Below are 238,653 nucleotides of genomic sequence, written 5' to 3'. Positions count from 1 at the left end.
GCATTGCTTAGTTTTAATAGAAATTAATGGTTTCTATAAATTTATTTATTTATTTTTTACAAGATTTGGATTTAACTTGTTGCTGCACTGTAATACATTTGATCCCTGAGAAATCTGCTGGCATGTGAAAGGCTGCTTTGATTGCATTTACCTTTTAGTGTAGTGCATCCTCCTACTATTTCCTGTATTTTCATTTGCCGTTTTTGCCAGTAGTAAAATCCGATTGTTGATCACTTGACTCATGTAATGCAAAATAAGTGCTTCCGTGTCAGTTTCGCGAAATACATCTATTTCAATGTGGCCGTAAAGGTCACCTCATCCTGCAGCAAAAGCTTTTTATCGAAAAACGGGAGCTTTTTCGAAATTGATGCATTTCCGTTGAGCAAATTTATTTTCCTAATTTCAATTTGCACAATTCTATCATTAATGGAAACACAGCAAGTGAGTGCACTTCCATAGCTGTAAAAATTTACCTTTCTGTGGAAAGAGAACTTTACCTCAGAAAGGTAAATTTGAGAATCAGCCGTAGAGTGAAGGATGACAGAGTATGTGGGGGCTGTAAGGGTGAATTTGTTCAAACTATCACAAATTACACACATGTTCAGATGCTTTGCTGATAAATCTGTAGGGTGTAAATAAGCAAACAGGCTTGTCTTAAGAAAATATACACACATACTGAAAAGCAAAGGTAATCACTCAAGGGAGCATGGTGTTTTTAATCAGTGAACCAAAGGTTTAATGTAACGATGTGTTTAATTGAACGTCTCTGACCTTTGTGTAAAATAAAATATGCTAAGCTTCAATGGCAAGATTCAGCAAGTCTAACTAGTCTTACATATTGACATTAATACACAGAACAAACTTTTTTGACATGAAACCACACCAGTTTTGATAAATTCTTTTATGTCTCCGTCTGAGATGATCTAAAATGAGATATTGCTGTTGTTTGTAGTGTCGCATTTGCTCTTGCAGTTTTAACGATAGTAGATCTGACTGAAGGATGAGGCTAATATCTTCAGGGGATCAGCTGCCAGATAGAATCCCTTCCTCTTCTACATGCCTGAAAAACCGACACTTAAACACACACTGTGGCCAATTAGAGATGAAATAAGGGATGCAACACCCCGCTGTAATTGCATTCAGGAGTCTCGATACCTCAGTGAATCCACTTCAGAGGCAAAAGTTGCATCTTGTGTCTTTTCAAGGTCGACACTTGACAACATATGTCTCATCATTCCTTAATCTCTCTGTTCCTGGAACGGGGATAAAGAAAGCACAAGCTTGGAGGTTTGTAATTACCCAGACTTTCTGATGCTTCACTTTATTTGATATCGCTTCAAATGAGCAGCTGAGTAAAAGAAAAGAATGGAAGCCTTTGAAAACTGACAACCACAAGTAGATGTTGAGTGAAATGTGTTCTTTTCTTGCTATTCATTTGAATGGAATCAGCCTTTAAAACCTCTTTGGGTGTGATTGGGTCTGTCCTTGGTTGGAATTAGAGTCAGTGCTTTGATGGATTTCACCATCTATAGATTAAAAAAGAGGTGACTTTGCCATGACAATAAGATGTTCAGTCTGTCAACACGTCTTGTTAGAAGTTTTACCTTTAAACGGGTCATTGTGGATTTTCGCTTCATGGGCTTTAAGCTGACAACTCTTCAGAATTCACCCTTAATGGTTTTCTTTAAACATTTCTCATAGAAATAAAAAAACGTAATGTTCTTCTTGCTCTCTACTTTATTTCATCACCTCCCTGTTTCTGTTTATGCTTTCGCCATGCTCTCTTAACTCCTATGGAGGCCCTTTTGTTAAAGGTGTGGAGCGGGGTCGGGGGGGTCTGCAGATGAGCCCCAGCCAAGCTCGTCCATCACCTCTGGCGCTTGTCCACCATATTCCCTCAACTGCTTCACATGCCACATACATATTCACAGGAGCGGGTGTCCCATCTGAAAACCCCCAAATTACCCCACCTTCTGTATCTCTTTTTTAGTAAATATTAAAATGGGCTAATAAAGAGGGGCGAGATTCCCCTGTGGTAATGACACCCCAGGGAGCCCCGACTAATTAAAGGCCTGCCCCTTCCAATGAACAGTAATCACTCACAGCTTTGGGTAGACAAACACAAGAGCTTTGTAAAGATGAACAAACGGGAGATGCTGCTTCACTTTGTTCCGACTTTAAGGAGATGACGCCTGGGATGTAAAATGCACCGACTGTTTGAATCCAAGTTGGAAAACAGGAAGTGATTTTTACATATTCAGTGCACTGTGATCAAAGGAAATGAAATGTGAATAAAGAGAGATAAGCGCCTTGTTTGGTTTGGTACCTGGAGGGTGATTGGATGCGTTGCAATTTTCAAGATGGAGAGAAGATGATTTAAAGAAAATCTGGTTTTGTTTTTAAGGAACTTGAAATTGAAATGTACAAATTTCATTAGCATGTTAGTGTCAATAATTGATTTTCTTTTCTTCTTGTAGATATAAATGCTAATCCTAATAATCCCCCCCCTCTCAACAACTTTAGTTCTCATTGAAAGCAAATTAAGACAGTTCTCTAATAGTTCAGCTAGCAGGAAAAAAGTTTTACAGCAGTAAACTGACCAAAGGTTACACTGAAATATCAGGTTATTAGTAATTGGAAAAAATAAAATGAATCAAAAACAACAAAAGCAAGTCATAAAAAAAAACTCAAGTTGCACCACAGAAGGTCTCTGATGGCTGCACTGATGGAGCAGCAAATTTTAACAAGATCCTCCTAATGACCTTGGTGAAACGCTCATTGACTTAATTAAATGATGCACTGTACATTGTGCCTTCGAGAATTGGGAAGTAAAGCCTATATGTTCCTACATAAATGCTGTGAGCTGTTGGAGTCCCTTTAACATGAAATAACATAAAACTCAGCTCATTTTAATTCTAACACATGGACCTTTGACTCGGTGTGTATTTTTATTGGTATATTTCTTGAATTACCCATGTTTAATCCACGGACAGATAATATAAGACTAAACCGAAAAGTATAGTATTTTGGTTTAAAAAAACTATTTTAAAAATCAGGTAGATCTGAGGGAGCTGGAGAGGGTAAACCAGAACATGTCTGAAGGTTCAGCTGCTGTCAGCTGTTTTTGCTGAGGAGTTGGATTTGAAGACGCCACCATAAACCTTCTTCAACAAATTCACTGTCATCTGGACGAAGCAGGCAGCACTGCGAGGATCATATTTTTTGAAATCTCCAGTGCATTTAACACAGTTCAACCTCATTTACTTTGTCAGAAGCTCCAGAAGACAAACGCGGAGGTCATCATGCAATCATCATTAGCTCATAGCAAGAAGGTTGGTGGTTTGAATCTTGGCTCTTGCTGTCTTTGCATAGAATATTCTATGCAGATCATTACTACATTGAAAGTACTACATTGCATAGCTGTTAAATTTATTGAGAAATTCTGAATGTATTGGTTGGGTGATAATTTGGCTTCTGTTATTTCACTGTTAAATGCTGAGTTGTGTTTAAATCTGCATTGTTCTCATGACTATTGGAGGAAATCTGTGCAGCTCTTGCTCTCCATGAAGATATATGAGACAATTCTTTGATATTTTCAGTTAAGTTCTTTTGCTCAGCCTTTCCTTCCAGAAAACAAAGTGCTACATTGGTTCAACACATCCTACATCTTCTGTGCTGCTGTCACTGGCATATGGTTACAATAGCAGATAGTGGAAATTCCCTGTCATTGTGACGTATGTCTACTGAAAACCTGACAAAAACATTTCCACTCCAAATTCAGTTATTTCAATTATTTAGGCCAGCATTAAATATGTTTAAGATCCTCAAGCATTTTCTTATGCCATCTGAAACTTTTTCAGCTGAGAAGTCTGTCTAGTCTGAACACCTCAGGCCACTGTAAAAGCAACTTTCTCAGATCTCTCTCTTACTCCGGGTTACCACTGTCATTTCCTGAGAGGCCACCTATAAGTCCTTGCCAGCGGGCCACCTTTGCTAATGGCTTCTGTGTGAAGGATGTGAGAGCTTTGGTACTTGTGAAACTGGAAGATCAGTGGGTGCCTGGAAAGGAGCCACTATGCTCCCTAATTGCCATGAAAGCTCTGACCAGTTTGGTTTATGGAGTGGCAGGAGGGACCAGTACCCTCTGAGAGATTTTGCGAGGCTGGATCGGGCCTTTCTTGTTCCCGATCATCCCCAAGGGCTTGAGGAGTTGGTATGCAAATAGACACCAGATGGAAGTAGAGTAACCGTGTTTCAGGAAAGAAAGGGGGGCAAGACGGGTATGAGTAATTTGACAAATTTTTATTGTTGTTTTGGAAATTACAAACATTTTAAGCTCCCATGACCACATAAAAGGTTCCAACATTTTGTTCCCATTCAAACATAAAGGAAAAAACTATTACAGCCCATAATTATCAGGACTATTCTATCTATATTTAGTATAATATTCAATCTATATATAACTTATAAATTAGATAAAATTGAAGAAAAAACATAACTTAACATTTTGGCTCATAACATGCATCAGTTCTGTTACCATAAAACTGTCCAAAGAGTTCACAGTTAACCAAGCGAGGCCTGTGCCTTTACATCCTAGACAGCAGTGAAAAATAAATGGATGGAGACTAAATTAAGAGGGAAAGGTTGACAATGAGTCGGCCTTGTTGTGCTGTTTGTTAATCATTCTCCACCCCCTCTGGCCTCAATAAAGCAGAATAAAAGAACAATTTAGATAGCCCCAGCTGTGAATAACCAACCCATCACGCAACACAATAGACCTGCACTGACTATAATTCAGCTTGTGATCGCAGACACGCCCCTCTCTCTTGCCACGTCTTTGTTAAAGTCATCCGTCAGGCGTAACATCCCTTCTCCTCTCCCCTCTTGCGCAGCCAGATGGTTAAAATCCATACTCCACTGCCAGAATGGGACGAAGATCGGCAAAGCCCAATTCCACATGCCTTCATTGCTCATTACTGACCAGAAGCCGCCCACCACCGATTAAGCTCAGCTTTGACGAGATGGGGTGCAATAGTTTAGCAATCCATGAGGATGTTCTTGCACCTGGGGAGCCTACCTGTTACAGACCCTGACCCATCAGTCTCTGATAGAGGGGGGAGTCCAGCTGGGATGGTATTCATTGGGCCATGGTACAGTTATTTTAGCTGCCTTCAGGGGATCTATTGCAAGATGCACCTCATTGGGTACAAATGTTAAATGCATAGACTTTCTTTTTTACTTTAGAGCACACATATTTAAAGTAGAGTCTTCCTGAAAAGAAAAGCACTGAAAACTAAAGTAAGGTCACTTTATTCATTTCTCACCATCATTTTCATTCAAGAAAAAATGACTTGTATCCCTGATTGACAATCAGCTGCAATTATGACTTGAGAGAGTTGGATTTCTGTTCATTGACGATTAACAAGCTCCTTAAACATGCAGTATTCCAAGTTTTGTCAGCTGTGCACAGAGTATAACTTAAGTTTAAGTTAGATTATGTGCTCATGATTGTATTTTCATAAGAGTTGTGCGATACTGCACATTGGTAACAATCTGATGCCAAGTAAATACCGGGCCAGAATCACAGATAGGGATACCGGTCATTTTTATTTTTTTAACATAGATATATTATCAAACTTTTGATCTTCAGATGCTTTCTTGGTTTTTCCTTTGAATTATTTTAATACAGAATTTGGATGAAACGTATAGATGCCCATGTACTTCACCTAACATATTAACATGATAAACAGAAACAAAGAGGAAAAAAACCACTAAACATTCAAGAGCAAATCAAAGCAAATTTTTCTTTGAGATACAGTTGAGACAATGTAATGCTAAAAATAACATTTCAAGAGGGAATCTGAAATTAAATTGCTGATCTAGCCCCACTAGTATGAATCCGATTCTGGTGCCAACTTTGTATCAATTGATTTGCCCACCTCTAACTATCAGCATGACAAATCACTCTTTACTCTTTTTTTTTTTTAAAGTAAGAATCGAGGTTCTCCAACAAGCTGAGTAGTGAACGATATGCAGGGAGGTTCTGGATGAGCGCTTATTAAACTAACCAGTGCTTACCATTGATTTTTCCCTCTGAATGCTTACCCTCTTTGAAGTTGGCTGTCTGCTGGGCTTGGCACTGTGGGAAAGCAATCAAGCTAAAAAAAGAAAAAAAAGTTCCCTCCTCCCTTAATTTCTGAGGCTCACAAATAATCGCAAATCTCCTTTCTTCTCTCCAATCAATATGGCAGAGGCCTCTCAGCCTAGGTGTAGCAAAGATTCTCTCTGAGTCTGTGATTGGAGTGAGCTCCAATGTCCAGTCTCACTTGATTGTGAGAATTTCAGTCAACCTTGAAATTCCGAAAGATCTTTACCAGGCAGGTCTCATCAGCCTGGGAAAGGAGTTTCCAGGAAGCACTTGCAAATGGCAGCAGCTAGTAAGAGCACTAGTGAGGAGCTTTGAGGGAGCAGCCGGGTCCTGGACTTACCAAAATTACCACCCTCAGTGTGGAGCGGTAGGGCCCACTTATAATACTAATGCATATTTAAATGAGTATTTTGCATTGATCTGCATTAATCTGAGAATAAAAAGAATATGAACATGAAAATGTGTATATGAAGGTGTTGATGGAAATTCATGAGATGCAAATACAGGCTAAATGACAGGTCCCTCTTTTCATTTTAAATATCCTTGAGGTTGTGGCTAATTGGGCTTTTGTTGTGCAATTATCCAGAGTTTGTTGAGGGTTTAGCTCTTCCTAGTGTTAGGTGCTTTGTTTAACTTCCTTCTCTCGTGGCCTTGCATGCAACTTCAAACCTCTGGAGATCAGATAATCCCCAGGCTGAAGCATATTGCTTCTGTCAGTCCCAGTTATGCAGTCTGCTATCTGACTGTTGATGAGCTGAACCAGGTTCAGATGGAGACAAAAAGATTTCACTTGGTGTTAAAGGCTTGTCTGGGTATAAGCTATTGTGGCTGATACCTTGCAGGCAGTCCAAATGCTTTGAAGTTGACTTTGAAGTTATGAGGCAATTGGAGGAAATAAGGAAATAATCAGCAGGGCTCCTGGACAGCCTGCTTTAGAGAGACATGATTGGACACAGCTCCCTACAGGGAAATGATGGCCATTTCACTCTGGGGGCCTCTCCTTATGGCCAACCAGCTAAATGTATGGTACAGAGACACCAATTATGGCACTTTGGCACATGGGCAGCTGTGTGCTCTCAGCTCTAATGATGGACTCCGCCAGTCTGGGTCAGCAGCACTTTGCTGCCAACAAAGAATCTGCTATTACTCCCTTTCAGATGTCAGTTGTGAATAAGGGGGCGGGGCCATTGCACACCTGCAGCCGGTTGGGATCTGGTTCCCTGCCTACCTTTCAGGATCCAGTGGGGAGAGAGGGGCTTGGGAGGCATCCAGCTGTCTCTGCCTGAGCTCAGAGTTTCTCAAAGGGGACAAACTGCAGCAGATGACCCCAAAGGGCACAACGCCAGACCTGGGCACAGATGTTCAGCCTTGGTAGCGTGGGGAGTGGTGACACATTGCTACCTTTCTGATGTCTCTTTGACTGTAAGTGATGGCAGCAATTATGCATCACTGCTCAGGATATGTCAGATAATAACCCAACTTCATCTCACACACAGAGATAATAGAAACAGCAAATATGACAGGAAACTACGAGTGAGGATAAACATCTATACGAGTTATGTAAAATTGTTATTGAATGTATAATGCTCAAAGACTTTTCTGGGTTACATCATTATTCACTACTCTTAACTGTATCTTAATTTACATCCCATGAAAAAAGTTCAAATGGTGAAGTGTTGAGGGAACAAACAACCGTCCTCCAGTTTCAGTAAACTAATGCTTAATACTTTAGTACAGCTCTGTTATGTTTACCGTCCATTGTGGTCAAAGTTGTCTGTTGTCAATGTCAAAAGGTACGTTTTGTTCTGTCTTTGCATATTTGCATAGTCCCAAACCCTGACCCCAACTTTACAAAAATCTATACTATTTTTGTAAGTTGTTTAGTAGGAGTTTAGTCCCATCAAAGATGCTGTAATCCCAACTTCTTAACTGGAACACTGCTACCTTGAGTGAGACATGAAACCCACCAACAAAATCCTACTTCAAATGTAAATGGAACGTAACTTAAGACATAGACAACTCAGCAGTATCTGGATGCAATTGAATAATGACAAAAAATTTTAAATACAGTGTACTAAAAATATCTCAACCAAGTCCAGATCAACAAATAGTTTGCATCATCACCTAAAAACAAGGACTCCGCTCTGAATTCAGTCATCCCACATAAAATGAGTTATCCCAATATGGCTTCTCAAAAATATAAAAGCAAACGAGTGTTTTTAATGGTTCTTTGTAAGGAAAGAATCCACAACACCATATGCCTCCAAAGAGCTTTAAATCTCATCCGCAAAAACATAATCACTGTTTGTAGGAGCTCAGCTAAAGTGTTAGCAATATTACCATCGTAGCCAGGAGGCATCATCACCTGTGGCTGAACAAGAGCAAACTTCCTTGTTGTTTGAAGTCTTTTGTCATAACTGGCAGTCTTTTGTCTAAATCTCCTTTTCTGCATGCGTGAGCGACTCAGTGTCTGAATGATTAAAGAGTTGGAGAGCATTAGTTTATTAATCATGAGCTTGCATTTACAGATCAGTCTTCTATTCTCCAGTGACTGAAGTGAGATTGGGAGCTCAACTACATACTTTCTGAGGTGCATGCAAACATATCATTGGTCCCCCCTTCCTCCCCCCCCTCGAAGGGCCGCTGCCCAAGCTACCTGTATGGGAGGGGAGAGCGGCTGGCAGGAGGGAGGCGCCTAATCAGTGCTGTTCCTCTGTTATTGATTATTTCATACACAAACAGCTGTTAAGTCCATAAAATGCTGACTAGAAAAAAATTCCCCACATCGTTTTTGCGCCCCCTCTAGTGCAGCACCCCTATGCGTTGCACACACTGCATACCCACTTTTTGCGCCACTGAGTGAGACTCTTGTATCATCAGATCTCTCTGCATCCTATTAGTGGCTGCCGTATTAGCAGCCAGTCTTTATTCCTGTTTGTTTAACTGTGAGTTGTCTTTCATAAACATGTCAGTAAAAATCAGTGTGATTAGCAAATGCACAATGCAATGCTGAGGATCTTGAGGCACTCCAACTAACAATGAGGATTTTACCAGAACTTGCTGAGATCTTGCAGGATGTCACTAAATTGGGACTCTGTCAATGAACAGCATCTAAACTGTGGACTTACTCTGTTGCGTCAAAGGACTCAAACTCATGATAAACAACTATTAATGAGCAACGCTGACACATTTGCGTTTGTGCATTTCATGGTATGATGGAATTTTTTAAGGTTTGCCATAGGCATAGCGCTACAACAGGAAGACATTAACATGACATTAATGACCCATCTGCATCCATCTCAGCATTCACATGCAGATGTAAAACAGAACACTGAGTGTGCCACCACTCGTCACTCTGTGATGGATTTGCATTAAATTTGGTTTCACGCTTCTAACAGATGTCCTCTTAATAAAGCAAAAGGTCACTGCATGAACCAAATTTAGCCTTTGGAATCGAATACAGCCCTTGCTGCTTGTTAAAAAGAAGTAGTATTTCACAAACTTTTTCTTAATTTTTTTCACTTTTGTTTTTCCAGAAACATTGTACCCTTACAGAGAAAGTGTAAAATTCTTGGTTGTGTATGTTGAATTAGGTCTACAAGCCTTTCTATTTCTATTATTTCCCAAATACAGAAAAAAACAAAGGGGCTGTGAAGAAACTGATTTAAAATAACAGACAAAATTAGCTAAAGTACTTTATTCAAATAAACCGAAATGATTTCAGTTCAGTTTAATTAAATTTTGATTCAATTAATCTCAGTTGAATCAAAATTCGACTGTCCAGTTTAGTTTTCTTACAGTAAGTTCATTTAATTTCAGTTAAATTCAGTTCATGAAGTACAATCCTCATATACACATTCTGGTCAAGTTGCCCTTTTATCACAGGCCAAAGTGATAAAAGGGCAAAAAATGACTTAATTCTGCAGCAGTGTTGATCTGTCTACTGGGAAAAAGTGGAACAGGTAATTCCAAAGCTTTTGTTTCCTGAACCTGATCGGAAGATGAAGATTTTGCGTTGGCTGAATAATTGTCATTACATCCAGAATGTTCTTTACCTTCTTTGTTTTGTTTCTGGGAGGCCCGGCGAAGCTAACTGACAGATCCAACTTTAGCAGATTTTAGAATTTTTGAATACATCAAAACATGTTTATGTGACAACACAAACCCACTGGCCAGATGACTTCACTCTCAACAAAATATGATCACAATCCAACTTGTCAGGGGCTATCGATCTCCGGTTCGGGACACCCTCCTCCATGTCATTCCCATGTTGTTTCCCCATTAACGCCATATGTGTTTGTGTAGCTGGCACGGATACCCCATGAATGGAAAACCCCCCAAAATGAGAAGGGGACAGGAAAAAATTCCAGAAAGAGGCTACGGGACAGGGGTCGTCACGGCAGCTTTGTCGTCGGGGAAACTCCCATTGACACAGTGATTGAGCAGGAGGGCAAGGCCCTGATGGGGGACGGGTATGGTTAATAGGAGTCACACTGAAGCTGTCAGCGGGACGTCCCAGTGCCACCTGCGACCGTACTTCCATGTTCATACGTGCATGTCAATGATGATATGTGGGCAATGCATTAAGGCTTCATGAGCTTGAGCATGATTGAAGGCACATGATGGAGGCATGCAATCTGTTTACTACAAGACTGCCAAAAACGCTGAGGTATATTTCACTGCAGGAAGTTTTTTAATGTGATGTATGCTCTCAGTTTTTCATTTCAAAACTGAACTAAGACAAAAAAAACAAAAGATTGAGCCAGTCTTATAGAAAATTCACAGTATGTGAAAATACTAGTGCTGGCAAATATTAATGTCATTTAAACTTCCCCACAATTTGTATTTTGGTGGGATTCCATGTAGCAGACTAAAACAAGGCAGAGAGAATAACTGAAAAGTGAAGGAAAAACATGAAAAGCATTTAAATAATTTTAAATCAGTAAAAATCTAATATTTGTGATCTGCATGTATGTGCATTCAGCTCCCCTGAGGCAGTACGTTATAGAACCGCCTGGTGTACTCTACCAGGTTTGCACATCTACTGACTTCAAGCTTAGTCAGACCAGATGAAGAGTGTCTGTTGGCATCAGTTTTCAAGTTTCAATTGAATGTCGCTTCACCCGAACAGAGACCTAAGTTTTTAGGCAGACCTTTTCTGGTCCACATTAGAGTTGCACAATCACACTCCCCAAACAAACCAGCCTTTTGAGACCAAACGCACTACAGTTTGATTGAAGTGGACTAAAGATGACTGGTGTTAATGCGCCCTTACGCTGCGAATATCTGCAGCTCCACCTGAGGTACCATGGACCTCTTGGCTGCTTATGTGATGGAAACTCAGTCTGTCAGTTTATGTTTATAGTGACATCTTGGTACCTTTGTGATTCTGTCATCCTCTCTCCATGTTCAGATGGTGAGTTGGAACAATCTGTGAGATGTTAAAAGCTTGGCATATTGCGTACATCCTAGAGAACTAGGACAAGCTTGGGATATTCTACTTCTTCTTCACAACTTTCTCCCTAACTGGTCTGCTGTATTTCTTGGTCTTCATGATGCTGTTTGTTCTCTATCAAACCTCTGAGGCTTACGTAGAAGAGCTGGCTTTATATTGAGATAACATTATGCACTCAGACATGTTGAAATCTTACATCAAATGTATTACTTTTCTTCCACTTCATAGTAATGTATTACACCTTGCTGGAGTATTAAATACATTTCTGCAAAATAAGCTTAAGTTTATAGTTACAATGTGACAAAATATGGAAAGTCAACATAAAAGCATATGAATTGCTTTAATTTATTGTTTGCTTTTGTCACTTTGTAACCTGACATCATATTTAGATGCTGATAATCATTGGCTCACCATTTAGTATTTCAGATAGACTTTCTAAAAGAACATACTTTGAATAGATTATTTTAGACTTCTAACATAGCAGCTTTCTTTTTGGACTGAGTAAAAAATTTGCAAAGTTTGTTTATATTCACAACAACAAACAGCAAAGACAGAAAGACATCCAATAAACATACTGAATTATATACCAATTCAATCTAGTCATAAGACTTATTTCAGAGTTAATTCCAATTGGGTTATTGCAGTGAAGTTTGGTTTATTATGTCACCTGGTAAAAAGTTTTGTCACTGAGGAAACCCAGCTGATTGCGTCAAATTTATCCAGTGGAACTTGGATCCATGTTTAGCTCCTGTCAGGCGGTGCATTTGTTTTGGGAAATATGATAGATTCGACGCACACAGCAGGAGTCTGGCTTGTCCCATATTTGCTTTCCCTTGAAACATCGTGTAAGTGAGCACTTCTGCGTGTCGGATGACATTTTTGAATGCACATCGTTTATGGCTGAGACAGTGACTGTAAGCCTTTTCAAGCCCCTTTACTCAGCTACCCTGATTCACAGCCTCCTGGGATGATTATGAATCTAATAATTAAACATTTATTGCCAACAACACCTGCTCTCTATTTCCCCTCTGGACCCCCCTCCAGTCCTATACGTCCCTCCGGGGACCCCATCGCTGAGAGAGGGAGGAGAGGAAGGAGAGCGGGAGAGAGGGAGGGATACAGGAGGAGCTAGAGGGAGGGGTTGTGGAGTGGAGAACAATCCGAAGGGGTCATCATCACATTGCTGGATTCTTTTACAGCGGCAAGAGGCTGTTGTTCAGTGTGACGGCAGACAGCATGTGAAGTTATTTTATAGCAGAACAATAGAAACAAAGAGGACAGCCCTGATCCGAGGCTCAGAGGGACCCCCAGCTGGACCACCCATTCCCTCACTTCCGACTGACAACTAATTACGACCAACTTGATTTCTCTCTTTTGACACACTTTTACACTTTTCTGTTGTATCTTCTCCAACGCATGGAAACATCTTAGCAGAGAGCTGGGAGAGCAGAGTCAGCTGGAGAGACATTCACTTTCAGGACAAACTGAGAGGGAGCAGCGCAGCAAGAGGGGGCTGCGGGTCCCTCTGGGGGGCACGATGCTGCGCTACCTGATCAAGACCCTGCTGCAGATGAATTTGTTCACCGACACCATCCGTAGCCCATCCAACGGCACCGACGTGTTCTTCAATGAGTCTCTGGCTTCCTTTAACAGCTCGCTGCTTGACTGGGGAAACTTGACAGGCTCCAACGGTGAGTCCATTCAGATTTGTTTTCACGTCTTCACCTGCTGTGACAGCAGCGCTTGTTTAAAGCAAACCTTGTCGTGTTTGGACTGGGAAACTGTGCTGGAGATTCTGCCAAGAGAAAAAAAGTTAATGAGAGATTATTCACATGAGGTGAATGGATATAACTGGATTTTGTTACATAATTCAATATCAATATGCCCACAGAGTATCAGTAATAATTATGTCTCTTCACTTCACATTGATAATGAGAATAAACCTCAACATTTCCTTCCTGATTCCTGTTCACTGGGCTGGTGGCATTCTCACTGAGAAATTTGACATTTGACAAAGCTCCACTCCATGTCTTTTACTTCTCTTACCTCTTTGTCCTGTTGAAAATTTCTGTTACCAGAGGAAACAAATGCCAGCCTCAAGAGATCTGGGCTGCGAGTGAAACGGGATGGGGAGATTGCCGTACCTAGTAACAAAGTGTAGACTGCAGAAGCATGAACGGCAGCCTGTTTGCTCTGCTAAATGAAGCTGTCCGCTGTCAGCTCCACAGGCCTGAAGCTGTCACTTCTCCTTAAGTTTTGCCACTGGGCTTTTCCTTCCCTCAGTCTCAGTGGCTCAGTGGATTCTTGTTCAGGTGGAACTCCCAAGTGCCTGTTTTTTTTATTGGTATCAAGGTGTGCATACCTTGGAGGGCTAATGACCTCATGTGGTGTATCCATGCTGTGTGCTACTATACTATTTTTACTGCAGATATGCATTGGGACAATGGTGGTAGGAGTTCATCCCGCAATCGGCGAGTTGCTGGATTGATCTCCTCTCCATCTGCCTCTGCTGTCTCGAGCAGTACACACTGGTGGTGGTCAGAGGGCATGGCAGTGTGTCACACTATGGCGGCCATCCATATTGCCACCTCTGTGTGAATGACTGAATGAAGTGTGAAGCGCTTTGGAGTCCTCTGGAATTGATAATGCATGAATTGTACATGGCTACTTACCATTCACATTTGTACGAAGGGTTGAGTTAAGTCAGCAGATCACCTTGATAGGCCAGCTGTTATGAGCACACTGGCTTAGATTCCATGTCCATGAAAACCAATGAAGCTCACACACACACCCACACATATGTGTTTCTCCATCTTTGCAGGGACTTTGCCCTGACTTCCATTCATTTCTATATTCTAGCTCTCACCCTTACTCTACACCTAACCATACACCTAACTAGGTACATACCTAGCCCAAAAGTCTATTCACACCTTGATCCTAAACGTAACCCCTTGCAGAGAACAGGCTTTGGTCCCCAAGGAGCAGCTGGTCCCCACAACGTGGTATGTGATAGACAAATGGTTCTTACAATGTTTCAAATACAAGAACACCCTCACACAAACCCCCACACACCATTGCCAGGTGAGTGTAATATGTATTGGACATACTATTTGCCGTAAAGGTAACAGTTTCATTCAGCCTTTTTTTTCCTGTGGGTTGGTTTTAGAAACTCCCTGCTGGTTCCCAGTTTGTGTCCTTTAACTGATAGTGAAGAGCAAACCAGTAGCATTGCTTTTTGCGCGCCACTTTTGTGGTTGTGTTTTGTTACAGATGGGAGTAACGTTTGCCCTTTGACAGGTGCCCCAGCTACCCGTCTTTGTAACCAACTTCAAGAAGCCCTGATCCTGTCTCATTGTATAGCTTCTCTTGTAACACCCTCACACCTTTTTTTATTTTTTGTTCTTTCCATCCTCATTCTCTAATGGAGTGCAGAATGAGCATGGGGCTGGTTCCCTTAGATCTATAGAGAAAGAAAGCGCGAGAGACGATGAGGGACAATGAATCCATTGAGGGAAATCTATCTGAGGCAGATCAGCTCCGACTGCCAGGCTGATAGACAGCCGTGCTCCGTGTGGATCCCGGCTCATATTGCTCAGAGCTCAGAGAGGCAGAGTCCTCCTCTAGTGATGGCATCAATAAATCCAAGCAGTTGAAATGAGGAGTGAGGCAGGAGAAGTAGTTCTGCTAATCAGTGAGATGAAGAATAAAAGGCTTTTCTATTACAAGAAAGGATGCAGACTGGCCACATGAAAACACCCAGATTGATGAGCAAACATTTAAATCAAAATGTCTGTAAACAAAAAACAAAATTATCGATATAGCAGCTGTTTTTGTTATTTCATATCTTTGTCTTGATTCTCCATATGGGTGTTTAAAAGAATAATAATAAACCATAATTGAGATATATCTCCCTGCCCATTATGTGCTGATTCATCTGAGGGAGGAGGGGCTTGGCGGCCGGTGGTCAAACCGTGGGTATTCAAGCGAAGAGCTCGATAGCAGGACAGTCGGCGGACAGCTTGAGTCGGTTGACCTGCAGCTCAGAGGGAGGCTCGATGAGAAAATCAATGAGGCCCAATAACCAATTTGGGAAATAATGGACAATGCACTCAAACATGGAATCACAACACTACAGCAGTCTGCTGGGTCTGGCTCTTCTATCTATCACTTCTTTTAACACTCTTCCTTACTGCATGGTCTCTGTGGGGTTTTTTTTTTCCCTACAACCACTAAACAGGAATATTCCTGATGAGATCTGACAACCGCTAAATAGCCTTCAATTTCTTTTCAGGGGTGCTGAAGTGGTGACATTGATAAAGAGAAAGTCACAGAGAGTTTCCCATTTAAAGAACTGCATTTATACAAATTAAAGATAAGCACTTTTTCATTTTCTTCTTACAGTCATGTATTCAGCCACGTTTTATACCTGCACTATAAAATAAGTGTTGAAAGATGAATAAGTATTAGGTTTTAAAATTATAGAATGTTCTCAAGTATTATATTTTTCCTAATATAATGCTTAAATAATGTTTACATTTCAACATTATTAATTTCTTGAAATTGGTAACAAAGCTGACCTTAATATCTAAAGAGTCAAAGTGAAGTTTCCGGTCCAGTTTTTTATTTATTTATTTACTTATTTTTTATTTCCTTTATTTAACCAGGTAAACCCCATTGAGATCTGGATCTCATTTTCAAGAGGGACCTGGGCAGAAATCTGCAATACACAGCAACCTGGTTACAGTTGGCCGTTAACCATGTATAGTGCAGTAAACAGTACAGCTGATGTGTCTATATGTCTATTACAAGTTAGTATATTAACTCATTTCTGTGTTGGAGCAAGAGTTGAAGTTTCCATCCAGGTCTTCTTAGTTCAGTCACAGTCCTAATGCTTCAGACAAACTTCCTAGATTAGACTAATTTTGCCCTATTTTAAAGTTTTAGGCATTATGCTTGAACTAATACTGATTTAGTTTTCTTTTAAGTACAAAGAAAAAACAGTTGAGCTAAAATACCTTTATAACTAGTTAAATCGTATTTATTTAGCTGAGCACATTTCAGAAATAGTTTGAAATGAAACAGGTTTATATAAGTTTGCTGTTGATGCTCTCTACACAAATATTGATCCAAATCTAAAAAGTAAAAAAAACATCCTCACAAATTAACACACAATTTTGTTTCGTTTAAATTTTAATAGCAAAGAACTTGCTAATAGTCTAAACAAATTTAGACTATGTTTGAACCTGTGGTCACTCTAAACCATGTTGTTACCATGAAGTTGCTTTAAAATTCAGTTCAGTTTATTTAGCTGATGTTCAAGATGATGTTCAAAATCTTACGTTTAACATCGTGCCAAATTAAATAAGATGTTCAACAGCTTGTGTCGGACAGTAGGGGTGAACGTGCAACCTATGACCTGTTGGACAGTGAAACATCTACTCACAGCTTCAGCAAGGAATCAACTAATGGTACATTGATTTATGGCACCTCTATACTGAATTTGTTTTTATTATGTCTGGGATAGCTTTTTGTTTTGTTTGGAAACTTGTGTGATGTGAGAGGTTAGTTGCAGGACGAATACTAGTTCAATTCATACATCAATCCAGTTTATTTGATGTGTGTGTGTGGGCGTGTAGGTGTGTGTATGTATTAGAGAAAGTTTGTGTGTGACCTTTGGGTGTGTAGGTGTGTGTGTGTATATATTAGAGACGGTGTCTGTGTGACCTTTGAACTTTTTTCTGCTGTTTAAATGGTTTTATAATTCACGGGTCAGAAATGACACATAAGGCAATCCTTGTACCCTAGTGGTGTACAGCCCACATGGAAACATAAACAAAGTATCACTTTTTCTAATGATGGGGTCAATTTAGGAAAAGTCATAAAATTTCAAGTTGGAAAAAGATTGTTTACGGTATCATTTCTAAGGCTAAACATGCTAGTGGGTCACTTTTGACCCGCAAGACAACACAAGGGTTAACAAACAATCTTTTGCATTCAGAATCAATAAGGAAAAGGAGAAAAGGTGTTCAGACAGGTGTTCTCCAAGGAGCAGGCGTCAGAAAGAAATCTCCGAGGAGGATATTTGTGCTTGTGAATCAATATGCAAAACACAACGAACCCACGGAAGAAAAAGTGAGTTACAGCCGATCTTTGCGGCTGCGTGGAACAGGGACATCTGGGAACGCTGAGCTACATCGTTTAGTGACAAACCAGTGGTTAACAAGAGTCGCCACATGAGCAGGGGTTTCTGGGCGGCCGGGGAAGGCGCTGCCTGCTGCTCTGCTGTGTAATTATATGTTTGCATGTATATGTAAAATAATTCCCAGGCACTAATGTGGCCATTTGTCCTTTCGCGGAGGTCAAGTAGATTCACCTCTGCTCTTCTCTCTTTAGAACTGTCAGGGACTTGGCAGCTCTTTGCATGTATATATTCAAGGCAATTATGTTATTTCCATATGCAAATCCCTCAAAAAGTAGATCACATCCAACTTTTATTTGTGCAAAATCCAAAGTGCCAGCAGGCTGTTTTTTGGTGCAAATCAGAGCTACATGTCGTCAAGCCTGTTCACTTTGTGAGAAAACATATTTTCTGGGAGAACAAAACTGAGGGAAGACCAGCAGCTCGGTGCCCACCGGGATAAGGTTAAGCTTCCTTTTGCAGGAAACCCTCGGGTGAATGTAAAACTGAGGGATGTTTGGTGCTAATGCTGATGCTAGTGCATGCGCTGCGTGGCTGCAGTCGGCTCCAGCAGAGGAGCGGGAGCACAAAACAAACAGCTCAAGAAACGGAAAAGATAGCTTGCATCACTCCCCGCTGTAGTTGTGGTTCCCTTGTATTTTCTTGGAACGGCTGACTGGTAGAGATACATTATTAATAGATTTCTGGGGAGCTATTTGTGAGGACAAGCATCTTTATTCATGGTGTGAGCCAACCTCCATTGAACCAGCAGTTGTCCCCCGTAATACCTTCCTCTGCTCAACTCTGCCGTTGTAGATACCCAGCCATTACCCCGGCACCGTCTCTCTTGGTCACCCGCATCACATGGACCTCGGATGCAGATACACAAATGCACAGAGTTGCATGTTAATTCAAAGTCAGCGGGAGGCACAGACCACAGACACCGTTTCCCCCCGCGGACACCACATTTCCTGTGAAAGCGGCTTCCAGCGCCAGCACGATGCCGGGATCATTAAATGTGACCTTTCTTGCTGAGCTTGTGTTGACGCTTTGTGGATGGGTAAAAAGAGAATGCCTGATGACCAGGGAGGCTTTCGTGGTGGAGGGCCAGACAAACCGGCGGAGAACAGTAGGTGGAGGGATTTGGACCTCACGTTCAGATGGCACGAAGCCTAGCAGACCCATCACTCACAGCAGGGTCAGACTTCTCACCAACAGCCAGTGCACTCTCTGATCCATCTCTGCAAACCACATCACTATTGCAACCTGGTTATAAATCAGATTTGATGAGCATGATTTTTGCTGCTCCTGTAGGAATCGTATAATGTTGTGAAACGTTTGGAATAAACATCTTGATTTGTATTTGTAGAACAAAAAGAGCAAAATTCAGTGATTTTGAATGCAAAAAATTCCAAACAAACATGAAATCCTGGAGGAACTGATCTAATAGCATTGTGCCCTGTGACTTCTGTGAGTAATATCGACTATGTTCTGGGATGAACAGAATAAAATCTGCACTGCTGACCATGACGTCAATATCTTGTTGTCAATGAAAGCTAAATGTTCTAAACACCGAGTGGTCCCAAGAGGTCGGATGAGGTCAGATTTACTAAATTAATTGGAAAGTAATAAAAATTAAAAGGAAAGTGGGTCAGGCTGGTGTTAGTTGGAGCTGCTCCAGGAATTTTGAACCGCAGGGTGATTGAATCTTTATGAGTGCATAACAGGATCTAAGCAATTAAACAAGGTACTCTATACCTTTACATTTGGAAAGTACTATTAATCTTACCACTTTTAAAAATGCAAGAATTCAACCAAGATATCAGGAAGAAAATATTGCACTTCCACATTTCTGGTTCATCAATAGGTACATATTTTTGATTCCCAAACAATACTGTATGTACAGTAATGTACATAGTGTAGTTGCCGGAGCATTATCACAGGGAGTATGTCTTCCTACAACATTAATAACTAAGGCATTGTGATGGGGATAGAAGCTCCTCATCTTTATTACAGACAGGAGCTTTTTACAAGCAACTGCAGAACCTGAATTATGTGTTTCTTCTGTCTTACAACATGGAAAACCTACAAAGATATTTAAAAATGTTCATTTATTCGCCAGCAGATTTACCTGATCATACAGGCACTGTAGCAGAGCATTCTGAGCTTCCCTGCTGGATTTGATATAATATGCAGAAATATTTACATAGCTGAGCACGGAATGAAAATTAGGCAGCGTCTGAAGGAAAGGTGAACGGAGATGTAGAAAGTAAAGCGAGAGAAGGATAAAACAGGAGACTATGCTGCATGTCCTAATAATGACTGAGGCAGCTAGGTTGGTAGCAGTTATGGTTATACCTGGTGATTTCGTGGTGATGTCAATAGATTATGTGATATGAGGTTCATCGGATTAGCAGACAAAGAGAAAGGACAAGGAAATTGTGGAGATGATTGGAATTCCAAATGTCAGTGTGGCTCAATTCTTTTCCTGGAGTGTTTTAGGAGGAAGGCTGCCTTAAGCCACAGTGATGAGTATGATAATGCAGTTTGGCTCCTGTGGTTGACTGAGTTATAGGAATGAATGAAAATGATGTCCTCTCCAATACAGAGAATGGCACCACTCAGTTTCAGATGGAAGCAGGCTGGGTGCCATTTGCAATTTTCTTTTCTTTTATCCCATTCAAAAAAAAAAACATCTTCTTCACCCCATCATCTAGAGCTAAACTCACCACTGCTGTGCTGTATTACTCTTCATATCTGGTCATTGTTATTCTTCTCATCGCGTTGCAAATTAGGAGGGCGAGTTTGAGTTTCACTCTACTACGCAACAGAAATTTGTAATTGGCATAACGAAATATAATGAGTCATTTCCTTAAAGACACCTTTCTTCTCTATGTTTGGCGTATTTTTCTACACTCGGACTCATTGAAAAGTCTCAGCTGCATATTCAGAAGGTGTGTTTGTGGCATTTCATTGAGGATAGAAAATAACAGCATTAAGCTCACTTTGTAAGAGTATCATTATGATCTCGTAAGTTCTGATGGAGGCAGCATGCAGCCACAGTCCTACAGTGGTGCAGTCCTGTCTGTTCTGACCTCAATCTTGAGAGACAGTTGAGATGTTCAATAGTAGTTAACTGCAAACAAATCATTTCTAATGAAGAAATTCATTAGAAGAATTTTTTTAAAGAGTAAGCTAAGACAAAGAGAGTCACTATTTGTTGCACAAAGTAGCAAAACAGAGAATAACATTTCCAATGACTGTAATGCTGTATATAGCAAACATAACTTAAAAGAAATATGCAATTTGACACCTTGAAATTGACCTCTGTCTCCTAATCTTTCTTACACTCTGCCTTTAGCACGTGAGTACAACAATGCTCCTCCATTATGCTGTTTTTAGCGGTTTGTACTAGCTTTGGCCTGATAAGTCGTTTGTATGATGAGTTCAGCTACAGTTCCACCAGGCGTTTGCTTATTGCTGCTGCTGCTAGTCTGGAGGAGCCGAGCGGGGGTGGGAGAGAGCTGGGTTCTCTGTGAGGCAGAAACTCAGCTGAAGACTGCAGCTCCGAGGAGGAGCTTTGAGGAAACAGGCAGCATCCTTGAAAGGAAGCGGTTAGCCGCCTCCAAATGGTTGCCATGGGAGATTAAAGGATTTCTCAAACACGCAACACTCCAGGTACGTTTTTGATGATTAATAACATTATAATATGGTATTAAGTTAACAAAGTCCAAATTCAATAATGCCACCTCTTTAAATACCACAAAAAGCAGGTACTAACCCCACCCAAAAACACATTACAGGTCGATCAGAGACTGCTTAGAGTCTCTCTGTGTTGCCCTGCGGGTGAAATACCGCTCCCCTCCCGAAACCCATAAAATTAAGCACAATATACTAAATAAGAATTGGAAGGTCAAAAAGTGCATTACAGTGCCTTGCAAAAGTATTCATAGCACTTCAGTTTACTCAAACTTAAGACAATGTAGGATCATTGTGAATAGAACGAAAATAAGACAAAGGATAACGATAGATTTTAAAATGCTTTTCTATAGAAAAATCAAAAAATCTTTCATTGCTTTGTAGAATGACCTTGTGCTCCAATTTCAGCAATAAGTCCAATTATACAATTTTTAAATTTTTGCACTATTTGTTAACTGGATTTACATCTGGACTTTGACTGGACCATTGTAATGTTTTAGTATGATTTGATTTAGCCCTTCTGCTGTAGATTTGGCTGCATGTTGTCCTGCTGGAAGGTGAACCTCCGCCTCAGTCTCAAGTTTTACCTGCAGCTTTCTGCCATTATAATTGTTAATTGAGCTCCATCCATCTTCCTTTAAACTGATCTGATTTTTTTTAAGAAAAGGGACAAACCTACTGTATCTCCTTACCTCTAATACTCACAGCAATGTGCCAATTTGTGAATCCTGTTTTCAGCTGTGTATGGGAGATTATGGTTGTAATGTGTGATGATGTGTAAAAAATAAATCAGAAGGTGTGAATACTTCTCTAAGATGTTGTTGCTCATTGTATTGTAGCTCATACTGCAGCACAGCAGCCTTCTTGGTTTGTACCACCAGCATCGGATCAATCCCTGATTCCCGGGGTCAATACCAGGTTCTCCGGAGGAATTCATCTGATCTGGCAGATAAAAAAAAAAGCAGTGTGTGAAATTGTGCTATTTCCTCCTACAAGATAAGCCATTCTTCTCCTGAAAAGGGAGCAATGCCAGCCAGCAGTAGAAAAAGGGTTGGAGGTAAAGAAACCCTGACTATTCTATTTGAACCTCCAACATTCCTAATCTTGTTGTTGAATTCAAAGGTAAATCTGGAGACGATTTTTAAATATAAGAAATGCATCTTACCTGTGCTTCCGGAAATAAAAAAGATTTTCCAAACTCTCTTATTAATGCCTGAATCAATTAAATCAATGAATCATACAGCCCTACTTCATTTTAAATTGCAAAAGAGCCAAAAAGTCATTCTCCCCAGTGGAGGAGTACATCAATTATCCCCACACTCCCCTCCTCTCAACAACTTCCACTGCAGTGTGTTAACAGCGATGGCATCGTCAGTCATCTGGGAGCTCCGGGATGAGAAGTCGATCACAATGAAGGGGTTAAGTGTGTTGATGACTCAGGGGTCGGCAGGAAAGTCGTGACCTTTAACCTGTCTACAAACACCCCTAACCCTCACAACAGCAGAACTGACCCAGCTTCGGCGCTCATAGAGTGTGACGAAGGATCTTTTGTTCGTTCCATCTGCCCCACAGCAAATCTTATGCCCCTCAGTGGGATTAGTTCGGAGTGTTTTAACACTTTCCTATTTATGTACCTCAGTCAAAGATTCAGCGTGAAATGATAATGAATGTTAAAATGAAATCCATATCACAGCTCAAATATTACTTGACTAAAGTCAGATGTTGCATCATGGCAAATTGAAAATCTGTATGCGTTGCGTTTTCCTCTCTCACATCATTGCCTGTTGTTCAAATAGAGTTCATGAAACAGCAGACAAAGTGAGCTGTGAGAAGATTTGAGGTGTGCCACTTCATTTCACCTCGTCTATATTTTTCACTTCATCTTTTTGTATTACTCTGTATTCTCCCCAAAAAAAAGTAGGCAAGAACACAGCAACCATCCCAAAAAAGCTAGCGGGAAACGCATCCATTCAACATCACATCCTGCTTGTAAATGATCCTGTGAATCCGTCGCATGGGAAGGAACGGTGCAGTGACACAATTGGTCACACATGCCTCTGAATACCAACTCATAGAATCCGGCTGAAAAGATTCAGATTGTGTTAAGGCTGTATAGCAAACCATGATCTGTTTCCCTGCTCAGGTAATCATAATCATAAGAACACTGGCTCTGGTGTGAAGTTATTTTTTTTTAAGTTATAGTGAGTAGATTCAATTTATATAGCACTTTTCTTGTCAAACCAACCACTCAAAATGCTTTGCACTAGAGCCACATTCGCCCAATTTGACTCAAAAATAAATGATTCGGTTAGTATCTTGGGGTTGAGGTGCCTTTTCCCGTCAACCCAATCATCTCTACCCTACTGGCTGCCAGTCCTCAAGCTTCTTTTTACAAATAATCAACCTTTTCACCAAGCCTCACAACCAATATTATTTCTCATATATTAGTTGAACTTTGGGGTCTCTTTACATTTTACACATTTAGTTTCAACAAACTGAACTTTGTTGTTGGTGGATGTTATTTGATGAAGCATAGAGTCTGTTTTGTGAATGCTGGTATAACCCAAGTTTGACAATTGAACTCCCTAGAACTGAGCCCTGTATGTTTTAGCGGAGCACTGAGAAAGGTATCAGCAGCCCCCCTGCCATGTGCAGCAGTAAGACCCTAATTAGTGCTAATGAAGAGCAGCAGGAGGTGTTGGTGCACTAGGGGGTTAATATGGATTAGGGTTGTAGTTGTTTGTTAAGCTGTTACAGTCACACTAACTGAATGCTAAATATGTGTAGCATCAGCAAACGGGGACTGTGGAGGTTAGTGAATCACTTCCTAGTTAACTATCACACACTTCGTTGGTGACACATTCAACTCAATCTTAGTGTGATAATTCCCTACAGTGCACACACAAGACGTGATACTCCTGTCTGACCTTTGGCCCAATGCATGATACCTATCCTCCACCTGTAAAAGGATGTCCACTATTCCAAATCACTCCTCAAAATCCCACTTTGTTTCCATGGTGACATGCCCTTAACCTCCTACCAGCCTTCCCCCACGGAGCCGACCCCCTCTACTTCTTTCTGCTGTGTCTACTTTTCCCAGGCTGGAAAATCAGCCTAATAAATAGCTTTATGGTAATAAGGTCTGTGAACGCAAAGTCAAGCTGTCAATCTTAATTCACTTCTGGAAGTGACTGAAAATATCTCTTTCCCTTGATGGCCTGAAGCACTAGTCCAGACCCTTCACTTCTCGCTGCGTTCCAGTGTCTGCCCCCTTCTATTCTTCTCACATTAATTTCAGTGCTTAATTAACACGATGTGACTTAATCTAAAATAACAGATACCTTATCTTTCTTTGTTGCTTAGAAACATTACATAGAGAGTTCTGTCGTGGCTCTGGAACATGCAACACATCCTGACGCAGCCTGTCTTGGATTTAAGGTGCTTGTATGTGTGTTTTGGGGTGAATTCATCAGCTAACTTGGGAACGCTGTGCCATCCCTGTCTCTTTTCATATTGTATTTTTCCATATTTAAGTATTAACGTACCTTCCAGGATAGAAAGATCAAACCTCTACCTCTTATTTAGTTTTTTTTACTGAGGTGGGTGAATCTCCATCTTAACAGACAGAGTGTCTGCATAGAGTAAGGTGTGATCAAGTAATGATATTGTCAGGTCATTAATGTTGGATTTGACTAGCATTTATTTGGGTCCATTGTGTTTATGTACATTAGGCCTGTATATGGTGTCTCTGAGTTGTAGTGGTCATGTTGTAGATATTTATGAATAATACGTAAATATCTACATCTTTATGTATTGTTATGTATTAAACAGCCCAGGGTTTAGGTTGTGCCATAGGTACTGGAAAGTGAAAATAAATCCTTTTTTTATCCTTATCACATATGAGGCAAGTATAAGACATTGTCTTGAGGTACAGAAGAAAAGCACAAGAATCATCCTGTTATCAACAGGAAATCAATTACTGAACTAACAGTCATAGTAACAAAAGCACATTGTGTCAAAGTCAACATTAGAGGCCTAAATATGAAAGTATGAATTTTGGACACATGTGAGACTTGTGTCATCACAGATTTTGGTCATTGGCTTTGTACAGGAGAGATTGCGGTTTGCCCTTCTTGACAGAACCGGTTACGTGGCTTTAATGCACAATATAATATCAGATGGCTGTGGCTCCCTTTATCTGCCCTCACATGGTGCGTTTCACAGCGTGCCTGTGTATTTACTGACCTTCTCTAAAAATCAAACCAGACATGGATGGGCAGCAGAATTCAAAACAGTTGTTTTCCTCATAGTTTGTCTTTCATCTTTCTTTTCTTTGCCTTCTGGCTTCTCACCTTCGACACTCTCTAAAGTTCTCACACTCAGAAGCAATTTCTTTGACATTTCTTTCACCTTTAACTATTGATCCTGTAAAATAGTATCCAACACATTGAGGCTTCTCATCAGGTACCCTGTCTGTCACCTAGCCTTTTCACCCTTAGAGGTTTCCTCTGGTCTGGTCTCTAATTTTTATTTTATTATTTTATTTTTTTACAGATTTAAATGATTTTCCAGCTTTGTGTTGTAATGATTTGTCCCCTCGACTGTCGCTCCCATAACACTGAATGTTTAGTCAATGGGTCCATGAGAACACTAGTGTCCTCCTGATAGTTCAGTTACTTGTTGTCTCTATTGTTTTTATGAAAAAGAAAATGAAGAACCTGTTAGTTTTCATGGATTGTATAATCAACTACTGTTCTCCAGACTAAATAAAGACAAAATATTCATTTCCAAAACCTGCTCTGAAATTATTACAGATAAATTCCTTTCTGATGTTTTAATTTGAGTTTTTTGATCAATACTTTTTCTTAAAATGATTTATCTCACCAATATAAAACTCTTAGAAATGTCCAGGAGTAGACAGAACTTTGACTTGAATGCATTACTAGTTTTTGTTTAGGATTCAATTAAAAAACTTTAATTACCACCTTAATTTAAAGACGAGTGTCCCACCAAGTCCCCTCCGAAAACGAAAAAGCTATTTGTTTTTGACAGCTGCAAAATATTGTGATTCATTGTAAAATATTGGGGTTTAATTTTTGAGAAAAATAATAATTAAAAAAGGTTTTTCTTTAGTTCACCACTAAAAGCAGCCTTTTCCCATCATTTTAGGCATTTTTTTCCATTAAATTGCTCATTGTTTCATTAATATTATATTGATGATAATGTGCCTCCCTGCTAGTCTGTGTGAAAGTAAAGCCTAATAATAAAGTCATTAAGAGGAGCTCATGCCTGGGAATTAAAACAGTTACAGAAGAAACACCTGTTGCATACTGAACATCAGACTTCCTGTCTTGGCAGCAGATGAATGACCTCTGACCCCTAAGCTAATTTTAATCTCTGCGGGTAGTAAACTTCCTCCAACATCCTGCATAAGAATGGGTTTGTTCTGCTATATTCTGAACGATAGGAATATGAATACGTTTTGTCTAATTAGGTGCTTCGTTTAGACTAAAATGACTGAATGTGACTGCGTCCCATTCTAGCAGCATTTTAATAAATGTCAAAATTTGAATATTCTGCATTTCACTTAAATGTTGGTAATTAAAATTAATCCCTGCATCCAACATTACAAGAGAGAGACAAAGACTGGAATTAAGTGTTTTATGCAGTCAGAACAATTCTACTTGTCTGTCTGTTTATGCAGGGATTTCCATGAGACCATATATCCAGGCTGAATATATTGATTAATTGGTAATTAAGCACTAATTGCAGAGTGTCATAGAGAACCGCCATGCAACTACATGAATGTTCACCTTTTTCAGCCTGAGCTGATGAATCTGTGTGCAGCATGACAGACACACTGAGCTATAATTTAAATCATGCATCAAATATTAATGAACAATTCGTGGCACGAAGGAGTCATTTCTCTGGCATACTGAATATCATTTCTGTATTCATCTAGAGCCAACAGTCTATTTATAGATTCATTTAATGATGAAACAACCATTCTTCTTCTGGTTTCAAATTTCATGTATTCTGGGTATTCCCTCTGAAAGGACTGGTCTCATTTCCATGCAAGGACACGCAAACCCCCTACTAAACGAGACCAGGTTGCAATATTAACCCTAGACCTTCTTGACGCAAGTTAGCAATGCTACTAGCCTGGAAATTGTGCAGCCCAATGTATAAACACTGCTTTATATAAGCCAAGTTGTATTGCGTTTAGTGCTTGCAAATGCTGTTTCTGATGCCAACAAGTACTTCTCCATCTCTCACCTGTTTGGCTCTGCAAATGGGAATGAAACACTCCTTTAAACACCAGCTGGTGATGTTAAATGGCCAAACTGTTCATGGATTAAGCAACAGTTAAAGGGGCAGTTTTATATACAGTTAACTTTACAGCATGTTATAATGTTATCCCCTCATGAAAAACATATATGGAGTGTTGAGAAATCCTTTCATCTCCCACCGTAACCATTCAGCTGTGCAAAACGCCTGGGTGGACTTACTGTATATATCCTCAAGGATGAAGCTCCTCCTCTGAGCTGCAAATTCCAATCTTTTGAGCTTCCACCTTACAGAGAAACCCTCTCCCTCGACTTCCCTGCTCTGCTCCTTCAGACTAGCCAGACTAGTAACTGCGCATCTACTGAGCTCATTATACGAGCTACTTTTTAGCGCAATGCTGGTAAAAACATCATTAAAGGGTTAATAGAGGAGTGATGTGACGACTTCCTGAAGGCGGAGCTTCAGAAAGAGCAGGAGCTTTTAAAGCTGCAGATGACCAATTTCAAGGCATTAAATGACAATGTAAAATGTCTTTTAGGTCATATTTGATATATGTAGCATGTTCTAACAAGTTACTCAATTGTGCTATAAAAGTTAGGCACAGCATTAGAGTGTAATTATGTTTTTTAACTGATTGACAGCACTATTTTAAACCGTTCTTTGTGCTCTCCGATTTGCTTACATGCAAGAATGTCAGTTGTAATTCATGCAAAACATCATGGGTCATAGGAATAAGGTGGACATTAAAAAAAAATGTGTCTGGCAGTCTAGTCCAGCAGCTGTTTAATGTTAATCTGACCTCATTGGTGTTGGATGTATATGTTTAGGTCCTGATGGGTGATGTCACATCCTGATGATGTCACCTAACCTTGTGGTGCAAGTTGCGTTCACCTTCTGACGAAGGACATCAAAACCGAGTTTGGAAAAGCAAACTGCAGTAATCTGAGTCAGAGCTGTGATGTCACCTCCTGTTGACCTATAAATCACTTTTATGAAGAACAAAGTTGTGTATTCTTCCAGGGAATGTTGCAAACAGAGAGTAAAAGATTCCCGCTTTGACTCAACAAGCAGTCTGGAACTAAAGTTTTTGAGGTCAAGATATGTGTACCTCTATTGAGTAATAATTTATATCACTGGGAATTTCTTTAAATGCTGTAAATGAAAGTGTGATTGGCCTCCCTGAAAACAGTTCCACCCATGGATAAAGCTGCTCTCTGTTACCGTCAGCTGTAATCCAGTCAGTGGGCAGAGGATTAAGCTGCATGATATTATAATATGCACAAATGAGTGGCTGAATAACCAACATGAAACGGAATTGTAAATGAGCAAAACACAAAAAGCGAAGCAAGTACTTTGATCCTGGAGAGAGGAGTTAAGCCACTTCATGATAAAAAGTTGCTTCAATAACAACACACTTTTACTTGGATAAATAAATCATGGCTTTTTAATTGTTGCTTTTTGAATTCCTTTGATCATCTACTGCATGTGGGAAAACAAGTAAAGGGACCAAATAAGCATCAGGGTTTGCTTATAAAATCCGTACCGTTGTCATCATTAAACTGACCTGTGATGCCGTTGTCTCTACGGAAACCCACCGGCAATTTCCTTGTTACCTTAAAGCCCAATGACTGAAACAGACGTTTTATTACACAAAGTTTGAAAGAGAACTTTTTTTTTTTCAGTTGTTTGGCTAAATCACCCAAACTGGTGTCTGTAAAAGAATCTTTTTATGGTCATTTGCAGCGAAAAATATTCACAGAAATCCAATATGGTTGAACACTCACCTCCTGAACAGCACACCACCAGTGCAGAGCTTGTTCGACAATGGCAGCACCTAGGCTTAAAGGCGGTGAAGACTTGCACAACAGTAATGTGACAAGAAGACTCTTGATCATAAAATCAATCAATTGTTGTGATTGATTGATTGTGGAAAAATAACTGAATATAAAGTCAGTCTGAGATAACCTCCCACCACATGTAAATGAGATGGAAAGAAAAATCGGACAATTAAGAAAAATGAAAAAAGAAACGGATCCGTCCGTGCAGAATGAGGCAACTGGAATTCATTATTAAGAGCGTGACCCTGTTACTCCACGATATGTTTTGCTTTTAGAATTGATCTAGTGGACTGATCTTGTTCAGATGAGTAAGGTCCCTTAAATTAATTCTTGCAAATTTTAGAGAGTGATTTGATAATAACCAAAAGTCTATTCCAGTGTCTGACATTTCTGAATTCTACAGCAAGAGCAAGAATGGACTCTGGTGCAAAGAAATTTGCTCTGATGAGTCTTGGCACCGATTCAGGGACTGCTGCTCAATCGTAGCAAACTCCAGACGCTATGCAGACTTTTCACTTAAATCTGATGAGAAACTTTTAAATGATTGCATTTCTTCTTTAGTAGAATTTAGGAGAAATGTTCACTAAATCCAACATTTGTGCCACTCTCGTAATGTTTGGGTTTTAATCTGATTACAGCTTGAACTACTATCCTTCCACAAGCCGCCATGTTGGACTTCATAGTCATGGCCCCGGGGCATTTCCTGGTGCTCTGAGTCCAAAACCTGACAAATTCTCTCTTTACTTGAACACAATACTAACAGGAGTACATTTGTCTGCAAGCAACAAATCTGAAGCAAACAACAGCAAAAAAGATCTCCAGTTGTCTCTGTACCCAATCTGATCCAACATGAATGAAGCTGAACAGTTGCATCAATATCAACCAGTCGCTTGACAAAATATCATAATTATATCACACGTATAGAAGACTATATATGTATTTAAATGTTTTCCTGTGCATGAACTTCTGTCTAACATGTTAAAGTTTTATCCTTGTTGCTGAATCTTGGGCTCAGAGCCTCTGAAGTCTAATGAAAGCAGCTTCAGTGCTGTGCGGAACCACAGCAGATGAGAATAAAGGAGAGGAGCGGGTCACACTGCTGCGTCTCCGGAGCGCCTCGGCCAGATGACACGTCTTAAGAACATGTGGCCCGGCATTGTTTCTTTCAATTAGCATCTACCGTCCAGCAGTGTAGGCTTCAGAAGGAAGAGCGCCTCCTCCTCCGTCCTCTTGACTTTTTAAAAGGTTCCTGAAAGATGAAAAATATGAATGAAATAAATATATGAGAGATGAAAGGAAATGTCGGAGGCAACGCGCATCTCTTGGACGACTTTTCATGAAAGGCAAGAAGCCCTTAAATCGGCTGAGAGGCATCACTTCAGTTATAAAGCTGGATTCTTGTTAACTGATCAGTTTGATCTGGGATGGATCACTTGCAGTGAGAGCAAGGGAGACCTCTAGTGGCCCTAAACATTCAATATCAAGTGGAATTTACTTCAGAAACCACCAATTCCCAAAGATTTTCATCAAAAAAATCAACTGGGCACACACATCGTTCAACCAGACATAAAGACATATTTTGTTTTCAAACTCCACTGAAATTTATTTCACACTTCAGGTTGCAACAAAACAGACTACAAACCATCTTTACAGTGAAACATTTTTTTTTCTTTTTCTTTTTTTTCAATCATCCATACCACTCCCCCACAGGTAATAGCACTGCCCACCTCCCCCTATAGGGGGCGCACCACTGTCATAAACAGTGGAGCACAATAAATAGAATTGATGTAAATACTAATAATATATGGTGTATTTTACACATTAAATTCTTTGTTTAATCTCGTTTATTGTAGCAAGAGAAATTGAGCACATCTTTGGTTCCATCTAGTGGCCCAAACTGTGAAGTTCATTCTGTTCAGAACTTAAAGAATATCCAAGGTGCTTTTATTTATTTACTTATTTATTTTTGGCTTAGATTTATTTTGTTGGACACTTTTTGACTAACTGTTTCTGCTGTCTGCCTTTAAACCTTTTGACTTCTCCCACATCTTTAACAGCAGCTGACTCCATCTATCAGCCGAGCGACGAAACGAGTTCATTATTAATTCCCATGGGAATTTCATTCCTTCAGGCAAAGCTGTCTCAGTGATACAAGAACCGACCACAAGATGTCAGCAAGACATAACAGCATTTCAACGCAAATCAATTCTACGCTTTCATTTCTAAACCCGTAGACAACTTATTATTAGTAAACTAATAAAGTATAATTAGAGATTCGTTTGCAAAATATCAGCAGCTGTAGAATTAAAACAGAATGTTGCTTCAAATGTAAGCAAAAGCCTTTCCAAATGATTCAATCAGATTGATTGATCAGTGCGAAGCAAAAGTATCCCTACCTGCTTTTCCCATCACAGTCAAAAGCTTTACGGATTTAAGAAAAATTTTAGAAAAACATACTAATTTTTGTGATGCATGGCTACAGCGTGATTTTCAATCTCAATATATACCCAACTTTTCTATGAAGACCTCAGGTCAGTTAGAGAACGTTAAAGAGCGAATAGCATCGTCAAGACAGATTTTCCTGTTGAGAATCTGTGGCAACACTTCAAAATGAATGTTAAAATACATTTGCAATCCAATCTGATGCAACTTGGGCTATTTTTGTGACTTTTTGGGAAAGCGTTCACCATTTTCTTTCCACTTAACAGCTATACACTGTAATTGTTTTATCAGACCAAATCTCAACAAAATATTGTAATGTGTTGGAATGTAATGTGACAAAATTTAATTTTCAAAATTGTGAATTCAGATCTAATGCTGTACGTACATACAGACCACAGCAAGGCTTCATCAAACAAAAAAGTCAAAGTGACATAGGGAACACAGTTAAATAAATCAGTATGTATGCAGTCAGGAAGCAGACGTATGAAACTATAGAATTGTTATTTCACAGTATTTCTTTACGGTCTGCTTTCCCTAATGTCATAAATCATCTAGTTATGACAATTTGGAAATGTATATTTTAACTTCATTAGATCTTTATATATCAGTGGCAACATTCAACTTGATTCAGTGCATATCAAATGCTCAGAAATGTAATTTATGACTCAGAAGTTGACCATCACAGAGGTGTGGGGTAGTATTTTCTTCTAGCCACCAGGTGGCAGCAGAGGTCCGTGAAGAGATGTGTTTTGTTGGTCATCAGCTCCAGGACATAATTTTCTGCAGCGGTCTAATCAAAGAAAACTGTTTGACTTCGGAATAAAAAGCCCTTTGACTTGTGAGATGTTGTTGTTCAAGAACACGTCCGAGTCCACAGCAGCTCCAGGGTTCCGAATACCAACAGAACGCCTCGTCTGTCCCACATCAGACCACAGCTTCCTCCTGACATTTGCTGAGGATCCGAAGGGTTTTGTTGGCAGAAGTGACAGGTGACGGGGCGTTGCCTTCATCACACTTGCTCGCCTTTTGACCTGCTCCGCCTTCAGACATACCTTCATCCATCACTCTCCATGGCACCCCAAACACGCCTCCCACTCCTGTAGATGTGTGTGTTTGTGTGGGTGGGCCCTCTCTCCTGTCCGTATGGAGATGAGAAAGCAGAAATGTTTATGGATGTGCTCCTAATGCTGCCTCCATTAATGTTCCCTGCAAAGTCTACATTAAGTGAAGGACAAGGCACAATAGCTGAAATTTGAATGGGGAAACTAATTACCGCTCAGCCTTGAGCCTTATTTTCACACTTTATTCTGAACATCTTTCATCACGCCTGACGCTTGAAGGTACAGCTGAAGTGCATTCTTTGTAAATATTCATTGTGTAGAAGTAATTTAAAAAGGTCAGCTTAATATTTCACCCAAAAAAAAAGGAATCTGAAAAGGTGCATTGAGCTATTGAACTCTGGTCAGCCTTTTTCTGATCATGGAGAGGAGAAAAATGTTTTACTTGTCATTGCTTGTGAAGCTGCGTACTGAGAATAGTCTTTTTAATTAACTGTTTGCAGCTAGATGCACCAAGCATAACATTATGACCACTGGCAAGTGAAGCGAAAACAACTGGATATTGAAGGGAATAGGTGTGCATTGTGCCATGGGTGACCAACATTTATCAATGTATGCAACAGAGTGGAGAGTGGTCCATGTACTGTAGCTTAATCCATAGTCAAGTTATTCAGGCTCAAATTGCTGCAGCAGACCAAACAACAAACTGGAACAATGGGACCAAACATGGCTTGAAGAACACCACAAGTTTGGGTCTTGCGTTGGCCTTCAAACCTCCCAGATCTCAATCCAAATAAGTCTCTGGGATGTGTTGGACAGAGAAATCTGAACAATGGAGGTCTCACATTGCAATGTTCATGGATTAAAATATGTGTTGCTAACATCTGACTTCCAGGTACCGTAGCACCCCTTCAGGAATCTTCTTGTCAAGGCTTCTTTTGACAGCAAACGATGGAGTAACTCACTACCAGGCAGGACTCATAATGTTATGTCTGACAAGTGTAGAATATTTTGGTAAGTAAAGGGTATTATATTCGAAAGAACATCCATCCATCCATTTTCTAACACCATTGTTCGAAAGAACAATTGATATCAAAATTCTGAGTGAAAACGGAGAGATCACATGTCCACATGCCAGAAGTTACACCTTCAAAAAGCTCCAGAATTTGGATTCACATGAAGTTTCTCAGTGGATTTCAGTTGATTTACAGTCTCTCCCTCATTGCTTCACACCAACATGTTCTGTCTCTGCAAAGCTGTTTTCCTGCAACCCTTTCAGATTGACAGCATGCAGGAGGCAGACATGGCAGTGAGGTGAAGTAGCTCCATTCAGATTCGACATTCTTTCTCTCTTCTTGACACTTCTTACAGGAGCGTTTCCCTACGAAAACAAGACTTTTTTTTCACCCTGGTCGGATGGTCCCTCACCAGCTGCTGTGGGCGTTCTACCTGTAAATCCCCTAACATCTGACAGCGATCACATCTGGAGACTTGTTGCCGCGAGAGACAATCTTCTGGTCCTGAGACTCCTTCACCATTTAAGAAAGGGACAAAGTGGGTGGAAGAGTTGGCGAAGGATCCTTAGCTGACTGAGCAAAGCCAAAATATCTGCCAGAAAAAGAAAGCTCCATTCTCTGATACGGTGCTGAGCAGACTTCTCACATGTAAGGGAGGAGTGGAACACAGAAAAAGGGGGAGGAGAAAATGAATCAGACTGGAGTGCTGACAGGACCACAGAGGGAGTTTTGGGACTGTAGAATTCACCGAGACAGAGTTACATGGATTATTTCAGACTGCAACACTTCTCTATTCAGCGTTCAGACTAAACTGTCGGGCGAAGACAGACAGCTCTGCCTCTTTGGAACTGAAGCATTACGTCTCGCAGAGTCGAAATGACTTCACTACATGTTCCCGCTTTTATTCTAAAACCTTCTATTCTGAGAAATTTTTTGTTGGATGACTGCTTAGGGCAGCATGGGGGTGAAGATTGTTGCACTGTTGCCTTGCAGCAAATAAATCCTTCAAATCACAGCCAGGGGGGTTTCCGTGTGGACTTTGCATGTTCCCTCTAGGTAGTCTGTCTTCCTCCCACTCATCCAACATCAATGTTAGCTTAATTAATTGTAATTTGACCTTAGGTGTGTGTTTCTATGATGGACAGACAACTTGTCCAGGTTGTGCAAGTCTTGCAGGAATATCCAGCTCAGCTTAACAAAGAAGTTTGAGCTTGTTGGCTTATTTTACATAGAGTAGACCATGTAAACAGTCTGATCATTTGTGCAGGTGTCTGGGTGAGGTAAGCCTCCAGGAACTGGAACCCTGGGGAGGTTGGATGTTATCTAGTTGCTCCCCCCACCCCACCCCCACACCCCTTGAGCAGCGCTTTACTTATCAATTAGCTGAACAGAACCGCTCCTGTAGCCCTTTTCCCTTCGCATTTTCTTACCGCTGTCTTCTCCACAGCCGTCCCACTTGCAAGTCTTTTACCTTTCTAAATATATCTTCGCCCTGAGCAATTTGGCTTTGCCCACCCCCACCATCCATTGATTCTCCTCCAGCATTGATCTAAAATCCGCTATCTGTGTGTGATGGCGGGCATAAGCACAGGAGTGTACGTGTGCCTCCTCGGTTGCGTGTGGAGGTGCGTATGTACACACTCGGCACATATGTGTGCTTTTCTTGCTAAGTAAATAGATTTTTCTGCTGAACCCTGAGAGACTCTGACAGTGCTCTCTCTCAATGGTTCGTTTTAGCAGGACTCGTCTTAAAATCAATGTCTGAGTTTTAAATGTGAAACCTCAAAAATCCCAACGGCTGCCATGCTTGGTACATGAAAAGACCCACTGGAGCCAAACAGCCTCTTTTTATCTGACAGTCATATCTCCTCTTTTAATTAGAATATTTGTCATTTGAAGCATATGCACATATCCTCCTAAGCTTGTAAGGGCATGAAATTATTCCACACTGTTGTTCATATGGGCAGACAAAAAAATGATGTGATATGTATAAAAAAAGGCTTCTGCTGGTTTGCTTTTTTTTTTTTTTTTGCCACACTTAAATCTTTTAGATCATCAAGTAAATTTTAACAGACAAAGACAGTCTGAGTTGAAATTTCCAAATGATGATTTAATTTGGAAAGAAATAAAGACATATAAAAAATAACCCAGCCCGATATAAAATACTCCCTGAATCTAACGGTTCCATCGTTGGTAGCAGCAGCTGCCATCAAGCGATAACTTTATCTTTTTGAGCTGTGGACAGCCCCACTCTTCTCCCGAGAAAAGTTTTTGAGTTTTCGAGCATAATGTCAAGTTGTCCTCATCCTGAAACATCAAATTAGCCGCAGACCATCAAACCACCTCCGCCATCTTTGTGTGTCTGGATGATATTCTTTTTCTGAACACACACCTTCTGAAACAAATGTCCACTTTTATCTTATCAGCCCACAGAAACTTTTCCCAAAATTATTTTGCATCCTTTTTGGTCAGCAGCAGTTCTGATGTCTGAACTCTCCCTTGGATGGCATTTTTGTGCACTCACTCTTTTATAATTAAGTCATGAACACTGGCCTTAAATGAGGCAGTTATTTGGCTGTTGCTATGGGGCTTTTTTTGTGACATCCTGGATGACAGCTGCCACTGCTGGGAAGACTAACCACTGTTCCATGATTTGTTTGTTTGTGAATAATTGCTCTCATTGTAGTTCTATTGAGTCCCAAAGCCTTAGAAGTGACATACAGTATAGTAGTCTTTTTATAGACTAATATATATGAGTAATTTTGTTGTTGTTCTTTTTGGACCCGGATATGATATGTTGCTCTTTGAGATTTCGTAGCTTCATATTCTCAGACAGGTTTTTCTGTCATTATTTCTGGGTGTAGATAATAAATTGTATGGTGGGACTCTAATTAACTCGATTAATATTTTGAGTTGCGTTAATAGGAGTTTGTGTATGGATCACAATTAATTGCATTTTATTCAAAACCCGCGTCTTGACAAAATGAGCAACATTTTTAATTCACTTGGGGTTTGCTTTTTGAAGGTGAGCTTAGTTTGATTATCTAAATTATTTACCTGCGGGAAAAGAAGCTAAGCAATAGAAGTTTGTAAGGGAGGGATTCCTTTTCACAGGACTGTAATGTTATGTGGATCAAGTAAAGTAAAGGCTAGTAAAGGCTTCAATAATGAAAAAGGAAGACAGCTTGAGACTCAGACCACCTTTCATTACCACAGCCACTTGAACCACAACTTGCACCAGAGTATTATTGTTCTTTAGTGCAAAATAGAAAAAGGGAAAAAAAAGCTTCTCATCCTTGAGGGTTTGCAGCCAGTCGACTTCTGATGGATTAAGGAAGACATAAGTCGAGAACAGAAGGTATTTCTCTCCTCGCCGCTTGGCTAGTTAGTTATATCGAAACAAAACGCCAAAGGCAGAATTTCATTTTTCCCCTTCCCACAGTCCCCATCACTGGCCTGTCTGAGGCCCGATCGATGTCCAGGTAATAAAGTTCTGATATATGTTGCTGCCAATGGGGCATGATTTATGTCTGCTGTACATGGACGTGCTGCCTGCACTTCTGCCAAATTCCCTCACAAGGGGACGGCTGTTTAGGGAAATCAGTGGAAATATGCAGGGTTTCCCCTGGTGTTGCTTTTTAAAAAAAAAAAAAAATTCCAGACTAGAGTCAGAACGTAGCTTCAGGGTTGTAGATCACCAGAGCGGTGCATAGTAAACACACTGCAGATGTTGATCAATGGCTGAACTCCCTGCTTTCGAATCTGTTTTTAAATGTTTCTTTGAAACCAACAACTTTTCATTTTTAGCTGAAATGCAGCAGAATAGTCTCGACATTGCTCTTGATTTATGTTGATCCCAGGCCAGTTCAAATAAAACTATTACTAGTTGCATAGAACATGTAGTTTACGTCCAGAGATACTGCACAGGACTATTGCCTTGTAGTAAGAAGCCCAAACGGGCCTATTTTTTGATGACTCTGCATGTTCTCCCAAGGCATGTGTTAATTCCTCCTGCAGTTCACTAACACTGAAATTAGATGGACTGCCTGGTTGTCTGTCCTGTGTGTCTCTGTGTTGCCCTGTTATAGACTGGACCAGTCCACAATGCCCTTTAACCCCGACGCTTACTCAAAGATTAAGCAGGCATTGAAAATGGATGATAGATGGAAATATATTCTCTACACATGACTCAGTAACGGGGTGATCGTTTTCTAATTGAAGGCTCAAGGCCTTTGGATCACAGTCATGTAATGAGTCCTTGAGAAAGCCTATATTGGAATACGTCAACCCTTTTTGACGGTATTGTATGACCTGCATAAGATCAGCCACTTGATATACACGTGCTGACCCTTTATCATTGACCACTTAACCCCATCCACCCTCCAAATATTACAAAACTTCAAACCAGAAAACTTTCCTAACTAGTTTCTCTGTGCAGACCTATTGTTCCAATACACACCGTGTACATGCATGGAAATCTTGTTGAGGTCTAATTCAGGTCAGAACAGCTCTGACATTATTTAACCAAGAGAAGGAGTTTGAAATGAAACAGCTAGTCACCAGTTGTCTTCTGAACAAAAACCTCGAGTTGGTTAGATTGTCGCGTCCAGATTCCACCCTAACAATCCTCACAACTTCTCATCTGGACTGAGAGTTCAGAAGGCGTCTTTATGGAGGCGTTCCCACCTCTCAAGTCAAACTCATCTTTTTGTGTCTGTCAGTAACATTTAGTTTGGTCAATAATGTGAAACAAGCTGGTAGAAATAGAGACCTAGAACTGCTCAAGTCATTTAGATTACGTTACCATCGACAGCTGACACCTGTATGCATGAATGTTAGTGTGGAATAAAATAATTATTCACAGTGTGTTTACATTTATCAAATAGTTTATTAGACCATTTACAGGATTATTATTACTTATATGTGTTTGTTTTCTGCTAAGGCTGTCTGCGTCTCTTGCAGACAGAAACTGCACCTCTCTACAGGAAACGGTTGAAACAGGAAAAAGGCCAAACCACGGGCCCTATTGCTCCTTTTTAGAGTCTTCAAAACTTCTTGCCGCCTGACAACAGACAAAGAATAAATAATTATCACACTTTGACAGGGAAACAGCTCCCATCTTTCCTGTACTTGTTGCTAGAACATCATGAGCAGGTAAACAGAAAAGAGGATGTAGCTGTTCTTAATTATAGATCCACCCTGTGAGCTGTCTGAGTTTATTCCATTCCATCTTTGTGCATGTGTTAATTTTGTAAACCCCCTTGGGTATGTGTTAACGCCCTCTGATATGTTCCTTTGATTTCTGAGGGGTGTATAAGGATAGGGAATCACGACGTCTAGTTCAGAGTTTGTCTGACAGCAATGCAATCTCTCCGCCTCAGCTAAGGTGTTTTATGTTTCAATAAAGTTGTGTTTGTTCTTTTATTTGTATCCTGGTCTCCAGTTTTTCCCACTTATTGTTAGCCATACATCAGCACCCATGTCTCCCAAACTATACATTACAGAGAAATAATTGAGCTCTAATAAATAATAGTTCATATGTTCCACCGTCTTTTACCAGCAGGTCAGTAGGTGGGTTTATTTGTAATCACATAACCAAATGTTTATCAGTCCTCCCTTTGAGGGTTCTGGATGAGAGTGGATGCAGTTTGGGTGCGGCGGTGGCGCAGTGGATAAAGCATGTGTGGCCGTCACGGGTTCAAGTCCCAACCTGTTGACCTTTGCCTAATGTCTTCGCTCTCTCTCTCTCTCTCGCACAACCCACTTTCCTATCAATTCACTATCAAATAAAAGCCACTAGAGAAAATAAAAAAGAAGCTTAGATATGGACAAGAAAGTGGACATTTTGGTGTTCTGTGAGGAACATTCAGAGGGGTTTGAATTGGGCCAATAAATGTAAGATGTGTTTTGTTCCCTGCATATGTGTTTCTTTGCTCCCTTCTGCATACGCTGTTAAATTAAAGACTATGTCTGAAATGTTTTCTGGTTCCAACTTGGGTCTAAGTGAAAGCAAAAAGTTGAGTTAAAAACAGATTAAAGTCATTATAAGGGGCTGATAATAACCAGAAAAAAAAACTTTTTTAAAGCCTTTTTTTTTAGATATTCAGGTGATCATTTAAAATTAACTATAAGTATACATATTTTAACTTCTGCCTGTTAATTATATGCATCGAAACTTTAAATGAGTGGCATTTATTCAACACAGAAAGGTCCAGGTCTTTCTGTGTTTGCATGCTAGTCTATAATTTTGTTTTTTTTTCTGGCCTCTTGACCTTTAAAAGAAAAGAAAAGAAAAATGATACCACTGTGTGTAATCGCCTGTCTGATCATTGAAAGGCCTTTGTGATAAAAACACTCTCACACTGACCTGCAGTTAGGAATGACTCAGGAACGGCTGCCAGTTAAATAAAGCGACTCAGTCAGAGTCGGAAGCCTTTCTCTCTGCGCAGCGGGTCGGAGAACGTGCCGAAAAATGTTCTGCGGAATAATCACCTTGATTTCTTATTCCATTAACAAGATGGAGCTGGAGTCCTTCCAATCAACGTCTATGTGCAGTCGCTTTCACACGGTCTGTGTTCTCATTGTGAATTACTTATTTGCTGAAATTTGCTCACAAAAGGTACAGTTGGTTGGCTACAGTATTTAACTGCAGCACTCGGTTGCAGGATCTATTGTAATCCAGTTTACAGGGACTGTAATTTACTGTGTAATTATCATGTTCAGCCGCTGTGTTTGCAGCCGACGAGAGAAAAGCAGAACTGTGTACAGTACTTTCACAGCTGAATTGTCCTAATTGCAAAGCAGTTTATAATGCTCTTCAGACTGCTGTTCAAGCGACCTCACGTCTCTGTAAGTTTAATTATTGTTTTTAGTAATAATTATGATTTTCTTTGGCATCATAAATCCACTCCAACTGGGCCGAAATGTGCCTGCTACTGGATTAAAAGCATGGAAAGTTTTTTTTTATGTGGCCCTCTTTAGAACACTGCAACTAAGTTCGCAGATTGTAAATACTCCAAGGGTGTCAGGCTGCACTCTGGAGCTCCGTCTCCACTCGGTGTTATTGAAGAGCTCTGCATTTACTGCGAACGTGGAGATATAAATTAGCACGCAAAGGGTGTGGACACAGTGATCTGTGCACTCAGCTCGAGTCCCTCTCAGGCTCCCTTACGAAGCATTTAACTAAATCAAGGGGCGGAATTGGCTGTGGATTGTGTTTGAAATTCACCGCTGATTGTGCCATTCTTTGTGAGTGGGAGAAATGCACATCCAAACTTTCATATGTGGCTTTGATTGATGCTGCATTATGAACATCAGGCACGGCCGGGCGGATGGGAGAGAGTCCAGTGGATGAAGGTCTTTACTTTGAAGTGTCAAATCAATGTTTATGCTGATAAACCGTCTGCATAGGCGATTTAGGGTTCTACCTTTGTGTTTCTGTCATTTTAACGTTTTCTTGTAAATTTATTTAGTTCTCCAGTGTTGTGTTTTGGTCATTCGATGTCGAAGCAGTTGAATTTTCCTATTGGTTTACAGTTGTACAGCTCGGTAAAACTTCATCACAGCCCCACATTTGTGTATAAAACCGCCTCACTCAGACACACGGCCCGACCGTCAGGAGTTACTGATAGCGTCACTCAGGATGTGAGTGACGCACATTGATTTATTTGCAATGTGGATACCGAGCAGAATGAGTTTCTTCTGCCCTCACTATTTGTTTTTGAACGGACGACTGCTAAGGTTGACTCCAACAACACAGAAAAAGTCGCCAGTTTTATCGCAAATGATGTTTTTGATAAAAAGCAAGTTGCTATGAGGATAATAACTAGTGAATAAGTTGACACCAGTGTTTCCTCCGTCCTGATCACAACCCTGCTTACCCCGTCCGTTCATCCAAACTTGGGTGGAATTTTTCAAAACTCGCCACGGCCGGGGTTATGCTTCCACAGCGAGGTTAGTTATACTAGAAACTTACCACCGTACTTTGTAGACAACATGTGGGTATTCTAGTATATTTGTTTACAGAAAAACAATCTTGCAGTTTGCACAATGAAAGTTAGATGTTTCTAATGACTACGGCATCAGTTTTGCGGTGCTAATCTGATTTAATTCTTATTCTCTGGTGCTAACTCAAGGCTGCGTGGTGGAACAGTTGTTAGTGCTGTTACCTTGGAGCAAGAAGATCCTGGGGTTAAGTCCTGGCCAAGGGCCGTTCTGCACAGGATTACATGGTCTCAGCACGCATGTGTTTGTCAAATTATGTGAACATTAGGTTAACCGGCCTTTGTATGAGTGTGTGCATGCATGGTTATTCGTTCTGTGTGTCTCTGTGATGGATTGATGACCTGACCTGGGTACATCTTTCCTGGAGAGAGAAGCTAATCCATCCCACTAGGAGGTGTGGAGTATGGGCTAAAAGTGTTAATTCATTTTCAGTTCATGTCCAGTTATATATAAAAAAAAATCCTTCAGTTCGATTTTAATTATCCCAATAAAATTCAGATTCAGTACCGTCGGTTTAAGATTTCTCAGTAGTGCAATTAAACTCACGACTCCTGCTGGATTTTAAGGTCGAGGTATGTCAGATCCCTTCTCCTGATCCCATGGAAGTGATTACTTTTTGTGTCTTGGAGTTAGGCAGCTGATTTGAAACACACACACTGTGTCCGTGTCTGATGTTGAGACCCTGGCACTCCTACTCCTTATGCCGCTAAAGCTCTGCAGCAGCTCCCTGTTGTCTATATAACCCGACTATCTGGTTTCCTTATGTTTAGACTGATAGGATCTCTGGAAGAGGCTACATGCTTACAGAATATGTCACTGTGATGCTCTGCTTTCTGAACTCTCACTAAATAACACGGCCTAGATACAAGTACAAGATTCAACCGCAAAATGCTGACAAAGACCAGAGAGAAAAGTTACGTTGTACAACGATAAGAGCTCTGTGCTTGTTGTATGTACGCTTTAGAGATAATATAGAAGTGCTATTGATGTTTTTTAATACCAGATCTAGGTTATTAGCCGTCCATATCCCGCTGGTTGTCAGAAAAAGAGTTTCAAGTACAGGTTAAAAACAAACTTAAGAAACATTTTTTATTTTTTTAGGTTGATTGAAGCACAACTTCCAGGCTTAGAATTCAGTTAGGTTTAGTCTTTTTAAAAATGGGACTGCCTCTCCTGTTTACAAGATATTTATTGTTCTTTAGTTGCAGTTCTCTGTTTTAATCAGCCTAATCATTTCTGAGGTATACACAGCAGAAGAGCTCATTTTACGTCACCTGTTAAGCAGGTTTTTCCTCAACCAACCGGTGCATATTACTTTTGGAGCTAGACGTTAATATAATGTTAATATTCAAACTTCCACTCTGAAACCTTCTTTCTGAATTGTTCTGCCGAGCTTTTTCTTTCTCGCACAGAATTTTTGTGATTGCGAGGAAGATCGCGGTAGCCCTCCTAACCTGAGCAGGTGTGAAGGACAGGATGCAGAATGCAGGAAGGACAGCAGGCTTCCTCCTTCCCACATCCGGATTCGGTCTCTGTCCTCCTCTTTCACCAAACCAGGAAGTCCCTCGTTCCAGACGCGGTGTGTACGCAGCGCTTCTATATATAGCCAGAAACGAGGCAGTGTTCACCATCGGCCTCCTGCCTGATGAGATACTTCCTGTTTGCTGAATTTAACTCCGGATAATTGACACCACTGTTTCTGACTCCTGCTCAGATTGGGAGCACAACAAGCGCCAAGCAATGTTTTCTGGAAATAAAAAGAAGAAAAAGGAAAAAAAGATAAAATGAGCTACAAGAGAGGTATTAAACTCCATAATAGATCGTCTTCCCACCGCAGAGGTGGGTAGCGAGAATGCTCAAATAAATCAATACAACAAAGTGGGCTGTGCGAGGAGGACCGACATTTGGCTGAAATATTAACCAAGCACCAGAGGAACACAAGCCCAGCTCTATGAAATAGGGAATCCATTATGGACAAGGCTGGGGTTGTCTCTGGGATTGGATTCAGAAGTAGGCGGGTGTGTGTGGGGGGGCGTAATGCCCCTTCACTGGTTTTATTGAGAACTCATTGCACAGCAAAATTGAGAAGCCATTGGTATTGATCAGGAGTGCAGACTTCCAAATGGGGCTCTAAGCCTTCAAGGTATTTTTCTCAGCTCCTTTAAGGGTCTGGATGGAAAATGTTTCTCCTCGCCGACTTTATTGTATTTGTTACTGTTTTTTCTGGGGTTTTTTTAGTCCAACATTTTTATTTGGCCGCATGTTGAATTTGTCGTCTTTTATTCAACTCGGCCAGCATGTCAACTTGTCTGTGTGTACGTTTCATTGGGTCGGATGAAAATCTCAGCTGAGTATGGCCGAAAATGTCCTCTTACAATTTAACTTTACGTGAACTGCTAACACCTCCCGCCAGTGCACGGCTATGACAAACGTCGATGGAAAGCAACAACAAAGTCACTTCGGAACCGCTTCGGTTGTTCCCACTGGAATCGCATTAAAAAAATAAATAAATAAATGGATTAAAGTCGGATTCATCAAAGTGTCTGACTGAAAAAAACCCAAATGATATTGGCCAGATCTGAGCGTTCACACTTATTCTAAAAAGTCTGACCTGGTAACTTGACCCCTGAAAAAAATCAGATTTGTGCCACTTTAGCCTGCAGTGAACAGGGTCTTAGATTTACTGTCTTTCCGGTTTTCTCTATAGTTTAGGTGAACCGGACGACAGTGTGGAGTGATAACCTTTCACATCAGCCCAAAGGAGCCGGACTATCTGAAGAAACAAGCAAGAAAGTGAAACCTCCACTCAGGTGTGAAAGTCGCAGACCCCTTGGTGTCAGCTTGCCTCAACCAGAGAGTTTCTGATGGGGGATTGAAGCAGCTTGTGGTTTGAAGCTGGGGTAGCGGAAGATTTAATTATCATTATTTACACCATCTCCAACCTAAAATTTACTGAATGCCGCTTTTACTCACAGCTCCAGGGTTGGTTTTTATTTTCTCGCCACGTTGTGCGTTCTACAGCACAGACCAGTCAACGCAGACTGCCAATATTTTCAATGTAAACGGCCTAAACAGATTTTGAATCTTGCAAATCCTTTACGACACATGAATAAACAGAGTAGCGCGTATCGCATTAGGATATTCCTTTTAATGCTTGAATATACATGTCAGATAGCTAATGCAAGCTGTTCTGCCTACATATCCACCTCACCAGTTCTCATTTCTCCTGCTGTGTGACTTCCATCGTCATATCTCTGCATCCCCCACCCCGCCTCGTCTCGTCTCTCTCCCACTCTGTTCCTCCTCAGCTACTTAGACCCTGCCTTGATAATAACTTTGGAAATCCCCATCCAGCAGCGGTGCCGACACAGGCCTCATGAGAACAGGAGATAGTCTAGTAACGTTAGATTGAATGCAGAGATGGAGGGAAAGCAGAATGAGTCAGAGATGAAATAAGAAGGCAGCTGCCTGTACTGCAGAGCAGGATCTATAAAACTCCTCCTCACGAGCCTGTCTGTGCTTTAAAGACAGCTACTGATGGCTTTCATCCTAATAGTAACCAACCATTAATTCTCATTACCCTTCATCCAAAAGAATCACTCAGTTACAAGTAAATGATTGATTACTTTTAAATCTTAACTTTTCCTACAGATGTCATTTACAGTTTTTTTGCTGCCTGATAAGTAATCCCTGAATTGTTGTTTCCTTGCATACATTAAAGGCTGACCTCTTGAAACTGGCACAACCAGTTGACTGGTCCAGCTAAAATCAAGTCTCCCGTCTTTTTCTTATCTTGCCATCCATGATGGATAATTAAAATATATTTTGGATGGGTCTAAATATAAAGAAATGAAGGCCAACTTGAGCCAGGCCTGACCTGTCTAATAAGATACAATATGTGCAATTTATGTGTGTGTTTAAAAAAATTTGTATTTGTAAAAAACAATCACAAAAGTTAGAATTTGGGTTTTTTTAGGGTCTTTTTACATACAAAGCACAAAACCTACATCTAAAACTAAACACTTCCCTTGCTTACATGTGAGTTTCATTCGTGTATGAATTTTGGCCAGGGCTTTCTCCCTTTTAGCTGATTGGTCAATGTCATGTCAATCACAAATGTAACAAGCCAATCAAATTTACGTTTGACTGCCAATCAAATTTACGTTTGACTGTCAACCGTCTGACTCCTTCAAACCGTTTTGATTGGATAATCCTTCTGCTTGGTTTTATTCCTACAGTGAAGTTAGTTTTAAGTTAGAAACGTGACATTTTCTTCGTGATTCACATCATGCAGTGGTTGCTTTTTTTTTCTGCTGAGTCTGTCACAAGGACTCCAAGTACTCGCAGCTGAATGTATTGGTTGGTTTGGCGTGTAACTATTTTGAACAAATACAAATCATTTCACATGTAAGTTCTCATCAATGGACACACATAGCTACAATTCTCAGCCATCTTGTTTAACAAGGTTGAAAAACTCACAATCGCGCATTGTGATTTACAAGTATAAAATATTCGTGACAGGAATTCGTACCCAGAGCTTGGCTCCAGATTGAAGGTCACATATTAAAATTGCAATAGGGTTGATTCTGTTGCAGCGCTGCATGTGTGCATGTACAAGTTGCACCAGTCACTAGTGGAATGTTTCAGAATGGCTGCCTGGCTTAGCTGGTGTTTACATTATTTACAGCCTGATTAGATAGGCAGGTGCTGGGCGAGAGCAGTCATATTGAATTGAATTGAATAAATGAGAAGATGTGTTCACCGAAGCCCGTTAGTCATGTCAAAAGTAAGTTTGTAAAATAACCTTCAAGTGGTTAATAAACGTACTTTTTATTAAGCGTATTTGTAATTGGCTTGAAACAATATTTTAATCTCATACGTGTTTTCTTCAGCTGTAAACAGAAATCGTCTTAATGAACTGGAAAACAAGACTTGAAAACATCAGGCTGTGTGGAATTAATATATATATATATATATATATATATATATATATATATATATATATATATATATATATATATATATGTAATGTGATTCACTTAGTGAATTGAGTTACTGAAATAAAATTCTGTAACTTTTCTGAATTTCATTTCAGTCATTCGTTTCAATTTGAAATGAACAGTCATTTCAAATTTTTGATCATATTCTGGTTTATTGAATATGACTCTATGCTACAGTGTCCTATCCAAAGTAAAGGGATTGTTTTTCTATTGCATCAATTACTTTTAGCAAATAAAGTTAAGCGATACTATCATGGGGAGTATCCTGCAGTTTGGCAATCATGTAAAAGTAACAACATGTATTAATTTTCAGGAAAAAACAACAACAAAACAATTCAAACAAAACTACTAGTATTCAATTAAAATGCAACCAATCTGAACAAAGAACTACTGTAGCTTTTTCAGGTCAACCAAATCTACAATTTCAAAGAATTTTATCGTTGCGGTTATTCATCCACCCATTGTCCATTAATCCAACTTAACAGCGTCTTCCTGTCATGTGAAATCAGATTTTCCCCAGAGGAAAACCCAGACTGTCGCTCTCTAAACTGACCCTCTCCATCTTCAAACGTGAGATCTCAAGGTGTGTGCAGACCAGACGGGATCTCTATTCCCCCTGGTGAGTTCAGGGTCTCCCTGGGATCTCCTCCAACGGCTGCATATAAACAATTGGTTACTGATAAATGCGACGGCCACAAACGATCGTCATTAACATGCCACGCCCCTGTTCATCCGCGGTTTTGGTGGCCTCAGCCAGAGAATTTGTGATAAGAAGGGAAGATGGAGAAGAAATTCACAATTCTAAAGTTTAGATCCTAAAAAAATAATTCCTCACACACACAAAATAAAGTCTGTATACGGCTTGAAATCTCCTTATTTTGATAGCATATCCAACAAACATTAAAGTAAATTGACAGTCTCCCAGACCTCCGTCGATTCGCCATGCTGCAGCGCAGCAAACTAAAGCCGACTGTCAAGCACAATATTGTGTGAAATAAAATATTAAAATTTTTCAGACATGTAAATGAGTTGTTTCATCTGATTCGAGGCAGACTGGAGTAACCCTCTAGTGGCGCCTCACCACAATCCGTGTCTGACAGAACGTCATTAATAGTGCAAAAAGGCACACTTTTAAAATGAGAAAGTATTTCTGATTCATTTCAAGTTAGGAATTCAGATCCATTAAAGACAAAAATGTATCTAGAAGGTCCAGAGAAAACAAAGCCTAGTGTCTGAACAAGCCGTGCATCCGCATTAGGCTTCAATTAGAAAACTAAAAATAACACGAGCAAAATCAAATGCAAGACACAGGCTTCCAAAATCCTGGGACGGATCACAAAGCAGACATCGCAGACGGACACATCACAAACACAGTGAGAGTGTGAAACACTCTGTCCAGTCGACAGATTAGACGGTTTTTCTCCCTGCAGCTTCACATTGATTCATGTCAGAGCCACTTGAGTGAAGCACTTGCTGTTCTTCCGAACTAAAGCAAAGCCAGATCTGAATTAAAGTCGTAAAAAGAAAGATCCCGCTGTTTCAGTTGCAGGATTTTAAAGTCGCAGAACACTATAAAAGCAGTGCACTTTTCCCAGGTTCGACAAATGTACATAAAAGCAGGCGTTCTTGTTGTTTGCTCGTTTGAATCAAATTCCCCTCCCGCCCCAAGGTCAGACCCTTTAATGCTCTCAGGGGGAAAAAAAGGATAAATCCCCTTTCACAATACAGTTCAAACATGTACCCACCGGGTGCCTCTGGGCATTCATAAATCACCCATCAAACTGACCGTGGCCTTGTCAGCTTTTATTAATAAAACTAGCTTCACAGAAACACAAAAGGTGCCTAGTGGAACTCAAATGGGTCATCATTGAGCAGAGACGCTCTGATCCAGGATTCTTCTGTTCCGATTACGGAATATCACATACAGCTTCCAAATCAGAAAACTTCTACCTAAATATTTAGTGCTAATTGTTATTGCTGTTGTTTGCATCAGTTGCCGCTGACGCGTCCTAATTTGCTAAATCTGTAGCTTAAAAGGCTGATACAGTCAACGCCGTAGCGTTGCTGGTGTGGAAATGTTGATTATTGTATGAAAACACAATAAAAACACATCCAGCAGCAAAGTCCCTTCATTACTAGATTTTATTTTCTTTTTTTGTATGAACTGTTATTAATTATTCATGAACAGAACCATAACCGGGTCTGCCTTGAGAGACTAAAAAAGTCATACCAAATAGCTTGTGGCTTTCTGTTTAATTCAAGGGAAGAGGAGGAGCAAACTCTTCGCTGATGTTGGTGAAATTACAGACACCACGCAGATTCATGGTGGTAAAGAGTTCCAATAAAGAGTTCCAATAAAGAATACTAATTCACTCTTTGCATTTTAGTTGGATTTCTTGTTGTCTGCTGAAGCTTCTTGTTGCTCCTCTGTTTGCACAAAGCCATGACAACCATTTGTTTTGTGTGGAAACCTCTCCCAAGAGGGGATGCATGGATGTGTTTCCAACAGCTGGCCGGTCTCATTACTACATCCGACCCAAGAGCACCAGAGCTGGCGTACCAATAAACACGGCACTGTCCTTTTGCTAAAGTCAAAGGTGTTACCGTGAAACTTTGAATTCAACCTCCTCACCACCTCGGTTCCTTAGGAAATCACACAGAGACAGCAGGAGGACCTCTAAGTCCTGGGTCAAATTGTTTTAGGATAAAGGATTCATCAGTCGTTGGAAGGGTTGCCAGGACAGCAGAAAGGACATTTGTCTTTCAAAAGAAAATAGCAGCACAAATTCGGTTTGCAAAACCGTAGAACTTCAGGAACAGTGTCCTTTGGACAGAAAAGACCTAAGGAAGGAGCTTCTGTAATAATGTACAGCAGGGACATTTTCTGTGAGCGATTGAACGACCGAGTGGACCATGAACTGTAGATATGTATTCTAGAGCCAAATGAGAGGGCATCTGTCCAGAAACTGAAGGTGGGATAAAACTGGCACATCAACAAGACAATGACCCCAATCAGCAAATCCATTAGAAAATGGATGAAAAAGTAAAACCGTTGCAATGGCCAAGCCAAGGTCTGGACCTCCTGATTAAAATGCCTCAGCAAGACTTTAAGAAAGATGTGCATTAATGAACGTCCAAAACCCTCAATGCACTGAAAGAGTGTGGGGCTAAATTCTTCACTAAGTGAGACACTGATGAAGTCATGACCAGATCATCTCCAGCTATGTCCTGATTCATAGAATGACGGAACTGAAAGAGAGTGTTTATCTTTTTGCCATGGCTACGGGAATCTGTAGAAATAACCATGGAATCATTACCGCATTCTACAGGTCTTAAAATAATTTGTCAGTTTTAATTGCATACCGTCATGGAAGTAAAAAACACGGACATCAAATTCCAGCTCTTTACATATTTCTACATATCTGCAGTTGTTGTCCCAGCTCCTGTTGGAGTGTGTTGCGGCGGACAGTGGCAGCAGGAGCTCTCCCTGCTAATGGCAGACATCATTAGCTCTGTGAGAGCATCATCAGTTCCTGTCTTTTTTGTCATCATTTGAACTGACCCCATAGCATTGTGATACTCAGCTCGTTAATGCTCAGAATCTCAAACCGGAGAAAACATCCCAGCTATGAAACGGGCCAATTATCCGCCAGTGTTTCCTATCTGGACAGATGAAGCAACGCCGACCTGCCAACAGCTCATTAGGAAATGACTGGCTGAGTCTCTCGAGCTGTCCTCTGTTTTGATATCCAAAACAAGGCTGCATCAGCAAACTCAAAAGCAGTGCGGGACATCTCAAATGGCAAAGATTTAATTTCTCTATCCGGTGACAACTGATGAGAGCACTAGAAATTAGAACTGAGGAGAGGAACAAGTACTGGAGAGCCTGTCAATACCAGAGGCAGAGAGACAGGCCAATGTGAAGATCATTCCCTAAATTCTAGAGCACGAAATGATGTCAGGGAGCAGAAAACACTAAAGCTCACGGACTTCCTTTACCATTACTGGATTTATAGCTGACAGCAGCTCGATTTTCCAAACAGGCTGTCAACGCTGTTTGTGCGACTGCAGATAATATTGAAGAAGAAAAAAAAAACAACAACTTGCAGATATTTGCTTGCCAGTTGATGATACTCCATCCCATAATGACACATACAATTTATTTCACGAACAAAGCAGTAGAGTGTCATCGTTATCTGGCTCTGTGTTTATTGGCTCTCAGAGCTGAGTGGAGCGGAGCCTGTGCTGGTGCTTAAGCCGCATCAGCCATGTTTCCTGCAAGGACACCTCACACATTCAACCGCAAGCCAAGAAATCTTCTTCAATCTAATTCTGAGAGCAGAGAAGTGCCGATGGTGCATGGAGATAAAAATTTCTAACGTCTTTAGGGAGGGAAGGAGCAGCACCGAGGGAGTGTGAAGGGAGCTCGGGACTGTGATCGTACTACGGAGGAATAAATAGAAGCTGTTCTACAACATTGATTGAGCTTCAGTGGGAATTAAGGAGGGATGGAAAGTTGTAGATATACTGTATGTGTTTATGTTTGGGAGGAAGTTCAGACAGCTAACATCGGCATGAGAACTCGTTTCAGGGTCTAAATCATCAATCAGACTCGTTGACGATAACACCGGGTTAGGCAGCCTGAGGGAAAGATCTGAATGGTACAGAATGATGCTGACATGCAGATGAGAGCTGGGTTTAATGATATGCAGCAATGGGGCTTAGTGACGTAGAATACATGTCGCAGTGGTCTGGGGCCAGGATAGATCTCCTTGTTGTTGCAGAAGCTTCTTTTTTGGTATGGCATCCTGATGCCATACGATATTCAGGATTGTTAATTATTTCCTTTAGTTTTATGAAGACTCTGTCTTTTTCCAGTCATCTACAGAGGTTCCAGAGCAGAACCAGCCTTCTTTATCAGCTTGTTGCGCATTTTTTAAGTCCCTGACCTGACTGCTGCTGATACCCCAACAGATGATGGCAGAATGGATTACACTCTCTACAGCAGACTTATAGAAGATATGAGACAGTTTACTGCAGACATTGAGAGACCTAACCGTCCTTAAGACGTAAAGTCTGCTCTGTTCATTACTGTTGCCTCTCCAACCTGTTGCGAAGGTGAACACCAAGGCTTTTCTACTCCTCCACCTCCTCCATGATGGGTGGCTCTATTTGTCATTTACCTTCGTCTCTGTTGACTCTACGGGTTCTACCAATGACTTTCTCTTTTTTTTTTTTGCTTTCTTTTTGGTCTCCAGCTTTTTGATGCGCCCTCTCAAAGCTGATTAAGAATCTCAAAAATCATTTTGTCATTTTCTTTTGAAACCACTTTACTACTTTACTCTTTTTTATTAGCTGAGTGCTTTTACTGCACAACCTAAGCACAATCCATAATTTAAAAAAAAATTGTTCTGGAGTGTCTGACTCATTGACAGAAGCACCGGGAAAGAGGCTGAGCAAAGCAACTACTTTTAAGGTTTCAGTATGTAACTTTTTTTTTTTTTTTTAAATAAATTTTTTGTTAAAAGTCGTGACAGTACGTTATGAGACAGATCATAATGTGAAAAGATTAAGTTCCTTTACCTTGTCCCAGTGCTACTAATGCTTGATTTTTTTTTCACCTCATACTGTATTGTCACAACAGTTGACATTTTCAGCAAATGTTTAAAAAAATAGATTTTATTAAAGTTACATACTGAAGCTTTAACTGGTCACAAGGCAAAGAACGAGGCCTATCACCAATACTCTGCCTGAACTTATTACTACCAACCAAATTAATTAAAGCACAAAGCAATTATGCTGTTAAACTACTGCTGGCCTCAACTATTGTGATCTACTTCTATGAGGCCCACTGGTTCTGTTTTCACCCAGCAGCCTTAAATTTAACAGGTTTGTAAAAATGGCTAAAATTAAATGAGTCCATACAAGTTGTTAAGAAATTCCACCCTGACATGTAGTTTACAATGCCATTACCGCGCTCTACATCCTGTTGCTGGCAGGGTATTTATCCACACTGGAAAAATGGGTTAGAAGCTGGTACTCTTGAGTACCAGCTTAGAATTAAAAAGTCAGAAATTGCTTCTGTTTGGTCAATGAGAAGAATATTTGATTTAAAAGGAGGACATGCATTGTGAAGTCAAATCAGAAAAAGAGAGAGAGGGAGAAAAGAGAAGAAATAAAGTCAAAAGAAGGAGAAAAGGACAAGAAATGAAGAAAAGACATTCACCGACTGTGTTCTACACGGACCATAAAGAGGGACGGACAATGACGGAAAAATCAGAAGCGGAAAGGGAAGGCGCCACAAACAAGACGGGAGTTTGGTGACTCTTTGATCAGAGATCCGCTCGCCTGCTGGATCTGTGCAGAGCTGGATACATCTATAAACAATCAGAGAGGCAGCCGGTAAGGCAGAGACTGTATTATGTGAAATGTTAAAGCATCTTGTCAGGTCGACTAGGTTTGGGGTAAACAGCACCTTCCAAATAAAAAAATGACCCTAAAAACATGAGAACAACTAGTCAATGTTCTGGAGTTAATATTATGAAGTTCTGATCTCAGTTCCATATCATGGGACTGAGATCAGAACTTCAACTAAACCATGCTGTGATTTGGTTGACATCTGACCTGGACAGTGTAGAAAAACATATTTTCTACACTTGCATATTTTGCATAATGAGTAAATCTGTTGATTAATTACATAAAGCCTGAAATGCTATGAGTTTTCCAAAAAATATCTGGTTATTTTGGTATTTTTTTTCTTCTTGATGCGTGCCGGATGAGTCATCTTTACAGAAAAAAATATATATAAAAATCCAAAAATAAAGAGAGAAAACAAGCAGTCCACTCACTGACCAAACTGCCCTTCCAAGCGCCTCAGACAAATGGAAACTTTAACTAATTAACTATAAATAACCAAACTGTTCACAGTGAGTGTAGAAGCCTTACAGGCCTAATTTCCCCAGTGTTCCCAGAACTGGTTCGAACATGAATTGGATCTAATGAAATGTCTAAATTAAATGCGTTGCCGTATTCATTCATTGCTATTGACTGAGGGCACACAGCCAATGGTAAGGCCTTGTGTCGGATTCAACAGAGACATCAGCACATGCGATCATCAAGCCAATGAAACGGGCGCATGATTTACACCCCACCACCCAAACAAACAAAGATGCAAAGCTGACGGAGGGACGGGATCCGCCGCAGTCTTCGTGACCCGTCACGCGGTGCATCTAATCCACCTTCCAACTCATCCAGATCAATTCTGCTACCTGCTGCCCCCCACCACCCGCTTCACCCTCTCTAGCCCTCCATCGTCTGCAGTGCTGTGCTTAACTGGGAAGGAGCGGGCTGCCGAGCCTCGCTGCTCTCAGCCCAATTAAATGAGGCTCATAAATAACATGAACAATGGTGTATTCCCCTCTGGCGCTGTTGTAATCAGCCTAAAGACACCGCGGCGCAGAGGTAACAGCACACACACACACGTAGGCGGAGTACACCAGTGGCTCCGGGTAAATACTGATTATATTTTCCATTATTTTAGCTACCATGGGTGTTCAAATGCTGAGATAATCACTGGATTACATGATAAGGAAACATGTTTTAATGTTTTATTAATTGCTGTGCCGCATGTGGTCTGAGGAGGCAAGCACGACAGCACGCAGGATACACACAGGTCTCCTCTGAAGATTCGGTGTTTGGAAACTAAATATACGTCCCGGCCTCTTCACTAATTGAGGAGGCTAAATTTATTCCTACCCCTGGAGTAGCTAATGAGTCGTTTGGGACTGCAGCACTCTGGAGTCTGTGGCTAGTTTCTCTGCATCCTTGTTTCTCTGCCACGGCGCGCAAACCCGGCTTCGGCGCGTCGCATCCCGAGTACCTTCAGCAGACTTCCAGGATAAATTGGAGTCTGCTTGTGTTTACCGACTTGTTGTTGCTTTAATTGGTTGTCTTTTTTTTGTTTGTTTTGTTTTGTTTCCCCCTGCCGCATCATGAAGAGTTTCTATGAAAACAGGCGGCGGGAGCCTCGCACGACGCACCGCATTCTTTGAGGAGCAGCAGAGGGACGAGGTCTGTTGCCACGGCACCGACTGTAACTGTCAAACGTGGGATCCCAGACGGCCCTGCGTGGCCCCGGGCTCTCTGCTTTCACATCAGTGGCACGTAAATGCATTCGCATCATTCTCTCCTCACTCATTAGAACAGAGGTTCCTTTTTATGGGTTTTCTTTTTTTTTTCCCATGTCGGTTTAATTCCTCACACTGCTCCCTTTAAAATTTGTGCATGACCACGATTAAATTTTAATGCTGTGCCTCCGCTGTGACCTGGGGGCATAATCTGTCCCTCATCAGCTGTAAACTGGGAAATTCGCAAAAGTGTATTGTTAATTATGGCTACAGAGAGAGTGGGAAGCTTTGTTTATGGAAACAAGGAGATTATTTAACGCAACGTGAAACCCAGAGGTATGGAAACTGTTAAACTGGCTGTATTTGTGGAAATCCTGCAACTTTGAATGCTCACATTTTGACTTTATGGCTGCATTATTGTCATGCTGTCATCTCCCAGCCTGTAGTGCGCTCATAACATCATCATTACTGAACAATAACAGATAAAATGGCAACCAAACTAGTAGATTGTGAAAAGATTTCATGAAATAAGTAAATAAATATTAAAAAAAGGTACATTTAAAACCGCGGTCTCCGAACTACAGTCTGTTATCGCTGCTGTCCTGGAACTTTTGGATGCATCCCTGCTCTAATGCGTCTGAATCAAATAAATGGCTCATGACCAGGCTTATGCAAAACTTGCTGACATGCAAGGAGGTAATTCAGCCTCCTGTTTGAACAGGGAGGCAGGACTGTTGCACTGTGGAGTTGGACACGCTTGCTTTTAAAAAGAAACTATGTCCAGTAAAACACAATGTTTTTATTTTATATTGATTTTATGCACAATACAAAAAAACATAGCGTGCATAATTTTAACATCAATCACCCAATTTGATGTTTTTGGCCTGGAGGAGAAGTAATATTTTACATTAGTCAGTGAACATGCCATCTCCATGGTGACCCTGTGATTATGGCGCCGTCATGCTCTTCAGCAGGCACAGGGAGTTGATTTCTGTGAAGTTTAAATGTGGTTGTCTTTAAAAAAAATATTAAAAAAATGGAGGTGTGAAAGATTTGAGACAGAGACCAATTTTCACAACAACAACCTAAAACATGGGAGCCAAATCTAAGATGGAATGGTTTCATCAAAGCATAAAACGGCTCTCTGCTTGTTGTACAAAGCTGGTATGTACCACAAAAAGACTTGCAGCTACACCTGCAGAGAAATGGACTTCTGCAAAGTACTGTTAACGTACAGTGGCTGACTACAAATCCCTTCAAAGTGTTTTAGAATTTTATCTGTGAAAACACATTAAGAAAATGTGTCGTTTTGATTGCATTTTCAGCTGTAAGCTACTTTTTTTTTTATTTCTCTATCCTACAAAACAAAACTTACTCAAAACAGTCAAGAATTTTATATGGAGCTTAAAGAGGCTTTGAGCAAGTAAGAAGGGAACATTAGAAGACGACAATGTAAATTGAAGAGAAAGTGGCAATTTGGCTTGTTCTCTTAAAGACTCGCATGACGATTAAGCAACACATGTAAGGAGAACGGAGAGAGACGGCCATGAAAAACACGAGCAAGACAACAGAGAACTCGTGGAAATGGTAGAAAAGAAACCCGGAAACTAATGGGAGTTGCTCGAGTTGGATTGATAGGGAAGGAAACTAAGGCCGAGGGTGATTTGATTCCAATCATCCCTTGAGCGTTTCACCACTCCAGGGATTTCATTAAAATGTGCCATTATCGTTTTCTCAGCACCTCCACTTAACTTTTGTTTCCCCCTTGAAGGGCTATTTCCACCAGTTATTTCCAAAAGCAACTTTCAGCTGCAGATTACTGCTCCCCCCGCCCCATGTCTGTCGTTCACAAAGTAGGACAAACGCATCCCCCACAGACTGACGCACAGACGCACTATGTCCTGCACTTGACTGTGCATGATGGTCTTCACCTGTTGCATTGTTCAGTTCTACTAAAATGCATGTTAAAATAAGCAGGGTTCCCAAAGTAGACACTGCAAAGCTTCAGGTCTAAAACCAGGTGACAGCAGTCAATTAGACACGTTTGGTTTCTAATTTAAACTGCATCACCTGAATAATGTAGCAAACACTACAGAGGAGAAATAGAAAGGAAATAGATGTACTACCATGTTCTTTCTTCATCGGAAAAAGAGACAGCATTGACCGACTCTTTTGGTGTGTATTGATGATTTTGGTGACTCGTCAAAACGTAATGTTTATATTTTTGTGTTTTTGTGACGTAACACACGTTGAACACTGCTGAAATGTGCTATACAAATGAACTCGACCTGCATCAAAGTGACATCCAGAGAGCGCAGACTATGACGGCTGAAAGTTCTAGACAAAAGTGAGCATAAATATGTAGAAAGATGGCCAAGGATGCGTTGATTGATAAAAACCAGCAATGAGAAAGTCCGGTCAGTCAAAGAGGGACATTGTTCTGTAGCATAAAAAGCGCGGCGACTGTAAGCGTTACACAGCACAAGCTGGGCAATCAGTGCCAAAAAGATAGATCTGTGACAGAGATTTTATATATGGGTATAAATATGTATGTATATTTTATTATTTACAATTTATTTAGCTTGTTGCAAGGACTTTAAAACACACTTTGTACCACAGCACCTCCTTAGCTTTTGGAAAACTGGTTTCTCTACATGTGAGACGTTGGTCAACTTTGCAGCTGCGTAAAGCTTTAATTTAGTTGGATTAGCATTTCGGCACGGCAACAGTTGCAATTTTCCTCACTTAACTGAGCCTTGGAACCATATAATTGAAATTCTGTTCAAATTGGCAGGGATGTCTTTTCGCTCTTCGTCCAGCGATTCCCCCCGGAGGCTTCAAATCGAATGTGAAGCACGACGTTTTTCTAACCGAGGTCTATATGTCCCCACTGTGCATACACTCAAATTTTAGAAGCATACAGAAAAGTCAGACGTCCTCCGGCACAGAGTCAGTCAGTTTACAGTGAATTAGATTCTGCTACCACGAAGAACAAGCAGCAAAAAAAAAAAATTATTAATTTCAATTTGCGTCAGAAACCAGACATACTCAGGTTTCCAACAAAACTACTCAAAACGCAAGCAGGGACAGAATTCCCATAATTTGGAGGATGTAATATAATAAACGATCAACAAAAGCTGGCTTTGGACTTTTCAGGACATGCTGGATGCGGAGCTTGTTCAGGGAGATGGCAGTGGCTCAGAGCTCATCAAATGGCCCATTTTCACATAGCCTGTACACGCCAGCAAAATCTAATATAGCCCTGCTAAACGCTGCGCTTCGGCATCAGAGCGCTGTCTGAAAAAGCTCTTTCCCTCACCGCCTCCGCTCATGTCTGCCTAAAATTGCTCGGGCACATTGCCCGAAACGGTTCTCGGTTCTTGAAGGCTGGTGCAGTGAAAATGTGTTAATTACGTGGGAGTCAAAGTGAGTTTATCGGTCTGATTTCGTCAGGACATATGATGGCATTAAGAGCATAAAGGAGGCAGGAGGAGAACAGTCCTGATTGGGAGCTTGAAATAGCGTCCTGTCCTTGTTGTCATCTTATCTGATGTTCGGAGTTCGTTTTGCTCGAGTGTTCGTCTTTAAACGATTCAGTTTGCCACAGCTTACTCAATGTGCTGTTCCATTTCTTCATGCACAAACACAGCGCAGGAAGGCTGAAGGCCAGACAACTGTGAGTGAAAAAAAAAGACACTTGAAGCACGATTGATTTTTTTTTTATTATTATTATTCAGATTTATTTAGCAGTGCAAAGTTTTTTTAACACTGATAAAATGATTTTTTGTATCTGTTGATCTGAATAAATGTTCCAGTAAACATTGGCAGCTAAAGGCAACTGGTGAATAGTTAACACTGATGAACAAAGGTGCACACATAAACTCTAAAAGGATTAGAGTGTTAGATAACTGATGGATGGATTCTCTGAATATTTCACACAGTAAACGCATACAGGATGTCACTCCTTCTTGTTGGTAAACACTGGTGGTTCACCTTATTAGCTTATGCCACTACTCTTTAAGTCCCTGGCATTATTTGCGCTTTTGTGATATTAATCTGCTTCCAGTTGTACAAACGACAATTTGTTCCTATGGTTACCTATTGTAACAAAAGTTTAAAAATCCTTTCCAGCTGCCCAGTTTCCAAAACCAGAGGGAATAATTGTCCAGGAATGCAAACGACTCAACAAGACAAATTATAAAAGTCTAGAAAAAGAAGAAATCAGAACCAATGTATATAGATCCTAAATGTAAACATGCATAATGAGGAGTAAAAACGGTGAAATTTGTTGGGACTTTGAATGGAGCCTTGGGGTACACCTCGGGGTAAATCACACAAAAAATATTTTTTTCCAAATGGATTGATATAGTTCCATAATTATGACTTGGCGTAAACAAGTTCAAGACTGTGCTTTTTACACCAAGATGGGAAATAAATAAAAGACTGCAGCTGGTTACGAGCCAACTTTTATTAATCGCTTTAATACAAAGGAGGAGACTTTAAATGGCTGTGAAAACAGGAAAAGCAGACAGAGATCCAGGTTGGATACTTGATGAGGATGGCAGCGTGTATGAAGGCAGCTGGGACACAACCAGACATCTGGGAGATGTTCATTAGATTAACAATAAAGGGCCTGACTGGGTTAAAAACGTCCTCCAAAAGACCTGATGGAAAATCATCAATGGGGCCAAAAGGAGGGTCGCAAGTGCTATGGCGCTGCCGAAAACAAAAGAAACTTTATATTGTGTAACAGAAGACTGCTGACAAGAATCAGAGTGTAGAGGACTACAGAAAAGGAAGATTGTATTTACAGATTCTGGGGCAAAAAATAATTATTTGGGTGAAGACCAGGGAATCAGTGGATAGCATTCTGTGCTTGTGTCAGACGTTAGTTTGCTGTTATGGTTGTATAGGTGTGGGAGAAAGATGAAAGAAAACTATGCATTCTCCTGGAAATGTGCTGCTGCTGCTGTGAATCCTGGGATATGCAGTACATTTTCTGTGCGTTTCTGGGTTTGTTTACTGCAGCTGGTAAAGAAGGAAGAAAAAAAAAGTGGGGGCAGGGGGGGCCAACCTCAGCAACCGTCTACCATCCAGCCTTCATGCAACATTGATTGCTTCTATTGATCGCGCCTGTCCTTCAACAAGAGGGAGACTGCTCACATAAAACACTCAGATCGCCACAAACACTCCCAAAGACTGACACGCGTTCCTCACAGCGGCCCTGTGGAACGGCCGTGCTGGAAGCATTAAGAGCTAAATAAATGAAGAAAAAGCTCTTCCCCCACCATCCCCCCACCTCTTTCTCCATCCTTGCAGGTAACAATGTGCACCGAGGTCACGCAACAAAGAGTCATGGCTTCCCGGGTTTAATTTGAGTGAGGACAAGCTGGAAATCTCCTCAGTTTCAATTGCCTCTGCTGTCAGGCTGCTTTCCAACAATGAAACAGGAACAGATGACCTTGTAAGGCCAGTGACCAACAGAGAAAGCATTAATATTTCACTCTGCTGTGGCCTGTTGTTCTCTGCGTCTCAGGTGAATGTTTCTCTGAGGTCCACAGCGCACCTCCGGCTGGCCAAGCTGCCCTTTCTACGGAGAATTATTTTACATTTTAATAGCTTCAGACGGAAGAGAAAGGACGCCCATGTCTACAGCTGTTGTTTGCACCATGAAACGTGCTGTATTTACATCTGAAGAAGAATATATTTGTGTTCTATTTGAAAAATTAGGTCATCACCATACAGTAGCTTCCAAAGGTATTCACATTCCTTGAACATATTACATTTTTTAGTTTACAGCCACAAAGTTTGATGTATTTCATTAGAATTTCAAGTGATTGTTTATTTATTTTATTATTTTATTTGGGTGAGTACAAAAATGCAGCGTGAAGCGTAATGTCATAACTTTTGTTATACTCAAGGGAGCAAGTGGAAATATAAACATGCCAACATTCCCACTCCTTATCCACTTATTTCACATTTATTATGAAATAATGCGTGTAATCTAGCTACATGCATAAAACATACATTTAGCAAATAAACTCATATTTAAAAGTTAACACATGAACATAACATTTACTTTTAATTCCACTGAATGAACTACTGTTGTTTCTTTAAATTTCACCAAAAACAAAACCAACATAAGAAAAACTGCAACGTATACCAACTCTGTTTTTCGCCATTTTGAATGTTCAAACACTTTACTTTAGTGAAATCCAAGATGTTGTTTTGTTGCTGCCTCATTGTCGAAACTTCTATTGTGACAAAGTTTATCGACTTTTGATTGCCTCCATTCTGTCAGATGTCACTGTTTTTCTTTTGGGGGGTTTTCAGACCAGTACTGCTTATTCTTTTTCATAGAAACATATTAAACCGTTTAAGAATATCAAAAGTTGTTTCCTCTAAAGTGCTGCGAGAGCCTAGAAATCTGTCAGTCTCATCACAAATGGCACTTCGACAGAGTGAACCCTGAAGAGGAAAGGAAATTATACATGATTCCCAAAACATTTTATAGAAGTGAAAATCTGAAAAATGTACCTTGCAAAATGTATTCAGTCTCATTTTAAAGGCACGGTATCATGAAAACATGACTCTTTGGAGCTTTACTTCATGCTATATTTTCCCTCATCGATCACATACCTGGAGTGTTGCTTTGACTCTTTTATGCATGTTTGAGAAATCCTCGCATCTCTCATGTCAACCTTTCGGCTGTGCAAAACAAAACGCCTGGACGCACCAAGTGCCATCTTCGAGAACGAAGCTCCTCCTTAGAGCTACTACAGTACTTCACAGTGCAACAGCGATAAAAACGTTGTTCAAGGGTTAATAGAGGAGTAGGTGTGTGATATCCTGAAGGTGGAGCTGAAGTTTTTAAAGAGACAGAGGCCCAATTTCAAAATATTAAACTAGGAGGTGAAATTTCTTTAAAGACATATTTGATATACTGGATACAGCATTTTCAGGCAATCTAATTACTTGATTGTGCTATAAAATGGCACTATATGCTTGTAAAATACATAATACTCACCTTTTAATCTAGGTCCTTCCACTTCGATCCTAGCAACTGTGCTACGGCGTCGCCTCCCGCAAGCAAATTAGCTCATGAAAATGTTCCCTCCCAGACGCGCATAAACTGCCACATGTCAGGCCATGCTCAGATTTACACAGAGCTGCCATTTCTGTCCTTCAATTATCAAAAACAGGTTACACTTGTATTTAATTGAAATTTAGCCAATAAAAATGAAACGCTCCGCCAAATTACACATCCGCAAGGGGCTGCCGCCGAAGTCCATCGTCACACGCAGCACACTTGTCAAAAAATTACCCTTGGGAGGGAATTAGATTGAGCAGCATGCCAGTCAGGAATTAGCATATCCAGATGCAGCTAGCTTAATTTGATTCCTCCACTTTAATTGGATTTTATCTGCCGCACGGCCATAAAACTAGAGGCCTGCACGCGGATCGCCATCACCGTTCTTGGCTGGTACCAAACCAATATGAGTTAGGTGTGCTAATGAAGACAACAGTGTCACACAAAGCCCATCTGCCTGCCAATTATAAAGCTACATGACAAGTGTGCTGATGCTAGAATTGCAATTCCATTATTTAGACACTGAAGCACTCTGGTTGGATTGCTATGAGACTCAGTGTTCACTCGCTTTGTTCTGTTCTTTCTCTCTGTTTTGTGTTTCTCAAATCCCATGGACCTTTTTTTCTCTTTACATGTTGTTAGGTATTGGAAGCAAAGAAATGAAATAGAAAATACATGCATGTCCTTCCTTGCTTATTGCCGTCAGTTAACCTCTGCCACATGGGGAGTGTGTGTTTGAGAAAGAAAATTAGGTGCAACGTAACGATGCATGAGTGAGAAACTGCTTCCTCTCATCTCCAAGGATTTGTGAAAAATGTTGAACTTAGAGCAGATACACAGTTCCAGCCATGTATTTACATACATTGTTTTTATTTGTTAAATGCCAGAGAAATTAAAACATCTTTTTTCTTCGAGAAGTCTTGAATGACAGCAACATTGCCTCACAGCTAGTTGGCATTCCTTTTGCAGTTTTAAAGGGGTTTTTTTTTTTTTTTGGTAAAACTAAATGTTCTGCTGTGTGCACTAACCCACTGAGGTGGGACTCCGTTCTTTTAGCTGGAGCCAAAGAGCTCACTGCAGAGTCAGACATGCACCGCTCTTCACTTCCAGGCACAGCAGGCGGCGTTCCATTTATTTTCCTCTGACAGGTAGCTAAAGACCAGCGGTCAGCTACCTGTGGAGCTTCTCTCCAGTCATTTTCATGCCCAGAATAGCAAAATATGTCTTTATGGATAGAAGAAGAAAAAGAAGATGGCGTATTGCGCTCAAGCAGGGACATGCTGTCGTTTTTAATTCCAGATGCTTGTCTCGAAGTTTTGCCCTGGTCCAGCCAGACATGCGCTGATAGAGATAGCAACCGCTGCTAGCCTCATTAGCCCTCTCCAGCTGCTTTGGTGACATTCTGCACTTCATCCCTACCTCCAGCTACTTTCCAAACTGCGGCCCCTGGCAGGACACTTCAAACACACAAACAGTAATTTAGTCCAATCCAAGAGCTGTCTGAAGCTATAATGGAGGCTTCCAACCCCTCAGACACACACATCAATAAAACTAATGCGCGCTTCTGTGTGTATATGTGAAATTGTTGTCCGGACTGTTTTATTCCTCCCACGCATTGCCATCACCATCACCTACTCCATCCAAAATGGTCGCTGCGAACAAAGAGATGGTCTTCCATTTGCGTAAAGGGCCAATTTATCTGCTGCTGAGGGCGCCTTTATATAAGTGGCTTTCATGAATAACAAATTAGCCGTTACCTGGTGACTGCAGGTCCAACAAGTGGGTCCGTCTAATGTGGAAAACACCGGCTCCCAGAACATTCATTTAAGCAGAAACTTGTTTAGCCGTAAGCGAAATCGGCCACTAACTTCATCTAAAAGCCCCAAAATATGTGGCAGCTTTTTACAGTGGGCGTCAAGGATTGATTACAACCATTTCATAATCGTGGTAGACTTCTACACCCATGTTGATAACCTCTAAGACGGAGGTGCAAAATCATGCAGCTGTTTCCATTGGTTTGACTCAACGTGTTAAAATCACAGACAAATGCTGGAATTGAATCTGGTGGAGATTGAATTGTGTGCCCTGATATCAGAAGCACAGAAGAGTACACAAGACTAGTATTTATTTTCTTACGCCATTAGATACACCTTGGTGTAAAAGCAAGCCGCTGTTTTTATTTTTTACTTCTTCTTTTTGCTTAACCTGTTTTTGCTAATGGTCAAGGCGCAGAGCTTGTAGGATAAGAGTATTTCACTCTGAACATAATAGCCAGTGTTCATTCACAGAATGACAATAGTCTGAGAAAGTCCTGATAGTCCATAACTGAAAGGAGAAGCAGCATGAACACATGGTAGTGTACTTAGTGAGCTCTTTGAATTCTTTATTAGTGTGTGTACAAAGAGCCTGCTGACATGTTGCTATCAACAGCAAAGTACCTTTCCTCACCTCTTTTTTGGTCAACACGTGTGAATGGCGTTAACCTCCCCAGACCAGTTCAACAAGCCAACAATCAGAGCATCCAGACAGTCCTTGGTCAGTGTTTCTAAGGGACGCGGTTCCTTTTGATTCAGTGCAGCACCGATAAGTTGCCTGTGATTGCTCGACGGCTGCCATTTGCCACCAATTTTCTCCAAACCGCCTTTCAGACAGGCAGATTAAAATGTCTCACTGCATTGATTCCATAGCCTGATTTGGACAAAAGAATTTTGAAAAAGAATAGAACGCGTCAAATCCTTCTTTTAAAAAAAATAAGGAATAAAAAAATAATCTCTGAACCACAGATTTATTCGGCCGTTCAGGCTGAGTTGCAGCAGTTTCCAACCAGCCTGCTTTTGGTTCTTCAGTTAGCCATTGTTGTTTTTCTGATATTTAATCCTTTATGTTATTTTAAAGCTTATTTTCTGTGTTGTATTTGTCTTCTTGGCCAGGAGTCCGTTGAAAATGAGGTTTTTAATCTCAATGTTTTTTTTTTTTGTTTTTTTTTGCTTTTTTCCCTGTTAAAATAAAGGTGAAATAAAAACTACATAAAAAAGTTATTTCTTCAGTCTGAAGCAAATGTCTTGGGATGTGACTTAGAAAATTATTTAACACAGATTTCTGTGCAGAAATAAATGCCCATATGCACCCTCATGTGATATTAGATATTTTATTTCCCACCATATTTTCTACTTATATGCTAAGAATTAAACATATGCCACTGGTGAGACAAATGCGGAGTGCATCTGTTTAATAATCTACTGAGTTTGAATATTTTTCAGCTTCACATGCTTCTAGTAGGCAGTATTTCTTTTATACTATAGTGCCAGCAGAAACTTAGGGCTCATTCAGACCACAGGCTCTTAGATCCCTCTTGAATGAGCAGAACCTGCCCAGAATTCACTTTAATGTGACTCGATTACGGTTTCTCTCAGGCCACCTTCAGAGGTGCTTTGGGCCATTTTTATCTGTATTAATAGAGCAATCTGAATGGAATCAGTTCTGAGACATATGTATATGCACCTTTACTTCACTCGTATTCATTCTGTTTAATAATTTTTGTAGACGAAATGATTTCAGGAAGTTCAAAGCAGGTCAGTCTAAACAGTACAGTTTGAAGTGCACAACACTTCAACAAATCACTAAAACAACTACAAATACACCAATGACCATTCTGTTGTTGTGTTTACATAATTTGTAGTTGTGCTCAGTTAATGTGATTGTGCTTTTAAATGTGTTGTGTTTTTCAAGTTCAGGGATTTATTGATGTGGTTTGTGCTTCAGGGCCACCGCAGAACAGCATCAATACATGAACACCAGGCTGGTGATTGAATCGCTTGGTGATTTTCATTAAAAATATATATATATATATCAGCAGTTCGGCTGATGGTGTCATTGTTCGCCCACATGGCTGCATGAAAAGCAAAACCCAGAGATATGATCTCAGAGACCTGCTTTCAGTCGCAGGTGTGAACCACTTGCATCTGTAATACACATGCTGCATGTTAACGCCTGGTCCTAAAAGGCCCTTGGGTATTTAACTGGTGTCCATCTTCACCTGAAGGTGAGGAGGAGGAGGGTTGTGTCTCTGATGTGTCTGCAGAGCTAATCTTAGCAACTGAATATAAACTATGTATGAGTGCTGTATTTTCCCAGCTACAAGTCGCACTTCCTTTCATAGTTTGGCTGATTGTGCCACTTATATATGTTTTTGTTTTTGACACATTTTTTTTGACTGATGCGTTAAATATTATCTCATGCTGGCGGACATGAACCAAGGAGTAAACATTACCGCCAGTACCCACAGTTGGATACACAAAGAAATCCTGTCAATCTGTGCTACCTTGTAGATTTTCCTACTGTAGCGTGTCTAGATAGCTGTGTCTATCTGTTGGTGCTACCTTTCAATTTTATTCAATTCGGTTCAAGTCAAGGCAATAATACTTTTTGATCTCAAAGGGAAGTTAAATGTTGTAACTCATATTCTTCAAATATGTATTGTGGATAGTGATGGATGTTGGCAGGACAGGTTTTTCCAAACTGCTAGAACAGCTGCTGAGGCTGTGCTAGCAGTTACATCTCATTCATCTCCTCATTGCCAAGGAGATGAATGAGTGACTTTTCTTGGTGCTGCCGCTTCATGTAACGCAACCGCCTCTCTATCGGCCCAGATTTACACTGCATGCCTCGGAGCGCGCTTCGCCAGCAGAGCCAGGTCGTTTCTGACCACCCTGATTTAGAGAACAGAAACTCCAGCAGACCTTCACGCCAAAAACAACAGTTTCCATAAGTTTACTGAAAATCAACTGGACACAAAGTGTCACCAGAACATTTATTTATTTTGTAAATAAATGTGACTCATACTCCTGTGTTTTGTTTTTTTTTCCCTCTTCATGTCACATTTTTTCACACGAAGAGACTTGTACTCTGGAAAATGCAGTAATCATTTTATAAAACTCCAGTTGATCATCATAACACGTATGTACAATATCAATACAAACAATTCCAGATTGAATGAGGAGTGTAAAGCACCAACGATACACAGCAGGTCCTCAGGAGGTTTGCGAGAGAACAAAATCAAGTGAGCAAAAGTTACATTAAACACATTTTTGAAGGTAGCAAATATTATGCTCGCCTTAAAGGAAATATTAATGTTCTTTGTCCTATGCATATGCCCATCAGAAGGTCCTTAGAAGCACTTTTTCCAGAGTAAACAATCTGTAGTTTCTATGAAAATTATGGCCAAATTCAAACCATGAGAATTGTACAAATATCCTCAAAATTATATTTTAAGAATATTGTATGTATGCGTTGTTTCATACATACAAACACTACATGTTTTTGAGATGATCTGTTTTAAGATTGTATGAATCTACTTTGGTATGGAGCCTTAACAAATTTGCCATTCAGCCAACTAATCTGGATCAATACTGGATGTTATAAGAGTTATCCACCATGAGTAACATCCACAAGATCCCAAAAGAATCAAACTTTAAAAATCCTAAATAATTCACTATACACTGTATAGAGCTTAGCTGGATTGTTCTCTCTTGAGTTTCACTTTTTCAGTCAACCCATTGAAAGCTGCAGCTTCTTGCTGACTTATTTCGCAGCCTTTCTTTATGAGCGGTCTCTGGGAGCGCTTTCCAAATGTAGCTTCATCATTGTTGTGTTTGTTGTTGTTGTTGTTTTCTGTTCTCACATTGGTCACACCGGACAGGCCTAACTCAAGGCTGAGATCTCTAAAGTCGGCTGTTTACGATATGAGTGCATTTGGCAATGTCACATGTGTCGATTACACCATCAATATAGATTCACTTCTGTGGAGTTCTTTTTGTGAAACAACCTGATAAAACATCTTTTCACGTGAGCTGCATGCTGACGATGTGCATATTTGTTCAGTCAAAGTGAAATGGCATCATTGTTTTGTCCAATCATCCTTGATTTCTGAACTGAGGGATTTTGTACCAGGCATAAATGAATGTGATTTCACACCCGTGGCCAATTTTTCAGCTGATTTGTGAAAAACACAGAGCTGGTCAGACATGAATTGACTTGTTAAGATGGATATGTGTTGCAGTACGGCCCAGTGGAATTACAATTCATTTCCTGACATGAATAGAAATGAAAGTGAAGTGACCTCTGTCCCCAGCCATAACTGGGGCCCAGACAGCAATGAAGAAAAGAGATGTCTGACAAAAAGAGCCCTTCAGAGTGGGGAGGGGTCCGGAGGGTATCCCCTATTGGCCCCTGTGAGACGAGGCCTATGATTTTATTTATAGAAGTCAAAGCGAGGTGCTGTTTGGCTGTGGGTCCTTGGCAGATGGACCAACACATGGCCTTAGTATTGTTATTCAGATACAGCGTGTGCCTCTTCATAACGTACAAATGCATTAATTTTAGAAACCTGAAACAACAGCTTGGAAATTCGTTTTATTCGTCACCTAAGTGACCTGATATTAAAAGAACGTATGTTTGAATTGAATCTGTTTGACAAGCAGATATTGTTTCTACAATGTGAAAGTTATTGAGGTGAATTGAAAACAAAGCAAACTTACATTGTTTACACAAATGTTGGATGAATCACAGATCACATGTGTTTTAACGGCGTCTGCAAACAGTGAAGAGTGTCAAAGACTAAGTTTGACTTGACCATTTATTACATTTTCTATCCATCCATCCAACCATATGTTGGAATCTCCAAGGCAGATTTTAACACCAGCATCAGTAGCAGCCAACAGTTAATATGAATCAATACAGGAAGGGGTTTTCGCCACATTTCCTAGTTGTCTTAGAACAACATAATCTTGTCTACCGTTTGTACAAATATTTAAGTGGATATTTATTCTGAAACAGCAGTGACTGGATGCGACGTTTAGGATCTGAGCTGATTAGAGGGTAAAGGCAGTGTTAGCAAAAAGTCTCAATATCTTCTCCTGATAAGCATGTGCAAAACATGAAACATCAACAAATCATTTTAAATTGTTTTCTACATTTTCTTTGACATATACCATGTATATTTCAATGGAAAAAACATATTAATTTGAAATATATATTGCCCTGGTGCAATCATCTGCATCGGGGCAAATTGCTATGAATGGTGAGTTAGAGGGCAGACGGTAGTTCAGACAAGATCTAAGAAGGATCATGCTGAAAAAAAATCTCTTTACTGTATTTACAATGACGTATGGAGCACAGCGAGAGCCAGGGCGCAAGAGCAGAAGAACAAAACTGAAACAGGGAACCATGGAGAAAATGGAAGAATCCAACAAGCGTGAGAAGGAGAGAGAAAAGCTTAAATACTGAGGGTACAGTGGAATTGACAAAAGGAACCAGAAGATCGAATTACCGGTAGAGTGGAGGCAGCTGGGGAAGGGAGCAGGTAGAGGCGAACAAGGAAATAATCCCATCTGAAAAGGGTTTTAGAATGGCAGGCTGAGGGTAAGGTGAAAGACAAAATGGAAACTGATATAAATTGTAAACAAGAAGAAACACAACCGAAGAATAGCCGGTGATAATAAAATGGCAAAGTACATGAAAATAAACAATAATTAATTTATCTTAATAGCTAAGCATCATAAATCAAATTGCTCCAAGCTAATACAACCTTTAATTCATGTTCAGCATTCAGGTTTTTTCAATCGACACCTGCCATCATAATATGGAGTCAGATTAATATAAACTAAAGTTAAGCTGTCGTAGCAAGAAATTCTGGACTTTTGCATCCTTTAGCTGAAGCCACAGTTTTTGTATTTTTATTTCCCTTTCGAGAGATTAATTTGATATTTCAGTTGAGTACTACAAGATATTTATCCCATTTACAGTGGAAAAAAATGTTGTAATGATTTATTGTGGTCCTCTTTGTTCTCCTCACACTTAATCATTACAGTTACAGAAAACACATCCATAGATTACAGGATAACACCCTTCTTTTAGTTTAGGTTACGTTACAGTCACTCTTGAAATCCAGCTTTGCCATCCATTAAAACTTTGACACATTATTAGGCCTTTCCTTATTGAAAGAGAACATTTTGGTTTTCACTGTCCTGATTATGCTTCAGTTCAAAACACAGCTCAGTCTCTACAGATCAGTTCTACTTTCATAATCTTTATGATGTCTTCAAAAAGAAGGAGCAATTAATAATATTTCATATGCAAAAATTTAAATAAATGCTGTGAAATCTGTTGACTTTTGGTAATGTATTTATTTGCACTTGGACCCAAATGCACAGTCTAGACTTTAAATGTCCTATCACTTCTAGAACTAAATAAGAAAAATAGTCACAATGCCTCTGCTGACATGAACACAATTGCAAAGAAACCAATGGTTCTGTTTGTATTTACCTGAAAGACCCTTTCGTGTTATTCTCATCTGAGGTCTTTCAGAAATCCACTTTTCCTTTAAATTGCAACTATTGCTGCAACATTTAGCTGAATAAATTTGTGTTTCTATGTGCTACCACTGATCCCTGTGGCTGTATTTTGAGCACTCAATCCTTCTGATCTACTGAAGCTCTATATCTGTTTCAAACATGAAGAAGGCAGGCAGGGAAAAGGGCGCATATTGCAGATATAATGAATTTGAGATGAGAGCTTTGCTATTCTTGGCACATGCGTAAAGACTTTTTTCTCTTGGTTGATATGAAAGCTGTGAAAACATATGAGGAAAACAAAAAAAAAATTCTTGGCAATCGTCTCCACTCGGTCTGCATTAAGTACAGGAGCTTGCAATCAGCAACTGTAATAGTTTTTCCACCAAAACAAATACAAAACCTTAATAGACAGGCAGCTACTGAACCAGATCAGGAACCACAATAGCCATGAATGGCTTCTTTCCAATGTTCTGACTGGCCACGCAAACTTTAAAACTGTATTTTTCCTTTATTTAGACGTCCGTCAATTTTATATCCTAAATGCCAAAACGCCAAAGAATTGTCATCATTCTAAAGGGCAGTTGGAGATAACAGACAAGAAAAAACATAGGTCCAGGAGAAAACTAAGTGTATGATCATGATATGCAAAGTTTGTGATGCTTAACTTAAGAACACTGTTCAAATCGAAAGATCTCTACCAATACAGTCACAAGTTCTTTTCAAGTCTATTTCATCTTTTAAGGCTTATCATGGTGGTTTTATACCAAATCTACAACCTTGTTTTCCTTTAAATCTACAATTATTGCCTTTGCTTTGTTCACATTCAAGATGGGATAACTGTTTCCACTCCATACTCCAAAGCTCTCTGTACTCTGCTTCTTAACCATCATTGAAAGACTCGATGACTGCAGAGTCATTCGAGTATTTCTGTAGATAACAGGAGTCTGACAAGTGCTAGAAGTCTGAGGTGTGCAGAGTGAAAAGTAATGGTGAGAGTACAGTCCCCTGTGGTACTCCTGTGCTGCTCACATGCAAGTTCTTCAGTCTCGCAAACTGCAGTTTGTTTGTCAGGTAGTCGTGGATACAGGCAATTGCCGAGGTCTCCACTTGCATCTTCTGGAGTTTCTGACTAAGCTGAAATGTGTTGGAGAAATCAAAGAACATGATCCTCGTAGTGCTGCCTGGTTTGTGGGTTTGATTTCAGCTCTAATTCCATGACAATAAGCAAACACTTTGTTGTTTGCTTACTCAAGTTTGGCAACGGGAGTCTCTCTCCAGGTCCTTTATGATGTGGGTTGTTAGGACAACCACACATTGATGATTGATGTGTGAGTTTTCTTTTGGACCGAAACCAGGCAGGAGGACTTCCACAACAATAGAACCTTCTCTTGTGTCAGGCTACAGTATGTGATATTTTTGCCCAGGTTTTTAACTGATAAATGATGCAGCGTAGTCCCAGCTGCCAGAGGGAATACATTTTAAAAAAAATCTCACATCTTGTTCATGTCCACAGATAAACACATCTGCAGACAAAATTGATTAGCTAATCAATATCAACAATATCTACAACTGTAGGTTTCTCCAGGACTCTGAGCTACTAGTGATGCACTTACCTTTAGTGCATAAACAACACTGACTACACTCTTCTGTCTGCTAAAAATACATGAAGCAATAGTCATAAACTGTCTCATCTGTCCTTGTTTTATGTGTGAGGGTCAGTTTTTTATAGTAACCTTCAACTGTTACATTCGTATGTAATGCTAGAGAGAAAACAAGAACTATTAGGATTTGTCCCATTCAGGAGGATGAGCTCATCAGAAGAAGCTAAAATACACTGGAGAGATATTTGTGTTTCTCTGCACCCACACAGCTTGGCCTCTGTGCAGCTGACGCTTTCATGACTCGTTTGTTGTTCAGCTTACCATTTATTCTCCACGTTGTTACAGCGTGAAGTGAGAATGTTGAACACATGAGCTGCAGCTGACACACACGTTCAGCATCCAAAAACCTCTCGGTACTTATCTACATTTATCCCCTTGTTGGTCACTCCACTGGCTTACACTGACCTCACCCTGAGTGGAGGCACGTCAGAGGCCTCGTTTCCTTCCATAATGTCTAACAAATAGCGCTCACTTGTCCAGTTATGTTACTTTTAGGGTTTTGTGTGCAAAACTGACTCACTGTGAAAAGAAATAACATTCAAAGCCCCTTTACGAAATAAAAACTATTGTTACTATAAGCGTCTGTGTGGCATGACCCTTGAAATGGCATGGATAGTATAGATAAGGCAATGAGCATTAAAAGTACCCTTTGAAATAGTACTTAAAGGTAGTTAATACTACCTTAATAGCCTTAAAGTAGGTATTAAATATATTTTTTTAATTATCTATTATAAAAATGTGCTTTATTGTTCTGGTTTTAAATGTAGTGTTTTCATTAGCTATAGACAGGAAATCATTATAATTACCTGAAGTTGAGTTTTGAAAATGTCAGTCTGTGGATTAATAATCTATATAATATGTTTCACTTTGTCAGATGAGTTACTGAAATAAAAAATAAATCAACTTAAAAAAAAATGTATTTTTTCTGAATATGACTGTAAATATGAATGCCATTATCTGCTTGAGTCCACGTCAAATCACGATGAATGTTCCAAATTTTTAAACACATAAATAGCTTTTTTTTTTCTACAAATGAAAATTTTGTTCCCTATTTTTTCATCAACCCCATACACGGCAAAACACAATCATTCTCATCAACCTTTCCTTTTTGTTGTTTTTAACCATTTAATAAATGCAGTTTTACATCAAACAATCATCAAAAGTTGAATGCAACAAAGGTTACAAAAATGACTTCAACATGGGGTAATAATAAAAATTTGCAAAAAACAATCAAATGATGGTAATGGTTTAGTCAAAACTGCATTTGTGAATGCTAGTCAATGGGACAAAGTTTGCCAAAGGGACGCAGGTAGTTTAGTTTTCTTTAAAAGACATGTAAGGGAGAAAAGTTACCAAATTAAACTTCAGCGCAGAACACACAATCTAATCAAATAATCTACAATGTAAATCAGCATAAAGTTATGAAAACATGTAATTAAAAACACACACTTAAAATCAATGGTCCCAGGAACCCTACCAGTAAAACCATTCCATGCATTCATTATGTAAGAGTTCATGTTGAGTTCTGAAGTCGCAGTAAACCTTTATATCTCACGTGATGTAATCGTTTCCATAAAAAACATTCCTTATCAGGCCACGGTTTTCAGGACGTGCATCCGAATGAAGCAAGTTTTAATTGGACGATTTTCAACAAAATGCTCATCTGGCCACACGTCCATCTTTCTTTTCATTCTTTTGCAACATTTCTCTTTACCTCTGGTCTATGCAAAATGTTGCTCTTGCCTTTTTATTTGTGGAAAGTGGGTTGGTATAGAATTTCTTTCTCTTATAGAAAATCTTTGATGGGAATGGACCCTAACCGAAGTCTGCGGTAGTGGTAAATCCTGCCTACGCTGCACATGCTGGGTGAGGATTCTCTGATATATGCTGTAGTTCCTCATATCCACAGGACTGAGGAAGAGGTAATGGAGTGCATATAACATGCAAAAACAGTTGTTTGAACAGCTGTACGCTTGATTGATATCGGTTGCTGTATTTAACGTCTGACCCTCCAGCCAACAGCCCCGGTGAAGCACTTCCTCCAGGCTCTGGGTGACCTTCGTTCTTTGGCCCGTCCACCTGCTCTAATGCTCGGTCAAACAGGTGTTCAAGACGCTTTCTGCTTCGACAGCTCTGTTTACGCAGGCCATTTACCACTACAAACCGGTCATTCCCTGTGTTTTCTGGCACCAGTCTCTGCCTCAGTGCTGTTTTTCAATACAAGTCTTTCCATATGAGGACAGTTTCTCAGAGGAAGAGGAATCCACCAGAGATTCAAAATCTATATCCAGTGTGAAAATAGATGATGTCACTGACTAGCTGCTTACAGGGCCATGGGGCCCAGAAAATCTATTGAAATGCATTAATATTTGAATCAGAATACATGCTGGTGGTCTGCCACCAGCTAGATTTGGAAGAATTCGTACAGTGATGCAAATAATTCTGGGAAACCATGGAGAAAACGTACCTTTTACTGGAAAACTGATCAGCTACTCCAATTTCATAAAGATTTTCCACACAGACTTTATTGTGTCCAGGACTGCAGGGGGTCCAGGAAGCAACCACCATGTTCACACAGAAATGAACATGGTGGGTCCATTGACGTGGACTCATTTAAACCTAAAATGGATATTTTTCATAATCAGCAGAAACTGTAGGACCCAGAAAAAACCATCCATCCATAATGAGAACTCCATAAAGAAACCCACCGGCCCTAAGTTGAATTTACTTAGTTATACCTTAATATGCATTAAGACATAAAATAGAAACTGTCTTAGCAATTATTCTTGGCCTTCCTTATTTCCACTCTTGGGGGTAAAGCTAATAACCAAAGCTAAAGTTACTTACACTTACTTGAGCTTACTGAATGGATTAGTTAGTTCTGTCAGGTGTTTCCACGTTTGTGGACGACCGTCTGAATCTGCTGCTGATCTGCTAACACAGGCGGAACCACCTGATTTCACTTGTGACCAAAGCAGATGTCTCAAGTACGCAGAATAATGCTGAATCAGCTTACAGCTGACCAAGGCACATTTACTGTGGAACTGCATCCATTTGTCGTAATTCAGAGGAAAATCAGGACTTCCGTAACTCACAATGCATCGTCAGTGGCAGCTGTCAGTAATGCATTACCTGCTAGCAGAGGGGAGCATTGAAGTTTTCATTTCTCTGCCCTTCAAATTGTCTGTTTCAACAACAAAACCAAACATATGACATTGCTCCCCGAGGGACGCTGTCAGATGACACCGGTGACACTCAACTGTCACGCTTAAAGCGTTAGACCTCCTACTCTCCCCTTTACTCTCCATCATAACCATCATTCACCCCATGTGCTCCATGGTTGCGCGCAGTGCTGTGATAGCTCTTATTCACCCAAGCTTCACCCCATCTGACTCCCTCACAGCGATGAGCAGAGCGGCTATTGTCTTGTGATCCATCAGAGACCCACAAAAACACGAAAGGTCTGGCTTTGGAAGAGGTTGTCACTGGGGTACTGTGCTTTGCCCCCGGGGTCATGGCGTGTTCCTGGTCATGCTGGAGGTGTCATAAATAAAGACAGACAGTGGGAAAGAAAGGGAACAATGAATCCCCCGTGTTCCCTGCCTCAAGCTACATCTCGCCTCGCCATTGGTCAGCAGGGACGTTGTAAATCAGAAGATGGGAACGGGGGAGAAACCAGAGCCGTGAGCAAGACAGTAGGCAAGCAGACATTAAAGTGAAAACCTTGTTCTCTGAAAACCTGGACACTCCTGTCATCATTAGGGAGTGTGGGAGACAAAAGCAAGGAAAGATGATGATGAAAAACCAGGTGTGGGACAGCAGCCTTCACCCTCTCACAGAGACATACTGCAAATGTGCCATGTGCTTACTGCGTCACTTGTGCAAGTCATAAATCTAGCTTGGGGAGATTTTCTTCTGACAGTGCTGTTGTACAGGGACAAAAGTAATCCAGCTATAATTTTAACTGAACAAGGGATTTTGATTCCTTCTCCGTCAGGGAGAAGAAAGCCACAACCGTCTCCAAAGGGTTTTCTTTTGATGCAGCTCTCCTAAGCCTACAGTCAAGCAATGTCCTTGCATTTGCAGGAATAAAGCCGTCTCTTACAATGACAGAAGAAAGAACTGCAGTTGACGAGACAGACAGGAGGCTGAAATGAAGCGGGACTGAAAGGCATAAGACCGTGATTATGAGTGTGTGTATGAGAGTGTGTATGCGTTCATAGATGGCTAAATAGTTGCACCTTTGTGGTCTTTGTCAGCACAGGCTCCAGTCATCAATCTACAAAGAATGAAGAAGAAATTTCTCAAATTCTATCACGCCGACCTTTATTTTGATTTTTTTCTTTTTTTTAAAAAAAGGTCAAAAATCCAAATATCCCATTGAAAGTCACAGTTACTCATCTGTCTGACACAGACAGCTTCTCGTGTCGCCTCTATCTTGATGCAAGCCGTCACGACAGGTTTACTCTGTCCTCCTTCCCTCATTCTGACATTGATCACCGTCCCTGTGGGCACAAGTATCTCTCAGTCCCTCAGAGGTAACCAAACCATGTGGAATATTTCATGCCCAGTTCCCTGACCTCAGCATCTCATATTTTCCCCTTGAGGTAGTGAGGCTTAACCCTGTCAGTCGTTGAAGAGAGTTGTGAGGGAGGAGCAGAGCCACTTTTCACTGAAGTCTTTGCTTCTGCACAACAGACAGGCTAAGGGCGTTATGAAGGAAAGAGCAGAGAGTCTTGGAATCCTGAGCTGTGTAAAAAGAGAAAGCTCCTGAAGGGGCCTTTGGGCGTATTCAAACTGGAGCCAGTGGAGCTTTCCTGTGGCTTATTGGAACACACTGAGCAAAGCTTGATTTTCAGCAGTGGAGGTTTATTTTGAAATGTATGCATTTACTGTATTATAGGGATTGAGGTTTTACAGGTTTGAAATGATCCAGTAATGTGTTGTCACCCAACTTCCAACTGTGTGCTTGGTTTAGCTGAAGCAGAATAAAACGCATTTAAGAAAGATAACTCATTTTATTAACAAAAAAGAACAACTTTACATTCTTGTAGGTGTTTGCAGATCTTGCCTAATTTATTTATTTATTTTTCCTGCAGAAATTCTATATTTGATCCTGGATATCATTTTGTAGCTTAAGGAACATAATTTCTCATCTGTTAGACACTTTTTTAGGTAGTAGTCAATTTTTCTACCTAAAGAAATTGCACATCGTAATTTGCCAGAAGGGAACCATGAATAATCAATGACCCGACTAAAACCCATGACTGAATACGAGGAGTTTTTCCTTGAAAGAGTTGTGACAGAACAAGAAATAGGTCCAGTAAAAATGTTTCTCCTGAGGACTTTTCTTAACACAATGCAATAATCTGTACATGTCATGCTTTTAAGTACTAATTTAAGAATACACTGTAAACCTTAGAGTGCCCTCTACGGGTCGGTGGTGCGTTCACACCGGTCCTGTTTAGTTCACTGTAATCAAGTTCTAGTCCGTTTGCCTAAAAGTCCAGTTCATTTGGGGAGGTGTTCAATGCATCATTAAACTCTGACGCAGACCAAAAGAGCAAACTCTGGTCCATCGAAATACTTGTCTCTGTTTGGTTGAAGTGACCTCTTGTGCTGTTTGAGTGCATTTGTGAATATCAAAGGTACCGGAAACCGCTCCAAAAGTAGGAAGTGTACTACAGTACAAACGCACACTATATAATAATAATAATAATTCCTTTATTTAATCAGATAAACCCCGTTGAGATCTAGATCTCATTTTCAAGAGGGACCTGAAACAAACTTCACTCCCCGTCAGGGAATCGAACCCCGGTCTCCCGCGTGACAGGCGGGGATACTCACCACCATACTAACGAGGAGATAAGCCAACTATAGTACACCCCCCCCACACACACACAAAATGCAACATCAGAAACTAACACCTACATACCTTCTCCACTACAATTTCCTCCATTAATTTGTCTGGTAGTTTATCCAAATAAAATTTACATCAAGTTCTGAGGTGGTTATGATGGCTGTAATACTGTTTTTTTTAACATGAGACATTCTTTTTCTGCTTCATTTCCCGTTGTGATTCCCGAGTGTTTGGCTTTTACCCATAAAGGAATTCAGTTAGGAGAAAAAAGAACATTCTTGTTAAGGAAGGCTCACAAAATATTGTTACAGGTGTCATGTTTTACTAAAAGTAAGTCTCTGTACTGTAGCGACCTCAGCACACAATGATAGTCCGCCTACACATGGTCTGTCTGTTTTGTCAAAAGACTGTTTTGGAAATGAGGACAGGCGTACCTAATTAACTTTCTTTCGAAAGCAGATTAAGGTCTTCTCCAAAACCTTTTGTTCACCCAACACAAGCAGTTGTAAGTCTCCGAAAAGTATCTGATTCCAACGTAGCCTAGACACCATGACCTTCCTTCCAGACTGTGACTTTGCTCTCATTACCTTCACTCCTACTGTCACATTTAATCTCTGCTTGAAAGCTTTATTGTTTTTGCCACTGGAGCATTTCAGCAAGCAGCTGCTGCATCGCATGTGGTCAGTGTCGGACCATTTTCTGCTGCCTCTCCCATTAAAACCAGAGCATCTCTGCTGCGTTATTTTTGCTTTATTAGATCAATTTTCAACCCAGACAAACGAGCTAGCTGTATACATTCATTGTGTAATTACTTTCCTTTTCCAATTTGCCAGAGCCAATAGCTCTGTCCTGGAAATATAATGGGCTATTTTGCATCAAACACAGCTAAAGTAATAACAGAATATTGGCTTACCTCTCAGCTGGAGGCCGGTGAGATGGGGGTTCAAACTCAATGCAGGAGACAAAGCTCCTAGCATTTTCCCGACTGCAGTCGGTGTTTGCGAAACAGCATTGTCTGAGACGTGAATGTGTGTGATGATTGTCTCCAGATGATTCTGATTTGCTAAATCAGAATGATTCATAAGAAATTGGATAAGATCTGCAGATTTCATTTCTAATGTCCGGCAAAAGCACTATTGCTATAAGAAAACGAAACATTTCTTTTCTAGAGTCCTTTTTTTTTTCTTTTTGGCAGCATGGCACAGCACAAAATATTATAATATATATATATATATATATATATATATATATATATATATATATATATATATATATATACTGTATATAGTATACAGTACAGACCAAAAGTTTGGGCACACCTTTTAATTCAATGAGTTTCCTTTATTTTCATGACTATTGACATTGTAGATTCACACTGAAGGCATCAAAACTATGAATAACACATGTGGAAATATGCACTAAACAAAAAAGTGTAAAACAACTGAAAATACCCCTTATATTCTAGTTTCTTCAAAGTAGCAACCTTTTGCTGTGATTACTGCTTTGCACACACTCTGCATTTTCTTGATGAGCTTCAAGAGGTCGTCACCTGAAATGGTTTTCACTTCATAGGTCAACCTGCCCTGTCAGGTTAATAAGTGGGATTTCTTGCCTTATAAATAGTCATGAAAATTAAGAAAACCCATTGAATTAGAAAGGTGTGTCCAAACTTTTGGTCTGTACTGTATATACAGCATTGGGCTCTGGTTCAATTTGTATTTAGTGGCAACTTCAGCCCAGTATAGAGCGTGTCTGAATCTAAATGAGACGAAGCTTTACCGTTTGCTCGTCAGTTCACAGAGTATTTTTTTAGAGCAGCTTGGGGATCATCGGGTGACACCTGCAGCGGTTGCGATGTTGTCCTGCATTCTTCTGTGACCTCATCAGTACAGGTCAGCCTCTCCTGGAAAGGTTTACTGCTGTTCCATGTTTTCTCTGTTTGTGCTTGACGGCTCGCACTCACAATGATTTCAGTTCCAAAGTGTTAGGAATAGCTTAGTAAGCCTCTTCAAACTGATAGATCTCTCATCTGCTATTGAGTTTGTTTGTTTTTTTCAGAGTTCAGCATTGTGTTGCTTTTTTAAATCTTTTGCTCTTTACCATCGAAATGTGTTTTCTTACAGCTACTTTGTAATTCAGCAAAAAATCTTTTTTTGCTATTTTCAGGTTTAGATGTTTAGGTATGACAAATAAAGGGTGAAGCAGAACAATTCTTTTCATGACACTGTATATAAAATTAAAATATTTATAGTTTCTTCATGGAAAAAATCAAAATCCAATGCAAATTGGTGAATCAGTGCAATTTCACCTCATTTGCCACATTCCACTTCGTCTCCCTAAAACGAAGGCTCCTCCAGTGAGGCCGCTAACTGCTGGGCTTGAATGGCTCCCGTCACACAGCATAATGACATATAGAAAAGGCAAAGGCTGCCTGTTAACACCAGGTGAGGAGCAAGCAGAATGGAGCCGAAGGAGCTTTTCTGTGGAGCAGTAAAAAAAAAAAAAAAGAAGAAATTGTTCAGGCTCTCTTGTAGCTTTGTAAGAGTGTGTGTTGGAAAGAGGAGAAGGACTGGGGGTGGGGTGGGGAGGGGGGGTTCTCCATAATTGCTGCTGCTACTTCATCTCCCCACCTCCTCCTCCCCTCCCGTTCTGCTGCAGACAGGGAGAATTGGAAGAGTCATTTCATCTCGCAGGAAACGAACGGATGGGAGCTCTGTGGGGTGGGGAAGCAGAGGAGGCTAAATTACAGGGCAGCGCAGTGTGGCAGCCGGCTGCACGCTCTGACCCTCTGTCCTGACACCACTTGGAGCCTGCCAGGAAGATTATTTTGAGCAAGCAGGACTTCTTCTGCCAAAAACTGCTGGGAGAGTGAAAAAAAAAAATGACATGACATGCGGCTCCATCTAACACAGCAGAACTACAATAGTGAATTTGTGAAAGTATTTTGTCCTGGAAGCAACATAGAATAGTTTATTTTTTTTCCTAATTCAAATGTATTATTTATTTAACTAACATTTTAGTTTGAAAATAAGGTTCCTTTGTAATTTTGCATAAAAATATATTTCCTTATTAGCTCTGTCAGGTGAAACGAGATGATCTGATGAAACACGGCCAGCGACGCTCTAATTGCCTTGTTATCACGTCTCGCATAGCGAGTTATGGACAGGAAATAACGTTGCTACATTCAGACAAATGGGACGATCCAAATGGGCAAAGCAGAATGAACAGCATCTGGTTGAAGGAGCAAAAGTAAGAGGTTTCACAATGAAGGCTAACGCATTTCTTGGCGACAAAATCTGTTGACTTTAGTTGATTTCATGGCAACAAAACATTTTCTGACAATTTTGCAGATCTATTCACTGTATTCTGCGTTTTTCATCTTATTTTTAGGTCTGTTAGAATCACCAAAGTTTTTCCTGCTTGTTAAATACCACAATAATGATAGAAAGACCATGTCAGAAATGTATTTATTAATATCTTTAAAATCACAAGTTTTCATATAGGACGAACACTGTTTCTTTAAACAGATTGTGATGGAAACTCTAGGTTATCTGACACATTTGAGTGAATCGGAGGCACATCTGTGGATGTACAGTACCTGAAGGCGACGCCTAAACACACTGCTTTCTTGTTTGACACAAAGGGAAAAGTTAAAAGAAATCAGCCAAGATATCAGGAAGAGACGTATACAGCTGCACAAGTCTGGTTCATCCTTGGGAACAATTTACCAGCTCTTCAAGGTCCTGCATTCATCTTTCAACCAATTATATGGACGTGTAGACATGATGGAAATGTCCAGCCATCACACCACTTACGAAGGAATGGGTTCTGTGTGTCCTAGAGATGGATGTGCTTTGGTGTGAAATGTGCAGGATGACCCCAGGACAAAAACCAAAGACCCTATGGAGATGATGCTGAAGCTGCTAAGGCAGAGTTATTATCCAGAGTGAAACGTGTCCTGTGCCGACGTACGATAATCATAAGCATCCAGCTAAAGTGGCTACAAAGGACAGCAAAGTCAGAGTTTTGGAGAGGCCATCACGAAGCTCTGACCTGAATCCTGTGGAAAAGTTGTGGGCAGATCTGAAAAGGTGTGTGAAAGTGAGGTGGTCTCCAAACCTGGCTCTGTTCCACCATGTTTTATCAGCAGGAATGGACCGAATTAAAACTATGGTGAAAAGTTTGTGGAAGGAAGGAAACCCAAAATGTTTGACCCAAGTCATACAGTTCCAAGGCAACACTGCTAAACACGGAAGAAATGTGTGCAAACTTTTGATTTCCAAATACATTAGTAAATAAATCTCTTGACATATTCTTTCTCTCACTGTTGTGACATTTATCAAATTTTGATTTTACTCACCTAAAACAAAAGAAATTTGGTCTGATGTAACTGCAAAGAAGTGTTTTTTTTTGTTTTTTTTTTTCAATATAACTTTGGGTTACAACTTTGCTATTCTGATTATATTGAATTGCATTACTGCAACTTCTTCTACAACAGGGATTTCACAATTTCTGTACTTTCTGCTGTGAGTCAACATTTAGAACATTTGTAAAAGCAATCTCATAGTCTCTGGTGAGAGTGGGCTGCAGCAAATGGAAACCAGCGTTAGAACTTTATCAGCTTGCATGCAATCTGCTGCTTTTGAGAAACGAAAAAGAAAGCTGTGGCTCTGCCATCGATTCTTACAGTAGCAAATAGCCAAGAATAAAACCTCTTCTGACAGAACCTTCTTGAATTACACTCAGAAGATTTCTGATATGGCTTCCCCCTTTCGTATCAGTTGTCAGTTCCTGTAAAAATCAAAAAAACATGGCTAGCAGTATCTTTCTTTCAGTCAGTTCAGACTCGGGGTAAAGCTTTTTTTTTTTTTTTTTCTTCCCTAAATCTTTTCAAAAGTAAAATAAAAAGAAAAGTTAAAAGTACAATCTTGAGGAAAAACTAGATGAAGTCAATTTTTTGTGACACATTGTACCTTCTGGTGATCTTGGATTTTCATGCAATTATATTCACAAAAAATAGAGATGCAGAAGCTTCAAATTATGGAAATTGTATAGAGACTTTGAAGTAGCTTCTTCCTAGATTAAACTTGCACCTGGGCTCCTCTCACGTCTGCTTTCATTCTGACGCTGAATGCACAGCACGATGTGACTAGACGTTCCTCATTTCACCGATATCAAGAGCACAGACACATTACTGCAATTTTCTCAAGCATTTCCTTTTTTTTCTTTCTCCTTCATCATAGGTCCATACTGGTAGTTCTTGGCTTATGTGAAAGAATTAAAACATCTCATAAAAATGTAGGCTTCTTCTTCTCTTGCTTAAAAATAGACTTCTATGATTTTTTTTTTTTTGCTTATAGTTTCCATTCTGCAATTTAAGAATGATTTAAATTTAAATTAAAAATAATTTAAGCTTGCTTAAATTGCCCCCTCCCCACATTTTCTACAGTCTTCACTTGTTTATGACTCATAATGGAGCTTGGAGTTCAAATCCAGTTTTCTCACATATTGCTTTCAGTTGTGTGTTAGGGATGGACTGATACATCTATATAGTGGTTTGGTACGTTCCTCGGGTTTTACGGTTCGGCGTGTCAACTTTTGACTTGTACAATATATCAAGCAAAATGTTTGATCGGGTTAAAATGAGGCATAGCTCCTGTTTGTTGTTATTATACTGACTTCTCTATTCATGAGGGGGATGATGCTTGTCTCCATCAGTCATCGGGCCAGAGGCAGCGTAGACTCCGGACAGATCGCTGGTCTGTGGATTGACTTCTCCTAATCTACATCATACAAAGTAAATAAAATATTTAACATTCACCCACTCACTCGGTGTCACACTGTGAAGTGACGTTCATTTACTGCCTGTTAATTGCAGTGATTTGACACCAACGTGCAAAAAGCTCGAAATACTTACTTGCTCGGTTGTTCATAATCTCTCTACTCTCTCTTCTCTGCTCCTGTGATGTTTGCACTAATGGTTAAAAAAACTAAAAAAGTAAGAACACTAATTTCTAACTATCCTTGCTAGGGGTTATTTACATATTATTGTAATTTCTTCACCTCTTCTAAAGCAGTAAAACATGTGAGCACTTGCTCTTATACAGGAAGGACATCTCATGGAACTGTGACTGATCACAAGTCCTAAAACTGGCGCTACGACGGTTTTGATATTCTACTTCAGAGTAAGTGCTTCCAAGGTAAATGTAACTGTGGTGTCTAGTCTGGGTAATGACTCACTGGCTGAACCTGCTTCCTTTGCAAATCGGAAATCCATCAGGATTTTCACACCAAACAAGCAAGCTCAAATCGGCAATATATGCAAACTGACGTCATTGCATTATGCAATATTTTCACGTACATTAAAGGAACATGATCTGTAGTTGGACTTTATGAAAAGGAACGTAGTGGAATGAGACAAAGAGTGTCAAATATACAACCAAATGGGGCCAGTGTTATACGCAACCTCATTCACTGAACTGGGAACTTAGCCGTTGGAGGTTTAAAGAAAATGTTTCACCTCAGTGTGTCAAGAGCAAAAGAGATTCCTCCCTCTGAGCAAAGACATCTAAACGACATGTAGAGGTTTTTGAAAACCAAATGGTGACTCGTGTCTAAATAGAGATAAAGAGTTTTCTAAGTCGATGGGCTACCCGAGCCTGACTCTCAGCTACGTTAAATATGCACAGGATATGATGACCAACCAGACCTTTTGAATATATTGCTAAATAAGGATTAGGGTTATGTACGTAGTCTGTCGTATTGAAATGATGAATTTATTTCAGACATACAACCAAGAGAAAAAGCTAAAGTACATGTAAATGCAACACTGCATTACCTACCACACATACTGTACATTACATGCAAACACACCACTTATTTGGTGACCGTATGAAAAGGTTTGAAGAAGTTGAACTTATTTAATTTCACCTCTTTTCCATCCTGCAGACAATGGCTGCAGGATGGAAGCTAGATTGGTTCCTTTCAACAACCGATAATAATGTAAAATTGTTTTAATGAGGAAAAAGTCTGTAATGTTAATATTTTTATTTTAAAATGGCATTTTAGTATTATTTATACCTTTCTCAATGACCAATCAGACCCTTGTTCTAAGTGCTGCTCAGCTTCCTGTTGATCCCTGTTGCTATTTTGTTGAATTATTGTTGGTGATGAACTTCAAGTCCTCTGTGTTATCACCCTAATCTTCAGATCCATCTATTAGTTCTCTCTCAAATTCAAGCCAGGACTTTGGTTGGGTCACTCTAAAACATGAAAATGAATTTCAGTCAAAAGAAACACATTGGTGAAATAATAAAAAATAAAAAAAATCACTTAGTAAGGAATGGGTGAGTATTGTTGAAAACTCTTGTGATCATAAATTAACTTCATAAACAGAAGTCATGAATGTTTTTTTTTTCTTATTACACACTCTACAGATTCCAAATCTGCCCCCCTTCCATTCATAACCAAATCCAATCATTTTATGAAACCAGTTGAATGGCTGAGCCCCACCAGATAGACCTGATGTCGCCTTTGACACTCCAGTCTGCCCTGCTCATTATGATGTGTGGTGGCAAACAGACGGGGACTCCCCTGCCCACTCTATCTTCATCCACCCATATCACTTCGTTTTGGGGGGCGAGGGGGAAGAAGAAGGGTGTTGGGGGAAGCCGGTCGACAGAGGGCACGTTTCGCTTCACAGCCCCAAAATTAATAGGGGGCCTCTCATTATGTGGAAATGGGAAAGACAAAGAGGTCTTGAGACATAAAAGAGAGGCTGGATAGGTGGATCTGCGTATAATGAGACGAGAGAAAGCCTAGAGAGGAAAACGGTGAGGAGTGAGATAATAAATGTGAAAAATCACTTCAGTCGGCGTACGTGCATTACTGAGTCTACTGCTCATAATTTTTACTCGCACTGAGGAACTGAATCCAGGCAACAAAGGAAACAGGAAATTAGTTGCTCCTTTAATGGAGGCGACGCTTTACCGTCTCCTCCTCTTCTTACTTTCCATCTCTTTTTTTTTCTCCCTCTCCCACAGGGAGGTTGGGTAACAGCCAATCTCATTGAAAGGCAGATCAATAAAGAGATATATTGTCATCTCACAGCTCCACCCTCTTAATCAATTAATCTATAATAGAATGTATTTGCTGGAGCTTCTCAGAGGGTCGGTGCTCCCATTAGTGGTGATGGGTCACCAAAGGTGGAGACATATGGGGTTCCCATTGAGAGTAATGGAGGAGGGAGATGGGACGGTTTCATATGAATGGCTGTAGATACAGGTGATATAAATTTAATAGTAATATATGGAAACCTGCTTCTCCGCCTCGCTGATTCCCAACAATCAACAATAAGGAATTATTATCCACGGCGTAATGTACCATCAGATCAATCAACACCTGCTTTCGCCTACATGTGAGTGACTGTGTGGTGTGCTGTTGATTCAGTCTTAACACACTGTTGCTTTCTGCCTTAAGCGCTGGCAGCAGCACAGCTGCATTCCAGCCTCACATTCCTATTAAATATTCCACCGTGGCTAGCCATGCAGGGAGTGTTTGGCTGCTGCGGGAACGTTCACAGGTGAAAAATCAGTGATTGAAGCCCAAATCCCAACCCAAGGTAAGAGCAAATATAAAAATAAAAATAAAAACACTTTCAACGATGTTTAGTGTTTGACAATGTGTTAAACAATGGCATTTAAGAAATGCTAATGTTTGACTTTAACAGACATCGGTCCACAAATCTGCGTGGGAAGCTTTCTCTCCTCTCCTATACCAGCTCTAAATGTAAGCATGACAAAAAAAATTGCCTCTTGAAATTTCCCAACAGCATCCGACCTTCCATCACTGCTGTCCATGAAACGGATTTATAGCCAGGAAAGAATGTTCTGGAAAAGGTAACAGAGTCTCCGGGCTTCCGCCGGTCAAACAAAATGTCTGCTGCTTTGTTTTGGAGCAATAATAATAATACATGAACAAACGATGCATATTTATAAGAACCCTGTTATAGTCTGAAAAACACCAGTTCCGATTTACCGTTAACACAGATGATAAATCAACGACTAACTAAGCAGCAATTCAGTGAATTTAGAAACAGTGAAGACAACAGAAACTGTCTTTCAATGATTCTTTTCAAAATTAAATCTTCAAGGCCAAACCTCTTGCCTCCTGTGGGGTAGTTTAGTGAAAATGCCAAGGAAGGTGATTAACAGACATCATCAGCAGTCGGTTCAAGTTTCTTCTTGGTGGAGTATGTATAGTTTTCTCCACCCTTTTAAGTTCTCAGTTTATAAAATTGTACTGGTTTTATACAGATTTGAAACACAAACTGCACCTCACTAGTCTCCACCATTAGAAAATTGGGCAAACCACACAACAAAGTCTCTACAAAAACTTTGTTGAGATTCAATTGTGAATCCAATTTGCAACTCAGGGGGTTGCTTTAAAGAGAATAAACAATTCCATACAAAAAAGAAAACCCTCCATTTGGTTGGACCCCAGCGGTGCAATCAGTGACATCATGGACAAAGTTAAACAGGAAGTGTTGGGCCAGCCCCTCCCACATGACTGTTATGGCTGTAGGATCTGAACAAACAAACCAACTAACAGAAGTAATTTACCAGAAATTTGCCTTTTGACAGAAGACAAATTCAAAAGTACCTATTGGATTATGTGGTGGTAGCTTTAAAAACCTATGCATGAAATAAACTGCAGCATAATGTGTAGCATAGTTGTAACAGCAATGTTTAAACTACAGTATATCCAACAGTCATTGTTGCAAACTGTTATCTAATAAAATAGAACACAATGCTTCACAACAATGTTTAATATTGAATCATGGACCATAAAAATAATAAAATCTGAAGCAATGTTCCTGACGGAGCATCTTACACAATGCTGCAAACAGATCCAAATTTTTACCAGTTAGCACAGTCACTGAATGGTGACTGAAAAACAGCAGGCTGGGATTTGCATCATGTGAGCAGTAACGGCTCTACTGAAGGCGGTGGAGGATGGGGGGTTATCAGTTGAAAGAATTTTGATTAATTGACACATTTGATCAAGGAATTATTCGGGAGAGTACTCAATTACAAAAATATTTTATATTTCCATAACTAGAACCAGCTAAAATTCAAACTGCAAAAGGAAAGTTAAATAGGGAAGCTGTGTTTCAGAAACAGCTGATCTACTGGGATTTTTATACTCTGTCGTCTCTCTGGTTTTTCAGAGTGGTCTGATGGAAAGAAAATATCCAGTGAGCATCGGTTCTCTGGGAAACAAAAAAAAATAGACATCCTGTTGATGGCACCCATGAGAGGCAATGGGCAGACTGACGGAGGATAACAGAAAGGCACCAGGAGCTCAAACAACCACTTGTTACAACCAATGTACGAAAATACATCATCTAGAAAGACACAGGATACTGAACCTTGAGGCAGCAGCAGATTCCACGACAAGTAACATTCCTGTCAGCTAAGATTTTATGCTTATTATAATATTTACAATGCTATGGAGATCTACTGTATTTAGGTCATTTTCAATCCTTCCATACGCAATTTTAAAAAATGTTAAAAAAAACAACAAACAAAACACACACATTGCTGAAATAATTTTTTTAAAAAATGGAAAAAAGAGAGAAAAACAAGACAAACCCCGCAAAGGTATAGATAAACATTTATATGTCTGTCAGTGGCACAAAAAAAGTGCAGATATAGAATCACAAGCTTATAACACCATCATTTTTTTGTACATTCGTCAAAATCAAAACAGCAGAATTTCTCCTGTGTTTCTTTCTAAAACATATCTCCAAGAAATTCCAAATCTGTAGACAAACTTGTAAAATTAAAATACAAATTAAACAAACATAATCGGGCCTTATTTAAGCCACACAGCCTTACCAATCTGGAAAAAATTTTTTTTCACTTCTCTTAAATCCAAACGCAATATTCAGGTTACAGAAAAACAATTTCGCTTAAACAACATAAAGGTATGAAGATGGTGGTGGAATAGTGTTGTCACGCCATGTGCCACTTAGTACCATGTGAGCTTTGTTTAACAACCACAGCCTACCTACATATTGCTGCTTGCCGAGTCAGTTCCTCCGTCACAACAGTGTGGCCATCTTCTGACGACTACATGCAGCAGGATAATACACCATGTCACAAAGCTCAAATGACCAGAAAATGGTTTCTTGAGTCTGACAATGAGTTCACTGTACTTGAGTGGTTTCAACAGTCACTGGATCTCAATCCAATAATACTAAAAGAAAGAAAAAAATTACCACCAAATCCCTTAGGAAAGGGTTTGGTGGCCCTTAAATCCATCCTTTTAGATGTGGTAGAAAGAGAGATTCATATCATGGATGTGCAGCTGACAAATCTACAGCACTAAAAGCCAAAATCTCTGGAGAATATTCTGTCACCTTGTTGAATCTGTCCCATGATCAATTAAGCCTTAAAATCATGACTGTTGTTGTGATTTTTTTTTTTTTTTTGCCAATCAAGATCATTGTTTCTGCTGTGCTAATTTCAGAAATATTAGCACTTTTTTTTTTTTACAATATTTCCACTTATGACAATAAGTTTGACTTTTGTCGCTCGACAAATCGACTACAACTTGACATCAGGTCAGGCAGTGTAGTAAGAGCAGAAAATACTGCCACCTACAGGCGATAGTTGGCAGTCAAGTAAAGCCAATGGTTTTGGCAACGTTTGAGGAAAATTTGCAATAATCTCACAATTTCATTAGCACAAAGAAATGTGGGGATGTCCTGATTTTGTATGAATTTCCGAAATTGCAAAAAAAATAAAAAAAATGGAGGGACTGACTAATAAGGTGTACCCAATAAATTGGCTAGTGAATTCAGGTTTTGCAGGATGCCCTCTGCTTTGTGTTTCAAAGTAAGTGTGAGAATTCAGATCAGATTTTTTGAGTCAAATTTGATCATATTTGATCCTGAATCCAACTCGTATCCAATCCTACTGAATCCAGAGGGAAAAACCAATGTTGTGACTTTGACATCACTTTTCAAAGCCATTTTTCATAACTGTGTACCGGTAGCAAGTATTAGTATTTAGGAAGATGTTATGACAGCTGCAACAGTAACCTGCCCTCTTTGCAATCCGACACACTCACAGGGCTTCTTTGTGGAGATAAGTCCTGTTTTAGGCGTTGAGAGCAGAGTTCCTGTCACTGATCTAAAGAGTACTGATTGTTGTTCACATCCATGTTCCACCATTCCTGGTTCCAAAACATCACAAAATACCAGAATGCAGGATTTTTCTTTTGTTATTTTTGCATTTCCTCCTCAGCGTTTGCTGACACATCCAGCAGCTTCCTTAGACGCGGAAACTAAGTACACCTATTTATGTCATGTTTCTTGGAACAAAGCATCCTGTGTGTGCGGAGGGGTGTGTGTGTGTGTGTGTGTGTGTGTGTCTGTGTGTGATGTCATTGTTATTGTTCTTTTGTACACTCGGGTCAGCTTTGGAACCGCAAACAGCTCACACTGGAGTCAGAGGTAGGTAATATTCTAAAGAGTAATGTGAACAACCATGCAAAGAAAAAGGAAAAAAACAAGCCTAAGTTCCCCTTCAGTTAGGTGCACTTCAATTTCACAAGATCCATGCCGAATTGTTTTTATTTGTCTATATTGGAGAATGTCGTCTGCTTGTTGGAGTTTTCTGAGGGGGTATCATCACCTCAGCAACAGGATCAATAAAGTCAATCACAAAGCTGGAATCATCATTAGACACAGCCTTAGAGATTTTTAGCCACTGAGAGACAGCAGGTCACTGACTGAATCATGGGCAGTCGATCCCTTCGCAACCTGCAGCAAGTCTCATTTTTAACAGACTCTTTGAATGTTACGAGAAATCCTCGCTACCTTTCACCAGTACTCTGTGCTGGTCCCTGCCTTTGTCTGGCACGTTGAATGATCCGCGGAGCTTTACACGGGTACGGGTTGCAGGATTTGCTATGAGGATGTTATTTTCCTTTTTACCTCCAGACGACGGTAAACGGTCAAAGCAATCATATGTAACTATAAATATGAAAATATAAAGGGAGATCTGCTGGGGAGTGCTTGACTCAATCATACATCCATCCATCCATCCATCCATCCATCTAGAGGTGACTTGTGCTCAGGAAGAAATGTGCAACAGAACCCCCCCCCCCCCCCCCCCAACAACCTGCAGGTGTATGTGAAGAGGACTCTCACTTGCTGCTTGATTACCTTGGAGCTCAAAACGATGTGTGTAATATACCCGAGTGGCATTTTGATTTCCTCATTAGACGTCATTCACCACCAATGTTGGATTTTCCCAGGAAATAAAAGTGGGTGCTTGATATTTCTGCTTATTAATTACTCATTCAATCAGGCCTACAGTCCTGAATAATCACACTGCCTATAGTAGCTGCTCAGCCATGGGAGGAAGAATAAGCAATCAGACACAGGGATTGAAATTTGAAGCAGCTTTTTTTTGGGGGGGGGGAGAGAAAAAAACTCCACAGAACTAAAACCTGGGTCAAAATCAAGTATAAAACAAAAACATTAAACAATACAGTTTTAATTGATTAAATCACATGAACTGTGAAGCTTTTTATGGTTCTGATTCTGAAGTTTTCTGGATGGATGAATACCTATTGGTCCTTTCTGTGAAAACCTTTACTATAGATTTAAAGGGGTAGTTTCTATGTAAATTTGACCTTTTGGAGCTGTACATTTTGTTATAATGTTACTCCGTTATTAAAAACATTCCTGGTTGATTCTTTCGTGCATGTTTGAGAAATCCCTGAATCTCCCGTGGCAACCATTCAGCTGTGCAAAATGCCTGGTTGGACCTAGCTCCGCCTTTGAGGCACAGCTCCTCCTCAGACCTGCAGGTTCCAATACTCCGAGCTTCCGCCTCACAGAGCAGCCCGTCCCTGCAACTCCTCCAATCAGCTCCTTCAGACTAGCCAGCAGCAATTAGCAAATACCTGGTGGAACCAAGAGTCTGCTGAGGGGAACCTCTCAGTGCAATGCTGGTAAAAACTTTGCTAAAAGCTTGTGACGACTTCTTGAAGGCAGAGTTTCAGAAAGAGCAGGAGTTTTTAAAGAGACAGCCACCCAATTTCAAGGAATTAAATTACAAAGTAAAATCTCTTTTAAGTCATATTACATCTTTTAACAACTGAAATTAAAATAGTCACTTGCTGTAAAATGGTACTATGTGCCTGGAAAACACGATGCTGCCCCTTTAACTGAATGGCAATATTCTAAAACGTCCTTTTTGTGTATGCAGAGTGTGATTGTATGATGTATGGCTCAGCTGTGAGTATGCTGCATAGCACCAATTCATGCTGATGGGCTGTCATTGTAATTCAGCACCTAATGTGGATAATTAGTCTAAATTCATGGAGTACTTGATTCCGCTGACAGCTACGCCAAATGTTTGACGAAGGCAGCAAAGTGGGAGCATCAGTCACAGACGAGCGGAAACGCGTTTAGCGGAGGGCCTCATCATGTTTTATTCAATCACAGAGCGATGCTCAATTAATCAGTTTCTGCAATTAAATTAAACATGTACATGCATAAAACATGAAAGAAATATCAGGGGCGTTTAAAATGTTGTTAATCCATGAGGAGAGAATCTATTCTCAGTCCCCCTGACCTCGGTGAAGGGGAGCTGTTTCTGTTGCACACAATGCACTGAAGCAGTCTGAGGCAGAATGTGCTGAAGCGCATCTTAGTATGCAGCGCTGGATGCATACCACCATCCAAAGCATTTCTGTAAATGTCAAGAGCCGTGTGTTTACTACGTCTGCCTGACCCCTAATATTTATTCAGCTCAACAGCCCTCCACCCAATCATTGCTTATTGCTCCATTGCAGAGCTGAGGCTCTTGCGATGTCAAGTTTCATTGGCTGCAGCTTGCCCTATCTTCAAGCGCATTTGATATTACTTTTCGCTTTCCATCAACTTCTAGGGAAGCCGGTGTGCAGATAAATAGTGACATTCTGAAGTGAAGTTTGGGTTTGTTTGTACAGGCTCGTGCCTGTTTATGTTAATGCCTGATTTGTAAATGCAGCCCAGTTGGAGAGATTGAATGTATTTTACATATGAGGCAAATTTGCATTTGGATTCACACTTTTGTCAGCATCTCTTCTGTGTTTCCAGTCAGATACCAGCTTTGAGAGCCTGCTGTCATCGGCCACATACTTGATATTGTGACTTCAAAAAGAAAAGGCTAGTTCTAGATATATTGAGGTAGAGTCTTAACTGCACTGTTATCAATATTAATGAAGGAAAACGTACGGAGAGGAGCAAGAGCCTTTGAAGAATCAATCAGCCGCAGCTGACATGAAAAAAGATTAACATGGAAGCGAGTAAAGCTTACTTTACTTTGACACATGTACATTCTGCGCCGAACCTGGTCGACATCCATGAATGTTGTGGTGGTGGTAATATTATCTTTACGGGACCAAATCATTGACACGTCTGTCTTCATGGACCTCTGTCTTCATGGACCTTCATGGACCGAGCTCTTGCTTGTCCGTCATGGGTTTTCTTGGGGACTTGTCTGAGTAGTTACAAATGCCAGATGTGTGTGATGCAGATTATTTTTCATTTTATTGTATCTTTGTTTAATTTTTAGCTTATTTCATCTATTTTATGTATATTTTATTTTTAGCTCTATTTTTAAACTTTTAATGCCACGTTGTTTGCATTGAAAAATGATTTCCCCGGCCACATGGAATGAGTGGGCATGTTTTGCTTTAAAAAGGGCGTGTTTTGTAGTGTTAATGTTCCCACGTGCAGCTGGATATCATTGGATAATTTGTTTCGCACATCCCGGAAGTCATGGCTGCTGAGATGACGTGATTTGACCGTGTGGTGACCCCATGTCAAGTAGATATATACTGAAACATCTTTATACCGGAACTACTTGCTTATTGAGGCCGCCAGAAATAACCGAAAAATGTTGTGTGAGTGTTTACTGTTATTATTATTATTTTCACTAGTGATGGGTAAATGAGGCGTCATGAAGCGTTTCGACCCATAGCAAAATTGTATTGATACTGTGTCGATACTGTGTCACTGAATACTGACACCTGCTGGGCATTAAAAATCCCTACAGGCCACGTAATAGACAGACTGATTCGATGACCTAGTCTATACAATACGATTTAAGTCATTGTATTTCATTGTATATTATACAATATACAATTTAACTGAAGATATGTTATATCTTCAGTTAAATTCAAAATATATTTGATATTCTCAGATACAGTCAATGTATCTGAGTTGTGTTGGAATGAGGATGCTTGTGGACTGGGGGAGGGGGTTCACAAATTTTCATTCAGAAAAATAAGCTTTTCCAACATTTTGAAATTTAGTCTGTTACGCTTTTTTGACACAACTTCTCCTGCTGTAGAAAAAAATGAAGTAAACAATACATTTATATGAAATAATTTATAAAAAGCAAGTGAGTAATTTGTAGAATGGCTGTATACCTGAGTTTATCCTGGGTGTATCTGGGACTTCATTCTGATGCCTGGCCCCATAATGCCTCAGCATTGAGGAGGTGGATTTATTTAAATAGGACAGTTTTGTCAAACATATGCAACACTTAACCTGCAGAACATAATACGAAAGTAAACTAAGAGTCAATTTCAGCTGAATTTGGATTCAGTTAAATCAAGTAGAAGCTTAAAAGAACCGGATGAAACAACTACTAAGTGACAACCAATACCTTATTTTCTGATGTAAGATCAAAATGGTTCCAAACTACGAAACCTTTCGTTTGCCTTGGGGCTCCATCGTTGACGCTGTACCGTAAAAGATCAAGAATTCCTTTGGCAAATTCATCCCGTTGACAGATTAGCTTCCTTATAAACACAGTTTGGTGTGCCAGTGTCATTTCGAAACAGTTCCTGTATTGGTCACATGACTTGCTGAAAGCAAAACGCTCACCATCACAGGGTTTTGTCTATGGGCTTGATGCATGCACCGACACCAACGCATCGGAGTTTCTGGACCTATCACTAATTTTCACAAGCAGCGACTACAATATTTATTCACACGTACCATTCCAGCTTGCAACTAAAAGCTTTATCTTAATACCTGGAAGAAAGAAAAACCTACAAATAAACATCTAGAAACGGTGGTAGGCATTTTAAAACTGACATTCATGAACACTCTCCATCGAATGTAATTGAGCTACTGTCAAGAAGACAGCTGACACACGTATTTCCCTGCCTTTGCTTTTTTTTTCTGAAACCACTGTGCAAAAATAAAAACATTGGACAACTTTAAACTCCTCAGTTTTAATGAGGACAAAACCAACTTAGATATTTTTGAACTCAGTTCCACCAGCAGCGCCTTTCATGTGATGCGGTGTAGCCTTAAACCTTACCGGGTGACAATTTGGAATTACAGAAACAGATAAACGCAGAGGTGCCTCTGTTGAAAGGCTGTTGTCCAAGGTAGCTTATTTTCTTATTCTTTCTGTCCCTTTGAAGGGTGAACACATACTTTGATCACATGTCTGTTGGATAGATGTAAAGCTGTGTGTGTTGGAGTTAGCCAGGTTGCCCTCCAATGGCTGCAGTTGGTCCTGAATGTCACATGAAGTCACAAAAATAGCTCTCTGTCTTTCTTTCAGTTCAGTTTAGGTCTCATTTTAGGACTGATGCTTTAGATTTTAGAACTGACCTAATGGTAACTCCATGGTTTAATTCCTTTGTATCATTGTGACCTTGGTCAGTCAGATCTCATAATTGCTTGCTGATGCTGTATTTGGAGTGAATTTCATTTCACACATTTGCTTCTAATTCTAAGACCACAGCACTGTTTCTAAGCGGCTGGGCGTACCAAGTATTCCTGTGGGGGATGACCGGAATAGACCATAGACATAGTTAATCAGAATGAAATGTAGCATAGAGCTATTTATCAGTTTCATTTCTTTTAAATCTATTTTACCTTCACAGCAATGCTAGAACATGGGGGAGGATTTGATATCTACCCATGTAGATTTTGGTATCATTTGTCATTTTTTATGTCAAAACAAACAAACAAACAAAAAAGAGCAGGAAATCAGAAAAATTCAGTTGAAATATGTCAGAAACACAAAAATAATTCTAGTTTGATATATTGCGAAGTGCGATTCCTGTGGGAAGAAAAACATACATTTTGGCATACTTACCGTACTTCACTTGCAGTCTGACTGCAAGTGTTTGAAGATTTCTGTGACTAAAATCTGGGATTTCACCCATTTTGTAAGCACATTAACAATACAGTTGCCTTTTTAAACACAAAAAAGCAACTGTGTTTTAAAAGGGCAGAGTATACATTGTTTTCACCGCATTGGATATATTATTTTCTTCCATAGCAAGCAAACATAAGAAAATGATGATTTTGCTGCAGGACACATGCAGGCATATCAAGTCACATATTTGGCGCGGTATGAGCCAGTGAGAATAATCATGTGTCCGCTTTCTGAGGATGGTCCCATTTCTCAGGAGGATGAGTACCGTAAAAGAAGGGATGACCCTAGAAAATGAGATCCAGCCTGGTCCAGAGAGTGGGATTCATAGCACTGAAGGTGAACCACCATTCCCTCACGTCATCATGCAAGGCTTGAGAAGTTACTTTAATTCCACTGAAGTCTAATTTTGAGTGAACTGGCCCTTTAACAAGGCTATGGGTTGTAAAGCTAAACATTATGAGGCGGCAGTAAACAACGGAACGAGTAGCAGGAGGTAAAACTGTCCAACTGTTCGCGTACACGACAAAAAAATACGACACACAACTTAAACAAAAACTTTATGATATTGTTACAGTATCATAAATATCTAATATTTATTTTTGCTAATTAACAAGAGCAAACAAATTAATCAATAAGCCATGTTGTCCAAACTAAGAACATTATTATGCTGCTCTGTGCGTCACCAAAACATGTACTTTATGTATGTAATGTATGTAGTGACTGATTAAAAAAAAGCTCTGTGATTCTTTCTGTAGGCCCGACCGTCATATTAATTCAATTTTCTTGCTGTATAGTTTTATTTTGAAAGTCCCACCGGACGTTGTCCGAGTATCAGCGGGAGCTTGGTGACTGTGCGCTCTGCTCCGGGACCGCGCCACGCTTTGTGGTGAGGCTGTAGTTCAGTCAGTCCCCGCAGCGGAGCTGAGCACAGAGGAGCGGGATGGAGCTGTGCGTCTAACCGGGGCTCTGCTTCTTCTCTCCGCCATGACTTTATCTCCCCTCCGAGCTGTTTGTCTCACAGCGGAGGAATTTCCCCGTCAACATTTCTCCTAAATAACGGGTCGCGGAGACTAGTTGCCGCTTCTCCTCTCATCACCTGCGCGTTGCCTTTTTTTTTTTGTGCGGACCATCCCGGAGCGGAGACAGAGACCGAGACTTTAGTCCGGGAGAAAAGTTACCCGTGTGGGATGTTTGAACTTTGGCTTTCGCCCTGCAGCGTCTAGGATGGTGCCTGGGGAGTTTGATGCTGCTGGTTGCGCAGCTTTCTCCCCATAGATTGGAGGTCGTTTGGACTCCTTTTGGATATAGGGTCGCTGCTGCTGAACAGCCACACTGTACATCCCACAGTGTGCATGCTCTGAGGACTGTCAGCAGCCTGGTCTACCTATGAAGAATCTCAGCACATGATGGAGAGCAGCCTGCTTTTGGTTCCTGTGCTGATTTTTTTTGCTCTGGAAACTTTGGCGTCTGGTAAGCTGGAGCTTGAGCCTCTATTCTGTGCCTCGCAAAGCATAATTCATACCCGTTAAACTTTTTTATTTTATGGCATTGTCACGTTGAAAAATACAAACTTGAATAGATTTTGTCGGAGTTTTATGACATCACAAAGTGTTTTGGCTGTCAAAATGTGTCACCCTGTTCAGTGGTCCTGCAGCTTTGGGTACATTTGCACTTGATTTTTTTTTTTTTTTTTTTGAGGTATGGGATGAAAGGGAGTTGAATATAAATATGTGCCACACTTTTCAGATCTTTATTTGTAGAAAGTTGAAAAGCAGACAAATATCAGTCAGTGGGTCAGTTAGTAACCACTTGCGTTTATGTCAGCAGCTATAATCCTTCTTGGTGATGTCATTTAAAGACCACTTAAACCGGCAGACATCAGAGCGGCCCAAATGCAGCTTTACCCCGCGTCCTGCCCAGGGGACGCCGGCTTCACACCAACATCTGCTCCCCACAGAAATACACATTTATCACTATTATCAGGCCCATTAGGTGAAGAGATTGGCCTATCATAGCTACAATGCAGCACTGAGACAACAACGTTAAATCCAGCCCTGCCGGCCAGTGTGGCAACATTAGGATTGTCGTTGACGGTTTAAAGGTTTGCTTTGATTGTGGAGCAAGTTTGGAGATTTGGATCCTGACTGCCTTGGCCTGAGCCTGAGTGAATCTCTTGTGGCATGACTCCAATAGAGAGTATTGATTCATGTTGTTTAATGGGTCTTTTTTTATGACCATCATTAAAAACAGGCATACATTAATTTTCATTTTAGCTTTTAGGAGTACAACCTTCTATTGTCTGTTTACTAGAGTGTGAAAGCCTTATGATGATGATGATGATGATGCTTTAATCCCTCACCGGCCTACATGATGCGTTTTATGGCCTAAACCAATTGTCCCTGTCATGGTCCTTATTTTGTTATATATATATATATATATATTTAAAAAAAACCATTAGAACTAGAATTAGATTAGTTTTGTTTGGCTAATCTGACATGTTCAGTATATTTAACATGGATTGGATCTGAATGTAAAAATATTTATTGAAAGATTACGCTGCAGTTTTCATCCAATGCACAACAATGGATGAAAATTTCTTCCCCAGTTCATAATGTTTCATGGCAACATTCTACCAATTGAACTTGGCCCCTGATCAGTATTTATACAACATACAATAGCAGGATTTTTCTAAAACAAAAAGTGATTCATACAAGAATAAAATGTGCAGTCTTGCAGGCAGCAAAAAGCTTCCATAATTATTCTTTTTTATATATATTTGACCTCTCAATGGCTTATTTAAACTGACTGGTTTCTGCCAAAATTAGAATATTACTGAAATGTCCATTTATTTCAGGAACTTTTTATGTAAGATACATTATACAATTTAATTTCACACAGATGGCTATTTAAGAGCCTTTATGTATGTTAATGATGAGATTTTTCCACTCACAGGTAATAAAAACAAGACATTTAAGTTAGGATATTACATCAGACCAATAAAAAAATATATTTTTAAAACAGAAATGTGGGGTTAATGACAAGTGCTTATTACCTGCACAAAAGGTCGTTATTTTCAGAAGGTACTTTTAATCTGACAAACAAGACTTATTGGAACGTATATTCTAAATTACAGTTTTCTGACTGATCACCAAAACTCGCAATAAGCAATTAATCAGTTTGTCACATGATAAATTAAAACAAACTCAATAATTTCCATATTCATGATTTATTGTTTTTCCTCATTTTTCTCATTCTTCTCTACCAAAAACTGGATGACAAAAGTCTTCAGTCTGGTAGGTTTTGGTCTCAACTAGGAATTTTTTTTATTTATTTATTTTACAGAAACTATATAATTCATTTTGTTTATTTAATTTGTTTATTTAAAATGTCTTCCACTTCCAGTGTTAAATGTTCATTGAAATTTAAAAGTTTATTAATCGTCGAGAATGTGTCCCTGCATTATTATGCCATTACTATTATATTACTTGAAAATGGTCTGAAAAAAACCCACATTATCCTTTATCACAATAACTTCTGGGACAATTTTATAATCCTGCAAAATTTGTTATTGTGACAGGCCTACTGATCACTGATCCTGACTTGCTGATTGTGAACCTCTTCGAGGTTTGACAGAAAAATGTGGCAACAATACTACTTCTTCATTTTTTCATCTGCATTGTATAACCAGACAGTCTAACACACCATGTTTAACAGTTGGGAGATTATCCTTCAGACCACGTCTCTCAACTCTCTAGAGTGGTTGAACTCTTCCAAACACATGACTTCTAACAAACAGTTTGATTTATGCTAAATGATCTCTGCACAAGGTAAGTGGCTTGTCCATGTGGGCAGCTGCAAATGTCCGTTGGGCTTAGAGGTGGTTTTTGAAGCCGGAGCATCATTATTGGTCGGCAGGAATGTAAAACTCTCTTTGCCAAGAAGTTGGTACCACCAACCGTTCTTATCTTGCCTGGAGGAAGTTGAGCGGCTAAAGGCATCGTATGGTGCTTGCCTGAAATGATCGACACAACAACAGAGGCAGAATTGAATCGGCACCCCACCGATTTAGTGACGTACTCCTACCACCGTCGCCAACATTGTCCCTCATTGACCACGAGTCTGTTGCGATAGATACCGTTTTCATTTTTATTACACAGCCCTAATTCATGCCTATAAACCGTGTATATAAACTTCGGGCAGAACTGAACATGTTCATCAGAACATGGTCGACTATGATGCTGCAAAAAAGAGACGTGACAGAGCCAGTGATGATGCATTCTCATCTGGCGGTGCTCCGCTGCTGAGGCTTCCCTTTACAAGGCTGTAAACACAGGCAGTGAAACCAGAGCAGATGAACTCAGCATCTGTGGAAAAAGCTCCTCCAGTGACTTCACATGCTCCTCAGGGACTACAAAGGCTGGAATAAGCTACTCAGGTTCACCTTCACAACGCTCACACTGCCTTTATAAACAAGTGCATACTCCTTTTACCGACGAGCTTTCTTAAGATGCTAACATCTGTACTTTTTAAAGAGTCTTATTCACATGGGCTTTAACAGGCTTCTGGAATGAACAGAATTTCCCTGGGATAAAACCTTAAGAGTCAGCCTTCCTGCTCATCTTCTGCTTCCTGTTGATATCTGATGGAGCTGTTCCTGTGGGGGCAGAGTCACATTTCAGTCTTCTGCTCATTAGACTGTTTGGTCAGTAAGGTGACACTGCTGTCTGCCTGTCATCTCTGTCTCCATCAGTCAACACAGCACTCTCTGTCCCCGCTGACCACCAAGGGACCATGTGTTTGCCAGGCACTTCAGCGAAGGGACTTCCTTGCTGGGGTTTGCAACGACCCCCTTGTTGTCTCATGTGCGTCCGCAAACACAGCATCAACCAGATCAAACAGGCTGCACCAAACCATGGCACCCACGCTGTAATTACAGTTTTGATTCTGCAACCCCCTTTCCTTTAGGGACGGAAGTGCTGTGGGGCGGAATGTGGCTGAAACCGCACAGTTACCGAGTTCACTTACAGACTTCTTTCTTCATTATTGGTGGTCAGGAATTTGGACATGAATCAGTTCAGTCAGAAAGTGAAAACCTAGCTGGCATGATGTTGTTCCCTAGTGCAGATAAAATAATATAGCATATTCATTTAAATGGTTACAGTAACTTTAAGCATAACATTTATTTTATTTTAATTTTAGCACTTCAACACTGCAGTAGGTAACTTTTATAAAAAAAAAAATATTTCTTTACACATTTGTTGAAATTGTAACTATGTCATGTATGTCAGTATGGTACGAGACAGATAATCAGTGAAAAAATCGAGCACCCGTGCTTTCTCCCAGTGCTCCCAGTGCTAACTAGAATCAACCAATCAGAGCGACGAGGCGGGTCTTAGTGCTCTCTATCACAATCTTGTGTGGCTCTTCTCATCCTTCCTCCTGCTTTCCTGCTTTCTCTTTGCTACACTGTAGCTAGCAGAGCCTGTTGTGAATGCTGGTTAGTATGGCCACCGATGACAGCAGGTAAATGTTTTTTCTGGAAGGGTAAGTTGCTTCTTCCTCATTCGGAGCGAGCGAGTACATGATGTTGATTGACAGTGCTAAGACCCTCCTACTGGCTGTGATTGGTTGTTTTTACTATGGAGCGGTGCACTTCTTCAGATGGCAACAGAAGCTCATGGAGGAGGTGGAGCAGCTCCATCTTTTCACTGATTGTCTGACTCATATTAAACTGTTACTACATAGTGACAGTTTTAACAAATTTGTAAAAAAAAACATATTCTTTCTAAAAGTTACATACTTTATAGTATGTAACTTTAATAGTAGTTTTGAGGTGCTTGTTTTGCAAAACACTACACATTTTTTCAGTTTTTCTTTTTCATAAAAAAAGCAGATGAATAATCAAGTGTCCACCCTGCAGCTAGCTGTTTAACAGACGTGCTGCTTGGAGTTTTCTCAATGTAACTTTAAAAGAGCAAACTTATTTTCCACTTTATTTTGGGATCGGGATATCTTCGAGGTGCATATCTTTCTGGTAAGCAAGGGAAAACTGTAGTCACCTTACACAATAAACATCTACTAAATAGAAGAAGCACGGATCCTGATGATCCATAAGGCTCATTATATAGTGGCTGCCGTCTATCTGGCAGAAATCAGTTGAAAGTCAAATGAAAGGGATGCACACAGTGTGTATGTAAAAGGGAAAATATATCTTTATCTGATTTAAATGAAGCAGAAAAACAATTAGGTTAGCCATAAGCTAAAAAGATCTATAAAGGTAATGCTAGCTGAAATACTAATGATAGCATGTAGGATATCATTAGCAGGTAGATCTAAGGTAGCATTTATTATGCAAAATCCCATGTAAAGGTTAAAATTTGCTAAAAAGCTAAAGCTAGCTAAAATGCTCATGATAGCATGCTAACACTATCATTCACAGCCCAGGTCACCTTGAGACCTTTTAAAAGACAACCAGAACCAATAGATTCCAAATGGCTACATTTGAATTCAGTCACGTACTCTCCAGTTTGATTCTGTTCATAACACGACAATGTAGGAACCGCTGCTTTTCGATTGGCACATTAATGATTTCTGTTTGTAGGAGAGAAAACAGAGACATAGGAGAAACCGCTGTAGTGGTTCTGGAGAACAAACGCTGAGCGTAACGTCCGCCTCCCCCACCTGCCAGCCCATCTGTTCTTCACAGATCAATTAGCCTGTCAATAGCTGCGCTACATCCACAGGAGTAACTGCAGAGTATTCAAGGAAAAAAATTTAATTAGTGCTTTCTGACAAGTCCAAGCTAAGACGTAAACATCCATTTCCTGTCATCACAGCATCAACTTTAGATGCTTAGCTCTATATGTTTCCAGTCACAGAAAGTGTACTAAATTTAGAAATCTGAAATAAGGTAAAAACACTGCGGTTAGATATGCTAAGACATGTCGCTGAGATGCCTGTCACTGAACAGTCCACTGGTTAGGTAGACCTCTAAAAATAGCATTTCCACGTTCCAACGTTCCAAATATCCATTACGCAGCGGTCTGACAATCTTTATGATGCAACCAGGGCACATTTTTGGCGTTTTCGATTGTGAAAGAATAAAACAAGAAACAATGTTGGCTACGATCTGTCACTTTCTGTAAACCTATCGGTGCTCGTCTCCTCTGATATTAATGCTCTCTGCAACGCAGAGGAGCACATTAAACAGACAATGGGGTGCTAGGGTCTGCACGGCTGGGCACTGATCAAAAGTCACCATAATGAGCTGGAACTCCTTTTAACAGTCGCTGCTGACAGCACAAGTCAGCTCTCTCTTCTCCTCAAAGGTCTAAAGGGCAAATGCCTGAGGGGGGTGGTGGAGGCTGACACAGTCCCTCCTGAGCCTCCCTCCTCAGGCTACAGACAGATGGATGGCCCCCACCATTATCTTTCTATTGCAGTTCATTTTATGAAATAGACATGGAGTACAGCAAACCACCAGTGACTGCCATCCCACTGCAGCAGGAGGAAGCTTAGTCCTATGCTTTTAGTCCTTCATTGTAGCAAGAAATGAACATTCTGAAAAGTCATATTGTCGTAAACATATAGATATATAGTATGTATATATACAGTATATGTATATATATATAAAAACATCCCCAGCTTGTCGCCGTAGTTTCATATCATGAAGCTGTTTGAAAGTAAAAGAGCATGAGAAAAATCATTCCAACTTTTCAGCATCCAAAACCAGAGGGAATAGTTGTCAGAGAAAGCTACGCGTTGACCGAAAGAAATATGAAGAGAAGTCTTCAAATGGAACAAATTTGAATTAACGCAGCAGATCTACTCCAATATGCTGCCACCATGCTGCCAACGGTGCAATTCTAGAGTTCATTACTTTACGTTACTTTCTACTACTTCTGCTTCTTGAGAGCACATTAAATGTTTTATGTTTTACAGTTTTATCACCTTTGCAAATGTCAGAAAAAGTGACAACTTCATCGCTCTCGTGTGGGAGAGCGGTCAGTAGTACACACCTCTGCAGTAAAACTGGATTTTTACTAGCCTTTTCGAACAACAGCATAATCAGTACAGATCAGTGGCATTTTACATTTTTACAATGTCTGTAGGTGAAATTGGCAATAATAATAGTCTTTGTGTGTAGCCTGTAGAGTTTGTACTCACTTAACTTAGAGATTTAAAATTGACACTTCCTGATCCAGCATGTTTAATGACAGACAGAATTGGACTCTTCCAAAGGATAAAACAGAACAATTTCACTGCAATACTTCAGCTTTTGTTTTCCAACCCTTTATCGCAGCCTTCTGAATAAAAAGCCAACATGCCTAAATACCGTTTCCTTTGTAGAGACGTCATACAGCTTCTGCTCTTCCTCCTGACATTTTAAAAATGACTAGTTTTAGAGTCTTCTTCACCACGGTAACAACTTCCACACCAAACACCATTGTTGTCAGTGTTATGTGGTTGTGCTTTGTTAGGGGTGTTCACTGATCAATATATATATATATATTTTTGAATTATCAGCTCAGTTCTCATTGCATCTCTAGCACAGAGTTTGCCCAGGTATTGATTTGTTTGTCAAAACCTTGTCTGTCCTGGTAAGGTTAAAATGGGATTGTCTGAACTATGACTGACCAAAGGCAGCTCCTCCCTGGACATGTCTCCTTCATCTAACTGAGACCTAAAGCTGCTCTTTGTAAAACTCTTTAAACGTCACCCTTAAAATGCTTACAAGTAAGTCAATGGGTCCATGAGGACACCGGCGTCATCATGACAGCTAAGGGGTTTTAATATGCATTTCGAACGTTTTAGAAGAACTTTTTGTCAAACTCACTCAACAGTATGAGGCAATGAATGAGGCAACGTGGGAAATCATTTCAAATCTGTTGGAAACGACATGAAAACAGCTCTATAGAACTATATAATTTATGACAGTGGAGAGGTAATAATATACCTCGATGTGGCAGGTGCCAGACTTTTTACCAGATGGGTTCTCACACAGCTGTTATTGTACAGTATAAACACAATTAAAAGTCGTTACCATCTTTCAAATAGAAAAAGACTTCATGGCTTCTGCAGCTATTTATGTTTCATATGTTTTCTGAATGCTGCTTCTTTATGCAAATCGGATCAAGTAGCACGATACTTGATACGTGACAAAAGAAACATTCTGTTTTATATTCTTTTACTCAACAGTTGTGTTCAGAAATTATTCATCAGTACTTAGTGTCTATCCGAGGGCCTAACTGTGAACACCTTCAATTACTATAAGCTGTGATCTTATTGGGGGCCGGTCTCGTTGGCGGGACGGTGCGCCCCATTTAGAAAATGATAGGAGAGCCGCCGAACACCTTAATCAATTAGGCTGTTGTTATTTTAGAAACCAGTAACATGCTCTAAAGCAGCTATAAGACTATTCACGTACTATTGCAACATAGCCTAGACTTTGTTTAAAGATGTTGAAATGCCTTCCTTCAAACATTGTAGAAAATAGGCGTTTTAATTTGACACTTTAGTTATGGTGAAAATGTCACACAAAAACCTTTAATTTTACTGATCTTACCACAGAAACTTATTTCTGTAGGTAAATGAAAATCTTGCTACATTTAGTGCTCTTCACAATTCCAAAACTTTCACTGTTGTTTAAGTCTGGATAACTCCTTGGGGTTTATCACATGGTACTTTACGTAGTTTTGTTTCTGCACAAGTCATTAGCAATATTTCAGGTAGGGGTGCATTGATAAATTAATCAATTGATAAGTCAGCCCTGACGTCCTTAATTTTGGGAGATTGGTGATTAGCTGATACCTATAAGTGAGACCGATCTTTTCCACTGATCTTACCTACCTTTACAAAGGTCTGAAAATCAGCTCCTGTCCCCTTTTCCTCTGCTGTGAGGGAGGACTGACAGACCAACCTATCCGCTCACATCTGGACATACACAACTAAATGTGCGTATGTCCACATTTAGTTTGAACTAAATTTAGTTACGACTAAATGTAACTATTTAGTTATATTTAGTTAATTATATTTACTAGTCATGTAAATTCTGTGGCACCCGAGTGGTGTACCAAATAAATAACTGCAAGGATTGTGAACAGAGTTTCAAAACAGACCAATAAAATTTACAATAATTTATTTAAAAGGTGAATAATTCAAAAGGAGGCACAGGCAGTCCTTGAAGGCAAAGTCAATAAACAAGTCCGTAACAGACTCTTAGCTGGCCCAAGGGGGGGCGCCAAAAAGGTACTAGTATGTACATACTCTAAAGATGAGTATGTCACATTTAAAGGCCCAGACTCCTCTCACATAGTAGTGTTAACCAAAAGCTCCTTCCAGTCAGGCAAAACCTTCAAGCTTCCCAGGTTTCCTGCACTGCCAGCCCCAGAGGAGCCCACTGTGAAGCTGTGAGAAAACTGCAAACTCGTGGGTTTAGCTGCTGCTGTTACCATGACTGTGTCAGTAGGTGGGGAATATTTGTGTTAGTCTGACACTTAGAAGCTCGGTGTGAGATCAAGCCAGCTGATAATGGAGCGCTCTCAGGCCCGGTACACCAGGGTGATTCTGTAGCTGACGGGTTTTGACAGCAGCTGTCTATGACTGACTCCAGAGCTGACAGGGACAGCTCCTTATGTGAAAAGGGATTGTTACTGGTACAGCTGTTATTGTGTTATCCTGTTGATATACAAGCAGTGACTGGAGGGTTAGCAGGCACTTGAGATGCCGCGCTTTCTTGTGTTCTTTGTGGCGTCTCAGTTTGATGATTGATTGTTGATTAGATAATTACAGCAGCCCTACTCATTCATATTGCGTTAATTGTATTTGCTGATGTAAGAAAGACGTCTTTTTCACATCAGTTCATCCACTTTATCAATAGCTTACATGTTTGAATTGCAGCTCCTGGAGTTGTCTTGAACAGTTTTTGGTAATTCAATACATGTAATTTACAATCTAAGTGGCAAATTAGCATTTTTAAATGTTTCTTCATACTTGATTCAAGCTCACTGGCATCTTCCAAAGCAGTTCTACATGAAATGATATGATTTAGGCTCCCTCTCCTATTACGCCACATTGTCAGATGGCTGAAATGTTTTTCAGTCAAAAATTAAGTTGACATTGATCGATGTGCAGCCTTTTGCTGGAAATAAATGCCAGAACACAATATTTGTTTACTGCAAATACACATGCTGTCTCTGTCCTGTCAGAAAACCCACTGATGGTGAAAAGTTACCTATCTCCTGTGTTTTATGAAAGAGGAATAGTTGCTTTAGTTCTTAATTGACTGCATGGTGTCTTTTATGACTTTGTATTTTGTATTTTTATGATGCAAAGCACTTTGAACTACCTTGTTGCTGAAATGTGGTATACAAATAAACTTGATTGACTTGATTGATTGATAAATAAAGGGAAGAAAATATGGCATACATGCTTTAAAGGGATCCATGATTAGTTATGTCAATATACTTTATTTGAGAAGCATGTGCTTACGATGTAAAAACAACAGCACAAGAATACTGTTGGCTGTTCAGTTTTCTAAATCAAAATAAAATATTGTCACACCGACCTCACCACGTTGTTTATGCTGTAGTTCCTTCTGGGTGGATGACGTGCGCGAGGTGCTTAGGTCCAAGCTCTCTCGAACAAGAACAGTAATTTTTGCGCAATAAGAAATGTTCAGCTTTCTCAGTTTGAACTAGAGCACGTTGAAATAGATGTAGAAATGACAAGAGGAAATAAAATTGAGAATAAGAAGGACAGAGGAAGCTAAAAAAGCTGGCGTTTGTGCAGCTGCTGCTTAGAAATGCCAACCAGAAAGGGCTCCAGCTAAGAGCTCCAGTTTCTAACTTGATCAAAACATTTTCTGAAATATGTTAGAATGGTGTGTTACAAGGAGTTAAAGTGCCTCGATGTCAGTGTAAACATCCATTCATTACCTTTCAAGTTGTTTCCTACTACTAGTGTTGACTCCTGCTAAGGATGTTAGTTCTAACTAGCGTTGTTAGCTCTTGCTACTGTAGAAAAGATTCGATCACAAGCCAATCACAACACCTTGTTTCAACAAATATCTCCGGTATAATGGTATATAAAAACAGTTTGCCTCAATCCAGACATTTAGTGGGCTGCCCTTGTCAGCCTCCATAACCTTGACTTTATGTGTTTTGCTCATAAACTCAAGTCCACTATTATCTATCCTCACCATCAGCCCACATTGCACACATAAAAATATGTCAACCTCTGTAGGTGAAGAATCTACAATTCCAATAAAATTTTTTGAAGTATCTCTGAGTTTTTATGTATCACAAACATTAACTTTTGGTCTAATAGGTGATTACCAACATTCAGGCCAACATGTTCAACTCTTGGATCACTTTAAGTCTTTGTTTAGACATTGCTATACCTTGAGGCCTTGGTGTGTTTAATCATCCTATCAGTCCATCAGAATGGCATACCACAACATAGTAAAGCTTCTGATTGGTTACTTAAACTAAAGAGTTTTTGGTTGTTCAAGTATGAAAATAGTTTACATAATCACCTAAGTTTACATAATCACCTACAAACTCTATCCTCACTCCTTGTTTTTTCCAAAAAACAAACGGAACAGCAGACCTATCAGCTCCCTTATGACCTTGTTTTACCAGAGAGTCACTATTTAGAGTAAAAACGGTCCATCAGAATGCACTGTCTGTTCCTATTAGATAAGCAAAGCAATCTGCTTTTGCCTGGTCAGCTTGACACAGCATTCAGCTAAACTTTGCTTCAGTTGCTCTGGCGGTGGGGTCGGCCATTTTGAAACGTGCAGGAAGGACTCGCATTTGGATTCCCACTTCTTTAAGGAACGAAATATATAATATTCTCCTAGAGAGACGTGGTAAATACCCTTAGCTTTCCTTTCCACTGCAAGACTCAACTCATTTAGATGCTTCGTATCAACTCAATTAAAGAAGCGCTGGGGGTGCCTCGATGGGAATCCAACGTATTGTCATGCAAGTTACTGTTGTGCCCGGTTGGTCGCAGAGTGGGAGGGAGTGTAGAAGAAAGCTCTGTATCCCACCTCACACGACTGTTGCACATTCAACTGTAAATGCAGATTTTGCAAATGCATTCCTGTGGATTCTGTAAAAATCAATAGGAGGAGTAGGAGGAGGCGAGAGAGCAGTAAAACAACACACTGTGTAAAAGGGAAGCCATGGTGAAAAGAATGAGCATGGCATAGGAAGATTGTTGCAATGCCTTTGATGATCCCCCCCTTCCTCTTCCTCCTCCGCCTCCGTTCCTCTTCACCAAGAGCACCTCTTCCTTTTACCCTCTTGCTGGAATTCAGTTTAGAGTGAATACTTAACAGCTGTGTCTGTAGAGTAAAGGACTGGATATGTTAGGCACACCATGTGCGTGAGCTCAGCTTAGTCCTGGTTTTATTTGCTTAGAGAGATGGGGCGTAGACATCAAAATGGTAGGCGTGTTTTACCCCCATCTGGATTGGAAGAATAAGAGCTTGAAGAGCCTCCATTTTGGATTTGTTCTAGAGCTAAGCGCTAATATTCTGATACCTAACCTGGATTATATTTATTAGGCGATTTTATGGATGGATGGATGGATGGATGGATGGATGGATGGATGGATGGATGGATGGATGGAGACAAACGGTCCTCCCTGGTGTAATTTGGAGTCAGAACAGCGTCTCAGTTGGAACGCGGCTGTAATGCAAAGATACGGTGTTGGAAGCATTTCAGTGCTGCAGATGTGCAGAAAAAGCATTTAACAGCCTGTCACCCCAAACAAATAGCTTGTCAAGTGAAATTATATTGAAGTGAACTTTCCACAGAGCTCTTTTCTCCACTTTGTGTCTGTGCCACTTGATTTCCTCCTTCCTTTACCTAACAGCCTGGATTTATGCGGCGTTCTTTTTGTTGGAGTCTTGTTTTGAGGATTCCTGTCAAGGTCTTTATCATCTGGCAGCGACACGATGAGCGTGTCTCCAATCGCAAGCTGACCCCCCACTCATCTGACCTGTCACTTGATAACAGAGGATTATTTCTGAATAATGTATTTTTGTGCCATAGTATGTGCCACGCATTTTGTCAGTGTGATGTTTGGCTATTTTGGGACATTTTAAGGTTCGTATTCCTTGGAGTCAGCTGGATCCAGTGACGGATAGCAATGCATGAATACTTTAAGCATCATTTGGTCGTCAGTGCTGTGTCTTAATGAGCTTGTGGATTAAATCCGTTCAAAGATGAAAGGCCGCTGCTGTAAATGGTAAAATAAGTTGGCTGGATGAGGACTGCATCTCAGCTGGACACACCAGGACTGGTCCTCATGCTGAAACGTTTGTAACTCCACTGAAAGAGTAAAATTCATGCCAACTCCTGCTACTGAAAGGACACTGCGGCGGGAGTCTGTCCTGCTCTCGCTGCTTTGTTTTGAATTCTTCTCGTTCGTTTCTGAGCTACATTAAAGTTCCCTGTCACCTTTTTAGATTTCTTTCTCTCCTTCACCTTATCTCAGCAGCTGCAAAAGACTTTGAAGTTGTTTGACAGTAATTTATTCTGTGTATGCATTCCTCCTGATGGTTCAATATGGTATAAATACAGAGTGCTGCTCTTTGTGATGAAGTCTTTTTGATGTTCAGTCTGTCAGTTCGGCCTCAGCAGGTAGGAGGGGCAAGTTGAGGCCGCAGAGCTGCTGAAGTGGAATTAACTGAAATAAACTGGACGCTTCTTTACTTTGATGGAAACATGGCTTTGTGAGTGCTGGCTTTTATTCTTTGCACCTTTTAAGGGTTTTAAAGTGAATAAGCCAACAGTGTGGGTCTTAAGCATTTAAGCTTTTCTATATTTGGTTGATTGAAAGTAAAATCGAAAACCCTGACGAAATTTTGAGTTTGAGATTGGTTGAAATCATTGTCAAACTGCGGCTCTGTCACTTTTGTGTGAGTTTAATGCAAACATCACATTGAAATAGGCCTGGACAACGAATCAATAACAATATGCATCGCGATAGACGCGGGATCAATATCGATAGATAATACATCTGTTAAAATATTCAATATTTTATATATTCACTGAAGGTTGGTGGCTTCACTGAGTCACTTATTGTACTGTTAAAGAAGCAGATGTAGGCTTATATCAGTGTAAGTTTATAAAGCTTTAGACATGTAACATTTGTCTCTTGAGCGTGTCTCAGTGAGCAAAAGCTAATTACTTTCATAAGCAAAACCAAGTAGAGGTGGGCTATAAAGTTTTATCTTGATATTTTGTGGTGCTATTGTGATCATGATAAAAGTGGCAATAAGACCAGTTTATAATTTTTTTTTTTTCTGGAAACTTTATGGCTCTGACTGCATGGCACAGACACACACAAATACTGCTCTTGAAAAACATACCGATTTGTTATACGCTTCTTTAGGACACCAGTCACCTAAAGAAGTGTTGATAAATTATAATTGATACAATAAATGCCCATCCATAAAACAGAGCACTGTCGATGGGAAGCACAGGTCCCTGTGTCCCCACTTTTGCATTGGACACATATTTGTCTGGACATGAGTCAGAGATTGACCAGAAAGTTGCTACATGACAAAGACTGATATTGGACAGCTGGTTCCTGATCTGCAGCCAGATCTCTCTGAAATCAGACATTTTCTCCTTTTGGCTATTTTGGCAGTAATTCATCTCTCCTTCACGCAGCTCTCTCGTCAAACTCCCAGGCTTTCAGCCTGGGTTCCTGCTGCATCCCTGTGGCTTCATTAGCTCATATGTATTTCTAAAAGTTGCTGCCATCCTGCTGTAGAGCACCGTGCACAGCAGCTAATAGGTCCTTAGAGGGATCATGGTGTTCATACCAGAAACTCTTCTCAACATCAGCAGGCAGACTCCAGCTGTCTCCTTAACCAGATCTGAGTTCCTCTTTTCCAGCCCTGTCCCTATCCGTTGTGTATGTTTTCACTCACTTTGAGCTGGGGAGCTGGGGAATACTGCTCATCTTAGAAATTCAAATATCCTTGAGATGTGTGTCAGCGCAGTCAGTCTCTATCATGCAGATCAGTAGCGTTTACTGTCAGTTTAATGTGCAGCCTGCAGCAGCACAAAGGGATCCTATGGAGAGGTCCGAGGTCAAAGAACGTCTTTTGGAGTTCTAATGGAAGCAATGACAATTTCCTTCACGTCCCTGACTGATCCGGACATGTGGGTGACAGCCCATGTACAGATGGCAGAGCATTTCAATTTGGGATGAGGGATCTTTTCATGAAGCCTACGTTTCCTCTGCTGCCATGCGTGTCATCCATAAGAGATGGTGTTCAGTGGTTTCCTCTTGGATCTTCTTTGTTGATACTTAGCTCTGCCTCCCACGGTCGTCTGGTCCTCTTTAAAAAACGTTTCTTTCGATTTCCACGCAGTATGCTTTACCGCTGCTCACGCTGTAAAATTTATGAGTTAGCTCTTAAATGGGCTCTTCTGCTGAGCTCTTAACCACTGTGGTTTATTTCTGCCCTGATAAATAAACAATACACTACATCTTGGTGAACAGCCCAGATAAAACTCACAAAAATATCAGAGGAGAAGCACAGGGGGGGAAAAAAATCATTATTTATACACAGAAAGCAATACTTATAGTCAGTATCTACAGTATATGTATTGGTATCTAATCTATAAGTGTTTGATGTGTATCATGATCAGTAGTGCCACATGTTATATTTACATTATGAGATGGATAACACAGTTTTCTATTACTTAGCTGTACAGTTTTATCCTTTGTATTTATAACATTTATTTAGAGTCCGTGTTTTAAAGAAGGACTATATAAAAAGTGTTTAAATAATTGTACACATAAAGATGAGAATGTGAGATTTAAATATCATATAAAGTGGAAATAATTTGTGTCTTTTTGGTGTTTCGACATTTAATTGATTAGAAGTTGATGAGTATGAAAGGAGCAGGACATTATAAGATCCTGTATCTTCTACCTGCTCCTTTTCGATCAGATAATATAAAATTGCATGTCACTTGGGGATGATAATTTCTCTTTTCTTCTTTCTTGATTTTACTTTTGTCTGTTCGAAATAAAATAAATTAATAAAAATAAAAATTATTCAGTTCAGTTTCAGTGTTATCAAGTTCTTGTATGTTTTACTAATCAGAAAAACTAGTAATGGTTTTATCTCATAACTAGCTTTAAAGTCATTTAGTGTCAGTGGGAAGCTTCAAAGCAGATGACTTCAGATGACTTCTTTAACTTTGCTAGCGGCTAATGGCAGTTCGCTAACAGCTAATATCTATCCAATCTATTTGTTCTCCCACTTCTAGCAAAACTTTAATTTCCTTTGTCACCTTGTCCTCTTTTCTCTTTTATCAAGTGCCTAAAATTCCACAAAAAACGATTTAATATTCGAGGAAGCTTATTAAATGCTTACGTAACCCTCATTGCAGCCTATTTTGGCTCTTTTCCACTAGCGCCTGCTCAGTGCGGCTTGACTCGGCCGTTATAAGAGTTTCCCACTAGTAACTGTTATGTGGTACCAGCTCCTTTGCTAGAACCTACTTTGCTGGGGTCCAGTCAGGTTGAAAGCGGGGAAGGGCAGCAGGGCTACAGCTGGTGCAAATTCGTTTTTGGCGCTCAATACGAACACATGTATGTTTGATTTTATGTTCACCATAGACAAAGTACAACTTTTATGTTTTGCTAAAGGAAATTTTACAACTCATGTCACTACTTTTACTCTGAATAAAGCCTGGTGTATGTCATGATCAGACTAATTAATGTTATGCTAATATAAAGAATACATTCTGATTATTTAATCTGAATACATTTAAATCCCATCAGGGAATGTAAACATAGCTAGCATGACATTTTGTTGTGTTGTGTACAGGGCACATTGTGCTACTTTTCAGGCTGTTGGAACTCAACTTATATAATGATGAACACGCTATTTGGGCTTTTACTCAATTGTAATGGAAAAGAGCCCAAACCTTGTAGAGCTGAGCCGCACTGTTAGGTACTAGGAAAAAAAATATTTTTTGTGGTCAGACTGTCAACACCACAGAGCAACTCATGAACTACTTCCTTTCTTACTTCAAAATAAAAGTGTCAACCATAGACTCAACAGCATGCTGAGCTTAAACCACTAAGAAACAGTCTCTGTAAAACATGTGGGACTCATAATTGTGACTTGAAAATAGTTCAGGAGACAAAGTGCCATTCTGACAGCAACTGAATAATGCTGAGTCAGACTTTACTTTGGTGAGAAATATTGTGCCATTTTAATATGGTGATATCTGATGGAGAGAGATCGTGTCACAGTGAATGCAGCAGGATTTAAAAAAAAAAATAAACATGTATGGAAGTGAAGCTGGAACGATGGGATACATGTAAACTAAGATGTGGTGTGTGCGTGGGTGTGCGCATGTGTGTGTGAACAGCTTACTGAATGACATTTTTCTAGATCAGGACAGAGCTGTGATTCCCTCAATTTCTTTGTTGGTATTTTCACAAAGATGATTTTTTTCCCCCATTATATAGTCCTTTTAATAAGCCAGAAATTAGATCTTGTTAATTTCTGGCAAATTACAGTTCAGCTGCTTATTATGTTTTCATTTAACTAAAGCACTTGCTAATACTACAACCCATTTGTAGAGTCTGAAAACCAATCAGCGTTCTTCCTCTCAGTCAGTTTGGTTAGTAAGAAACTGATCACAATCACAATCATTGGTAATCTGATCTATTGAAATAGTTTTCATAGGTATATGGCAGAAACGTAAAAATAATTCCAACTGGCTTCCAACTATTCTGTTTTCTAGCTCAGCAAATTATACAGTGAAATTTTAAGGTAAAAAAAAATAGATGTTTTGTATTGCATAATGTAAATGTGCAAATACAGTGCATTTCAGACAATTCCAGACTGGAGCCCAGCTGTTCTCTTTATTTGATTTCTAAGCAAGTGCAGTTCCTCTGGACCATTTCCGTTTGTTACAACATCCCATTTCCCCATCTTTGTGAGGGTAATTGGATTGAAAAAAGCACCACCACACTATTCTCTATATCCCCATCTCCAAGAAGCACTTTAGAGGAGTTCTTAATCCTCCTAAACCTTAGAAAGGATTTGCTGGTTGGAGGAATTCTGACTGCTTTTCTTATCAGATAGTGTCAGCAAAGTTTGAGCCTTTGAACTAGTTCCTTTGAATGGACCTGCAGGCTGTACCGGTTCAGCTCCAAATAAAGGTTCTGGTCCTTGAACGCATCGCCAACGGACAAGAGATTTATCCAAGCTCAAAATAAAAAGTAATTCAAGATATGTCACACTTAAAAATCAAATATCTGAAAATGATAACCCGAGCAGACAGAATGAAGAGTTATCAAACAATGATTTAATTTATAAAGGGAGGAAGACAATTCAAATCATGCCACTGGGAGAAGTAAATGCCTCATCTAGGAAATCACAAAAGAAGCCAGAACAGCATCTAAAGCTCTACAGGCTTCACTTGCCTTAGTTAAGGTTAGCGTTTCAACAACACCAGCCGTGGGCAGAGATGGTTTCCTTTACTGGAACGTTCTAGGAAACACTAACTCAACCCTAAAGAAAACAGAGATCATCTGAGGAGTCACCAAACAACTGGGTGCAAACTTCAGGGAGCAGTGATACAATGGAGCCAAGTGCTGGTCAAAATAAACAAAGCAAACTGTCATTTGTATTGGTATACTTTTTTTCCACTAATGTTACACACCAGGCCACGTCTGCATGGGCGTGGTTCATAACAGACCAAAACTGTTATTGGCCAGAACCGGATTCAGTGGCTCGGGCTTTATATAAGATTGTTGACAGGCCAAGAAACAAATCAAAAGCTGATTATGACTGTAGCTACCATAGGATGACCATAGGAGCAAGGTTGGATTTTCAGCTTAAAGGTCAACGAACAGCGAATGGTCATTTCCGCTCTTCACCATCACCTTCTTTTGCAGAATCTTCTTTTGAAGTCTAAGGTTAACAGCTCCGTAATAAATACTCCAAAAACATGAAGATTTGTAACAATTTACAGCAACGCAAGACATTGATATGGTGCCAAAGAAATAGAACGCTGTGTTAGAAAAAAGAGGAAACATCCAATTTACACTCAAGCATCCAGTATCCAAAAAACAAAGATAAAAGTGACACGGTCTTCTGTTGGTATTCCTTCATTTACCCAGCATTTCTTACACCTCAGGATGCTTAAGTTGCTGATATTGCTTTCCACATAACTGTGCTTTTCTCATCTGAGTAAAACAAAAAAAGGGAATGTGGGGCAATTAGCCTAAATTACACCAGCTCCACCTGCATCTACCTTCAAATCTGTTGAGAAAATAAGATTCACAACTGGTGATTTGCAGCATGCGAGATTTCACCCTCACAAAGCTGTACAAAATTTTAATCTGCCTTCTTTTTTTGCCTCGATGTGGGAGCATAAACTGATCTGTCTGAACTAGTTATGTGTGTAAATGTAGATGTTTTTGAAACAGGACATTTGAGTGTGTTATTTATGCCCATTGGTGCTCGGCCCACTTTATGCATCTGTCTTTTAATGATCTACAAGGTTCCACATTACTTATAAAAATGCATAAACCTTTATTTGCAAGTAATTTCTCCACCAAGTACTCTAGATGTCTGTGCTATGTCAGTCATTAATGATTTTCACGCTTTCTAAAATAATAATACATGATTATCCATAGTAAGAATAAGGCCAACTTTAACTCTGTGTTCCTTTCTGTTCCTTCAGGATCTCGCCCCAGGTTGGAGGATGCTGCTCCTCGGGTCATCGAGCATCCGTCCGATTTGATCGTGTCCAAGGGAGAACCGGCGACCCTCAACTGCAAGGCCGAGGGGCGGCCCACGCCCACCGTGGAGTGGTACAAAGACGGCGAGCGGGTGGAGACAGATCGAGAGGACCCTCGCTCCCACCGCATGCTGCTGCCCAGCGGCTCGCTCTTCTTCCTGCGAATCGTCCACGGGCGGCGAAGCAAACCGGACGAAGGCGTCTACGTCTGCGTGGCGCGCAACTACCTGGGCGAGGCCGTCAGCCGCAACGCGTCGCTGGAGGTGGCGAGTGAGTGATGTCAGAGCTCAACTGCTACGTCAGGGAAGGAAAGAAAGTAACAAAACTGGTGTGAAGGATGATTATCAAGTATTGCAACCGAAAATCAAACGTATGGAGGCGTGTCACGCTTTAACGGCTTCCCTGAAATGCAGAACTGTAGAGCGAATCAGTCAGAGTAAGGATGAAGAGTGAAGTGTGAAAGGAGGCTTGTGTGCAGGTGAGATAAGGTGTTGGAGGCCTTAAAGTGCCTGTTTGTATAACAGGTGTCAAATATCCGGAGGCTCCTGTTATGAGACAGGATTTAAATCCCAGATAGAGTTCACTGGTAATAACGTTAGACACGCTGGGAGAGTCAGGAAGAGCAGACATTGCTTCAAAGGACTCCATGCTTTCTTATCATGAGCCTCACTCGGCTCAGTTAACTTGAAACACAGACCTCGACCTTGATGTCAGATCTCCTGGCAGCTTCCACCCTAGCCCCCCGCACTCCCCTCTGACACCACGTCCTATCTTTACCCGCTCCACAGAGCCCAGCCTGCTGTCACGCCGCAACCAGGCCTCTGCGCCCGGTCCTGTTAATGTGGACGGATGACAGCCAGTTCAAGAGACAGAGATAGCGGTTGTCGCTGCTGGACAGGAAGGCTGGGAAACTGTCTTGCAGGGAGAGGACGAGGGGCAGCTGGCAGCTTCCCACCACTAGATCCCATTCTCTTAAAATACAACAAACTCCTGTCAGATTGGACTCTGCGTGACTCCTCGGGTTTTTTTCTCCAGAGCCAGGCTGCTAGTGAACATTTCTAATTAAAAGGGGGTATTATGTATTTTCCAGTTATAGTCAAGTTACTATAGCTTTTTTTCTGAAATCAGATTTTGTGTGTGTGTGTGTGCATGGTTGATCGTACTACTGAATAAATGCTATGTGAGGGGTTTATATCCTCAAAGTGACCTGCATGCAGAAGAAGAACGTAGGCGTCACAGAGTAGCTCTCCATTTACGGAAGTCATAATGGACGTTGGCGTCTAGGGATCCATTGTAAAGTTTTTCAACAATGGGAGCCGACAGGATTGATCATAACAAGACGGTGAAGCTGATAAAAAGAAAGCACAATTAATAGAAATGATCTTTTTTGGAGCACTGACTGCAACTTCTGTAGAGACGTCTGTTTGGATACGTAGTCGGATCCAGGAGTGGTGGGATTGTGATTTGAGGTACTTTAGAGTTCACACCAGAACTTTGGGCCAAAATGATTTGCTTGGTGGGCGTGTTGGGTTTCTGTGGGATGTTTAATGACCCTACAGTGCATACAGCACAGAGAAAATCAAACCAGAATGTACAGTATACAGTTGTGTTAGAGAAGGAGGACATAGAGAAGGAGCAAGTTTACTTTGTTGAAGAAGGAAAGAAAGTAAGATGCAGAGATTAATTACACTACAACAAGTACAGTGACTTGCGCAATACATGTACAAATGTAGCCCCCCCCTGCTCTGCTCCTATCAAACACACAACCCAGATGATTTGACCTGACCAATCCTGCAGTTACAACAAGCAACAAAATAGAGCTGGCGGCTGTTAAACAAAAGCTAAAACAAGAGAAGTTACACTTCTCACTGAAATTATGGTCGAGAAGCGAAAGAAGTAAAATCTCAATTACACTAATATGTTATGTAATATGCTATGAGGCATACTTCTTTTTCCATTTTTTCATAAGTCCATATTTATAATTTTGAACAGTTGTTTATAAGATTTTTTTGGGGTGTCTGGGTGGGACTGCAACAGACTGGCGACCTGTCCAGGGTGAACCCCGCCTCTCGCCCGAAATGTTCACTGGAGATAGGCACCAGCACCCCTCCTGACCCCACTAGGGACAAGGGTGTTAGAAAATGGATGGATGTTTGGGTGGGCGTGAAAAGATCAGAATTGGGCAGTTGAGACCACAAAAAGCCAGATTTTGGGTTGTATTCCCCTGCTGTGCGAACCCAGCTTATGTTACCTTCAGTAGGTAAAATGCTGTATATATCAAAAATAACTTTGACTCCACTTCATAGCCCTATCTAAAGCCTTGAAATTGGCCTCTGTCTCTTTAAGATCCTCCTTCCCTTTCCTACACCCTTTAGCAAGTCAACACAACAATACTTCTTCTCCTTTAAGCCGTTTAACAACGATCTTAGGAGCATGGGACTGAGAAGTAGTTTGAATGATGAGCTCTGCAGATGCAAACATTTATTTTTAGTGAAACCAACTAACCTAACAGTCATGTTTTTGGGCTGTGGGGAAAGCTGGGATGCCTGGAGAGAACCCTCATTTGCCCAAGGAGAATATGCAAACTCCAACCAGAAATAAACTCAGATCAGGATTCAAACTCAGGACTGTCTTGCTGTACAATCTATATCTTCAGCTGATATTTATAAATCTGGCATGATAAACACAGATCAATAATCTTTAAAGCGGGTTCACAAACCCTTTTTAACTCAGGCCCGCTCTGGTTTGCCGCTTAACTCCATGTATTTGCAGTAAAATCAGTGAAACCTCAGACTGCTGCCAATGATTTTATGGCAAGGCATCCATTTTCCTGAAAGGATTCAACCCTGCTGTTGTACCCAAACCCAACTCTACCTGCCTTCGAAGAAAAACAGTCGATGAATCATTCCTCATCTTCCAAAAATATCGTGGATGTGTGAAGCGCGTCCATCACCTACACCTCCCCTTCTAACTGCAGGAAGACGCACTTTTCACTTCACTCTTCGTCTGTTTCTGTAGGAACATCACCTGTGATGGAGTCGGTGGAGGTGTTGAGAGTCACTTTTCATAATGAGTGACAGATATCGCTCATTCTGTGGATGCCCCTGAAATGATAAAAAATCTTTTGGGTTCCAGATTTTTGACAATGTACCACGCCTATGATTTCTTTTGGGTACACGTTCTGTTTTTCCTTCAGTGGCAAACATTGTGCGTTGTTGGTGGCTGCCTCACAGGCTTACACCGACATTCACAGAATCTCTAAAGGTTTCTGAGTGTCAAACTTTTGTTCTTAATGATCCAGCTCTGGCATTCTGTTACACAGGTTGACACACAAAACAGTTTCTCCCACAGATGTGTGTGTAGAATTTATGGTACAGCGCCAAGTACACAGTCTGCACAAAACCTAAAATTGGTTATCAGGCGGCGATACGCCTGATATGCTGCTCAGATCCAGCAAGGCAACTGCTATGCTCAGCCAGAGGACTGATGAAAGTCTATCAGGGTTGTTTAATGACTAAAAGTAATAAATAAAGTCAGCGAATCTATTTATTATAATAAAGTCATTAATAATGCTTTTACTTAGTCGTGTTCTAAATGTATCTGAGCATTATTCGCCGGCTTAGTAAACCTTGGTTGTACTGACAGATTCTCTTTCGCCTCCTAAAAATGAATACCCACATTTAGAAAATTTGTGCTATCTTTCAATTCAACTGAGAAGTTGGAATGTCAATATTTTGGTCAAAAAATCAACTGGAATAGCCCCTGAAGTTTGATTAAGTGTGTAATTATACTGGTAGAAACAAATCAAACAAATTAGTAAGAAGTGATATGAAATACTCCACCTCATTTGCTTTTGCTACTCCTCTTTAAGTAAATTTCTTTCTAGCCATATGGTTAAAGAGACACTGGAGTTGGGGTTATGACCCTTTGCCCATTACAATCAATGGAAAAGATGGTTTGAACCTATTTTCTCTTTTGTTCTGTCGTCTTGATCTGCATCCATAAAGCCTCATTTTCAACTCCTCTGGGATTTGAGGTTGAAGTTCAGGTATTATCTGAGCATTTGAGATGCTAATCAGCTGCTCCCTGTTGTTAAAAAGATACCTTGTTGCTAGGCATCATAACAACTGTGCGAAATTTAAAAAGTAAGAAGACAATTCCTTCTAGTGGCGCAGCATCCAAAACTAGAGGAAATAATTATCCAAACATGCAACGCCTCAACCAAAAAAAAACAAAAAAATAGGTGAACAAAAAAATCAGAGCTAACATAACAGAGCTACTCCAATATGCTGTCATCTGCAATTCTAATCCTAAAACCTTACAGTAGGATCAGATGCTGTGTCTTTTGGCTAATATCTTTGTCATCATTTTTAAGCTTGAATATGCGTTCCATAAAGTCTGTGTCTATAGTAGAGGCCAACCTGTCTCACAAAGAGAGTACAGTAGATGTAATAGCCTGCAGTGCCCTGGCTGCACCAGGATGTGACATTTAGAGTGACATGCCTCACTTCCTGCTAGCTTGTTCTTTAACGTCTTCTTTCTCTGACGTTTTCATTTCATAGGCTACTCGAGCGCCAGACTTTATGGCTCATAAATATTCATCCAGATGTGTGAGGAGAAAAGGAGATTTCACTGTGCGGGGGCCGGAAGGGGTTCAAGCATTTTCACTTTAACTGAGTGGAATAACCTTTAAGGGCTGGTTCACCCAGAAATCCAGCACACCTCCAGGGTTCTTTTTAAGGGGAGGAGGTGAGAAACAGGAACATTCAGGCCCTGAGGGTCAGAATCGCAGCTGTTTTCAAGAATTTCAGACATTAACAGGTGAAGGTGGGTGCATGCCGAGTCCAGTCCAACTTTCTCACCCACAGTAATCCTGAAGACCAGAGTGAAGGAAGCAGCTGAACATCACTGTCACCAGCTAGAGCCTCCTGTCTCATTCCGCTGCCCTCTCTCTCTCAAATACTTACATGTACACACCCCTACACACACACCACACAATGGCTGAAATCCTCGCAGTACAAACTGATTTCAGGGTTGATGGATTTGAATTTGAGTGAAGGACTTAGGGAGTTAGAAAGAATTTATGGTGGAAGGAGAGCAGGTTGGGTGCATCTGATCAAATGGATAAGGTGACCACAGACAAATTCATACGCTCACGTTTACGTGAGTCCTCCCCCCTCCATACTCCTCTCTGTGTTCCGTCCTGGAGCTGCCCTCTGTCCCTGTTATTAAGCGTAGCGTTGTGTAGACATATGGGCTGTGATGGGAGCTCTGCGGGGCATGCTGTCCTACACAGCCAGATGCAGCTGCACTGCTCTGTGCCCTTCCAGCTAAATAGCTACTCACCTGCAATCAGTCTCTGTTTACACCGACATCGCTGCAGTACAAGTAAGGTCAGTGTGGCTGTATAACTAGCAGACAAAAAATGACTTCAAGTTGTCACATTGAATTGGTGTCTTAATGCCCTGCCGTGGAATAAACATTTACTGTAAGGGCAGTAACAGCTCTGCTTGTGAGAAGAGGGCCATAAACTGAGGGAAACATTTGCATAAACTAATTAGTTCTTAAGTCAGAGTCTCAAGGGCTCCTCATGGTTGGGCAGAATTGCTGAAATCCGTTGTCATTGTCGTAGTTGTGTGACGAAAATTGCGTCGCCTTGTTCTCAACATCTAGAAATAGGTATTACCCTCTGCCATGATTGCTGTGTTCACTATGCTGTCGTAAATCACACATATGAAAAAACACAATGACGTATACTGCAGCACGAGGGATTTCACAGGAGCTCTGATCTGTGTGTCTTGTGGACTTCGGAGGTTGTGTGCAAAAGCACACAACGTCTCTCCACAACCACTTGACTTCGACAGTTCAACTTTGTTCTGACCATGTTGGGCCCTTAACTCCATTAAAACTGTTATGAGGTTTTTCATCAGTTGAGCTATTGTCAGACATCCAGTTGGTATCGCTTTGCTTTATAACCCATTAGGGATGTTTTTTTAAAGTTTGATTATATAAAACCTCATTTCCACTGAGCGGTAGTGCAGTCAGTGCAGTTTGTGACACAATTTTGTCTGTTACCATTGTAAAAACATCAAATATAATCAACCCGTACCACACCATTCCTGTGCCCCCTTCAGTGTAGGTCCACAGGACTATACAGTTAGGGTGGAGCTCCTGGTGTCACACTACATAGTCCGTTAACTGGGGGGACAGAAAAACTTCACTGAGACATACCAATGGTTTACATTTGCTGTAGTATGATGCCATGTTAGGCTTTTGAGTTTTAAGATAGCGTGACCTACCGCTCAGTGGAAACGAAGCATACCTACCTGCGAGAAGTCATCATCCACAGTAGACAGTTTGGAGATTGGTGAGGGATTTATAACAGAGCAGACATTTCAACCTAGTGGGTGTCGAACTTTCCTGGTCCTGACCTCTTTTTTTAGTAGCAAAGTTTTGCTGGCACAAGGCCTGATTCAGTCTCTGCTCTAATTTATCCCTACTGGGTTCTGTTGCATTGTGGTTCAGGGCACTCTGCTTCTTCCATATTAAACTTGCTTCTTCCCGTTTTAATGGCCCTTAGCTTGTGTGCTGGTGTGCAGTCATGTAGAAAAGGGGTCATCCACAAACTGTGCCTCACAGGACTCCCCAAAGCATAACGCCTCCACTGCCATGTTTCAGTGGGATGACACTTTTGTCAGGGTCCTGTTCAGTGTTAATTTTTCTCCACATGTAGCATATTCCATGAGATGCACAAAATTCAATATTTGATCTGAGTGAGCAGAGAATCATCTTCCACCTTTACAATGTCACCTTCATGGCTTATGGCCAACTAGACAGATAATTTTAGGACTTTCTATTTTTTAACACTCTCCTATAAAAGCAAGATTTATGGAAATGTCTGTCCTTTCAACAGATTTTGTCTGCTTTTCTTCTTCGTGATATTCCTTTCTGGCCTGTCGGTTTAGGAGGATCTCCACATTTTTGTAGGTTTGCATTGCAGTGATATAGTAGGTCATGCTCTTTCCATTTTGGGATGATGAATTGTATAGGTTTGAACCTAACTCTGCTCTAAATTTCTCCACAACTTCCTCTGCTGTGTTCCTTTATCTTCCAAAAGCTGTTTGGTCTTTAAGTTCTTTATCAACTCTCGGAGGCTTTCACCAAACAGCTGAAAGTCAGAATGTCATACTTCATTATTCTTCCACTAAACAATTACTGACCCTTTTCAACTATGTCACCTAATTATTTTTGAGGCGCCATAAAGTGAGAGACAGGAATATTGAATGGAGCAACTGCCATTGTTTTTCCAAGTTATTTTTGCCAGTATAGCCATGGCTTCACTTGTTCAAGTAGAGCTAATTTCTCTACGGAAGTAGAACGCCTAGTTGGGGTTCATAGACAGCAGTATTTACAAAAGTTGGAGATAGCTAGCTTAGAAAACAACCTACAAATTCTCCCTCATGACTTGTTTGTTGATTTGATCAAATCGCTGACTTTATTTATTACACATTATTTATACCACTATGTCGTAATTGGCTTCCCCCTTAAATTGGAGCAGATTTAAATGCTTAAAAAAATCTAAATGCTTGCCAGTTTTTTTGTACGTTAGGCTACATGATGGTGAGGCATTCTCTTCATGGTTACTAATGATTAGATGATTAGCTTTTCCATAATGCAATATTTGATTGAATGTTACTAAGCTTGCTTATTTATAAAATATATGAACGTTAATCTTACCTTGTAGAAAGTGAAAATCCACAAATACACCCTATGGCCATTCTTACAGTGAAATCAACTAAATAAAAGTGAGATTAGGTGAGATTAGGTTTGTTTTTAATCAAGATTTATAGGAGTTAATGCATATATGAGTTGTTTTGACGTTTGTTATGCTGGTGTGGGCTACTTTCTGAAGAACGTGACGTCACATGACGATACTATGTGTTGGTCTATCACTCAATGTAGCTGAATGAGAGAAACAGCGCATCAATTCTTTAGACAATATTTCTCTCCACTGTTGAATACAGTGTTGGGACCTTTAGTAGCAAATATTTTAAAATAACTTAGAACGGATCTGATGCGTGTTCATGCTTCACTAATGGGATTGCGGCTCCAGGCCTTGTCAAAGAGCGAACTGGTGGTCATTTCGAAAGGGGGGGATCAGATGGCTGGAGTGAGGCTGTGGGCTTCTGGCTTATTCCCCTCTGTATGATCCGGCCGTCTGCTGGTCATCGAGCCAGACACACTGGCCAACCTTCCTCCAGAGGATATCCATGAATTAATTAGACCATACAAAAGGCAAGTGTTACTAGTGACCACCATGTGTTTGTGTGCGTGGGCGGGCGTGTGTGTGTGTGTGTGTGTGCGTGTGTGTGTGTGCGTGTGTGTGTGTGTGTGTGTGTGTGTGTGTGTGTTGATCTCATAAAGAGGTTTCTGAGACAAAAGCTGTGGGATGGTTGGGGGAAGGGGTTACAGTTTTGGGAGGAAGAGAGGTTAACAACAGGTGGTGTGAGGAAGAGCATAAATGTTCTCCCCCCTTTAATGACAGTGTGGAACAGGGGCCACGGGGCCATCGAGAGCACAATGAAGGGCCCTTGGTCCAACTGTCGTGTCCAATCATGCTCCATTGTCGCCCTGTGTGGTTGATCGCAGCACTGCCATGCACACAGCACCCTCTAATATTTAACTCTGAGCTGTGTACTGTATTGGGATTTGCTTAGACTTATGTTCACAATTGGTTTTGTTTAAAGAATAAAAACAATGAATGTCCAATCTACATTAGATTCATGTTAAATAAAGAATAATATTATTGAAAAGTTCATTTATTCTAGTAACTCAGTTCACTGAATTAAACACAGATTCAATCTCACACAGACTGATGTTTTCACTCCTTTATTTCAGTTTTTTTATTACGCTTTTCTGCTTATAGTTACTGCAATAGGGTTGTGGTATATTGGGTATGTGAACTTTTAAAGTAGACATTTACAAGCATTTTTAGAGGAAGTCTCAAGTATTCATGTATTTTAGCTATTCATGGTCATATCCTCTGGTCATAACATGACAAATTATTGAATACTCAAACCAGGAAGGTGAAAAAGTGATACTCTGAGAACTATTCTCAGAATAGCTCTGTGACTAGGACTGGCCGATAAAACAATAACTATATATATCGTGATACAGATGTGATCGATGTCAGTAGAAAATACGTCCGGTAGAGTTTTGACAATTTTACTGAACTCCAATTCAGAACTGCATAGCATTTTGGGAGATGTAGGCATAGGAAAGGCGTTAGCTGCTCAACCTCTCATGGCTCAGTTAAGAAACAAACTTATTCCATCTTTGGTAAGCCAGCCGCAGCCTGTTGCATGCGCAGCAGCATTTTCGCATTGCCCCAACGTTCTTGGACATACTCCACTCCTCAGAGATCTGCTTGTACTCGAGGCGGAATCAGTGTGAGCTCAAATCAAATGTTCGCCAGACACTTCTGAATAAGGGTCAATTTTTACAACTGTGTTCACATACTCCGTCTTGTATGCAAAACCGAGCTGGTAGTGTTGAGAGTCAGTGAAATTGGTCACAAGGATGCACAACTTGTCTGCTGCTCTCGGTGCAGCCCTGACAGGCAGGGTGGACACTTAGCCACGTTACTTTTCCACCCTGTTGGAAAAGTGGCTAAGCGTCCAACATCAAGCTTGCTAGTATCCTTTTGGATTGTGGAAGCTGAAGGAATTTATCAGAAGAAATATAGGCAATTTGACTATGAAATCTCAATTGCCTGCCTTCAGTGTGCTGAATACACACAGTAAGCTCGAGTAGTTTCACATTTTGCCACCGTGCCCCATAACTGCTGAAAAAAAAAAAATTTGGGGTGAAATTAACAATAAAAAGGATAAAATGAGTACAACAGCTCAGGAGGAAATGTTGGATAAAAGAGTAAAGGTCATGTCAGTAGTTTGGCAGTATTCTAGATATTTAAAACAAAAAAAACTAATCAATAATTGTCTTTGTTGACTGATATGCAATGCTTATACCATGATACGTTTTCTAGCCCTAGATCTGGCACAACAGAAGTGAGAGTAGATTGAAAGAAATATGGCTGTGCTGAGATGAGAAGGCACCACATGTACCACTTCGGTACGGAGGTTACAGTAATAAACCAATCCATTAGTTCATCACCTATAACACGAACCAGGATCCATCTGGGGAGTTTCATGTCATCCATGACAGACAGCAAGCCTAAGAGGCCAACGCAATCAATAACCGGCTCATGGAAATCAATTGGAGGCAATCTGAGTATTATTACAACACGGGGGAAAACCGAAGGTGGGAGGTGCCGGGTGGAGCATCCAGCAACTGGTTCCAGTATGTTGTTAAAATGCAGGAAGGTCAGTGTACAAATGAATGTCAAGTCTTAACAATCAGAATCAGTGTGTCAAGCTGCTTGGGCTGCATATTGAATTGTAATTGGAGCAAATTATTCTTCCCAATAAGCAGCCTATGGTGATTATTATTTAAATGTCAGCTGTGTGTGGAATAGCTGTAGGCTTTTATTTCTGCAAACCAGACGGCTTGTTTGTACCACTGCTGGCTAAATGCAGGGCATCCATGCTCCAAACTTCAGTTCTAATTTAAAATCCTTCACCAGGTGATGGGAATGCATATTCCTGGCTTTTTGAATCTTATTTATATCACTGGACAGTTTCCACTTCCTGTTTGGATGAGTCATAAAGTGGTGGGACTCTGGACGCGACAGTCTGTTTTTTTTTTTTTTTAACTGCTTATGAATATTGCATATGGGGAAATTTTCAATAAAGGATAATAAAAATGAAACTAAATTTGCATGTTAGTGTCGTTTCAGCTCTTGCATAATAGCGTTAAAAAAAGAGTTCAATATATTGTTTTTTTCTTTTATTAAATCATAAAATGTTTGTTTCGTTGACGTCCCAGCGGCCGAGGGGCAAATTAGCATTGACTTGACGGACACAGTGTGTCTCCGCATATCAATAAGGAGCTTATGCTCATCCTTTCTATACTGAGAGGTGTTTGCTGTCGGCTTGTGAGCAGCGTCTTTCCAAACAGCGAGATTCACTGAGCCCGGCGTCAGCCTTGTCTTAAAAATCTACAGAGATGAGCATCTTTCATGGAGCCATGGATCTTGCCTCCTTGGAGCATTGTTAGGAGGAACTAATTACTTCTGACAGAGAACACCCCATCATACAGCCGGCAGCAGATCTTTTTTTAGTGAGTCTTTGCTCAGCAATCCACTACCACTATTGACATGCTGTCTAAAACACCCAGCGTTGTGTTTGGAGTTCTTGTTCCATGATCATTTAAGTGATTTTCTTTATCTGCGCATGCATAAAAATACACCAGCTAGAATTTTGTCTTTGTAGAGCTTTAAATGCAAATACTGATTTATAACCCATTCTGTGCAAAATAGGAAGTATAAGAATAGCTTTCAGAATCTTACTTTTTTTTAGTCTTCCTGCTGAGAGTGTTCATTACTGCGTTATGTTATGAGCAGAGGAGAAATCGTACCTGTGTGAAGGACCAAAACAACAAAACAAATGCAAAATTATTATAGAGTCTTTAGCATCTCATGTTAGTAATTAGCACATTATTATAGCTAGCGTGACTAAAATAGGAGTCTTAGTGTGTATTCCTTAGAGAACTTAGATTCTTACATGAACTCAGAAATGTCCGAATGATCATCAACGTTTTTAAATCCAGAATGGTTCATGATGGACAAACGGTAAAGCTAGTGGTGGGACTTGATTAAGATGTTTCATCTAGTTAATTCAATTAATTAATCGCAAAATGAGCAACATTTTGAACTCTAAAACACTTTTTTTCAGATAGATTATTGATTTAATAGACATATGAGTTCAACATCAAACACATTTATTGTTTTTAATCTGTTAGTTTATTCAACCATCAGATTGGTGTCATTATATCCATTCAGCTTTCAAGTGTTTCTGGAATCCCTTATCATTCATCGAATGTCTTTGAACAAATTATTCTTTAGAAATGTGAACTGTGGATGTTGACATTAGGATTGGGGATAAAGGTGCTGCTGCAACATGTTTAGCATCGAGATGCTATTTTAGAATCGAATAGCTTCACTGATAGGCCAACTCATTTTAGTGCAACTTGAACACGTTTCCCAGTTTCCCCTTCTGATTGTTTTTTGAAGCAAAGTCACCACAGAGGGCCAAGAAAAGCAACTTTTTCACCCTCCGCTGTTATTCCCTGTTGTTGCTTTTGCGCCACGTTCACAAGCACAGAAGAAGCAAAGTACAAAGGTTCTGGCTCATTATACTTCGGACGCAGAATAGTTTGTGTCCGAAATAATCTGACTGGCTGATTGACAAACAGGCAGCTCCAGGTCAGACTCTGAACATCTTTTCTCACAGTTTGTCAGCTCTCAGCTTCCCACAAATGCCTGACTGGTAACAGCTGCAAGACTTTTCCAAAGGCAGTTTCTGACTCAAAGTTGACCTTTGCAACCTTTTTTCTTTTAATATGTAGAGCATAGCATTCACCTGTGAGTATTTGGTGTGGTTGAGTTGTATTTTCCAGCTTTTTTGTGTGTGCTAAAAGAGGCATTTCAGGAGGATTTTGGCACATTTGACCTGCCTCCAAATTGTAGGTAGGAGGGTGAACAACTGTGTGAAATTATTATTGATTTGTGCTCCCATGTATTTGCACAAGATTCCTTTCTTGTAAAGATGCACTCCCACTTTTGAATTAGAAAACGTCCGCAACGGGGGCTTAAGTCATTCGTGTGGAGCTAAATGGATTTCTGCTCCAGGATCCATCTGTTTTTGAAGTTTGTTGATCGGGGTGGAAAATTGGAAATGTTGCTCTTCTCTCTCTCCCTCTCTCTATAGCTTCACTGTTTCTCTCCTTCACCGAATGCAGCTGTTTCACCCTTTAAGGTGATTCTTAAATTTCACTATTTAACACAGTCATTGATTTATTTTTTTTTTGCCTCTTCCCCCCAGCCCCCACTCCCTAAGCTAAAGCACTCCAGTGTTTTCATTTTCCCTTCAGCATATCTACAGTTTTCTGATCAGGCACACTTGACCAAAATAAAGTGAAAAGTGTTTTGGCTCCTCGCTTCACCGTCTGCCTCCAATATGATAACAAATTTGAAGGTGTTTTTTTTTTTTACACATGACCACCTGCCTTGTCGGTCATAACTTCTTGTAGCGGACAGAGACAGCTGACAGGAGGTCAGCTGACGCAGAGAAACTGGCTTGTCTCCACACAAAAGACGTTGATGTCGGAGGGACGCTTCACCTTCTTCACCTCCCCCAGCAGTGCAACACTGCAGGAAAAGTGGACGAGGTCAGAAAGTGAGCAGTGAAAGTGCTGCTAATGCATAAAAATAACAGGACTCCATGTGAGTGGGAACTTTACGGAGCCGGTGGAGGCAATTCTGTGGCATTAAACAGTGCAGTTTAAAAGGACGGCGGTGTAATTCAGAGAGAATGGTCTGGAATGGATGCGGGGGTCTCTCTGGTTTCAGACTTGTTCCGTCACAAGTCAAACCTGCAACTGTTACAAGTTTTGAAACAGGAAAAGAAGCAACACTCCTCTGACCATTTCTCTTCAAGAGATATAGCAGAACCAGACTTGGACTGCATGACTTCCAATAGAACTTACAACAAATTATCCACTTTACTAAGATGTCTATACATATACTACAGTACAGACCAAAAGTTTGGACACACCTTCTAATTCAATGGGTTTTATTTATTTTCATGACTATTTATAAGGCAAGAAATCCCACTTATTAACCTGACAGGGCAGGTTGACCTATGAAGTGAAAACCATTTCAGGTGACGACCTCTTGAAGCTCATCAAGAAAATGCAGAGTGTGTGCAAAGCAGTAATCACAGCAAAAGGTTGCTACTTTGAAGAAACTAGAATATAAGGGGTATTTTCAGTTGTTTTACACTTTTTTGTTTAGTGCATATTTCCACATGTGTTATTCATAGTTTTGATGCCTTCAGTGTGAATCTACAATGTCAATAGTCATGAAAATAAAGGAAACTCATTTAATTAAAAGGTGTGTCCAAACTTTTGGTCTGTACTGTATATACAGTAAATGTATAGTTTTAAACTTACACAGTCATACATACATTCAGCATCATGACATGCAAAAGTAATGTGGGTTTTCCCACCTCCTTTAGTAGCCTATACCAGAGATGTTCTCAAGTCAGTTTTTCCAAGTCAAGTGTCAGATCTCAAACAACTAAAATAAACATTTCTTTTAAAAAAATCATGCCATCTAGTCTGCCTGCAATTCTGCATTGCTGGAATCTTGTGCCAGTTGTCCTCCGGCTCGGCTTACCAAACAATCAACTTGTATCTTTCGAAACTCTTAAGAGCTGAATAATAGAGCTTAGTTTCTGTTTCAAAGAATGTCACATTTATAACACCTGTTCGTCTCTCTACTCATTTTTTTCTGGTTTGGAAGCTTTTCTTCTCCTAACTGCAAAACATTCAGGGATTCCTTCTGACTGAGTGTGAGATACTTTGTAAAGAAAAGTGCAAAACAGCAGAAACACTGAGTTCCCTTAAATCAAGGCTTAAAACCTTAACTCTTTAATCAAGGTTTTAAGCCCTTGATTTAGTGTTGCCCTTGATTAGAAGTAAGTGAAACATCGATCAACATATTTGATGCGTATTTGCGTGATAATTTTGATGATAGTTGACAAAATATAATATTTGTTGCTTCAAAAGTGTTGACTGTGTGACGTTTTTATGACGTAAAGCACTGTGAACTGCCGCGTTCCTGAAATTTGCTGTCCAAATAAACTTGACAAAGTATCACAGGAGGTGGACAGTTTAAACACCCGAACCTGGAGAAGTGTAAACCTTTTTGTAAACCAGATATATTTTGCAGGATGGAACTGAAATCCATGTTACAACAACAGCAATAGGTCTTTTGTTCATAGTTGATTTCTATTGAACACTAGAGTTTCTTATCCAGGCCTTTTTTTTGTGTGTGCCATGAGAGCAATTTAGCTTGCTTTCCTTTTGGCCTCAGTGATGTTGTTGTTCCCAAGCCAACAGAAATCCCCCTGGTAGTATTTCACTTGAATTGCCTTATTGTTAAAGTGGAATTCTTGGAGGTGGTCGCTGCCACCGTCCTAGTATAGCGGTCAATCATTAAAGCCCACTGGGTGGGGGGCGGGCGCCCATTGTTAAGAGACACCCCTGTCCATCTCGTCCGTTCCCCCTGAGGTCGAGTTTAAAGAGTCTTCCTGCTTTTCCAGATGGGTGAACTACAGTAGGCCCGATTTGGGTGGAGGATCGGCTGAGGGCAACAAGGGGCCGGCGAGTAGGGGGTGATAGGCCAGGGTGCTGGGGGTGAGGGCTTTATTTGTCTTACAATGGGCTTCTCAGCAATGCTAAGTGACCCTGTTACCATGCCGCTAAAGGCTGCACGACATCAGCCATTACTAGATTAAAGTAATCCTCTTTTCGGGGGCCAGACAATTGCTTTATTAGCTGACCACACACAGAAGCTTCGGCCATCTCTGTAATGGTATTGTTGTGGGGGACCCTCGGGGTCTCGGGGTGGTGCAGAGGACGGTGAAAGGCTGTTGCATGAATTACCTTTACTTCCTCGCCTTGAGCTTCTCTGCCTATGTCCCTTATAGGGGTCGGCATTTACCGTATCGTTCATATTTATCATTTATTGTGATAAAATTCTTACCACGAGGAGAATTTAAGTTGTTTTCACAATAAATTCCAATTAATGATGTTTAAAATGACCCAAAACTGAGCATATTGTCAGAATTGCTTTTTTTTTTTTTTATTCTTTAGTCCACCATTGTTTTTTCCAATAGGAATTTCAATATATTTGAAAATATGATTAAATGCAGTTAATATGTGCAGTTTAGTGTTGCAAATCACACTTCTTTATGTGACTGGTGTCCTAAAAGTTTGCTAATTCCCAAAGAGGTGTGTTTTTCAAGAGCAATATCTCTGTTTGTGGGACTAGGACGGCTGTGCCCATGTAAAAGGAATAATAAAAAGCTTTTTAACGTCACTTTTATTATTATCACAACCGCACCACAGAATATCGTGATAAAACTTTAAGTTCTCATCGCCCACCCCTAGTTCCTTATCACACGTGAGTTAACATATTGCTATATTTTCTGTCAAATTACGTGTGAAAATTCCTCCCCTTTTGTTGGAGATTTTGTTCTTTTCCAGCTTGTTTTTTACAAATAGCTGTCACTATAACACAGCTCCCCTGTTCTTTGTTTCTTAAGGCATCATTTATGTACATCTAAAATTCAAAAACACACCCTTCATTACTTACCGGTGCCTTTTTGCTGACATGTCTCTATTGTTCAAAAGGACAGGAGCTGTTTTCCTTTGCCGCCTTGTCGATCAAGCCTTATCATTTATTCATCTTTTTGAGAAATGGGAACCCACTCGAGCAGAATAAAATACTGTCAAATATGTTTAAACTTTCATGAGGAGCTTGGGTAATATGAGATTACGAGGCACGTTTTCAGTTTAGCTGTTTGCGACATATTGTCCGCGTGAAAGAAAGTCGTGTTTTTGGGAAGAGCTTCAAGAGATGCAGCGCCACATCCTCAAGAGATAAATGCTTGTTTACATTTCAGAAGGAGGGCGAAAATAAAACATACGACAGGAGACAAAACAGGCGATGTAGAATCGTCTCTTCCCTCCTCTTTCATCATCAAAGAAACATGTTTGGACCGAATCCATGAAGAAATAAAGAGGTACCATCATTAAGCTGATAGATCTGACAGAATTCACCTTGGCTGGCGCGCTTTCTAACGTATCATTCTTCCTTGGCGGTCACAGGCCTGCACTCTGTATCATCTATTCAGATTAAGAAACCGAGGGCAAAGAAATAAATCACATCTAGCGCTTTTTGATAATGCGATTTTATTGATCTATGCTCAGAAAATGTTTTTTTTTTTTTTGTTTCCCTTCACTGGTTCCAGGGGTTTAGACGTCAGGGTCAGCCACGCAGCGGTACACTCGCATCAGAAACAAATCATAATTTCTCTCAAGGACATCCTAACAGTCTGTACGTTTTGTGGCTCTAATCCTGCTGCTGTTTTGAAGGACATGTCTCCCTTTAATCCAGTCTGTCCTACGGGTTCTTAAGACTTCCTTCAAGCTGAGAGTCGCACTGTCGTCGCTCTTGCAGACTAGCAAATAGCAAAGCCCTGCAGAGTTTGATTTGCAAACTATTGGGAGTTGGGGGGTTTACGCATGCCCCACTAGGAATTACAGTATTAAAACATGTTCATAAACGATTTGCAGCAATTGGCCCCAAACCAGAAATTGGACTCTGGACTAAGTCCCAAAGCGGCCCAAGAGCTGGATTTTTTAATCTCCTTTTCTTTATCACTGCAAGTCAGTGATGTTAAGCTCTTGTCCTGCCACTTTGAGATGTTTTGCTGCTTCAGCACACCTGGCTAAAATACTAGCCTATTAGCAGAACACCGTAGAGCCTGACTGCATGATACACGTTTTCATTGACCATGTAATTGCATCTCAAAAATACATTTCCTGAATGGAAACATGCTCATTTCAAAGCAACTGCTTTTTTTTGCTAAAAAGCTAGAGCTAGGTTTTGTTTGATTTTTTTAGCTGTTATCGAAATTGGTTTATTTTGCAGATCTGCAATGGAACATGATCAACAGCCAGATGTCGCCACTGGCACAAACCACGAAGAAGAAGACATCAGGAAGTAGTTGGAGGATCATAGCGCTGTGTGTTTTTAAAAGACCTATTGCATGAACAAACTTATTCACATGTGTGATTTCTTTTGCGTTTCCTTTTCAATGAAAACCACCACATTTGCAAAATTCTGTTTTCTCACAGAATATTGACAACCTTTTTTAGACAATTATAATGGAAATGCAGCAGTAGAGAGGCAATTTCACAATTTAATTCAAGCATGTAGGACAAGGGACACATCTAAAAGTTGCCTGACTGGCCCTCAAGCAATGCAGTTTGAGACCCCTGCTGTAGGGTGATTGCACTTCCGTGATTTCATGATGCACACGCCATAGAAACTGTAGAAGCCTTTTCAAAAATCTTATCTGATTTCTCAGTCAGACATAGCAGAAGCACTGTCCAATCGGAAAAATGAGGAATGTTTTGTTTACATGCTGCTTCATTTACTTTTAATGACTTTTAGCTGACTGTCTTGGCCTTCTGTTGATGTCTGTGAGGGTCAGACGCCTCACGCTTTGACAGTGTGCAGCTCCAATTCCAAAACAGCGCAGAAAGTCAACATCATGGTTCACAACTCCTTTGTCTGTTCACTGATTGACCAGGATGAAATCGAGCTCAATGAAAGAAAGCACTGAAGGGAGATGAGAAGAGCAGATTTGTGTAGGAAGGCAATGACCAGGATAGGGAGACAAGTAAAAACTTCACCGTCTTTAAAACTTTAATCTGAGCAGCTTCAGAGTTGCAGTTTTGTAAAGTGGCTACAAATGACTGTATAACCTTGATAAACAGCGTTGTTGCCAACAGGATCATGTTTGGAGAACTGCAGAACACGGGCCATTTGTTTCATGGAGACAGTAGCTTACCATCCAGGTAGTCCAATCAGCTTCACTATTCCCGCTTTAGCATGCTTATTGTCTGTGGGCTTCATTAGAACTGGTATGGATGCACAGGCACGCATGAAGCACAAAGGACACCTGCTCAGGAACACAGGCTTACCTCTCTGCTGTCTGAGAGCCTCATGTGATGTCCCACTGAAGCATGTTGAGCAAACCCACAGTTAGACTCCAGTTTTCATCTCTACCAAGTGTTACCCCCATCCACCACCGCCCTGTGCTCACTGCACCTCATTAATCCTAACCATGCTGCTCGTTCTACCTCACTGTGTGACAGGACGGTGTGCAGGGGTCAGAGCTTATTAATGAGTGTTTAGGAACGCTTGGAAACCTTCACCTTCACAGACATGATTTCTTTCAGCTTGGTAGTTTCTCGTTCTTTTGAAGGGGACAGTTTTATGTGTCTTCCAGGCACATGATGCCATTTTACAGCACAATCAAGTAACTATGTTCATTTCAGTTATTAGAAAAATGTCATGTATGTGTTTTCTCACAGAATGTTAAATGTGACTTACAGAAATTTGACTTTGTCATTTAACGCCTTGAAATTGGGCCACTGCTTCCTTAAAAACTACTTTCTGAAGCTCCGCCCTCAGGAAGTCATCACAACAACAACGTTTTTACCAGCATTGCACTGAGAGGTAGCTCGTATAACAAGCTCAGCAGATGCCCAGTTCAACCTGGTATTTGCTAATTCCTACTGGCTAGTCTGAAGGAGCTGAGTGGGGGCGTGACGGGGGAGGGATGCTCAGTCAGGAGGAAGCTTGGAAACTTGCTCAGAGGAGGAGCTGGACTCGAAGGCGGGGCTAGGTCCACCCTGGCATTTTTCACAGCTGAATGGTTGCCATGAGGTTAAAGGATTTCTCAAATATGCATGAAAGAATCAAAGCAATGCTCCAGGTATGTTTTTGATTAGGGATTAATATTACAATATGATGTGTAGCTCAAAAATTTTGATTTTACATAATACTGCCTCTTTAAGTCAATTTAAATTTTGCGTTATTGTTTTCGGAACGTGGGAACGGCAGGATTTTATTGGCTTACTGGAAACAAATATTTTGGTTCAAAATGAGTGTGCTGGTTGTCCCGGTTAAGCCAGTAGCTTCTGAAAAAAGCTTCCTTGTGGCGATAAAAGGCCCGATTCCCTTAAATTTGACTTAATAATACTGTAATTGGACCTGATGTTTGTCTAAGGTATTGAATTTTAAAATTGACTGCATGATTCGATCACACTGGTATGTGTTAGACTGATTTGAATAGATTTGAGCTGGATTTAGATGTGCATATTAATTTATATGACCTCTTTGTCTTGTTAAGATTGTATTTATTGTGTTTGTGGTCTTGCCCTCATGCTCAACAACTCTGGGGTGAAATAGCTCATCGGTTTAATGCAATCTGCATCTGAGAGCAAGGACTTGCTTGTTGGGCCTGACTGAGGAGCTTCCTGTCGACCTTCAGAACAGCAGCCTTTTACATAATCCACTTCCCTGTGCTCAGAAATGCATCCTGGTCATATTGGATCTCTGATAAAGCTCCCAGCCAGTAAAAGCAGACTGTGGCTGGTATCATTCCATTTGAGGCTTTCTCTACAGCTTTTTGAAAAGCCCTTTTTATGTTACTGAACTTGAGAGCCATTCTTTACCTACAAAGATGCCTCTGCATCCCACAGGATGAGGTCAGGGCTCATGGATCTGGTCTGAGAAAACATGGAAAGTTATAGATTGGTTTTAATATGATCTCAAACGTCAGTATGTATGATGTCATTTCTTAGTATCATTTATTTATTTATTTTTTACGCAGTCTGGTTTGTTTTGCATTTCGTACGCTGCATATTACATTGTCTCTGTCACACCTGCTTTGCAAATAAGCTTAGATAAATATTAGTGGTGGGACTCATTTTTAACCAAGTTAATTGCTAGATCTGTAATTTGTATTCACCAAAATAGACACGCTTTATTCAAAAACCTGTTTTGCTGCTAAATTATTGAATAAATAGACCGTTGAGCTGAACAACAAAAAAAACATTTATTGTTTTTAATCTTATTCAGGTTGTTCAACCTTCCAATTGATGGTTTTCAAGTGTTTCAGGAACCCCTGATCATTCATGGAACTTCTTTGAAGAAATCCTTCTTTACAAATATGGACTGTGGACTCTGATGTTAGCATTGGGGACGTCTGTGCTGCTGCAACATGTTTAGCATTGAGATGCTTTTGTAGGCTTGAATTGCTTTGCTGATAGGCTAACTATGTTTAGCACAAACAACTTGAACACAGCAACAGTCTTTTAAATACCAGCTCATTTTTTATTTTATTTTTTTTAAATTAACCCCCATTGGAGAAGTGGCTTTGTCATCCATCACTGTTAAAAATAAAAATAAAAATAAAAATAAAAAATATATATATATATTCGTTGTGAGCTTATGCTATATAAATAAACTGAGCTGTTAATTTATAAACTTTTTATGATGCACTATTTTGACTTTGAATATCTTTGCATGTCTAAAACACCCAAACAATGTTAATTTGCATTTGTTGTGGTATAAATACACCACTGCTATGCTGTTTGCAGATATTGTAATCAGTGGACATGTTCTTTAATGACTTACCGCGTGAACAAACCTATTTTGTGCAATTTTAATTGCTTTTCTTATTTAATGGAAACACAATTGCGAAATTGTGTTTGAATAGTGACAGCGTTCTGTGCAAATTTGTAATATGCCATTCAGTAATTTCAAAGAACAGAGTAGTTAAAGTCAAACATCTCCACTGTTTTAGTTCTAGCTGAACAACACTGGCAGGAGTTTCACAACTTCATTTTTTTTTTTCAAGTCAAGGTCGACACGATGAAAGTCGAGTCGACGTCGACTAGTCAGAAATGCAGGAAAGAAGAATATTGGCTATATTCACAGCAAACACTGAGAAAAGACAGTTTAGACAGAAGTCCATTATGCACGGTGAAAAGAACAACAACAAAAAAAGAACATTATCCTGGACGTCTTCAGCAGCAGCAGTGCTGAGCTGCAGTCTTTTGTCACTGTGGACTGCAAAAAGACACTTGAGTTTGTCTTTTTGCAGAACACCGGCTGGTGCTGATGATCGGGGCTATGCTCATCCTCCACAGTTGGACCTAGGAGTCAAATTATTACGTTGATCACTTTTTGTGCATCTTGAAACATTATAAACTCAACTCATCACCTCTGATTACAGTTAAATCCGTCGCACCCCTTCCACTGCTGCAGGCGGCTCTTCCTCGATGCGCAGCAGGCGTCTCCGGTGATGAACCGACATGCTGCAGACGACGGCACAGACACACTGTCTCAGATTCTCAGAATGCAGCTTGAACTATGCTTACAGATTTTGGAAGCCAGCAGTTTTTTTATGTGAACGTAAAGTTGCCAGGCTAGAAGCTTCAACGCACAGGGTGACGCTGATCACGTGGGTGGATGAAGAAGAGCCCGTCATCATGTCAAGTGGCGTTTGCAGTACCCTTTTGGTAAATTACTGACATATTGTTTATGCAATTCAAATTATCTGACATTCCCCACCCAGTTCCCCATCTTTCACTTTCTTGGAAAAATCAGTTTTGCCACATGTTTACGACTTGCCGACATGAAACGCAACAAAGATATTGCAGAGCACAGAATCCACTAAACGTCAACTAGCTGCTGCATCCCTTACTGATTCTTCTGCTGTTATAGGCAGTAAACCCAGACAGGGCATGTTCTTCCCAAACTCCTGGGACTTTTTTTTTTTTTTTACTGGGTTGTATGGAAATCATTTCTTACGTTGTTGTCTGCATCGTTAATGGGACCAGCTGCTTTCGGATTGTGAGCCAGGTTTGTTGCCGGGTGGGAAGGTGGGGGTCCGAGGACTTGCCGGGCGGGAACGGGGCGATACGGGCTGCTAAATGGACTCAGCTGACAAGACTAAGCACAGCAGCAGCGGTGGCCTAAATGGCCCTGCCAGGGGACTAGCTAAGGGACAAAAGAAGATGGAGGGGACAGATTTGGTTGTGGGGTGGGGGGGGCAAGCTCTGGACGTTGATGAACAGGTTATGTGTGTGTGTGTTGTCAAGAAAACTGGCATAGGGTGTGAGATCTTTCCGGGTGCATGCAGAAAAGGTGCATAGAGGCCTGAGAGAAAATAAGTAATCTTGTAGTTTGATTAAAAGCTAATTAAATTGAATATGAAGGAATAGTAAAATGAATACAAGTAATCACATAGTAACCTTCTGAAATGTATTATCTGAAATGTGATCTGTAATGATTTCTGTAATGAATTAACTGTGGAAAGATTATGGTTGATGAATTATAATAAGTAAGAGATGTGATTGATTGTTAACTAAGGATCAAACTTGTGATAATGTGAAGTTGTAATCATTTGAAATTAATTCAAACAGGTTTAACAACAGATTTAATGTGTTTAATGAGCTATAATACATAATAGTGGGTTATAGAAAAAGAGAGGAATACAGTACAGTCCTGAAACAGGAAATGTCGCAAGCAGTTCTGAACAGATGGTCAGAGCGCACAGGATGGTTGGAGTGTTGAGTTTGGCTGAAGCAACGGAGAAAGGGGAAGTATGGGACTTTCCACTGTGGTCAGCAGAAATAGGTTGGGCAATGTGGGGGCTTTTTCATGATACATAGCAGATGTGAAGCAAGTCACGTAGACCAAATTTCCCCATACACACACATGGGGGAGAGATGCATAAAAAGGGGCTGAAAAGAGGAACCAGCCGTTCCCAGTCCGACGGCGCAGAAGGAGAGACAACTTGCTGAAGCAGATTGAGCCACGGACCGCACTTCAGAACCACGGGGGAGCTCGGACTTCACACCGCCAAGAAAGGACTGGGTTCCATCGCCCCATCCCTGGTACTTCATTCGATCGTCGGTCTCGTATCAGCCCAGCACTTACAAACTCTGCAACAAGACTTGGAGGAAGGACAAAGCTCCCTCAGGGATGAGGAACTGGGTTTTGCAAAAGGATTCGGACCCGTTCTGCTTTGTTTCTTTTCTAAAGAGGGTTTTTTCCACACAAGGCAAAGACCTCAACCAAGGATGCTAGAAATTCCTGTTGCCAAAGATCCACCATCGTCTGGGTATGAGTTGAATCTGCTCATTGAAATTCCATCTCAGAACTTGCGACTTTAGTCAGGGAAAAGAGGACAGGGTAGTATGATTGTACATGTAAATTTTATTACACTGTTTTTGAATTATTTACGATTGATTATTGATTTGTATGTCGCATATCCCTGCTTAAGCTTGCTTAATAAATTTATACTATAAAATTCTAAAAGAGGTTGGTGGACATTGGAATTAATAGAGTCATTTAATCTTCGTTCAGTTCTTTTAATTAAGGTAAAACTAATGTACATGATTCCAGTAAATAGGAGGCTTCATAATTTCCTTTGGTGAGAATAAATAATGACCCTGGGACTTACATCTAAGTCACTAAACATAATCTAGCCGGTTCCAAGTGCAAGTTATGATTAGAAAGTGGGCTACCGTTAACAGAAGTGGTTATTGGAATTATGCAGCTGTGAGGGCTACTCAGCTGATTGTTTCTTAACTGTAAAGGGTCATAACTTCTGGATTGAAGGTAGTTAGAGCTAGACGAATCACTTTCGCCACCAGTTTAAATAGATTATCTCTTATAGAGTACTTTTAGGGTAATACCCAGGTCTCAGAGATTTTCCGGACCTGTTAGACAGAGAACTGGTCAGTAGGCAGCCCTGGGTAGTAGTGAGGAGTGGGCGGGGCTGACTATTGCAGGATAACCTTCATGGCGCCCAACGTGGGGCGGCGCACAACTGAGTAGGCGGGCCCCAAAGATACCAAGTCGGTGAAAACAGATGTGAGACTCTGAATAGCTCACTTGGGTTACTAACTCTTGGGGAAAAGAGTTAGTGGTGACTGATAAGGCCATCAGTCACAACCCTCGCAGTAACTGTATAGCATACAGGTGAGGGAAAGCTTCTACTGAGGATAGAATGACCAGATCCAGACAGTGAAGCCAGTAGCCAACACAGCCTGGACCCATCCCTACTCGAAAGCGCAAAGAGAGGCTTTGGGGGATAGGCGACTCGAAGACAAAGACAACTATGAGCGAAGAAGAAGGAGGGGAACTGGATCCCCTGCAAAAGCCAGCAATGGGACAAGGGGCAAGCGACACCAGCCGGGACTGGAGGAGTCATCAATCCCGTCTTTCCCAATCCACTATAACACGACTTCCTACAAAGTTAATATTACTCGGTGATGGATTGGAATCCTGGACTGAAATAAATAAGAAGATGTTCTTTGGATCTCACTACGCCACCGGTAAAGACATGGCTCAGGAATTAATGGAGATCCTAGTGAGGAATCACATATACTACTGCACCCAGCTCAACCATGGCCACCGCCTGGGGGTCGTCAGATGCCCGGTGAAGGTTGCTAAGAAGGCGGAGGTTGGGGAGTGGCTGGAATGGTTCGCTAGACTCCTTGAAGGATGGACAGATGGTAAGCTGCGGACTGTCTACAGCCCCTCCGAAAAGTATGACAGCATAGTAAAAACAGCTACACTGGCAGCGGGCATCGACGGAATCCTGGTGAACCCTCTCGTTAGAGGAGTGCGCCAATATAAAGAGTATACTGAGGTCATGCAGAGACTTTCAACCTACAAAGAAGGCAAGGAAAAGGAGCAAGCCCTCGAAGAGGCAGAGTCGGAGGTGGCTGAGGCCCCATCCCGACTGCCCAGCAGAACCACGACACCGACTCGCCAGCAGAAGCAACCTCCGAGGGATCTGATAGACCTGACGGGCGGCAGCGACGACAACGGCGGCGGTGACAGCAGCGACGACAACGATGGAGGTCCCTCAGCTCCACCGGGTCCATCGCGGAACGAGGACATCCCACCTGCACCGGCCAATGAGGAAGACCCCGAGGGACCACTCGTCGGCGGTTTCACCGAGGAGCAACTGGAGCAAGAGGCCAGGGACTGGTCCCCTCGACAAAGTCAGGGGCCCGGGTTTCATCCCCGAGTCCACAGCACGGAGAGGAGGCATCTACTACCACCTTCGAAGACCCCAGCGGCCAGCAGTTCCGACGAGGACGAGGAGGAATCGGACGAGGAGCAGCGGGGCCCCGGTCGCCCTAAGAAGAAGACTCAGAAATCGGACACCTGGAGGATGGCCCGAGAATTAGCCGAACTACCACCGGGGGCCAGCAACGTTAGGCTGCAGACCGGCCTCCGGGTTTATCAGGTTATTGGAAGAATATGGGATCTTGAAGGTGACGGACTGATTGTGTTCACCAATGACAAATACAAGATCCACAATCGAAAGTTCAGACACAGCCTTGAGGACCAAGCAGGGCAAAATTACAAAATGGATTCAAAATTGCTAGAAGCCACCTGTAGCCCAAAAACAAGGGGAGAAGTAGTCTTGATGAACGGCTATAGTCTCCCTTATGGGGCTGTAATCCTAGTCCCGATTGACGTCTACCGAAAAGGAGAGAGTTTGGAGGAATATCGGAAGAAGATGTGGCATGGACTCGAGCGGGGCCTGACGGCGGCCAGCAACGAATGCATGAGAAGAGTGATAGTGAGTGTACAGGGACTGAGATCGCCAGATCTGCCAAGGGACACCGCCAGATCAATAGCGGAGAACGGAGTGGTGAATATAGCCAAGACCAACAGTCATTTCTTTGTGTTCAAAGAAGTGGTGGTGGTGGTTGACCCCCGTCTGCATCGACTCCGCACTGAGCAAGGGGTGAAATTGGCAGCTGAGATGGAGGAGCAATGTCGCATTAGCCATCCATCGCAAGAAATCAAGAAATATCCCTTAAAAATTCCCCAAAGTGAGGTTTTAAACACCACCCAGATAGGAAAAGCCAGGGCCGTGCAGCCACCCAGGATAAAGATAAAGGAGACACCTGTTGAACCAGGGTTCTCCGCAGCAAAGTACGTTAAGGAGTTCTCGTTTGAAGAGAGCCGCAGTGAACTGAAAAAACCCAATGCGGGAAAAGTCAAGAATGAGCAGCCGACGGTCCCGGAAGAAGAAGGACCGATGAAACCAGCCAAGATTCGACCGCTGAACTCCCCCAGGAGAGAACCTCTTCGACAACAGCAGTATGAGGACATCAGTGACTCGGAGGACGAAGAGGAGCAACCGGAGATCGAACATCCTGGAGAAGAAGAAGAGGAGAGCGATCACGGCAGCGTCTTCTCCGACCCAAAGCAACTACCGGCCGAGCACAGGACACTCCGAACAGGACAGCACCGGGGTAAGAAGAAAGAAATAGAAACCTTCGACATCGAAGGATCTTCTGAGAGACTGGCAAGAGATGTGACCTGGGGTCCCGTGCAGGCTAAGGACGGACGGCGTACGTATGTACCAGAGGTCGGCCAAACCGAGTACCAGATCCCGGCAGGATGGGCCAGCAGATTGGGAGACCGGGTGCAGCTCGAGGTGGAAGCGACAATCGGAGAATGGGCTAACATCCTGATGACGCCATCCTGCTCCACTCTGACAGCACACTATTCCCTGACTACCAACTTCAGGAATGCATACATTGGAATTATGTATGATGTGATGCTGCGACGACTGAAGAAAGCTGCCTTCAAATACTCCAGGGAGGCTCGACAGAAGCTGGACGAAGTGTCGGCTGATGAAGAGGAACCTCAGGCGACGTCTTCGGAGCCAGGACCACAGATCCCGGTGAGACCACCAGGGGCGTTGGCTCAGCTACCTGCCGCTAATACGGGACAGGACGCTTACGCCGAGCTGAAGAATCTAAGGCTGGTGATTAGGAGTAAAAACGCAGACGAGAACAATGAGGAGTATCTAAAAGATGTTTGGCCAACTGTGTTGTCTACCACCAACCACGAGGGAGCCAAAAAGTTGTGGCTGACCAGCGTGACCTCGGACCCGATGGTTGGAACAGATTCAGCACAGAGCAACTATGAAAGGCTGGTGTTGGAAGACATGGATGACGAAGAGTCCCAGGTGAAGAGAGCTAGAGGACGGCTGGACAAGGGAAGCCGGTTGGAACCGCTGTGGCACACACTTAAGCAGACCGTTTCCCCTGCGAGATATGTGAAAGTACTGCGTGAGGTGACAAAAGGACGCAGGGGAGAGATCGTGTTCGTGAAGTTGCCAGTGAGAAGTACGACGGTCGCTCAGATGGATGTAGCAGTGCAGGGATTCGACCTGGAACAACAGTACTACGAGGACAAAAGGAAGAAGGAGGCTAGCCAACCGGCAAAGCCACCTGGAAGGGTTAACATCAGACAACCATCCAACTTCCAGGGTAGACCGTTCCAGCCAGGAGCACCGCCATCCAACTTCCAGAGCAGACCGTTTCAACAAGGAGCACCGCCATCCAACTTCCGGAACCGGCCGTTCCAGCAGAAACCACCAGGACCACAAGGGAAACCGACCAGCCCTCCGGCTACATCAAACCAGCCAGGAAAAGGTCAGTTCCTGACGGATGAGGAGTATAGGAAATTGAGCCCAGAAGAGAGGACGGCCCTCCGTGAGTCCCGTAAAGCCGGGGCCGGAGGGTCACCAAAGTAATGGCGTCCAGGTCGCGGGTCGTTTTAGAAAATGCCTACTGGGAAGGGGACGAAATCTATGCTAAAGTGGAAGGAGTGCCCTACCTAGTGGACACCGGAGCGGAGGTGTCGATGACCCGCAAAGACCTAAAAACAGCAGGACACCTGAAGGTTCAGTTTGCCAATGGAAAAATAGAAGAAATGCCATATGGGACCTGGAAAGGAGTAGTATGGGTGAAAGGTCCCTACAATCTCCTCACAGTAAAAGACTTAGACGAACTCAGTAAAAAGAAAAGCACACATCGCAGACTGGAGCGAAGACTGACAAGCTTGAAAGCAAGATTGGTGAAAGTCGGCCCAACACAAACAGGATCAGAGAAGCAAGACTGGTACAAACCGGTCGACATACCAACGGTGACAGAACAGAAACTTGAAGAGAGTGACTTCTCCCCGGCTGGGAAAGAGAAGCTACGTGAAATCATCGCTACAGCACAGGTAGCACGGTTCAAAAATGATTGTGGAGATTTGGGCCCAAAGTTTGTTCATCACATCGAAGGTGGGGTTCATCCACCTGTTCGGCAGTACCCGTTGAACCCAGGAGCAGTCGAGGAGATGGACAAGATCGTGAAGGAGCTGGGCGCCCTAGAGATCATCAGAGAGGAGCTCAACCCGATCACCAACAGCCCCATCCAGGCGGTGAAGAAACCTGAATCGGCTGGAGGGGGTTGGAGGCCAGTTATCAACTTCAAGGCCCTGAATCGGAGAACAATAGCAAACCGAGCCAGTTTGATCAATCCACAAGGAGCGTTGAAAACTCTTCGAGTCAAAAAGTTCAAGTCCTGCATCGATCTAGCCAATGGATTTTTCTCTCTACGCCTTGCCAGACAGTCGCAAGGTAAAACTGCATTCACCCACAAAGGCAAGAGCTATGTGTGGCAAAGGTTGCCCCAGGGATACAAGAACTCCCCAAATGTGTTCCAGTCAGCAGTGATGGAAGTATTGGGGGACGTAGGTGCTACTGTGTACATTGATGATGTTTTTATTGCTGATGACACCGAAGAAGAACACCTAGAGAGGCTACGAAAGGTGATTGAAAATCTCACCAAGGCAGGTTTGAAGCTAAACCTCAAGAAATGTCAATTTGGACAGTTCCAAGTGAACTATCTGGGTTTCCAAGTCACGTCGGACTTGGGACTCTCGGATGGGTACAGAGAAAAGCTGACGAACATTCAACCACCACAGTCAGAAAATGATTTGCAGAAAATATTGGGACTGTGCAACTATGTCAGAGACCATGTACCCAACTATCAGAAATATGCCAAACCTTTGTACCACTGCCTGAGGAAAAGTGAGGGCGACGAGAAAGACGGAAAAAGACCCTGGGTTTGGACAGCAGCAAATCAACAGAACCTAGAGGAACTGAGAAGGGCCATTCAAGCAGCTGTGAGATTGGAACCAAGGAGTTTGTCAGAAAGACTGGTGGCAGAGATCAGCTGCGAGAATGACGATGCCATGATCAAAGTGAGTAACGAAAATGGAGGCTTAGTTACCCTGTGGAGTTACACCCTAACTTCTGTTGAAAAGAAATACCCGCAGGAAGAGAAAGAGCTAGCGGTGTTAGCCCGCTATTGGGGTGTGCTGAAAGATTTAGCACAAGGACAACCAGTCAAAGTCATTACACAAAGCCAAGTTCACAAGTACCTAAGAAAAGGAACTGTGGAAAGTACTAAAGCAACCAATACTCGGTGGGGAAGATGGGAGGACATCTTGCTGGACCCGGAGCTTGAAATTGGGCCAGCACAACCTACCAGTAAGAAAAAACCACAAGAAACACTTGAGAAGCCAGGACAACCGGAATGGACAATCTACACCGATGGATCCAGAAAGGGGTCCGACCAGTCGGCATACTGGGGATTTATTCTGAAGCAGGACGGCAAAGAGAAATGCCGCCAGAAAGGAAAGGCCCCCGGTAGTGCTCAAGCCGGAGAAGTGACGGCAGTACTGGAAGGATTGCTGGAGCTGGTGAAAAGGAAAATCAAAAGTGCCAGGTTAGTAACCGACAGTTACTACTGTGCTCAGGCCCTTAGAGAGGACTTGGCCATTTGGGAAGAGAATGGTTTCGAGACAGCAAAGGGCAAGCCAGTGGCACACAAAGACTTGTGGAAAAAGATTGCTGAGCTAAAACTGCAGTTGGAAATAGATGTCGAGCATCAAAGAGCACACACGCATGAGGGAGCTCATTGGCGTGGGAATGATGAAGTGGACTGTTATGTCCAACAAAGGAAGATCGTCTTTGTCGGTACCGAGAAGTGGGACAGAACTCCCAAAGGACGGGAGGTCCCAGAAGAATACGTGGTCGAGGTCGTGCGGAGCGTGCATGAGGCCCTTGGACATGCAGGCGTGCGACCTACCCGTAAGGAACTGGAGGAGCAAGACCTTTGGATCCCAGTGAAACAAGTCCAACGCGTGCTAAGGGACTGTGAAGTGTGTGGTCAATACAACGCAGGTCGCCGAGGGCAGCGGATGGATGGGTTGTCCATCAAAAGCACGGTCCCCTGGGGCTCAGTCTGCATGGATGTTGCAGGACCCATGGGGATAACAGGAAGGAGAGGTGAGAAGTACCTCTTAGTGCTGGTGGATTCTATGTCGGGGTTTGTAACTACAAAAGCAGCCAGGAAAGCAAACGGCAATAGCGTTGTCGGCATGCTGGAACAAGTATGCAGTGCCCTGGGAATCCCGAAAGAGCTGCGCACGGACAATGGGACTCATTTCCGTAATTCACAGGTTGACCAGTGGTGTCAGAAGTATGGAGTAATGCGAGTTTACTCGCCACCCTACACCCCACAAGCTAACGGAGTGGTGGAACGAGCCATAGGGTTAGTGAAAAGCTGGATAGCTAAAAATGCTAACACCAACAGTTGGAGCACCCAAGCGGTGGAAATAGGGCAGGCCCTGAACGACAGAAGCAGAGCCGAAAGACCCGCCCCTGCGATGGAACTCAACCAACGGCCGTTCACCACGAAGGAAGTGGGGCGGGGCTCCAGCGACAAAAAGGAGAAGCTGACGCCCAGAGTGCCATTCCGAGAGGGACAGCGCGTGTGGGTCAAAGCAAGAGAACAACCTGTACATGCAGCAGTAAAACCCAAGTTTGAGACAACTGACATCGTCAAGAGAGTACTGGATAGGAACACAGTATTGCTGGAAAGAAAAGGGATCCAAGGAGTCGAGCAGCTCAAGCCGGTTCCTGACTAAAGCGAAACAGAAGCCGGTGAAATGGCCAGTGAATCATGTACCATTCCACCCTATCTCGGACTGGCCACCGTGAAAGGGGTGGTTGTAATTAGAAGAACACCTTCAGGGATTTGGGCAGGACGAGCCCTGAAGAAATTGGATTGGGCCAAAAGTGGAGTCCTGTCGGAAGACAGAGAGATGCTGGTTTGGAGGAAAGCTAAAAGCGGCTGCCCGGTTTGTTTAGCCGACCACCATCTTCCCATTATCTGGGAAGGACCGGGCCGTGAGAAGCCAAGACACCAGGAGGCTACCGCAGAGATGCTACAACACCTTCGCGTCTCCCCAGTCACGGTATTGAACAACACAGTCTGTGGGAACTGCCGAGTGGGTTACCTGCCCCGGCTTAAGTTGGAAACCCAATGGGGGTGGCTCCAGGAAAAACCAAGAACTTGTTATTGCACGTGGGACGGAGATGAGCTACACCACTGCCCTGTGTGCGAGGAACAGCTGAAGAGTGGAGAGGTAACACTGACAGGCGAAGCTGAAGGATGGCAAGTGACAAGATTTTACAGCTCGCTGCGATATTACAGAACCTATGGGCAAGTGCAGCCGAACTATGGGAGCTCCATACCGATAATATTACCAGGACCTTCCGCCCCTCCGAACACTCCAGAGGAACTGGACCCATGGGTGTGGAAGAGGGAAGAAGGGCCCCATGATGTCCTGTGGGATTCTGTTCAGGCCGCCTGGCCATATGACGCTGCTAGAGCATCCCTGTCGTGTCCACCATTGAATGCCAACCACTCTCCTGTGGTCTTCCGGGTACATCGGCCTCATGCATACCAACCATCAGCTGAGGAGCTAAGTGCACTCCCAGATGACGCCCGAGAGCAAGCCGTTAACGGTGGGTGGACAGGCCCCTGGGAACTAACCACCTGGGCACATCTAATTTTGGAGGTCATCAATGACTGCACGATACCCATAGTGGATCTGCCGGATGTACCAAGAGAAGATGGGGTGCGCAGCTCGGATATGTATTACTACACCACAGAGGTGGAAGGATGGGGCAGCAATGCGGTGAGACCAAAAGAGAAGTCTTGCCTGTACTGGGTGACAGCGGAATCCCAGTTTCGGGATGGAGTTTTGCAACACCCGGGAGGCGTGGCTCACAGGGCGAGTACGCCCTCTGATCCTAGCACCTCCTGTCATGTCCAGCTGTCAGTGCGCATGATCACCGTCCCCTATAAAGGGATCTACTCAGTCGGAGCAGCCATCAAAGTGGTACCAGACGAGCAGACTCACGCCACCGTGTCCAGTACGGAGCCGGAGCCTCCCAAGAAGAAATCCAAAACTCACGCCTGGCAGAAGCTCGCCTCAGCATTTCCATGGAGAAAGACAAACCAAGACTGATGGACGCACCGGAAGGAGGAAAACGAGTCGTCGAGTCTGCAGGTCAGCGAAAAACCAAAAAACGAAAGGGGAGACAGTGTTTTGTGACTAGATTGTTCAAAGTGGGGGTTGGAGTCTCATCGGGACTATCAGACAGAGGCCCGTTTTTAAAACTCCCTACCACCTCCATTCTACTAGATATGCCAAGAGAAGATTTCACTGTTTCCAATCCGCTCACCGAGGCCTATTTTCTCAAGTTTCTTATATATCTCCGACCCACCAATTTCCAAAACGTAAAAGAGGTGGGGGAAAGTGAAGAATACACGACGCCCCCTGCCATGAAGCCACATTTATTTATCCCTACCGCACCGCCCGCTTGGAAAGGAAGAGGATCCGACAACACGGTTAATGTTGCATCAATCTCCCCTATGTGCCCAAGATCTCTACCATGGACTTTTAATACAGTGTATTTCAGGTTACAGGGGATCGAGCTACGGATTAGGTGGGGTCCCCATTATCTTGAACCACTGCAAGGACTGTATTGTGAAATTTCACTCAATGACATGGTCATTTGGACCACTTCACGAAGTATGGCGAGAACTATAGTAAAGAGGGAAATAAATCCAGAATGTTATATATTTAATAACACCAGGCTTCCTTTGAAATTGGAAATAGACAGGGTCTACCCCAATCCACCACACCAGAGGATTTTTACTCCGTCAACCTGGGGGTACCGCACTAGACTAACTCTGCATGGACAATCATTGTACACCTATATCTCAGTACCTGCCCCAATAGGGTACAAACACGAATCCTGGCAAGACCAGGCGCTGAAAAATGGAACCGCCCCAGGCCCATTCCCTAGGCCGGACTACTGGAGGGTGTTCCACTGGAAGTGGGTGTGGAGGGGGTTGGAGCCTGATTTACCCTACCCCTCTCCCATATATACAGCCCTGCAGCAGAGAAGGGCCACCAGACGGGTTGGAAAGAACCCTGCCAACCAAGGCCACCTCAACTCTTTGAGAAAAATCTGTACAGCGCCTGATACAGCGGATCCCAGAGAAGCACTAATCTGGCCAGGATGGATGCTATCGGCATGAGGCGCCGACCTACAGACCCGGAGTTGCTGGATGTTACATCGGAATCAGACAGCTCTACTGACACTGACGACGACTCGGAAACCTCTAACGAACCTTTGCTACGGAAAACGACTACGATAACAGGAAAATCCCTATGCCTGAAAGGGCTGCTAACGCTTCTTGCCCTGCTGTTTGCTGCTGCTGTTCTTGCTACTATCTTCTACTTCATCGGAGTTGGACCGTGGTATCTTACGCATACAAGAGTCACCTACGGACATTCTAAGTACGCTAACTTCAATTGTTGGAATACAAGCACCACGGCTATTTTTGTGCCATGGGACAACGAAACTTCTGTCCAGAATCGAACCAGCCTATTCAGCAAGGACAACGGGAAAAAGTACGTGGAACGCCGAGCCTTCAAATTGAACGACTCCACACTGGACGACCTTCTGAATCGCACCTGGGAGATCTACAACTATGACTTCCTCGAGACTGGAGTGCTCTGCTGGATACGGGTTCTGCACAACAAAGAACGACGGACCGTCAGATGCAACTGGATTCACCCGGACCGAGGTATGCCAGAATGGCATTGCAACATGGCTTGTCGATCGCTGCTATTGATGCCAAGCCAAGGGTACTGGGACACCGAAGTAGTTTACCCAGCCCCACCCAGGTCCTCAGGCTGTCGAGCCTGGCTCCCACGAGGGGAGTTTTGGGGGGACTATCACCTGAACTGCAGAGAGGATGACATCATCCCAACAGCACCAACGGGCAACTGGACCTTCCGAAATGCCTCCCGAGGTAATCTTCCAGTCAATACAACGATGCCGCCTACATCAGCCAATTTGACCAACATGACGGCTTTCCTGATCAGGCTAGGACCTAGACGGTTTATGTATGATGAGGAGCAAAAGCACTGTTATAGACACCACTTCAGTTGGTTAAATCCTTGCCTCTGGAATAAGTTTGTGCAATGTGCAGGACAGAATTATATAGTTACAGCCATAGAAGAATACTGGGCAGATTTGTGGCACTCTATACGCACAGTCCGCACAGAAGTTGAAACCTGGCTGAACAACTCATTCCCATGGACATACATAGCCAAAGACCAGACGTTCTTTATGGGAGACTTTCCGGAGGGAACGGTTCGCTCTCATACTGGGTTGGAGGAGCTACACATTGCCAATTTGCGTACACAACCCCTTCCAACTCCTGATGACCTTCTGAGCGCTCCTAAAACGGACTTTGCAAAAATTGACAAATGTGTCGCCAAAAGAATTTTTGAGAGCCTTAATGACACCTGTTGGAGGAAAACCCACTCATCGCCACGTTGTGACCTCTGGCAAACGGGGAACGCTCTTCACTCCACCTGGAGGTACAACTGCCCTGATCCTGAAAAAGCACCTACTGCCAAATGGGCTTTGCGAGCCTGGTACGAGGATTACACTCGAAATTGGGACTACGAGTGGTGGGGACTCCAACAAGATGAGTTTGAAGCTTGGGTAACACCATGCCTCACGGAATCAACAAACTACTGGGTCAAGTACCAGTACATCGCCACGGTTTATTCGAAAGACCGCATGATTTGGCCTGGAGTTTTTTGGAGACCTGACAGTTATGTCAACCCGAGACCTTGGCGCATGACCTGTAGAAACACAACAAGACGGGTCCTCGAATGCACAATCAGTTTGGCCAGAAGACCCTGCCAAACCGTCCGAGGTTGGGAAAGCTACTGCCAGGAACATTATGCAGATGAGTATGACACTCACTCTTCTGAGGTTACTTGGCGGAAAATCAATGGCACATGGCGGAGGGCCATAGTGAGCGGACGGACATGCACCGACGCAATCCTAGGATATCATCTCCAGAAGCGCAAGAGCATTCTTGGACTACCCGTTCCGTTCATTCCAAATCCCCTTATAGCCATCGCCGAAGGACATGCTTTTCGGAAAAGTCTGTGTGAAGGGAACATAGACTCAGGGTTTGACTGGGTAGGACCCAACCTGTTGTATTCCAATCTCACCTGCTCCACCACTATGGAGCATTGGCAGCAATGTGGAGAAGGCTCTAATAGACATGACTGTTTCTGGTATGAGACTATGGGAGCAACTTTGGTGGCCGTCGCCACCGAGGTTGTGGAAGAAATTGCTCATGTGGTAGAAGAAGGCCTCAACATTGTTGAACAGTGGCTGCTAGACGCTTTGAGCGTGCTATGGCCATATCTCTTAGGACTCCTGGGCGTCGCCGTAGCAATACTCATCGGCAAAATCGTCTTGGAGGCGTGGCTGAAAGCACTTTGTCGTTGCAAAAAGAGGAACTACCAGCCCCTCCCCCCTAAGGAGGAGCCTACTTCTGCATAAGAGAGAGCTGCCGTGTGCCTGCGAGCCATTCAACCTTCATCGCAGCTGCCGACAGGATCTGATCCAGAGCGACCATCATCTCACATCATGGAAAACAACTCTTCGACCAACTCATCAAATCCCAACTCACTTTTTGCACCGATTCAAGTGAGTACCATTGAGCACTTAGGGATTACCCTGGCCTGGGTAGTCTTCTGCCACACCGGTCCTTGGCCCAAGGGACATCCTATGAGGATCTTCGTCGCGCTACAAGGATATGCCAAGCTTATCCTCCGTCCAATCATTCTCCACAGATGGGGGTTGGCTTCGTCCCTCTTTGCCTGTTACTTGATGGGCCGTACTCGCATCAATTGGCGCAGGGGCGTTGTGGTCTGCCTGTGGCTCATCACCGATACCGCAGCCCTGATACTGGAATTGGTCCTGGGGGGCGCACAAGCTACACGAACCGCCCCATTTAAGATTCTCACAGCCATTCTAGAAGGGCTTTTCGCAGTATCTATCCTCATCTACTTAGCGCGCCAGGCCTTGGCTATCAAGGGTCGAGGGCGGCGAATTTGGATGCAAAAGTGGGTAATTCTGGCTCTTTGGGCAACGGTTTGGGGGATCCTGGTGGTCCTCTACTGGCTTCATGAGACCTCGGACCTCGCCATTGTTGTCTGGCTGATGACCTACGCGGCAATATTCCATGATTCAGCTCATGTCTATGATCGAGGTGAACCAGCACCAGATCATGACATTTCGGCTCCTGTGATTAATTCACCTTGGCTCGCAAAACAAGCCGGCACACGGGCTTAAATCAGCATCCTCTCCCAGCTTTTGCTTTTGCATTTTCGTCGTTGTAAGTAAATGTAGTTAATCAATAACCACTGATCATGAAGTTACCTGGGTTACTGTTTCTCCTCAGGCATCAACCTGCTGTGTGGGGTGTGGAGTCACTGCAGAATCTTATGGATTCATTTGGGTGGCATCGTCCGCCCGCTGGTGTCACAAATGCGTGAGCAGCCATTTTAATGATGTTACGGCAATTCTCTGCGCCACAGGGCTGGAGGATTTGCCCTACATAGCGGATTCCACATCTAGATCCCTGGAACGGGTGCACAAAATCGTGTGGACCTCTGCATTTGGCCTAGCCGATGACGACTTCCCAGCATCTCCATTGTATACGGGACTACGGCTGCCCGTAATTCATAAGTTGTGGGAACACCAACTTACTCGGCAATGCCTCCCAACTTTACATCTGTTGGATGGCCGAGTTGTGGCGGTGGGCGACTATCTTCCGCCTACACGTCCCGTGTCTCCGGATTTGTTTATCGACGTCGGATGCCAAGCCAGCAGTGCGACTAACGAGAGAGGTACCCAAACTGAGAACCTCAGTTCATCTCCCCAAGCATGCCAGACTGAGGACATCCTTTCCCCTTCATCTCCATCACCAAGTGATATGGATTTCCAGGATCTGCTGGCAGAGTTGGACGGCTACTGCAACAATCCATCAACGCTGCCAGACTTCGGCATGGACTTGCCTTCGCCTCTGCCGCCTCCGCTGGAACGTTCCACCCTTTCCGTCTCAGGTGACTCTACACTTGACAACGATTTGGGCGCAGAACGCTGGCTTTCTCCGCCATCCAATCTGTCGGAGTATGCGGTTGTGGATTCCTGGACACCTTCATTGTCTCCGGTTACCTGCTATGAGCGGGACATCCTCACTATCACTTGTGATGATGGACTTGATCTCTTTTGACTTTGGACTCTGCGTTTTCTGCGAAGCACCGTCCGATCTCATGGAGGGGGTGTCAAGAAAACTGGCATAGGGTGTGAGATCTTTCCGGGTGCATGCAGAAAAGGTGCATAGAGGCCTGAGAGAAAATAAGTAATCTTGTAGTTTGATTAAAAGCTAATTAAATTGAATATGAAGGAATAGTAAAATGAATACAAGTAATCACATAGTAACCTTCTGAAATGTATTATCTGAAATGTGATCTGTAATGATTTCTGTAATGAATTAACTGTGGAAAGATTATGGTTGATGAATTATAATAAGTAAGAGATGTGATTGATTGTTAACTAAGGATCAAACTTGTGATAATGTGAAGTTGTAATCATTTGAAATTAATTCAAACAGGTTTAACAACAGATTTAATGTGTTTAATGAGCTATAATACATAATAGTGGGTTATAGAAAAAGAGAGGAATACAGTACAGTCCTGAAACAGGAAATGTCGCAAGCAGTTCTGAACAGATGGTCAGAGCGCACAGGATGGTTGGAGTGTTGAGTTTGGCTGAAGCAACGGAGAAAGGGGAAGTATGGGACTTTCCACTGTGGTCAGCAGAAATAGGTTGGGCAATGTGGGGGCTTTTTCATGATACATAGCAGATGTGAAGCAAGTCACGTAGACCAAATTTCCCCATACACACACATGGGGGAGAGATGCATAAAAAGGGGCTGAAAAGAGGAACCAGCCGTTCCCAGTCCGACGGCGCAGAAGGAGAGACAACTTGCTGAAGCAGATTGAGCCACGGACCGCACTTCAGAACCACGGGGGAGCTCGGACTTCACACCGCCAAGAAAGGACTGGGTTCCATCGCCCCATCCCTGGTACTTCATTCGATCGTCGGTCTCGTATCAGCCCAGCACTTACAAACTCTGCAACAAGACTTGGAGGAAGGACAAAGCTCCCTCAGGGATGAGGAACTGGGTTTTGCAAAAGGATTCGGACCCGTTCTGCTTTGTTTCTTTTCTAAAGAGGGTTTTTTCCACACAAGGCAAAGACCTCAACCAAGGATGCTAGAAATTCCTGTTGCCAAAGATCCACCATCGTCTGGGTATGAGTTGAATCTGCTCATTGAAATTCCATCTCAGAACTTGCGACTTTAGTCAGGGAAAAGAGGACAGGGTAGTATGATTGTACATGTAAATTTTATTACACTGTTTTTGAATTATTTACGATTGATTATTGATTTGTATGTCGCATATCCCTGCTTAAGCTTGCTTAATAAATTTATACTATAAAATTCTAAAAGAGGTTGGTGGACATTGGAATTAATAGAGTCATTTAATCTTCGTTCAGTTCTTTTAATTAAGGTAAAACTAATGTACATGATTCCAGTAAATAGGAGGCTTCATAATTTCCTTTGGTGAGAATAAATAATGACCCTGGGACTTACATCTAAGTCACTAAACATAATCTAGCCGGTTCCAAGTGCAAGTTATGATTAGAAAGTGGGCTACCGTTAACAGAAGTGGTTATTGGAATTATGCAGCTGTGAGGGCTACTCAGCTGATTGTTTCTTAACTGTAAAGGGTCATAACTTCTGGATTGAAGGTAGTTAGAGCTAGACGAATCACTTTCGCCACCAGTTTAAATAGATTATCTCTTATAGAGTACTTTTAGGGTAATACCCAGGTCTCAGAGATTTTCCGGACCTGTTAGACAGAGAACTGGTCAGTAGGCAGCCCTGGGTAGTAGTGAGGAGTGGGCGGGGCTGACTATTGCAGGATAACCTTCAGTGTGTGTGTCTGTGCAGTTGTAGGGAAGTGAGCAATGCTTGGACAGAGAAGGTCACCCTACTGGGCTTGTGAATGGGGTAATTAAAATGTCCTCTCACTGTGATTTGCTTTCATTTACTGTTATCTTTGATTCACTTTTATGATTGGTCATATAATCATTTCCAGAGAGCCAGACCATCTCCTGACATTTAGCATGGCTGTAAAATACTTTGTGGGGGAATCAATAGGTTAAAATAAATATGGAAGAAAGGCTTTCTCCTGAGTGTGTGTGCGTGTAGGCGTGTGTGTGCTGATGCACTGCGGGGGGATTACAGTCAGCCTGTATGTTGCACAGAGAGGCTCATATTGAATGCAGACTGTGTTTTGCTGTATTTGCCACCACAGCTGCCACACAGCACATCCACCAGAGTGTCTGTGTTTGCATTGGGGGGGCTGGTGCTTAGCGGCGGCACGGACATCTGTCTCCAACTGTGAGACCCCCCTCCCCACACCTCACTTCCACACGCCGCACACACTTCCACAGAGCCTCCCATCACCGCCGAGAACACACACACACTCCCGCCCCACACGCCAATATCCTGTGTGGGCTGTTGTTGGGGTGTAAGGGCTGATAGGGATCAGAGGGGGGTCCTCTCTGGATAATGAGAGTGGCTGATGGAAGGTGGCTTCTGATGAGGGCCCCTGTAGGGCCGGTGGGCCTGGGCAGATATTGCTGTGGGGAGACCGCTCCACTTTTAGAGGGAACGCAGTAGATGGGGCTGGTTGTGTCTCCGCAGGCTTGAAAAGAGGCTGAGAAAGATGTTTGGACTTCTGCTAAAAGAGCAAAAAAAAAACATCAGAGTGCTTCTGGGTGTGTGTTCACACCAAAGCAGATTGCTTCATGTCAGGACAAGATGTCTGATGACAGAATGACAGATGCCCAGCTCAATCCCCCTCAGCGACGCCTGAACCGCTTTACATCCGTCTCCCCCTCCTCTTACCTCCATAAGCTCTGCAGACCAAGGGACCATCGCTCCCTCTCTGCAGTCACTTTGTATTCTTAGCAGAATCCACATATACTTACAATGCTTTGGTTCATTTAATTTATAAAAGCATTCACTGATCAAGATGTCTTTGGAGAGTTTCACTTAATAGGGTCTCTGCAAATTTCAACAGTATTTCCTACTGAGGAGCAGCTAAAACCCTGATCTTTTTCCATTAGTCAATGCCCTCTTAGGCCCAAAACACACTGCTTGCGTCCAGCGTTTCACCCTCTGAGCAGATTTTTTTACCTGACACAGGCTCCGACTCAATGGTCCGTCAATGTACCACCAGACTCCAGAGAATTTAAGCAGTAGAATGTAGCGCCAGCTTAAACACAAGCAGCTATAGACAGAAAGCTGCAGCTGCTCCAACAAGATCGTTGTCCCACGTTTTTTTCTTTTCTTTCTGTACTTCTGACCTGCTGCCATAGATAACTACACCAGACTCGTCACAATAACAAATTTTGCGGGGCGATGTTTTGGCCCAAATTATTGCGATAAACATTAATGTTGACAATTTGAGACCGTTTTCAAGTTATACAGTGGTGATGGCATAATAATGCAAGTACAGCTTCTCAAAGACCAATAAGCTTTAATGTCTAATGAACATTTAATACTGGAAATGGAAGACATTTTAAACATCCAAAAGAAACAAAGAGAACACCCAAAACAACAAATAAAATGGCCACTGAAATCTGTGTAAACAAAATTGCCCTTCACAAAAGGAGATCCATGCATCCGCCTGGAGCTTTTTGTTGTCCAGACTTTGGTAGAAACAGAGAAAAACAATCAAGGAAATGAAAATTATTCAGCTTGTTTTAACACAGTATTTATCGTTATAATAAACTGATTTATTGCTTTTTGTGACAGGCTTTTGCAAGTAAAGTAATTTACTTTGCCCGTATGGCTCACTTCCTGTCTTACGTGTGATATTCTTGTCAAATTATTTTGTAGCTCCAAACAAAATAAACCCCACTTCTTTCTTGGTCGGACATTCAGAACGTGTTCTAACCGCTGCATACACTAACCGACCTGATCTTAGGACTTTCCGTCGGATCAGATGCCAAAGTAGATGTGTTTTGGGTTTTATGGCTAACAGTCATCAGTGTGGAAGCCATCACTGAGTAAAACGGACTCTGTTATTTTGAGTATCACGGAGGTGTTTAAAGTTGGAGTCAGAAGAAGCACAGAGGGTGTGAAGGAGCTCCTGAAGAGAACACAGCATTTCCTACCGAGGCTGTCAGCTTGTACATTGTCAGTTTGAGATATGCACAAAAAGAATACGAAAAAAGATACAAAGTTAATATCTGTGTGGCAGAGGAGATATATATACTTGAGTCTAATTCTTGTTAATTGGGTTTCGTTCACAGACGCCTCTGTCTCATAACCAGGATGACATTTTTTTAAACTCTGGGTTGTGTTTAAGAACATCGTAGTTTTCTTTCGAATAGATTTGTGGAAGCAGTTACATTTTTATCGGATGACAAAAGTATTTTGTTGCTCTTCTTAAAGAGAAATCAGAAGTCAGCAGCTCTCTGCTGGTCCTCATCTTATACCTTGTGGGTTCTACTTGGAGCCTGCGCTTTGATTAAAGAACACAGTTCTGCCCCACTGGTGCAGATTACTCTGGCTTTGTTGAAGGGGTTTAAAGAAAAGGTCAAAGTGCACCCACTTAATATGGGCCCCAAAGGGCCTCATGGGTAATTGTGAGTATCTAATAAACTTTTCGAATCCTTTTTCTTGCTCAGATCTGGGGGAACGCTGGGGGCCAGAGTGAAAACGATCGGACTCCCCTGGAGCCACGATTTCAGAATATTGTGTGACAGGTCATGACAGCAGTCCTTTAACCTCACCGCATGCTAATTTAAACCTGGGGGCATGGGGGGGTTCCCTCAGCTGTCCCATTTCCACCCTCACGCCGCGTGATGGGACACGATCCTGGACAATTTAGTTCGATTCTGCTTAATCTATGTGAATTGTGACTGAGCAAAATGTCAGTAATAGGTATGAAAAAGGTCAGGGGTGTGGTTCTGCATATCATTCTGAGATTGTAGGGGGCCAGCGGGATTCAGTGTGCCCCAAATGCTCTGTGCCAAGTAATTGGCCGTCACTGTATGGGTCTGACTAACGCCACAATCAGCCATTTTATCCCTCATAGACACAAAGGTACAAAATGCACAATGGCAGAGTGGTTCAGAGGCCAACAAAGACTTGGAAGGACAAACATTTTAACAGGGCAGCACAAGCAGTCTGTTTGATTATGGGAGCATTATTTTCTCTCTCAACTATTAATATGTCCTTCTTTCATGACCTTGATTCCAAACAGAATATGTTTTACCCCATCACACACAAGCCAACACACAATACCTCCAACAAAGCGATATAATCTTGAATACAGAAAAAATAGTTCTTCTAGCTTTTTAAGGAATGTATGTACTGTACCTTAAATAGCTAGATGTGTTAGAGAACAATATGTCCTCGGATGAATGAATGAATGAATGAATGAATGAATGAATGAATGAATGAATGATCCTGGGCGCACTGGGCCTATCGGTCGTTAGCCTCCTCTGGTTACATTACAGCAACATGTTTGCATCCTGAAACCTGAGCACGTACGCATTGTTCACATTTTATGACCCATCAGCTTTCATAGCAGTTTGGGTCCTGTTAGCATTTACCTCCTGTAAAATAATTCACACAAATACTCAGCCTAATGACCAGACTCTGATTAGCGCTAGAAATAAACTGTTATGTGTTTATGTGACTTGAATCTAGGATGTTACTTTAACTTTCATTTCAGTGAAGTTATTTCACTTCAGATCAGATTTCAGATCTCCAGCTTTGTGAAACGTTGACCTGGCGATGTTGTTGGAATCCAGATGTGTTTCCTAGACTCCTCGTTGATTAATGGCCATTTTAATTTATATTTTCACCACTTTCTGAGAGAGCAGTTGCTGTAAAAGAAGTCTGTACCATTTACATTTTAGATGCACGGTTGGCATCAGTTTCTCCATGGAGAATGTTCTTAACTTAACTTTGAAATTTCCAAAAAGCCACCAACCATAAAATCTGAAACAATAACATTTACATTAGTTGTGTTCTGTTGAGCATTTCTATTATCTCTGAAAAAAATCTTGCTCTTCATTGCTTTCTCACTCCAGCGTCCGTACTAAAGAATGTTAGTAGCAAGGCCTGCTATTGGTTATTTTTGTGTATAAATGTGTGCTGAAAAATATCAGATTTAGAGTTTCTGACAGACCCAACACCCTTCAGAACTGAAAATGTTTCGGCTATCAGACAATTTCTCTGTTTACCTTGCATATAAAGCAAATCACTCATCTTTGTTCATACAGAAAATGCATAGTCTTTCTTTATATATTTGTCAGTAAATAAAATTGCTGAACTTCAAAGTAATCTTTACAGCTACTTCTTTTGTAGTGTAATTCCAAGTTGCAGATGAAATACTGCACATAACCCATAAATTTTTTTTTCAGGAGTTAAGGAATCGGGGGTTTTTTTGTTTGTGTTTTTTTTTTTTTTTTTTTTTTTTGTCCTTGAGTCAGTTTGGAAAGAGAAAAAGTAAGCAAGAACTGCTGGACACATTTATACTAGATAAAGGAGTTTTTCCTTTGACATGCACACTTGCGAATTTCTTTTCATGAAACTTTCAACAGACTTCTGCCAGACAGACAACGGGAGCCGTTACACTTGAAGTCAGAGAGCCCTGTGGCTGATCGGGATACTTTTTTTTCATAAAGCAGATTTCAGGAAATGGAATCAAAATTATTGCCTGCAACAAAACATGAGATTTTTTTTTTTCCTAGAATCTGCTAATAATGTCTGCTTAAGGAAACCTTTCCCTTTGTCAGTCATTAACAGCCTAATCAAACTCTTTGCAGCATCGATGGCAGTAGGTATGTAATATAATTCGTACAGATTAGATAATAAAGATTTCATTTATGTCCACTTTCTGGTACCAATGTATGCCAAAATTTTAAAAAAAATATTATCCATTGTTCAAATTAAAGTTCTTTAATGATATCCTAAGGTGAAAGTAAAAAGTACTCTAGTTGGATGCGCTTTTGGACACTTTTATTAATAATGGGACCATGTTGTTCTTACTGCTGAATTTGTTTTTATATATTTATTTGTGGAATGTCAGCTCCACAGCTTTAAACACAGTAAGATAGGACATTAAGCATTAGGCAGGCTTCGTACTAATCTTTCATGGCATTAAATGTGCAAAGGACATTGCAAAGAACATGTTGTCTGAGCCTAAAAGATAAGAAATAATTCAACTACAATATGAGCAGTTACTGGAAACTTTAACTTATAAAGTTCTTCTTCTGCAAAGCAAATCTATCAGGTTTTACAGACAGACCTTTTATGTAACAGGAATAAATTGCTTTAATTCTGTTACTTGTAGCTGTCAGACTTGCATGCAGTGCATTAAAGAGTACTTTCCCAGCGATCTGATGCACTTGACAGCTTATTTAGCTGGAATATGGAGAAGACTGTGAGCAGCTGTCGGTATAAATAAAGCTGCTAATTTATGATGTAGCTTAAAGCTTTTAAGGTAAACAAGCCAGTAATATCTAGGTCAGCCTCAAGATTCACCAACAATGAGGAGATCCATGGGTAAAATTCATTATTTGTCACTTTGTTTTAAAAATTAAAATAATTTTATAATAATCATCATGACATAGCTGACTTACTGGGTGATGTTTTTTAAAGGAGAGACTCTGAATGTGAACATATCGTTACTGAAAAGCTGGTTATGACAAGAAAAAATACATTGATGGATTTTGGTTCAAATACAAACTAATGCTGCGTATATTAGTTGAGATGAAAAGATGGATGCCTTCTGCAATGACAGTAAAGTCAAAATATAGACAAGACCTACGGTGTACAAACATTCTCAAAAATGTTTAGTGGTGCAGTAACATCTTGTGCTGCAGTCTCTTACAAACAAAAATACTTTAAAAGTCTCATGAAGAGTAAGCTATGTAGTGTTGGCGTGTAGCTTTGTTTAATCAAGCTATCATGGTTGATTAAACATGCTTAATAGCTGCTGGATCTGTGTTTGTTACTCTTATTTTGAAGTAAGGAACATCTGCAATCTGAGTCCCCTTAAAATATGAAGAGCAAGACACACAATGTTGACTAAAGACATATTTAAAAAAGCAACTCTGTGGTCTAAAAATAATGTTCACATTTCATAAACATGTACCCTGAAAGCATACAAGCTGAAATTCTGTATTCTAAGTAAATTACAGTGGCTGATGAAACTGATTTACTCAATTTGCTTGTTTAGATTATGACGGTGTGTGTGTGTGTGTGTGTGTGTGTGTGTGTGTGTGTGTGGGTGGGTGTGGGTGTGTGTGTGTGTGTGTGTGTGTGTGTGCGTGTGTGTGTGTGTGTGTGTGTGTGTGTGTGTGTGTGTGTGTGTGTGTGTGTGTGTGTGTGTGTGTGGGTGCGTGTCTGTGCGAGTGTGTTTGGGTCAGACTGAATAATTCAGGGCATTGTGTGCCTCTGCTACCGGAGCCTTCATTATTGATGTGCTGGGATCCCACACACTCATGATATGAAGGCAATGAAGACCTCAGGGATACATGCACACCATGTTTCAATTCAGTCCTGTCAAGTACTGTCTGAACAACAATGGCTCATCATGATTTGTGCTTTTCAGCTTCTTGACAGGAGTGCTAGTGAGCGAAGACGTAACAGACTCCTGTATATATTGTGTATGTTGAAAAGCCTGATCAACATAAATATGCAGGATTTTAGTGAGACCCCCCACGTCACAACGGACAAACGACCTGTGCGATAGCAGTGTCATCGGCATAGAAGCTCGTTCTAACTGTGCATCTGAACCTCTTTTTCTGCCTCCAGTTCTGAGAGATGACTTCCGTCAGACACCCAGTGATGTGGTGGTTGCCGCAGGCGAGCCCGCTGTCATGGAGTGCATCCCACCCAGAGGCCATCCTGAACCCACCATCTCCTGGAAGAGAAACAACATCCGAGTCAACGATCGCGATGAAAGGATCACTGTAAGCAGCTACACTCCAACAAACCCAAAAACACTTAATAATGTTATTTTATGAGGCTGACAACAGCATCTGGGATGATAAACACATCTTACATATCATGACCTAATTAAAAAATGATCAAGTCTGGCCCAGGTCCAATAAATGAGTGAATACAAACTAATACCTAATTTATTCAGCAACATTTTTATGCCGATTTTCCTCTTCCGACAATCTTATGGACTCCATGATTGTGAGGATGGCACTTAAGATAATCTTAAGAGATCCTTCCTTTTGTGATGTGTTCAGAGTGATCCGGTCCTCCTGGAAGGACGTCAGGACTGCTCCGATCTAAAATCGGGTCTATTCAACTCGTTTTATTGTTTTGGACCAACATCTCAACATTGTGTGGTGTTCCCCAAGGACAAAGAAGTACCCAGCCTGTTGATTGTGAGGAATAGCCAATCAGACAGGGAGGGAAGTTTTAAATAAAGAAGACAGAACAAATGCCATGGTGCTCCTGAAAGTCTGGTGGACGTTGTAGATGTCTTTGTGTTTTATTTTATTTTTATGTGTATGTGTGTGTTTTGAATATAGTCCACAAAATATCGGTCATGTTTATTTACTCTGAACTCCCGTTTGGCATCAAGAGGTTTTGCGAGATTTCTTAGCTGACATCTGCATGTTGGTGCAACGCCTGGATTGACACCACACACTGTACAGCCAAACCTGTTTTAGCAATAATATTTTATCGTCCTGTGTAGGGTCTCCCAGGTTTTGAAAATCTGCTGACAATTATAAAATCCTACCGTGTGAATCAGACATTAGTCATAATGTAATTATTCTTATGTAAGATGGCTGTGTTGAAACCAAGACTAGCTCATCATTCAACAGCAAGAGGAGCGTTGGCCTCTTCAAATTGATATTTGCAGGCAGAAATTTCTTTAGGTCTCATTGTGATGAGACCTTAGGAAAGACCTTTGACCTCCAGTCAAAGTCCAGATTCAATTTTGGACTTTTGGCAACACTTGGAGATGTTTTTACCTCCTGCTGTAAATGTACACCTGGGCTCAAGTTAATCCTCATGTTGCATGGACTGGCTGTTTGACGACATCTTTCACTGTAGAATGTTTTATTATACAGAGAAGTTCATAGATGACCAGTCGACTGCAAAACAATCCCTAGTCTTAAGTCTTCTACCACCACGGTTGAAAGCTGTTGTTTGGCCCATGTCTGTTGTATACATAAAACCCTAACGGGGTTGTCCCTAGGAACAAACACTTGAGCTCTCAGGGTCAGTACTGAAACAATTTTAGATGCCCATCAAACATCAACACATCATACATTTGGAATCTTGTGCATAAGCACAACCCACCATAAAAACAAAGTATTTCCATGGTGATCATCTTAGAGCTACAATCATTGTCGAATCCTGGAAGCCTTAGCAGGGCGAGCCATCTGTCACATCACACACTGAATGTGACTGAGTGGCTTCGCTCTTGACCAACATGTCTCAATATCCTGTTTCCACGTTTTCTCCATTCGTCTTCTCTTCCACCCTTCCTCCCAAAACTTCTCCCTTCATCCTCTTCTTACCTCCGCATGTATTTCCTTCCATTCTCCTCTTCCACCACATCAATCCTTCACTCCTGTCACTTTCAGATCCGAGGAGGAAAGCTGATGATTTCAAACACCAGAAAGAGTGACGCTGGCATGTATGTGTGCGTGGGAACAAACATGGTTGGTGAGAAAGACAGCGATCCAGCAGAACTCGTCGTATTTGGTGAGTTATTTTCAAATTGATCGTATCACAGCACTCTGAATTCAGTTCCTTTTTTTTCCACATTAGTTTGTTGAAGATCTTCTCTTGGAGTCCCTGCGGAGGTTTTGTTTTATACCTCCTTCCTTTCCTTGCCAGCTGTTGGAGTAGAACATCGATCTTTCCCTCCCAGTTGCCCTTTTGACCCCTCTTCTTTTCCTCCTGTCTGACTTTCGGCTCAGTGGGACTGCAGCATTCTTACAATGTGTATCGATTGTGGAGAACACATAACCAGCCATTGTCCTTCTTATACACTTTATTGCAACAGTAACACTCTAGTGTTTTCCAGGCTGTCACAATTTGTTTCACAGCAATCGTGATCTTTATGAGAGCTTGCAGGGCGTACATGTCTCATTAGGTGTATTTAATATAAACCTAATGTATTCAAGAGTCTAACTCAGATCATAGACTTAGATGTGTTGTTTCCCTTAAGAGTCAAATGTTGATGCATTCAAAATAATCAGAGGAGGATGGTACAATTTTAAAAAATATAGCTAATAGCGATTTGTTTTTGATTCTTGATTCATATTTAAGAAATCCATTTGATCTGGGACATATGTAATATAGACCACGCATGTAAAGTAATTGTTTATGTCTGTTGCTGCACAACACATTGAACACATCATGATAATCCATGTGTTCACTGAAATCATAATGGCGAAAAAACATACATTATTTGGTAAGCTATCATATTTAGAGCAACATAGAAACTCCCCCACTCAGGAATTGTACAAGTCTAGCATCGCTAGCGTCAGGAATAGGGGCAGCTAACATGTCTGCAGACTCCACACGTCCTGGACACAAACTTTTTAAACTACTCCCTTCATGTCGGTGCCACCGAGCGCTTTTGCATGAACCAGCAGCCACAAATTCAAACTTATCTTCCTCTTCTGTAAGAAAAAAAAACACTGGATGTTTACAAGCTAGAAAAAAAATCTTTTTTTGTTGTTTTTTTATATATGTTTATTTTGAATGTCATCATTGACAGTAAAGCCAAACTGAGATCAAATACATTCTCGGTGTGCACAAACTTGAAGAGTAAAACTGATTAAAACCTGATCAGGTTGTATATTGACTTCCCAGACTCTTCTTCCACTGAACTCTGCTCACACAGCATTGGTTATTATGGGCTGTGCAGTGGATTGTGATAAATAATTCCATCTGTGTACAAAATGTCAGCAGGGAACTGTTTGTATGAACCTGCTTGTTTCCCACCACAATTCCCACTTTAGTTCTTATCCTCTTACATATCCCACGTCTGAGTCCAACCAGGCATGCAGGGGTTTAAATGCCTGCTGGCTTCACTTCTGGTCTCTACAAATACTCCAGATGTGTTTTTATTTTCAGATATTAAACTTTCTTTTCCATATAAAATCTCTGGTAAATTGCATGAATCCTTTTTCTTTACATGTATAGTCACTGCAGGGTCACAGGAGAGCTGTTGCTTCTCCTCGCCAGTCAATGGGCCACAAACAGCGTACGCCCTGGATACGAAGCAATCTATTACAGTCTGCTGAGAACAACAACCTTTAATTTATAATGACATTCACACGTTTTGCTCTGGAGCCAATGACTAATCACAGGAACCATTTTAGATATTTTGTTACCTCGAGAATATTTAAGATTCTCTCATTCAAATGACTCAATAATAGTAATAAAAAAAAAATTAAAAATCATACTAACTTACTACCTAGTCAGCAGAGACTATATTCCTGCTAAAACCAAACACTGACCCTGCAGAATAAGTTTTCATTGAAGCGTTTGGGTTTATTACCACCAAATCCAGGTGGAGCAGATCTAAGTAGCAGTGTGATTTCAGAGAGGCCCGTCTTCACCAAACAACCAGTGAACCAGGTGGTGTTGGCTGACGATACGGTGGAGTTCTTCTGCGAGGTACATGGAGATCCCACTCCGACTGTCCGCTGGCGGAGGGAAGAGGGAGAGTTGCCCCGGGGCAGGTACAAAGAAAAACAACACTAGCACTTCAAAAATTCATCTCACATTCAGATATTATGTATGAACGCATGAAGGGAAGCTCACGCTTGCAAACAACTTCTGCGGGTTCCCACTTTTTCTCAGATTTCTTGGGCAGAGTCATCCCGGTGTTGATGTGTTTGCAGGTTTGAGATCCGCAGCGACAACAGTCTCCGTCTGAGCCAGGTGCGAGCTGAGGACGAGGGCACCTACACCTGTGTGTCAGAGAACAGCGTGGGCAAAGCGGAGGCCTCTGGAACCCTCCACGTACACGGTAAAGACACATGTTCATACTGCTGGATTTCTTTGGCATGTACAAAAACCATACCAACTTAGAACATAACAGAAAGTTCTAAATGAAAGTTTACATTCAGTCATTGTGGGCTTGAATGTCCTAATAATGTGGGGCTTTTAAAAACCTATGTACATGGCTCTTTTTCCCAGGTAAGAAGTTTTCAGCTTCTATGGTTTCTATAATATAGAGCTGAGAGCACAAGTTTGAACGTGAATGTGGATTTTAGCTATTTGTCTCTGTGTTGCCCCATGCTTGGCAGGTGGCTTTTGTTCATTTGAAGGTCGCACCTTTACACACGCTTTTTGTTATTGTGACCAAATAGCTCAATCAGTTGGAAGTGATTGCTCCTTCTTCATTATTCTACTGACTTTGTATAATGTACACAAGTACATTTCCATTCAGCCTGAATGGACTTCATAGCAATAATAAAACCAGCTTTACTTTTGAAAGTGAGATGGGTATTCCACCAGTTCCTAGTTTATGGTACTTCTCTTTCATAAAAAATCATTGCAGTTGCTAGTTGGAAAATCCTCTCAAGCAGCTGGCCAATCGGATATTGGATTGGAATTAAACTCTGATTGTTTCTTCAACTGTTTTGATCATTATGTCTGTTAATTTAAAAACATGTTCAAAGTTAAGTTAATAGCAAGTTGCCAGTGAAAACATTCTACATTATTTCACTGGTTACGCATTATTAAGTTCAACTGAAAGAGAGATAAAGAGAAAAAAATGGATTTTAAGGTTCTTTCAAGCCTCGACTCGACATCCCTGTGGAGAAACAACTAAGATCAAAAAGCAGCAAAATTGCCTGAGAATAAAGGCGGTCCCTTGAAGAGAAGCGAGCGGATGAGGAATCTGTCATTTGTTATGATAAAAGGGAATATTTAGTGTTTTTTTACTCGGTGCAGACACCAGCCTCTACCCACAGAACGGACTGATAGACATGTCAATACACTCCATTATGATAACTTCAAGAATGCTTTGACAATCAGAGCAGTGCAGAAACACACACTGGTGCAGAAGTGAACATTTAACTAGCAGAAGTTTGTCTCCGAGTGAAGGAGGGATTCCCAGCAGCTGCTTTTAGGCAAATGGAAATTGATTGTGGGTTGATTGTTATAGCTGGGAGCATTGAGTATAATAGGAAAAACTCTCTCACACAGACAGAATGTAAACGAACACACACAGAGTGAAAACACCGATCAGAATGTCTCCTCTTATCTTCACCTGTGTCTTCATTTGGATCATCACTCCTCCTGCTACCTGTCCCACTGTTTCTTTCTTTTAGGATTAGCTGTTTAACTTTATGAGAGTCATTATTTTAAGTTAGGTCACCTCAATATTCTTTTCGACTTTAACTCAACAAATTTGCTTGTATTTAAAGCTCTCAATGCATTTGAACATCCAGCATGAATGGTTCTGTAATCCCAGCTGCATGCTCTTGAAGCACACATCGCCCATTATCTATCTGGATCACTTAGCGTATAATAGGGGAGTAACGATATATCTGCACCAATTTCCTTACGTTTGGGAGATTGGAGATCATCAATTGGTTCATACCTACATGAAAAATCAATATTATCCATTGATCTTGTCTGCAGTAGTATGACAAAAAAAAAGGTTTCGGCCAAAGTTGGATTCGGCAAGTCAGGCTTTTTAAAGACCAGTGATTACAATACAAGTTGTAATTGGTTTACGATGCAGCATATAGATCCACATCTAGAAGGTTTAATGACAGGTAGCATCTGATATGTCACACAAATGATGGGACACAGAAACTTTGCTGTGCTATGTTTAGCCTTCCTGTTATCTGCTGTAGTTCTCACTCTCTCTTGCAAAAACAAATCAAATCTATCATAGAAACCTATTTGTTCTACTTTTGTAGAAAAGTTTCTTTCAAACTGTTTGAATTATGTCTCCGTTTACTTATGCTAAAAATAACTAACTTTTAATCTTCTTCCCTCAGAAGCAACTTCCTCACTGAAGAGGGTTGCAGTTAATGGAACCTGGTAGTACTTAGATATCGGTGTGTTTACTGATTGGAAAATATATTGAATTTTTGAGTTTCTAACGAGCTGGGCTCGAGTCAGGAGCCATCAGTGTGAAAGTTCTCGACGCGTCTCTCATTTCATTCAATGTTCCGAGTCATTACCAGCTCATCATCTCATTTGTCTCATTTTTCTTCTCTCCCCTCCCCTCCTCCGCCCCATCGTCTCCTCTAACATCACTCCATCGCAGTTGGCCACTCATGTAAGTATTCCATTTCATTCCATCGCTTGTATATTTGCGTGTGTTTGTGCGTGAGCGATCCTCTCAGGTTGCCATGTTTCAGACAGCAGCCACGAACGCAGAGGCTCGTCTGCCTAAAAGCATAAAATGATAATCAATTAGCAGTGAAGCACTTCTATGATCAGGAAGGAAGGCTTTTTATTTCCACCACTCTCGTGCTGCGTCATCTAACGATTGAACCTTGGGAAGGAAGAAGCAGGGCTTCCATTAATACCAGGGATCTTTAATTTAGAATCCAAACCTTCAGCCTTTGTCCAACGAATTAAAAGGAGGCGATGCGGCTGCAGTTTAATTCCGATTAATCCAACATACCCGAAGAATTCAATTTGCTCTCTGGATTGAAATGCATCTACACGGAAGAGATAAATGTGTGCTAATGCCAGTTGTGTCTGTAAACGAGATGTCCGTCGGGGACACAGGAGCAGGATTCTGTACCGTAGCCTCTAGTTTTAACTCTCAAATGTTCTGGTGTGTGGAGCTTCCTGTTTGCACTCCTTGAAGACAAACATGTAATTGAGGTCAGGAGCTTAAACTGAGGCAGAGGCTTTCAGTCGGCTGCTGTTCAGACTAAATAAACAGTGGAGTCGTGCTGTTTTTCAGGAAAGGTTTATATAGCGGTTCTTAGTGGTGGCGGTTATTCTTTCTACCCAACATTAATGTTTCTTTAAAGGGGAAAAAAATAACATTTAATCTGAAACCCATTTTGCCTGTCAGAAGAGATCAGGTGAAATAAAGATTTTCCGCTATTAACACATTTAAAGACTTGAGTAAGTAATGCTGGAGTGATGCAATTAAGTGTGAACCTTGTGTGGAAAATCTCATCGAACTGAACTAGAAGTCACGGTAGAAGGTTGAGAGTAACAGTCTGTGGGCATGATGTTCGATGGTCGATCCTCGTTGTCATGTGTCGAACATATTTTTTTAAATTGTGGCCAAAAAGTTCAAGATTTGATCAGAACATAACGTTCTCCCGTAAGCCTACTACTTATATTACTGGGTTTTTTTTTGTTTGATTTATTTTTGTGACACATTTTGCCATGGTAACAAGTGGAGGTTAATGTTTAAAAGGTTTTGGGAGATTTTAGGCTGGCCAGATATATGGAGAATACAGGAGGATGGTGTAACAACCACAGCAACCATGTTTTATCGTTTACCATTTTATCTTCTCTCAGCTTTTGAAAGGTCAGTGTTGTCCCATATTGCCACCACTTGTTGATTTGTAATCTTCACTGCACCATAACTAATATTAATTATTGTATGCTGTCTGATATCTGACTGAGAAGATTTTCTCCAACTTCTCTGCCAATTTGGCTTCAAGGCGCAGATTACAGCCAAATGCTAAAATTTTAGGATTTAGTTTCCTCCCCTCGTCTTCTATCTGACAGATATGCTCATTTTCAAGTTGAACTCTACAACATATACGTTGCATTGAAGGTGGAAAACCTTCTCAGCTTGATGGTGCAGAAGACGCTGCTCCTTCAGGATCGTAAACAACGCACTGACTGTGAACACTCGCATGTCCAGACAACACGGACATGCGTGTGATCATGTGGATCACGGATAAACCGTGATCCACATGAATCCTCTAATCCTACACTTGATTGAAACTGTGTGCTTCCAGAAAAATCCTAATGCTCACAGAGCGAGAAAGAAAACTAGATGGATTCCATTGTATCCTTAGGTTTGAACTTGCATATGTTTATATTTGATCGGTTCATCTTTCAAAGTTCTTACTCATTTAAATTTGAAAATGAGATTTTATTGGCAAACGAGATCGCATAGCGAACAAAATATATCTTTGCACTAATTTTGAAGACCAGCGAGGCTTTGAAATGTTCTTATTCTGAGTGTTTTTCTTCTCTTTTCCCCCTCAGTATTACCCCAAGGTGCTGCGACTATAGAAAATAATCAAAGTCCTGCTTCTGTAGCTTTTTCTTGGGCTATTTAAAGCATCATCATTCTTAAAGTTCCTTTATTGATGTTGGATAAAGAAGTCGGAGCTCAGGGCAAAAAAAAAAGGCTACCTTCCAATTAAATGTAAGCTCTGATGAATTATAGCCTGACTGCAATGCATAACTCCATGGAAATAACCACGTACTCAGTCTTCATTTGGGAGTGAAAACAGTCTGAGGGAAGAAATAATGTTTAAATGTAAGAGCAGGGGTGTGTTATGAGGAAGTAAGGGTTGTCGTAGTGTTGGGGAGTGTTTGTTGGAGGCAACATGTGTGAATCAGCGTCTGGGACTCTGACAGCTGCCTGTCGCATCTAAGCCCCCGAAGGAGCTCCTGCTGGAAATGTGTGGGGGCGTGCGTGGGGGTGCGTGTGTGTGTGTTTAGCCATGTGTCCCGTGTGTCTGCAAATGATATGTGAGACATGCATGCAAAGGAGAAAGGGGGGCCGGGAGAGATGGGGCTAACATCCTTTGCTTGTGATCACTTTGTCTGTCTTTGCTGTGTGATTGAACAACACGGCGAGTTCATGCAGCAGCAGTGGAACAAACTCCCACTCTGATCTCTGAGCGGCGCTCGGTGGGTGGCGAACAGCTGAGCCCAAGCGCTTCCCTGCCTCAGTTTGTTTACAACGGGCTTGTGTTGATCAAACCGGTAGCTGAGCTGAAGGTTCAGCTGGTCCCGACTTCTACTTCGTTCTGCAAAAGCTTATAAAATTACTGTGATATTTCAGGATCTGTTGTGTGGCTCAGATTAGGGAAGATTAGATTCCCAGTGATTGTAGATTTTAGGATTAATAATATCTAACCAGTTAACAACTTACAGTGAGCAGCCTGCTGACAGGACCATCTGGTCAGTCTTTATTCTTGCTTCGCTCTGGGTTTCCAGACAGGACAGTCCTTCAATTCACTGGTAACTGTATTCTTATTTCAGTCTCAAAAAGTAAAAATAATATGAAAACCTTTTGACTTCCAGAGATTTTTAAAATATTGCTTATAATATTTTCCATTTAAGTAGGATTCTATGAAGATATAGTTAACCCCTTAAGGCTAAAGTATGTAACTTTTATGAAAAGTTTTTACATGTTTGTCAAAACTAACGTGATGTTATGACAGAGTAATATTAGATATATGATCTGTGAAAAAATTTATCTCTTCTGCGTTCTCCGTATGGATCTGCGGTCATACAGAAATAAACCATTAGGTCAGAAACAACCAATTAGGAGTCAGGATTAGATTCTTAGTGCTGCAATCATTCTTGTGTATGTGCTGCTCACACCTTCTCTCTTGCTCTATGTGGTTCCGCACAACAGAGACTGCCACAAATGCCAAGGCTAGTTACCATGGTCACTGATGACTATAGGTAAACAGTTTTCCTGGAGAAATGGAGAAGTAAGTTGTTTCTTTGCCATTAGCACATTTAGCAGCGCATACGCGAGGATGATCACAGCAATGTGAGGATTACTGTCTTAATAGACACACTTTGGTCTTCCACTGACACAGCTAAAACTGGTTGTGCATTTCTGCATAACTTTCACCAAAAAAATTGTTAGGTAAGGTGAACACACATAAGCACCTACAGGGTACCTACATATTGTATTTCTGCTGTTGCTGGATCCTCAAAGGTGCGTTCAGACCAGGCCTCTTTAGTCCAGCTCTAGTTCATTTTCCTAGAAAGTCCGGTTCATTTGGGGAGGTGTGAATGTGTAATCAAACAAAAAAGCGAACTCTGGTCCGGCCTCTCTGTTCAGCTGGAGCGAACTTTGGTGCAGTTTCAAAGCACATGTGAACACCAAGCGGATCGGAGACCGCCCCAAAACCAGGAAGTGAACTATAGTGCATGGCATTTTGGGTAGATATAATCTAAACAAATGCTTGGGACCTTCACTAGCAGGAGAAATGGCTCGTTGTATTTTGCCAAACATAAAGGAGAAATCTTACAACCGCTAAAATATGATACCATTCAATTTTTGTTAACATTTTGTGAAGGACAAAGTTGCACTACAGAGGTTTTCATGTCATGTCCTTCAGCGGTTCTTGGTGCAGACCAACACACTCGAGGAGGGGAACAGGTTTTTGAAAAAGGTTTGACTCATCTGACATCTTGCAGTGTGAAAGCGAGCTACACCAGCTGAAAATATAATAAATGTTCCAGTTTTGGTCACCAATAGAACCAAGTCTACACCCTAAGTCTGCCTCTGCTCTGAGGACTAGGTTACCTTTGGATGGAACATGTAGACTTTCTTTTTTTGCAGAAACAGCAGGGAGCAGCTCCAACGTCATGATCAGTCAACTCACCCTGTAGCTGTTTAGCATCGAAAAAGCTTCTCAGTTCAACATGAAGCTGATGTCTCTTGTTCCTCAAATCTAGTCCTAACCAAGTATTTAAACTTGAACATTTGATAACAGGTTTTTGTTTGTTTGTTTTTTTTTGCCAGAAAAAAAACAACATAATTACAGCAGCAGACCACCGACTATTTTCGGAATTGTTCTCAATTTAGACTGAAATTTGGTGCCTATCTGACTGAAACACAGACATTTCAAAGTAACCAAGAGATTCCCGCTCCAACCAGATTTTCCTCCTTTAAACTGACAGTTCTTGTCTGGAATGCTGTGGAAATCCGACATGCAACCCATGTCTATTTTTGCCTCACTCTTGGCGTGTCAGCCCCTCCATATGCTCGACAAGTCTGGCAACGGGGCTTTTCTAAAACATCCCTACTCAATCAGACGCTTTTCTTTGTCTTCCCTTTAGCATTTAACACTCGGCAATTGACATCCCCGACTTGCCGTCGCTTGGCTCACACGGAGCTGATATTTCATGTGTTATTTTGCATAACAGTAATTTGCCGTTCATGATAGGAGCCTGTTAAAGAGGAGTCACTGGTGCACCAAAGAGCCTGCAGGGCTGACTCTTAAATAACTCCACAAGTGACACGCAGACATTGTTTGCTGATTCCTGTCATGTATATTTCAGTGACTCTGTTGCGATCTATATTCCCCCCCCCCCCCCCCCCCCCCTTTTTCAGTCCCAAGTGCTGATGCTAATGTTCCTCACTGCCCTAAATCTGAGGCTCAGTGTCGTGCCGAGTGCACCCATTATTGCTAATTATTTATTGCAGCCTCAGGCGACGCGCCAGCTTGCCTCCTCCAATCAAACATTGTCATTCTGCAGACAGGCACTATGTGGTGCAACCAATGCAGCGTGTTAATACTGCACCGTCTTTAAATGTTTGAAAAAGTTTAGTTTTGTGAGAAGGAAATGCTTATTTTTATTTTATTTTATTATTTTTTTTTTTTGTGTGGGTTGTCTTTCCCTAAAATGGCCTTCAAAGCACAGTGCTTTAATGTTGGGCATGTTCTTCTATTGCTTCTTGATACACATGTATGTATAGGGGTGCGTGTGTGTAGTAGCCTGGAGATGATTTACATAAGGAATGGATTTTACTCTGCATTTCTTTAATATTTCAGGGCTTTGCATCAGGCTGTACAGGAAGCTAGCGAGGGAGCGAAGGCGAGATCACTTTCTCATGTCCACATGAAGCACACGGGGGGTGAATGTTTGGACGTTGACCTTTAGGACCAACAGGGAGCTGCCTTTTTGACCCCAGGACATGACCCTCACCAGCTCAGCCAAGCAACGCCCCCCCTGCTGAGCTGGGATTTATGCCCCTGTTGACACATGGGTCCCCTCCTGTAGCCTCCAGGTTGGGTCCTAAAATGTGTGTCTGGGGTGTGCCTGAGAGCAATCAAGGAGAATAAGCAATTCGGTGATAGAAAATCTTACTTTACATCAATCTGCCTTTTTATTGTTCTTATGAAAAACTAGCTTTTGACTATTTTGTTGGTCCAAACTGTGACCGCCCCCCCCATCTCTCTGAAAAGTGCAGATGGGAAATGAAAGACCGGCCATATTGGACTTACCTCACATCAGTCCGATTTTGCACATAGTTTGAACACATTGAAGGAACAATCAAAGGCAAAAGCCCAACTTTTGTGAGTCAGTGATGTGTTCTGCTCATGTGTTTGGTTTTCTCCTCTTTGAACATCAGTCATTGGACTGGAGCGTTTGAAGAAAACAGCGTCTCATGTTTGCTTTATCTGCAACGTTTGGGACTCGAGTTTCGGTTTAACAATTAAGAGTTTTTCTGTTTTTTTTTCCAAATTAGAAACTAGCAGAAGGAACGTGTTTGTTCTCTCCCCTGACTGCGACTGCACATTCTACTGCTGAATGGCTCTCCTCCTTCCTGTCGTCCCGTCCTTCTGTGCGCTTCCATGCTAATCGAGGGTGAGAATGAAAGAGAAGCAGGAGATCAGGTGGGAAGATGAGAAATCAATTAGGACTGTTGGAGGGCATCATTATGCATTCACACCCCCTCTGCGGAGGAAGGCCTGTCACTTTGCTACAGAATCAATACAAATCAAAGAGGTGTGTGTGTGGGTGTGTGTCTTTGTGCATATGAGCGCACACACCTTTACATGCAGCGGCAGAAAGAAAGTGAGAAAGCCTGCCATTTATCTGGAGCCCCCTTTCTCCTCCTGCCTGACACCAGTTCAAAGACATCTGATTAGCCTCATCACAGAGGTGACCCACAAACCTGGATTCAGACGCCCGGATGGCTCAGCTCGTCTTTTCACTTTTCCGCAACAGAGGCTAAATCGTGGCTCGTAGTCGGAGCCGTGAATATGTACAGCGGTGTGCCTCGCCGCTGACTGGAGCCGAGCCAGCCAAGGTTAAGTGGGGGCCTTCGTATCGTTCCCTGTTGGTGGACAATATCCAGCTGGTCATTTCAGCATTTCAGGTCATGCATAGCATCAAATAGACTTTACAGCACAAACAGTACAAATTCAGATTGAAATACATAGCAATGTGTGAGTTAACGAGTTTGGTTCATCACAATGCAGTCTTGTCTTTAAATCTGTCTGTGATTAAATCGTACAGACAGATTCAATCACATTCGGTCTGATTTAATCATATCTGTAATACAGCGCAGTCTATACTGTACAAAACAACAGGTTTAGGGGTAAACCTTTAACCAGACTGTTAAAAGTTTTCAAAACATCCCGACTGATTTTGTTGAGTCTTTGTCCTTGCTGAAGTTCTCTTCCATTGAAGAGAAAAGCAGTCGGTCTCTGAAATAACTGTGCTAATTACTTTTCAAGAAAACTGCAATGGATTTAGTAGCAATAAGGCAGAATAACTGTGGCATTTCAACCGCATGCAAAAATCTATAGTTTATGTCTGAGCTTTTTAAAATTTTGATTTCATTTAACTTGCTTGCATCGTCCAGGATGACTTGAATCAGTCAGTTTAATTTTTTAAATTTTGAATCTCTTCATGAACTGTAGCAGAAGAACAACATCAAGCTAGTCCCTGACAGTCCAGCTTTGAGTGCAGCCTCCTGAAAGTGGAAACAAAGCATGGTTTTGAGTTCTGGGTGACAGTTTTGTTCCACTTGTGTTGACTCTGACAGTCTGTGCTCCTCCTGTGTCTAGCACTATATTTGTGTTTTAAAGACAAGAAGGAGTCTGACAGAGTTGTCAGTTAGTTGTCCTCAGCTCATTCACTCAGCCTCACTGCTGGGATATAATACGACATGCAGATTGTTGATATGACACCATGGGAAGATTTCCACTTTTAAATTTGCCCTTTTGTCTGCGTTTCTTTCGTGCAGTTCCTCCTCAGATCGTCGTCCGGCCACGGGACCAGATCACAGCTCCGGGTCGGACCGTAACCTTCCTCTGTGGCACCAAGGGAAACCCTCCGCCTGCAGTCTTCTGGCAAAAAGAAGGCAGCCAGGTGAGAACATGCCTGTCAGAAGTGTGGCGGTAAACACTAAAACACCTTCTGTTCTGAATAAAACTGCCCTCTGAGGCATTTGGCAGGATCTCTCTGGCACAATGAGTCTGACTGGAGCTGCATGGAGACTGAGTCTGAGCAGCAGAGAGGCGGGCGACCGTTAACGGAGCTCAGATCGGTGATTGTAGACACGGGCCACATTACAGGAAAGTAGCTTCTATGTTAAATGGATTTCATGCTGATTGCCGTCCTTGCACAGCCTGACCTGTAAATGCAGTTAGTCAACCTTGAGAAGTCAAGCATCAGGTATTCAGAGACACTCAGGATACAAATGAAACTGTTATGAATGCAGATGATCTGGATCATGAAACACGTCGCAGCAGAAGCCGGAGCCCATCAATTCTGCCTCGTCGTTTTTCTTCTTTCATTGGAGGCAATAATGAGACATGTTTTGTCTCGTTATCTTTGGTTTTACTTCCTGATGTTCTCCAGACATATTTTCTGCACTTCAGAACTGTGTCATAGTTGTAAAACCAACTGGCTTGTAATGTTGCCCTGTGTTGTCAACATTCTGGCATTAGATAAACTTATATCCACGGTACTTTTACACCAAAGCGGACTTAGTGCTAGATCAGGGCTGATGCAGGTTCTATAAAAACACAACAAACAACCAGCAGTGAATTGAGGAACAACTCTGGAGACGGCTTGTTTTTACGCTGTTTTAAGAACGATTTTTATTCAGGGCGTGACAACCCTCAGCGGAAGACTAAAGCTAGAAAAAAACTGAACTTTTAATCCATCAAGGGCTGCATGCTGGCAGAGTTGGTTATCCTGCAGCAGCAATGTCCTGTTTTCAAATCCCAGACAAGGATATAGACATCTTGGATGGATATTAATATTATATGTATATAGTTTTAACAGATTAAAAACAGTCATTGAGCTCATATGTCTACTTTTGCCAGTGATCTGGAATTAATGAGGACATTTGAACAGAAAACGTTGCTTATTTTGTTGACATACATCTTTTAGCGTTCTTCATGTTGCCAGACAGGTTCTATTTAAGTGAGTTCTTGGTTCTGAAGGTCTGGCAGTGTTGACTTTTTCCAGATACAAGTAGAGTGTTTTGGGCACCTTTTTTTCCTTAGTAAATATTACCATCATCTGAAAGCTGCACTTTTCTTGTCCTGAACTTACATTTGTCTGACATTAAAATTATTTGATGATTTCAAGCATTCAAGTGGGACTAAAACAAAGAAAAGCGGATAAAAAAAATATCAGTGAGGTGGACGTGCATTTAGTTAAACTCCTTTTGTAGGAGGTTTTTTCAGAAACCCACACCTCCCGACACACTTCGGTTCTTCTCTGCCTCTCGTCGTCTGCAGCTACCTGCTGCAGATTAGAGCCACTCTAACTCACACACAGCATACACACTTCACCTTCTCATCATCCGCCCGGTGCATTATTCACCAAAGCGTGAGTCTGCACAGGCCTGCATGTCTTCAGTAGCATGCGTGTGTGTTTGAATGGGTGAGAGTGTGATAAGCATTACAGCCTGTTGGAGTGCTCAGAGACGATGAGAGCGAGAGTGCGTGGGTGCCCGCAGCGTGGCTTCCAGGTATAGATTATAGGGGAGGGCGGACGAGATTGGAGGAGGCCTGAAAAATGTGTGTGGGAGAGAAGGTGTGGAGGACAGAGATAAAGAGGAGAAAGCAGGAGGAGGAAAGAACGAGGAGGAGAGAGAGAGTATGTGGGAAGCATGTTGGGAATGAGGTTGGAGAGGGTTTCGGAGTCTGGAGTGGCGTTGACACGTCGCGTTGAAACGACCTGCGGCGGGTCAGCCTGCTCACCTCAGACGCTACTGACCAGGATAAATAATGTTTTACTGTGACCCACACTGAGTGCAGCACACCTGGAAAACATCTGGTTGGATAGAAAATTATACTTATCTATGTGTATAATGTGCATTGTTAAAGCAATTTTCAGTTTCATTTCAGTCTTCCACTTTCAATCGATTGAACTGAATTTAATTCAAGAAAAGTTTGGTTGTTCTAGAAGAACTTTTTTTTCTATTTTTTAGCTTTCCAGCCTTTAGCTTACATCACATTTTGCAGAAATGTTGAAAATGTGTCTGTCAGGGTAGAGTACCAAAAACATCCTCACTATTTTATCATGGCACAGTAAAGATACTCAGGAGTAACTGGTGTAAATACAAGACATGCTTTTCCATTACAAATGACATATTCCAACGCTGTTGAAAAAGCACAATTTGACTCTTATGATGTCTCCATTAAATAAGAAACACAATTGAAATCATGTGTGGACATGTTTGTTCACACGATAAGTCATTAAAAAACATCCTGCCGCATCATCCTCCTACCACTTCCTGTTGTTTTCTTTGTCTTTTTCACCAGTAGTAACATCCGGTTGTGGATCACATGACCCGTGTGCTGCAAAACAAAGGTTTCCACTGTAGTTTTGAAAATTACACTTATTTTAATATGGCCAAAAAACCACTTCATCCTAACACAAAAACTTTTAATCATAAAACAAGTTTTATGATGTGGCAAATTTATTTTCTTAATTCCAATTTGTCAGTTTTTAGGTCAATGGAAATGTAGCTGGTGACATTTCTAAAACTGGATATTTCCTCGGTTGTCTGACAGAAACTGGTATTTCAGTCTGGTCCAAAGGGTCTTTTAGTCATAGAGACGGTACGAGAAAAAATAGTTGTGGTTTCGAAAGCATAGGTTTGCAGAATTCTGCTATACTTGTCAACCAGTAGCCGGGCCATGCTACATGTGCAGCGTAGTGGGTGTGTGTGTGTGTGTGTTGTGCATTGGGATAAAACTAACTGTACAGACAGCTAAAAGGAAAGCCAGATTGACATTTTCCTGTGTAAATATGATTTTAAGATGAGGCTTTTTAGCCTTATAGCCCTTCCAATAGAACGAGAGGAGAAACACTGTTAATATTTGAATGCCAGACCAGAATTCATGGTCTGACATGACACCATTCTGTTAGTCGATAGGCACCAATCAGAGATTCTATTTGTAAATGCCGACCGTTTGACACAAGGACACCGCCGCTTGTTTTTCTGCTCTAGATCCTGCTGTTCCCCATCCAGGAGCCTTCTCAGTCAAGTCGTTTCTCTGTGTCTCTGAGCGGCGAGCTCACCATCGCTGACGTGCAAGTGGCAGATTCTGGCTACTACATCTGCCAGGCCATCAGCGTGGCCGGCAGCATCCTGACTAAAGCCCTGCTGGAGGTGGAAAGTGGTGAGTCTAAGCACAGAGTGACTCGTGTTGACCAGGAGCGACGTTAAGATTCGAAAGTTTGCATGAAATTTAGGTCTTATGTTTGGACTTAGACTTAGACTTGTACTTTATTGATCCCTTGGGAAGACTCCCTCAGGAAATTGAAGTTACCAGCAGCTCCCAGGCAAAAAACAAAGATAACACACAGTAAGCAAAAGTGCAAAAGAATACAAAATACAAATTAAATATTAGGGTACACACCAAATGTGAGTAACCAAAACCTTAAATTATGCAAAAGGACTTGTCCCTTTTCTGCTCATGTTTTTTTCTGCACTTTCACAGCAGGCTTTGTGTTCTGCTTTTTTAAAAATTCACAGTTTACACATGCTACGACATTAAAATTAGCTTCCTGTGTACTACACAAGAATTCTGAAAAACACTCTCATATCCATCTCCACTGAAAATATCCTCCTTCTCCAATCTCTTCTCTAATCTGATGTAATCAAAGGGGACAACTGCTGATAGTTTTATGCAAATAACTCAACTGCAACATATGCTTCCTTCTCTGCATCACTCCCAATCAGCTGGGATTTTGTTCAGCTCCATCTGCAGTAACCCCCTCCTCCATCCCCCACCAACCCCTCTGTTGACTTTTCACATTTTCAGTTTAACTCCAGTTAGCTGATGATATCGGATCTGAAATCAGCATAGAATGCTAATGATGTTATGGTCCATGTCTTTAGGCAAATGTTAAATGCAGTGTGAAGTAGGTGCTCTAATTTTGCACAGTGACTGCGTGTCAATGGCTATGAAAGCATGACTTACCTCCATGCAAAACACATTAGACACAGTCTTTAACTCGCCCTGCAACATTTGGGGAATTTATGCTACTGAGCCAGTCTAGTGTGGCTCTGCTTTTTCATTCCACTTCTGCTTCAGTTTTTATGTTTGACAAAAAGGATTTTAGGTGGAAACTGCAGTCAGGTGAACGAGTCCAGCTTTTTATCCCAGAACTTATTCAAGCGTCCAACCAGCTTCCTCTTTAGGAAATCTATTTACAACCTTCATATGTAGTAGCTGCTGTTTTACAATAGAAAGGCATGTGTATCACCTACAGTACAACTGTCCAAAAAAAAAAGGTATACTATATTCTTAAGCTATAGGTGGGACTCTGGAAGACAAATATATATAAACAACTATGAACTGTTTTTTGTTTATTTTGCAGGTACAGTTTGATTTTAAATCCACTGGCATCCCTCTGAAAAGTAGAATGACTGCAAAATGTTTCGTTCTGTACCTCTCCTTTGTATCGTATCATTGAAAACACAATGACAAACTAAACATAGAGTACCAAACAGTAGGAGGCATATTTTTTTAAAGACTGATCATAATTTATAGATTTAAGAAATTGATTTTTACATTACATTCAGCAGAGGTTAAATACAGTAGGGATTGAAATCCACTGAAATCCGAATTTCAAAGTTCCACAGATGTACTCATAACAGGGGTCTGTTGCTCTCATAGGAGGTAAAGTAACACCATCCTGCCTGATTAACAAAAGAAAAACTATGTCATTGATTTGCATTTTAAAAATGGAGCAAAACACCAGAGAGGTTGGACCTGAGAGCTTTCGAGAGGAGAAGTTCTTCAGTTTGAACATTTTAAGTGTCACTTGGCAGGACACACATGCACAAGTGGAAGCCAAAGAGGAAAGGTTTGATTTTAGTTTTTGGACAGTAATGAATGGAGAGGCACTGATAAAAACTGATTTCAGATCTCTTTTTCTGTAAGGTTTTCAGCAAAGCCAGATTCAAATTTCAGCCAATTCTAATTTCTGTTTCAGGATTTCATTTTAATAATATTTGAGTACAGCACTGAAAATTTGTTTTGCCAGCCTTCAAGCTGTGAGTGATCATGACTAATTTATAGTAGAAGACCATTGCAGTCTATTAAACAGGATTTGCTATTTTAAAATAAGGATGAAATGATGGTGGAGTTGGTGGTTTTACCTGGCTCACCTTGTATTGTTGTGAGTAGCATTACAAACGTAGCAGTTTGTGTCAATAATTTTAAGTTCTTATATTCTTATAAGAATATAAGAGAAAGGCTGACAACAATTTCCAAATTCAACATGTTGCTTGATAGAGTCTAAAAGGATAGAAAAAGGAAACTTCACTGTTTTCAATTCAGCCATCTTTCTTTTTGTTAAAGGTTTTGCTTTCTCTCACTCTCCTGCAGCCCAATTAAGAAATAAAATCCTCCTTTTAGCTTCTTACTGCTCTTTAAGGGCATTAAAAAATCTTAATGCAAAGTTAAATATTAATACAAAAGTTCCGGCCGGAACCTTTGTATTTGTCCGTTTTGTGTACGCCAGTAAATCTGACGCACAAGTGACATCGACAAACAACCTGGATGGACGACAAAGCTGCTTCTCTTGGCCGACTTTGAGTAAATTTATGCTTCAAAGAACAATCTGATTGGACGCTGGAAAAGACTATTGTTGTGTTCAAGTTATGCTAAAAGAAGCTAGCCTATCAGCAAAGTTATTCAAGTCTAAAATAGCATCTTGATGCTAAACATGCTACAACTGCACAGACGTCCCTAATGCTAATGTCAGCGTCCACAGTCGACATTTCCGAAGACAAATTTTCATGATTGATCAGGGATTTCTGAAACACTTGAAAGCTGAATGGGTATAATAGCACTTTGCACCAATCTGATGGTTGGACAACATAAGTAACATATAAATAACAATAAATATTTGTTGTTCAGCTCTTATGTCTAATTGTTCAATAATTTAGCAGCAAATAGGGTTCCTGATTTGAAGTATTGCTTATGTTTGCAGTTAACTCAAAGTTCCACAGTTGTACTTATAACATATTCATTGTTCTGTATTGCGCAGTCGAGTCCCACCTAATATCTCACTGATACTGAAAATAGCTAACTTTGAGTCTAACCCTGCCTTTTCTAAAAGTAATGTGATCTGTGTAACTTTGTCTATCAGAACCTTGCATTCGCTCATCAGAAAAAGGTTGACTTTTTTCTTTTTTTTGACCAACCAGTTGCCGATCTGGGCAGATCAATCTTAAAATCGATCGATTCTGCTCACCGGGAGATTTTTCGGTGCATTCAAAGAACTGGAAAAGAGAGTTGAGAGATATTGTCCATTCAAACTCTAGAATATGTGATAACCAAACTGGAAAAGATGCTAGCGAGGGGAGAACACGATGCCAACCAACAATTTAAATAGATGCTAATAATCCAATAAGGAAAACTAGATATTAGCATTTTATGTCTAACTCCTAAATCGTTCTGCTGTTTCCTGTCCCTTCAGCACCCTCAGACAGGGTCCCTCCCATCATCCGACAGGGGCCAGGCAATCACACTCTAGCTCCCGGTTCAACCGCTCAGCTGCACTGCCACGTCATGGGCAACCCCATCCCCAGCATTCAATGGGAGAAGGATGGCCAGAGGATTCTGGGAAACGACGGACGAGTCAGCCTGATGGAAAATGGCACCTTTCAAATCACCCGCCTCCAGGTGAGACAGTAACACTCCCACTTATTCGCCCAGTTCCAACTTTTATCTTATCCCGTTACGCCCCAAACCTAATAACCCGTGTCCACGGTCTGCATAATGTACTTAATACACTTTATACATGAACATATTTTATCTGGTGGAACCGGAGACTGTGACTTATACAGCCTTGTGGTTGGTTCACATGGGGTGTGTTTAAAAGTAGAGTGGAGGTAGAAAAAGGCGGCGTGCAATCACCATGATAATGAGCGTTGCAAGGCCATTAACGGTCATTAACACCATCTGACTCCATGCTAATTAAATCCATTCTGACCAGAATTCCCTCCTGGGTGCAACGCAGCACCTGAGGTCACTGCAGCCTTGACGAGCTCGGAAGAGGCTCGTGCATTAATTGATTGTGGGTTCTCAATGAGTAACGATCTCTGAGACTTGTAATTAAATCCTCAATGCATCAGTGCAAGTGAGGAGTGACTGAGTGAGTTGGGGAGAGACGGAGGCACAGGAGCAGGCAGGAGGCCGACTGAAAGGAGAGGACCGAAGCAGAAACAGCTGGGAGTTTGAAGCTTTCTTTTTTAACCTCACTCGTCACGTAGAGAGAAGAGGTACTGGAAGTGCTCCGTTTCCAAAATCCTTTCGGAATGACGCTCGGCTGTAGAATTTGAGTCAATGTGATCAGGAAGGAAAAAAAGGAAAAGCTTTAGTTTCAGATAAAAGAACAAAATGTCTACTTTTGAGTCCACTCCAGACACTGATCCTGTTATTTGAGTCCAAACAGAAAGTCAAGTTCAGCAGTCATATTGACTGTGTCCAGTGTCGGTCAGCTGGATTTCTCATTAATCATGTTGACCTAGAGGATATACAACCTACACAAGCAAACATGAAATATGTCAAAGGCAGAACGATCGAGCAAAGTTTGTCTAGAACCAAATATTTACTCCAGAGGGCCCCGAACCTGTTACACAAGCAGACAACATTCATTCTTTTATATTTTATTCGCCCCAGTGAATTTCATATTTTGATGCTCAACTATTGCCATTCACAATGTTGCAGAGTCCTTTGCTAAACTATTCATTCCTCCTGAACATTTTCTGTTTTTCTCACATTTTAACAACATGCACTAATGTGTTCTATTGAGATTTTGTATGATAGACACACAAAGCATAATTATGATATGGAAAATTACAAAGCGGACTAAACAGGGCTGGTGTGAGCACACTCCAAGTCTGATGGCCGATAACAACAAACAAATTTAAGCACGCCTGTTTTTTGTACATATTAGATATCTGCGCATTAGCTGGAATTCAATATGAACGTACCTTATTTGGACCAAATATGCCTATGATGCCTGTAGGAACAGTCAAAAGAGAGCGACAGAAGCCTATGATACAAACCTAAAGACAACCATGAAATCAACCGAACATTTACCCCTTCAATAGTGGGTATAAATAAGTTGATTGAATCGTGGCCCCTGCAGTGGGACAGATGGTACGTTTGCTCCTTGTACCCTGGCAAAGACTAGATGCCATTACCCTGGGACTTCTGCCAGACACACACTTCTGCTCTCCCTCACACTGGTGCCAAGGTAGACTGGGTGTTTGTGTGTGTTGGGGCGCATGTGTATGTGTTGTTATTAAATGGTTAATGCTGGCATGGGGTACAGGATGGGGATAGGTAATGCAAGGTGTGGAAGACAAACAAAGCCTGGGGAGAACCAGAAGCTCTACATTGGGGACAAGTAAACAGATTAAGACGGGGAGTGATTGGGTTATAGTAGGAAATCGTGTTCACAAGTTGTCTTTAAATCCCACTTCACATATGATACTGACCGTAATCAGGTTTTCCTTCTGCACCCAACAAAAGATGAGCTGACATCATGACCAGGCCTCTGTGAGCCGCAGAACAGAGAGCTAGCAGCCGGACAGTGAAGGTAGAAGACCTAAAAGCCCCCAAAAATGTGAACAAAATCATAAGTAGAAACATTTTCGCATGCTCAGTTCTCAAGTGTGGGCCTGTTCAGCTCTCCTCCCTCCTTTTCTGTCTTCCTGTTGCTTCTTCCCATTTTCCTACAATCTGTTTCATTGAGCTCCTGTGGCTGCCAGCCTTCATCCACAGTCAGGTGTCTTGGCAGCTTGCCCCACCAGCCCACCACCGATCAAACGCTACCATCTGGGGATCTGCTTTTTCCCATTTCAGGGAACAGAGCACCATCAGCTGCCTCCCAGGTCAACTCAAGATCAGCTCCTCCAGAGGAGGAAAAGGAAGAGGAGGAAGAGCGAGGGATCTGCCATGTAGAGGGGGTGTGGGAGTGGGAATAACCTGTCCCCCGTTCTGCAGGACAGCCTGACAAGCCACTTAGACCTGAGTAATTCCTCTGTCACTGTTACTGATGAGCTGGCCCACAGATCCAGGAGAAGAGAGGGCTGTGATCACTGACTCATTAGTCATGATGGGCTGTGCTGGGCACATATTCTGCATAATGTATAAGGTTTGCAGTGGGAGGAAAATGGCCTGCGAGTCCGTTAGTGAAAGCTGATGGTGTTTGTGGGTCTGCTTTGTAGGATGATGAACAAACGGGACTGTAACAGCTAATAGCAAAACCCAACGAGGCCGCCTTCCCATTTAAACACAAAGCACTCTGGACAGCTGGGAAACATCTGCAGGGCCAACAACCCACTACTTAATAATACATTCAACACACCTCCTCCCTCCACATGAGCTGGTGTGTTATGGTGGGAGATCTCTATATCAAGGCCATGCTTTAACTCCGATGTCTCACTGAACCATGTCAGAAATGTGGTCCATAACTAGAAAATACACTAATTGCTCGTTGCTTGTTTATCGAATGCAACGTCTTGCTTGAAAATCCAGGCCAGACTCTTTCTGTGTCAAGTGTTTGTGTTCTCCTTGTGAATGTGTGGTTTCCCCCTTGGTCCTCCAGTGTCCTCCATCAGCCCAAAAACATTCACATTAAGTTTATTACCTCTATGATGTTGATGTATCTTGTAAGTCCTGCCTGTGTCTGGTTTATGACCATCCTGGTATCCATAGACCAGGATGTCCAGAAACACTTCCAGCTGTTTCTCGTTTACCGCTGGGTCAGGCCCCAACCCCTACAGCTCTGAACAGGGAAACAGCAGGAAATGGATGGATTTTCTTCCTAAAGCAACAACAGTGCCTTTCTAAAGTAGTTTGTTGTATGCACTGTTTTCCATTCACATTTATTTGCCCAATTTGTTAAATTCGACCTGTAACACTTCTTCCTATCGTGCCATATATGTCAGTGTACCACAAAAGTGTTAAATCTATCTAAGCACCTCTTTGTTTAGCTATCTGTCTGTCTATCCATCGTGCCTTTCCAGGCACCTTGCAGTCATACTGACTGCTCAATGTTTTGTTTTTACACTAAAGCCACATTCATAATTTTTAATCTAAATCAGAAAATCAGTTCAGTTGAGCTGGAAACCGATAAGCTAGAAATACTCCAATCATTTAGCATGCTGAGGTGGATGAATCTTCATCAGTACAGACAAAGTGTCTGCACACTATAGTACAAAACTAGTCTGCAAGTTTTCTGGTATTGTCGCACAAATAACCCGATACTATTGAAACAGCATCTGTAGAAAGTCCATATCACTAGTGGATATGGGTGGTGTTTTAGAGTTGTGACACGTCTTTAGAGTCCCGGCTTAGTTGGTCAACAAATTCTGTACGGTAAAACATGAATAGCAATTTATTAGCGTGAGGGATATTACTTGCTTCTTTATTCACATCCTGTTGATACTCCAGTAAATTTAGTTTACCTTATCTTATTTCTTATGGGCTTTTTCATCCAAATGATAGTGAAACTCGTTCAAAAATCTCTTCGGTGACGCTATATTGGATTGGATTGTGTGGAGTTTGGGTTTTTGTTATCTCCTCTCTCTGTTATTTCTTCAGAACATTCGCCAGTTTGCCGTTATTTGGCTGGATCTTAAATTCCAAGCTGGAGATAAATAGTTGATATGGGGGGATAAATGAACAAGACCCCTGAAGCAACACAATGACGCTTCAGAAAGCCGGTCAGACATTGTGTGTCATTGCTTACCTCTCTGTCCCACTAAGAGTTTCCCTGCGTTGCAAGCAATTTCACAGACCGTCTAGCTTTTGGCTTGCCCCCCAAAAATTTAATAGCTAACATTCACACATACACACACACACACACCCATAGACCCTGCACATTTATCACACACCTCTTAATTACGTCTACCCTGTCCAGAATACTAAGTAGCTGTTGAGCAGAAAAAGACTGGAGCCTCAGAAATCTCAAGACCTCTCCCTGGTCATTAAAATTCAGTCCTTTGATCCTTCCTGCAGCTCTCCGCCTCTGGTGTGAAGGAATCAGACGAGGAACATAAAAGCCACAAGCTTGACTTCAGCTTTGACTTCAAATAGGGCCGCTGAGAATATTTCAATTACGGCAACATTGAAATAACCACAATTGACAAAATCTCCAAAGTTGAATCAATTAATTGAAACAGCTTGTTTATTTAGGTACCCCCCCTGGAAAATATTCAAATATGGTTAGAAGTAATTGATTATAAGGAGAAGTGTTTGTTTTATTTGTTTGTTTAAAAAAAATGTAAAAAAAAAACAAAACCTTTCAAGTCTTTTACAGATAAAATTTTTAAAAAACATTTGAGCATTCAGATTTTTTTCCCCCACAGAGTTAATATAACAGTTTGTAAGTTTTACTCGCAAGATATCTTCACTTTAATCATCTACTGTCTAAAAAGTAATAATACCTGTTTTGGTTTTTGTCTTAGGTGCAGTTTATTTGAATTTTATGTGAAAGGGTCTGATTTCAAATCTACTACTCACTAAATCCACTTCTCCCTTTTCAGATTAAGAAAAGAACAGTGTTTTGGTGTTTCAGTGATGTTGTATTTGTTATTGTTATATATGCATATGTTGTTTGTTGCTATGGTTTCTCAGTTTTGTTTTGTTTTTCTCTTTCTGCAGGTGTAGAAGCAGATTTCCAGGGTGTTTTCTTGTATTCTTTTTATTTTTCTTTCTCTCCTCTATTCTTATTTTTCTTTCCCTTTAAACCGTTCCCCGTCTTTTCTTTTCTCCTTTCTGTTCCATCTCCATGTTCATCATTACATTTGAAATAAACCCAGTTATTTGTTATAAAGTCTCATATATATCATCGCTGTGTGTTTTTGTGCTTATTTTTGATTCAAAATAGGTGATCCAACCTTTGTGTTTCACACCTGCACAACTGAGCTAATTCTATCAAATGAAACCAGAACTGAAAAATGGTAGTGACTCTTGATGTCCCATTTCAAGTGTACTTATTAAACGTGTTGGGATTAATGGGAGCCAGACGGCTTTGGAAAACAATATTAAAAAGGCTTTTTTTTTTTTTTTTTAACCGAGCTGTGAAAGGGATCCAGAGGTGAAGTTATTATCAGCTCTCTGTTGTGTTGGCTTTTCATCCCAGCCAACTTCCTGCTGCTCAGTATTCTGATCACAAACATTCTGGTTTGAGAGATATGACATTTAGTCCCAATCACTTGTAATGGATGCATTAACACACCATCGCACTCTCACACACACAAGCGCACCAAACTAATGATGCACAATTTGGTGGTTGCCAGGAAACGGATTCTGGAGTTTACACCTGCCTGGCTTCCAGCTCCAGCGGAGAGACGAGTTGGAGTGGCGTGCTCACAGTCAAAGGTAAATTGTCTCTGTGTGATTTAATTACATGCAAATGACAGCTCCCCCGAGGCAGTATCCAAACACAGAAATATTGTACCACTGTAAATGGGAAGAAAAAGAAAAAGTTGGAATGATAATAAAAATGCACACAAAATGATTTTTTTTTTCATATGTACTTTGAATTTTGGTTTAATGAAACCAGGATAAATTCAAGACAACTTCTTCTGTGGTTGTACACTTCCTGTCCAAAAAAATAATTCACCACCTGAGTTTAACTGAGCAAATAGGTGTGAGCTTCCTATATTGTGGATATTTAATATAGGACATCTGGCAACAAGATATCTCTCATCTTGTTGCCAACTAGTTAACAAGTTATTCAATCCCAGCATAGTGATGAAACATCATTCCAAGTCATTTAAAGACGTTTTTTCCTAATATTTTCTGACAAACAGGACATCCATTGCCCATTTTTTGCTTTTCGGAGATGCAGGCCCAGATCACTGCACATGTTCCATTGTATATTGCATCTTATATCGTTGCTGTCCCGGCATCTCATTAACAAAGTGAGCAATACTAAAGGAAAAATTGCATAAACACAACCATCATCGTTACAATTTGAAACTTTACAATCTACTTTTTTTTTTCCCCCTATTCCTTATCTTGCATTAAAATTGCAACTGAATTTCATGTAACAATAACTGTTCGATGCCAAATACGTGGCCCGACTTGCACGGTTCTTTGAGAATTGCACCTTTTTATCCTGCTTTTAACTTCAACAGCTTTACAAAAACACTCATTCGTTGTCCTGTTTAAATGACACTAGAGTGCATAGAAAAGCCTTTGCCTGGAAACACCAGTTTGACACAAATTTTCCTTTACAAAGACTATGTGAATCAGTCAAATGTGCAAACTTTTTCACCGATCTTTGAGATCCGATTCCTCCAGTGGAATTTCAAACAGGCCAATCAGCGAACAGAAGGAGAAGTCGTGAATTGTGTAGATTTTCCGCGCTGTTGTAGAAATGTGGTCCGCCTGTAGTTTTAGTAATAGCAGCAGAGGAAGTGAACGAAGCGGTGTGGCCTGTGTTGTCCACCTCCAAATACTGAATTAATATTAACAGCTGCCTCCTTCAGCTTGGCACTTCTCTCTCCACAGAGGAGGATTGTTGTTATTAGCGCAGGTCATTTCTGGTCAGCTTCATAACATCAAACTGCTGCGTTGCATATGTCATGGCCAAACTTTAGTGACTGGGTAAAATTTCAATCAATAACCGAGGGTCCAGATCCTGTGGACGAAACGAAGCGTACAACCGGGAGCCTGTTTTTACTAGACTAGTGTAATATTCCAATTTTAAATGTCATGTTTTCATTAGCTGTACATGGAAAAATCATCATAATTAACAAGAATGGGGACTTTCAACCACTCATCTGAGTGTAGTTATTCTGTCTAATGTTTTCCTTAGTGGTGAAGTTTCTAAAATAAATGAGCGGTTAAGTAATATTCTAATTTAATGAATGGATTTTTATATATAAATCTAACAATATATTCTATTGAATCTTCCACTGTCTCTGGTTCTGGATTGTCTGAATTTAAAAGAAAAAAATTCTCCATAATGAAAACTCCTTCTGAAGAGGCAAACGTTCAGTGATTTGGTCAGCTGTAGCATGTGTGCTGTTGGTTTAAGAAAACAAAATGTTGAATCGAGCAAATGTCTGGTTAAGTAAATCATTAACCCATGCAGCCTTGGGGACATTTTCCAGCAGTCTGTGTGTAAATGTGCAGCAATGTGAAGAATAACGCTGATAGGATTCTAATGTAACCAGGCTGGAAACATGCTAAGGCTACGCTGGTGAGGCAGTTAGCAGCTCTGGTTTCAGCTCAGAGAACATAGTCAGCTGGCTTTCTATGTAACCCTTTAGGACATGGAATATTTCTGGTTGATAAAACTTCACAACTGGCACAGGAAGAGAGAGAAACAACATAATAATATTCTGTAACGCTTAAGGTTAAGCTGAAGTTTCTTGTTAGGCAATTGCTGCTGAATGTTGGACTTGTTGTAAAAGCTGCAAGAGCTTCCTGGAGCCACATAATGTAAATGTCCCGGAGACGGTTGCTCTGACGGCGTACACCATGACCTTTTTCTTCGCCGCGCAGAGAGCGCCGACACGTTGGTCGCTCAGGCCACCGAGCCCTTCCAGCTGCCGGGCCCGCCCCACAAGCCCATCGTCACAGATGTGTCCAAGAACAGCGTCTCTCTGACCTGGCAACCCAACGCTCACGAGGGCGGAGCTGCTGTCACCTCCTACATCATTGAGGCCTTCAGGTGAGTTTTTTTGTGCATTTCCTGTTCAATTCAGAAAGCTGCTTCTGGTCTTTGGGTTCCAGTACTTCCAGAGACATTAATCAAGTCGAAATTGAAAAGAAAAGGGTTTTTTTTCTGACGGATGCTTAAACTTCTTTACATCAATAGCTAATGGTAAAGGAATAAGAGAATGTCATCTTTTTCTACCTAGTCCAAGGAACTTAATACCAGAGGAGTGATTCTTTGACTTGAAGAAAGGCTGTATTAAAAACTTTAGCTCATTCACATGAGAATATGTACACTAATAATCTTCAGCCACAAAGCAATGACTAAGCCAATCAGTCAAAAGACAGTTTCCTCAATTAAAAATGTTGATGTCAGGTTATCCTGTTACACCAGTCAATGGGTTAATTTGATCTTTTGAAGCGCTGAGTACTCAGGATCACCTGAGATGTTGTCCACCCTGGATAAATTACAACTATATTAAACTCAGAGGGATGGGGGGAGCGCAGGCGGGGGGCGACTACCACACAGGGAGACGCTTCAAGAGAAAATAAATCCTTCCAACTCGATGCAGAGGGAACTCTGGCTGAGATTAATCGGATGCAGATGTCCTCTGTGGTAGGGAATGATGCAAACTGATTCTTTAGAAAACCTATTGAAGGAAGCAATGGGGTTTCTTTGCAGAAAATTTTCATTCCCTCAGGTGCCGAGGTGAGCTGCTTAAATTTTGATCTTCGAGATTATATTTTATGCTTCTTTTCTTTTTCTCCTGTTGAGACTCTATTTCTACTCCGACCTCGTGTGAGTTTTACAAAGTCTAGTTGAAAGGGCCTCCTGCGGGTGTAACGTGTTCTCATGAGTCATTTTTCTGCTTGGTGTTCAGTAGTTGTTAGACTTCACCTCAAAGCCTAGTTGGAATAAATTCACAGGGTACAGGAGAAAGGAAGCATGATGTGTAATCCATTGGGGGAGGGCCACATAATCCAGAACAGGCCCTCATTTCCCGTTTACATCCTTACATTACTACAAGCAACGGCCCAGTACTCACTGACACAGGAAGTTGCATCAGGTCAAATTTGGGTCACACGTATTGTTTTTCTGAGAAGAGAGATCCAAAAAGGCCCCGTAACCGCCCTGAAATATTTTGATTAGTTATTGTTGTTACTGTAAAGAGAACACCACTCCTGAACGCAATATGAAGGGCTGCGCATTTTGTACTTCTACGTCACAACTACCAACGTTAGCCAGGAGAGGATGGGGGTTGAAAATGAGCCTAGAAGCTCTGTTTGGAGACACAACGGAAGAATTTTAAAACAAAAGAACTTGGTTTGCATTATAAAAACGCTACATTTTTCAACAATAAACATAAACTGCTATGCGTGTATTTTTGATTTGCCTCTTAAGAGGGGGCGGGGGAGATAGTCCACCTGTTCTGATTGGCCGGACAAATAGAGCATTAATCATTGAAGCAACCTAAAGGACCATGGTAATTATGGGGAGCAGCAGGAATCCACAACTCAGGTGGTTTAATCCGTTGGCAAGAAAAGATTCATTGCTGAAGGGAAGCCATGAAATGTTGAGGCCCGTAGAGAACTCAGCAAACACGTAGAAGAAGCTTAAGATGTGATCAGATTAGAGCAAAGATGGTTGGAGCTGATGGGAAAGGATGGAGCTAGATACAGACCTGGGCCAGACCTGGAAGAACACTCGATGGTACATGAACAACAATGGAATGGTTCTGATCAAAGCATATTGATGAGTGACAATGGCCCAGTCAAAGTCCAGACCCAATCTCCATTAAGGATGTGTGGCAAGACTTGAGTACTCCTGTTCACACACTCCCTCCATCCTGAATTGAAAATAATACAGTTCAGTTTTATTTTCCTTCCACTTCACAACGTGGTACTGTTTTGTTTTGCTCTGTCACATAAAAAACCCTCTGTTTTTATGTATATTACATTTAGTACTTAAATGCTAGTGGCCGTTATTCTGTACTTCATGGATTTTATTGCCCCAGGGAATCAAGTAATGTGTCCTTCATAAAGTAAGCACTTCTAACGCCCATCTAATCCCCACACAGTCAATCAGCAGGCAGCACATGGCAGACTGTAGCAGACATGGTGAAGATGGAAACACACACCATCACAGGCCTTCTTCCCAACACCGTCTACCTGTTCATCGTCCGAGCGGTCAACGCCTACGGCCTGAGTGACCCCAGCCCCATCTCTGAGCCGGTCAGGACGCAGGACGTGAGTCCCACGGGTCAAGGGGTGGACCACCGGCAGGTGCAGAGAGAGCTGGGAGAGGTGGCTGTCCAGCTGCAGGACCCCGTCATGCTCACTACGACCTCCATCCGAGTGTCCTGGATGGTGAGTGACTCATGCCGTTCCCTTCTTCTTCGCTTCCATTCTTTGTTTCCCTTGGCTGACCCAGGTGTGGTTGGTGTTTAGGTGGACCGCCAGTCTCCATATGTCCAGGGCTACCGCCTGTTCTACCGCCCCAGCGGGGGAACCTGGCTCCTCCAAGACATCAACTCACCCTCAGAGCGCAGCACCGTCCTCACGGGCATGCTCAAAGGAACTGAGTATGAGATAAAGATCCGTCCGTACTTCGACGAATTCCAGGGCAAAGACAGCCGAACGCTGCTGATCCGAACTCGAGAAGAAGGTAATCTGTTGCTTTCACCAATCAGTGCAGTGGACTCTGTGAGGCTGCAGGGCTTTAAGGGTCTCTGTGTTTCAGATCTCCGTGTTATCTTATTCTGCAGTTTAAGTTTGTTTATATTGATCCGTAGTTTCATTAAATTCTTCCCCAATTCACTGACTCATGCAGCCCGGGGCTTTTTATTGGTTGGTGCAAAATTCAGCAGACTCTGGATTGACCTGCCTGAGTCCTAAGTTTGCCAAAACAAACTTGGAGCTTGATGTATTTCTCTACATGACTTTACAAGTAGTCCATTCTTTTTGATTAAACGATAAAACATCCGCCTCCTCTCACAGTCCCCAGTGCGCCGCCCAGAGGAGTTACAGTGGCAACAGTGAAGCTCAGCAACAGTTCCAGCATCAGCGTCACCTGGGAGCCTCCACCCAGCAACATGCAGAACGGCATCATCCAGGAGTACCGGGTAAACACGTCCCACCCGAGTCCACTCTGAACAAGTTCCAGAGTAAAATCTCCTCCATTTTGGAAAAAGTCAGGGAAAAAGGCTTCTTTAAATCAGTCAGCAGCTGTTTCAGTATGAGCATGAAAAGCAGTGTGTCCCAACAGGTTTGGTGCGTGGGCAGCGGCGGTGATAACCAGACACGCTACTTCGTCAACCGGACAGTGGACGGGACCACGCAGTCCACAGTGCTGAAGGGCCTCATTCCCGGCGTGCTCTACCAGGTGGAGGTGGCGGCGGTGACGGGCGCTGGCGTTGGCACTCGCAGTCATCCGGTGTCTGTTCTCATCAGTGAGTTTCTTCAACACTTCCCGCAGGAGGAAATTTAGCTTAAGGAGGGACTGCAAAGGAAGACAATTTTGTGTTTTATGGCTTGCGCCTAGTTCACATGGCAAGACCGTTATTCCGTTTTTTATCCTGATTTCCCCCTTCCAAAAATCTTAAGAGCTCCATGATTATCGGGATCGCTCCTAAGAGTGTTCAGAGTGATCTGGTCCACTCGGAAGGAAATCGGGACCGCTCCAATCTAAATTCGGGGATATTCAACATGTTGGATTGTCCTGACAAACAAGAACATGGCCTGTTGAATGAGGCATGTAACCAATCAGAAAGCGAGGTGACGAAAACCTGGTGAGAAATCCAAGATACATAGCAACTGCCCTTGTGGACCAGAAAGTCTGGTGGACATTGTAAACGTCTTTGCATTGTTTGTCTCTGTTGAACATTGTCCAAACAAATTATTGCCACTGCTTCTTTCCAGTCGGCCACGTCTGTTTACTCTGAACTCTTGTCTGGTTTGAAGAGGTTTTGCAAGACCATTTCATTTTAAGCACTTTTTTTTTTCCACAGACAGTGCTTGAATCAGATGAATGAGTGATTTTAGCTGGTTATGTGATCATATGTTAGTGATGTACCAAAAACTTGGTCTGTCCCTTAAAGTGAGACCATAAGAAATGTAAGGTCAAACAATTTCAGCCCGTTTAAATCCTCCTGCCTGGTTCATAAGGCTTTTATTGACCTGCTATTTAAAGCTCCAGTTCATACATTATGTTATTCAGCCATTGTCATATCTGTGTTTGTTCCCACAGAGCTGCCAGCTGAAGAGCCGACTGCGTCAGGCGGCGGCAGCGGTGGGAGCGGCGAAGAGGGCAGCGTGAGCCTGGCCGAGCAGATCACTGACGTGGTCAAGCAGCCGGCGTTCATCGCGGGCATCGGCGGCGCCTGCTGGGTCATCCTCATGGGCTTCAGCCTGTGGATCTACTGCCGCCGCAAGAAGAGGAAGGAGCTGAGCCACTACACGGCGTCCTTCGCCTACACACCGGCAGGTCAGGATGGCCGGGGACGTGTGGGAGTCTGCTGCCTGTCTGTCTGATGTCTGAGCGGGCGCTTTATGAAAGAAGCCACAGGAAGTACCTGTGGAAGAGGATTTCATATTGCTGCCACAGGCACAGGAAATGGAATTAGGTTTTGAGGAGTCAGAGTGATATTTATCTGAGGTAAAAAGTGGACTTTGTGATAATCTGGGTGGATTTTACAGATAGGTTATGGAAAATAAAAGAAAACAATGGATCAATAATACTTCTTTTTCTAGATTTTATTTCTGTTTTATAGAAGCAGTATCGTCCCATCCCTCATTCTTTCCTTCCTTATGTCATTCTGCCCTTTCAGTCATTCCTTCCTTTTTTTTCCTCTTTCCATCCTTCGTCTCTGTCTCTCTTCCTTCCTTCAATTCTTCCTTTCTAGTCAACATAGAGGAGAATGTGTGGAATATTCTATGTTGTGTTCTGAGGAGTGTGTGGTGCATCGGTCACCCCGCTCCCCCTAAACCTTATTTTCTCTCTGTCTTGTTGCAGTGGGGTTCCCTCATGCTGAGGCATCAGGACTCACTGGAAGGTAACTCAGATTGTTTCTTCTTAAAGAATCTCATTTGATCAGCTCTCCTCATGCCTGACAACTTTCTTTCAGAATAGTTTGCTCTCTGTTAGCCTGTTCATCCTGCTGCTAGTGAACCCATAATGTCTCTGCAGGCCTGGCGTGTTGGGGGGCAACATGGGCAACTACCCGTGGCTGGCAGACTCCTGGCCCACCACCAACCTGGTCCACAGCAGCAAGGAGGCCGTCAACTGCTGCACGGCCAATCACGACCCAGCTGAGAGATACTACAACGGTAGGGGAGCCGTCATCTAGTGCTTAAAGGGAAGCAACCAACCTTTGCTGAGAACAAACTCCGCCCTCATACAGAAGCTGGGATCTCCAACTATCTGAATCAGACGGAGAAGTACAGCATGGGGGGTTCCACGGAGGGTCCCATCTACAGCACCATCGATGCCACCAGCGAGGACCTGCACAGCTTCACCTACGGCCAGAACGTCTCCACCACCCCTTACGCCACCACCTCCATCATGCCCTTCTCCAGTCAGCCACAGGGGGCAGCGTTTAGCGGGGAGCAGCAGGACGAAGGGCACTGGATCACGCAGCCCGGCCCGTCCCAGCCTGCTCAGTACGCACAGCCGGATCGCTGCGCTGGTAAGACGAGAGCAGGCTTAAGTTTGATTTTGTCTTAGTGTTCTGGAGGAAATATAAATGTAAAGGAAAAACCCAAATAAAATGCATTTCCTCTACGAAAGGAAAATACAATTACCGATGTACTACTGGAAATATGTTCTTGTATGTTCTAACATATTACTTTCCCAATACATTTTTAATTTATTACATGTTGTAAATACACTGAATACATGTAAATACATTTGTGATTAAGCAATTTTTGAAATAATTGTTAACTAATTGAGGAATCTGTTAACTGGAGTATACAACCTCAAAAAATGCCATTTGCTGAAAGAGCAGCATTTAAGCTATAAAAATAGATATACAAAAAAATACCAAAATATATAAAATATGTACATTTTGCATTTATAGTCTATTCATTTTATTGCATTTTCAGCAATAACATGTTTATTTTCTTATTGAAAAAATGGAATAAAATTACTTGCTTATTTGTATATCTTTGTATATCTTTATTTTATTTAAAAAGTCTTTAGTGGTGAAATGAAAAATCTGCAGAATGTGGCAAATTTTATTTTACAAAGAATAATCGTTTGAATAATCGATTACTAAAGTCATCATTAGTTGCAGCCCTGATGTGAACTAAAATAACTACCTATATTTACATCCTGGAGGTGGGTTGCTATAGGAATATCTGCCCATTTTCTCGGAGCTCTGTTTTAAAAAGGTTTTCTTTTCTGTTGTTGATGTGAAGGTAAGCCCAAGCAGAAGGCGATGGGGAAGGCGGTGAAGACCCCGTCTCTGACGTGGATGGAGGCTTTGCCCCCGCCTCCACCAGTTGGCGAGCTGGACCAATGTGAGCAAGACGGCCAGCTCCACCATGACGACATGGACATGGGGTGAGGCAGACTTCTGATTTTCTCAGACAAACAGGTTACCAATTACCCAGCTGGACCATCGCTTAGATTCAGCCTCAGCTCTGCCAGGCACACGGAGTATTGAACCCAGCATTGTTTTTTTGCCTCTGGCCTTAACAACCCGATTATCTCGGCCAGTTGCCCAAGTCATTTAGCTGTTTTTCTCCTTAGCACTGGCTGTCTTTAACCTCAAAGCAAAGCATCTTTCTTATCACTCGCTGAGCAGCAGTGCCACCCTAGACGAAGCTTAGCCCCCTGCAGTTTTGCCAATGGCTAAGTCGAGTCGAGCCTGAAAGAACATCATTAATCTTTAAGTAGCCTCATGGCTTGCTGAATTTGAAGGAACCATAGAGCAAACAAGCGGCTCTGTATTAATGTATTCCAACAACACATGAACCGAGGAGCCGGCCGGAGCTGCAACATGCTGTACGAAGCGTTTGTTTTACTCGTAGGTCGGACGAGGAGTGGTGTCCGCCCCTTCCTGAGAGGACGTACCTGATGGAAGGCTGTGAGGACGGCCCCGCTCCCCCTCAGAGGAACATCACGTCCTCGCCAGCCACCTCCTACAGCCACCAGTCCACCGCTACCCTGACTCCTTCGCCCCACGAGGAAGCCAGAGCCCCCGCTGACCAGCAGCTGGCACGGTACGCGAACCAGACTTAATGTTTCAGAGAAAAGTCATAATGTGTTTTTTAAATGGGAGCACCCCCACACAAAGCTCAATTCTTTTTCTTTTGTTTTACCTTTATATCAAGTTATGAGTATTCCACCATCAAAAACATAACATGGAGAGTTGCTTCGACTCATGCACGTTTGAAGAATATTTGAATCTCCCATGGCAACCATTCAGAGGTGCCTAAGCGCTAACCCATGCAGTATTTACCTTAAACTCCACCTTGGAGCTGAAGTCCCCAGATGTTTTCGATGGCTACAGCATTTTCATAACAACTGAAGGAAATGAGGTCACTTGCCTGTGCTATAAAATGTCACCATGTGCCTGGAAAATACACAATATATCCCATTTAATAAAGTACACCAACGCATCATAGCAACACATTAATTGCATTTAGTTGCCCACTCGTCTCAAAGTTCCTGAGTAGTCTAAATTTAGGGGTTTTTTTCCCATTATGCTGAACATTATTGTCTTAAAAGTTTGGTTACTTTTGATTACCTGAATGTTAAAACTCAACATTAATAGAGAGAATCAAAACTGCACGCTTGGTGTTCCACAATGTTGAGCAGTACACTAACTTGATGTTAGATCAGTTTGCACCAATGCATTACTGAGATGAAACTCATCTCAGCGTCTGATTCACAAAGCAAGTATCAATAATTCTAAGCCAGAGCAAACATGCTCCTTAGCTGCAGCAGCTGTGAGCAGTTGGATGTTTTTATTTTTGTTTTTTTACTTGAAGTTTGTCACAGTTTTCTTCACCTCAAAATTTAAACCATGACTTTCTGCCACAAATCGAATGGGTGCCAAGAGGACAGAAAAGGAAGCAAGCAAGATATATATTTGAAAACTGCAAACAGTGCGAAAAGAACCAATTTTGTAAGAGAGGTCTTTTATTGGATCTGGTGCATAGACAATTTTGTCTGAATATCCTATAATAACATTTTTGATTTAAATATTTTAGGGGGTGACAGAAACTACTTTCAACAATATTTTGGTACTTGTTATAACTGGTGTATGCCTTCTCTGGCATCCAGGCCCTTTTTAGGTAAATTCAGCAGGTCAAGCAGGTAAATACATGTTTGATGCTTTCTCTGCCTTGAATAGGGGCAACTTTTAACAAACTAAAAGAAAAGACAGTTTTATTTCTCATAGCCACGCTGTTGCTAGATGCGCTACAAGATTATGTTGTTTGCTTGTGTCTGCTTGGATTTCAGTGAGAATTTTCTGAACAAAAATCTAGCTGAGTTTATACCGGGGGATTTCGTGTAGTGTTGACTATTCTGTTCAGGGGAAAGTTGCCAAACTCATAACAAAACAGTGGAAGCGCTGATAAAGAAGTGGATTTGTGTTGGGAAAATAGAAACAAACGTTGAGTCTTCAGTGTTGGTGTTTTCGCATTATCTCGGGTTTTTGAAGTAAAATATAAACAAAGTAAAGAAAAAACCGAAGCGGAAAGCCTTTCCGTAAGTGTTAGAGTAGGGGAAACTGTAAACAAAAAATTAAGCGCGCTTTACGAAAGACAAATATTTAATCGTAGATGGTGTAAAGGCAGTAAAGTTATTTCAAGTTTGATGTATACAGTATTAGTCAACATCAGGGTTGCCAAAATAATCAATATTTCAATGCAATCGATACAAGAAAATGGATAAATTGATATGCCTAATTTGAGACGTTTCTTCCAGAAGCTAACATCTTGAGACCTTGAGAATCTTAGTAGTTTTAACATCAAATATACTTTAATATGCATTGATACGCATTGACAACTACTTTAGCGCTGACACAAAAGCTAACGTCCATGGTCTTCCTTATCTTTGCACTGGGGGAACAGCCAATCAGTGCCAAGGAAAGTGAATATTGCTGAGCTGCTTTGCAAGTGCCAGCCAATAGCAGGTCAAGTGTCTATACTGTTTTTCCAAGACACTTTGAAGATACATTTTTACATTTCTTCAACTATTGTGTTAGTATTAATGCTATGTAGGACAAGGTTATAGTCATTATGGGAGAAATTAGACAATAAATAATTCTACTATCCACATTCTTTTATTACAAACCCCACTTCCTAACAGCTCAGCCAGTGACATGTTGCCCTTCCTTCCCATAGCAGAAGGTTACCCTGCGGTCCAGTTCCAGTTCCCCAGGCACCAAGCCCACCACTCACCCAGTCCAACCCCAGCCTCTGCGGCCAACAGCTTCTCGGCTCAACAGAGGCTGGCACGCTGCAGTTCCAAAGTCCCGCCCACTGCTGCCTTCACGGCCAGGCGCCGGCAGTGAATGAAGACGGCGCAACTACGCCTGGTAAAGCCGCCACCGTGTTCACGTACTACAGGCCCATAACTCTGCTATCGATGCGCAAACATTCAGCAGCTTCTGTCTGCGACTTCCATAAAACGCGTGGATTGTCTGAACGTCGTCTTTCTGCCACAGTGCACAGCCGCTCCTCTCCAGCAGAAACCTGCACTCCTCCCAACCAAAGGTCCAGAGTGAAGAAAAAGGCGCCCAAGACCTCAGCGTACAGAAGAGATATTCAAGGAGGTGAAAAACATTCAGAAACCCGCTGTTCTCTATTCACACGCTCTCACATTCAGGAAGTGTTTGTAAAGGAAATGCTGTATTACTGAGAACCACAGTAGAGTGCAGGGCCGGAGGTCGGAGCTCCTACTTATACATTTCACACGTGTAAAGTCTATGTGTTGATCTCTGTGTAATACGCAAACATTTCTGGCGTTTGCGTATCTCACAGCTCAGAAACAATGCGAGAACCGGCAGAGGACTGAGTGGCCATATTCTGAACAGTAAACATGCGGTTGGCTCCCTGCGAGTCACAATCAGAGCTCTTTGTTTTAACAAGCAGAATGTTTTTGCTCCTTTAAATTCACTCATTTTCTAAATGAGAACCGAGCCGTAAGCGTTCTGCCATGTTCTCGCTCCCTAAATGTGAGGCAATTAAATGAACTGTGGCCAAGTATTCTTTTGAAAGCAAATACAGCTGTTATATAACAGACACTATAATTAGCCTAGCAGCCTTTGTAAACTAGAAGGAAATTATTTATTACGGCTTAAGTGCTTTCATTTTTTGTTTTTATTCCTTATTTTATATTCCTCATTTTGTGTTGTTCAGACCTGCCCCCACCTCCGGAGCCCCCCCCAGAGGAGAACAGGCTTCAGGGCCCCCAGGGGTGTGTGGAGACCAGCAGCTTGGCAAACAGCGCCCTGTCCTCCCTGGAGAGGAGCGAATACAGCAGCAACAGCCACCAGCGGAAAGGCTCGGGACAAAAACATGCAGACAGTAAGAAGAAGTGTTTGCAGCTCGTCACGTCATGTACGGTTAGAGGGACCCACTTCCAAACAAAACCGGCCTCCAGTGGTCCCAGTTGGTGAACAAGGTCCATAGCAGATAGCGCTGCGTCATGCTCTGCTACTGCACTGCAGTGTTTCTCCTCCACATGGGAGTAAAGTGAGACCAGCTTTGTTGTGTCATTCTTTCTGAATGACTCTTCAGCAGTTATATCGCAAGATGTTGGCTGTAAATAATAACGGAAAAAACATGTTCAGTGATCCATAAATTGCTGCTACAGTATTAGTATTGAGTATCTGAAATATGTAGGTGTTCAGTCATTGGCTAGGTTGGGCTAGCTGGTAAAGTAGTAGCTAGTCAGATATCATTATGCTTAAAATGTGCTGCTAAAACACAGAGGTGGGCACTGCTAGCTAAAAAGTTAGCTCTGCTAATCATTAAACTCTAATCATAAACATTAGCTATGCTAGCTCTAAAGAGCGACACCTATAAACTATTTAGTGGACGCTAAAGCGCTAAAGCACCAACTTCAACCATGTTGATACTCCAAATGTGTCAATGACACAAAATGTGTTCCAACATAATAAGTTCTCCTCAACAGGAGGAAATGTATTGTGTGGTTTTGTTGTATGGTTGTGTTCTTCTGTACACACCTTTCACGTCACAGGTGAAGAACGCAAAGGAAGGAAACGGAGCTGCTGCATAAACCGTTTTCACCCATTTCAAAATAAGTGTATGAATATAAATATCAAACTACTTGACGAATTCATAACAGTCAATAACCAAAACTTTAACACAGATGTCAAACTTTATTCATCCGAAAGCTTACAAAACAGCCAAGAATTCTTCCGGAAAGATGAACTCAGGGGAAGCTAAGCATGCTAAAATGTTAGCAAAAGGCGCCAGATGAAAAACTAGCTCTGCTGTTAGCGCTTTAGCCGAACTGTGCTCACCACTGCTGAAACAGTTAAACGACATCAGAATAAATTACATTTTCTGCTTTTTCTTATATAAGCATCTTTCACTAGAAGCCTTCATTCTGTTTCTGTGTCTTCTCTTTGTTTTGCCCCCCCAGATGAGGAAGTGGTGGCGTACAGCGGTAAGAGCGGCCACCTCTCCAGGAGTCAGATGTCCGGTAACTGCTCGACCACGGGGAGCTCCTCTTCCAGAGGCTCCACCGGCTCTCGGGGGCTCGGCTCAGCCAGGAAACACAACGAGGTAGAAAACAGTTTGGTCTTTGAGCTTCGCCGCATCGGATCTCTGCTCGACTTGTAAACAACACAAACGTAAACACGCGCAGAAATAAAAACTGTTCCCGCCACAGTTCAGTGTCACGCTCGGGTTCGCAGATCTAGCATTACTTTCTACTCACTAAGCTTTACAGTAGGAAACGATTAAGTGTTCACGCCCACCACTCCATTTGGAGTGCTCTTCAGAGGGCACACTTCTCCGTGGGAGCGCTCCTTCAAATGCACCCCCTGCAGGCTCTCCGGTGACGAGACGGTGTCTTTTATGGCAGAGGAAGCTGCGCCAGTGGAATGGAAAGCTCCGCAGGGACTCTGAGATGCACACTTACAATATCTGACATGACAGTAGGTAGACAGTGAAAGCTGGTCTGACTACAGCTTGATCCACAATATTACAAGACTGAATCAGCTCTGAAATTCAATTTCTACGTCTTCAGTCAAGAATAGGACCAAAGAAAAGTAAAAACTCCTGTTATTTTTTATTATTTTACCCAATGCATTAGGCAGAAATTCAAATTTAAAAAATTAACATTTACTATTTTTTCTTTTTTTTGTTGCCATTTTAAATACAAAAAAGATGCATCCTAGAATTTGTAACATATCTATAGTTTCATTTTTCTAGCAGTCCCTTTTCCTCGCTGCATCATTGTACTTCATTTGTTCTTTTTAAAGCTGTAACCCGAGGTGTCACAGTACGGTTTTGTGTGGGAAAAAAAACTTGACCTCTGACATTGTAGTTTGTCAGGGGTCAGGTGAACAGACTAAACTGACCTATAAAAGTGGCAACCATGACCACACATACAGAGCTATCCTGTATCCTATTCTACCCATCTACAGAGCAGCAGGGACCACCCAACCCGACCCCCCAGATGACCCTCTCTGGGCTTGAAAGCCTGTCCCTGCCCCGCTGCAAAGTTTGAGATGTTTGCGCAGGAAGCCTGGATAAGGCTCCTTCTTCCTCATGAGAAGGTCTCTGACTGCTTTCTTATGCCCTTTGACCCTTAAGGTCAGTCTAGGACCAACACACCCAGGGTAGATGGAACATTTTCCATTAAAATGTTCAAAGGAATAATGTGGTATTTTCACCAGTTCCTGACTTTCGGATGGAGAACTCGCATTTCTTCCCCGTTTCACAGAACCCGTTTTTTAACATCATAAATGCCGTTAATTATTTCAAAGCACATGTTGCGAAGAAAATTCACGGAAAGAGTCAGATAATCTTAAAAAATTCGAGAAAGACGTATTTTCCACTAAAATATACTCCAGAATACAGTGATGGAAACTCTTTGTTTAAAAAAAAAAAAAAATTGCTTTTAGACTTTTTGACAGATTACTTTAGGAATTATACTAACATTAGCATGCTAACTAAAATTAGCTGACTCTAGCTTTTATCATAAGAGACGAATAAACGCTTAACAAAATTAATCACGACAGGCTTTTTCACAGTTTTTAAAATATGAATTTTGACTTTTCTGAGACAGACCTTGTTGAGACAGAGTTCAACAAACTATATTGTTGTAGACTTCTGTAACAGAAAATGTAGCTGCTTGTTAGCAACAAAGAAAAGGACATTTTTAGAATACCGCATCAGCATTTAGACGTCCGGTGGGTTCAGATTGGGATGGTGCCGGTCTGTTAGGTCTCCAAGTTGTTGCCTCTCGCACATTTTTTCTCTATCTCTTTGTCACAGTACAAATTTCCAAATAAAAACATTAGCTTTGTATCCAGACATAGGAACAAATGTTTTTTCTAAAGAGTCACAAGCCTGAAACCTGGTACTAATCATCCATTCTGACATTTAAATTTTGAATTTAAATGGCAGAATTAGACGCCCCTCTGATAACTGTTTATGTTAATTCTGTGAAGTACCAATTTTAAGATGCTTCTTTTTTAATAAAAATAAAAGAACAAAAAAACAAATTCTTAGCAATACACTTTAATGTATATTTATTTAAAGCGAATGACCTTTTAAGATAGACAGGAAGAAACCACTAAGACTTCTAAATTTACTTGAAACATAGATTTTTTTTTTCTTCATTTAAATGTTAGGGAGCATTTTTAAAAGATCCCCACCAAATCTTTGCATGAGGTGAAAGAAAACAGAAATGATGAGCCCGTTCCCTGGCTCTTAAGTGCCTCTGTGGAGCACTCAGCAGCGTACCTGGTAGCTGTCGCCTTTCAGAGTCCGAGTCAGATTGGTTCACCAGCTGTGAGAGCTTACTCTGGCTAAAAACCCTGTCAATGGTAATGCATTCTAAAAAAATGGATTTATATACTGGATTATGAGCAATTTAGTGACAATTCAACACTTCATGGGCTGAATTGGATGAGTCTGCAATCCAAATAAAGCTTTGGGGTTTTCCAGGTTGTGAGCCTCCTTTATAAGTAACAAAAAGTCCAATCAACGTTGTGACTCCCTGTTAAATATTCCATTTTACACTCCAGTAATTCTGCTTTTAAATTTAAATTAGCTCTATTTTTTAAATGTAAAATCTTTTTAAAAATATGTTCCTAAGTTTTAATTCAAACATTTTAAAAGTAATTTAACTGTCAATGGGGCCTGATTACAAAATTATTAAAAAATTAAAAATAGGAGTAGATTTCAATTACTTTGTGCAGGGAATATTATACATTTTTGCTACTCGATTCTTTATAGGAAGCCACTTGTTGCAAAAAAATAAAACAAAAAAAAATTACAGTGAAAGTGACAAGTGGACTGAAAATAATTTCAAACTGTGAAATTTTTCTTTACCATTATCAATCAAAGCCTTCTTGTAGCCAACTGAACGGCAGTGTGAGTCAAAACAATGCTAGGACATAAAGTTTTATTTTTGATAATATTAATGGCTTTTTCGGTATTTTCTAGCTAATCAAGATGAAGTGATGAAGCTTTACATTGCCCGTAAAAATAACAATAATTAAAAAAAACATTTTATTTTTGATTACTTCTAGGAAATGAGATAAGAAGCTCTGTGAAGCTGTCAGGATACCTGCGATGCCTCCATCAGCCCCCCCCCCATCTTTCCACCACCGACACACCGGACTAAAGACGAGGAGACCAGTTCTCATCGAGCTACACTTATTGCTGTGAAATAAGTAAAAAAACGGACTTTTGGTATTACTATAATTATTTATGAGTTTGAGTTCACTCATTTTCCTTACTTTGTAAATACCTGTCTGTAATGTTCTTTTGTGAGCTCTGGATACAGGGAGAGAGACGTATATTGTATTTATGATGATCAAACAAAACAAAAAGAAAAATCAAAGAATTAAAAAAAAAAAGTCTGTTCTTATGAAAAACGTCTTCTTGAATGTGCCAACTTTTTTTTGTCAATATGTAAACTTTTAGGGAAAAGCATTAACTACTGTTGCACTCTTGTTGTCATGGCAAAACAACAGAAAATAAGAAGCACAAAATGTGTTTGCTGGTCGAGGAGAGAAGTTGGAAAAGCCAAAAACAACCCGGAGGGACGCCTGTTGCCCCGAGCGCCTCCCTGTCGGGATCCCTGCATCTTAGGTGTCCGTTATGAATGTCATACTTCCCTATGATTCCTTTGGTTTTTCTGCAGCACTGTGCTGGCTGACTGACAGGCTTTATGAAAGTTTGATTGTACCCCCTCTTGTACGACCGCCAACTCAACCCTTCCCCTTTTTACATCCGAGAGACCGTTTGCTGCAGTTCTGAAAATAAATTTTCTTATTCTCCTTCTGAAACAAAAAAATTGTCTGTGGGCTGACTTTTTGTACTCTTGTTGTTTTGTAAATGTACAATAAAAATACATTTGCTGATCAAGATTTGGGCCCACGTTCTTCTTTTTAGCTGTACATACCATGAATCCGGGAAGGAAACCACAATATCATCAAGAAGAGACGTTCAGCAGCAACAAAAAAGACTTAGGAGGTCCAGAGGGTCCAGCAATCCCAGGACTGTCTCCTACTGAGGACAGACCACTGGGTGGGTGTGAGGACATCTGCACTGTGAAGTGAAGACATCTGGACAACACTTGGAGAACCAAACAGGGTCACCTCTGTCTAAGAACATCATCAAAGAAGGAATGAAATTCAGCAGGAAGCATGGATGGACAGTACAAGCAATGCTATTCTCTCAGATGCATCCTCCATCCAGCTGTCTGATTGTTTTCTTACCCAATAATCATTTTCCATCAGTGCCCCATCTAGGATTTCTCCCATTGAGCTCAATTTCTCTGGTTGAATTTCCTCCAGACCAATCAGCGAACAGCCGGAGGAGTTGTGAACGATAACGTCAACTTTCCGTGCCGTTTTACAATTGTAGTACAATTTTTGTTAAGCTTCATAGCGTCGAAGTGGCTCATTGCATACATCACGGCCAAACATTAGCAATTGGGTAAAATCAGATCCATCCTGTCATTTAAGACTTCAACAGAGTCCATGCCACCAGTAAGCAATCAGTTCTCAATAGCCGAGGGTCCACACCCTCTGGACGGAGCAAAGCGTAGAACGACGGGGTGGTTTTTACCAGGCTAGCTATTTGAGACAGTTAGAAAAACATTGTAATGTAGCAGAAAAAGCATAAACTACCATATGTGCTAACAATGAAGCATTCTCACTTGCTTCTGATCTACGGGAGTGGGCTTCCGCTCATTTCTGCCCCAAAACACCGTGGCACCAAAATGTACACCAAATCCTCAACCCAAACAATCCAGGCAGTTTAGTGTGAATAAAAAAAATCTAAAAGAAAGATAAAACATTTATTTTGGTGAGAAAACATGGCCATGCCCGTATGTCCACGTTTTCTGACCCTTTTTTTTTCTTTGGACTTCCTCTAGATACCCTGGCGACTGTGTCGTCGAGGACTAAAATATCTGAGTCAGTGGTGGCAGTCAGGTGGGAAGCCGAAGACATTTTATAAATAAACAGCTATTGTTCATGGACTTGGGATGATTCAGTGTTTTTTTTTTCTTTTTCTCTTCTCCCCCTCACTTCCTGAGCTGCTTATTCTCCACAGCAGCAGGGACGCTGCTCACTCGACTTCCTCATCAAGTCACAGTTAAAATGACCAGCTGGACCCTTGAGTTGCTGCCAGACTGTCAATCTTGTTTGTGGTAATTTAGTCCTCTGAGATTAATGTTCCAACTAATTTCCTAGCTTCATTGTGTCTCTTTGTGTCCTTGGACAACCAGCCAGTCGAACTCACAATTTGAGTCTACAGGTTTAAGACCTTCCAGCCATCCAACTGCTGAAATTGGCCTGCATTCAGTTTGTTGAATTGAAGTTGAGCTTGGTGGAAAGATTTGTTCCTTTAGCTAGCAACCAAACCCTGGTACGCCTCAAAACATCTGTCTCATCCTTCAGGTGAACTGGTGGACCACAACACCGGACCAGAGGGACGGGCTGTGACTGGATTAGTAACGGGCAAAGAGCTTCACTTCTTCAGGTGAGAGAGCAGGAAGATGGAGGAAGGTAACTGGTGTGGGCTAGAGGTTTTAAAAGTTAGCTAGTTATGCTGCTGCAGGTTAAAGATGGACTCAAAATCCACACTCAAACCAAGCTCCCAGTTTCTAGATTTACGTTAAATTCATTAAGAAAAATCCGGTCAGCGACCTAAAAGACTTAAAATTTTGACACAGTTAATCTATTTATTTATTAATTTATTTTACATACAAAGGTGGAAAACCTTAGTATTTGCATGCTCCTGGAATAAACCCAACGCACAAGCAACATGTGTAAACAGCGACGAACGACAAAGCTGCTTCTCTCAGCCAACCGGGGGTTAAATTTCGCTTCAAACAAAATCATGTAGTGGGACGCTGGAAAAAACTGTTGGTCTGTTCAAGTTGTCCTAAAAGGAGGTAGCTTATCAGCGAAGCTATTCAAGCCTAAACATTATGGAGCTAAAACTGTCTCATAATTCACAAATGCACAGACTAAGATTCACAAATGGACAAGAGATTAAAGGATTTCTCAAACATGATTGAAAGACTCCAGGCAACGCTCCAGGTGTGTTTTTGACGAGGCAAAAGCTTTATAACATGATTTCAAGCTCAAAAAAGTACATTTTACATAATACCGCCCCTTTAGCTAATGTCAGTCCAGCTGAACTACAGAAAGTAGACCGACCTGATCACTGAGAGAGGAAGGCCGAATGATGCTGCCTGTTCTGCTGCTCACTGCTAAGCAGCAGCTTAAAGCTGCTTCATCAGCTCCATTTACAAACTAAGTGCTTTACAGCTTCCAGCAGCAGCAAGATCTATGGGACGAATCTAAAAAGACAACAAACTGTGTTACTGCTTGCTCATTATACACACACACACCCTCAATCTGACTCTACGCTGCATTGCATGTGGATGAGAGCTCCACACACTGAGGAGCATGAAATTGGTGGAACGTTCTGCTCTGAGAGGATACCGCGTACTCCCTTCACCTCCAACGAGGCATGGATTACCCCCGTGGGGTGTCTGTGATGCTCGCTGTGCCTCAACATGCTCACGTTCAATAGCGAGCGCACACACTCACGCCACACACCCCAACAACTACTGGTCTGGTTGTTTGGTTAGAGCTCTGTGATCGAGTGATCAACAGGCAGTGTCTTGTAAAACCCCTTCACAGTGTCGCTGTTAGGCTGAACCTGAGCCGATGAGGGATAAATGTCTGAAAAGTGCGGCGCGCATTTGCTTTGTCAGTCCCTCTGAGTCTGTGTTTCGTGGATACAACAGCCAGTGTGTATAATAATTACAGAGCGCCGCTGTAATTTGACAAAATCAAGAACTTTAACAATGCATTACAAGAATGTTGTTGTAGTTTTATGTGATAGACCAACATAGATTAGCACATAATTGTAAAAATCTAAAAAAATGTGGCATGCATTTGTATTCAGCCCACCTGAGTCAGTGCTTCATTGAATCACCTTTTACTGGCAGCTTCTCTACCAGCTTCTATAGACTTACATTCCTGCCCAAAATAGTTAAGCTCAGTCACATTGGATGGGGGGATTCTGCGAAAATATGTTAAAATGGTTTTTCACAAATTCTTAGTTGGATTAAGGTCACCAAGTCGACTATTTCATTCTAACCAAGTACATGCTTTGATCTAACCAATTGTAGTGTATTTTTAGTTCAATTGTGCCCAAAGTGAAGTGTACCAAACCCCTCAAGTTTATTTTTGTATTTAAAATATAAAGTTGCATTTCTTGCATGCTGTAACTGGGATTTCTTACGTTTTTGTTTATTTTTATTGATGGTTTCCTTCTTGATATCCCTGTTTAAAGACCAGACCTGTGATGTCTATGACTAATAGCTGTCATGCCAGCACCCTCAAAACAACATGTTAAATATTTATTTCTGTGTATTTTCTCTCTGTACGTGACTCGTATTCACTCTTCTTGAACTTTTCCATATTTTGTCACATTACAACCACAGACAAAAATACAGTATCCTTAACCTTAACTACTATTATCGTAATCATTATAAAAATGATTACTATGATTTTTATCATGATCTTATTGCATATCTGCACCCCTTTACACTACCACACCAGAAAATGCATTATTTATAACCATTTCTCAGCTGAAACGTTTTACAGCGTTAGCGTGTCGATGGTGGACACTGTGGATGTGGCTAACCACGAAGAAGGATCACTGGGTGGTGAAAAGCAGCTGACTGGCCTCATTGTGGAGCCCTCACTGGGGCCGCTCTGGGTTTTCTGTTGGAAGTTGAAAACCCAACAGAAAATGGGAAACCCACAACAAACCCACAGAATTTCTCACAGACAAAATTCAGAGAATAAGACAAGCAGCATGACGCTCGTGTCCGCCAGATTTATCAATAATAATCTACTGCAGAGCCATATCCGGTCTACCATTTCCATCATTTCAAGGCTCAAATGTTATTGAAAAAAGCGTTTTCTGAACACATTTACCTTGTTTATAATAAAAAATAATAATATATTCTCTGCCTTTTAGTTAAATTTTAGATCTCAAAACAGCATTGAGACAACTTTACTGTTTCTGTAAAGTTTGGAACAACATACATCCTATTTCTGATGGGTCTAGAACTTATGTCTTGGCATTACCAAAATGTCAGAACTGCATTTCACACAATTGATCATAACATACAGATTACTGGGTGAGAAAAAAAAGGCTGTATTGTCTGGTGCTGGGATTACATATAACAAACAAAACAAAATAAATGAATTGTGGGGTTCCTCAAGGGTCCATTCTTGAGCCACAGTAATTCAATTTCTATAAGGTCCCCATAGCTCAGATTGCAGGATACTGCAACATCCCCTATTATATTTACACACAATTCTACTGGTTGTGGTCATGTGGTGACCTCAGCCACAGAAGTCACTGCTTTTGGTCCCCGAAATGTAAAAATAGAGATCAGGGCTCAACTAAACTCAAAGGGGCTAAAAACCACACAAACCTTGTTGTCAACCTCTTAAAGGTAAAGGGTTTCCTGTCAAATGAGGGGATTTTATTTCCAGTAGGTTAGACCACTGTAGTTGGGTCTTTACTGTTTCTGTAAAAGATCAATCTGGTTGCTGCAGCCAAAGTCTTGATAAAATCTTGACCAACACCAGCAAAATGGATCATATCAAAACCAGTTCTTAAGTCACTGAACTTGTTTTCTGTTTGTCAAGTAATCCATCCATCCATCCATCCAACATTTATACTCATCTCTGTAGGGTGGTGGGTGAGCTGGTGCCCATCTCCAGTTGTTAGTTAGGGTACACCCAGGACAGGTTTGTCACTGGGCAGGAGTCCAATATCCTGGTATTGGTCAATGAAGCAGTAAATTGTCATTGGCTGAAATACTTTTCTGAGTTGCTGGACAACCAGCCACACATCCTTTCAGGTCATCGGAGAGTTGGTGACTTGGTGTCCAACGGACACTTGGAAGGCTGAGTAAGTTCTCATGCTCCTCGGCTCTGGAACAAACTGAGGTACGAAGATACTGCTGTTTCCTTTGTCCAGGTTTCAATCAACGAGTCTCACTAATGGACTGTTTCCACTTCATTCACTAATGTGTGAATGAAGAGCGAGACTGAAGATCAACTCAACCTTTTTTGCACAAATTTCTTTTCATACAGTGCTTTCCAAAGCCTATCATGGGCAACACTGTCTGACCTGCAGGGGCCCCACATAGTCACGATCATTTCCCCCGAGCTACGTTCAACTCTTTCACTAAGACGATGGGGTTCAGAAGTCAAAAATGTTGTTTTAGTAAAACAATGCATTTGTATGCGGCAAGTAAAATGCTTCAAGTGCAAATGTGTTAAAATCATACCAGTTCACACAATCAGTAGCATCACTACTAACGTGACAATATACTGTAGGTCTTTCACACAGTTTGGCGATGACAAGATTTACGTTGCTGACCTTCAGCAGCCAGAACATTTTATCCTCCCCATGTCCCTCTATCCTCCGGTCCTCTCTTCATTCCTCCCTTAAGCCATTAATCACCTCACTCATTCACTGGGCAGGTGTCATGGCTGGAACGCCCACCGGGTCGGGAGGAAAAGGGGCCCCAGGCCCCCGAGAGCAAGCAGAGGCAAGGGGTGAAAAGAAGGTGTTTAAATCTCTGGTTCCCTTATCCCAGAATGCAAAGCAGCAATCTCCATGTTAATTTGGAGGGTGACAGGAGAGATGGATGTTTGGGAGGTTTTTTTGGCTGATGCCACGCATCCATTGAGGAGCTAAAACAGCGTGGAGGAGAGGTCGCTGAACATAGGAAGTAAGATTACCACGTGGGCTGGCGCGACACATTTAGCATTTAGGTCACGGCCTCGTCCAACGTGAACGAGTTGGGAAAACTTAAACTTGTCTCGCAGACAAACTTCGGCCGGGATGCTTCGTCTGCGGTCGTGGCGGGAGTTTGACAGCAGACGTTCAGTCAGCAGAGAGTGTGTAGTCAGAAAGGTGTGTGAGCGACAGAGCAATCCTGAAACTCCTCATCCATAAGGCTGTTATTGATTTGCAGTTAATTGAATGATTACAACGTTAGCAGCTCAGCTGAGCGCTGCTGTCAGTCAGCACGGCGGCGTGTGTGTGTGTGTGTGTGTGTGTGTGAGGCACATGATGGGTTGTCGTCCTGCCTGACAGAGGGAGTACGTCCCCACTATTAGCAGCTCCAGCTTTAGATGCAGTCCTACGCGGTTTGTTGCTTGTGTTCCACTTTCTACTTTAGAATACGCCGTGATTGTGTTGCTCTTGCTTGTCTCTGGACTGACATGGAAGATGATATTCATAAGCAAACTGCCTCACCAATATCACCACTGCAGCTATTTTCCTCATTAGGTTTCTGTTCCTGGTGTTCTGTTTCCCCCCCCAGCCTCTAATATCCTTCACCGACAGTGGCTTGCGAAACCAGCCTAATTTCCTTCACGGATCAATAGAGCTCTGCCGTGTTTTCTAAATACAGATGCGAGCGTAATGACTGGATCAAAATGAACGCCCGGAGCTGTTGGTATGACAAACTGTGGATGTAAATCAAACCTGTGTGACTGATGTATTCCTGTTCCCACCTCCCTCTGAGCACCAAGCTGAATCGGAAATATCTAAAAAGAGTTTTAAAAAAGTGTCCAGTTAACCTCCAACAGGCAGGTCTTTTCAGCAGTGGACGGATCCTGCACAGATAAATGTGTGAACCGAGGAGGACTGGAGCAGAAGGAAAGGAAAAACACAGTGTAGAACACTGGAGCTGACGCTGCACATCCTTTGTTCACTAATGTTACAATGTCCAAATTCATCCATCCATTTTCTAACACCCTTGTCTCTAGCGCGGTCAGGATGGGTGCTGGTGTTCTCCAACTAACGTCCAAATTCAAAGTTGGGGAAATTTACCTGAACTCTAAATTACAAATTTTTTAAAATTAGTTTTCAATATATATATATTGTCCAAGACATTCCATCTCTTTTTGTGAAACATTAAAAAAATTAATCTGAGTAAAATACTCTCAGGTTTGTGGTTATAATGTGGGGAAAAAATGTAAGGAACTTCCAATGGTCTTTTGCAAACCGTTGTAAATATCAAGTAGCTGTCAGGCCGGGAATCATTGATTTGCTAAGACAAGCTGACTGCTAGAAAGACGCGCTGTAAAGCTACATATCAGTGTGTGTAAAGTGTGCAGATGGTTTCAGGCTGCGTCTGACACGCCTCACTGCTTTGTAGACATGCTATATATATATATATATAAAGCTGGTACTTTGGCATAGACTGAAATCTGTGATGCAAAAATCCCAACGGCAATGTTCCTTGTTGGGGTGTGTGTGTGAGCACTAATAAGACAAGCAGACACACAGTTTTTCACTGCGGGGTTGTGTGTGCTGTGCAGAAGAGCTCGGGGCTTCATGTACAAACATATGGTCCTCACTGAAGAAGGGCTGATCCCCCGTGGCAGGATGCTGCACAAATAAAACACACACACGCACCCCAACAATCCGGTCAGATGCGGGTTCAGGGCAGAGCTGTGTGTGTGTGTTTGCGTGTCCTTTTTCATGTTTTCTGGATGTTTTGACCAGCAGGTCGGCTTCGCTTAATCTGACCACAACAGCAGCCGTGCTGCCTGGTCAAGACGTGAAGAAGTTTATCTCTGCTTTTCAGTTCTCTGTTATTTCCAAACTGGTTTTAGTTTTTTTACATATAAATCGTGAGCCCTGAGCAGGAGCTGCCCTGCAGTTCCTAAATGAAGCAGATGGTAAAGCTCTCCCTCCTCTCCACATTCTTGGTCTTGTCTGACTCGAGCAACCCAAACGGGCACGGATTAGGGGGAGAAAAAAGAAAAGAGAGTGTGTTGTGCTTTGCTGGGGCACGACAAGCTGCTGTCGAGGAAATCATTAATCAGACTTAGTGGAGGAGTCGTGGCTGACCTCCCGGCTCCTCTACTGGAACGACATCCAGGCGACTCTGCAGGAGCTCTCACCGATTCATCAGCGCGCAATCTGCTCGGAACAGGAAGCATCAGGTAAGAGCGTGAGAAAGTCACAAATAACGCGCTTCCCGTTTAGCTCCGAATGCAAACAGATGAAAGTGTAATTATTCCCCTCAGCGCGTTTGCAATTAGAAGCCTTTTGCCAGGTGCAGCAGCATTGTTGGCCTCGGTTAATCAAGTCAGACGGACGAGCTCCAACCGTCACCTTCCCGCTCTGCGCGGGCCGCAAAGAGCTGCCGGGGGGTCAATTAAATCAGGTCTCACAGGAATTATCTGGAATGATAAGATATTATACGTCCGTTAACATGGCTGGCCTAGCATGTCGGTGTGAAAAACAAAACTACGCTGCTTCATCTGCTCCTGCGGCTCCCACGTCTCCCAGCAGGAGAAAACAGCACAGGGAACCAGTGGGAATCCTCTCTCTCTCTATCTCTGCCTGGATTTGAACAAGACATCCTGGAAGATGTGCTTGAAGACTATAACACTTCCCTGAGGGGCAAAAAAAAAATCCCAAACTGAGCTGAAAGTTTTAAGGCAGACTCCCTGATGTTTCGTGCATTAATAGGGGCTCCCTGAGTGCCCCTGACATGCTTTTTCCTGATTTTGCATAAAGGTTTCGCAAATCAAAATGGTATGGAGCCCCCTGCTGGATTGGCGCCCTGGGTGGTGAGCCACATTAATCATTTCAAAAAGCTGTTTATGAGAACATACTGGACTCCTGGAGAAGCTTTAGTTCTTTAGTATGCAAATCAAAATGCTGCATGTCTTCTGCTCTGAAAGTTCAAACTTTGTTGGAGCAACAAAGGCTAAAGTTACAGGAAGACCTGCTGATCTGGTGCTCAGTAAAGACTGATGCTTAAACTGCCCAACAAAATGGATGACATGGCAAGCTCCGCCTCCAGCGACGGGCCAAAAGGGTTTGGGGATTCTATTCAGAAGTTGCAGGTAAGTTAGTATGTTACCTGCAATAAGATATTCTGGCTTTTACAGTTTGTGACGTCTGGCTCAGTGAGGTTAAGTTTCTAACTCATAAAGCAACTCAGCAGTATGACAGTTCGAGCAAATTATGACTATGTAGATAACTTCTTTTAACAGAGGCTGATGGTTATTTACACTTTAGACTTTCAGGTTATGTAGAACCAATTGTCTCGAGGTATTTTACAAACAAGTCATCATTTCAATTCAGTGAATGTGGTTCCGATGCCTATTTGTGACACAGTTGTGTCCCTCAAAGAGGGTCAAAAGACCCGAGTCCAAACTGACGATTCTGATGGCTCAAATTAGCATCCCTTCTTCAATTGTAAACGTGGCCATTGACCGTCAGGCCAGAAAGGAGGAGTGGAAAATCATGCAAAACTGCTTATAGGATGCTAGCTAAAATCCTTCAGGTCAGTCGACCCGTCTCTGGGCTCCAAAGGTAGAAATGTTAAAATAGGACCCTTCTCTGGTACTCACAGTGTTAAGAAATATGAGCATAAACCAAAATATCTTAAAGTGATGCAATCAAGATGTCTATGTAATGTGTTGAAAAAGCTTCTATTTAACATTTCAAGAACAGTACAGATTGACACAGATTGGCATAAGATCAATTAATTAAGTATGTAAATAAAGAGGCCAAATGAAAAAAAATATTAGTTAATATTCAGTCCTTTGTTTCGTTACAGAACAACTTAAGTGTAATCAAGTGAACAAACCTCATCTCAGAATAAAATATACTTTTTTTATTTCATATTACAAATCACATTTTATTTCAAGATGTACAAAATACAAAGTGGATTTTTTTTTCTTAAATGCTAAAGTTTGCTGCTATTAGTAAAAATGCATCTGTCTGAGAGCAAAGGCTGAGCTTCAAATAGATCTGCTTCTAAATACACAAAATACTCCCAATTGCAGTTATTTAAAGTTAAAATCTTTATTACACTTTAAATGCTTATATCTCTAATAAGGCAAATGTGCACTTTAGAATAATGTAAACTTTATAAAATCATTTAAAAAAATGTGTATTTACCAGAAGAGACTTTGCAATTCAGTTCTGGCATCCAGATCACAGCGTTTTGTTTGTGGAGTGTTTGACAAAAACCTCAGCACCTGATGCCTGCTGTTGGTCTACAGTCTGTGAACATGTCAGACACAACTCCACACAGACCCTGGAGTCCATTTATGTTTTACAATCACAGCTTATTTTCTTTTACAGGGCTTGCAAAACTGTAAGACAGTTTCTACCCCATTCTTTTGTTGAATAAATCAGAATGTTCTACTTAGGATCTAAGTCCTTTCCACTTTTTACTCTGACATTCAGAGAGTGTGTAATAGAGAGGCTGAAGTGGCCTGTCGGAGGCTTCCTGTGCGTGTGTGTGTGTGTGTGTGTGTGTGTGTGTGTGTGTGTGTGTGTGTGTGTGTGTGTGTGTGTGTGTGTCGTGTGATTTAACTCTGTCCGCTGTGCTCAGACACAGGTTGTAGCACGGGGAGCTGCCCTTACCGCATCTTAAATATGTGTCACTGGATTTCATGGAGCAGAACAGCTTTTTCTGCACATTCTGTCTACACACACAATGAGCTGGACCAGCAATCCAAGTTATCAATGAGTCGTATCAAAACAAAGAGTCAGCACGCAGCTAATGTTAGCCTAGCATTGCAGAAAAAGTGGTCCTGGCTGGGTTAGTGGAAACAAAACGAAGTTCAGAAACAAATGTCAGAACTGCCTGTTTTAAGCTACATAGTCTGATTTATTACCAGTTAACTTGTGTTGGAGCAGCATGCTGATCAAACAGAGTAAATGACTGAGGGGAAACAAAGAGGTGAGTGACAGCGTCCAGATTGTCAATAGTTACTAAATATGAGGGATTCTGATAACATTTATGGTGTTTTTTTCTTTCTGATCAAACTCTCAATCATATACATAGCATTTATTTTGATGAGGCTGTTCAATATGACTGGGTATCTGCCAATGCCTACTGTGCAATCAGGACGTTCCAAGTCATCAGCATACAGAGAAGTGCCAAAGACAGAAGAAAAGACAACGGTTAGGAACACGTTCAAAATTCTTTAAATAGCCTTTTCATGAATACGTTGCATTTCATTTAATCACAACAAAACCATAATACTATAATGGATTCGAACCGCAGTCTTAATGAAATCCTGCAAAGACCCACATGAAAACAAGAAGTGCATTTTTCTAAGACTCTCTCGCTCCACTGTCTCCGCCGCATCTCTCCGGACGTTTGAGAACACCCGGGGTGAGAACCTCCCCAGGGAAATGTCTCATTATGCTCCTTTTCAGGGAAACAATTTGAATAATAATAAAAAAAAACTTCCACAGCACCATGAAAGTCATTTCAGAGATTCAAAGTAGTAGCTGAAGTGCCTTGAGGTAAAAAAAAAAAAAGAAAGAAAAAAAGAAAAACTATTACAAGCAGCATGAGGCTTGCATCTCCAGTGGAAGTGTCAGTGAAATGCTTCTAATGAAGCTTCAGAACCCGGCTGGTGAAACGCTCCACCTGCAGCGTCAGGTCAATCTGCTCTGCGTTGTTCTGGAGGAAAGAGAGTTTTCCCTCTGTCCTCACTGACACGGTCACAGCAAAACTTCTAAGTGTTGAACGGCTTCGTGTTTCTGCTGGGATAGTGAGCTCCGTACTGCGCGGCCATCTCCTCCACCCAGGCCATGCTCCAGTCCCACGCGGGGATGGGCTCCAGCTCCCTGAAGGCATCGCCGTCTGAGCAGAACGACGGGTACAAGGCGCTGAGGGGGGAGGCCGGCGGCGAGAAGTCTGGACACAGGACAAGACAACAATCCGCGCTGAGGACGTTGATCCGATTCAAAGATTCATGAAAATGAAATGGAAAAAAAGCAGTGGCTGTTGAGCCACGTGTCAGCAGAAGTTAAGGTGGTTTTAGTCACGGCAGAAAAGAGCCAAAAGTGAGAGTTTGACAGATGGAATGAATCCTGTGGGGAACGGGCAGAGTGATGGATGAGGTGACAGAGAGGGGCAGAAATTTGAGACTTCAGTTTGATGGAAGATTTTAAAAAGGTGGGAGCAGGAATTGGAATGAATTCATCTCTCTTCAAGCAGCAGGCATGTGCACAACTACATATATATGTACAAACTAGTTTAAATAATCAGCTGCGTCAACTATTGTTCTTCCTTATGCTGATTCTAGAGTGGAAAGTAGAAATTTCATAGAAACGTGAAATCTAAGAAGCTGTCTCTTCAGGCAGGTGCACTGAAGTGCTGCTCTGTGCTACAAGTAAGGAATCACGGCTGAATGGCGCCATCTAGAGGAGAAACATATAAATCACATCTTGGACTGCAAACTGAGATCTTTGGTTTTACCTTCTTCAGTCAGGTAAAGAAGAAGAAGAACCATGCAGCATACATATAGCAACAGCTGCACATGCTGCATTCGGGTACAGCTGGGACACTCAGTTGTTGAAATATCGAAAGTGTTTTAAGTAGTTTTAGTAGTTGTGTTCCAGCCGAACCTCCAGTCAGTTCTTACTTTCTACTCTTTTTTTTTTTTAGGTTTGAGAACCAAATAAAATCAAACTGGTTTCTAAAGATTTGTTGTTTGCTGCTGATTAAGGCTCACAGAATAAACACTGAAACCGTGTACCGTCTGATATACGTCTGATATACATTAATGTGTGTGTGTATAGAGCTCCACTAACTGCTGCCATGTAAGACCCTCCCCTCCCCTCCCCCTCCTACCCGTCAGCGAGGCTGCACTCATGGTCTCTGCGGCCGCGGCCAGCAGGCGAGCGAATGTGGCGCTGTCGTTAGTGTAGCAGCTGTCCACCGAGCTGATGAGGCTGGTCCGGTTGCTGTCCATGTTGCTGTCCATGGCCGAGCTCCAGGTGTTCCACAGGGAGCTGTCCCAGTCACTGTAGCAGGAGGACGGCGAGCTGTGAAAGCCAGAATGACACAGCGCCGCCGGCAACGGCTGGGCTCCTGCGGCCGCGCCATCCTCCGACTCGGCCGAGCCGACCGGCCCACAGATGCTCCCCAGGGTGGAGGTGAAGCTGTGGGGCAGGGAGGGACGCTGCTCAGGGAGAACGCTGCTGAAGCAGAGGCAGACTGTCAGGACACACGTCTGGAACATCTGGAGAGAATGAGGTGTAAACCATCCCTACCTGTATCTCTCAGGGTTAGGAGTGAGCTCCAGGTACTCAGTGGCTTCCTGCGCCGTCAGGGAAGGACTCTGATCAGCCTCCATTAACGTGGAGTAGGATGAAGCAGACAGGTGGCTGTAAGGGGCGCCGCTGTGCTTGTTGGGTCCTGCTTGTCCATGGTAACTTGATGGAGGACTAATTGATGGGATGGAGCCCAGGTCCTCTGTCAGCTTTGTGGAATGACTGGAACTGAACACAGTCAAAACAAACACACAAACAAACTCAGTTCTCATAAAGGAGGAAGAAATCTGTAAGAGTGAATACTGTTTACATGTCTTCCAGCTAAGCACTCTATTAATTAACTTCTATCAGGGAATTTTAGTTAGTTTTATGAACATTTGCCCATATTTTTGAAAAGCCTTATTTTTTTTACTTTTATTTCAGTTAAAGCTGCAGTATGTAACTTATTCAACAACATATTTTCTTCATATTTGTTCAAACTGTCACCACGTGACGGCATACATGTATGAGACAGATAATCTGTAAAAAGGTGGAGTTCCTTCATCTCCTCCCAGTGCTGCTGTTCCCATTCAAAAAGAACAAATCAGAGTCAGGGGGAGGGTCTTGGCGCTGTCAATCAAACACGTGTACACCCTGCTAAATGTGCTATTGGTGGAGAAATAACTTATCATCAGTGGCCATGCTTAGGATTTGTCACAGGCTATGTTGTGGTAAACCAGGTGCAGTGCAGCAGGGAGCAAGGAGCACTAAGACCCTCCTCCTGGCTGCAGCTTTAACAGCAATATTTTCTTCCTTCTAGTTTTCATTATTACGTTAATGATAATAATTAGCTTCCAGACGGCTGGTCGGCTTTGAGAACATGCTGCAGGTCAGATGGCAGGCATGGCAATAAGAACCTGACTTGTCATTTTAACAAAATAACATGTGTGTTTATGCTACAGTTTTGTAAGCAATGTAAATAAAAACAGGTCATGATATTTAAAAAGAAAAAAAAAACAGAAGTTGTATTTTGGAGAAATTTTATGACTATTCATAAAAACAGTGTTGCATCATTTTTATCTGGACCACGCTGACGTGTCTTACCCCTCGTCTGAGGACAGGGTGTTTCTGTCTGCAGCCATCAGCGGTGGGGGGGGCAGCAGGTCCACTAAGTGCAGAGAGGCAGAGTAATGAAGCAAGCGAGAACCAGCAGCTCCTTCCCCGCCCTGAGAAGCTCCACCTGAACACGGTAAAGGAAGTCATGATGATGCTCCAACACTCCAACACTGTCCTGTTGGGAGTGTGTGACAGAAGCACAACATCTGTGTACCGTGGCGCCCTGCTGGTACATGGCTGAGTCTCTGCTTGCAGGCTCTGGAGGGACCGTTCTGGGTTCTGGGTGACAGGACCGGTACGCTGTTCACTGCATGCAGCTCTGCAGAGAGACGGGTCAGAATGAACTGGAACCAAAAATCACACTATAAACCCCAAAAGCAAAACGCTAGCGTCACACTCCCAGCTCTACACCACCTGGCTTCCCGTGGGGTTTTTTCTCCCATGATTCCCTCAGCACCCCCATCTTTGGCTGAGGACGTATGGCCTGTTTCCAGGGCAGAGCCTCCTGGCTGCTGAGGGACGACGACTTGGAGTCAGGCTGGGTGAAGATCTGGATCGTCTCCGCCCCCTGCTGGTGAGGCAAGGCGTGAGCTGCTTTAGGGCAGCGTCCAGGACTGCTGAAGGTCTTCAGGCTGCTGCCCTTCAGGTCCACATAAAACGTTCCGTAGACGCCACAGCTGTCGGTCACCATGGGAACAGCTGAGTCCACGATCCTGCCGTCCTGCTTGGACGAGACTGGAAGACCTGGACGAACAGAAATCATATTATACTATTTTTTAAATTCTATAATATTATACTCTATTATAATATTTTATATTATATTGCTTTACATTATATTATATTATTATTATATTTTCTGTTCTCTTTTTTTTGGTATTTTTCTCTGCACGTTGTGACAGGTGCGAGAAACTGGAGTTTAGTCATTTAAAACTATCCTAATGCTGGACTGATGAGAAATGTTATCCATGAAACAACCCAAATGCTAAACAACAAAGAATCCCATCTGCTGTTTAATTTAAGCTTCAGTAACAACATTAGGAAGAAAATTAAATTCAATATCAAAGTTAAATATTGTTATGACAACATTAGCTGTGATTGCCATGTAAAGTACTGGACCCCTATAAATATCAGCTACAGGGACAGTTCAAACAAAACGGTTTGAACGAAACACACACACGGCTGAGAGCGTGTGTGTATTTCGCTTACTGGTGCTCCTGATCCCAGGATGTCTGTGACCTTGGGCCCACAAGTCCTGGTATTTCTGGTTGAAGGGCGGTCTCCAGCCACCGGACATCCACGGAGAATCTGGAGCGGCCATCCTGCACAACAGAAAGGTAGAGACGGTTGAAGGAAAAAATACATCAATAGGGACTTTAAAATACGTTTTTGATATGACTTTTATGTATAGCTACAATAGTTAGAAGTATTTTCTCATAACATCACATCAGAAGAAGTAATAAGGACTTCATGCAAATGAAGAAAAATAGAAACTATGTTAGCAAGAGTTAGACTTACTTTATTGTCATTGCACAAAGACATTGAATTTGGCAAAAGAAATGTTGTTGCTTGGCTATAGAGAAAAACATACTGAAAAACTGTAAGTGTGATTATAAATACATATACATATGTGCAAGTGTAACTGGCAGGAGATCCAAATAATAAATAAAATCAATAAATAAATACAAATCTAGAAGAAATATAAAAATAATAATAATAATTTATTGCTAAATACATATAACAGGCACCAATACAAACAATATCAGTAAAGACATCGGACTTAGTATTTTCAGGCAGGTTCTTTAAAGGTGATGCTAACAGATGATTATTGTAACTGGTTAAAAAATAAGTATAATGTGAGAACCTGACGGCCATGGACCAAAGGTTGTGACACACTATATTGTGGACCCTGCAGCTGAATCTGCATCTTAAATGGTTACTAAAGTTTTAAAAATGACAACTTTTATTCACAGGAAACAGCCTTTGGCAACTCTTAAGGATATGGATCCTTCACAAGAATTTTATTATTAAGTTATGGATGTTTTTTATGAGAACCGTTCAGCTACAAGCGCCATTTCAGGTTTGTGCATGTGTACAATGTACATCACAGTACCCACCTGACCCTGATACAATACAATACAAATTGCATATTCTACAAGGCTTCATGTTTCATTTAGTGTAAGTGTAAAATGGAAGAAATGTAGAAATTAGATTAATAAAATTCCACCAATTCATAAAGCAAACAGTGGTTTTAAGGTTTTGCCTGATTTTTATAAAATGTTTTATTTTAAACATATTCCGTTAAAAGTCCAAGTAGAATGCTGATTTTTGCTCATGTCTAATTACACGTGTAATCTACATGATGCTGTTGAACTTTCACCTGTGTTTGATGATGAGATCTTCACTGGCCAATCTGTGCAGACCTGGGGAAAAAAACCAAACAAACAACTAAAAAAACAGCAAATAAATAAATACACAATTTCTTGTCTTCTAGAAATATTGACCTCCAGCAGGGATCACACAATCAATATTTTTTGAAAAGTCACCTTTAGCCTTGCTGTGGTGAGGTGAAAGCTGACCAGCGCTGTTGTGGCGTCTGAACAGGGAAACAGCTGCAATCATCAGAAGACACCACAAGAGGGCGCCAACGCTGCCAATCAGCACTGGGTCCTGGAGGAAGGCCAGCACGGGAAACGCATCCTTGTTGTGGCTGTCTGGGTCTGAGGCGCCCCCTAGCTGTGGCTCTGAGTAAAAGCAGACATTCTGGATGGTCAGACACTGAGAGAACATGACAGAGAAATTAGTTGAAAAAGCTGTTGGTCTCACTGATGACAAATCCATGAGGATCGCTGAGCGTTCCCACTCCAGCACCGTTCACTGCTGCCATGGTTACCCAGTACTGCTTCCCTGGTTCCAGTGTGGAGATATCCAGGCTGTGTTGGCCGCTGTCCACTGTCCAGTTGTGGTACTGCTGCTCGTCAGACTCCACACACCAAACCTAAAGTAGCAGTTCACACATTTATGAGAGGAATCTCATTGTCTCAAAAACACTGTTAGTATGATTTAGAACGATTCTCATGTAAAACAGCAGAGTAGAATGTTTTCTAACAAACCAGTTTGGATTGGGAACAGCAGTAAACTCTGGAAAAAGCTCACTCCTGGAAAAGATGGGAAAAAAAGGAAGGAAGAAAGCAAGGAGGGATGAAAAGACAGAAGGAAACAAAGAAGAAAGTAACTGTAAGGAGAAGAATGACAGGAAGGAAGGAAAAAACAAAGGAGCTAATGAAGAAAAGAAGAAAGGAATATTAAGAGGAAGTAGGTAGGGCAGTGAGGAAGAAAGAAATGACATGTAATGGTAAAAAAGCTGATAACCCGATTGTTGACGGATGAAGAGGAGCCAGACAGGGAGAGGTTACCTGGTAGCCCTGGACGACGCCGTTGTGGCTGTCGGGAGGAGGAGGCTCCCAACTCAGATGGACGGTGTTGTTCTGCTCGTGGTTCACCGTTATGGACACGGCCAGAGGGGGCGCACTGGGCGCTGCATGAAAAGAGGCGATATATTCCCCCTGAGTTAGTTTGATTGGTGGATTAAAGCAGAGGAGAAGATGCAGGTGAGGGCTTCTGAAGCCAGCCTTCGCTCACCTCTCTCAGGGACTCGGAGATGCCGAGTGTTGCTCTCCCTTCCATACAGGCTGCTCCCATAAGGACGAACCTTGAACTCGTACTTGTAGCCCCTCTTCAAGGGGCCGACCTGAGCCTGGAAGCCCGGCAGCGAGACCCTCAGTGCTGCCCAGTCTGAGCTGACAGGCAGCAGGGGGCGATACAGAACCTCAAAGCCGTCGAGGTAGTGCGGCTGAGCTGGAAGGGACTGAAGCTGGTCACAGGAAACACCAAACACGGATCAAACACTCAAACAGTCCACCCACAAAGCTCGAAAACAGGATTCTCATACCTTCCATTGGACGAGGGAAACGTTGGACTCCGAGGCGATGATGGTGACATTCTCCAGGGTCACTCGTAAGGCTGACAGCTCTCTGTGGAAGTCTTTCTGTTCAGTGCTGGGAGCCTCTGCAACAGCAAATGTTTCATATTAACATTTATTAGAAAGCATCAAGTCGTCTACGGTGGAAACACGACAGTTAACGAAAGTTAAAGGACAAAACAGAAGTCGCAACTTAGCCCATCGTTTGGGCTGCAGAAGGTCATTTCTACCTAGCCATGTCACGGCTTGGCTTAAAAATAGACTAAATCAGATAGATCTCACTGAAACCTTTGTTCCAAGGAAACCATTTTTCATGAGCAAGGAAATAAATAACTAATCATGTCAAAATATGAGTCTGACTAGAGCAAAAGAAAATGTACTGCTGCGTAGTCAAACAGCAGCCGCCTGCCTCTTGTCTAATGACTGCTGGGGATAGGCACCAGCCCAGACGGACAGACAGATGGAAGGATGGATGCAACCACACAATTCCTGAAGATTTTCAAGTCACAACTTCAGGGCAAAAAACAAAAAAAAACACTTCAACCCATTTATGCCACATTGCTGTATTCTACTAGTAACTTATTTTTTTATATAATTGTGCTGTGTCTTATAATGCTGCATTTGGTGCAATGGGCTTATTTTGACTCAAGTGTGAAAGCGGTGCCAGTGCATTTACAGCCTGTCAAATAAACAAGTAAATGGATTAGTAGATGACTACATGCCAGGTTGTTAAATATGTTTTATCGCACTGAAATTAAAACAAGAAATAATTGAACTGGTAAATAATAAATAAAAAGCCTCATAAATACTGTAAATCTATAGATTTTATGTGTACTATGTCTCCCTTCCTCACGATCACATTAGTTTTTGTACTGCAGTTTGTTAAGATAACTGGGGCAGGTGTGTGTGTGTGGGGGAGTGGGGGGGGGGGGGGGGGGGGGGGGGGGGGTGTGGGCGTGTGCGTGTGTGTGTGTGGGCATGTGCGTGTGTGTGTGTGGGCATGTGCGTGCGTATTAGTTTTTATGTGGCTTGACAGAACATCAGCCGTTAGCTTGAAGAAACAGACAGAGCTGGAATGGCGCCGTGTTAGCTTGAAAGGATCACGTTCTGAAATGTGCAGTACGCGGATTGGTCTAGAGGAGGCGCTGTTCAGCGCAAATGAACTGTGAACTTGTGAACGGATAATTTTACTTTACAGATCCTAGATATTCACTCAAATGAGCAGTTGTTCCCATCACTATTATATGATAATCTGGTTTATTTTGTTGCATTGTATGTCCTGCAAGCTAATAGCATGAGGGTAATTCATCTTTATCTGCACTGCAGAATACAAGTTCGCTTTCAAAGCACCAGCTCTCTGTTAGCATGCGCCATGTCTGCTGTGAATTTATTATTATGAAGTAATAACAACCGCTTCTGGGAAGTTTGTCTGTTGTTGTGGATATTTTTCCAGCATAAAGCAGTTGCAAAATAAATGTAAAAAGAGAATGAAAACTACTCGCCTTCAACTTGAAGTTGTGCAACCGCAGTGACGACGCCGACATGATTCGCAGCAGTGCAGGTGTAGCTCCCAGCATCCTGCACCGTCACATAATGGAGCTGCAGAGTCTGGTCCGGGTTTATGAGATACCTGGAACCAAACCGAGCAGCGGGAAGAATTGATGGTCTCATGTTACTAGCAAAGATTGGTCAAACCTAAACAGGTACATCAAGCTGAAATGTTCCTCAGAAACAATTCACAGTTGACCCATCTGAGGATGTCTCTGTTCCAAACGTAAAAAGCCTCAGCAGACAGTTTTCATTTTTGTGGAAAGTGCAAAAATCATGAAGTAACTGAAGAACTCTGAACCAGTTGTTACTCATACTTTTCACCTTCAGACCATCAGGTCTGAGGAGACTTGTGACCCCAGCTATCAGCAGACTATTCAGTGGACCCTGACCTGTTCAGAGCTTAGTATTCATAGAAAATATGTCTACGAAAAAATCTAAAATATCTGAAGGAAATTGCACCTTGGGAAGCTGAAATGCCAAGGCGGACAAGCATTTTTAAAGGGGTCTCAATTATTTGCAGATGTTAGCTATTCACGGACCTTAATCCCTGTGAATACCACAGGGCCTAGTGTACAAGTAAATTATTCAAATTTATCCAACTTTATCCAGCTTATAAGAAAGGTAAATAAACTGGACTGCAACAATATAGATGCTCTCTTCTTTCATTCCTTCATTTCCTACTAACTGGGTTAAAGGTCACATGTGGCTCTGGGTGTATCCCAGCAGTCAACAGGTGAGACGAAGGGCAGACACTGGACAGATTCCAACACCGGACCAGCACACAGTGTTCTGGCCGTGTCATTGATGAACAAAGGCAGATGGAGGGCGGTCTACCTGCCGTTTGGAAGCGGCCCCCGCTCTCGGCTCCAGGCCACCGTAGGAGGAGGGTCCCCTCTAGCCTGGCAGTAGAAATGGGCAGACTCTCCCGTCTTTACCGAAACGTTTTCTGGCTTCAGCACCAACACAGGCTTACCTGCGGTAGATAAAAGAAGAAACTCAGTGAATTGCTTTAAGTGCTACAGCAAAACCCCAGTCAGTGTAAATATGTCACAAGTTTGTTTGGAGAGAGAGGTATTTTTCTTCCCCACTGGTGGGTTAAAAAGAAACCCAAATGAAGGAAAAAAGCCCTTTACAACATAATTCATCCAAAGTGCCGAAATCATCTCACATTGACACAGATGAAAACTGTGTCATTTGGTTTGCAGAGAGGCAGCTGCCTGCCGAACTCGACACGAGGCTTCAACAGAGCTCTATGCAAAGTGTTGTGTGATTGGTCAGAAGTTTGTTGCAGTGTTTTAATGCGGAAATGCGCTCAGACGGCAGTGTTGGTATAAAAGGTCCTGGGAAATAGTGAATTGTAGTGTCATTGTTCACTGCGGAAAAGTGTGGCGTGAGCTACATGACCGTTTGGTAAAAGCAAAACACAGGACGTTGGGTGACGTATACCGAAGCGGGGAGGTGGTCTGCCCTGTTGTATGAAATGTGTGCGCGAATACGTGAGCCGTTCTGCTTCAGATGAAGTATGTCGGGGCCTTTACTCTGCTTGTTCTCATCTGGTCTCACCCAGCACAGAGAGTCGAGCCGCCCTGCTCTGCCTCTCTCCCATGATGTTCCAGGCCACACACACGTAGGAGCCGGAGTGGCTCTTCTCTGCAGGCGCGATGATCAGCTTCCCGCTCAGCTTCTGCAGAGCAAAGCAAGCAGCACAGATCAACTAGCTACAGCATCTGTGGAACATTTTATTTCAACCATCAAGCATTGAGTACATGGATGCAGGGACTGCTTTTACAGATTATAATCCATTCGCTTTTTCTGTGTGAGGATTAGTCAAATCATTGATTACGACTCTGCGCTGGAATCATGAACCTCAGGATGAAAACATGTTCACATGTTTCCATAATCAAAGCAGCTGCTTACAGTGTAGTGGTGGTCCGTGTTGCTGATGGGAACGCCGTCCTTCTTCCAGATGACATTAGGTTCTGGATGTCCCAGCGGCGGACCACAGTTTAAGACTGCCACCTCCCCCTCTGCCACCTCGGCGTCGCTGGGCTGGACGCTGAACTCCTCCTTCAGAACTGCAGGAACACAGAGACACATTTACACTGAGCTGGATCAGAACAACGAGCTTCGCTCTGATCCTGAAACTATACTACAGGTACTACATGTATACCGCTGCAGCTAAGACCCCTCTAAGTCCCCTCGCCATCTCACCTGCAATATACAGCGAGGCATTGCGGCTGGTTGCCTTGCCAGCGCTGTTAGTGGCGACGCAGGCGTAGACACCCTCGTGGGTCTGGCCACGTCTGCCCCCTCCCACATTTAGAAAGAACAGGCTCCCCTCGGACAGAACCATGGGGACCGCCCGGCCGTCCCCCTTGTCTGTCCCCAGGGGCTGACCGTTCCGCAGCCACTCGATGGTCGGCTTGGGGCTGCCGTCCACGCGGCAGGACAGAGTGGCAGGGCTGCCCAGCTTCACCACCACATCAGAGGGGTGGTGGACTATACGTGGTTCTGTCTCCTCGGTCCGGACTCTGCTACCTGCAGGGGACACAGAGGTGATGCAGCGCATCAGCTAAAGGTGGGACCAGATGATTGTGAAAGTCTTACTCATTTCAACAGGTAAAAATATACTTTATTTATATGTGAAACCTGTATGAGAAGCAACTTGAGCACAAAGTGATCTGTAAAACTGAACCACTTTGTTGCTTTAATCAGCATTCATTCACTTGGAAAAATATTTTCCTTGAGTTGTTGATATTTAATGCAGACATGAAAGGTTATATAAGTAGGTTTTTATATACATTTACATAAAAAATGTGTTTATAAAAATCTGAATATCAAAAAAACATTTTTTTTAATCCAACAAAATCTACAAGCCCACAAGTGTTACTGCTGCCTGTGGTACAGATGAAAACAAATATTCTCTAAAACTAGCCTGGGGAGAAATAAAATATTATATGAAGCTCACCAATAGCCCCAACACTGACTCTTTAAAAAAATGTGCGTACTAATTAAATCAGAGGTGTCCAAAGTCCATTTGTGGTTGATGGAGTGGGTTCGTGCAGCCCTGAAATTCTGAAACTCAAGAAAGTTACTAATTTGGCTACAGGTGGGTGATGGAGATGGGGGGCTTTTTATTTTTAATTATTACTGACTAATTAAATCTTCTTAGGTGCGTCACAAAGCATTCGTCTTTCAAAGTTGCAAACTGGACGCCGTTTCAATTTAGGCACACGTGCACGTTTCTTTCCTACAATAACTCTTTTAGTCGCATAATTAAGATAATGCATGTTTAGTTTGTTGTTAAGGAGGTAAAAAGCAAACCAAAGGAAAAGGTGGATTTAAAAAAAATAGTAATAATAATTTGTGACCTGCGAGGACTTTCTGCTTGATGATTTTGGCTCGCCTGACAAAAAGTTTGGACAGCATCCACTTAAAAGCTGAAGCCATGCCACGGAACCTACTGACTGAAATGAGCTCCAGCAGGTCTGCATCTTATACTAACCAGGGTTAGTTTGTCACGCCCGGTCATCAATACTGCACATCTCTGAGTTCGTGGTTCACAATAAGAAAATATCTCCAGTTAACACATTCAAACCCCCGCTACTCCCAAACAATGGCTATTTGTAGCCAGCGCCAGTGGAATGCCATTGTCGGGACTTCCCATGAAGTCGGATGACCACACTGGAGGAAACGGGAAGATTGTGATAGGCTTCCTGACATGAGAGGAAACCGGGAACCAGCCGGTCTCAGGAACATCAAGTCAAACAAAACGCACCGCAGAACTCTGAAGAAAACAAAGAATATTTCGGACCCGTTTTCACGAGACTAGTACAGTTTTGTCGTCTCTTTGCATCCGATACAGTAGAAGCATTTCCACTTCCTTTACGATTTGCAACATGAACGAGAAATGCGTGTAAATTGCAGAACACCTGCACATTTGATAAGTAGCACGCTGAAGATAGAGTGAATCCTAATCTAGAGTCTTTAAACGGGAAGCGACTGTGTCAACCAAATGAACAGCTCTCATTAATTCAGCATAGCTCAAAAATACATTTAAATATGAGTATTTCATCATTGGTCAGTGGAAGAAGATTGGAACCAGCAGGGTACATCTTATTTTAATAAACAATTTCACAACACTACAATATCTATCCACTACAAACAGGAGAATTATCACTGACTTTAAACTTACAAAAATAAATAAAAATAAAAACAGACCACTCTTTCAACAGATGGTTCCCTAAACCTAGTGCTGATTAGGGCCCCATATAATTTTGGTACAGCTCTGGAAAACCTGAGAGAATCTGAGGGAAGTAAACTGAGGCTTTTTTAAAGTTTTCAGGAAGTATGTCAATGAAGTATGATGCTATGAGTTATCGTTTCATCAAAAATACATCTGAATAATTCACCCAACTGGTCACCCATGAATCACTGTTCATAAATATTTAGAGAAATATGAAAATGAGGCGGTTATTGTTGTGAACTTACCGGAGAGCAGGGACCCAAACAGCGCAACTACTAGACATGTTGTAACACTCATCTTTAGGTGAGTTAACAGTAATAATATAATCTAAGATTCTTTAGCTGAACGCTGAGGTCTGGCTGGAATTTAACTGGTCGGTCTGTCAATTGTCTTCTTTTAAATTTACGGACAAACTCTCCCTCTAGCTTGCCGCTCCTTGAGAGAAATGAGCGTCAAACTGAACAGTCTGTTAGACACGCTGACAACACGCAGTTATCAACTTCCTGTTTGCCTCCGTTTCAAAATAAAAGAAACCAGTCAGCGTAGTTTACAGCAAGAAATAATAAATTGCTTCAAACGTATAACCTTTGTGTGGTTATATCACACTGAACTGTCGAGAAGTTGAGATAATTAAGCCCGTTTGTCTTTTTATTGTCCCAACGAGTATTGTACATTTATTTTGAAAACAGCTAAAGTTCCAGTAGGATGAATGTTAGCTTTACAGCCCCCAATGTATTCCTTTCTGCTTCGATTGTGTATGTAGTTTTATAACTTCCCAAGATTGAAATTAAAGTGTCAAAATATTCCATCTAGCCAGGACAGATTCCCGGAGATGTTACAGAGATCCTTCTGAAGGGACATGCATTAAGTTAAACAAGCTGAGTATGAGCTCCTTCGCATTGCTCTAACAGTAACAGTTTGCTTTCTTGTCTGATATTATATTTGCTGGATCACAGCAGCAATAATAAACTAATCAAAGTCCACAAAGGCTTTTTGTTTTTGGTCTAATTTTTAACTGTAAAATCACAACAGATTCAGTTTCACTGTTACTTTGATATATCATTTTATCACAGCCACATAATGAAAACCTGAGCAGCAGACGCGTTGATGCTGGCGCTGTGAACTCTCTGCTGTTGTTTGGTTTGTTTTTGTAGGAGCGGTTCTGTCACCATCACTGTATGAGGCAGGACGTTCTTGGCCTGTTTGCTTTCCAACAATAGAAGGAAACGGTACATCTCTCAGCCTGCTGTATGTCAGCCATTACGAGGCACTTTATGTCGGAGTTCATCTGATTTGTTTGCATTTCACGTTTTCCTGCCCCTGGACATTTTACATCCACATACCACAATGTGTTTTAAGGCTTTAAAGTTTTAAACCAGCTTTTCTGAAACTGTTATGTGCAAATGTGTGTGTTTTAATGATTTTGTGTGCTGCTTGAATTTAAACAGCTGTGGAGTAAGGACATGACATGAAAAACGGGATAAACATCTAAAAGAAAACAATAGAAATAACAATATGACTTGGTTTACATCCAGTGTCTTGCATACTTTATTACATATACCTTAGTGTATTTTATTTGGATTTCATGCAACACAGTAGTGCCTAGCTTTGGAGTAGCCCTGGCTCTGCCTCTAATGCCTCATTTTAAGGGTTAGGCTATCCTAACCCTTACTGTAGTAATGCTGCTGTAGATTGAGGCTGCTGGAGGACAAACTGAACACTTTTCCTTACTTTCTTCTTCTACTATTTTCCGATTTACATTATTTGTTGTTATTTCAACTGTTAACGTCATGTTTTCTCTCAGCTGTTTTTCTCTCCATAGACGCTACACCTGGTCTATTTTTCTGTGTAGCTGTGGCTCCTTTCTCGAGAAGAGCATCGGCTGAGACGACGTTGCCGACAATTAAACCTTCTCCCTCTCCTGCTATGAACATTTTATGTTTCATTAACATAGAACTGAATCTTGCATCAGTTCTTCCATTTCTTTTTTGTGTCTCTGCTCTGCCTTCTCAGACCCCTAGTCGGTCGTGCCAGATGGCCGCTCGTACCGAGCCAGGTTCTGCTTCTGCTGGAGGTTTCTTCCTGTAAATGGGGAGTTTTTCCTCTCCACTGTCGCTACATGCCTTGGTGCAAACTGCTTGGATGTAAACTTTTTAAGCTAATTTTAATAATGAACTGAGCTTAGTGCATTGTTTGATAATTAGGAACAATTGGAACGCATCTGTGATTTGACTGAAATGTAAAATGCCATGAGACTACATTGGTTGTGGGGTGGAGCTATATAATGAAGCTGAATTGAATTGAGAAGTAAAATAATACAATGGAGGATGAGCATATTAAAACTTGAAAGGTGTGATGTGCACGTAATAGACCTCAATGTTAGAACTTTGTAGAACCAGTGTTTGTTGACGCTGCAGGTTTTCTGAGATATGTCTCTATGCATTATGTCAGTTTTGTTCTGAGCCAATCCAAAAATGGAAATTCTTGTTGCTTTCTTTCAACAATGGTAGTTGATTGACCAATTATTTATCTTTCTTTTTTTGTCATGGTATCAGAATATATATACACATAAAAGCAACGGTTCTTGACTTTTTCATATGAAACATTTAAAGCCGTATCAATTCCCTTTCACTTCACAATTATATCCAACTTTGTGTTGGTTTGCCGCCTATACGTACATCCTAATAAAACTCAAATTACAAACACAAAATAATGACAATAAACAATGCAAAAAAGTTTGACGAGTCTAGATACAATTGTAGCGTATGTGGCACAAACGTAACACTCCTCCTGATAAATAAAATCTTCTAGGATGACCCAGAAATAAGTGAACTACCACTAGTTCATTCCCTGGAATGGCTCACACAAACAAAGCATTGTGTAGTGAACTGTTCATTGTGAGGCTTAGAAAGGACCGAGGCTAAGTGATGGATGTTTATATTGATCCAACAACGTGGGCTTGATGGTCTCGGCATCAGCCAGCTTTCAGTCAACAACAAAAGCTTTAGAAAGGATGAGGGATGAATCCCGCCTTTCAAAACACAACCCATGGGAATGTTGTGAGGCCGAGATTTGCTGAAGGAAGGGCTCTTTTCTAAGCTGTTGACCAAGAGGTCAGGGGAAGTATAGCAAATGAGCAAAAGACGGGGAGTTGGGGTACGAAAAAGAAAGAATGTGTCAGCTGTAGTGAAGAGTGTGATAAACAGTGACTTCACAGTGTATTCTTAACGTAAGTCCATTGAGATCTGTAAAGAAATCAACAAAATGAATGCTGTTTTAAGCAAGTCAACATAAATATGTGCAGTGCTTAAACTTTTGTGAATTGAAGAAGATAAAACCTGAGCATGAAAACAAAAAAGAGGCTCCTCAAAGACATTGAATGTCTTTCCGGGATATCTTTTAATTAAGTTCTAGCGGATATTTCAACAACATTCACTGTAAATTACATACTACAATATGTTGTTTTAAGGTCACTCTTGATTACTGCCCGACCTAGAATGAGGAAATTACTTTAATAGCATCTGTCTAACATCATGGCAAAAGATCTAAAAAGAAAGAACATTCATTGTGACCTGATCTAAAGAAATTTAAGGAGGTTGCTGGCATTTATCAGCCTGGAAAAGGTAACAAAGACACGTCCTTTGGACTCCCATTATCCACAAATGGAGGAATCATGGAACTTGGGTGAACCTTCCCTACAGTGGCTGGCCACCAAAGAGTACTCCAAGAGTGCATTGACAGCTCATCCAGGAGGCAACAAAAGATCCCAAAGCAACATATAAAGCACTGTAGGCCTCATTTGCCTCAGTCCTGGGCTGCTTTGCCCCTTTAGGATCTAGATGACATCCATGAATTTTGCCTCTTACCGAAATTCTGAAGGAAAATGTCCGACCATAACTTTGTCACCTTAAGCCAGAGTATACTTTGGTTACAAAGTCTGGATATGAGTCCAATTGAGATGCTGTGGAATGACCTTAAACAGGCCATTTATGATAAAAAAAAAAAAAAAACTCCAATGGGGCTAAATAAAGACAATTCTGCATAAAAGAAAAAGACTAAATCCTCCGCAGCGATGGGAGGATTCTTTGCTGAAATTTCATTGACAGTTACCAAAAACTCTTGGTGGCAGATGTTACTGGAACAGGATGGCCCAACCAGTTCTCAGGTTCAGGCAGTAGTTACTTATTCACACACGGTCAGGTTGCTTTGGTATAATTTGTTTCCCTTATTAATAAGTTAAATCTTCTTTTAATCTTGTAATTTCCCAAGTTATTGTTTTCTGTAATGACAATTTGTTTGATGACATTTGGAAAATTTCAATGTGAAAAAAGACAAAAGAAAGCAGAGGAAGACTGTTAAAGACTAACACATTTTACAATTCTGTTCATATTACGATTTCTAACGATAATTTTTCATAAAAATTGAGATTCCAGAAAAAAAGCAAACTGCAACTGACGAAGAAACTTTTTTTTTTTTTGGTAAATATAACGATGTCAGGAAATTGTTTTGATCCCTTTACTTCTTGATTAACAGAAATATTCAAAATATCATGTATCTGAGGACAAATCAAACCAAAGTCAAATCAATGTTAATCTCCTACTGCCTAATTCACCAGGCGTATTTCCTGAGCCTTACCTTTTCTTCGGTGTGCCCTGTTTCTGTGAGGTGTGTCCTGTTCTCCCAGGCTGTGACGAATATGCTCTTTGAACGGGTTCTTTAAGCTCCCGTCCAGCAGTTCTGGCTCCATTAGACATACGCTGTGGAACTTACACTGCTGCGAGTGCCCGGCACAGGTGTGAAAGCAGAATACGCCAAGAAGCCACCCACGGACGAGCATCTTCACCGCAAAAGTCAAACTCACACTGATCATTTAACCCTCAACCTGTCCCCGAAAGCTCAATGTTCAGACACCGGATCCCGCTCTTCATTTCCCTCAGCTCCTCTTCCTCCTCATGTTAGTCTGGATGTTACATTCATCCCAGTCTCACTCCTCTGTGGGTTTCTCTTTTTTTCCTTCAGGGAAGAGCAAAGTTAAAGGGAGGAGGGCCAAATAGTGATCAAACACAAGTTTCAGACCTCATGCTGAGGGAGAGGCGAGAGGGGGAGCACCGTTCATCTGGTCAGATGAGACTTCTGGTTTGATTGATTTAAGGGAAAGAGAGAGGAGGATATATCTCTGAAAACCAGATCAGCAGGAGAAATGCTTTGAAGCAAAATACAGTACAGACCAAAAGTTTGGACACACCTTCTAATTCAATGGGTTTTCTTTATTTTCATGACTATTTATAAGGCAAGAAATCCCACTTATTAACCTGACAGGGCAACACCTATGAAGTGAAAACCATTTCAGGTGACGACCTCTTGAAGCTCATCAAGAAAATGCAGAGTGTGTGCAAAGCAGTAATCACAGCAAAAGGTTGCTACTTTGAAGAAACTAGAATATAAGGGCTATTTTTACACTTTTTTGTTTAGTGCATATTTCCACATGTGTTATTCATAGTTTTGATGCCTTCAGTGTGAATCTACAATGTCAATAGTCATGAAAATAAAGGAAACTCATTGAATTAAAAGGTGTGTCCAAACTTTTGGTCTGTACTGTAGATGCTTAGGTTAGCTCATTTTAAAAATAGCAACAAAAAAAATATTCACGAAAGCCCAGCGAAAATGCAGAATAACCCATTTACGGTTATTCCAGTCGACAGCATTTAATTTGATCAAAGGTAAGACAAAACAGACGCACATTTTTGAACATAAATATCTTTGAGAAATGAGCCTCAAGGAAGACAAAACGTGTGCAACAGTTTCTTTGCTTTCTTTTGACAGCTAATTTGGTTAGCTGTCTGAGCAGCAACACCCCCCACCAAACCAGCCTCCCACCAGTCAACTAGCCAGGCAAATTTGTAGCTGCCTGTCTGCACAGTATGAGTCTCATACATCATCTTGGCTCGCCTGCAGCAATCAAACAAAAGTACCAACT

At 41.6% G+C, this 238,653-nt stretch overlaps 2 protein-coding genes across 5 annotated transcripts; one reads left to right on the top strand and one right to left on the bottom strand.

Moving 5' to 3' along the window:
• Positions 1–97,340: 97,340 nt before the first annotated feature.
• Positions 97,341–208,560, top strand: robo3 (roundabout guidance receptor 3). 2 transcript variants are annotated; one of them, XM_014470445.2, is made up of 26 exons: positions 97,341–97,935; positions 117,213–117,539; positions 163,916–164,073; positions 165,712–165,832; positions 167,688–167,826; positions 167,989–168,116; positions 178,050–178,174; positions 181,278–181,449; positions 184,763–184,968; positions 190,602–190,683; positions 192,820–192,988; positions 195,051–195,339; positions 195,421–195,637; positions 195,970–196,094; positions 196,238–196,421; positions 197,219–197,455; positions 197,984–198,023; positions 198,158–198,297; positions 198,372–198,656; positions 199,387–199,531; positions 200,002–200,193; positions 202,330–202,520; positions 202,650–202,757; positions 203,344–203,511; positions 204,596–204,738; positions 207,720–208,560. In XM_014470445.2, exons 1-26 carry the CDS (start codon positions 97,869–97,871, stop codon positions 207,729–207,731), a joined length of 4,170 nt encoding a protein of 1,389 aa, XP_014325931.1. In that variant the 5' UTR covers positions 97,341–97,868; the 3' UTR covers positions 207,732–208,560. The 2 variants fall into 2 exon arrangements, with proteins under 2 accessions (XP_014325931.1, XP_023197932.1); XM_023342164.1 differs by having other exon boundaries at positions 202,327–202,520.
• A 9,664-nt stretch (positions 208,561–218,224) lies between these two features.
• robo4 (roundabout guidance receptor 4) lies at positions 218,225–237,627 on the bottom strand. 3 transcript variants are annotated; one of them, XM_023341653.1, is made up of 19 exons: positions 237,312–237,627; positions 230,642–230,968; positions 230,348–230,505; positions 229,994–230,114; positions 229,265–229,403; positions 228,382–228,509; positions 226,850–226,965; positions 226,540–226,771; positions 226,314–226,435; positions 225,724–225,895; positions 225,444–225,641; positions 225,278–225,320; positions 224,107–224,219; positions 223,315–223,644; positions 223,115–223,219; positions 222,889–223,024; positions 221,806–222,033; positions 221,384–221,733; positions 218,225–220,444 (listed from the first exon to the last, which is right to left on the bottom strand). In XM_023341653.1, the coding sequence occupies exons 1-19, from the start codon at positions 237,544–237,546 to the stop codon at positions 220,263–220,265; spliced, it is 3,435 nt and encodes a 1,144-aa protein (XP_023197421.1). In that variant the 5' UTR covers positions 237,547–237,627; the 3' UTR covers positions 218,225–220,262. The 3 variants fall into 3 exon arrangements, with proteins under 3 accessions (XP_023197421.1, XP_023197424.1, XP_023197422.1); XM_023341656.1 differs by lacking the exon at positions 237,312–237,627 and adding an exon at positions 232,922–233,107; XM_023341654.1 differs by having other exon boundaries at positions 218,226–220,444; positions 221,384–221,730.
• Between the last annotated feature and the right edge of the window lie 1,026 nt (positions 237,628–238,653).

The sequence above is a fragment of the Xiphophorus maculatus genome, chromosome 11 (assembly GCF_002775205.1).
Source record: "Xiphophorus maculatus strain JP 163 A chromosome 11, X_maculatus-5.0-male, whole genome shotgun sequence".
NCBI classification, from domain to species: domain Eukaryota; kingdom Metazoa; phylum Chordata; class Actinopteri; order Cyprinodontiformes; family Poeciliidae; genus Xiphophorus; species Xiphophorus maculatus.
The sequence above is the reverse complement of the archived record's forward strand: the minus strand, read 5'-3'. Positions and strand labels throughout refer to the sequence as shown.

Bases quoted from the DNA above. Each gene is read 5' to 3' on its own strand.
- robo3 (XM_023342164.1), top strand. From the start codon at position 97,869: ATGATGGAGAGCAGCCTGCTTTTGGTTCCTGTGCTGATTTTTTTTGCT. The intron at 195,638-195,969 runs GTAATCTGTTGC...CTCCTCTCACAG, and splicing joins GATCCGAACTCGAGAAGAAG to TCCCCAGTGCGCCGCCCAGA. The intron at 202,758-203,343 runs GTGAAAAACATT...TGTGTTGTTCAG, and splicing joins CAGAAGAGATATTCAAGGAG to ACCTGCCCCCACCTCCGGAG.
- robo4 (XM_023341653.1), bottom strand. From the start codon at position 237,546: ATGATCAGTGTGAGTTTGACTTTTGCGGTGAAGATGCTCGTCCGTGGG. The intron at 230,969-237,311 runs GTAAGGCTCAGG...TGTCCCCTGCAG, and splicing joins CAGGGCACACCGAAGAAAAG to GTAGCAGAGTCCGGACCGAG. The intron at 226,966-228,381 runs GCGAGTAGTTTT...TTGCTGTTGCAG, and splicing joins TGCACAACTTCAAGTTGAAG to AGGCTCCCAGCACTGAACAG.